The 248,968-nt window shown below is 39.3% G+C and overlaps 16 protein-coding genes, 4 non-coding genes and 3 gene segments (V, D, J or C); 13 read left to right on the plus strand and 10 right to left on the minus strand.

Moving 5' to 3' along the window:
* Positions 1-4,695: 4,695 nt before the first annotated feature.
* On the minus strand, positions 4,696-39,276 carry LOC148060126 (uncharacterized). Of its 3 annotated transcripts, XM_087779445.1 has the most exons (4): positions 39,013-39,276; positions 38,859-38,937; positions 6,836-7,031; positions 4,696-6,017 (listed from the first exon to the last, which is right to left on the minus strand). In XM_087779445.1, the coding sequence occupies exons 3-4, from the start codon at positions 6,996-6,998 to the stop codon at positions 5,065-5,067; spliced, it is 1,116 nt and encodes a 371-aa protein (XP_087635571.1). In that variant the 5' UTR covers positions 6,999-7,031; positions 38,859-38,937; positions 39,013-39,276; the 3' UTR covers positions 4,696-5,064. The 3 variants fall into 3 exon arrangements, with proteins under 3 accessions (XP_087635571.1, XP_087635573.1, XP_087635572.1); XM_087779447.1 differs by lacking the exons at positions 38,859-38,937; positions 39,013-39,276 and adding an exon at positions 19,292-19,338; XM_087779446.1 differs by lacking the exons at positions 38,859-38,937; positions 39,013-39,276 and having other exon boundaries at positions 6,836-7,085.
* Positions 20,821-27,575, plus strand: LOC148060127 (uncharacterized). The gene is made up of 8 exons (XM_087780382.1): positions 20,821-20,885; positions 20,964-21,262; positions 23,020-23,131; positions 23,747-23,863; positions 25,688-26,032; positions 27,192-27,218; positions 27,274-27,380; positions 27,473-27,575. The coding sequence occupies exons 1-8, from the start codon at positions 20,840-20,842 to the stop codon at positions 27,491-27,493; spliced, it is 1,074 nt and encodes a 357-aa protein (XP_087636508.1). The 5' UTR covers positions 20,821-20,839; the 3' UTR covers positions 27,494-27,575.
* Positions 29,915-43,994, plus strand: LOC148060128 (uncharacterized). Its single transcript, XM_087780383.1, has 9 exons — positions 29,915-30,064; positions 31,997-32,104; positions 34,035-34,142; positions 35,955-36,062; positions 37,870-37,973; positions 41,358-41,443; positions 42,855-43,190; positions 43,249-43,272; positions 43,328-43,994. Exons 1-9 carry the CDS (start codon positions 29,915-29,917, stop codon positions 43,471-43,473), a joined length of 1,170 nt encoding a protein of 389 aa, XP_087636509.1. The 3' UTR covers positions 43,474-43,994.
* A 9,404-nt stretch (positions 43,995-53,398) lies between these two features.
* On the minus strand, positions 53,399-56,214 carry LOC148060129 (uncharacterized). Its single transcript, XM_087779448.1, has 2 exons — positions 55,400-56,214; positions 53,399-54,581 (listed from the first exon to the last, which is right to left on the minus strand). Exons 1-2 carry the CDS (start codon positions 55,560-55,562, stop codon positions 53,629-53,631), a joined length of 1,116 nt encoding a protein of 371 aa, XP_087635574.1. The 5' UTR covers positions 55,563-56,214; the 3' UTR covers positions 53,399-53,628.
* Positions 56,215-62,757: 6,543 nt separating this feature from the next.
* On the minus strand, positions 62,758-99,497 carry LOC148060130 (uncharacterized). 7 transcript variants are annotated; one of them, XM_087779439.1, is made up of 5 exons: positions 99,234-99,497; positions 99,080-99,158; positions 79,336-79,485; positions 65,098-65,293; positions 62,758-64,279 (listed from the first exon to the last, which is right to left on the minus strand). In XM_087779439.1, the coding sequence occupies exons 4-5, from the start codon at positions 65,258-65,260 to the stop codon at positions 62,991-62,993; spliced, it is 1,452 nt and encodes a 483-aa protein (XP_087635565.1). In that variant the 5' UTR covers positions 65,261-65,293; positions 79,336-79,485; positions 99,080-99,158; positions 99,234-99,497; the 3' UTR covers positions 62,758-62,990. The 7 variants fall into 7 exon arrangements, with proteins under 7 accessions (XP_087635565.1, XP_087635567.1, XP_087635564.1 ...); XM_087779441.1 differs by lacking the exon at positions 79,336-79,485; XM_087779438.1 differs by lacking the exon at positions 79,336-79,485 and having other exon boundaries at positions 65,098-65,561.
* LOC148060131 (T-cell receptor beta chain V region C5-like) lies at positions 74,249-75,874 on the plus strand. The segment is given in 3 exon segments: positions 74,249-74,300; positions 74,369-74,607; positions 75,635-75,874. Coding segments are annotated over 3 exon segments (285 nt in total).
* Positions 80,770-81,566, plus strand: LOC148060132 (T-cell receptor beta chain V region C5-like). The segment is given in 2 exon segments: positions 80,770-80,834; positions 80,913-81,566. Coding segments are annotated over 2 exon segments (348 nt in total).
* LOC148060133 (T-cell receptor beta chain C region-like) lies at positions 82,866-87,338 on the plus strand. The segment is given in 7 exon segments: positions 82,866-82,871; positions 83,163-83,274; positions 83,866-84,006; positions 85,441-85,785; positions 86,955-86,981; positions 87,037-87,143; positions 87,236-87,338. Coding segments are annotated over 7 exon segments (759 nt in total).
* A 7,603-nt stretch (positions 99,498-107,100) lies between the features above and the next one.
* LOC148060134 (ubiquitin-conjugating enzyme E2 D3-like) lies at positions 107,101-114,413 on the minus strand. 2 transcript variants are annotated; one of them, XM_087779471.1, is made up of 7 exons: positions 114,048-114,413; positions 111,754-111,817; positions 111,643-111,674; positions 111,499-111,576; positions 110,589-110,694; positions 110,435-110,528; positions 107,101-107,710 (listed from the first exon to the last, which is right to left on the minus strand). In XM_087779471.1, exons 1-7 carry the CDS (start codon positions 114,069-114,071, stop codon positions 107,665-107,667), a joined length of 444 nt encoding a protein of 147 aa, XP_087635597.1. In that variant the 5' UTR covers positions 114,072-114,413; the 3' UTR covers positions 107,101-107,664. The 2 variants fall into 2 exon arrangements, with proteins under 2 accessions (XP_087635597.1, XP_087635596.1); XM_087779470.1 differs by lacking the exon at positions 107,101-107,710 and adding an exon at positions 109,772-110,359.
* A 977-nt stretch (positions 114,414-115,390) lies between these two features.
* Positions 115,391-132,256, minus strand: LOC148060135 (RING finger protein 145). 3 transcript variants are annotated; one of them, XM_087780216.1, is made up of 11 exons: positions 132,041-132,256; positions 131,322-131,573; positions 131,145-131,253; positions 130,990-131,081; positions 130,681-130,922; positions 128,106-128,281; positions 127,910-128,050; positions 122,215-122,397; positions 122,012-122,159; positions 120,368-120,724; positions 115,391-116,067 (listed from the first exon to the last, which is right to left on the minus strand). In XM_087780216.1, the coding sequence occupies exons 2-11, from the start codon at positions 131,488-131,490 to the stop codon at positions 115,666-115,668; spliced, it is 2,019 nt and encodes a 672-aa protein (XP_087636342.1). In that variant the 5' UTR covers positions 131,491-131,573; positions 132,041-132,256; the 3' UTR covers positions 115,391-115,665. The 3 variants fall into 3 exon arrangements, with proteins under 3 accessions (XP_087636342.1, XP_087636341.1, XP_087636340.1); XM_087780215.1 differs by having other exon boundaries at positions 131,322-131,583; XM_087780214.1 differs by having other exon boundaries at positions 131,322-131,583; positions 132,037-132,256.
* Positions 132,257-133,007: 751 nt separating this feature from the next.
* dkc1 (dyskeratosis congenita 1, dyskerin) lies at positions 133,008-138,531 on the plus strand. Its single transcript, XM_087780263.1, has 15 exons — positions 133,008-133,037; positions 133,827-133,873; positions 133,946-134,032; positions 134,354-134,445; positions 134,511-134,695; positions 134,777-134,841; positions 134,909-135,035; positions 136,091-136,221; positions 136,415-136,558; positions 137,199-137,319; positions 137,503-137,621; positions 137,680-137,783; positions 137,977-138,016; positions 138,091-138,225; positions 138,292-138,531. The coding sequence occupies exons 1-15, from the start codon at positions 133,022-133,024 to the stop codon at positions 138,355-138,357; spliced, it is 1,479 nt and encodes a 492-aa protein (XP_087636389.1). The 5' UTR covers positions 133,008-133,021; the 3' UTR covers positions 138,358-138,531.
* LOC148060137 (small nucleolar RNA SNORD17) lies at positions 134,075-134,273 on the plus strand. The gene has a single exon (XR_015709334.1). It is a non-coding gene; the product is annotated as a small nucleolar RNA SNORD17 (small nucleolar RNA).
* LOC148060138 (small nucleolar RNA SNORD83) lies at positions 137,358-137,435 on the plus strand. Its single transcript, XR_015709329.1, has one exon. It is a non-coding gene; the product is annotated as a small nucleolar RNA SNORD83 (small nucleolar RNA).
* Positions 138,532-140,697: 2,166 nt separating the features above from the next.
* tatdn3l (TatD DNase domain containing 3, like) lies at positions 140,698-144,050 on the minus strand. 5 transcript variants are annotated; one of them, XM_087780060.1, is made up of 11 exons: positions 144,033-144,050; positions 143,791-143,868; positions 143,682-143,714; positions 143,547-143,620; positions 143,262-143,346; positions 143,130-143,192; positions 142,652-142,761; positions 142,410-142,465; positions 141,879-141,991; positions 141,706-141,786; positions 140,698-141,308 (listed from the first exon to the last, which is right to left on the minus strand). In XM_087780060.1, exons 2-11 carry the CDS (start codon positions 143,842-143,844, stop codon positions 141,168-141,170), a joined length of 810 nt encoding a protein of 269 aa, XP_087636186.1. In that variant the 5' UTR covers positions 143,845-143,868; positions 144,033-144,050; the 3' UTR covers positions 140,698-141,167. The 5 variants fall into 5 exon arrangements, with proteins under 5 accessions (XP_087636186.1, XP_087636187.1, XP_087636189.1 ...); XM_087780061.1 differs by having other exon boundaries at positions 143,962-144,049; XM_087780063.1 differs by lacking the exon at positions 144,033-144,050 and having other exon boundaries at positions 140,699-141,308; positions 141,706-141,780; positions 143,791-144,025.
* fuca2 (alpha-L-fucosidase 2) lies at positions 144,036-149,237 on the plus strand. The gene is made up of 7 exons (XM_087780058.1): positions 144,036-144,299; positions 145,625-145,812; positions 146,280-146,619; positions 147,345-147,555; positions 147,639-147,829; positions 147,910-148,015; positions 148,828-149,237. The coding sequence occupies exons 1-7, from the start codon at positions 144,109-144,111 to the stop codon at positions 148,963-148,965; spliced, it is 1,365 nt and encodes a 454-aa protein (XP_087636184.1). The 5' UTR covers positions 144,036-144,108; the 3' UTR covers positions 148,966-149,237.
* A 481-nt stretch (positions 149,238-149,718) lies between these two features.
* On the plus strand, positions 149,719-170,309 carry hivep2b (HIVEP zinc finger 2b). Of its 2 annotated transcripts, none has more exons than XM_087779302.1 (7): positions 149,719-149,937; positions 160,079-163,900; positions 164,911-165,062; positions 165,126-165,301; positions 167,927-168,025; positions 168,096-168,808; positions 169,476-170,309. In XM_087779302.1, the coding sequence occupies exons 2-7, from the start codon at positions 160,184-160,186 to the stop codon at positions 169,851-169,853; spliced, it is 5,235 nt and encodes a 1,744-aa protein (XP_087635428.1). In that variant the 5' UTR covers positions 149,719-149,937; positions 160,079-160,183; the 3' UTR covers positions 169,854-170,309. The 2 variants fall into 2 exon arrangements, with proteins under 2 accessions (XP_087635428.1, XP_087635427.1); XM_087779301.1 differs by lacking the exon at positions 149,719-149,937 and adding an exon at positions 155,842-156,419.
* Positions 170,310-177,910: 7,601 nt separating this feature from the next.
* Positions 177,911-184,557, plus strand: txlnbb (taxilin beta b). The gene is made up of 10 exons (XM_087779550.1): positions 177,911-177,955; positions 179,445-179,681; positions 179,739-179,830; positions 180,990-181,160; positions 182,107-182,301; positions 183,286-183,405; positions 183,470-183,544; positions 183,620-183,712; positions 183,877-183,972; positions 184,074-184,557. Exons 2-10 carry the CDS (start codon positions 179,459-179,461, stop codon positions 184,512-184,514), a joined length of 1,506 nt encoding a protein of 501 aa, XP_087635676.1. The 5' UTR covers positions 177,911-177,955; positions 179,445-179,458; the 3' UTR covers positions 184,515-184,557.
* Positions 184,558-186,653: 2,096 nt separating this feature from the next.
* Positions 186,654-186,736, minus strand: trnal-cag (transfer RNA leucine (anticodon CAG)). Its single transcript has one exon. It is a non-coding gene; the product is annotated as a tRNA-Leu (tRNA).
* A 2,455-nt stretch (positions 186,737-189,191) lies between these two features.
* Positions 189,192-201,137, plus strand: afdnb (afadin, adherens junction formation factor b). The gene is made up of 25 exons (XM_087780384.1): positions 189,192-189,246; positions 189,938-190,039; positions 190,402-190,526; positions 191,938-192,072; positions 193,058-193,247; positions 193,307-193,413; positions 193,495-193,607; positions 193,984-194,048; positions 194,104-194,145; positions 194,222-194,406; positions 195,162-195,307; positions 195,362-195,456; positions 195,515-195,786; positions 195,891-196,034; positions 197,020-197,218; positions 197,274-197,443; positions 197,506-197,571; positions 197,630-197,703; positions 197,760-197,878; positions 198,510-198,629; positions 198,687-198,766; positions 199,299-199,460; positions 199,550-200,269; positions 200,334-200,388; positions 201,001-201,137. The coding sequence occupies exons 4-25, from the start codon at positions 191,956-191,958 to the stop codon at positions 201,135-201,137; spliced, it is 3,378 nt and encodes a 1,125-aa protein (XP_087636510.1). The 5' UTR covers positions 189,192-189,246; positions 189,938-190,039; positions 190,402-190,526; positions 191,938-191,955.
* dusp23b (dual specificity phosphatase 23b) lies at positions 200,061-202,284 on the minus strand. Of its 3 annotated transcripts, none has more exons than XM_087780192.1 (4): positions 202,006-202,284; positions 201,478-201,744; positions 201,224-201,422; positions 200,061-200,164 (listed from the first exon to the last, which is right to left on the minus strand). In XM_087780192.1, exons 2-3 carry the CDS (start codon positions 201,742-201,744, stop codon positions 201,237-201,239), a joined length of 453 nt encoding a protein of 150 aa, XP_087636318.1. In that variant the 5' UTR covers positions 202,006-202,284; the 3' UTR covers positions 200,061-200,164; positions 201,224-201,236. The 3 variants fall into 3 exon arrangements, with proteins under 3 accessions (XP_087636318.1, XP_087636317.1, XP_087636316.1); XM_087780191.1 differs by lacking the exon at positions 200,061-200,164 and adding an exon at positions 200,757-201,141; XM_087780190.1 differs by lacking the exon at positions 200,061-200,164 and having other exon boundaries at positions 200,757-201,422.
* trnal-cag (transfer RNA leucine (anticodon CAG)) lies at positions 202,207-202,289 on the plus strand. The gene has a single exon. It is a non-coding gene; the product is annotated as a tRNA-Leu (tRNA).
* Positions 202,290-203,013: 724 nt separating this feature from the next.
* On the minus strand, positions 203,014-213,550 carry gng2 (guanine nucleotide binding protein (G protein), gamma 2). 2 transcript variants are annotated; one of them, XM_087779505.1, is made up of 4 exons: positions 213,391-213,550; positions 206,758-206,822; positions 203,648-203,748; positions 203,014-203,598 (listed from the first exon to the last, which is right to left on the minus strand). In XM_087779505.1, the coding sequence occupies exons 3-4, from the start codon at positions 203,732-203,734 to the stop codon at positions 203,470-203,472; spliced, it is 216 nt and encodes a 71-aa protein (XP_087635631.1). In that variant the 5' UTR covers positions 203,735-203,748; positions 206,758-206,822; positions 213,391-213,550; the 3' UTR covers positions 203,014-203,469. The 2 variants fall into 2 exon arrangements, with proteins under 2 accessions (XP_087635631.1, XP_087635630.1); XM_087779504.1 differs by having other exon boundaries at positions 203,648-203,751.
* Positions 213,551-222,371: 8,821 nt separating this feature from the next.
* On the minus strand, positions 222,372-242,697 carry frmd6 (FERM domain containing 6; the record flags this gene model as incomplete). Its single annotated transcript, XM_087779747.1, is given in 13 exon segments — positions 222,372-224,601; positions 224,672-224,763; positions 225,598-225,729; positions 225,795-226,109; positions 226,180-226,354; positions 229,980-230,048; positions 230,114-230,179; positions 230,784-230,939; positions 237,558-237,744; positions 237,803-237,879; positions 239,195-239,274; positions 241,253-241,343; positions 242,456-242,697. Coding segments are annotated over 13 exon segments (1,827 nt in total). The 3' UTR covers positions 222,372-224,313.
* Positions 242,698-248,968: the final 6,271 nt, after the last annotated feature.

Consider the following 248,968-nt stretch of genomic DNA (forward strand, 5'->3'; position numbering starts at 1 on the left):
ACTACTCCTTAATGTTAAATGACTTTGAATGTATTACTTGAGGTCATAACTACTGTAAAACCAACATTGTGAGCTGCTAACAACATGTATGATGTAGTATTTTACAATACAATAAAAATGGCTGCACTCAGCCTTGCATGTGGTACTAAATACATTGTTACACATAAAAATAAGTCAAAACTTACAGCTCAAGACTAATAAGTTGCAACTGAAATAAGTCTGACAAGCAACTTTTCCTGTTGATGCACATGTGTCGTCACTTGTCATCTCAAGCAGAGAAAAAATAAATCAATTGCAGGAAAATCAGATTGTTGAGTATTTATATGTCCCAACAAGAAAGAAAGTCTCACAACCAGTTATTGGTCACGTTTTTAGGTTCCCCAGCTTATATATTGGCTGTCAGTTCTTGTGGATGAGTAGATCCTGAACACACCAAGTGGATCCTCTCCACCATCCATTGGTCATGTTATGAAAATAAGTAAACGTGAAATACTTAGCTCCGTGTTTGGTGTCAAAATGCCGGCGTAGATTGTACTCTTTGACAACCGACACTGCCTCATAACACCAAAGACACACAACCTTTCTCCTTGAAGCACAAACATGTCTTCACACCTTTCTTTAAATATCCTTCCCTCCGCATCAACTCTTCTCTTCTTGGACATTTTGCGAGGATGTATTTGTATTTCTCAAGTCCACCTGTTGGCATTGACTTGGAGACGCTGCAGCCTAGTGATGCGTCAATCGTGGGGAACATAATACGGTAGGCATGCATTGTGGGTAAATGTAGTTTTCTTTACAAGTGTTGTGAATTTTGGAAATCAGGCAGTCGGAGAATTTTAAAAGGTTAAAAACAAAATGCTTTATTTCAAGCGTAAGAGCAGATATATGCCGGCAGTCCAACGTGCACGGACCTAAGCGGAACAACCTCTCAGGTGAGCTGATGTTCCAAAAAGGATACCTAAGCAGAGTGCGCAGACTCGTTTTGTACGAGAATCTTGTGATTTACATTGGTCAAAGTCAAAGATGCAGGCGGGCGTTGTTTAGCGATACGCGGCCTGGTTGGAGCACTTGGATCCTTCCTTCGCCGTTGCTCCCCCTTACGGGTGGGTCCATCGGTGTCTCTCGGTGGCAGGCCCCAAGTCTCCTCCTTACGGGTGGGTCCATCGGTGTCTCTCGGTGTCAAGCCCCAAGTCTAATTATTATGTTCCTGTTCTGACGGTTACCAGGGTGCCGTTATCAACTGACATGCCGATGGTTGTGAAACAGGGAGGTTCCTCTCGTTGACCTCGGATCCTTCGGTGCAGTGTCGGGGCTGAGTCGCAATGTTCGTGTGTTTGTTCACCTCAGTAGATTTACAGAAAACAGAATGTTGCATAGCACTGCAGTTATATAAGCATAGCACGTATAGCACATTTGTATGAATTAATTAAAGAATATCCCCTTTAATGATTAAGACCCGCACATGTATTTTACTCATTACAAGCCAGCAGCCAGCAACTTGTGCGACACTTTTTTCTGCTGAAATCGGTCATGTGAAAGGGAGCGATTGACAGGCCAGGGACACGTGTGTGTGTGTGTGTGTGTGCGTGCGTGCGTGTGTGTGTGTGTGTGCGTGCCGCGATGAGAGCTAATGCTAACACGTAGCGTGGATGACAATCTCGGGTGGGCTGATGTTGTTGATACGAGCAGACAGACAGACAGACAGACAGACAGACAGACAGACAGACAGACAGACAGACAGACAGACAGACAGACAGACAGACTGTATGGCCCATCGCCCCCCGTTTTTTTTTTTTTTGCTCATTGGTCAAGGTAAGGCAGGCGGGCCACATAAAATCACATGGCGGGCCACATTTGGCCCGCGGGCCTTAAGTTTGACACAGATGGTGTAAGAGATGGTCCCTCATCTGATGTCGCTGCTGCGGAGGCTCTTTCAAAGGATTTTTGCTGTTTACGTGTGAGTACACGTGTAGTACATAGCTAGTGTAACAGTGATCAAAATACTTTGTGCTTTGTTATTTTTAATAACTCGCATAAAGAGGTATTAGAGCTCAAAGATGGTAAGTCTGTTAATACCGAGCCAACTTAACTTAAGTCTCCCTGGTGATATTATTATTATGATTGTTGATGAAATGTTAAGTTGGAAGCCACACATCACACATTTAAAAAGTAAGTTTAGAAGCGTCTCCATACTATGGAAGGCCCAGAAAATAGTCGATCAAAAAGCACTCTGCAGTATTTTGTATTGCGCACTAATCTCTCCACACCTTCAATACTGCGCTGAGATCTGGGGTAATACATACAAGTGTTCCACACAACCCTCGCTAATACATCAGAAAAGAGCTCTGAGAATGTAACATTACACCAGCTACAGGGCCCACACAAATCACTTATGAATAAAAACATCAGCTCAAACTTCTACTTGACCAGACTAAGAACAACGAGTAAGGATTTGTATTTGTATTTTATTAATTGGAAAAGGACACAACACAACACAAAAATCATTACAGACGGATACATATTAACAATAATTAAAACTGAATGAAATTGCAGATACACTGTTTCGACACTAGGGGGAGCCAAACCTGTTTTCCAATCACATGCATTGCTGCTTTACATAGTTTGCTTCCTCCCTGCAGGACAGAAGATAGCAGAGCCAAGAGAAGGTTTGATTGTGTAAATGTTACAAGCCTTTTTTATATTTATTTTACTGTATTTCAGATGAGATTTTGTAAGATTAATCAGAATCAGAATCAGAATCAGAAACCTTTATTTGTCCCGCGAGGGGAAATTCTGTTTAACAACAGCAAGAGCAATATACCAAAAAAAAATAAAACACCCAGAAATAAAAAATAAAAATAAAAATAAAATCTAAATAGAATAGAAAATAAATCTGCACTATATTATATACACAATCATATTTACAAAAATAACAAGAAAGGTGCAGTTAAATAATTATCTTGGTGTGTTCTTGTTGTGGAGTCTGATGGCAGCAGGGAGGAAGGACCTGCAGTACCTCTCCCTCACACACCTGGGATGAAGCATCCTATCACTGATGGAGCTCCTCAATGCCCTCAGTGTGTGCTGGAGAGGGTGAGATAAGTTCTTCCTCATGGAGGCCAGCTTGCTCTGTATCCTCCTCCCAGACACTTCCTCCACAGGATCCAGGGGGCGCCCTAGGACGTAACCGGCCCTCTTAATAAGGCTGTCCAGTTTAGCCCTATCCTTTGCTGTCATATAAATAGGTTACGGTAAATTAAATTGGATTACTGATTATCAGGCAGGATTAGGGCAGCTGGAAAACTTATGCTCATGCTTTGATGGACGTCAAGTGTTTACGCAAACTTTACATGGAACCATCTTCCACGAGGAAGTGAAAGTAGAAGGTTCAGTAGATCATCAAAAACAGAGGGAGAGGAAGATCGTTCCAAAGCTTAGGAGTCTGGAAGGATTTCTCTCCTCTGGTCCGGAAGTTCAGGAACCATCAGTAGATTCTGATCCACAGACCTCAGAGCCCGAGCTGGGGTGTAAGTTTGGATCAGATCACTGATGGAAGGTCTGACCATGAAAATAAACAGAATTTTAAAGTTGATCCTGAAAGATACTGACAGCTAGTGAAGAGTTATAAGCATCGGGGAAATGTGAGTTCTTCTACTGGAGCAGGTCAGAATATTGAAGATCTTGGGGTATTAGCAGAGCTCATGGAGAACAGTCTCAATGTGTTTGTTTTGATCAGTCTCCTGTTATATGAAATCTTTTTTTTTTTTTTTACATTTATATCTGGAGCCTGTGTAACGTTACTATCTTACAACCTACACTTCCAGTGATGGAAAATGGATAATACCATACGCATGTTGAGCTGGCATGTTAAAGGCTTAAATCCCCAGGTTAAAAAAGGAAGATATTGTCATATATCAAACAAAAGAAAAGTTCAGTAGTGTTCCTACAAGAGACAGGCAGCACTTGAAATACTTCCAGTTGAAACAGATGATCCAGGTTAATTCAAAAGTCTTTTTTTCTCTCTCTTAATAAATATTCATTGATGCTGGTAGTTATGTTTTGCTGCTGGGATGTCATTTTCTTTTATTATTGTTGTTTTTCAAACTCTGATTTATTTGTTGTCTATACTTTTCTTTCTCCAGCAAAGCTGCATTTACCTGAACATCTGAAATGTTGACTTGTGCAATGTTGCTGTGTATAAATAGTGTCTGAGGACACCAGGGTTTTGTGGGCGTATCCACCCAGGGAAGCTGAGACCACCAGGAGGAGAGGTTAGCAGAAACAAGGTGTGAGAGGGTCTTCTCCAGTTCTTGGTTGGCTCTCTCCGCTTGGCCATTGGTTTGGAAGGATGTAGAAATGGATCAGAAACTTTTATAAATCAAAACCCAACCTCAGTTGTTTCATTAAACTTAAACACACAGAGGTTAACATAAGATTTTGCCAAGACAATAATGTACGTAACTTTCCATTCAATGTCAGGATAAGATATCAAAAATTCTGTTTCAAAATAGGTTGTGTTGTTCGTGCTGATATATAAAATAAAATGCATCATATACTGTATATATTACATTTCAGAGTCTTTTCAGTATATTGGGTCAATGCCTCTTTATTTACTGATCCTCTATAACTTTAAAATGTATTATTCATACAGAACACTTTACAGATCCTTGAATCTTTTAGCCCTTTATAGAAGTTGTTGACACACAGTTGTAGAGATCCAGCCTTTTCTGGCCCAACCTGCGCAGAAGGTTTGATGAGGTTGAGGAAATGAAAGTCAAACCACTTCAAGTTACGTTGATTTATTAACAAAAAAAGATTTGTACATGAACTATTTATTTTTCACTTAACCCCTCGTAACCAAACTTCATTCACAACTCTATCTTCTTCATCTTGACATATATTTTCTATAAAGGCCAGCGCATTTCTCTCTTTTGCATAGTGTAAAGTAAATTAAACTTAACATAGAAAGACGTTTCCAACACAAAAGCAGTGTTCAACTAAATCTGTGACCAAATAGGAACATTTCAAAATCACACACATGAAATAACAATGTTCACTCAATGTTTACTCAGTGTGGACTATCATGTGTCTCTTCAGGCTAGATTTCCGTGTAAAACACTTTCCACTCTGAGAACAGATGAAAGGTTTTTCTCTAGTGTGAATTCTCACGTGGCTCTTCAAGTTAGATATCTGTGTAAAACACTTTCCACACTGAGAACATCTGAAAGGTTTTTCTCCAGTGTGAATTCTCACGTGGATCTTCCAGTGAGATATCTGTGTAAAACACTTTCCACACTGAGAACATCTGAAAGGTTTTTCTCCAGTGTGAATTCTCACGTGGATCTTCCAGTGAGATATCCGTTTAAAACAATTTCCACACTGAGAACAGATGAAAGGTTTTTCTCTAGTGTGAATTCTCATGTGGATCTTGTAGTTAGATTGATGTGTAAAACACTTTCCACACTGAGAACATCTGAAAGGTTTTTCTCCAGTGTGAATTCTCATGTGTCCCTTCAAGGTAGATATCTGTGTAAAACACTTTCCACACTGAGAACATCTGAAAGGTTTTTCTCCAGTGTGAATTCTCATGTGTTTCTTCAAGGTAGATATCTGTGTAAAACCTTTCAAACAAACTGAACAAGTCAAAGCTCCACAGCAGGATTTCATGTGTTGAGTCAGTCCAGACTTTGAAGAACATTTCTTCCCACATCCAGAGCAGGTCAGTGATTTGTTATCATCATGTTTCTTCTCACTGACATGAACTTTTGGATTCTCCACAGAGAGTGAACTTGACCGAGTGTTATTGGTTTCTCTCAAGTCATCGTTATCAGTGTCAGATAAGGAACACAGCGATCTCTGGTGGTCAGAGTGTAGAGGTGCATCCAAGGAGCTGGTTGGTTCTGGATCTCCACAGTTGTCTCCATCAGATTCTGGTTCTTCTTGTGCTTCATATATTTCTTCAGAGCTGCACTCCTGCTTAAAATCATCTTCTTTATTCACCAGCAGCTGCTGAACATCTGTGGAGACACATTCAAGCCACTGAACAATCAAACTATGATGATCTGGTTGACATGGAAAATACTCTCATATTAGGTCTGCACGATTCTTCAATCACAATCTTTTTGCTGAGAATTGAGATCACGATTCTCACGATTTCTTTCCCAATGTAAATATTTATTGAAATTATTTTTTTTTCTTCTCATCTACACAACGTTTGTATGATTTTAACAATAATCCTTTTTGAACAATATTTATGTGTAAAATGTGTAAAGGTAGATGTTTCTCAAAATGTTATCCACAAATGATAACGAAACAGTTCCCATGACAACATGATAGTTGAACATGGCAGAACATTCAGAACCTAGAACATGGATATTTTTCTGCAGCCAGCTTGACGGGTATGGAGATGCACCGTGACGATTATGGGGCGTCTGGCGACCTCGGACAGTCCTGTGTGGCGTCTCCGTATGTGTCGAGCAAGATATTGAGAAATAATGGTGAATATCTAGAATGATCAAGATGTTCGAAAGAAAATACGTTTAAAACATATTCGTCTAGTTAAATGAGTCAATATAGCACTTTTGTCGTAAGTCATTTGTAGACGGTCCCTTATCTGATGTCTTCTGCGGAGGCTTTTTGGCGCTATTTTTGCTTCTTACGTGCGATCAACACATTGTTTCTTCTAAGATGGGGGTGTAGTTCATAGCTAGAGTAACAGTGATCACAATATATCAGGCTTGGTTTCATTTTAACGACTCGTATACAAACGTTTCAGCGCGCAAAGATGGAACGTTAATAGCAAAGCAACTTGACTTGCGTACAAGTCTGTAAGAACCTGGTTTCTTGGTCACCATCTCCAGCAGGGTTCTGTCTCTTTCCAGCTCTCGTTCATAGCAGAGAAGTTTGGAGAGAAAACTTGGCAGCAGATGATCGTCGACTGCAGTTATCAGCCGCTGCTTGAAGGAATCTTTCAAGCTTGAAAGTCTGTCCATGTTCATCCAACGTGTGATCCACGAACAAAGAAACTTCTACTGCTCAGAGAAGAAAGTGGAGAAAAGGGCGGAGTCGTCAAAACAACCCGGATGTGGAAGATAATCGGAACCATAGACATGTTGTGAATTTGGAAATCAGGCAGTCGGAGAATTTTAAAAGGTTAAAAACAAAATGCTTTATTTCAAGCGTAAGAGCAGATATATGCTGGCAGTCCAACGTGCACGGACCTAAGCGGAACAACCTCTCAGGTGAGCTGATGTTCCAAAAAGGATACCTAAGCAGAGTGCGCAGACTCGTTTTGTACGAGAATCTTGTGATTTACATTGGTCAAAGTCAAAGATGCAGGCGGGCGTTGTTTAGCGATACGCGGCCTGGTTGGAGCACTTGGATCCTTCCTTCGCCGTTGCTCCCCCTTACGGGTGGGTCCATTGGTGTCTCTCGGTGGCAGGGCCCAAGTCTAATTGTTATGTTCCTGTTCTGACGGTTACCAGGGTGCCGTTATCAACTGACATGCCGATGGTTGTGAAACAGGGAGGTTCCTCTCGTTGACCTCGGATCCTTCGGTGCAGTGTCGGGGCTGAGTCGCAATGTTCGTGTGTTTGTTCACCTGAGTAGTTTTCCAGAAAACAGAATGTTGCATAGCACTGCAGTTATATAAGCATAGCACGTATAGCACATTTGTATGAATTAATTAAAGAATATCCCCTTTAATGATTAAGACCCGCACATGTATTTTACTCATTAGACATAGATATACAAAGTGTCAGTATGTGCAGAAGAAAACTGAGCTGGAACGAACGGAGAGAGAGAGAGATGGAGGGATAGAGAGGGAGAGAAAGAGAGAGATTGAAGGTAAAATGCTGAGATTAGCAAAGTTGAAAAAAAGAAAAAGAAAATCCGTCATGACGCGTATTTCATCGTCCATTCTTTGGCCAGTCTCTGGTATCTGTGGAGGAGAGAGACGGTCAGACCAGAGCAGTCGAGCCACGACCACACGATGCTGAACCAGGAAGTGAAGTCAAGCTCCGATCATCCAGTTAATGATCACAAGAACCAGGTGAAGCAGGTCAAGCATCTTCTACCAACACTTTAAATATATATATTTAAATATATACACAAGTACATCAGCGGCAGCAGAATATTCAATAGTTGAAGTTAATGTCTCATTGTTCAATGTAGAAATATTATCTAAAAATAATTTAATTTCTACATTGAAAGGTTTGAATTGAAAAATAAAATTCAATCATTTGTCTCATGATCGTCTTAAAGTTGATCCAGTAGCTCGTGCTCTGTTGGTAATGTCTGGTGACACCTTTACAACATTTTTACATTGTATTAAAAAGACTATGAATTAATAAATATGTAATTTTGAAAATAAGTTTATAAATGACTGGTATTATTAAACGTTTTATAATTAAAAATAAATACTGTCAAATAGTTAATGTTAAACTCAATATTCCGACGACACTGATTTACCGACACATGCATGTCATTAGAAACAGGAGGAAATGGATTAATTTATTTTCCAGGAACTAAAGCAAAATAAATAAAAGGAGCGTTTGACTCATTTTACGTCACGTCTTAAACATTTATTTCATAAAATCTTCAACTACAACAAGCACTAAATGTTATATCAGATCATTTACCGTCGTATGGAAGTAAATTTTCAGAATATTTCTTATTTACTTACTTCCCTCAAATGTTTGTTATTTTCAAACATTCCACAATATTTTTTGAATTGAATAATAATTTCTATATTGAAAGCTTGCATTTTTTTAGGTGATGGTTGATGGTTGAACTGATCTTCCAGTGTATTCGACATACGTTCATGAACAGGAGCTAAAGTTTGATTTGAAGAAACCATCATAACAGGAACGAGAAGATGTTTATGTTCGTAAAGTACAATAATGTGCTTCGATTCTGACCTTTACAAACGTCTCATCACACATGTTGTCTCGCCATCATTCAGTCACTCTGTTTTAAATCTGTCGTCCATGACGGAAAAAATGTGTAATACTGTATATAGTTAATATCTACAGCGATACATTAATGGACACTGACCACAAACTGTCTTTCAACTGAGAAACATCTCTAAACTTAGGAAAATGTTGTCACAACATGATCTGGATCTTATGTGTTTGTGTCGTTTAATTATTGTAACAGTTTATTTCATGTCTAAACCAGAAGGATCGTCTCGCCTGCAGTTCATACTAAACTCTGCAGCCAGAATTCTGAGCCGCTCTAGTAGAAGAACTCACATTTCTGCTTCAAACTCTTCACTGGCTTCCAGTTTCTTTCAGGATCAACTTTAAAATTCTGGTTCTTACTTTCAGATCTATTCATGGTCAGACCTTCCATCAGTGATCTGATCCAGACTTACACCCCAGCTCGGGCTCTGAGGTCTGTGGATCAGAATCTACTGATGGTTCCACGCACACGGTTCAGGACCAGAGGAGAGAAATCTTTTCAGGCTGTTGCTCCTAAGCTTTGGAACGATCTTCTCTCTCTTTGTGTTTGATGATCTACTGACTCCTTTAAGAAACATCTGTGTTTGATGATCTACTGACTCCTTCAAGAAACATCTGTGTTTGATGATCTACTGACTCCTTCAAGAAACATCTGTGTTTGATGATCTACTGACTCCTTCAAGAAACATCTGTGTTTGATGATCTACTGACTCCTTCAAGAAACATCTGTGTTTGATGATCTACTGACTCCTTCAAGAAACATCTGTGTTTGATGATCTACTGACTCCTTCAAGAAACATCTGTGTTTGATGATCTACTGACTCCTTTAAGAAACAACTTAAGACGTTTTTACTTGTTCAGGCTTTTCCTTGATTTTCTGGAACTCCTGTTGTGTTATCAGTGTTATCTTGATCTTTAAAATATATACTTTATTGAATATTGTTTTGATTGTTTAAGCGCTTTGTGACCCTGGTCTGGAAAAGTGCTATACAAATAAAAATTACTTACTTACTTACCTTTTGAGGCGTCTTCAATACACATGGAAAACTTGAGGTCGATTTTCAGTTTTCCATGTGTATTGAAGACGCCTCACTCGATTGTGTTTGTGTATAAACAGCAACTATGTAAACTATGTTGTATCTTACAAAATGTTTTTGGGGCATTTTTTCAAATGTCAAGTTGTTAAAGAAATAGAGCCCAGTCGCACAATAGCAACGTTTAAGGACTGTGAAGTCGTTACTGTATTTAAATGTAAATGAAGTATAGAAATAAAATACTTTCAACACTCAGAACATGATATCCTGCCTTGCTTTTGTCGAAATAGATAAACACAATACATTTAATTTCCTGTGGAGAATATTATTTGTGATACCAAATTTAAACGTTCAGTGTAGAGCAATAAAAAAAATGACAATGTTTTTTTTTTTGTTTTTTTATTTAATTCGCTAAAAATGGTAGATCATTGTCTGGTAAAAAAACCCGAATAAACAGCACCATCTATGGGCAGAAATATTAATTACATCTATCGGAAAAACGCGCTCGTTATCAAAGTTGATTTACGGAGCATTTAAAAATATATATTAAACGATGTTTCCTTTTTCCTTTATTTGATTCAATTGTTGTTGTTTGTTTTGAGGGGGTGTTGAAATATATATTTTACTTTCAAATACACACAATTGTGGATTCATGTTCTACACAATCTTGTGTGAATCTTATATTTTGATGTTAATGCGAGTGAAAATTTTAATTTAAATGAAGTGTAAAAACAGATGAGTATATTAGACGTTTTAATATATTATAATAAAGTATTGATATATTATATTGTAAACAATAGACAGAGAACAAAACGCTCTTCAGGGCTATGGTTTAATTCTCTTCAAGGTGCATTACTCTTACAGTGTCAGCAGGGGGAGACTACGTTCAGAAAATCCTCTGTTCCATTTGAAGTACCAGGTCTTTTTAGGCATTATTATAATGACTTTTATTTATAAAAGAAGAGGCAAATACTGCATTTGTTCTTTAGTTTTTTGCAATGGAATATTTTATATTTTATACCAGAATCACAAACTGCTTTCTTGCCTTTAACGCAAGAACAAAATGTATCGTGTTGAAGTGGAAACAATGACAGAATCAGACATTTCTGGAGCTAAATATACTTATATATATATTATGAATAGGATTTACTCCGGGCACTCCGGTTTCCTCCCCGCTGACCCCATAAGGGAATAAGTGGCGGAAAATAAATGAATTCCATATATATTTTAATATATTTTATTTATATATTTCATAGTGAGAAAAAGCAAAACCTAACAAAAGTTAAATATGTTATAATCAAGGTCATGAAAAGGTCATATATATATAAAAATATGGAACAAATGGGATATAATATCATATCAGAGCTGGAGCTTAAGATACATGTTACATATTACATTGAAAAAAGGTGAATTCAAGGTGTTGAACAAATGTGTTGCTAACTTGAAGGTCTTTTGCACAAACTATAGAATCGTCATTTGCACAGAAAAACCCACGAAGAGCAAAAGCAAAGCTTCCTTTCAGAGGAAATCTCACACACACACACACACACACACACACACACACACACACACACACCTGCCGTCAACCACACGAGGAGATGTTATCACGCTCCTGACTTGACCTTGTTTGACACGAGTGTGAACCATCACAGCAGGTGCAGCTCAAACATCTATATATGAAACTGATGTTTTTAAACCATCTATTTTATCAGAACATACACACGGATGATGTTGAAATACCTTTTAGAAGTAAATATAATTATATTGAAATAGTACACGAGGAAATAAATAATGAAATAGTTAAATAAATCAAAATAAATTAAATAAAGCAACCATTTGTGAAATATGCAATTAAATTGGTATTATTTAAGGCTTATATAACAAATGGACGAGTGTGTGAATGGTTGTGTCTCTGTTGTGCCCGTGACACACTGGAGTTCTGTCCAGGGTGTCCCCCGTCTCTTGCCCGAAGAAACTGGGATTCCCCCCGCAACCTTAATAAGGAAATAAGCAAATTAATTCTGGATTTATTCATGTGTTTTTACTCTCTTTTAATCATTTACTGAGTTTTACTTTAATGTTTTTTTAACTGAACAGAATATATAGTGTATATTATCATATTGTTGTATGAAAACACAACATATTAGCAGGTAAAGTGATGAATAAATATGAAAACATACAAGAGTTGATAGTGTTTGGCCGGAGAACACAAAGGTTCTTCTATCTTCCTCCCTCTCGCAAGAACCGGTTCATGGATGACTAAAATATTTAGTGCGAGTGGTTGTCTGCATCCCTGATAGAACAGGTGGGCTGTCCAGGGTGTCCCCGCCCCTCAACACAGGATGCTGGGATGAACTCCAGCAGTAGAAGTTAGTGGTTGAAATTTGAAATCATTCTTGATAACAAATATGATAAAAACACGTTTTGTTACCAATAATTGGTCAACATGAGCAAAAAAACACAAAACCATCAACATTTCCTTCAAGTATTATAGCTCCTCCCCATTTGTTTAGGCCACGCCCACCTCTGAACGATCAGCTGACAAACGCAGCATAGATTGAGACCTGTCACTCACACGTCAACATGATGCGTCTGATGGTCTTCAGTTACTTGACAGGTACCATCAACTATATTTCTATATCCTTGTGTATCCATGAATCTCTCCTCATGTGTCGTCCCTCACAGGTCTGAGTCTGAGTCTTGACGTCCGTCAGTCGCCCACAGAGCTGATCGCAGCGTCTGGTGAAAAGGTTCTGATATCATGTCAACATCAGATCGTGAACTACGACACCATACTGTGGTACCAGCAGTTGTATGGAGAGACAGAGATAAAGCTGATTGGATATTTATACATTAAAGATGCGACAATAGAAGAGAACTTCAAGAACCAGTTCATCATCTCAGGAGACTCCAGTGAAAACACAGTAAAGAAGAGTTCACTACAACTTCAAGTCAAACCAGAACACAAGGCTTTCTACTTGTGTGCAGCCAGCTACACACAGTGTGTTGATTTATTTCACAGCCACACACAAAGTCACTCGTCTGACATCTGTTCATATCACTCCATCATTTAAACCTCCTGCTCACTTCAGGGACTCAGATAATTATGTTGTCATATTTGACTTGAAATGTTTTCGACAGAAGATCAAAGACGTCCGAGTGTGTGTATAAAAATATACATTAAATAACTACAGCTCAGATTTAACAAACCAAGTGTGTCTGAAACTTGATCATTGACCTTCAAGGGTGATAACAGAGCATCACATGTTTTATTTCATCCATAAATGATTAAACTCTGAGCCAATAACACACACAAACACACACACACCTCAAATATTGACTTGACAGGTTGGATGTGGCCCCCAGACCTGGCCTTAAACACACTCAATGCACTAAAGTTTGCACAAGTTCACACTGAAAGTTGATTGACGGACAACAATTTGATTGACAGACAACGATTTGCCTGAACTCATGTATCGTCGACAACATCATCACAACAGTGGTCACATGAATCTTGACGAAGTCGTAACTGCTTTCATTAGTTTTCAAACCAAAATATGTCCAAACATCAGCTTTAAAAGCTGCTGGACTCACTGTATCCTCTCATCCTCAGTCGTAACTGCTTTCATTCATTTTCAAAACAAAATATGTCCAACCATCAGCTTTAAAAGCTTCTGGACTCACTGTATCCTCTCGTCCTCAGTCATCGCCAGGATCTTGTGCGATTTCATTCATCCTTTAGCTGTAGATGACGTGATGAGTGCTGCCATCTAGAGGCCAGACGTTTAATTGAGACACAAGATAAACAAACAGCCTAAATATGTTTGCTTGTTGATTGTAAATTTTAAAAAATCGCACTATTATCTATGACTTTATTGAAAAATAAACAAAAACTATTATTAAAATAAAATGAGATTTGAAAGCCAAAAATGTATATCATAATAATCTTAAATATAGATACACTATCATGAATAAATAACTTACAATGTTTAAGTGACTAATATTTTCTGACACTCAAGTCATGAGGCGTCCTGTGATTATGAATGTATCTTTTTTCCTCTATAGTCTGTCCCATCTAGCAAGGAAAGAAGCTACATTTACTCTCGCCTATGAACCACCAATAAGGAAGTCAACTGAAAAACAATGTTGCATCATGGTCTTGACGCCCATCAAAGCTCCTCCCGTCATCACTTCTAACAAGAGCGAGGGATTGAGACCTGTCACTCACACGTCAACATGATGCGTCTGATGGTCTTCAGTTACTTGACAGGTACCATCAACTATATTTCTATATCCTTGTGTATCCATGAATCTCTCCTCATGTGTCGTCCCTCACAGGTCTGAGTCTGAGTCTTGACGTCCGTCAGTCGCCCACAGAGCTGATCGCAGCGTCTGGTGAAAAGGTTCTGATATCATGTCAACATCAGATCGTGAACTACGACACCATACTGTGGTACCAGCAGTTGTATGGAGAGACAGAGATAAAGCTGATTGGATATTTATACTTTAAAGATGCAACAATAGAAGAGAACTTCAAGAACCAGTTCATCATCTCAGGAGACTCCAGTGGAAACACAGTAAAGAAGAGTTCACTACAACTTCAAGTCAAACCAGAACACAAGGCTTTCTACTTGTGTGCAGCCAGCTACACACAGTGTGTTGATTTATTTCACAGCCACACACAAAGTCACTCGTCTGACATCTGTTCATATCACTCCATCATTTAAACCTCCTGCTCACTTCAGGGACTCTTCAGAATCATACTTTCATATCGACGTCACCTTCACGAGGAAATGAAAAAACTCCACTTGATCACAAACTAACACCCGAGTCTTGCTCAACAGTTCTGAGGCACGGTTCAAACCTGGTTCTTTAGTGTTCAAAACTAGATGTCCAGGTTATAAACGCTCAAGTTACTTCATTTTTGTAAGTGTACTTTCATGTAAAAGTATTTCATTGTACTTAATTCATCTAAATGTATTAATACTTATGCCTCACATTCTCTTCTTCACCGTTTGTACAATATGACAGTAAATGTTCAGTTATTTCTGACAATGAGATCTAACTTTAATATTTTAACGTTAAAACAGATCATTTTGAAAAATAATAGCTCAGAAGAACATACAGAAACAAAGGACTAGTTCGATCTTGGAATCTTTAAATAATTAACTATGAACTGAACTAGCTCATTTGAAAATTGGTGAACTGAACTTTGAACTAGTTCACATAGAACATGAACTTTCCCCAACACTGGCTGTGAAACACTGATCATATTTGAGACGATTCTTAATTCATTATTTCCTTCACTTAAAGAGCTCCACAGACCAAACACAGGCGTCCAATCACAGCAGCCCGTGTTGAAAAGAAAAGTTACTTATTTACGACAGAGAACTTTGACCCAAGAGTTCTGAATCAATGACAAAACTGTTGCTAAAAACTAAAGTGTTTTATCTCAGAAGTTATTAATAAAGTCTACTATGTTCTATAACATCTCAGGTACAAACATTCTTATTCCAAACCAGGGCAGCACGATATTGGAAATGAGTGCGATATTTGTGTCTTGAATTGTGATATCAATATTAATGCAGTATTTGTTTCTTTCAGCTAAAAATGTAGCCGCGCTCACGTGCAGCCGCGAATACTGTTTGAAGTTCACGATCTTCTAAGAAAACAACTGAGACGAGATGAAAAGTTCTTACAATATGTTGCTTTAACAAAGGAGGTTGAAAGAGACGAGTGACTGGATCACTAGTGTTTGACTAGATCAGAAGTTAGTATTACTTCACTGGATCACTAGGGTTTGACTAGATCATAAGTTAGTATTACTTCACTGCATATACTGAGCTAAGTCAGCGCCGGCAAGACGCGTAACCATAGCCGCACAGTTCACAGACGGACGGAGACGTAAACAACAACGAGACATAGAAGTACAAATTGACAACTTTACAGAACGTGACACTGATTGGTCGAAGTGTGTATTTAAGAAATGATTGTTTTATACAATAAATAATTATAAATTATCGCACAGTGCAAATATCACGATATCAATATTTTTTTGATACATCGTGCAGCCCCATGTTTTTCTAGGGATATATGGTCACGCCAGTCACATGAAGTTAACATACCAATACGTGAGATCGAAAATATAGTTTCTGGTCCCCCCTGGTGTTAGCACAGTGCGACTGCAATGATTTTGGCTTCAACGTTGGTCATTTAAACACGATTGTATTCAATGTTCCTGGTGAGGATGTCATCAGTTAGATTCTAACCTCTTGATCAAGATGTTCAAAACATTATGACCAGAAGTTCCGTGTGCGACTAGTAAACATCGTAGGGTTATGCAGACCATCATGCAACTGTTGTGACTTAGGCCCCTCCCCCTTTTTAACAAAGCCCGCCCAACTCTGGACTAACTTCAACTTCATGTCGAGGATCACGTCGTCCTCTCAGCAGGTGTGTGACGAGACCTGTCACTCACACGTCAACATGATGCGTCTGATGGTCTTCAGACTTGACAGGTACCATCAACTATATTTCTACATCCTTGTGTATCCATGAAGCTGCTGGACTCACTGTATCCTCTCGTCCTCAGTCATCGCCGGGATCTTGTGGGATTTCATTCATCCTTTAGATGTTGATGACGTGATGAGTGCTGCCATCTAGAGGCCAGATGTTTGATTGAGATACAAGATAAATAAACAGCATAAATATGTTTGCTTGTTGATTGTAAATTTAAAAAAATCTCACTATTATCTATGACTTTATTGAAAAAAAAAAAAAAACTATCATTAAATTAAAATGAGATTTGAAAGCCAAAAATGTATATCATAATAATCCTAAACATAAATACACTATCATGAATAAATAACTTACAATGTTTAAGTGACTAATATTTTCTGACACTCAAGTCATGAGGCGTCCTGTGATTATGAATGTATCTTTTTTCCTCTAGAGTCTGTCCCATCTAGCAAGGAAAGAAGCTACATTTACTCTCGCCTATGAACCACCAATAAGGAAGTCAACTGAAAAACAATGTTGCATCATGGTCTTGACGCCCATCAAAGCTCCTCCCGTCATCACTTCTAACAAGAGCGACATAGATTGAGACCTGTCACTCACACGTCAACATGATGCGTCTGATGGTCTTCAGTTACTTGACAGGTACCATCAACTATATTTCTATATCCTTGTGTATCCATGAATCTCTCCTCATGTGTCGTCCCTCACAGGTCTGAGTCTGAGTCTTGACGTCCGTCAGTCGCCCACAGAGCTGATCGCAGCGTCTGGTGAAAAGGTTCTGATATCATGTCAACATCAGATCGTGAACTACAACACCATACTGTGGTACCAGCAGTTGTATGGAGAGACAGAGATAAAGCTGATTGGATATTTATACTATAAAGATGCGACAATAGAAGAGAACTTCAAGAACCAGTTCATCATCTCAGGAGACTCCAGTGAAAACACAGTAAAGAAGAGTTCACTACAACTTCAAGTCAAACCAGAACACAAGGCTTTCTACTTGTGTGCAGCCAGCTACGCACAGTGTGTTGATTTATTTCACAGCCACACACAAAGTCACTCGTCTGACATCTGTTCATATCACTCCATCATTTAAACCTCCTGCTCACTTCAGGGTCTCGGCTCTTAACGCTCACATGCTGCTGTTTTAAACCCATTCTTGTCAGCAGCTCAATCACAAGTCACTAGAATCACACGTCATGGTTACAAATGGGTCGAGTCCACTTCAATGGTTGTTATTATGGTCTGTGGTTCTGAAGGTTCAGAGGTTCACGAGTGAAATCGAGGTCACACACATAAGAAACTACAGAGAGAACAATGTTATGCAGTGAAGAAAAAGGCTACACAGGGTCAAGATTGAAAAAATATACCAATTTGAAGTGAATCCAGATGAGAATAAACACTATTACATCAGAAATATAATATCTATTTATTATAGATTCTTCTAGTCGAGTCTCATGAATGTTTAATCATTGAATCATGGCTCGAGACCTTAACCTTTTGACCCCTGCTTGACCCTTTACTTCTCATATTTGATTGTCAAATATGATTCACATCAGTTATTTTTCAGTCAGTTTTCTTTGTTCTATGCAAACAAAATGTGTAGCTTTTGTTTTATTGTAGATTCTTCGTGCACAAATATATATTTTAAGTACCGTATTTTCCGCACTATAATGCGCACTTAAAAGCCTTTAATTTTCTCAAAAAGCAACAGTGCGTCTTATAATCCGGAGCACCTTATATATGAATTACAAGGTAGTTGACCTGTTTACAAACACTTTCATGACCCCGAGCAAGCCGACTCGCCGTGGGCGGGATTCGTCATTGCCTCATCACGGGGTGGGATTTACGACGCAAGTAACATCATGGCGGACGTCTATGGAGTGATATTACCGAAACCGGTTTGAGCGAGTGTGTCTTGGTTGTTGTACACTCAAAATCACTCTGCTGCGCGCTCAACCAGACACACATGTGTGTTCAACATGTCATACATGTGTGTTCAACATGTCATACACGTGCACTCTAGCCGTCATACACGCGCTCAACTTCACTGCTGCTCGCTCAACATTTGTCTGCTCACAACACAGTCTCACGCGCTGCTGCTTGAAGCCTTTTAAACATCATTTGAACATCGTTACCATGGGAGTGAACGGAGTTGTCAGAACGCTTAATAAAGTTTGACTTTATTCGACTGTTTTGTTGACGTTCCCTTTAGCACAGCTTTATCTAGTGGATGCATAACACAACCCCAGTCAAATGTTTGACCGTATGTTTTATTCTATGCGCCTTATAATCTGGTGCAAACTATTTATGAAAACACTTCTAAAATATTCCATTCATTGAAGGTGCGCTTTATAATCCGGTGCGTTTAATAGTGCGGAAAAAAAACGTACATATTCATTCTTCTTACCTCTGAATTATGTTGGACCAAAATGTTTTATCGGTTTGACAGACGGCTAGAATTATTGGTTTTCAAGCAGCATCCAATCAGTGAGCAACAGAGGTCAATATATAGAAGCCCCGCCCACTTCTTTCACATCAACACTTCAGATTCTGCAGACACAGGAAACCCTTGAAATGTTTCTGCTCCTGCTACTGCTCTTCTCTCCACCAGGTAAATGACAAAACTACATGAACATGTCTTCATTAGTTTTCATCCGTTCTTCTCTAGAGATCCGGTCTGAGCCACTTTCCTGCTGACAATTTCCCGCCAACATCATCAGAGGAGCCGGCGAAGACGCTCAAATCGAATGCGAGCATGAACACAACGTTTACCTCCAGATCTATTGGTTCCGCCAGAGGTCGACGAGCCTGGACCTGATCGGGTCCTTGTATTACGCGCAGGCGACGATGGAGCCGAGGTTTGAGGGACGTTTTCAAATATGGGGCCACGCCAAGGTCAAGGTCACGCTCAACATCTCCGACCTGAGAGCAGAAGATTCAGCAGAATATTACTGCGGCGTCAGGCTTCACAGTGCTAAGAACCTGCAGGAGCACCTGTCACAAACCACTCAGAAGACCAGGACCGGGTTCCTGCTACGTTTCTAAGGTTGATTTCATCTCCTTGGCGGAGGTAACAAGGTGATGTCACCTAAATGAGCCACTGACCAAATCCTCTTTCGTCCCTTCACCTGAACACAGACGTTTTATCTGGTCAGATATAGTTGACTTTAATTTTTTTTTATTTCTATAAACGATTATATTAATGTGCACTTAAAGCAGTTTAAAAAATGATGTAAGATCTAATATACCAATTCATAATCATGATCATAATCTCTAAATAAATGTGATCACAATTTTGTCTGTCATTTTATTGCATGACCGACTTTAAAAAACACTTTTTATTGATTGTATAACTGAAATAATAGCAAGGTAGCAGTTATTCAGGTAAATATATGAACATGAAAGTCATCAATAGTTTTTAGAAGATTTTCATACGGAATCTATGGTCTCTAGTCTCTAGTCTCTAGTCGGACTCAATAAACATGAAGAACAATCGTCCACCTCAAGTATTAAAAAGCATTGTTCAAGCCGTTTATTTTTGTTTTATAATATATTTTTAAATAAACATTTGTGATGTAAAAATATCTATTTATAATCTATTTAAAGATAAATTCAAATGAAAATGGATCAACGACCTCAGACACGGATGATGGCGACGATTAAAGATGTAACTAGAAAGAGTACATTTCCAGAAGAAAATGAAGTGTGAATGCTGACCCTGCTGGGCTGTGGAAGTAGTAGTGGAATTAGTAGTTAAAGTAGAAGAGGTGAAATTAATTGTAAAATTAGAAGTAGTAGAAAATTAAAATTAGTAGTAGAATTAGTAGTAAAAGTAGAATTGGTAGTGGAAGTATTAGTGGAATTAGTAGTTAAAGTAGAAGAAGTGGAATTAGTAGCAAAAGTACAAGTAGTAGAAAAATAAAAGTAGAAGTAGAATTAGTAGTAGAATTAGTTAGAAAAATGGAATTAGTAGAAGTATTAGTAGTAGAATTATTAGCAAAAAGTTGAAGATTTTCCACATTGAAATGAATGGGGTAGAAAAAGAGGAATAAAAGAAAGAGTGGAAGAGATAAAAGAAAGCTAGAACATAGCCCCCCTTTCGGAAACGAGCTGAATTGATAAAAGTTTGAACGGTTAAAATCGGATAAAATCTGTGGGACGAGAAGCAGCACAAAGTTTAGGTCAGAAGAAAACAGAATCTCAATTGTCCCAATGCTTACTAGCATTCACACAACACGTGAAACAAGGAAGCCACGCCCCTAAAACATCAACACACAAAGAAGTGATGAAGTTTCAAGTCTTGACAGAAGCGACAAGAGGATGTCGTGGACAGACGTCGTCAGACTGTTCCTCACCTTCCTTCCATGTATTTATTTAGCTACAAACTTGTGTTATTGTGTTATTATTGTGACTATCGAGCATTAATGCAAGTGTTTTTTTCCAGACGCCTGCGAGTGTGTGACCTTCACGACCTCTGGTCCGACCATCGCTGCACTATCTTCCAGGGTTGATCTTAGATGCAGCCACGACGACGAGCGTCAGTACGTCATGCTGTGGTATCGACAGAAAGAAGCCAGGATGGATCTGATCGGACGAAGCTACGTCGGCAACCAGCCCAAGTACGAGTCCCAGTTCAAAGAGCGCTTTGAGATGACGAGACGAGACGTCAAGAACGGAGGCCTCGTCATCGACGGCGCCGAGACTGGAGACTCAGCTGTGTATTTCTGCGCTGCAAGTGCACAGTGATGTGGTTTAATGGCAGCAGCACTAAAAACACTGAGTTTGCTTCGCTCTCATAGATGACATCAGAGTGAAACACAAATGTTTCCTTTTATATGTTCGTGGTTCGTCATCAGACAACAATTGACTTCACTTTAATCACCATTTGGTTACATTATATTAACGTTAAAATACATCGACGGTCTGCGATTCTTACAATAGTACCTCACATATTGCACGGATTATGTTAAAATATACTCTTTAAATGGAGTCTGACGGTTTAAAAACAATATTTTTCAACGTACATTTAAACTAACACAACATTTCATGAGGTGGTTTCATCCTTCTCAATATAAGTGGCCTGAACAACTCTGGTGTTGTGATAGTGTAGTAACAAGTATATATGTGTAGTATTGTCCAGTACTTGACTCTGGTGTTGTGATAGTGTAGTAACAAGTATATATGTGTAGTATTGTCCAGTACTTGACTCTGGTGTTGTGATAGTGTAGTAACAAGTATATATGTGTAGTATTGTCCAGTACTTGACTCTGGTGTTGTGATAGTGTAGTAACAAGTATATATGTGTAGTATTGTCCAGTACTTGACTCTAGTGTTGTGATAGTGTAGTAACAAGTATATATGTGTAGTATTGTCCAGTACTTGACTTTGGTGTTGTGATAGTGTAGTAACAAGTATATATGTGTAGTATTGTCCAGTACTTGACTCTAGTGTTGTGATAGTGTAGTAACAAGTATATATGTGTAGTATTGTCCAGTACTTGACTCTAGTGTTGTGATAGTGTAGTAACAAGTATATATGTGTAGTATTGTCCAGTACTTGACTCTGGTGTTGTGATAGTGTAGTAACAAGTATATATGTGTAGTATTGTCCAGTACTTGACTCTGGTGTTGTAGTATTTACAGACCACACGACTCTTGACGAAGTCGTAACTACTTTCATTCGTTTTCAAACCAAAATATGTCCAAACATCAGCTTTAAAAGCTGCTGGACTCACTGTATCCTCTCGTCCTCAGACTTTGTTTATCTACCAAAATCGTAAAGACTACTGGCCTCTATCGACCACCGGACGGTTTGTTCAAATTCAACATCATTTAACGTTCATGTTGATACGTTGTTCATTAAGATCACAGTGTTTAAGATAAGATAAGGGACAGAGATTATGAATGTTAACAAGTTAAACTGGAATGAGTTGGTGACACAGAGATCATTAGGATAAACTCAGAGAATACAAAGACAATTCTAAACCAGACTCGTTCTTACCTACAGAACAAAATACATTTGGTTTTCGGCCCCAAACTTGGAGTTTGGCCCCTTGTGTGATGGAGTTTGATTTAAACAATCTCACAATTTACCCTACAGACAGAAAATACACTCTAAGAAACACACACAGGCACACATTGTAGACGCACACTATGTAGCACAACTGTCATGAACCTGGGGGGGGGGGGGGGGTTCAGGTCAAGATGGTGGTTCGTCTCTTCAGACAGAAATAGCCTCAGCAGTGGTGATGATGCTGAGGGAGGGGAGCTGACGTCTGATGTTTTTGTGCGAGGCTTTTTCACCGTGGGGACAGGGGGGCACGGTGATACACTCCTATCAGGGCGTCGTACAAAAACCTCCCCCCGTTTACACCCACTGACTCCGTCTTCTACCGGAGCAGAGACTTTATTTCACCCCGACGTGAAGTCGTCGTCACACAAAATGGCTTCTTACTGAACGTATGGTTTTCATCGATCAAAACTTTTTACTGCTGATCAAAGGACTGTCAGGACGTCCGCCTGAAACCCGGAGACGGTTTAGGTCGAGGAGCTTTCGACTGTGACTCTGGACGAGAGGTTTACTTTGGCACAGGAACCAAACTCAGCGTCGCTGGTAAGTCATGGTCATGAAGTCATGTGACGGTTGATTTGAGGAGGAAAAGTGTGGGTTGGATTTAGAACAAAAAGAGAGTTTTTCTAAAGTTTTTTCAGGGAAAACTGACAAGAGTGAGTTTTAGGCGACAAAATACTTTAAAAGTTCAAAGAGCCACTTTCAAAAACGATCAAACTGGTGAACCCTGATGAGTTGAGCTCATGTTATCTCTGCACCATATTTAATCCATCACTCTGACGCTGTGACAACTACGAAGCTTACTTCGGAGCAGGAACAAAACTGACGGTTCTTGGTGAGTAGTACACGAATCAGGCTCAAGTTATACTTCAAGAAAGAAGATTCGGGTGTTTAACATGTAGAAAATAATGTTTTAAAGAAACTGTTTAAGTCGGTAAAGTGCGATAAAAGTTCGTCTTTTCTGAAAAAAATGGGTTGAGTTTTTGCACCGTTAAGATTCTCTGTGTTGGAACTCTGAGGTTTTCTTTGGAGATGGAACCAAACTAACTGTTCTAGGTAAGACTATAAATGGTGAGTGAAAGCAACAGATGTTTTGTTCATTCAAATGTAATAACGAGAGCGTGAGAGCAAACTAAACGTCTAGAGAGTCGAGGTCAGCGTTTATTAAACCAGTCCATCACGTTCACGACGGCGAGGTTTATCTGCAGTCGAGCATCAGTGTGAACAACTACGACGCGGCTTATTTCGGCGCTGGCACCAAACTGACAGTTTTAGGTAAGAGAAGGTATTTTCGTAGACGCGGATCCACGTGTTGAACTTGATCCCATTTGTAAAATAACATGTGAGAAAGTGAAGAAGTCGAAGCCGAGCCTCAGATGCCAGTGACGATCAATAATGTTATCAGAAAATTATGCTAAAGATTCTCGTTTGATCAACGAATAATATTGTGATGAATTAAAATGTGTAGTTTTTGTGCTGCAATTTAGTAATTTACAGAATTTGTTACTTAAATATGCAGCAAACTTAACATTGACGTCAAATACATATTAAGTTTATTGTTGCTGAATAGAATGTGCAGTTATCTTAAAGTATTGATTGATGTTAAAATGATAATATGTTTGCATTTCTTATTGTTGTAGTTTTATTACACTTTCCACTCATTTCAGTGAAAAAAAGATAGAAAAGTAAGCAAAAGACTTCTAAAGCAACTACCAATTGAAAATATTTTCTTAAGTACTAAAGATATATAATAAGACAACAGTCGATATACAAAAACACTTTTTCTTTTCCTTCCCAGAGACACAGTATACAAATAAATACTGTGAAGTCCTCAAGATTTGAAGGATCAACATTTGAATGAAGAATTTGGGGATTTAATAATTATTATGGTTGTTTATTAAGACAGAAATAAAGTCATTAAAAGTCATTAAAGTTCATGCAAGCTTGCAGTTTAATGCAACGTTTGATGATTTATTCAAAATGTAAATTTTTCTGATAACAAAAATGCCCAAAAAAACTATACATAAACGATATACATTTAAAAAATAGTTTCACGATTCGTCCGGTGAAAGACATGTATGTGGACAAACATGTGGAGCCAAGTAGAAGATCTTAAGCTTTTCATAAAGTCCCACAATGTACTGCAACAATCGAAGCTCTAAACACCGAAAATAAAAAAAATAAAGTGATCCAAACATAACTAGAAAAAGTACATTTTCAGAAGAAAATGCAGTGTGAATGCTGACCCTGCTGTGCTGTGGAAGTAGTAGTTGAATTAGTATTAAAAGTATAATAAGTGGAATTAGTAGTTAAAGTAGAATAAGTGGAATTAGTAGTAAATTAAAAGTAGTAGAAAAATAAAAAATAGTAGTAGAATTAGTAGTAAAAGTAGAAGAATTGGAATTAGTAGTTAAAGTAGAATAATTGTAAATAGTAGTAAATTAAAAGTAGTAGAAAAATAAAAAATAGTAGTAGAATTAGTAGTAAAAGTAGAAGAATTGGAATTAGTAGTTAAAGTAGAATAATTGGAAATAGCAGTAAATTAAAAGTAGTAGAAAAGTCAAAATTAGTAGAAGAATTAGTAGTAAAAGTAGAAGAATTGGAATTAGTAGTAAAATAAGTAGTAGTATTAGTAGTAAAAGTAGAATATGTAGTATTAGTAGTAGTTGTAGAAGTAGTAGTGGAAGTAGTAGTAAAAGTCTAAGTAGTAGGTCAAAGTAGAAGGAGTTAAAACATGAGTTGAATATTTTCCCCATTGAAATGAATGGGGTAGAAAAAGCGAAATAAAAGAAAGAGTGGAAGAGATAAAAGAAAGCTAGAACATAGCTAGCATTTTGGAAACAAGCTGAATTGATAAAAGTTTGAACAGTTGAAATCGGATCAAATTTGTGGGAGGAGAAGCGGCACAAAGTTTAGGTCAGAAGAAAACAGGATCTCAATCGTGTGACTGCTTCCCAGCATTCACACAATGACTGCTTCCTAGCATTCACACAATGACTGCTTCCTAGCATTCACACAATGAATGTTCAAATGTGGGGGCTTCAAGTCTTGGTTCTGTCAATGATTAAAATAGGAAAACATTTTTTCTTTTCCAAACAGAACGCCAACCTAAAAAGCCGAGCGTCGAGATCTTGGCTCCGGTGGAGAAAGAGTGTCAAAGCAGCTCTCGGGGCAAAACATGGAAGAAAACGTTGGTGTGCGTGGCCACTGGCTTCTACCCCGACCATGTTGGCGTGACCTGGTCTATCGGCGGGTCAGAGGTCACCAGGAACGTGGCCACAGACGGCGCCGCACGGAAGGACGGAGAGTTTTACAGCATCAGCAGCAGACTGAGGGTGGAGGCCGAGACGTGGCAGAGCAGCGACACACCTGAGTTCACCTGCAGCGTCAGCTTCTTTGACGGAAAAAACACCAGCATCCATCCACGAAGCCTAAAGAATTCCAGTAAGAGACGCAACAGATTGTGTTTTTGAATGTTCACTCTTATGTGTGTGATCCTAGTGTAGCTAGAGCGCTCCCTAGTGGCCCATGACATGAAACGTTCAAAAGATACAATATACATTCATTAGAATAGAATAGAAAATGTTTATTCATCCCCAGAGAGGAAACACACTTTTACAACAGCAGCACAATTGAAAATAAAGTGCAAGGAAAAAAAGAAATAATAAAATAAAACGATCTTAAAAATATACAAATAATTTACAATATCAGAAAATTAACACTATTAACAAAATAAAATAGAATAAAATAAAATAAAATAAAAACAAAAATAAAAACACACGAGAAGAAAAACACACTACGGATATTTAAAGTAGAGAGTTAAATATCCTGACACCATTCATTCATTCATTTTTTACCGCTTAATCCCTTATGGGGGTCGCGGGGAGACTGGAGTTAATCCCAGGTTCATCAGGCGAGAGGCAGGGGACACCCTGGACAGGACGCCATTCTGTCTCAGGACACACAAAGACAGACGACCATTCACACACACACTCATAGCAATTGACAATTCCCCCCAAGTTCTCAATCAACCTCTGTATGTTTTTGGACTGTGGGAGGAAACCGGAGTGCCCAGAGTAAACCCATGTGACACGGGGAGAACATACTAACTCCACACAGAAGCGCTAACCACTGCGCCACCGTGCACCCTACAATATAGATCATGATTTTAATTATACATTTATTATTTAAGTTAAAAGATATTTTTCTGTGAAACCGTTATTTTCATATATGCAATATTTATGTTATTTATTTATTCTGTTTATACTATATTGCACTATTTTTAACTTATTAATATTTATACTTTTTATATACATCTCTCTGCTGTGTTTTTTTAAACGGTTGCCAAGCAACGAAATTTTGTTGCCAGTTTCACTGCTGTGTTTTCTGTGCAATGACAATAAAATAAAGTCTATTTAAAACAGTATAAATATATACTATTGTAAAGACTTAAATGATTTTTAATTCAATAAAAGAACAAATGAATGATTAATGCTTCAAACATTCACCTGCTGATTTTTAACATAATGGTTGTCATGGCGAGCGATTGTTTTGGTTGTATTATAGTCTTGATGTTTATTAACCTCCTCCGTGTCTCCACCAGATGTAGCGACAGTCCAGGAGAAAAAAGGTAAACACGTCCAACATCGACTGTAGTTTCTGCTAAAAGTGTGTTTTTGTTGCAGTGAGATATTTGAGGATCAGTCAAGGAGCCAAACTCTCCTACGTCATGTTGATGGTCAAAAGCAGTGTTTACGCAGCTTTCATCGTGTTGTTGCTGTGGAACATGAAGGTTTGTTGGACATGTTTCATCTGACCTGAAATAAAGTGTTTCCCTCACCGACGGCACATTTCAACTTTTATCCCTGCTTTTTGTTGTTGTAGGGTTCTGGTTCAGCCCACTGAAGGATTCATGAAGGAATACACCAGTGTAACAATACAATGATCAGAGACATTGTGATTCATCCAATAAAGAGCCAGAACTGAATGATCATTTTGTTGCAGTTGTTTTTCTTCAAAGATAAATGTTTTTCAAGGAATGTAGTTACTGTGACTACGAAGGATTTGTAATAAAACAAAAACCAAATAAGGATTCATTTTTTTGCAGAGAATAAGTGTTTTCTTGAATAAGAAAACATTAATCATTTATTTTAAGTGTTTTGAACACAACACAGGAATTCGTTATGGTGGCATTACAGAAAATGAAAGGATAGGAATTAAATAAAAAGAGAATAAAATGAAATTAAAACAGACATTTATGGCATAGAAATAAATAATGAATAATTGATTAAAATCAATAGAAAAATACATGTTATTTCTAATACAGTGATTAGAAAGATTGCATCACAGCAAGAAGGTTGCTGGTTCGCTTCCGGTCTGTGCAGAGTTAGTATGTTCTCCCCGTGTCGCGTGGGTTTACTCCGGACACTCCGGTTTCCTCCCACAGTCCACAAACATACAGAGGGTTAATTGGGAACTTGGGGAAATTGTCCTGCAACCGACTGGCGTCCTGTCCAGGGTGTCCCCTGCCTCTCTCCCGAAGAACAGGGATGGACTCCAAATCACTCCCGCCCCCGTGACAAAAGAGATTTAGTGGTAAAGAAATTGAATGAACATTAGATTTAATTAAACAATAGAAAATATAAAGAAATCTTTGTTTCTCGTCCAAAATGTCGCTTCATTGAAACTCCTTGATCAAATGTCAAGTAAGGGTCCTTCCCATTTATCTTCTCATTCCTCAAGCTCAAAAACCGTGCCTCAAAAGTTGAGGAACGAGTGTGAGCTTCCACACTTTTCTGGACGTGAGGGTATCCCAGAATGCCTTGGGAATCGAGGCTGAAATCAACAGTGGCTTAAACCAGGAAAACACCGAGCTACAAATGTAGGTATTATCTTAGTTAATAGAGATGTAAAAAAGAAAAATCTTGGTGGTGAAGTTGTTTTATTAAGATACAAGTGACATTCACTGACATTTATGTAAAATGTACGAATATTACACAGTAATTTGTAACGTTAATGATATGATGTTTCTCATGTTGACCATCTTAAGGGCCGTGTAATGTGATTTCCACAGAATATGTTCGTAGTGTTTTATATGGTTGAATAACTGCTTATTAACTTCATTAAAAGCTACAGAAAAGAAAGCTGACGGGTTTCCCACACGCAAGCTCAAAGAACTTGTGGCTTGTGAACGGTTCATATTACGAAGATACTGCTGGGTATATAGTGAGAAAGCATTGGTTTTGTTTCTTAAACATTCATCATTTCAAGTCATGCCTGGAAAACTTCAGGTCTCCATTAGCACCTTCTGTATGTTTAACTCACATCTAGAGTAGACGTGATGACACGCACACACATGTCGGTTCAATGATTTAAAAGTTTCACAAACAACATCTTGTCGTTGTCAAGAGAAACTCAAACGTCAGCGTGTCAACCACACAGAAACATTGTTTCCAAGGAGGTGGCGAGACGCTACAGCGCAGAAAGGAAGTGGTAGATGAGCAACTTTCAAATGCACTCAGATTCTGCAACGGCTTTCGCTGCTGCTCTACTTTCCAGATAACATCAGAGAGAATTTCACGCTTGTTTGATTGACAGACATGGCTTCAAGTTAGAGGTGCTGATCCTCATTCCTGACAAAACAAACTGCTGGGAAAAATCCTTAACTTAATATATCAGTCGACGAAGTCATTTAGTGTCGTTAACAGATGTAGTTCTAGTCGTTGACATTTCACTGTATTTGAAACTCAAGAGTTGCTGCATTCTTCAGTTTGACCAGCAGGAGTGAATATTCTTGTTTGTCTCCGGCATTAGAAGATAAACAACAAACATCAGCTGCTTAAAAACCAACACAAACAAACAAGTATTAACCCATTTGTTGTGTAGTTCAGTCAGAATACAAAACATTTCTCAAATAATTCATTTGAAATGTTCAAAGAAATGGCCAAGATGATGCTGTATAGATATTGTAAAACAAACAAATGAAGTGTTGCAGTAGGAAGGATCCAGATGGTGTAATGAAGGTTAACTCCAGCAGGTGGAGTAATTACTCTTTTGCATATACACTCTTAAAGTGTCCTGAATCTGCTTTTACAACAATAATCTGATAAAAAAAAATTGCTCATCTAAATAATTAAAAATATTACTTCCTTGGTAACCGTGGTTAAGAATTAAATCCTCGGTCTGTGGATCTATGAAGCAAAGTGAAAGTGCAAACATCAGCTTCAATCATGTAACTTTGGACAGCGACGCTTCAGAGGCTTCATCATGTGACAGGAAGTGCTCATCAAGATCCTGGATCTGGAGCCAGAGTGATCACAGCTCAACATGTTCTCAGCTCTGGTCCTCACGATGCTCCTGCTTCTCACTGCAGGTTCACCACTTATTCACTTCCACCTTCTCTGTGTGTCTGCTGAGGATCCCAGTGTTCCAGGGAGCAGCGCTGCAGTGCAGCAGCCTGCTGAACTACTGCTGCACGTGGGTCACACTACTGACATACAATGTCAAGCAAGTGGTCTAGGAAGCTTTACGGATATGTTGTGGCATTATCAGTCGACAAGAGAACAACTGACATTAGTGGTTCGGCTACATTTCCTGGAAATCCGATATCTGAATTATCGCCCTGATAAAGTTGAAGCAAAGATGCCATTTTCAGACAGAGGAGTGTTAACAGTGAAGAACCTGCAGCCAAATGATTCTGGAGTTTATTTTTGCTCATTTCTTACCACGGTGACACAAAAGTTTGCCAGGATACACAAAAACAACACACGTGTGCAGCAGACCACAAACACTCTGCAGCATCTGAGCTCACAACCAAGTCAATCACTGATCAGTTTATCAGTCTTTTCACTCTTTAAATCCACAAAATTCTTTCACTCAACTTCACAATATGGTCGACTGACTTCTAAGCTTCCATCACACTTTTCTCTTCATGTTTTTACTTTGTGTGCGTCAGCGTCCACACTTTCTGACCAAGACATGATTCCTCTCTATACATTTAATGATAGATGCTGTCAATCAAACATGAACTATTGTTATTTTCAATTTACAAAAGTGTAGAGAAACGTTTGGTAACTCTACAAAAGCTTGCAGAAGACAATTGCACAGAGGTCAACAAGGACGCTAGTGAAGAGAGTATTTTGTTCCACACATGAGGGGCTGACAAACAATTAGCTTGAGATCAAGAAACCAACAATCATTCGCTTCCATCTAGAATTGGAAACTTTAAAAACGACCACGATAATAGTCAGTTCATTTTTACATAAACTTGTAGCAGCATTTCTCACATTTCTTTTCAGTGCAAACCAGGATAAAGGCCCAATTTTCAACATCATCACAAGTATTTGACAAATACTAGCAGTTGTTTACTCACAAGGCTTTGATATACTTTACTATTATATCACTTTATACAAACAGAGTCAATATTTTTACTCAACATGTGGGTTTAAACAGTTGACTTGCAGGTTAATATCAGTTTGAACAGTGTCAAATAAAACCTAAGCGGGTCAAGTCTGAGGATATATTCAGGACTTGTTTTCGTAAACGAGGAGGAGTTTGTGTTGATCACACTGAAGTGAGACGATCAGAGGGTTACAACATTTACAACCTGGGGTGTAAGTCTGGATCAGATCACTGATGGAAGGTCTGACCATGACTAGATCTGAAAGTAAGAACCAGGATTTTAAAATGGATCCTAAAAGAAATTGGCAGCCAGTGAAGAGTTTTAAGGATCAGAGAAATGTGAGTTCTTCTACTAGAGCGGCTCAGAATTCTGGCTGCAGAGTTTTGTATGAACTGCAGGCGAGACGATCCTTCTTGTTTAGACACAAAATAAACTGTTAAAATAGTTAAACTTGAAGACACAAACGCATGGATTATAAGTTTATAATAGAAAGTAATAAAATATTAATAAAGTCCACCAGACCTCTTGGTGAAAGTGGGGAATGAGGACCAGCTGGTCTGTAACCACCAGAAAGGGGACTAGAGATCAATGCACAAAAATCTCAAGTTTTTAGTTTTAATCAAGTCTAATCTGTTTTCTGAACATCAGAACCAGTGGTTTTTAATCAAAGACACGTGACCCTCGGTTGTATCATCAAATGAACGTCCCTGAAAAGACTAAATAGTTATGAGTATTAAGATATGAAAGTTAAAGTAAAGTTCTGACTTTTGATTCAGACTTTATTGGTAACCGTGGTTAAGAATTAAATCCTCTCGGTCTGTGGATCTATGAAGCAAAGTGAAAGTGCAAACATCAGCTTCAATCATGTAACTTTGGACAGCGACGCTTCAGAGGCTTCATCATGTGACAGGAAGTGCTCATCAAGATCCTGGATCTGGAGCCAGAGTGATCACAGCTCAACATGTTCTCAGCTCTGGTCCTCACGATGCTCCTGCTTCTCACTGCAGGTTCACCACTTCTTCACTTCCACCTTCTCTGTGTGTCTGCTGAGGATCCCAGTGTTCCAGGGAGCAGCGCTGCAGTGCAGCAGCCTGCTGAACTACTGCTGCACGTGGGTCACACTACTGACATACAATGTCAAGCAAGTGGTCAAGGAAGCTTTTACTCAATAGTGTGGCATTATCAGTCGACAAGAGAACAACTGGCATTTATTCTCTGGATGCACAACTGGGGTAGGGGCCCAGTAAATAATCGCCTTGATAAAGTTGAAGGAAAGATGGCATTTTCAGACAGAGGAGTGTTAACAGTGAAGAACCTGCAGCCAAATGATTCTGGAGTTTATTTTTGCTCATTCATTACCACGGTGACACAAAAGTTTGCCAGGATACACAAAAACAACACACGTGTGCAGCAGACCACAAACACTCCGCAGCATCTGAGCTCACAACCAAGTCAATCACTGATCAGTTTATCAGTCTTTTCACTCTTTAAATCCACAAAATTCTTTCACTCAACTTCACAATATGGTCGACTGACTTCTAAGCTTCCATCACACACTTTTCTCTGTATGTTTTTACTTTGTGTGCATCAGCGTCCACACTTTCTGACCAAGACATGATTCCTCTCTATACATTTAATGATAGATGCTGTCAATCAAACATGAACTATTGTTATTTTCATTTTCACAAAAGTGTAGAGAAACGTTTGGTAACTCTACAAAAGCTTGCAGAAGACAATTGCACAGAGGTCAACAAGGACGCTAGTGAAGAGAGTATTTTGTTCCACACATGAGGGGCTGACAAACAATTAGCTTGAGATCAAGAAACCAACAATCATTCGCTTCCATCTAGAATTGGAAACTTTAAAAACAACCACGATAATAGTCAGTTCATTTTTACATAAACTTGTAGCAGCATTTCTCACATTTCTTTTCAGTGCAAAACAGGATAAAGGCCCAATTTTCAACATCATCACAAGTATTTGACAAATACTAGCAGTTGTTTACTCACAAGGCTTTGATATACTTTACTATTATATCACTTTATACAAACAGAGTCAATATTTTTACTCAACATGTGGGTTTAAACAGTTGACTTGCAGGTTAATATCGGTTTGAACAGTGTCAAATAAAACCTAAGCGGGTCAAGTCTGAGGATATATTCAGGACTTGTTTTCGTAAACGAGGAGGAGTTTGTGTTGATCACACTGAAGCGAGACGATCAGAGGGTTACAACGTTTACAGCCTGGGGTGTAAGTCTGGATCAGATCACTGATGGAAGGTCTGACCATGAATAGATCTGAAAGTAAGAACCAGAATTTTAAAATGATCCTGAAAGAAACTGGCAGCCAGTGAAGAGTTTGAAGGATCGGGGAAATGTGAGTTCTTCTACTAGAGCGGCTCAGAATTCTGGCTGCAGAGTTTTGTATAAACTGCAGGCGAGACGATCCTTCTTGTTTAGATACAAAATAAACTGTTACAATAGTTAAACTTGAAGACACAAACGCATGGATTATAAGTTTATAATATAATGTAATGAAATATTAATAAAGTCCACCAGACCTCTTGGTGAAAGTGGGGAATGAGGACCAGCTGGTCTGTAACCACCAGAAAGGGGACTAGAGATCAATGCACACAAATCTCAAGTTTTTAGTTTTAATCAAGTCTAATCTGTTTTCTGAACATCTGAACCAGTGGTTTTTAATCGGAGACACGTGACACTCGGTTGTATCATCAAATGAACGTCCCTGAAAAGACTAAATAATTATGAGTATTAAGATATGAAAGTTAAAGTAAAGTTCTGACTTTTGATTCAGACTTTATTGGTAACTGTGTTAAAGAATTAAATCCTCTCGGTCTGTGGATCTATGAAGCAAAGTGAAAGTGCAAACATCAGCTTCAATCATGTAACTTTGGACAGCGACGCTTCAGAGGCTTCATCATGTGACAGGAAGTGCTCATCAAGATCCTGGATCTGGAGCCAGAGTGATTACAGCTCAACATGTTCTCAGCTCTGGTCCTCACGATGCTCCTGCTTCTCACTGCAGGTTCACCACTTCTTCACTTCCACCTTCTCTGTGTGTCTGCTGAGGATCCCAGTGTTCCAGGGAGCAGCGCTGCAGTGCAGCAGCCTGCTGAACTACTGCTGCACGTGGGTCACACTACTGACATACAATGTCAAGCAAGTGGTCTAGGAAGCTTTTCCTCAATGGTGTGGCATTATCAGATGACAAGAGAACAACTGGCATTAATTCTCTGGGTGAACAACTGGGGTACGGGCCCAGTAAATACTCGCCCTGATAAAGTTGAAGCAAAGATGCCATTTTCAAACACAGGAGTGTTAACAGTGAAGAACCTGCAGCCAAATGATTCTGGAGTTTATTTTTGCTCATTTCTTACCACGGTGACACAAAAGTTTGCCAGGATACACAAAAACAACACACGTGTGCAGCAGACCACAAACACTCCGCAGCATCTGAGCTCACAACCAAGTCAATCACTGATCAGTTTATCAGTCTTTTCACTCTTTAAATCCACAAAATTCTTTCACTCAACTTCACAATATGGTCGACTGACTTCTAAGCTTCCATCACACACTTTTCTCTGTATGTTTTTACTTTGTGTGCGTCAGCGTCCACACTTTCTGACCAAGACATGATTCCTCTCTATACATTTAATGATAGATGCTGTCAATCAAACATGAACTATTATTATTTTGATTTTCACAAAAGTGTAGAGAAACGTTTGGTAACTCTACAAAAGCTTGCAGAAGACAATTGCACAGAGGTCAACAAGGACGCTAGTGAAGAGAGTATTTTGTTCCACACATGAGGGGCTGACAAACAATTAGCTTGAGATCAAGAGACCAAAAATCATTCGCTTCCATCTAGAATCTGAAACTTTAAAAACAACCACGATAATAGTCAGTTCATTTTTACATAAACTTGTAGCAGCATTTCTCACATTTCTTTTCAGTGCAAAACAGGATAAAGGCCCAATTTTCAACATCATCACAAGTATTTGACAAATACTAGCAGTTGTTTACTCACAAGGCTTTGATATACTTTACTATTATATCACTTTATACAAACAGAGTCAATATTTTTACTCAACATGTGTTGATCACACTGAAGCGAGACGATCAGAGGGTTACAACGTTTACAACCTGGGGTGTAAGTCTGGATCAGATCACTGATGGAAGGTCTGACCATGAATAGATCTGAAAGTAAGAACCAGGATTTTAAAATGATCCTGAAAGAAACTGGCAGCCAGTGAAGAGTTTGAAGGATCTGGGAAATGTGAGTTCTTCTACTAGAGCGGCTCAGAATTCTGGCTGCAGAGTTTTGTATGAACTGCAGGCGAGACGATCCTTCTTGTTTAGACACAAAATAAACTGTTACAATAGTTAAACTTGAAGACACAAACGCATGGATTATAAGTTTATAATAGAATGTAATAAAATATTAATAAAGTCCACCAGACCTCTTGGTGAAAGTGGGGAATGAGGACCAGCTGGTCTGTAACCACCAGAAAGGGGACTAGAGATCAATGCACAAAAATCTCAAGTTTTTAGTTTTAATCAAGTCTAATCTGTTTTCTAAACATCAGAACCAGTGGTTTTTAATCAAAGACACGTGACCCTCGGTTGTATCATCAAATGAACGTCCCTGAAAAGACTAAATAGTTATGAGTATTAAGATATGAAAGTTAAAGTAAAGTTCTGACTTTTGATTCAGACTTTATTGGTAACCGTGGTTAAGAATTAAATCCTCTCGGTCTGTGGATCTATGAAGCAAAGTGAAAGTGCAAACATCAGCTTCAATCATGTAACTTTGGACAGCGACGCTTCAGAGGCTTCATCATGTGACAGGAAGTGCTCATCAAGATCCTGGATCTGGAGCCAGAGTGATCACAGCTCAACATGTTCTCAGCTCTGGTCCTCACGATGCTCCTGCTTCTCACTGCAGGTTCACCACTTCTTCACTTCCACCTTCTCTGTGTGTCTGCTGAGGATCCCAGTGTTCCAGGGAGCAGCGCTGCAGTGCAGCAGCCTGCTGAACTACTGCTGCACGTGGGTCACACTACTGACATACAATGTCAAGCAAGTGGTCTAGGAAGCTTTTCCTCAATGGTGTGGTATTATCAGTCGACAAGAGAACAACTGGCATTAATTCTCTGGGTGAACAACTGGGGTACGGGCCCAGTAAATACTCGCCCTGATAAAGTTGAAGCAAAGATGCCATTTTCAAACAGAGGAGTGTTAACAGTGAAGAACCTGCAGCCAAATGATTCTGGAGTTTATTTTTGCTCATTTCTTACCACGGTGACACAAAAGTTTGCCAGGATACACAAAAACAACACACGTGTGCAGCAGACCACAAACACTCCGCAGCATCTGAGCTCACAACCAAGTCAATCACTGATCAGTTTATCAGTCTTTTCACTCTTTAAATCCACAAAATTCTTTCACTCAACTTCACAATAAGGTCGACTGACTTCTAAGCTTCCATCACACACTTTTCTCTGTATGTTTTTACTTTGTGTGCGTCAGCGTCCACACTTTCTGACCAAGACATGATTCCTCTCTATACATTTAATGATAGATGCTGTCAATCAAACATGAACTATTATTATTTTGATTTTCACAAAAGTGTAGAGAAACGTTTGGTAACTCTACAAAAGCTTGCAGAAGACAATTGCACAGAGGTCAACAAGGACGCTAGTGAAGAGAGTATTTTGTTCCACACATGAGGGGCTGACAAACAATTAGCTTGAGATCAAGAAACCAACAATCATTCGCTTCCATCTAGAATCTGAAACTTTAAAAATAACCACGATAATAGTCAGTTCATTTTTACATAAACTTGTAGCAGCATTTCTCACATTTCTTTTCAGTGCAAAACAGGATAAAGGCCCAATTTTCAACATCATCACAAGTATTTGACAAATACTAGCAGTTGTTTACTCACAAGGCTTTGATATACTTTACTATTATATCACTTTATACAAACAGAGTCAATATTTTTACTCAACATGTGTTGATCACACTGAAGCGAGACGATCAGAGGGTTACAACGTTTACAACCTGGGGTGTAAGTCTGGATCAGATCACTGATGGAAGGTCTGACCATGAATAGATCTGAAAGTAAGAACCAGGATTTTAAAATGATCCTGAAAGAAACTGGCAGCCAGTGAAGAGTTTGAAGGAGAAATGTGAGTTCTTCTACTAGAGCGGCTCAGAATTCTGGCTGCAGAGTTTTGTATGAACTGCAGGCGAGACGATCCTTCTTGTTTAGACACAAAATAAACTGTTACAATAGTTAAACTTGAAGACACAAACGCATGGATTATAAGTTTATAATAGAATGTAATGAAATATTAATAAAGTCCACCAGACCTCTTGGTGAAAGTGGGGAATGAGGACCAGCTGGTCTGTAACCACCAGAAAGGGGACTAGAGATCAATGCACAAAAATCTCAAGTTTTTAGTTTTAATCAAATCTAATCTGTTTTCTGAACATCTGAACCAGTGGTTTTTGATCGAAGACACGTGACCCTCGGTTGTATCATCAAATGAACGTCCCTGAAAAGACTAAATAATTATGAGTATTAAGATATGAAAGTTAAAGTAAAGTTCTGACTTTTGATTCAGACTTTATTGGTAACTGTGTTTAAGAATTAAATCCTCTCGGTCTGTGGATCTATGAAGCAAAGTGAAAGTGCAAACATCAGCTTCAATCATGTAACTTTGGACAGCGACGCTTCAGAGGCTTCATCATGTGACAGGAAGTGCTCATCAAGATCCTGGATCTGGAGCCAGAGTGATCACAGCTCAACATGTTCTCAGCTCTGGTCCTCACGATGCTCCTGCTTCTCACTGCAGGTTCACCACTTCTTCACTTCCACCTTCTCTGTGTGTCTGCTGAGGATCCCAGTGTTCCAGGGAGCAGCGCTGCAGTGCAGCAGCCTGCTGAACTACTGCTGCACGTGGGTCACACTACTGACATACAATGTCAAGCAAGTGGTCAAGGAGGCTTTTTCGAAATGTTGTGGTATTATCAGTCGACAAGAGAACAACTGACATTAGTGGTTCGGATACATATCCTGGAAATCGTATATAAGAATACTCGCCGTGGTAAAGTTGAAGCAAAGATGTTATTTTCAAACACAGGAGTGTTAACAGTAAAGAACCTGCAGCCAAATGATTCTGGAGTTTACTTGTGCTCATTTCTTACCACGGTGACACAAAAGTTTGCCAGGATACACAAAAACAACACACGTGTGCAGCAGACCACAAACACTCCGCAGCATCTGAGCTCACAACCAAGTCAATCACTGATCAGTTTATCAGTCTTTTCACTCTTTAAATCCACAAAATTCTTTCACTCAACTTCACAATATGGTCGACTGACTTCTAAGCTTCCATCCATGTGCGTCTTTCTGACCAAGACATGATTTCAACACTTTTTGACGGAGGCTGTCAATCATGAGCCTCATTTTTGTCCAATATACGTCATTGAAAAGACCAAATCATTTTGTAAAACTATGAAAGTTGCAAGAAAAACTATTGAATAGGATTAAATATTATGAATACAAGACAACAACTGTTCACAGTTACCAATATAAAAACAACTCTGCCTTTCAATCCCAAACATGTATGAAAAAGTATTTTTGATTTCAGCAAATATACTTTAGATTTGTATTTATAAATAAACATCATCCAGACCTCAAGAGGATTAATACGTGTCAAACATGAGGGACATTTCAAGAGACGTGTTGAAAAACCAGGTTCGATGTGTAGCGATTTATTATTTTCAATGAGGTAAATACTGCACTTGAACGATGAAACTGATTTAAAAGGATTTGACTCACCTGCTCAACACGACGCTTCACATTGACGTCATACTATGGCGACCCCTGAACCCTTCTACGGCTCGTACAGGCTGACTTCCTATGTGCAGGTCAACAAAACACGCAATGAGTACTTTTTCATAAATGTTTACTAGTTTCCTTGACAAGAACTTACTCGACGATCCGCCTCTTCACTGGACTAGCCTTCACTTGTTAGCCTTCATGCTAGCCTTCATGCTAGCCTTCACTTGTTAGCCTCCATGCTAGCCTCCATGCTAGCCTCCAGGTGACTCTTACTAGCGCTCCTTGAGCTTCACAGTCACCGCATGAATCCTTGTTAAACTCGTTTTTTTCAACCTTAATGTCAAAACACTTTTATGTTTTATATTTTCTCTTCATAGCAGTTGGTAAACAATGTTGTGGCGTTTCCGCGCCACTTCTGTCTGGCCACGCCCTTCAATCAGGCCACCTGAGAGGCTGGAGCCTGATTGGCCATCGAGCTTGATTGACACCGTGAATGAAACGTTCAATTTAAAAAAACAACAACATTAAATCAAATCAACTTCAAAATAACACAAAATAAAATCGCTCAAACAAACGTGTAAATAATAAAATGACGATCTACTATTTTAAAATAAAACGCTTGTTGTTTTATTATAGAAAATATTCTCATATTAATCCCGTTTAAACAGACCGGAAGTCAAATGCATCACTTTTTTTTCTTTTTTTATATCAACTTTATTGTAAACTTCCTGTTAATACAGCGCGATTCAAACCATACGATTATAAAGATGTACAAAATAAAACGTATTTACTAAACTAACACTAGCAGGTGCAGTATACGTTTAAGTAAATATCTTAAGTTAATGCCAGCGTTAATGGTCGTCCATGTCTTTTGTTTGGTCAAAGGTTTTTAAAAGCATTGTTGCTACTCAATAAAAAAAACGGATTTAGAATATTTTTATTTATTATTCAAGTTTGTCGATATGAAATTAGGTTTTATTATTATTACTAGGTTAATAATAAAATATGTAAGAGAAACAAAACGTATTTCAGAGAAAAACGACCGCTGGTAAAGATGACTCACTTCCTGTCACATGACGTTGTGCTCATCGTACTAGTCTCTGGGTCGAAGAGACAGATCTTCTGCATGATGGTTGTTCAGAGCCTGTGTTTGCTGGTTCTGCTCCACTCTGGTGCTGCAGGTCTCAGTGTCAACCTTCTCCAGTCGGAGGATCTACTGAGTCCATCTGGAGACTCGGAGGAGTTGAGGGGTCGCTTGGGTTCAGTCTAGGCTGACGTCTACTCATGTTGAAGCTTCAAACATTTGGAATCTTCTCATCAGTCCAGTGACGGTCGACGACACCTCCAGAAGTCAGTGACTCGACCGGAGCAGCAGGACTGACGAGAAGCACCTTCTGACCTCGACACGTTCCATGAAATTAAAAACATTCTCTGGAGAGGTTTTCAGTTTGTTGATCAACTCTGGATCTGAAGGTCATGGTCTCGTCTGGCGAGAGACTCGGACCCACAGAGCGGGGCCAGGGCCAAGAGATGGTTTGGGATCTTCAGGAAGGTCACGTGACGTCACTCGATAGAAACCGACCCTCGTCTTCTTCACACCTCAACGTTCCTTTTCCTGAAAGTGCCGGGAAGCGTGAGCCGACACTGAAGGTTTGAACCTGAAGCAGAAGTTCTTGAGTGACGAGGGATCACTGTGGGGGGCCCACGGTGGTACGAACGCCTGAGACGCTGAACAAGAACCTCCTCCCGCTGAGAACCAGCAGACGTTTGAAGGTGAGTCTCAACGTTCGGATCTTCTGAACCCACTGGACACCTGCAGCTGCAGAACAACATTCTCCTGAAAAGTTTGGTTTTTGGAGTTTAGAATAATGACGAAGAGAAACGTTTAAGTTGTGTTTGAACGAGTGTTTGTGTTTGAACGTGTGTTTGAACGTGTGCAGACGAGTCAAGTTCTTGTGTTTGAACGTGTGTAGACGAGTCAAGTTCTTGTGTTTGAACGTGTGTAGACGAGTCAAGTTCTTGTGTTTGAACGTGTGCAGACGAGTCAAGTTCTTGTGTTTGAACGTGTGTAGACGAGTCAAGTTCTTGTGTTTGAACGTGTGTAGACGAGTCAAGTTCTTGTGTTTGAACGTGTGTAGACGAGTCAAGTTCTTGTGTTTGAACGTGTGCAGACGAGTCAAGTTCTTGTGTTTGAACGTGTGTTTGAACGTGTGTTTGAATGTGTTTGAACGTGTGCAGACGAGTCAAGTTCTTGTGTTTTAACGTGTGTTTGAACGTGTGCAGACGAGTCAAGTTCTTGTGTTTTAACGTGTGTTTGAACGTGTGCAGACGAGTCAAGTTCTTGTGTTTGAACGTGTGTTTGAACGTGTGCAGACGAGTCAAGTTCTTGTGTTTGAACGTGTGCAGACGAGTCAAGTTCTTGTGTTTGAACGTGTGTTTGAACGTGTGCAGACGAGTCAAGTTCTTGTGTTTGAACGTGTGTTTGAACGTGTGCAGACGAGTCAAGAGTTTCAAGTTTGGCGTCGGACACTGTGACGAGAACAAAGCATACTTCGGAGAAGGAACCAGACTCACAGTTTTAGGTAAATATGTTTTTATTTTCATGTTATTCTTTTGATATTCTTTTGATATTCTTCAGTATTTAGTAGCTCAACATACTTTTGGAAACATTTGAAAAAGAAAATGTAACTTTTGAAAGTTCTTGTTGAAGGTATTTAAAAAAAAGAAAATAAGTTTTGTATAAGTTCAGGTGGATTTTCACGTAATAAACATGTTGAAATTAAAGTTAAGTTACGAACATGTGTTTAAAAATGTACTGAGAATCCTCAGGAGTTTACTGACGGTTCTCATGAAGTTTATTTACGAATATAACTATGTACTAAATTTGCTACTTTTGGTTTAGTTTGAAACACGAAAAAGTTTCGAGACATTTGATGAATATTGATATATTTAAACATTTATATTTTAAAATCTCATTCTTAGATGGATATATTAAAATGTGTTCAAATAAATTATTAGATAAATAATTACTTTGTTCAAATGTGTTAAGTTATAAGTAAATTAAAATAATGAAAACTATTAATTTAAACACTATTTTGTCAAAGGAAAGTAAACAAAAGCTTAAACCAATTATATAAATATTGATATAATTAAAAAGCTTTATATTTTAAAATGAAATTCTTGGCAGAATTTATTTAAATGTATTAAATTAAATACAGTTTTCATTCGATTAAATAATTTATTTTGTTGTGTTGAAGAATTAAAGTTCAGAAATAAAATAAAAAGTTGAAATAATATTTTTCCATCAATTATTGGAACAAAAGTTGTCGGAGAATATATTAAAATGTGTTGAATTTAATACATCATTAGTTTTAATAATAATAATTTTCGGAGCAAAAGTTGACCTAAATAATGGATAAAAACATCATTTTGTTGATGGAAAGTAAACAAAATATTGATAATTAAACAGCTTTAAATTTAAAAAATGTAATTATTGGCAGAATATATATTAAAATGTGTTGAATTTAATAATTTAAATAAAGGTTTCATTCGATTAAATAATTCATTTTTTGTGTTGAAGAATTAAAGTTTTCACAAATTAAAAAAAAATAAAATAATAAAATAAAATAATATTTTTACATCAATTATTTGAACAAAAGTGAGCAGAAAAAGATTAAAAAATTATAATAAATATTAAAAAAGTGACTCAAATAATGAATAAAATACTGTTTTGTCAAAAGAAAGTAAACAAAAGCTTCAACACATTTTCTTAATAAAAGATTGAATTAATCATAACATTTATATTTAAAAATGTAGTTATTTTGGTGAATATATAATAAAATGTGTTGAATTAAATAAAGTTTGTTTTCGATAAATCATGAGTTTGTTCCGTAGGTTTAAGAATTGAATGGATTAAGTCAAATCAAGAATAAATAAGCGTTAAATATAAGAAATAAACGACACAAAGATGAAGAACAAAGATTGTTTCCTCAGAGCCAGGTTTGAACGTCAGCGAACCGTCAGTCAAAGTCCTGTCGCCGTCCTTCAGCCAGTGTCGGCCCGAGCGCCTGACGCTGGCGTGCGTGGCGTCCGGTTTCTACCCCGACCACGTCAGCGTGACCTGGTCCGTGGACGGGCGCGAGGTCACGGACGGCGTCTCCACCGACCCCGAGGCCGTGCGGGCGCCGTCGTCCTACAGCATCAGCAGCAGGCTCAGGGTCGCGCCCGAGGACTTCAGCGAGGGGCGGAGCTTCACCTGCAGGGTCGGCTTCTTCAACGGCGAGACCACCGTCTACGTGGAGGACTCGCTCGCAGGTGTGGAGCGCACAGGTACGTCCGCGGGAGGGAGGCTCACGGGAACGTCGCTCATGTTCTCCCCCCCGCACAGGTCAAAGGTCGAGCATCAGCAGAGGTAACTATGGGAACGTCCTGCGTCTGGTGGCCGAGCTGACCTTTGACCTCCACAGAGGCGTTCTTGAAGGTCACGCAGGCGGGAAAACTGTCCTACGTGGTGTTGATCTGCAAGAGCGTCGTGTACGGACTCTTCGTCGCGCTGCTGCTGTGGAGGGTCAAGGTCAGAGGTCAAGTCCACGCGCTGGTGTCACCAGATTAAAAAACTCTTTCTTCTCCTTCAGCGCCTCGCGTGATCGTCCACGACGGTTTGAAACCCTCTCTTGAGCAAGGCAGCGTCTCACAGGTTTCAACTCAAGCTCCAGAGTTTGTGTTTCACTCGTTTATGACTTTATTTTTGAGTAAAATTGAAACTTATTGACGAGAATCACTAACTAATGTTTCTTCAGAGGAAAATAAACATGAAACACTTTTAAGACGTTAATAATTGATGAAATAAGAACGAAAAATGTTATTTTTCTCGATTAAAACATTACATTTGATCAGAAAAACATGTTTTATTGTTGGTTTGAATGTCATTTTATATGAAACAAGATCTTCTCAGAAACGTTGATTTTTACAAATGTGTTTTGGTGATTAAAACATTTATTCTGGGAGAAAATAAAAAGAAGATAATTACTTCAATTTAACTTTAATATCTGACGTGTTTGTACATTTATTTAACCACATGTTTGTAACCATTTTTCTTCTTCTTTGTCATTAAAAAAACTTGTTTAACTTGTATTTCTGACTCTAATGTGTTTTTTACTCACACATGTGTTTTAAAAGAGATTTAAATGAGGTTAAATACAGAGAAGAATATCTTGAACTAAAGTAATAGTTATTTGTAAAGATGTTTCCAGACCAGGGTCATAAAGAACTTTAACAATCAAAACAATACACAGTTAAAATATATACTTTAAAAGATCAAGACACATAAGACAAACACGAGTCAAATAAAATCTGTGAAAAGCTCAAATAAAATGTCTTCAGATGTTTCTTGAAGGAGTCAGTAGATCATGAATAGATATGAAAGTAAGAACCAGAATTTTAAAATGATCCTGAAAGAAACTGGCAGCCAGTGAAGAGTTTGAAGGAGAAATGTGAGTTCTTCTACTAGAGCAGCCAGTGAAGAGTTTGAAGCAGAAATGTGAGTTCTTCTACTAGAGCGGCTCAGAATTCTGGCTGCAGAGTTTAGTATGAACTGCAGGCGAGACGATCCTTCTGGTTTAGACACAAAATAAACTGTTACGATAGTTAAACGACACAAACACATAAGATCCAGATCATGTTGTGACATCATTTTATAGATTTTCAGTTGAAACAGTTTGTGTCAGTTTTGATCAGTTTTGAACAGTTTTGATCAGTTTTGATCAGTTTTGATCAGTTTTGAACAGTTTTGATCAGTTTGTGTCAGTTTTGATCAGTTTTGATCAGTTTTGATCAGTTTTGATCAGTTTTGAACAACAGACACGTTTGTCAAACACCAGGTTTCTCAGTTCGACTCAAAGACGTTAAAGTGATTCGACAGAAAAGCGTCGTTTGAGGAGGATCAGGTCCAGACACGAGAGAGGATGTGGTCTCGGAGAAGGTCTCGCTCGGAGAAACGACTTCACCACAACCAGAACCTGCACCTGCACCTGGAGGCCCCGAACCAGGTCCTGACGAGAGTCTGTTGATCCAGAAACATGAGAAGGAAACGTTTCTACAGCGACACAAACAACAAGATCTTTTTTTAAACCACCAGATTATAATAAAGGAACTTCTTATCTTTAACATGAGAAACTCTCAGAAACGAAATCTTCAAATTGAATCATGAATATTTATCTTTAGGAAGATTTTTAGAGAATTATCGTCTATAGATGTGATGTTTGAAGATTGTTATCAAACACTATTTTCAGCGCTTTATTAAAACAGGACACCACATGTCCGGCAGGTGGCGCTGTTGAGTTTGAGCTGTAACGAAGTTCTGGAGACAGATTTGAGTTTAAACCTTTAAAAATAAAATAATAAAACGATAAAGAATCATTTTAAATGCTAAAAAAGAAGTGATGGATGGATGGATGAATGGATGGATGGATGGATGGACGGATCAATATCATGACAGGAATAATACACAAAAATGAAATTAGCGTCAAGAAAAACAAGAAAAATATTACTATTATCGACTCAGTGTAACTTTAAACATTATTTTACTGGCAAATGTAACAAAACGAGTTCATTAAATCAACAAAAAGGTCAAAGTAGTTGCGAAGTCCAAACATTTATAAGAAGAAAACAAATCGTTATTTACTTATTAGTTCTTCTAACGAACAAACAGCGCCATCTTGTGACAGAATCTTCAAACATTTAATTTACCTTCGTTATACACTAGTTAAACTTAACTCGGTCTTTATACAAGCACACATCTACAATTGTAATCCATGGCGCTTTTAAACAAACAAGCACAATATCTCATTTCATTCCTGTGGTGTGACGTCACCTCTGCACGATCAGTTTATTAGCGTGTGTGACGTCACCTCTGCAGGATCGCGATTACTGTTGACAAACGTCACGTAGACGCTCATAATCGCAGTTTAATAAAAAGAAAACATATGTCCATAAACGCAATCTCATAGAAAAGCGCACCGGATTATAAAGAGGATCAAACGAAATAGCACAGACTTTATTTTACTCATTCATAAAACAATGTCAACATTATGGAGTTGAAACACCTAAAAATATACAATATAGTCACTTTTACAGGACCTTTTAAGCATGTATTAATCCGCGAGAGCCTCTTGACTTCCGCGATGCGTGAACAATCCAAGCTTCAAAAAATTAAAATTAAGCATTTTTTACCGATTTATATTCACTCTGTACCTCCTTAAAGTGGTTCGAGGTCGTTAAGCACAATCGGGGGTAGAATCGCACTGTTGACATTAAACATTTCAAGTGGGCTTCATAGAATCAGAATCAGAATCAGAAATCCTTTATTTGTCCCGCGAGGGGAAATTCAGTTTAAACAACAGCAAGCGCAATACCTCAAATAAAAAAAAACACCCAGAAATAGAATAATAAAATGAAAAGAAAGATCTAAATAGAATAGAATAAAAATCTGCCCTATATTATATATGCACTATCATATTTACAAAAATAACAAGAAGAAAATAACAAGAAGATAACATAGTTATAGAATTACATAGTTATAGAATTACGGTTGCCAAATGACAACAGCGACACTTCACGTCACGTTACCATGGCAACGAAGAGGTGGGCGACGCGTCAAATGTAACCCGGGTCGTTTGAATCCGACGTCGGGGGGTGCTCTGTATATTACTGGGTGACCGGGGTAGGCAAAAACCGACGTTTTTGTCCCCCCTGTAACGTCACCTTAGTGACGCCACGGGGAAATTGCACGGCGTCGGACGGTATGACGCCTCGGGTGTGAGGACGTGTTGAAAGTGTATGTAAAATATTGCACAAAAATAGTGATTTTGAAAATTTCCAAAATAAATTTGAAAAACTAATGAGTGTAGTAACTTGATATGAAGGTACTTCATAAGTCAGATACGTTTGGTGACCATCAGAGTTGTAATTACAGAGTTATTACAAAGTGTATGTAAAATATAGCACAAAAATAGGGATTTTGAAAATTTCCAAAATAAAATTGAAAATACTAATGAGTGTAGTAACTTGATATGAAGGTACTTCATAAGTCACATACGTTTGGTGACCATCAGAGTTTTAATTACAAAGTTATTACAAAATGTATGTAAAATATTGCACAAAAATAGTGATTTTGAAAATTTCCAAAATAAATTTGAAAAACGAATGAGCGTAGTAACTTGATATGAAGGTACTTCATAAGTGACATACGTTTGGTGACCATCAGAGTTGTAATTACAAAGCTATTACAAAATGTACATGAAATATTGCACAGAATTAGGGATTTTGAAAATTTCCAAAATAAATTTGAAAAACTAATGAGTGTAGTAACTTGATATGAAGGTACTTCATAAGTGATATACGTTTGGTGACCATCGGAGTTGTAATTACAAAGCTATTACAAAATGTACATGAAATATTGCACAGAATTAGGGATTTTGAAAATTTCCAAAATAAATTTGAAAAACTAATGAGTGTAGTAACTTGATATGAAGGTACTTCATAAGTCACATACGTTTGGTGACCATCAGAGTTTTAATTACAAAGTTATTACAAAATGTATGTAAAATATTGCACAAAAATAGTGATTTTGAAAATTTCCAAAATAAATTTGAAAAACTAATGAGTGTAGTAACTTGATATGAAGGTACTACATAAGTGACATACGTTTGGTGACCATCGGAGTTGTAATTACAAAGCTATTATAAAATGTACATGAAATATTGCACAGAATTAGGGATTTTGAAAATTTCCAAAATAAATTTGAAAAACTAATGAGTGTAGTAACTTGATATGAAGGTACTACACAAGTGACATACATTTGGTGACCATCAGAGTTGTAATTACAAAGTTATTACAACATGCATGTGGAAAAACAGCATAAAAATATTGATACAAAACAACTTTGAGGAAAATTTGTAAAACTAATGAGTGTAGTAACTTGATATGAAGGTACTTCATAAGTCACATACGTTTGGTGACCATCAGAGTTGTAATTACAGAGTTATTACAAAGTGTATGTAAAATATTGCACAAAAATAGTGATTTTGAAAATTTCCAAAATAAATTTGAAAAACTAATGAGTGTAGTAACTTCATATGAAGGTACTGCATAAGTGACATACGTTTAGTGACCATCAGAGTTGTAATAACAAAGTTATTACAAAATGTATGTAAAATATTGCACATAATTAGTGATTTTGAAAATTTACAAAATAAATTTGAAAAACTAATGAGTGTAGTAACTTGATATGAAGGTACTTCATAAGTGACATACGTTTGGTGACCATCAGAGTTGTAATTACAAAGTTATTACAACATGCATGTGGAAAAACTGCATAAAAATATTGATACAAAACAATTTTGAGGAACATTTGTAAAACTAATGAGTGTAGTAACTTAATAGGAAGGTACTACATAAGTGACATACGTTTGGTGATCATCAGCGCTTTCAAATACGTTTATATTACAAAATGTTTATGAAAAATTCCATGTAAATGTAGATATGAATAATGAATAGTTAATAGTTCATGTTATAAAAAAATAACTAATAACTAAAACAAAACAGTAAAATGTTTTTAAAAAATAACGATTGGAGTGACAATATATCAAAATTATTTATTTGTGGAAAAAAATACGTTTGAATGAATTTCTGCTGGTTAAAATCAGACAATATTTTTCAATACTACATTTTTGTCAGTGTAAGGCAGGGGTGTCAAACTGTTTTTCACCAGGGGCCACATCATCATTATTACTTATCACCTTATAAATGTAACTAAATGTAAGCTAATGTAAAATAAATGTAACTACTCCTTAATGTTAAATGACTTTGAATGTATTACTTGAGGTCATAACTACTGTAAAACCAACATTGTGAGCTGCTAACAACATGTATGATGTAGTATTTTACAATACAATAAAAATGGCTGCACTCAGCCTTGCATGTGGTACTAAATACATTGTTACACATAAAAATAAGCCAAAACTTACAGCTCAAGACTAATAAGTTGCAACTGAAATAAGTCTGACAAGAAACTTTTCCTGTTGATGCACATGTGTCGTCACTTGTCATCTCAAGCAGAGAAAAAATAAATCAATTGCAGGAAAATAAGATTGGTGAGTCTTTATATGTCCCAACAAGAAAGAAAGTCTCACAACCAGTTATTGGTCACGTTTTTAGGTTCCCCAGCTTATATATTGGCTGTCAGTTCTTGTGGACGAGTAGATCCTGAACACACCAAGTGGATCCTCTCCTCTCTCTGGTCATGTTATGAAAATAAGTAAATGTGACATACTTAGCTCCGTGTTTGGTGTCAAAATGCCGGCGTAGATTGTACTCTTTGACAACCGACACTGCCTCATAACACCAAAGACACACAACCTTTCTCCTTGAAGCACAAACATGTCTTCCCACCTTTCTTTAAATATCCTTCCCTCCGCATCAACTCTTCTCTTCTTGGACATTTTGCGAGGATGTATTTGTATTTCTCAAGTCCACCTGTTGGCATTGACTTGGAGACGCTGCAGCAGTGATGCGTCAATCGTGGGGAACATAATACGGTAGGCATGCATTGTGGGTAAATGTAGTTTTCTTTACAAGCGTTGTGAATTTTGGAAATCAGGCAGTCGGAGAATTTTAAAAGGTTAAAAACAAAATGCTTTATTTCAAGCGTAAGAGCAGATATATGCTGGCAGTCCAACGTGCACGGACCTAAGCGGAACAACCTCTCAGGTGAGCTGATGTTCCAAAAAGGATACCTAAGCAGAGTGCGCAGACTCGTTTTGTACGAGAATCTTGTGATTTACATTGGTCAAAGTCAAAGATGCAGGCGGGCGTTGTTTAGCGATACGCGGCCTGGTTGGAGCACTTGGATCCTTCCTTCGCCGTTGCTCCCCCTTACGGGTGGGTCCATCGGTGTCTCTCGGTGGCAGGCCCCAAGTCTCCTCCTTACGGGTGGGTCCATCGGTGTCTCTCGGTGTCAGGCCCCAAGTCTAATTGTTATGTTCCTGTTCTGACGGTTACCAGGGTGCTGTTATCAACTGACATGCCGATGGTTGTGAAACAGGGAGGTTCCTCTCGTTGACCTCGGATCCTTCGGTGCAGTGTCGGGGCTGAGTCGCAATGTTCGTGTGTTTGTTCACCTCAGTAGATTTACAGAAAACAGAATGTTGCATAGCACTGCAGTTATATAAGCATAGCACGTATAGCACATTTGTATGAATTAATTAAAGAATATCCCCTTTAATGATTAAGACCCGCACATGTATTTTACTCATTACAAGCCAGCAGCCAGCAACTTGTGCGACACTTTTTTCTGCTGAAATCGGTCATGTGACAGGGAGCGATTGACAGGCCAGGGACACGTGTGTGTGTGTGTGTGTGTGCGTGCGTGCGTGTGTGTGTGTGTGTGCGTGCCGCGATGAGAGCTAATGCTAACACGTAGCGTGGATGACAATCTCGGGTGGGCTGATGTTGTTGATACGAGCAGACAGACAGACAGACAGACAGACAGACAGACAGACTGTATGGCCCATCGCCCCCCGTTTTTTTTTTTTTTTTGCTCATTGGTCAAGGTAAGGCAGGCGGGCCACATAAAATCACATGGCGGGCCACATTTGGCCCGCGGGCCTTAAGTTTGACACATATGGTGTAAGAGATGGTCCCTCATCTGATGTCGCTGCTGCGGAGGCTCTTTCAAAGGATTTTTGCTGTTTACGTGTGAGTACACGTGTAGTACATAGCTAGTGTAACAGTGATCAAAATACTTCGTGCTTTGTTATTTTTAATAACTTGTATAAAGAGGTATTAGAGCTCAAAGATGGTAAGTCTGTTAATACCGAGCCAACTTAACTTAAGTCTCCCTGGTGATATTATTATTATGATTGTTGATGAAATGTTAAGTTGGAAGCCACACATCACACATTTAAAAAGAAAGTTTAGAAGCGTCTCCATACTATGGAAGGCCCAGAAAATAGTCGATCAAAAAGCACAGTATTTTGTATTGCGCACTAATCTCTCCACACCTTCAATACTGCGCTGAGATCTGGGGTAATACATACAAGTGTTCCACACAACCCTCGCTAATACATCAGAAAAGAGCTCTGAGAATGTAACATTACACCAGCTACAGGGCTCACACAAATCACTTATGAATAAAAACATCAGCTCAAACTTCTACTTGACCAGACTAAGAACAACGAGTAATGATTTGTATTTGTATTTTATTAATTGGAAAAGGACACAACACAACACAAAAATCATTACAGACGGATACATATTAACAATAATGATAAAAAAAAAAAAAACACCATGAGATAAAAATGTGTTACCTTGTTTAATCAACAAATCCACACGTGGAAGAAGATTCGATGGAATTGCAGATACACTGTTTCGACACTAGGGGGAGCCAAACCTGTTTTCCAATCACATGCATTGCTGCTTTACATAGTTCGCTTCCTCCCTGCAGGACAGAAGATAGGAGAGCCAAGAGAAGGTTTGATTGTGTAAATGTTACAAGCCTTTTTTATATTTATTTTACTGTATTTCAGATGAGATTTTGTAAGATTAATCAGAATCAGAATCAGAATCAGAAACCTTTATTTGTCCCGCGAGGGGAAATTCGGTTTAACAACAGCAAGAGCAATATACCAAAAAAACACCCAGAAATAAAAAAAAAAAAAAAAAAAAAATCTAAATAGAATAGAAAATAAATCTGCACTATATTATATACACAATCATATTTACAAAAATAACAAGAAAGGTGCAGTTAAATAATTATCTTGGTGTGTTCTTGTTGTGGAGTCTGATGGCAGCAGGGAGGAAGGACCTGCAGTACCTCTCCCTCACACACCTGGGATGGAGCATCCTATCACTGATGGAGCTCCTCAATGCCCTCAGTGTGTGCTGGAGAGGGTGAGATAAGTTCTTCCTCGTGGAGGCCAGCTTGCTCTGTATCCTCCTCCCAGACACTTCCTCCACAGGATCCAGGGGGCGCCCTAGGACGTAACCGGCCCTCTTAATAAGGCTGTCCAGTTTAGCCCTATCCTTTGCTGTCATATAAATAGGTTACGGTAAATTAAATTGGATTACTGATTATCAGGCAGGATTAGGGCAGCTGGAAAACTTATGCTCATGCTTCGATGGACGTCAAGTGTTTACGCAAACTTTACATGGAACCATCTTCCACGAGGAAGTGAAAGTAGAAGGTTCAGTAGATCATCAAAAACAGAGGGAGAGGAAGATCGTTCCAAAGCTTAAGAGTCTGGAAGGATTTCTCTCCTCTGGTCCGGAAGTTCAGGAACCATCAGTAGATTCTCATCCACAGACCTCAGAGCCCGAGCTGGGGTGTAAGTCTGGATCAGATCACTGATGGAAGGTCTGACCATGAAAAGAAACAGAATTTTAAAGTTGATCCTGAAAGATACTGACAGCTAGTGAAGAGTTATAAGCATCGGGGAAATGTGAGTTCTTCTACTGGAGCAGGTCAGAATATTGAAGATCTTGGGGTATTAGCAGAGCTCATGTAGAACAGTCTCAATGTGTTTGTTTTGATCAGTCTCCTGTTATATGAAATCTTTTTGTCATATATCAAACAAAAGAAAAGTTCAGTAGTGTTCCTACAAGAGACAGGCAGCACTTGAAATACTTCCAGTTGAAACAGATCATCCAGGTTAATTCAAAAGTCTTTTTTTCTCTCTCTTAATAAATATTCATTGATGCTGGTAGTTATGTTTTGCTGCTGGGATGTCATTTTCTTTTATTATTATTGTTTTTCAAACTCTGATTTATTTGTTGTCTATACTTTTCTTTCTCCAGCAAAGCTGCATTTACCTGAACATCTGAAATGTTGACTTGTGCAATGTTGCTGTGTATAAATAGTGTCTGAGGACGCCAGGGTTTTGTGGGCGTATCCACCCAGGGAAGCTGAGACCACCAGGAGGAGAGGTTAGCAGAAACAAGGTGTGAGAGGGTCTTCTCCAGTTCTTGGTTGGCTCTCTCCGCTTGGCCATTGGTTTGGAAGGATGTAGAAATGGATCAGAAACTTTTATAAATCAAAACCCAACCTCAGTTGTTTCATTAAACTTAAACACACAGAGGTTAACATAAGATTTTGCCAAGACAATAATGTACGTAACTTTTCATTCAATGTCAGATAAGATATCAAAAATTCTGTTTCAAAATAGGTTGTGTTGTTCGTGCTGATATATAAAATAAAATGCATCATATATATATTACATTTCAGAGTCTTTTCAGTATATTGGGTCAATGCCTCTTTATTTACTGATCCTCTATAACTTTAAAATGTATTATTCATACAGAACACTTTACAGATCCTTGAATCTTTTAGCCCTTTATAGAAGTTGTTGACACACAGTTGTAGAGATCCAGCCTTTTCTGGCCCAACCTGCGCAGAAGGTTTGATGAGGTTGAGGAAATGAAAGTCAAACCACTTCAAGTTACGTTGATTTATTAACAAAAAAAGATTTGTACATGAACTATTTATTTTTCACTTAACCCCTCGTAACCAAACTTCATTCACAACTTTATCTTCTTCATCTTGACATATATTTTCTATAAAGGCCAGCGCATTTCTCTCTTTTGCATAGTGTAAAGTAAATTAAACTTAACATAGAAAGACGTTTCCAACACAAAAGCAGTGTTCAACTAAATCTGTGACCAAATAGGAACATTTCAAAATCACACACATGAAATAACAATGTTCACTCAATGTTTACTCAGTGTGGACTATCATGTGTCTCTTCAGGCTAGATTTCCGTGTAAAACACTTTCCACTCTGAGAACAGATGAAAGTTTTTTCTCCAGTGTGAATTCTCACGTGGCTCTTCAAGTTAGATATCTGTGTAAAACACTTTCCACACTGAGAACATCTGAAAGGTTTTTCTCCAGTGTGAATTCTCATGTGTCCCTTCAAGGTAGATATCTGTGTAAAACACTTTCCACACTGAGAACATCTGAAAGGTTTTTCTCCAGTGTGAATTCTCACGTGGCTCTTCCAGTGAGATATCCGTTTAAAACAATTTCCACACTGAGAACAGATGAAAGGTTTTTCTCTAGTGTGAATTCTCATGTGGATCTTGTAGTTAGATTGATGTGTAAAACACTTTCCACACTGAGAACATCTGAAAGGTTTTTCTCCAGTGTGAATTCTCATGTGTCCCTTCAAGGTAGATATCTGTGTAAAACACTTTCCACACTGAGAACATCTGAAAGGTTTTTCTCCAGTGTGAATTCTCATGTGTTTCTTCAAGGTAGATATCTGTGTAAAACCTTTCAAACAAACTGAACAAGTCAAAGCTCCACAGCAGGATTTCATGTGTTGAGTCAGTCCAGACTTTGAAGAACATTTCTTCCCACATCCAGAGCAGGTCAGTGATTTGTTATCATCATGTTTCTTCTCACTGACATGAACTTTTGGATTCTCCACAGAGAGTGAACTTGACCGAGTGTTATTGGTTTCTCTCAAGTCATCGTTATCAGTGTCAGATAAGGAACACAGCGATCTCTGGTGGTCAGAGTGTAGAGGTGCATCCAAGGAGCTGGTTGGTTCTGGATCTCCACAGTTGTCTCCATCAGATTCTGGTTCTTCTTGTGCTTCATATATTTCTTCAGAGCTGCACTCCTGCTTAAAATCATCTTCTTTATTCACCAGCAGCTGCTGAACATCTGTGGAGACACATTCAAGCCACTGAACAATCAAACTATGATGATCTGGTTGACATGGAAAATACTCTCATATTAGGTCTGCACGATTCTTCAATCACAATCTTTTTGCTGAGAATTGAGATCACGATTCTCACGATTTCTTTCCCAATGTAAATATTTATTGAAATTCTTTTTTTTTCTTCTCATCTACACAACGTTTGTATAATTTTAACAATAATCCTTTTTGAACAATATTTATGTGTAAAATGTGTAAAGGTAGATGTTTCTCAAAATGTTATCCACAAATGATAACGAAACAGTTCCCATGACAACATGATAGTTGAACATGGCAGAACATTCAGAACCTAGAACATGGATATTTTTCTGCAGCCAGCTTGACGGGTATGGAGATGCACCGTGACGATTATGGGGCGTCTGGCGACCTCGGACAGTCCTGTGTGGCGTCTCCGTATGCGTCGAGCAAGATATTGAGAAATAATGGTGAATATCTAGAATGATCAAGATGTTCGAAAGAAAATACGTTTTAAACATATTCGTCTAGTTAAATGAGTCAATATAGCACTTTTGTCGTAAGTCATTTGTAGACGGTCCCTTATCTGATGTCTTCTGCGGAGGCTTTTTGACGCTATTTTTGCTTCTTACGTGCGATCAACACATTGTTTCTTCTAAGATGGGGGTGTAGTTCATAGCTAGAGTAACAGTGATCACAATATATCAGGCTTGGTTTCATTTTAACGACTCGTATACAAACGTTTCTGCGCGCAAAGATGGAACGTTAATAGCAAAGCAACTTGACTTGCGTACAAGTCTGTAAGAACCTGGTTTCTTGGTCACCATCTCCAGCAGGGTTCTGTCTCTTTCCAGCTCTCGTTCATAGCAGAGAAGTTTGGAGAGAAAACTTAGCAGCAGATGATCGTTGACTGCAGTTATCAGCCGCTGCTTGAAGGAATCTTTCAAGCTTGAAAGTCTGTCCATGTTCATCCAACGTGTGATCCACGAACAAAGAAACTTCTACTGCTCAGAGAAGAAAGTGGAGAAAAGGGCGGAGTCGTCAAAACAACCCGGATGTGGAAGATAATCGGAACCATAGACATATATATACAAAGTGTCAGTATGTGCAGAAGAAAACTGAGCTGGAACGAACGGAGAGAGAGAGAGATGGAGGGATAGAGAGGGAGAGAAAGAGAGAGATTGAAGGTAAAATGCTGAGATTATAACAAAGTTGAAAAAAAGAAAAAATGACGTATTTCATCGTCCATTCTTTGGCCAGTCTCTGGTATCTGTGGAGGAGAGAGACGGTCAGACCAGAGCAGTCGAGCCACGACCACACGATGCTGAACCAGGAAGTGAAGTCAAGCTCCGATCATCCAGTTAATGATCACAAGAACCAGGTGAAGCAGGTCAAGCATCTTCTACCAACACTTTAAATATATATATTTAAATATATACACAAGTACATCAGCGGCAGCAGAATATTCAATAGTTGAAGTTAACGTCTCATTGTTCAATGTAGAAATATTATCTAAAAATAATTTAATTTCTACATTGAAAGGTTTGAATTGAAAAATAAAATTCAATCATTTGTCTCATGATCGTCTTAAAGTTGATCCAGTAGCTCGTGCTCTGTTGGTAATGTCTGGAGACACATTTAGAACATTTTTATATTGTATTAAAAAGACTACAAATTAATGATTATGTCATTTTGAAAATACGTTTATAAATGACTGGTATTATTAAACGTTTTATAATTAAAAATAAATACTGTCAAATAGTTAATTTTAAACTCAATATTCCGACGACACTGATTTACCGACACATGCATGTCGTTAGAAACAGGAGGAAATGGATTCATTTATTTTCCAGGAACTAAAGCAAAATAAATAAAAGGAGCGTTTGACTCATTTTACGTCACGTCTTAAACATTTACTTCATAAAATCTTCGACTACAACAAGCACTAAATGTTATATCAGATCATTTACCGTCGTATGGAAGTAAATCATTATTTATTTATTTATATTTTTCTTCCCTCAAATGTTTGTTATTTTCAAACATTCCACAATATTTTTTGAATTGAATAATCATTTCTATATTGAAAGCTTGCATTTTTTTAGGTGATGGTTGATGGTTCAACTGATCTTCCAGTGTATTCGACATACGTTCATGAACAGGAGCTAAAGTTTGATTTGAAGAAACCATCATAACAGGAACGAGAAGATGTTTATGTTCGTAAAGTACAATAATGTGCTTCGATTCTGACCTTTACAAACGTCTCATCACACATGTTGTCTCGCCATCATTCAGTCACTCTGTTTTAAATCTGTCGTCCTTGACAGAAAAAATGTCTAATACTGTATATAGTTAATATCTACAGCGATACATTAATGGACACTGACCACAAACTGTTTCCTTCAACTGAGAAACATCTCTAAACTTAGGAAAATGTTGTCACAAGACGATCTGGATCTTATGTGTTTGTGTCGTTTAATTATTGTAACAGTTTATTTTGTGTCTAAACAAGAAGGATCGTCTCGCCTGCAGTTCAGACAAAACTCTGCAGCCAGAATTCTGAGCCGCTCTAGTAGAAGAACTCACATTTCTCCTTCAAACTCTTCACTGGCTGCCAGTTTCTTTCAGGATCATCTTAAAATTCTGGTTCTTACTTTCAGATCTATTCATGGTCAGACCTTCCATCAGTGATCTGATCCAGACTTACACCCCAGCTCGGGCTCTGAGGTCTGTGGATCCGAATCTAATGATGGTTCCTGAACTTCAGGACCAGAGGAAAGAAATCCTTCCAGACTGTTGTTCCTAAGCTTTGGAACCATCTCTGTGTTTGATGATCTACTGACTCCTTCAAGAAACATCTCTGTGTTTGATGATCTACTGACTCCTTCAAGAAACATCTCTGTGTTTGATGATCTACTGACTCCTTCAAGAAACATCTCTGTGTTTGATGATCTACTGACTCCTTCAAGAAACATCTGTGTTTGATGATCTACTGACTCCTTCAAGAAACATCTGTGTTTGATGATCTACTGACTCCTTCAAGAAACAACTGTGTTTGATGATCTACTGACTCCTTCAAGAAACATCTGTGTTTGATGATCTACTGACTCCTTCAAGAAACATCTGTGTTTGATGATCTACTGACTCCTTCAAAAAACATCTGTGTTTGATGATCTACTGACTCCTTCAAGAAACATCTGTGTTTGATGATCTACTGACTCCTTCAAGAAACATCTGTGTTTGATGATCTACTGCAGGGGTGTTTAACTGGTTTTCACCAGGGGCCACATCATCATAATGGTTGTCCTCAAAGGGCCAGATGTAACTTATAAATGTAACTAAATGTAAGCTAATGTAAAATAAATGTAACTACTCCTTAATGTTAAATGACTTTGAATGTATTACTTGAGGTCATAACTACTGTAAAACCAACATTGTGAGCTGCTAACAACATGTGTGATGTAGTATTTTACAATACAATAAAAATGGCTGCACTCAGCCTTGCATGTGGTACTAAATACATTGTTACACATAAAAATAAGTCAAAACTTACAGCTCAAGACTAATAAGTTGCAACTGAAATAAGTCTGACAAGCAACTTTTCCTGTTGATGCACATGTGTCGTCACTTGTCATCTCAAGCAGAGAAAAAATAAATCAATTGCAGGAAAATCAGATTGTTGAGTATTTATATGTCCCAACAAGAAAGAAAGTCTCACAACCAGTTATTGGTCACGTTTTTAGGTTCCCCAGCTTATATATTGGCTGTCAGTTCTTGTGGATGAGTAGATCCTGAACACACCAAGTGGATCCTCTCCACCATCCATTGGTCATGTTATGAAAATAAGTAAACGTGACATACTTAGCTCCGTGTTTGGTGTCAAAATGCCGGCGTAGATTGTACTCTTTGACAACCGACACTGCTTCATAACACCAAAGACACACAACCTTTCTCCTTGAAGCACAAACATGTCTTCACACCTTTCTTGAAATATCCTTCCCTCCGCATCAACTCTTCTCTTCTTGGACATTTTGCGAGGATGTATTTGTATTTCTCAAGTCCACCTGTTGGCATTGACTTGGAGACGCTGCAGCCTAGTGATGCGTCAATCGTGGGGAACATAATACGGTAGGCATGCATTGTGGGTAAATGTAGTTTTCTTTACAAGTGTTGTGAATTTTGGAAATCAGGCAGTCGGAGAATTTTAAAAGGTTAAAAACAAAATGCTTTATTTCAAGCGTAAGAGCAGATATATGCCGGCAGTCCAACGTGCACGGACCTAAGCGGAACAACCTCTCAGGTGAGCTGATGTTCCAAAAAGGATACCTAAGCAGAGTGCGCAGACTCGTTTTGTACGAGAATCTTGTGATTTACATTGGTCAAAGTCAAAGATGCAGGCGGGCGTTGTTTAGCGATACGCGGCCTGGTTGGAGCACTTGGATCCTTCCTTCGCCGTTGCTCCCCCTTACGGGTGGGTCCATCGGTGTCTCTCGGTGTCAGGCCCCAAGTCTAATTGTTATGTTCCTGTTCTGACGGTTACCAGGGTGCCGTTATCAACTGACATGCCGATGGTTGTGAAACAGGGAGGTTCCTCTCGTTGACCTCGGATCCTTCGGTGCAGTGTCGGGGCTGAGTCGCAATGTTCGTGTGTTTGTTCACCTCAGTAGATTTACAGAAAACAGAATGTTGCATAGCACTGCAGTTATATAAGCATAGCACGTATAGCACATTTGTATGAATTAATTAAAGAATATCCCCTTTAATGATTAAGACCCGCACATGTATTTTACTCATTACAAGCCAGCAGCCAGCAACTTATGCAACACTTTTTTCTGCTGAAATCGGTCATGTGACAGGGAGCGATTGACAGGCCAGGGACACGTGTGTGTGTGTGTGTGTGTGCGTGCGTGCGTGCGTGCGTGCGTGTGTGTGTGTGTGTGCGTGCCGCGATGAGAGCTAATGCTAACACGTAGCATGGATGACAATCTCGGGTGGGCTGATGTTGTTGATACGAGCAGACAGACAGACAGACAGACAGACAGACAGACAGACAGACAGACAGACAGACAGACAGACAGACAGACAGACAGACAGACAGACTGTATGGCCCATCGCCCCCCGTTTTTTTTTTTTTTTTGCTCATTGGTCAAGGTAAGGCAGGCGGGCCACATAAAATCCCATGGCGGGCCACATTTGGCCCGCGGGCCTTAAGTTTGACACATATGGTGTAAGAGATGGTCCCTCATCTGATGTCGCTGCTGCGGAGGCTCTTTCAAAGGATTTTTGCTGTTTACGTGTGAGTACACGTGTAGTACATAGCTAGTGTAACAGTGATCAAAATACTTCGTGCTTTGTTATTTTTAATAACTCGTATAAAGAGGTATTAGAGCTCAAAGATGGTAAGTCTTTTAATACCGAGCCAACTTAACTTAAGTCTCCCTGGTTATATTATTATTATGATTGTTGATGAAATGTTAAGTTGGAAGCCACACATCACACATTTAAAAAGTAAGTTTAGAAGCGTCTCCATACTATGGAAGGCCCAGAAAATAGTCGATCAAAAAGCACTCTGCAGTATTTTGTATTGCGCACTAATCTCTCCACACCTTCAATACTGCGCTGAGATCTGGGGTAATACATACAAGTGTTCCACACAACCCTCGCTAATACATCAGAAAAGAGCTCTGAGAATGTAACATTACACCAGCTACAGGGCTCACACAAATCACTTATGAATAAAAACATCAGCTCAAACTTCTACTTGACCAGACTAAGAACAATGAGTAAGGATTTGTATTTGTATTTTATTAATTGGAAAAGGACACAACACGACACAAAAATCATTACAGACGGATACATATTAACAATAATGATAAAAAAAAACTGAATGAAATTGCAGATACACTGTTTCGACACTAGGGGGAGCCAAACCTGTTTTCCAATCACATGCATTGCTGCTTTACATAGTTCGCTTCCTCCCTGCAGGACAGAAGATAGCAGAGCCAAGAGAAGGTTTGATAGTGTAAATGTTACAAGCCTTTTTTATATTTATTTTACTGTATTTCAGATGAGATTTTGTAAGATTAATCAGAATCAGAATCAGAATCAGAAACCTTTATTTGTCCCGCGAGGGGAAATTCGGTTTAACAACAGCAAGAGCAATATACCAAAAAAACACCCAGAAATAAAAAAAAAAAAAAAAAAAAAATCTAAATAGAATAGAAAATAAATCTGCACTATATTATATACACAATCATATTTACAAAAATAACAAGAAAGGTGCAGTTAAATAATTATCTTGGTGTGTTCTTGTTGTGGAGTCTGATGGCAGCAGGGAGGAAGGACCTGCAGTACCTCTCCCTCACACACCTGGGATGGAGCATCCTATCACTGATGGAGCTCCTCAATGCCCTCAGTGTGTGCTGGAGAGGGTGAGATAAGTTCTTCCTCGTGGAGGCCAGCTTGCTCTGTATCCTCCTCCCAGACACTTCCTCCACAGGATCCAGGGGGCGCCCTAGGACGTAACCGGCCCTCTTAATAAGGCTGTCCAGTTTAGCCCTATCCTTTGCTGTCATATAAATAGGTTACGGTAAATTAAATTGGATTACTGATTATCAGGCAGGATTAGGGCAGCTGGAAAACTTATGCTCATGCTTCGATGGACGTCAAGTGTTTACGCAAACTTTACATGGAACCATCTTCCACGAGGAAGTGACAGTAGAAGGTTCAGTAGATCATCAAAAACAGAGGGAGAGGAAGATCGTTCCAAAGCTTAGGAGTCTGGAAGGATTTCTCTCCTCTGGTCCGAAAGTTTAGGAACCATCAGTAGATTCTGATCCACAGACCTCAGAGCCCGAGCTGGGGTGTAAGTCTGGATCAGATCACTGATGGAAGGTCTGACCATGAAAAGAACCAGAATTTTAAAGTTGATCCTGAAAGATACTGACAGCTAGTGAAGAGTTATAAGCATCGGGGAAATGTGAGTTCTTCTACTGGAGCAGGTCAGAATATTGAAGATCTTGGGGTATTAGCAGAGCTCATGGAGAACAGTCTCAATGTGTTTGTTTTGATCAGTCTCCTGTTATATGAAATCTTTTTTTTTTTTTTTACATTTATATCTGGAGCCTGTGTAACGTTACTATCTTACAACCTACACTTCCAGTGATGGAAAATGGATAATACCATACGCATGTTGAGCTGGCATGTTAAAGGCTTAAATCCCCAGGTTAAAAAAGGAAGATATTGTCATATATCAAACAAAAGAAAAGTTCAGTAGTGTTCCTACAAGAGACAGGCAGCACTTGAAATACTTCCAGTTGAAACAGATGATCCAGGTTAATTCAAAAGTCTTTTTTTCTCTCTCTTAATAAATATTCATTGATGCTGGTAGTTATGTTTTGCTGCTGGGATGTCATTTTCTTTTATTATTATTGTTTTTCAAACTCTGATTTATTTCTTGTCTATACTTTTCTTTCTCCAGCAAAGCTGCATTTACCTGAACATCTGAAATGTTGACTTGTGCAATGTTGCTGTGTATAAATAGTGTCTGAGGACGCCAGGGTTTTGTGGGCGTATCCACCCAGGGAAGCTGAGACCACCAGGAGGAGAGGTTAGCAGAAACAAGGTGTGAGAGGGTCTTCTCCAGTTCTTGGTTGGCTCTCTCCGCTTGGCCATTGGTTTGGAAGGATGTAGAAATGGATCAGAAACTTTTATAAATCAAAACCCAACCTCAGTTGTTTCATTAAACTTAAACACACAGAGGTTAACATAAGATTTTGCCAAGACAATAATGTACGTAACTTTCCATTCAATGTCAGGATAAGATATCAAAAATTCTGTTTCAAAATAGGTTGTGTTGTTCGTGCTGATATATAAAATAAAATGCATCATATACTGTATATATTACATTTCAGAGTCTTTTCAGTATATTGGGTCAATGCCTCTTTACTTACTGATCCTCTATAACTTTAAAATGTATTATTCATACAGAACACTTTACAGATCCTTGAATCTTTTAGCCCTTTATAGAAGTTGTTGACACACAGTTGTAGAGATCCAGCCTTTTCTGGCCCAACCTGCGCAGAAGGTTTGATGAGGTTGAGGAAATGAAAGTCAAACCACTTCAAGTTACGTTGATTTATTAACAAAAAAAGATTTGTACATGAACTATTTATTTTTCACTTAACCCCTCGTAACCAAACTTCATTCACAACTCTATCTTCTTCATCTTGACATATATTTTCTATAAAGGCCAGCGCATTTCTCTCTTTTGCATAGTGTAAAGTAAATTAAACTTAACATAGAAAGACGTTTCCAACACAAAAGCAGTGTTCAACTAAATCTGTGACCAAATAGGAACATTTCAAAATCACACACATGAAATAACAATGTTCACTCAATGTTTACTCAGTGTGGACTATCATGTGTCTCTTCAGGCTAGATTTCCGTGTAAAACACTTTCCACTCTGAGAACAGATGAAAGTTTTTTCTCTAGTGTGAATTCTCACGTGGCTCTTCAAGTAAGATATCTGTGTAAAACACTTTCCACACTGAGAACAGATGAAAGGTTTTTCTCCAGTGTGAATTCTAATGTGTCTCTTCAAGGTAGACATCTGTGTAAAACACTTTCCACACTGAGAACATCTGAAAGGTTTTTCTCCAGTGTGAATTCTCATGTGTTTCTTCAAGGTAGATATCTGTGTAAAACACTTTCCACACTGAGAACATCTGAAAGGTTTTTCTCCAGTGTGAATTCTCACGTGGATCTTCCAGTGAGATATCCGTTTAAAACAATTTCCACACTGAGAACAGATGAAAGGTTTTTCTCTAGTGTGAATTCTCATGTGGATCTTGTAGTTAGATTGATGTGTAAAACACTTTCCACACTGAGAACATCTGAAAGGTTTTTCTCCAGTGTGAATTCTCATGTGTCCCTTCAAGGTAGATATCTGTGTAAAACACTTTTCACACTGAGAACATCTGAAAGGTTTTTCTCCAGTGTGAATTCTCATGTGTCCCTTCAAGGTAGATATCTGTGTAAAACACTTTTCACACTGAGAACATCTGAAAGGTTTTTCTCCAGTGTGAATTCTCATGTGTCCCTTCAAGGTAGATATCTGTGTAAAACACTTTCCACACTGAGAACATCTGAAAGGTTTTTCTCCAGTGTGAATTCTCATGTGTTTCTTCAAGGTAGATATATGTGTAAAACACTTTCCACACTGAGAACATCTGAAAGGTTTTTCTCCAGTGTGAATTCTCATGTGTTTCTTCAAGGTAGATATCTGTGTAAAACCTTTCAAACAAACTGAACAAGTCAAAGCTCCACAGCAGGATTTCATGTGTTGAGTCAGTCCAGACTTTGAAGAACATTTCTTCCCACATCCAGAGCAGGTCAGTGATTTGTTATCATCATGTTTCTTCTCACTGACATGAACTTTTGGATTCTCCACAGAGAGTGAACTTGACCGAGTGTTATTGGTTTCTCTAAAGTCATCGTTATCAGTGTCAGATAAGGAACACAGCGATCTCTGGTGGTCAGAGTGTAGAGGTGCATCCAAGGAGCTGGTTGGTTCTGGATCTCCACAGTTGTCTCCATCAGATTCTGGTTCTTCTTGTGCTTCATATATTTCTTCAGAGCTGCACTCCTGCTTAAAATCATCTTCTTTATTCACCAGCAGCTGCTGAACATCTGTGGAGACACATTCAAGCCACTGAACAATCAAACTATGATGATCTGGTTGACATGGAAAATACTCTCATATTAGGTCTGCACGATTCTTCAATCACAATCTTTTTGCTGAGAATTGAGATCACGATTCTCACGATTTCTTTCCCAATGTAAATATTTATTGAAATTCTTTTTTTTTCTTCTCATCTACACAACGTTTGTATAATTTTAACAATAATCCTTTTTGAACAATATTTATGTGTAAAATGTGTAAAGGTAGATGTTTCTCAAAATGTTATCCACAAATGATAACGAAACAGTTCCCATGACAACATGATAGTTGAACATGGCAGAACATTCAGAACCTAGAACATGGATATTTTTCTGCAGCCAGCTTGACGGGTATGGAGATGCACCGTGACGATTATGGGGCGTCTGGCGACCTCGGACAGTCCTGTGTGGCGTCTCCGTATGCGTCGAGCAAGATATTGAGAAATAATGGTGAATATCTAGAATGATCAAGATGTTCGAAAGAAAATACGTTTAAAACATATTCGTCTAGTTAAATGAGTCAATATAGCACTTTTGTCGTAAGTCATTTGTAGACGGTCCCTTATCTGATGTCTTCTGCGGAGGCTTTTTGACGCTATTTTTGCTTCTTACGTGCGATCAACACATTGTTTCTTCTAAGATGGGGGTGTAGTTCATAGCTAGAGTAACAGTGATCACAATATATCAGGCTTGGTTTCATTTTAACGACTCGTATACAAACGTTTCAGCGCGCAAAGATGGAACGTTAATAGCAAAGCAACTTGACTTGCGTACAAGTCTGTAAGAACCTGGTTTCTTGGTCACCATCTCCAGCAGGGTTCTGTCTCTTTCCAGCTCTCGTTCATAGCAGAGAAGTTTGGAGAGAAAACTTGGCAGCAGATGATCGTCGACTGCAGTTATCAGCCGCTGCTTGAAGGAATCTTTCAAGCTTGAAAGTCTGTCCATGTTCATCCAACGTGTGATCCACGAACAAAGAAACTTCTACTGCTCAGAGAAGAAAGTGGAGAAAAGGGCGGAGTCGTCAAAACAACCCGGATGTGGAAGATAATCGGAACCATAGACATATACATACAAAGTTTCAGTATGTGCAGAAGAAAACTGAGCTGGAACGAACGGAGAGAGAGAGAGAGATGGAGGGATAGAGAGGGAGAGAAAGAGAGAGATTGAAGGTAAAATGCTGAGATTATAACAAAGTTGAAAAAAAGAAAAAATGACGTATTTCATCGTCCATTCTTTGGCCAGTCTCTGGTATCTGTGGAGGAGAGAGACGGTCAGACCAGAGCAGTCGAGCCACGACCACACGATGCTGAACCAGGAAGTGAAGTCAAGCTCCGATCATCCAGTTAATGATCACAAGAACCAGGTGAAGCAGGTCAAGCATCTTCTACCAACACTTTAAATATATATATTTAAATATATACACAAGTACATCAGCGGCAGCAGAATATTCAATAGTTGAAGTTAACGTCTCATTGTTCAATGTAGAAATATTATCTAAAAATAATTTAATTTCTACATTGAAAGGTTTGAATTGAAAAATAAAATTCAATCATTTGTCTCATGATCGTCTTAAAGTTGATCCAGTAGCTCGTGCTCTGTTGGTAATGTCTGGTGACACCTTTACAACATTTTTACATTGTATTAAAAAGACTACAAATTAATGATTATGTAAATTTGAAAATACGTTTATAAATGACTGGTATTATTAAACGTTTTATAATTAAAAATAAATACTGTCAAATAGTTAATGTTAAACTCAATATTCCGACGACACTGATTTACCGACACATGCATGTCATTAGAAACAGGAGGAAAAGGATTAATTTATTTTCCAGGAACTAAAGCAAAATAAATAAAAGGAGCGTTTGACTCATTTTACGTCACGTCTTAAACATTTATTTCATAAAATCTTCGACTACAACAAGCACTAAATGTTATATCAGATCATTTACCGTCGTATGGAAGTAAATTTTCAGAATATTTCTTATTTACTTACTTCCCTCAAATGTTTGTTATTTTCAGACATTCCACAATATTTTTTGAATTGAATAATAATTTCTATATTGAAAGCTTGCATTTTTTTAGGTGATGGTTGATGGTTGAACTGATCTTCCAGTGTATTCGACATACGTTCATGAACAGGAGCTAAAGTTTGATTTGAAGAAACCATCATAACAGGAACGAGAAGATGTTTATGTTCGTAAAGTACAATAATGTGCTTCGATTCTGACCTTTACAAACGTCTCATCACACATGTTGTCTCGCCATCATTCAGTCACTCTGTTTTAAATCTGTCGTCCATGACGGAAAAAATGTCTAATACTGTATATAGTTAATATCTACAGCGATACATTAATGGACACTGACCACAAACTGTCTTTCAACTGAGAAACATCTCTAAACTTAGGAAAATGTTGTCACAACATGATCTGGATCTTATGTGTTTGTGTCGTTTAATTATTGTAACAGTTTATTTTGTGTCTAAACAAGAAGGATCGTCTCGCCTGCAGTTCATACAAAACTCTGCAGCCAGAATTCTGAGCCGCTCTAGTAGAAGAACTCACATTTCTGCTTCAAACTCTTCACTGGCTGCCAGTTTCTTTCAGGATCAACTTTAAAATTCTGGTTCTTACTTTCAGATCTATTCATGGTCAGACCTTCCATCAGTGATCTGATCCAGACTTACACCCCAGCTCGGGCTCTGAGGTCTGTGGATCAGAATCTACTGATGGTTCCTCGCACACGGTTCAGGACCAGAGGAGAGAAATCTTTTCAGGCTGTTGCTCCTAAGCTTTGGAACGATCTTCTCTCTCTTTGTGTTTGATGATCTACTGACTCCTTTAAGAAACATCTGTGTTTGATGATCTACTGACTCCTTTAAGAAACATCTGTGTTTGATGATCTACTGACTCCTTCAAGAAACATCTGTGTTTGATGATCTACTGACTCCTTCAAGAAACATCTGTGTTTGATGATCTACTGACTCCTTCAAGAAACATCTGTGTTTGATGATCTACTGACTCCTTTAAGAAACATCTGTGTTTGATGATCTACTGACTCCTTCAAGAAACATCTGTGTTTGATGATCTACTGACTCCTTCAAGAAACATCTGTGTTTGATGATCTACTGACTCCTTTAAGAAACAACTTAAGACGTTTTTACTTGTTCAGGCTTTTCCTTGATTTTCTGGAACTCCTGTTGTGTTCTCAGTATTATCTTGATCTTTAAAATATATACTTTATTGAATATTGTTTTGATTGTTTAAGCGCTTTGTGACCCTGGTCTGGAAAAGCGCTATACAAATAAAAATTACTTACTTACTTACCTTTTGAGGCGTCTTCAATACACATGGAAAACTTGGTCGATTTTCAGTTTTCCATGTGTATTGAAGACGCCTCACTCGATTGTGTTTGTGTATAAACAGCAACTATGTAAACTATGTTGTATCTTACAAAATATTATTTTGGGGCATTTTTTCAAATGTCAAGTTGTTAAAGAAATAGAGCCCAGTCGCACAATAGCAACGTTTAAGGACTGTGAAGTCGTTACTGTATTTAAATGTAAATGAAGTATAGAAATAAAATACTTTCAACACTCAGAACATGATATCCTGCCTTGCTTTTGTCGAAATAGATAAACACAATACATTTAATTTCCTGTGGAGAATATTAATTGTGATACCAAATTTAAACGTTCAGTGTAGAGCAATAAAAAAGATGACAATGTTTTTTTTGTTTTTTTTTATTTAATTCGCTAAAAATGGTGGATCATTGTCTGGAAAAAAAACGAATAAACAGCACCATCTATGGGCAGAAATATGAATTACATCTATCGGAAAAACGCGCTCGTTATCAAAGTTGATTTACGGAGCATTTAAAAATATATATTAAACGATGTTTCCTTTTTCCTTTATTTGATTCAATTGTTGTTGTTTGTTTTGAGGGGGTGTTGAATTATATATTTTACTTTCAAATACACACAATTGTGGATTCATGTTCTACACAATCTTGTGTGAATCTTATATTTTGATGTTAATGCGAGTGAAATTTTTAATTTAAATTAAGTGTAAAAACAGATGAGTATATTAGTCGTTTTAATATATTATAATAAAGTATTGATATATTATATTGTAAACAATAGACAGAGAACAAAACGCTCTTCAGGGCTATGGTTTAATTCTCTTCAAGGTGCATTACTCTTACAGTGTCAGCAGGGGGAGACTACGTTCCGAAAATCTTCTGTTCCATTTGAAGTACCAGGTCTTTTTAGGCATTATTATAATGACTTTTATTTATAAAAGAAGAGGCAAATACTGCATTTGTTCTTTAGTTTTTTGCAATGGAATATTTTATATTTTATACCAGAATCACAAACTGCTTTCTTGCCTTTAACGCAAGAACAAAATGTATCGTGTTGAAGTGGAAACAATGACAGAATCAGACATTTCTGGAGCTAAATATACTGTATATATATATTATGAATAGGATTTACTCCGGGCACTCCGGTTTCCTCCCCGCTGACCCCATAAGGGAATAAGTGGCGGAAAATAAATGAATTCCATATATATTTTAATATATATTATTTAGATATTTCATAGTGAGAAAAAGCAAAACCTAACAAGTGTTAAAGATGTTATAATCAAGGTCATGAAAAGGTCATATATATATAAAAATATGGAACAAATGGGTTATAATTTCATATCAGAGCTGGAGCTTAAGATACATGTTACATATTACATTGAAAAAAGGTGAATTCAAGGTGTTGAACAAATGTGTTGCTAACTTGAAGGTCTTTTGCACAAACTATAGAATCGTCATTTGCACAGAAAAACCCACGAAGAGCAAAAGCGAAGCTTCCTTTCAGAGGAAATCTCACCCACACACACACACACACACACACACACACACACACACACCTGCCGTCAACCACACGAGGAGATGTTATCACGCTCCTGACTTGACCTTGTTTGACACGAGTGTGAACCATCACAGCAGGTGCAGCTCAAAAATCTATATATGAAACTGATGTTTTTAAACCATCTATTTTATCAGAACATACACACGGAATGATGTTGAAATACCTTTTAGAAGTAAATATAATTATATTGAAATAGTACACTAGGAAATAAATAATGAAATAGTTAAATAAATTAAAATAAATTAAATAAAGCAACCATTTGTGAAATATGCAATTAAATTGGTATTATTTAAGGCTTATATAACAAATGGACGAGTGTGTGAATGGTTGTGTCTCTGTTGTGCCCCGTGACACACTGGAGTTCTGTCCAGGGTGTCCCCCGTCTCTTGCCCGAAGATTCTGGGATTCCCCCCGCAACCTTAATTAGGAAATTAGAAAATTCTGGATTTATTCATGTGTTTTTACTCCCTTTTAATAATTTACTGAGTTTTACTTTAATGTTTTTTTAACTGAACAGAATATATAGTGTATATTATCATATTGTTGTATGAAAACACAACATATTAGCAGGTAAAGTGATGAATAAATATGAAAACATACAAGAGTTGATAGTGTTTGGCCGGAGAACACAAAGGTTCTTCAATCTTCCTCGCTCTCGCAAGAACCGGTTCATGGATGACTAAAATATTTAGTGCGAGTGGTTGTCTGCATCCCTGATAGAACAGGTGGGCTGTCCAGGGTGTCCCCGCCCCTCAACACAGGATGCTGGGATGAACTCCAGCAGTAGAAGTTAGTGGTTGAAATTTGAAATCATTCTTGATAACAAATATGATAAAAACACGTTTTGTTACCAATAATTGGTCAACATGAGCAAAAAAACACAAAACCATCAACATTTCCTTCAAGTATTATAGCTCCTCCCCATTTGTTTAGGCCACGCCCACCTCTGCACGATCAGCTGACAAACGCAGCATAGATTGAGACCTGTCACTCACACGTCAACATGATGCGTCTGATGGTCTTCAGTTACTTGACAGGTACCATCAACTATATTTCTATATCCTTGTGTATCCATGAATCTCTCCTCATGTGTCGTCCCTCACAGGTCTGAGTCTGAGTCTTGACGTCCGTCAGTCGCCCACAGAGCTGATCGCAGCGTCTGGTGAAAAGGTTCTGATATCATGTCAACATCAGATCGTGAACTACGACACCATACTGTGGTACCAGCAGTTGTATGGAGAGACAGAGATGAAGCCGATTGGATATTTATACATTAAAGATGCAACAATAGAAGAGAACTTCAAGAACCAGTTCATCATCTCAGGAGACTCCAGTGAAAACACAGTAAAGAAGAGTTCACTACAACTTCAAGTCAAACCAGAACACAAGGCTTTCTACTTGTGTGCAGCCAGCTACACACAGTGTGTTGATTTATTTCACAGCCACACACAAAGTCACTCGTCTGACATCTGTTCATATCACTCCATCATTTAAACCTCCTGCTCACTTCAGGGACTCTTCAGAATCATACTTTCATATCGACGTCACCTTCACGAGGAAATGAAAAAACTCCACTTGATCACAAACTAACACCCGAGTCTTGCTCAACAGTTCTGAGGCACGGTTCAAACCTGGTTCTTTAGTGTTCAAAACTAGATGTCCAGGTTATAAACGCTCGAGTTACTTCATTTTTATAAGTGTACTTTCATGTAAAAGTATTTCATTGTACTTAATTCATCTAAATGTATTAATACTTATCCCTCACATTCTCTTCTTCACCGTTTGTACAATACGACAGTAAATGTTCAGTTATTTCTGACAATGAGATCTAACTTTAATATTTTAACGTTAAAACAGATCATTTTGAAAAATAAGAGCTCAGAAGAACATACAGAAACAAAGGACTAGTTCGATCTTGGAATCTTTAAATAATTAACTATGAACTGAACTAGCTCATTTGAAAATTGGTGAACTGAACTTTGAACTAGTTCACATAGAACATGAACTTTCCCCAACACTGGCTGTGAAACACTGATCATATTTGAGACGATTCTTAATTCATTATTTCCTTCACTTAAAGAGCTCCACAGACCAAACACAGGCGTCCAATCACAGCAGCCCGTGTTGAAAAGAAAAGTTACTTATTTACGACAGAGAACTTTGACCCAAGAGTTCTGAATCAATGACAAAACTGTTGCTAAAAACTAAAGTGTTTTATCTGAGAAGTTATTAATAATGTCTACTATGTTCTATAACATCTCAGGTACAAACATTCTTATTCCAAACCAGGGCAGCACGATATTGGAAATGAGTGCAATATTTGTGTCTTGAATTGTGATATCAATATTAATGCAGTATTTGTTTCTTTCAGCTAAAAATGTAGCCGCGCTCACGTGCAGCCGCGAATACTGTTTGAAGTTCACCATCTTCTAAGAAAACAACTGAGACGAGATGAAAAGTTCCTACAATATGTTGCTTTAACAAAGGAGGTTGAAAGAGACGAGTGACTGGATCACTAGTGTTTGACTAGATCACAAGTTAGTATTACTTCACTGGATCACTAGTGTTTGACTAGATCACAAGTTAGTATTACTTCACTGGATCACTAGTGTTTGACTAGATCATAAGTTAGTATTACTTCACTGGATCACTAGTGTTTGACTAGATCATAAGTTAGTATTACTTCACTGGATCACTAGTGTTTGACTAGATCACAAGTTAGTATTACTTCACTGCATATACTGAGCTAAGTCAGCGCCGGCAAGACGCGTAACCATAGCCGCACAGTTCACAGACGGACGGAGACGTAAACAACAACGAGACATAGAAGTACAAATTGACAACTTTACAGAACGTGACACTGATTGGTCGAAGTGTGTATTTAAGAAAGGATTGTTTTATACAATAAATAATTATAAATTATCAGTGACAATATCAAGATATCGATATTTTTTTGATACATCGTGCAGACCCATGTTTTTATTGGGATATATGGTCACGCCAGTCACATGAAGTTAACATACCAATACATGAGATTGAAAATATAGTTTCTGGTCCCCCCTGGTGTTAGCACAGTGCGACTGCAATGATTTTGGCTTCAACGTTGGTCATTTAAACACGATTGTATTCAATGTTCCTGGTGAGGATGTCATCAGTTAGATTCTAACCTCTTGATCAAGATGTTCAAAACATTATGACCAGAAGTTCCGTGTGCGACTAGTAAACATCGTAGGGTTATGCAGACCATCATGCAACTGTTGTGACTTAGGCCCCTCCCCCTTTTTAACAAGGCCCGCCCAACTCTGGACTAACTTCAACTTCATGTCGAGGATCACGTCGTCCTCTCAGCAGGTGTGTGACGAGACCTGTCACTCACACGTCAACATGATGCGTCTGATGGTCTTCAGTTACTTGACAGGTACCATCAACTATATTTCTATATCCTTGTGTATCCATGAATCTCTCCTCATGTGTCGTCCCTCACAGGTCTGAGTCTGAGTCTTGACGTCCGTCAGTCGCCCACAGAGCTGATCGCAGCGTCTGGTGAAAAGGTTCTGATATCATGTCAACATCAGATCGTGAACTACGACACCATACTGTGGTACCAGCAGTTGTATGGAGAGACAGAGATGAAGCCGATTGGATATTTATACTCTAAAGATGCAACAATAGAAGAGAACTTCAAGAACCAGTTCATCATCTCAGGAGACTCCAGTGGAAACACAGTAAAGAAGAGTTCACTACAACTTCAAGTCAAACCAGAACACAAGGCTTTCTACTTGTGTGCAGCCAGCTACACACAGTGTGTTGATTTATTTCACAGCCACACACAAAGTCACTCGTCTGACATCTGTTCATATCACTCCATCATTTAAACCTCCTGCTCACTTCAGGGACTCAGATAATTATGTTGTCATATTTGACTTGAAATGTTTTCGACAGAAGATCAAAGACGTCCGAGTGTGTGTATAAAAATATACATTAAATAACTACAGCTCAGATTTAACAAACCAAGTGTGTCTGAAACTTAATCATTGATCTTCAAGGGTGATAACAGAGCATCACATGTTTTATTTCATCCATAAATGATTAAACTCTGAGCCAATAACACACACAAACACACACACACCTCAAATAATGACTTGACAGGTTGGATGTGGCCCCCAGACCTGGCCTTAAACACACTCAATGCACTAAAGTTTGCACAAGTTCACACTGAAAGTTGATTGACGGACAACGATTTGATTGACAGACAACGATTTGCCTGAACTCATGTATCGTCGACAACATCATCACAACAGTGGTCACATGAATCTTGACGAAGTCGTAACTGCTTTCATTAGTTTTCAAACCAAAATATGTCCAAACATCAGCCTTAAAAGCTGCTGGACTCACTGTATCCTCTCATCCTCAGTCGTAACTGCTTTCATTCGTTTTCAAAACAAAATATGTCCAACCATCAGCTTTAAAAGCTTCTGCACTCACTGTATCCTCTCGTCCTCAGTCATCGCCGGGATCTTGTGCGATTTCATTCATCCTTTAGATGTTGATGACGTGATGAGTGCTGCCATCTAGAGGCCAGACGTTTAATTGAGACACAAGATAAACAAACGGCGTAAATATGTTTGCTTGTTGATTGTAAATTTAAAAAAATCGCACTATTATCTATGACTTTATTGAAAAATAAACAAAAACTATTATTAAAATAAAATGAGATTTGAAAGCCAAAAATGTATATCATAATAATCTTAAATATAGATACACTATCATGAATAAATAACTTACAATGTTTAAGTGACTAATATTTTCTGACACTCAAGTCATGAGGCGTCCTGTGATTATGAATGTATCTTTTTTCCTCTAGAGTCTGTCCCATCTAGCAAGGAAAGAAGCTACATTTACTCTCGCCTATGAACCACCAATAAGGAAGTCAACTGAAAAACAATGTTGCATCATGGTCTTGACGCCCATCAAAGCTCCTCCCGTCATCACTTCTAACAAGAGCGACATAGATTGAGACCTGTCACTCACACGTCAACATGATGCGTCTGATGGTCTTCAGTTACTTGACAGGTACCATCAACTATATTTCTATATCCTTGTGTATCCATGAATCTCTCCTCATGTGTCGTCCCTCACAGGTCTGAGTCTGAGTCTTGACGTCCGTCAGTCGCCCACAGAGCTGATCGCAGCGTCTGGTGAAAAGGTTCTGATATCATGTCAACATCAGATCGTGAACTACGACACCATACTGTGGTACCAGCAGTTGTATGGAGAGACAGAGATAAAGCTGATTGGATATTTATACTCTAAAGATGCAACAATAGAAGAGAACTTCAAGAACCAGTTCATCATCTCAGGAGACTCCAGTGAAAACACAGTAAAGAAGAGTTCACTACAACTTCAAGTCAAACCAGAACACAAGGCTTTCTACTTGTGTGCAGCCAGCTACACACAGTGTGTTGATTTATTTCACAGCCACACACAAAGTCACTCGTCTGACATCTGTTCATATCACTCCATCATTTAAACCTCCTGCTCACTTCAGTGACTCTTCAGAATCATACTTTCATATCGACGTCGCCTTCACGAGGAAATGAAAAAACTCCACTTGATCACAAACTAACACCCGAGTCTTGCTCAACAGTTCTGAGGCACGGTTCAAACCTGGTTCTTTAGTGTTCAAAACTAGATGTCCAGGTTATAAACGCTTGAGTTACTTCATTTTTATAAGTGTACTTTCATGTAAAAGTATTTCATTGTACTTAATTCATCTAAATGTATTAATACTTATCCCTCACATTCTCTTCTTCACCGTTTGTACAATACGACAGTAAATGTTCAGTTATTTCTGACAATGAGATCTAACTTTAATATTTTAACGTTAAAACAGATCATTTTGAAAAATAAGAGCTCAGAAGAACATACAGAAACAAAGGACTAGTTAGATCTTGGAATGTTTAAATAATTAACTATGAACTGAACTAGCTCATTTGAAAATTGGTGAACTGAACTTTGAACTAGTTCACATAGAACATGAACTTTCCCCAACACTGGCTGTGAAACACTGATCATATTTGAGATGATTCTTAATTCATTATTTCCTTCACTTAAAGAGCTCCACAGACCAAACACAGGCGTCCAATCACAGCAGCCCGTGTTGAAAAAAAAAGTTACTTATTTACGACAGAGAACTTTGACCCAAGAGTTCTGAATCAATGACAAAACTGTTGCTAAAAACAAAAGTGTTTTATCTGAGAAGTTATTAATAATGTCTACTATGTTCTATAACATCTCAGGTACAAACATTCTTATTCCAAACCAGGGCAGCACGATATTGGAAATGAGTGCGATATTTGTGTCTTGAGTTGTGATATCAATATTAATGCAGTATTTGTTTCTTTCAGCTAAAAATGTAGCCGCGCTCACGTGCAGCCGCGAATACTGTTTGAAGTTCACCATCTTCTAAGAAAACAACTGAGACGAGATGAAAAGTTCTTACAATATGTTGCTTTAACAAAGGAGGTTGAAAGAGACGAGTGACTGGATCACTAGTGTTTGACTAGATCATAAGTTAGTATTACTTCACTGGATCACTAGTGTTTGACTAGATCATAAGTTAGTATTACTTCACTGGATCACTAGTGTTTGACTAGATCATAAGTTAGTATTACTTCACTGGATCACTAGTGTTTGACTAGATCACAAGTTAGTATTACTTCACTGGATCACTAGTGTTTGACTAGATCATAAGTTAGTATTACTTCACTGGATCACTAGGGTTTGACTAGATCACAAGTTAGTATTACTTCACTGGATCACTAGTGTTTGACTAGATCACAAGTTAGTATTACTTTACTGCATATACTGAGCTAAGTCAGCGCCGGCAAGACGCGTAACCATAGCCGCACAGTTCACAGACGGACGGAGACGTAAACAACAACGAGACATAGAAGTACAAATTGACAACTTTACAGAACGTGACACTGATTGGTCGAAGTGTGTATTTAAGAAATTATTGTTTTATACAATAAATAATTATAAATTATCAGTGACAATATCAAGATATCGATATTTTTTTGATACATCGTGCAGCCCCATGTTTTTATTGGGATATATGGTCACGCCAGTCACATGAAGTTAACATACCAATACTTAAGATTGAAAATATAGTTTCTGGTCCCCCCTGGTGTTAGCACAGTGCGACTGCAATGATTTTGGCTTCAACGTTGGTCATTTAAACACGATTGTATTCAATTTTCCTGGTGAGGATGTCATCAGTTAGATTCTAACCTCTTGATCAAGATGTTCAAAACATTATGACCAGAAGTTCCGTGTGCGACTAGTAAACATCGTAGGGTTATGCAGACCATCCATGAAGCTGCTGGACTCACTGTATCCTCTCGTCCTCAGTCATCGCCGGGATCTTGTGGGATTTCATTCATCCTTTAGATGTTGATGACGTGATGAGTGCTGCCATCTAGAGGCCAGATGTTTGATTGAGATACAAGATAAATAAACAGCATAAATATGTTTGCTTGTTGATTGTAAATTTAAAAAAATCTCACTATTATCTATGACTTTATTGAAAAAAAAAAAAAAACTATCATTAAATTAAAATGAGATTTGAAAGCCAAAAATGTATATCATAATAATCCTAAACATAAATACACTATCATGAATAAATAACTAACAATGTTTAAGTGACTAATATTTTCTGACACTCAAGTCATGAGGCGTCCTGTGATTATGAATGTATCTTTTTTCCTCTAGAGTCTGTCCCATCTAGCAAGGAAAGAAGCTACATTTACTCTCGCCTATGAACCACCAATAAGGAAGTCAACTGAAAAACAATGTTGCATCATGGTCTTGACGCCCATCAAAGCTCCTCCCGTCATCACTTCTAACAAGAGCGACATAGATTGAGACCTGTCACTCACACGTCAACATGATGCGTCTGATGGTCTTCAGTTACTTGACAGGTACCATCAACTATATTTCTATATCCTTGTGTATCCATGAATCTCTCCTCATGTGTCGTCCCTCACAGGTCTGAGTCTGAGTCTTGACGTCCGTCAGTCGCCCACAGAGCTGATCGCAGCGTCTGGTGAAAAGGTTCTGATATCATGTCAACATGACAGAGTGGACTTCAGGGTGATACTGTGGTACCAGCAGTTGTATGGAGAGACAGAGATGAAGCTGATTGGATATTTATACTTTAAAGATGCGACAATAGAAGAGAACTTCAAGAACCAGTTCATCATCTCAGGAGACTTGTCTGGTGACACAGTAAAGAAGAGTTCACTACAGTTTCAAGTCAAACCAGAACACAAGGCTTTCTACTTGTGTGCAGCCAGCTACGCACAGTGTGTTGATTTATTTCACAGCCACACACAAAGTCACTCGTCTGACATCTGTTCATATCACTCCATCATTTAAACCTCCTGCTCACTTCAGGGACTCGGCTCTTAACGCTCACATGCTGCTGTTTTAAACCCATTCTTGCCAGCAGCTCAATCACAAGTCACTAGAATCACACGTCATGGTTTCAAATGGGTCGAGTCCACTTCAATGGTTGTTATTATGGTCTGTGGTTCTGAAGGTTCAGAGGTTCACGAGTGAAATCGAGGTCACACACATAGAAAATACAAATCAAAGAGAACAATGTTATGCAGTGAAAAAAATGACTACACAGGGTCAAGATTGAAAAAATATACCAATTTGAAGTGAATCCAGATGAGAATAAACACTATTACATCAGAAATATAATATCTATTTATTATAGATTCTTCTAGTCGAGTCTCATGAATGTTTAATCATTGAATCATGGTTCGAGACCTTAACCTTTTGACCCCTGCTTGACCCTTTACTTCTCATATTTGATTGTCAAATATGATTCACATCAGTTATTTTTCAGTCAGTTTTCTTTGTTCTATGCAAACAAAATGTGTAGCTTTTGATTTTATTGTAGATTCTTCGTGCACAAATATATATTTCAAGTACCGTATTTTCCGCACAATAATGCGCACTTAAAAGCCTTTAATTTTCTCAAAAAGCAACAGTGCGTCTTATAATCCGGAGCACCTTATATATGAATTACAAGGTAGTTGACTTGTTTACAAACACTTTCATGACTCGCTGTGGGCGGGATTCGTCATTGCCTCATCACGGGGTGGGATTTACGACGCAAGTAACATCATGGCGGACGTCTATGGAGTGATATTACCGAAACCGGTTTGAGCGAGTGTGTCTTGGTTGTTGTACACTCAAAATCACTCTGCTGCGCGCTCAACCAGACACACATGTGTGTTCAACATGTCATACATGTGTGTTCAACATGTCATACACGTGCACTCTAGCCGTCATACACGCGCTCAACTTCACTGCTGCTCGCTCAACATTTGTCTGCTCACAACACAGTCTCACGCGCTGCTGCTTGAAGCCTTTTAAACATCATTTGAACATCGTTACCATGGGAGTGAACGGAGTTGTCAGAACGCTTAATAAAGTTTGACTTTATTCGACTGTTTTGTTGACGTTCCCTTTAGCACAGCTTTATCTAGTGGATGCATAACACAACCCCAGTCAAATGTTTGACCGTATGTTTTATTCTATGCGCCTTATAATCTGGTGCAAACTATTTATGAAAACACTTCTAAAATATTCCATTCATTGAAGGTGCGCTTTATAATCCGGTGCGTTTAATAGTGCGGAAAAAAAACGTACATATTCATTCTTCTTACCTCTGAATTATGTTGGACCAAAATGTTTTATCGGTTTGACAGACGGCTAGAATTATTGGTTTTCAAGCAGCATCCAATCAGTGAGCAACAGAGGTCAATATATAGAAGCCCCGCCCACTTCTTTCACATCAACACTTCAGATTCTGCAGACACAGGAAACCCTTGAAATGTTTCTGCTCCTGCTACTGCTCTTCTCTCCACCAGGTAAATGACAAAACTACATGAACATGTCTTCATTAGTTTTCATCCGTTCTTCTCTAGAGATCCGGTCTGAGCCACTTTCCTGCCGACAATTTCCCGCCAACATCATCAGAGGAGCCGGCGAAGACGCTCAAATCGAATGCGAGCATGAACACAACGTTTACCTCCAGATCTATTGGTTCCGCCAGAGGTCGACGAGCCTGGACCTGATCGGGTCCTTGTTTTACGCGCAGGCGACGATGGAGCCGAGTTTTGAGGGACGTTTTCAAATATGGGGCCACGCCAAGGTCAAGGTCACGCTCAACATCTCCGACCTGAGAGCAGAAGATTCAGCAGAATATTACTGCGGCGTCAGGCTTCACAGTGCTAAGAACCTGCAGGAGCACCTGTCACAAACCACTCAGAAGACCAGGACCGGGTTCCTGCTACGTTTCTAAGGTTGATTTCATCTCCTTGGCGGAGGTAACAAGGTGATGTCACCTAAATGAGCCACTGACCAAATCCATCTTTCATCCACAAAGACGTTTTATGTGGTCAGATATATAATTAAAAAAAACATTTTATTTCTATATACAGATTATATAAATGTGCACTTAAAGCAGTTTAAAAAATGATGTAAGATCTAATATACTAATTTATAATCGTGATTATTATCTCCAAATAAACGTGATCACTATTTTGTCCGTCCTTTTATTGCAAAACCGACATTAACAAAAAAACGTTTTATTTATTGTATAACTCAAATAAAAGCAAGGTAGCAGTTATTCAGGTAAATATATGAACATAAAAGTCATCAATACTTTGTATGTATATAAATCAATAAACATGAAGAACAATCGCGCACCACAAGTATTAAAAAGCATCTTTTAAGCCATTTACCTTATAATATATTTTTAAATAAACATTTGTGATGTCAAAATACAACTGGAGAAAACTTTAGTAGTTAAATCTATTAAAATATATTTTGAAATGAAAATGGATCAACGACCTCAGACACGGATGATGGCGACGATTAAAGATGTAACTAGAAAGAGTACATTTCCAGAAGAAAATGAAGTGTGAATGCTGACCCTGCTGAGCTGTGGAAGTAGTAGTGGAATTAGTAGTAAAAGTAGAACAAGTGGAATTAGTATTAAAAGTAGAAGAAGTAGAAAAATAAAAGTAGAAGTAGAATTAGTAGTAGTATTAGCAGTAGAAGTAGTAGTGGAAGTATTAGTGGAATTGTTAGTTAAAGTAGAAGTAGTAGAAAAATAAAAGTAGAAGTAAAATTAGAAAAAGTAGTAGTAGTATTAGTAGAAAAAAGTTGAAGATTTTCCCCATTGAAATGAATGGGGTAGAAAAAGAGGAATAAAAGAAAGAGTGGAAGAGATAAAAGAAAGCTAGAACATAGCCCCCATTTCGGAAACGAGCTGAATTGATAAAAGTTTGAACGGTTAAAATCGGATAAAATCTGTGGGACGAGAAGCAGCACAAAGTTTAGGTCAGAAGAAAACAATCTCAATTGTCCCAATGCTTACCAGCATTCACACAACACGTGAAACAAGGAAGCCACGCCCCTAAAACATCAACACACAAAGAAGTGATGAAGTTTCAAGTCTTGACAGAAGCGACAAGAGGATGTCGTGGACAGACGTCGTCAGACTGTTCCTCACCTTCCTTCCATGTATTTATTTAGCTACAAACTTGTGTTATTGTGTTATTATTGTGACTATCGAGCATTAATGCAAGTGTTTTTTTCCAGACGCCTGCGAGTGTGTGACCTTCACGACCTCTGGTCCGACCATCGCTGCACTATCTTCCAGGGTTGATCTTAGATGCAGCCACGACGACGAGCGTCAGTACGTCATGCTGTGGTATCGACAGAAAGAAGCCAGGATGGATCTGATCGGACGAAGCTACGTCGGCAACCAGCCCGAGTACGAGTCCCAGTTCAAAGAGCGCTTTGAGATGACGAGACGAGACGTCAAGAACGGAGGCCTCGTCATCGACGGCGCCGAGACTGGAGACTCAGCTGTGTATTTCTGCGCTGCAAGTGCACAGTGATGTGGTTTAATGGCAGCAGCACTAAAAACACTGAGTTTGCTTCGCTCTCATAGATGACATCAGAGTGAAACACAAATGTTTCCTTTTATATGTTCGTGGTTCGTCATCAGACAACAATTGACTTCACTTTAATCACCATTTGGTTACATTATATTAACGTTAAAATACATCGACGGTCTTTAAACTAACACAACATTTCATGAGGTGGTTTCATCCTTCTCAATATAAGTGGCCTGAACAACTCTGGTGTTGTGATACTGTAGTAACAAGTATATATGTGTAGTATTGTCCAGTACTTGACTCTGGTGTTGTGATACTGTAGTAACAAGTATATATGTGTAGTATTGTCCAGTACTTGACTCTGGTGTTGTGATAGTGTAGTAACAAGTATATATGTGTAGTATTGTCCAGTACTTGACTCTGGTGTTGTGATAGTGTAGTAACAAGTATATATGTGTAGTATTGTCCAGTACTTGACTCTGGTGTTGTGATAGTGTAGTAACAAGTATATATGTGTAGTATTGTCCAGTACTTGACTCTGGTGTTGTGATAGTGTAGTAACAAGTATATATGTGTAGCATTGTCCAGTACTTGACTCTGGTGTTGTGATAGAGTAGTAACAAGTATATATGTGTAGTATTGTCCAGTACTTGACTCTGGTGTTGTGATAGTGTAGTAACACGTATATATGTGTAGTATTGTCCAGTACTTGACTCTGGTGTTGTGATAGTGTAGTAACAAGTATATATGTGTAGTATTGTCCAGTACTTGACTCTGGTGTTGTGATAGTGTAGTAACACGTATATATGTGTAGTATTGTCCAGTACTTGACTCTGGTGTTGTGATAGTGTAGTAACAAGTATATATGTGTAGTATTGTCCAGTACTTGACTCTGGTGTTGTGAAAGTGTAGTAACAAGTATATATGTGTAGTATTGTCCAGTACTTGACTCTGGTGTTGTGATAGTGTAGTAACACGTATATATGTGTAGTATTGTCCAGTACTTGACTCTGGTGTTGTGATAGTGTTGTAACAAGTATATATGTGTAGTATTGTCCAGTACTTGACTCTGGTGTTGTAGTATTTACAGACCACACGACTCTTGACGAAGTCGTAACTACTTTCATTCGTTTTCAAACCAAAAGATGTCCAAACATCAGCTTTAAAAGCTGCTGGACTCACTGTATCCTCTCGTCCTCAGACTTTGTTTATCTACCAAAATCGTAAAGACTACTGGCCTCTATCGACCACCGGACGGTTTGTTCAAATTCAACATCATTTAACGTTCATGTTGATACGTTGTTCATTAAGATCACAGTGTTTAAGATAAGATAAGGGACAGAGATTATGAATGTTAACAAGTTAAACTGGAATGAGTTGGTGACACAGAGATCATTAGGATAAACTCAGAGAATACAAAGACAATTCTAAACCAGACTCGTTCTTACCTACAGAACAAAATACATTTGGTTTTCGGCCCCAAACTTGGAGTTTGGCCCCTTGTGTGATGGAGTTTGATTTAAACAATCTCACAATTGACCCTACAGACAGAAAATACACTCTAAGAAACACACACAGGCACACATTGTAGACGCACACTATGTAGCACAACTGTCATGAACCTGGGGGGGGGGGGGGGGTTCAGGTCAAGATGGTGGTTCGTCTCTTCAGACAGAAATAGCCTCAGCAGTGGTGATGATGCTGAGGGAGGGGAGCTGACGTCTGATGTTTTTGTGCGAGGCTTTTTCACCGTGGGGACAGGGGGGCACGGTGATACACTCCTATCAGGGCGTCGTACAAAAACCTCCCCCCGTTTACACCCACTGACTCCGTCTTCTACCGGAGCAGAGACTTTATTTCACCCCGACGTGAAGTCGTCGTCACACAAAATGGCTTCTTACTGAACGTATGGTTTTCATCGATCAAAACTTTTTACTGCTGATCAAAGGACTGTCAGGACGTCCGCCTGAAACCCGGAGACGGTTTAGGTCGAGGAGCTTTCGACTGTGACTCTGGACGAGAGGTTTACTTTGGCACAGGAACCAAACTCAGCGTCGCTGGTAAGTCATGGTCATGAAGTCATGTGACGGTTGATTTGAGGAGGAAAAGTGTGGGTTGGATTTAGAACAAAAAGAGAGTTTTTCTAAAGTTTTTTCAGGGAAAACTGACAAGAGTGAGTTTTAGGCGACAAAATACTTTAAAAGTTCAAAGAGCCACTTTCAAAAACGATCAAACTGGTGAACCCTGATGAGTTGAGCTCATGTTATCTCTGCACCATATTTAATCCATCACTCTGACGCTGTGACAACTACGAAGCTTACTTCGGACCAGGAACAAAACTGACGGTTCTTGGTGAGTAGTACACGAATCAGGCTCAAGTTATACTTCAAGAAAGAAGATTCGGGTGTTTAACATGTAGAAAATAATGTTTTAAAGAAACTGCTTAAGTCGGTAAAGTGCGATAAAAGTTCGTCTTTTCTGAAAAAAATGGGTCGAGTTTTTTCACCGTTAAGATTCTCTGTGTTGGAACTCTGAGGTTTTCTTTGGAGATGGAACCAAACTAACTGTTCTAGGTAAGACTATAAATGGGGAGTGAAAGCAACAGATGTTTTGTTCATTCAAATGTAATAACGAGAGCGTGAGAGCAAACTAAACGTCTAGAGAGTCGAGGTCAGCGTTTATTAAACCAGTCCATCACGTTCACGACGGCGAGGTTTATCTGCAGTCGAGCATCAGTGTGAACAACTACGACGCGGCTTATTTCGGCGCTGGAACCAAACTGACAGTTTTAGGTAAGAGAAGGTATTTTCGTAGACGCGGATCCACGTGTTGAACTTGATCCCATTTGTAAAATAACATGTGAGAAAGTGAAGAAGTCGAAGCCGAGCCTCAGATGCCAGTGACGATCAATAATGTTATCAGAAAATTATGCTAAAGATTCTCGTTTGATCAACGAATAATATTGTGATGAATTAAAATTTGTAGTTTTTGTGCTGCAATTTAGTAATTTACAGAATTTGTTACTTAAATATGCAGCAAACTTAACACTCGACGTCAAATACATATTAAGTTTATTGTTGCTGAATAGAATGTGCAGTTATCTTAAAGTATTGATTGATGTTAAAATGATAATATGTTTGCATTTCTTATTGTTGTAGTTTTATTACACCTTCCACTCATTTCAGTGAAAAAAAGATAGAAAAGTAAGCAAAAGAGTTCTAAAGCAACTACAAAATGTACCAAATATTCAAAATGTAAATTTTTCTGATAACAAAAATGCCCAAAAACACTATACATAAACTATATACATTTAAAAAATAGTTTCACGATTCGTCCGGTGAAAGACATGTATGTGGACAAACATGTGGAGCCAAGTAGAAGATCTTAAGCTTTTCATAAAGTCCCACAATGTACTGCAACAATCGAAGCTCTAAACACCGAAAAAAAATAAATAAAGTGATCCAAACATAACTAGAAAAAGTACATTTTCAGAAGAAAATGCAGTGTGAATGCTGACCCTGCTGTGCAGTAGAAGTAGTAGTTGAATTAGTATTAAAAGTAGAATAAGTGGAATTAGTAGTTAAAGTAGAATAATTGGAAATAGTAGTAAATTAAAAGTATTAGAAAAGTCAAAATTAGTAGAAGAATTAGTAGTAAAAGTAGAAGAATTGGAATTAGTAGTTAAAGTAGAATAATTGGAAATAGTAGTAAATTAAAAGTAGTAGAAAAGTCAAAATTAGTAGAAGAATTAGTAGTAAAAGTAGAAGAATTGGAATTAGTAGTAAAATAAGTAGTAGTATTAGTAGTAAACGTAGAATATGTAGTAGTAGTAGTAGTTGTAGAAGTAGTAGTGGAAGTAGTAGTAAAAGTCTAAGTAGTAGGTCAAAGTAGAAGGAGTTAAAACATGAGTTGAATATTTTCCCCATTGAAATGAATGGTGTAGAAAAAGCGAAATAAAAGAAAGAGTGGAAGAGATAAAAGAAAGCTAGAACATAGCTAGCATTTTGGAAACAAGCTGAATTGATAAAAGTTTGAAATTTGTGGGAGGAGAAGCGGCACAAAGTTTAGGTCAGAAGAAAACAGGATCTCAATCGTGTGACTGCTTCCCAGCATTCACACAATGACTGCTTCCTAGCATTCACACAATGAATGTTCAAATGTGGGGGCTTCAAGTCTTGGTTCTGTCAATGATTAAAATAGAAAAACGTTTTTTCTTTTCCAAACAGAACGCCAACCCAAAAAGCCGAGCGTCGAGATCTTGGCTCCGGTGGAGAAAGAGTGTCAAAGCAGCTCTCGGGGCAAAACATGGAAGAAAACGTTGGTGTGCGTGGCCACTGGCTTCTACCCCGACCATGTTGGCGTGACCTGGTCTATCGGCGGGTCAGAGGTCACCAGGAACGTGGCCACAGACGGCGCCGCACGGAAGGACGGAGAGTTTTACAGCATCAGCAGCAGACTGAGGGTGGAGGCCGAGACGTGGCAGAGCAGCGACACACCTGAGTTCACCTGCAGCGTCAGCTTCTTTGACGGAAAAAACACCAGCATCCATTCACGAAGCCTAAAGAATTCCAGTAAGAGACGCAACAGATTGTGTTTTTGAATGTTCACTCTTATGTGTGTGATCCTAGTGTAGCTAGAGCGCTCCCTAGTGGCCCATGACATGAAACGTTCAAAAGATACAATATACATTCATTAGAATAGAATAGAAAATGTTTATTCATCCCCAGAGAGGAAACACACTTTTACAACAGCAGCACAATTGAAAATAAAGTGCAAGGAAAAAAGTAAATAATAAAATAAAACGATCTTAAAAATATACAAATAATTTACAATATTAGAAAATTAACACTTTTAACAAAATAAAATAGAATAAAATAAAATAAAATAAAAATAAAATAAAAACAAAAATAAAAACACACGAGAAGAAAAACACACTACGGATATTTAAAGTAGAGAGTTAAATATCCTGACACCATTCATTCATTCATTTTTTACCGCTTAATCCCTTATGGGGGTCGCGGGGAGACTGGAGTTAATCCCAGGTTCATCAGGAGAGAGGCAGGGGACACCCTGGACAGGACGCCAGTCTGTCTCAGGACACACAAAGACAGACGACCATTCACACACACACTCATAGCAATTGACAATTCCCCCCAAGTTCTCAATCAACCTCTGTATGTTTTTGGACTGTGGGAGGAAACCGGAGTGCCCAGAGTAAACCCATGTGACACGGGGAGAACATACTAACTCCACACAGAAGCGCTAACCACTGCGCCACCGTGCACCCTACAATATAGATCATGTTTTTAATTATACATTTATTATTTAAGTTAAAAGATATTTTTCTGTGAAACAGTTATTTTCATATATGCAATATTTATGTTATTTATTTATTCTGTTTATACTATATTGCACTATTTTTAACTTATTAATATTTATACTTTTTATATACATCTCTCTGCTGTGTTTTTTAAACGGTTGCCAAGCAACGAAATTTTGTTGCCAGTTTCACTGCTGTGTTTTCTGTGCAATGACAATAAAATAAAGTCTATTTAAAACAGTATTAATATATATTATTTTAAAGGCTTGAATGATTTTTAATTCAATAAAAGAACAAATGAATGATTAATGCTTCAAACATTCACCTGCTGATTTTTAACATAATGGTTGTCATGGCGAGCGATTGTTTTGGTTGTATTATAGTCTTGATGTTTATTAACCTCCTCCGTGTCTCCACCAGATGTAGCGACAGTCCAGGAGAAAAAAGGTAAACACGTCCAACATCGACTGTAGTTTCTGCTAAAAGTGTGTTTTTGTTGCAGTGAGATATTTGAGGATCAGTCAAGGAGCCAAACTCTCCTACGTCATGTTGATGGTCAAAAGCAGTGTTTACGCAGCTTTCATCGTGTTGTTGCTGTGGAACATGAAGGTTTGTTGGACATGTTTCATCTGACCTGAAATAAAGTGTTTCCCTCACCGACGGCACATTTCAACTTTTATCCCTGCTTTTTGTTGTTGTAGGGTTCTGGTTCAGCCCACTGAAGGATTCATGAAGGAATACACCAGTGTAACAATACAATGATCAGAGACATTGTGATTCATCCAATAAAGAGCCAGAACTGAATGATCATTTTGTTGCAGTTGTTTTTCTTCAAAGATAAATGTTTTTCAAGGAATGTAGTTACTGTGACTACGAAGGATTTGTAATAAAACAAAAACCAAATAAGGATTCATTTTTTTGCAGAGAATAAGTGTTTTCTTGAATAAGAAAACATTTATCATTTATTTTAAGTGTTTTGAACACAACACAGGAATTCGTTATGGTGGCATTACAGAAAATGAAAGGATAGGAATTAAATAAAAAGAGAATAAAATGAAATTAAAACAGACATTTATGGCATAGAAATAAATAATGAATAATTGATTAAAATCAATAGAAAAATACATGTTATTTCTAATACAGTGATTAGAAAGATTGCATCACAGCAAGAAGGTTGCTGGTTCGCTTCCGGTCTGTGCAGAGTTAGTATGTTCTCCCCGTGTCGCGTGGGTTTACTCCGGACACTCCGGTTTCCTCCCACAGTCCACAAACATACAGAGGGTTAATTGGGAACTTGGGGAAATTGTCCTGCAACCGACTGGCGTCCTGTCCAGGGTGTCCCCTGCCTCTCTCCCGAAGAACAGGGATGGACTCCAAATCACTCCCGCCCCGCGACAAAAGAGATTTAGTGGTAAAGAAATTGAATGAACATTAGATTTAATTAAACAATAGAAAATATAAAGAAATCTTTGTTTCTCGTCCAAAATGTCCCTTCATTGAAACTCCTTGATCAAATGTCAAGTAAGGGTCCTTCCCATTTATCTTCTCATTCCTCAAGCTCAAAAACCGTGCCTCAAAAGTTGAGGAACGAGTGTGAGCTTCCACACTTTTCTGGACGTGAGGGTATCCCAGAATGCCTTGGGAATCGAGGCTGAAATCAACAGTGGCTTAAACCAGGAAAACACCGAGCTACAAATGTAGGTATTATCTTAGTTAATAGAGATGTAAAAAAGAAAAATCTTGGTGGTGAAGTTGTTTTATTAAGATACAAGTGACATTCACTGACATTTATGTAAAATGTACGAATATTACACAGTAATTTGTAACGTTAATGATATGATGTTTCTCATGTTGACCATCTTAAGGGCCGTGTAATGTGATTTCCACAGAATATGTTCGTAGTGTTTTATATGGTTGAATAACTGCTTATTAACTTCATTAAAAGCTACAGAAAAGAAAGCTGACGGGTTTCCCACACGCAAGCTCAAAGAACTTGTGGCTTGTGAACGGTTCATATTACGAAGATACTGCTGGGTATATAGTGAGAAAGCATTGGTTTTGTTTCATAAACATTCATCATTTCAAGTCATGCCTGGAAAACTTCAGGTCTCCATTAGCACCTTCTGTATGTTTAACTCACATCTAGAGTAGACGTGATGACACGCACACATATGTCGGTTCAATGATTTAAAAGTTTCACAAACAACATCTTGTCGTTGTCAAGAGAAACTCAAACGTCAGCGTGTCAACCACACAGAAACATTGTTTCCAAGGAGGTGGCGAGACGCTACAGCGCAGAAAGGAAGTGGTAGATGAGCAACTTTCAAATGCACTCAGATTCTGCAACGGCTTTCGCTGCTGCTCTACTTTCCAGATAACATCAGAGAGAATCTCACGCTTGTTTGATTGACAGACATGGCTTCAAGTTAGAGGTGCTGATCCTCATTCCTGACAAAACAAACTGCTGGGAAAAATCCTTAACTTAATATATCAGTCGACGAAGTCATTTAGTGTCGTTAACAGATGTAGTTCTAGTCGTTGACATTTCACTGTATTTGAAACTCAAGAGTTGCTGCATTCTTCAGTTTGACCAGCAGGAGTGAATATTCTTGTTTGTCTCCGGCATTAGAAGATAAACAACAAACATCAGCTGCTTAAAAACCAACACAAACAAACAAGTATTAACCCATTTGTTGTGTAGTTCAGTCAGAATACAAAACATTTCTCAAATAATTCATTTGAAATGTTCAATGAAATGGCCAAGATGATGCTGTATAGATATTGTAAAACAAACAAATGAAGTGTTGCAGTAGGAAGGATCCAGATGGTGTAATGAAGGTTAACTCCAGCAGGTGGAGTAATTACTCTTTTGCATATACACTCTTAAAGTGTCCTGAATCTGCTTTTACAACAATAATCTGATTAAAAAAAATTACTTCCTTGGTAACCGTGGTTAAGAATTAAATCCTCGGTCTGTGGATCTATGAAGCAAAGTGAAAGTGCAAACATCAGCTTCAATCATGTAACTTTGGACAGCGACGCTTCAGAGGCTTCATCATGTGACAGGAAGTGCTCATCAAGATCCTGGATCTGGAGCCAGAGTGATCACAGCTCAACATGTTCTCAGCTCTGGTCCTCACGATGCTCCTGCTTCTCACTGCAGGTTCACCACTTCTTCACTTCCACCTTCTCTGTGTGTCTGCTGAGGATCCCAGTGTTCCAGGGAGCAGCGCTGCAGTGCAGCAGCCTGCTGAACTACTGCTGCACGTGGGTCACACTACTGACATACAATGTCAAGCAAGTGGTCTAGGAAGCTTTACGGATATGTTGTGGCATTATCAGATGACAAGAGGAGAACTGGCATTATTTCTCCGGATGCACAACTGGGGTATGAGACAAGAAAATTTTCGCCTTGATAAAGTTGAAGGAAAGATGCCATTTTCAGACAGAGGAGTGTTAACAGTGAAGAACCTGCAGCCAAATGATTCTGGAGTTTATTTTTGCTCATTTCTTACCACGGTGACACAAAAGTTGGCCAGGATACACAAAAACAACACACGTGTGCAGCAGACCACAAACACTCCGCAGCATCTGAGCTCACAACCAAGTCAATCACTGATCAGTTTATCAGTCTTTTCACTCTTTAAATCCACAAAATTCTTTCACTCAACGTCACAATATGGTCGACTGACTTCTAAGCTTCCATCACACACTTTTCTCTGTATGTTTTTACTTTGTGTGCGTCAGCGTCCACACTTTCTGACCAAGACATGATTCCTCTCTATACATTTAATGATAGATGCTGTCAATCAAACATGAACTATTGTTATTTTCATTTTCACAAAAGTGTAGAGAAACGTTTGGTAACTCTACAAAAGCTTGCAGAAGACAATTGCACAGAGGTCAACAAGGACGCTAGTGAAGAGAGTATTTTGTTCCACACATGAGGGGCTGACAAACAATTAGCTTGAGATCAAGAAACCAACAATCATTCGCTTCCATCTAGAATCTGAAACTTTAAAAACAACCACGATAATAGTCAGTTCATTTTTACATAAACTTGTAGCAGCATTTCTCACATTTCTTTTCAGTGCAAAACAGGATAAAGGCCCAATTTTCACCATCATCACAAGTATTTGACAAATACTAGCAGTTGTTTACTCACAAGGCTTTGATATACTTTACTATTATATCACTTTATACAAACAGAGTCAATATTTTTACTCAACATGTGTTGATCACACTGAAGCGAGACGATCAGAGGGTTACAACGTTTACAACCTGGGGTGTAAGTCTGGATCAGATCACTGATGGAAGGTCTGACCATGAATAGATCTGAAAGTAAGAACCAGGATTTTAAAATGATCCTGAAAGAAACTGGCAGCCAGTGAAGAGTTTTAAGGATCAGAGAAATGCGAGTTCTTCTACTAGAGCGGCTCAGAATTCTGGCTGCAGAGTTTTGTATGAACTGCAGGCGAGACGATCCTTCTTGTTTAGACACAAAATAAACTGTTACAATAGTTAAACTTGAAGACACAAACGCATGGATTATAATTATATAATAGAACGTAATAAAATATTAATAAAGTCCACCAGACCTCTTGGTGAAAGTGGGGAATGAGGACCAGCTGGTCTGTAACCACCAGAAAGGGGACTAGAGATCAATGCACAAAAATCTCAAGTTTTTAGTTTTAATCAAGTCTAATCTGTTTTCTGAACATCAGAACCAGTGGTTTTTGATCGAAGACACGTGACCCTCGGTTGTATCATCAAATGAACGTCCCTGAAAAGACTAAATAATTATGAGTATTAAGATATGAAAGTTAAAGTAAAGTTCTGACTTTTGATTCAGACTTTATTGGTAACTGTGTTTAAGAATTAAATCCTCTCGGTCTGTGGATCTATGAAGCAAAGTGAAAGTGCAAACATCAGCTTCAATCATGTAACTTTGGACAGCGACGCTTCAGAGGCTTCATCATGTGACAGGAAGTGCTCATCAAGATCCTGGATCTGGAGCCAGAGTGATCACAGCTCAACATGTTCTCAGCTCTGGTCCTCACGATGCTCCTGCTTCTCACTGCAGGTTCACCACTTCTTCACTTCCACCTTCTCTGTGTGTCTGCTGAGGATCCCAGTGTTCCAGGGAGCAGCGCTGCAGTGCAGCAGCCTGCTGAACTACTGCTGCACGTGGGTCACACTACTGACATACAATGTCAAGCAAGTGGTCTAGGAAGCTTTTCCTCAATGGTGTGGCATTATCAGTCGACAAGAGAACAACTGGCATTAATTCTCCGGGTGAACAACTGGGGTACGGGCCCAGTAAATAATCGCCTTGATAAAGTTGAAGCAAAGATGCCATTTTCAAACACAGGAGTGTTAACAGTGAAGAACCTGCAGCCAAATGATTCTGGAGTTTATTTTTGCTCATTTCTTACCACGGTGACACAAAAGTTTGCCAGGATACACAAAAACAACACACGTGTGCAGCAGACCACAAACACTCCGCAGCATCTGAGCTCACAACCAAGTCAATCACTGATCAGTTTATCAGTGTTTTCACTCTTTAAATCCACAAAATTCTTTCACTCAACTTCACAATATGGTCGACTGACTTCTAAGCTTCCATCACACACTTTTCTCTGTATGTTTTTACTTTGTGTGCGTCAGCGTCCACACTTTCTGACCAAGACATGATTCCTCTCTATACATATAATGATAGATGCTGTCAATCAAACATGAACTATTATTATTTTCATTTTCACAAAAGTGTAGAGAAACGTTTGGTAACTCTACAAAAGCTTGCAGAAGACAATTGCACAGAGGTCAACAAGGACGCTAGTGAAGAGAGTATTTTGTTCCACACATGAGGGGCTGACAAACAATTAGCTTCATTTTTACATAAACTTGTAGCAGCATTTCTCACATTTCTTTTCAGTGCAAAACAGGATAAAGGCCCAATTTTCAACATCATCACAAGTATTTGACAAATACTAGCAGTTGTTTACTCACAAGGCTTTGATATACTTTACTATTATATCACTTTATACAAACAGAGTCAATATTTTTACTCAACATGTGGGTTTAAAAAGTTGACTTGCAGGTTAATATCAGTTTGAACAGTGTCAAATAAAACCTAAGCGGGTCAAGTCTGAGGATATATTCAGGACTTGTTTTCGTAAACGAGGAGGAGTTTGTGTTGATCACACTGAAGCGAGACGATCAGAGGGTTACAACGTTTACAGCCTGGGGTGTAAGTCTGGATCAGATCACTGATGGAAGGTCTGACCATGAATAGATCTGAAAGTAAGAACCAGAATTTTAAAATGGATCCTAAAAGAAACTGGCAGCCAGTGAAGAGTTTTAAGGATCTGATAAATGTGAGTTCTCCTACTAGAGCGGCTCAGAATTCTGGCTGCAGAGTTTTGTATGAACTGCAGGCGAGACGATCCTTCTTGTTTAGACAACAAAATAAACTGTTATAAAACGATTAAAACTAGTCCGTTTCTGTCGCTCCAACACGACGTCACGTCCGGGTCTTAATACTTTGCTTTATGGAGAGAAAAGGTCAAAATGCAGAGTGTACGGTCGTTTATTCGCCGCTTCAAGTCAAACAAACATACAAACTTTTACGATCGATCGGACTCGCTCTTTGCCGGCAGCTGTACAGGTCGATAGCTCCGGGAAAGACGGTCTTGGGTTATGGGTCGTCTCTACATTTAAGGGAAAGTTTCCTGTCCAGGGGGCGTCTGTTCCGGGGCAGTGGTTCTTTGATGTTAGTTGCGGTTTCGAGTCACCTGGAGAGCAACATCCTTGCTTCCCTGTTGTGTGGGCGGATTCCTTTGTCTTCCAGCCCCCCTCTTTTGGGTGTGTTCCGTGTTGCCCTTTTGTTTCACGTCCACAGGTGTGAACAGAGCAGACAGACAGTCCTTCATTAAATCGCTGAATAATCTCTAGTCTGTTTCAAGCTACCCTTGACACAGTGTATATCAGTATGAAAGTGAAATGTTGGTTGTGAATGTGTATTTAAACGTTTAAGCTCTTAGATGAGGCTAGTATTTTATACTCTATATTTTGATCATCTTTTTAGCATTAATTTAACTTATGGCATATACGTATAGTGTAGAATAATTTCCAATCTAACAGTTACAATAGTTAAACTTGAAGACACAAACGCATGGATTATAAGTTTATAATAGAAAGTAATAAAATATTAATAAAGTCCACCAGACCTCTTGGTGAAAGTGGGGAATGAGGACCAGCTGGTCTGTAACCACCAGAAAGGGGACTAGAGATCAATGCACACAAATCTCAAGTTTTTAGTTTTAATCAAGTCTAATCTGTTTTCTGAACATCAGAACCAGTGGTTTTTAATCGGAGACACGTGACCCTCGGTTGTATCATCAAATGAACGTCCCTGAAAAGACTAAATAATTATGAGTATTAAGATATGAAAGTTAGAGTAAAGTTCTGACTTTTGATTCAGACTTTATTGGTAACTGTGTTTAAGAATTAAATCCTCTCGGTCTGTGGATCTATGAAGCAAAGTGAAAGTGCAAACATCAGCTTCAATCATGTAACTTTGGACAGCGACGCTTCAGAGGCTTCATCATGTGACAGGAAGTGCTCATCAAGATCCTGGATCTGGAGCCAGAGTGATCACAGCTCAACATGTTCTCAGCTCTGGTCCTCACGATGCTCCTGCTTCTCACTGCAGGTTCACCACTTCTTCACTTCCACCTTCTCTGTGTGTCTGCTGAGGATCCCAGTGTTCCAGGGAGCAGCGCTGCAGTGCAGCAGCCTGCTGAACTACTGCTGCACGTGGGTCACACTACTGACATACAATGTCAAGCAAGTGGTCTAGGAAGCTTTACGGATATGTTGTGGCATTATCAGATGACAAGAGGAGAACTGGCATTATTTCTCCGGATGCACAACTGGGGTACGAGACAAGAAAATTATCGCCCTGATAAAGTTGAAGCAAAGATGCCATTTTCAGACAAAGGAGTGTTAACAGTGAAGAACCTGCAGCCAAATGATTCTGGAGTTTATTTTTGCTCATTTCTTACCACGGTGACACAAAAGTTTGCCAGGATACACAAAAACAACACACGTGTGCAGCAGACCACAAACACTCCGCAGCATCTGAGCTCACAACCAAGTCAATCACTGATCAGTTTATCAGTCTTTTCACTCTTTAAATCCACAAAATTCTTTCACTCAACTTCACAATATGGTCGACTGACTTCTAAGCTTCCATCACACACTTTTCTCTGTATGTTTTTACTTTGTGTGCGTCAGCGTCCACACTTTCTGACCAAGACATGATTCCTCTCTATACATTTAATGATAGATGCTGTCAATCAAACATGAACTATTATTATTTTCATTTTCACAAAAGTGTAGAGAAACGTTTGGTAACTCTACAAAAGCTTGCAGAAGACAATTGCACAGAGGTCAACAAGGACGCTAGTGAAGAGAGTATTTTGTTCCACACATGAGGGGCTGACAAACAATTAGCTTGAGATCAAGAGACCAACAATCATTCGCTTCCATCTAGAATTGGAAACTTTAAAAACAACCACGATAATAGTCAGTTCATTTTTACATAAACTTGTAGCAGCATTTCTCACATTTCTTTTCAGTGCAAAACAGGATAAAGTCCCAATTTTCACCATCATCACAAGTATTTGACAAATACTAGCAGTTGTTTACTCACAAGGCTTTGATATACTTTACTATTATATCACTTTATACAAACAGAGTCAATATTTTTACTCAACATGTGTTGATCACACTGAAGCGAGACGATCAGAGGGTTACAACGTTTACAACCTGGGGTGTAAGTCTGGATCAGATCACTGATGGAAGGTCTGACCATGAATAGATCTGAAAGTAAGAACCAGGATTTTAAAATGGATCCTAAAAGAAACTGGCAGCCAGTGAAGAGTTTGAAGGATCTGGGAAATGTGAGTTCTTCTACTAGAGTGGCTCAGAATTCTGGCTGCAGAGTTTTGTATGAACTGCAGGCGAGACGATCCTTCTTGTTTAGACACAAAATAAACAGTTACAATAGTTAAACTTGAAGACACAAACGCATGGATTATAATTATATAATAGAATGTAATAAAATATTAATAAAGTCCACCAGACCTCTTGGTGAAAGTGGGGAATGAGGACCAGCTGGTCTGTAACCACCAGAAAGGGGACTAGAGATCAATGCACAAAAATCTCAAGTCTTTAGTTTTAATCAAGTCTAATCTGTTTTCTGAACGTCAGAACCAGTGGTTTTTAATCAAAGACACGTGACCCTCGGTTGTATCATCAAATGAACGTCCCTGAAAAGACTAAATAGTTATGAGTATTAAGATATGAAAGTTAAAGTAAAGTTCTGACTTTTGATTCAGACTTTATTGGTAACCGTGGTTAAGAATTAAATCCTCTCGGTCTGTGGATCTATGAAGAAAAGTGAAAGTGCAAACATCAGCTTCAATCATGTAACTTTGGACAGCGACGCTTCAGAGGCTTCATCATGTGACAGGAAGTGCTCATCAAGATCCTGGATCTGGAGCCAGAGTGATCACAGCTCAACATGTTCTCAGCTCTGGTCCTCACGATGCTCCTGCTTCTCACTGCAGGTTCACCACTTCTTCACTTCCACCTTCTCTGTGTGTCTGCTGAGGATCCCAGTGTTCCAGGGAGCAGCGCTGCAGTGCAGCAGCCTGCTGAACTACTGCTGCACGTGGGTCACACTACTGACATACAATGTCAAGCAAGTGGTCTAGGAAGCTTTACGGATATGTTGTGGCATTATCAGTCGACAAGAGAACAACTGACATTAGTGGTTCGGCTACATTTCCTGGAAATCCGATATCCGAATTATCGCCCTGATAAAGTTGAAGCAAAGATGCCATTTTCAGACAGAGGAGTGTTAACAGTGAAGAACCTGCAGCCAAATGATTCTGGAGTTTATTTTTGCTCATTTCTTACCACGGTGACACAAAAGTTTGCCAGGATACACAAAAACAACACACGTGTGCAGCAGACCACAAACACTCCACAGCATCTGAGCTCACAACCAAGTCAATCACTGATCAGTTTATCAGTCTTTTCACTCTTTAAATCCACAAAATTCTTTCACTCAACTTCACAATATGGTCGACTGACTTCTAAGCTTCCATCACACACTTTTCTCTGTATGTTTTTACTTTGTGTGCGTCAGCGTCCACACTTTCTGACCAAGACATGATTCCTCTCTATACATTTAATGATAGATGCTGTCAATCAAACATGAACTATTGTTATTTTCATTTTCACAAAAGTGTAGAGAAACGTTTGGTAACTCTACAAAAGCTTGCAGAAGACAATTGCACAGAGGTCAACAAGGACGCTAGTGAAGAGAGTATTTTGTTCCACACATGAGGGGATGACAAACAGTTAGCTTGAGATCAAGAGACCAACAATCATTCGCTTCCATCTAGAATTGGAAACTTTAAAAACAACCACGATAATAGTCAGTTCATTTTTACATAAACTTGTAGCAGCATTTCTCACATTTCTTTTCAGTGCAAAACAGGATAAAGGCCCAATTTTCAACATCATCACAAGTATTTGACAAATACTAGCAGTTGTTTACTCACAAGGCTTTGATATACTTTACTATTATATCACTTTATACAAACAGAGTCAATATTTTTACTCAACATGTGTTGATCACACTGAAGCGAGACGATCAGAGGGTTACAACGTTTACAACCTGGGGTGTAAGTCTGGATCAGATCACTGATGGAAGGTCTGACCATGAATTGATCTGAAAGTAAGAACCAGGATTTTAAAATGATCCTGAAAGAAACTGGCAGCCAGTGAAGAGTTTTAAGGATCGGGGAAATGCGAGTTCTTCTACTAGAGCCGGTCAGAATTCTGGCTGCAGAGTTTTGTATGAACTGCAGGCGAGACGATCCTTCTTGTTTAGACAACAAAATAAACTGTTACAATAGTTAAACTTGAAGACACAAACGCATGGATTATAATTATATAATAGAACGTAATAAAATATTAATAAAGTCCACCAGACCTCTTGGTGAAAGTGGGGAATGAGGACCAGCTGGTCTGTAACCACCAGAAAGGGGACTAGAGATCAATGCACAAAAATCTCAAGTTTTTAGTTTTAATCAAATCTAATCTGTTTTCTGAACATCTGAACCAGTGGTTTTTGATCGAAGACACGTGACCCTCGGTTGTATCATCAAATGAACGTCCCTGAAAAGACTAAATAATTATGAGTATTAAGATATGAAAGTTAAAGTAAAGTTCTGACTTTTGATTCAGACTTTATTGGTAACTGTGTTTAAGAATTAAATCCTCTCGGTCTGTGGATCTATGAAGCAAAGTGAAAGTGCAAACATCAGCTTCAATCATGTAACTTTGGACAGCGACGCTTCAGAGGCTTCATCATGTGACAGGAAGTGCTCATCAAGATCCTGGATCTGGAGCCAGAGTGATCACAGCTCAACATGTTCTCAGCTCTGGTCCTCACGATGCTCCTGCTTCTCACTGCAGGTTCACCACTTCTTCACTTCCACCTTCTCTGTGTGTCTGCTGAGGATCCCAGTGTTCCAGGGAGCAGCGCTGCAGTGCAGCAGCCTGCTGAACTACTGCTGCACGTGGGTCACACTACTGACATACAATGTCAAGCAAGTGGTCAAGGAGGCTTTTTCAAAATGTTGTGGTATTATCAGTCGACAAGAGAACAACTGACATTAGTGGTTCGGATACATATCCTGGATCTCAGATATCCGAATTATCGCCCTGATAAAGTTGAAGCAAAGATGTTATTTTCAGACAGAGGAGTGTTAACAGTGAAGAACCTGCAGCCAAATGATTCTGGAGTTTACTTGTGCTCATTTCTTACCACGGTGACACAAAAGTTTGCCAGGATACACAAAAACAACACACGTGTGCAGCAGACCACAAACACTCCGCAGCATCTGAGCTCACAACCAAGTCAATCACTGATCAGTTTATCAGTCTTTTCACTCTTTAAATCCACAAAATTCTTTCACTCAACTTCACAATATGGTCGACTGACTTCTAAGCTTCCATCCATGTGCGTCTTTCTGACAAAGACATGATTTCAACACTTTTTGACGGAGGCTGTCAATCATGAGTCTCATTTTTGTCCAATATACGTCATTGAAAAGACCAAATCATTTTGTAAAACTATGAAAGTTGCAAGAAAAACTATTGAATAGGATTAAATATTATGAATACAAGACAACAACTGTTCACAGTTACCAATATAAAAACAACTCTGCCTTTCAATCCCAAACATGTATGAAAAAGTATTTTTGATTTCAGCAAATATACTTTAGATTTGTATTTATAAATAAACATCATCCAGACCTCAAGAGGATTAATACGTGTCAAACATGAGGGACATTTCAAGAGACGTGTTGAAAAACCAGGTTCGATGTGTAGCGATTTATTATTTTCAATGAGGTAAATACTGCACTTGAACGACGAAACTGATTTAAAAGGATTTGACTCACCTGCTCAACACGACGCTTCACATTGACGTCATACTATGGCGACCCCTGAACCCTTCTACGGCTCGTACAGGCTGACTTCCTATGTGCAGGTCAACAAAACACGCAATGAGTACTTTTTCATAAATGTTTACTAGTTTCCTTGACAAGAACTTACTCGACGATCCGCCTCTTCACTGGACTAGCCTTCACTTGTTAGCCTTCATGCTAGCCTTCATGCTAGCCTTCACTTGTTAGCCTCCATGCTAGCCTCCATGCTAGCCTCCAGGTGACTCTTACTAGCGCTCCTTGAGCTTCACAGTCACCGCATGAATCCTTGTTAAACTCGTTTTTTTCAACCTTAATGTCAAAACACTTTTATGTTTTATATTTTCTCTTCATAGCAGTTGGTAAACAATGTTGTGGCGTTTCCGCGCCACTTCTGTCTGGCCACGCCCTTCAATCAGGCCACCTGAGAGGCTGGAGCCTGATTGGCCATCGAGCTTGATTGACACCGTGAATGAAACGTTCAATTTAAAAAAACAACAACATTAAATCAAATCAACTTCAAAATAACACAAAATAAAATCGCTCAAACAAACGTGTAAATAATAAAATGACGATCTACTATTTTAAAATAAAACGCTTGTTGTTTTATTATAGAAAATATTCTCATATTAATCCCGTTTAAACAGACCGGAAGTCAAATGCATCACTTTTTTTTCTTTTTTTATATCAACTTTATTGTAAACTTCCTGTTAATACAGCGCGATTCAAACCATACGATTATAAAGATGTACAAAATAAAACGTATTTACTAAACTAACACTAGCAGGTGCAGTATACGTTTAAGTAAATATCTTAAGTTAATGCCAGCGTTAATGGTCGTCCATGTCTTTTGTTTGGTCAAAGGTTTTTAAAAGCATTGTTGCTACTCAATAAAAAAAACGGATTTAGAATATTTTTATTTATTATTCAAGTTTGTCGATATGAAATTAGGTTTTATTATTATTACTAGGTTAATAATAAAATATGTAAGAGAAACAAAACGTATTTCAGAGAAAAACGACCGCTGGTAAAGATGACTCACTTCCTGTCACATGACGTTGTGCTCATCGTACTAGTCTCTGGGTCGAAGAGACAGATCTTCTGCATGATGGTTGTTCAGAGCCTGTGTTTGCTGGTTCTGCTCCACTCTGGTGCTGCAGGTCTCAGTGTCAACCTTCTCCAGTCGGAGGATCTACTGAGTCCATCTGGAGACTCGGAGGAGTTGAGGGGTCGCTTGGGTTCAGTCTAGGCTGACGTCTACTCATGTTGAAGCTTCAAACATTTGGAATCTTCTCATCAGTCCAGTGACGGTCGACGACACCTCCAGAAGTCAGTGACTCGACCGGAGCAGCAGGACTGACGAGAAGCACCTTCTGACCTCGACACGTTCCATGAAATTAAAAACATTCTCTGGAGAGGTTTTCAGTTTGTTGATCAACTCTGGATCTGAAGGTCATGGTCTCGTCTGGCGAGAGACTCGGACCGGACCCCACAGAGCGGGGCCAGGGCCAAGAGATGGTTTGGGATCTTCAGGAAGGTCATGTGACGTCACTCGATAGAAACCGACCCTCGTCTTCTTCACGCCTCAACGTTCCTTTTCCTGAAAGTGCCGGGAAGCGTGAGCCGACACTGAAGGTTTGAACCTGAAGCAGAAGTTCTTGAGTGACGAGGGATCACTGTGGGGGGCCCACGGTGGTACGAACGCCTGAGACGCTGAACAAGAACCTCCTCCCGCTGAGAACCAGCAGACGTTTGAAGGTGAGTCTCAACGTTCGGATCTTCTGAACCCACTGGACACCTGCAGCTGCAGAACAACATTCTCCTGAAAAGTTTGGTTTTTGAGGTTTTGGAGTTTAGAATAATGACGAAGAGAAACGTTTAAGTTTTGTTTGAACGAGTGTTTGTGTTTGAACGTGTGTTTGAACGTGTGCAGACGAGTCAAGTTCTTGTGTTTGAACGTGTGTTTGAACGTGTGCAGACGAGTCAAGTTCTTGTGTTTGAACGTGTGCAGACGAGTCAAGTTCTTGTGTTTGAACGTGTGCAGACGAGTCAAGTTCTTGTGTTTGAACGTGTGCAGACGAGTCAAGTTCTTGTGTTTGAACGTGTGCAGACGAGTCAAGTTCTTGTGTTTGAACGTGTGCAGACGAGTCAAGTTCTTGTGTTTGAACGTGTGCAGACGAGTCAAGTTCTTGTGTTTGAACGTGTGCAGACGAGTCAAGTTCTTGTGTTTGAACGTGTGCAGACGAGTCAAGTTCTTGTGTTTGAACGTGTGCAGACGAGTCAAGTTCTTGTGTTTGAACGTGTGTAGACGAGTCAAGTTCTTGTGTTTGAACGTGTGTTTGAACGTGTGTTTGAACGTGTGTAGACGAGTCAAGTTCTTGTGTTTGAACGTGTGTAGACGAGTCAAGTTCTTGTGTTTGAACGTGTGTAGACGAGTCAAGTTCTTGTGTTTGAACGTGTGTTTGAACGTGTGTTTGAACGTGTGCAGACGAGTCAAGTTCTTGTGTTTGAACGAGTGTTTGAACGAGTGTTTGTGTTTGAACGTGTGCAGACGAGTCAAGTTCTTGTGTTTGAACGTGTGTTTGAACGTGTGTTTGAACGTGTGCAGACGAGTCAAAAGTTTCAAGTTTGGCGTCGGACACTGTGACGAGAACAAAGCATACTTCGGAGAAGGAACCAGACTCACAGTTTTAGGTAAATATGTTTTTATTTCATGTTATTCTTTTGATATTCTTTTGATATTCTTCAGTATTTAGTAGCTCAACATACTTTTGGAAACATTTGAAAAAGAAAATGTAACTTTTGAAAGTTCTTGTTGAAGGTATTTAAAAAAAAGAAAATAAGTTTTGTATAAGTTCAGGTGGATTTTCACGTAATAAACATGTTGAAATTAAAGTTAAGTCACGAACATGTGGTTAAAAATGTACTGAGAATCCTCAGGAGTTTACTGACGGTTCTCATGAAGTTTATTTACGAATATAACTATGTACTAAATTTGCTACTTTTGGTTTAGTTTGAAACACGAAAAAGTTTCGAGACATTTGATGAATATTGATATAATTAAACATTTATATTTTAAAATCTCATTCTTAGATGGATATTTTAAAATGTGTTCAAATAAATGATTAGATAAATAATTACTTTGTTCAAATGTGTTAAGTTATAAGTAAATTAAAATAATGAAAACTATTAATTTAAACACTATTTTGTCAAAGGAAAGTAAACAAAAGCTTAAACCAATTATATAAATATTGATATAATTAAAAAGCTTTATATTTTAAAATGAAATTCTTGGCAGAATTTATTTAAATGTATTAAATTAAATAGTTTTCATTCGATTAAATAATTTATTTTGTTGTGTTGAAGAATTAAAGTTCAGAAATAAAATAAAAAGTTGAAATAATATTTTTCCATCAATTATTGGAACAAAAGTTGTCGGAGAATATATTAAAATGTGTTGAATTTAATACATCATTAGTTTTAATAATAATAATAATAATAATTATTGGAGCAAAAGTTGACCTAAATAATGGATAAAAACATCATTTTGTTGATGGAAAGTAAACAAAATATTGATTATTAAACAGCTTTAAATTTAAAAAATGTAATTATTGGCAGAATATTTATTAAAATGTGTTGAATTTAATAATTTAAATAAAGGTTTCATTCGATTAAATAATTCATTTTTTGTGTTGAAGAATTAAAGTTTTCACAAATTAAAAAAAAAAGGTTGAAAAATAAAAATAATAAAATAATATTTTGACATCAATTATTTGAACAAAAGTGAGCAGAAAAAGATTTAAAAATTATAATAAATATTAAAAAAGTGACTCAAATAATGAATAAAATACTGTTTTGTCAAAAGAAAGTAAACAAAAGCTTCAACACATTTTCTTAATAAAAGATTGAATTAATCATAACATTTATATTTAAAAATGTAGTTATTTTGGTGAATATATAATAAAATGTGTTGAATTAAATAAAGTTTGTATTCGATAAATCATGAGTTTGTTCCGTAGGTTTAAGAATTGAATGGATTAAGTCAAATGAAGAATAAATAAGCGTTAAATATAAGAAATAAAGGACACAAAGATGAAGAACAAAGATTGTTTCCTCAGAGCCAGGTTTGAACGTCAGCGAACCGTCAGTCAAAGTCCTGTCGCCGTCCTTCAGCCAGTGTCGGCCCGAGCGCCTGACGCTGGCGTGCGTGGCGTCCGGTTTCTACCCCGACCACGTCAGCGTGACCTGGTCCGTGGACGGGCGCGAGGTCACGGACGGCGTCTCCACCGACCCCGAGGCCGTGCGGGCGCCGTCGTCCTACAGCATCAGCAGCAGGCTCAGGGTCGCGCCCGAGGACTTCAGCGAGGGGCGGAGCTTCACCTGCAGGGTCGGCTTCTTCAACGGCGAGACCACCGTCTACGTGGAGGACTCGCTCGCAGGTGTGGAGCGCACAGGTACGTCCGCGGGAGGGAGGCTCACGGGAACGTCGCTCATGTTCTCCCCCCCGCACAGGTCAAAGGTCGAGCATCAGCAGAGGTAACTATGGGCACGTCCTGCGTCTGGTGGCCGAGCTGACCTTTGACCTCCACAGAGGCGTTCTTGAAGGTCACGCAGGCGGGAAAACTGTCCTACGTGGTGTTGATCTGCAAGAGCGTCGTGTACGGACTCTTCGTCGCGCTGCTGCTGTGGAGGGTCAAGGTCAGAGGTCAAGTCCACGCGCTGGTGTCACCAGATTAAAAAACTGTTTCTTCTCCTTCAGCGCCTCGCGTGATCGTCCACGACGGTTTGAAACCCTCTCTTGAGCAAGGCAGCGTCTCACAGGTTTCAACTCAAGCTCCAGAGTTTGTGTTTCACTCGTTTATGACTTTATTTTTGAGTAAAATTGAAACTTATTGACGAGAATCACTAACTAATGTTTCTTCAGAGGAAAATAAACATGAAACACCTTTTAAGACGTTAATAATTGATGAAATAAGAACGAAAAATGTTATTTCTCTGGATTAAAACATTACATTTGATCAGAAAAACATGTTTTATTGTTGGTTTGAATGTCATTTTATATGAAACAAGATCTTCTCAGAAACGTTGATTTTTACAAATGTGTTTTGGTGATTAAAACATTTATTCTGGGAGAAAATAAAAAGAAGATAATTACTTCAATTTAACTTTAATATCTGATGTGTTTGTACATTTATTTAACCACATGTTTGTAACCATTTTTCTTCTTCTTCGTCATTAAAAAAACTTGTTTAACTTGTATTTCTGACTCTGTGTTTTTTACTCACAAATGTGTTTTAAAAGAGATTTAAATGAGGTTAAATACAGAGAAGAATATCTTGAACTAAAGTAATAGTTATTTGTAAAGATGTTTCCAGACCAGGGTCATAAAGAACTTTAACAATCAAAACAATACACAGTTAAAATATATACTTTAAAAGATCAAGACACATAAGACAAACACGAGTCAAATAAAATCTGTGAAAAGCTCAAATAAAATGTCTTCAGATGTTTCTTGAAGGAGTCAGTAGATCATGAATAGATCTGAAAGTAAGAACCAGAATTTTAAAATGATCCTGAAAGAAACTGGCAGCCAGTGAAGAGTTTGAAGGAGAAATGTGAGTTCTTCTACTAGAGCAGCCAGTGAAGAGTTTGAAGGAGAAATGTGAGTTCTTCTACTAGAGCAGCTCAGAATTCTGGCTGCAGAGTTTAGTATGAACTGCAGGCGAGACGATCCTTCTGGTTTAGACACAAAATAAACTGTTACAATAATTAAACGACACAAACACATAAGATCCACATCATGTTGTGACAACATTTTATAGATTTTCAGTTGAAACAGTTTGTGTCAGTTTTGATCAGTTTTGATCAGTTTTGAACAACAGACACGTTTGTCAAACACCAGGTTTCTCAGTTCGACTCAAAGACGTTAAAGTGATTCGACAGAAAAGCGTCGTTTGAGGAGGATCAGGTCCAGACACGAGAGAGGATGTGGTCTCGGAGAAGGTCTCGCTCGGAGAAACGACTTCACCACAACCAGAACCTGCACCTGCACCTGGAGGCCCCGAACCAGGTCCTGACGAGAGTCTGTTGATCCAGAAACATGAGAAGGAAACGTTTCTCCAGCGACACAAACAACAAGATCTTTTTTTAAACCACCAGATTATAATAAAGGAACTTCTTATCTTTAACATGAGAAACTCTCAGAAACGAAATCTTCAAATTGAATCATGAATATTTATCTTTAGGAAGATTTTTAGAGAATTATCGTCTATAGATGTGATGTTTGAAGATTGTTATCAAACACTATTTTCAGCGCTTTATTAAAACAGGACACCACATGTCCGGCAGGTGGCGCTGTTGAGTTTGAGCTGTAACGAAGTTCTGGAGACAGATTTGAGTTTAAACCTTTAAAAATAAAATAATAAAACTATAAAGAATCATTTGAAATGCTACAAAAGAAGTGATGGGTGGATGGATGGATGGATGGATGGATGGATGGATGGATGGATGGATGGATGGATGGATGGATGGATGGATCAATATCATGACAGGAATAATACACAAAAATGAAATTAGCGTCAAGAAAAACAAGAAAAGTATTACTATTATCGACTCAGTGTAACTTTAAACATTATTTTACTGGCAAATGTAACAAAACGAGTTCATTAAATCAACAAAAAGGTCAAAGTAGTTGCGAAGTACAAACATGTATAAGAAGAAAACAAAATGTTATTTATTTATTAGTTCTTCTAACGAACAAACAGCGCCATCTTGTGACAGAATCTTCAAACATTTAATTTACCTTCGTTATTAAAAAAGTTTATTTCGGTAAAATCAGAAAATCAAAGGTTTGAATTTCATAGTAAATACTCGTTATTACATGATTATTGAATAAAATACGAATTGTTGACCATTTGTTCATGAAAGCGTGACTTGAGCAGAACTTTAACTAAAATATAGATGTATTTATTTATATAGATAAATAATCCAACGATACTTAAATATAATTTAATGGTATTCAAATATATTTCAAATATATATCAGGTTTAAGTTCAGACCACGACTATACTTTTCTTCAGTATTTTAGCTTTAAAAAAAATTAAAAGTTCTTTGACTTAATGTTAAACGATGAGAACAAATAAAGCTGTTATTTTACAGTGTTTAACATTAAATATTGTTTACCATTTTAACTTAATTTAACTCACATTATATTGCATTTTAACAACAGCTCAAAACAACCGTCATGTCCTTACAGCAAATAAACATGTTGTCATTTAAAAAAAAAGTAGGGATCGTTAATTAGAAATTACATTTTCGGACCAGAGTTGTGTCTCAAATCACATACTTGTACTTAAACTTAGTGTTTTTAGTGCACGAGTGCGTCTCAATTCTTAGTATGTAAATGTAGTGATTCATACACTAACTTGTTAGTAAAACAACAGAACCGAGTATGATCGATGGACACGTTTAACCTGAACGGCTCCATCTTAGTGACGTAAACCGAAGTTACGTCATATATACACACACATATATACATATATATATATATATATATATGTATATATATATGTATATGTGTGTGTGTATATATATATATATATATATATATATATATATATACACACACACACACACACATATATATATATATACATATATACACTCATTTACTTACAGGTGTATTTTCAGCATTAGGATGACACATCTTCAGTGCTGATATTTTCATAGACAATAGTTTCCTAAATTATTAGTTTGATTTGAGACATACTATCTGTGGAGGATTAGTGCACAAGTTAGTACGTACACTAACCTGATGCACACTAACTAGTGCACTAAGAGAGTGTGTGAGACACAGCACTGAGTCCAAGATAACTGGATACACGTCACTCACGTTTCAATCCAAGAAACAACAATAATCCTTGGACGTGAGGATCAGGGGTTCCTGGTTCAGTCCAGACGCTTCCAGAGGAACATCAGAGACGAGCGACAGTCAAACGTATGGTTTCAGTAACTTTATTGACGGGAGAAATGAAAACAAGTCACGCGTCGATCATCGACTTGTGGACCATCATGTCAGGAGGTGTCGGAGGAAACTAACTCTCAAAGAAAAACAAACGTATGAAGCTGTTGTTTTTTTTTTAATTTAGATTTGAATCCAACTCCGTCGGCAGATTAGATAAAATATCCAGAATTTATTAACATGCATAACATACAACATTGAATAGTTTGTTTACAACACGGTTGTGCTTCTCTGTACACGCGAGCCGACGACACGAGGCTCCGATGATTCGACCTCAGACTCGGCTCCTGACAGTGAACTTTGAACCGAGTGCGTGACGTGTGCAGAAGAAAAACTGAGCAGAACGAACGACGAGCTCTGAACGTCGTTCGTTCTCAAACGTGGCGGAGAGAGAGAGAGGGAGGGAGAGAGAGAGAGAGAGAGGGGGATAGAGAGGGAGAGAGAGAGAGATTGAGGGTAAAATGCTGAGATTAACAAAGTTGAAAAAAAGAAAAAAAAATCCCATAAATTTAAACTTGCGACACGTTCACCGAGGAGGACGTCATGACGCGTATTTCATCGTCCATTCTTTGGCCAGTCTCTGGTATCTGTGGAGGAGAGAGACGGTCAGACCAGAGCAGTCGAGCCACGACCACACGATGCTGAACCAGGAAGTGAAGTCAAGCTCCGATCATCCAGTTAATGATCACAAGAACCAGGTGAAGCAGGTCAAGCATCTTCTACCAACACTTTAAATATATATATTTAAATATATACACAAGTACATCAGCGGCAGCAGAATATTCAATAGTTGAAGTTAACGTCTCATTGTTCAATGTAGAAATATTATCTAAAAATAATTTAATTTCTACATTGAAAGGTTTGAATGGAAAAATAAAATTCAATCATTTGTCTCATGATCGTCTTAAAGTTGATCCAGTAGCTCGTGCTCTGTTGGTAATGTCTGGTGACACATTTACAACATTTTTACATTGTATTAAAAAGACTACAAATTAATGATTATGTCATTTTGAAAATACGTTTATAAATGACTGGTATTATTAAACGTTTTATAATTAAAAGTAAATGTCAAATAGAGAAAATTAAAAAAACATTAATACAAATATTAAGTTAATGTTAAACTCAATATTCCGACGTCACTGATTTACCAACACATGCATGTCGTTAGAAACAGGAGGAAATGGATTAATTTATTTTCCAGGAACTAAAGCAAAATAAAGTCTACGACTCGATTCCAACAAGCACTAAATGTTATATCAGATCATTTACCAGCGTATTGAAGTAAATCATTGTCAGAATATTTTATTTGACATCATTTTTTATCCCTCAAATGTATGTTATTTTCAAACATTCCACAATATTTTATGAATAATAATTTATATATTGAAAGCTTGAAGTAATTGTTGATTATTCTTTCACAGAATTTAATATTCAAGTTCTTAGTTACTTTTATTTACATTTTTTTAATTCTTTGATTGGTTGAAAGGACGATCGAGCAGCTCTGTGATCCATTGGTATAGTCTGGAGAAAATATTGTACAATACATGAAATTATTATTCATTTTAAATCAAAGTTTCAACATTTGAAACGTTTAAACATCCTGTTGCCACTGATGCACTTTTAAATCTTCAAACCAAAACCATCACAGAAACTTCAAGTGCAAAACACACATCTTAACAAATGAACACACAACAAACTCTGAGCACAAAAGTTCAAAAACAACCACCATGTAGTCGTTAAATCCTTCAAACTAAACATCAATTCTACTCCAAGTGTCTGGTTCATGAAGGGCTGCACGATATCGGAAATGATATATAACGTGATATTGACACGTGAGATATGCGTAATAAAACATGATCATTCATCATGTTTTATTGTACAAATCAAGCATTTCTTAAATTTGCACTTTGATCAGTGATTCAATTTGTACTTCTATGTCTTGTTGTTGTTTACGTCTCCGTCTGTCTGTGAACTGTGCGGCGCAAGCTCGGTTGCTATGGTGACATGTTTTGACTGTATATACACGGAAGTATTATAACTTATGATCTAGTCAAACACTAGTGATCCAGTCACTCGTCTCTTTCAACCTCCTTTGTTAAAGCAACATATTGTAAGAACTTTTCATCTCGTCTCAGTTGTTTTCTTAGAAGATCGTGAACTTCCAAACAAACCTGTCCGTCTTCACCGTATGCTAACGAGCTAAGTTGTTAGCGTCATTTATAAAGTGTTATGTGTCTGTCTTCACCGTATGCTAACGAGCTAAGTTGTTAGCGTCATTTATAAAGTGTTATGTGTCCGTCTTCATCGTATGCTAACGAGCTAAGTTGTTGGCGTCATTTATAAAGTGTTGTGTCCGTCTTCAACGTATGCTAACGAGCTAAGTTGTTAGCTTCATTTATAAAGTGTTATGTGTCCGTCTTCAATGTATGCTAACGAGCTAAGTTGTTAGTGTCATTTATAAAGTGTTATGTGTCCGTCTTCACCGTATGCTAACGAGCTAAGTTGTTAGCGTCATTTATAAAGTGTTATGTGTCCGTCTTCACCGTATGCTAACGAGCTAAGTTGTTAGCGTCATTTATAAAGTGTTATGTGTGCGTCTTCACCGTATGCTAACGAGCTAAGTTGTTAGCGTCATTTATAAAGTGTTATGTGTGCGTGTACAAGGAGGTGGATTTATTATTGATTTGGTGATATCGCAACGCGCCGGCGGCTCCTCTCTGATGTCGCTCAGTTTGGCGGGAAACCGATGCAAGTCCCGCGAGACTGAGCGTTAGAAGAGATATTTTTCTACGATCGTGTCGACACCGAAGCGAGGAAATAAACGAAAGTGAAATATCATCGTTTTCCTTTAAAGCCCCTCCAATATTGCACTTTTTTCCAATATCGTGCAGCACTAATGACAAGTATCTAGAGCGCCACCTTCTGTCTGAAGACTAATCAGATTCTGCTCTACTCCGTCTCCAGCTCTTTGTATGGAGTCTGGTTCTGCTCAAGGTTTCTGCTGGTTAAATGTTAGACGTTCCTCACGCTTTCATCGCTCTTCTCTCAAGTGGTTTTGTCAAACTTTTAATTCGCGCCGAAGTGATTGACATGTGTCGGATCAGTGTTGACGCCACAGCAGAATCAAGCAGTTGCATGAACATCCAGGTCCGTGTTAGGACACGTGACAAGCTGCGCCCGTCTTACCCTACAGCATGGCATACTTGGCCGTCCACTCCTGAGCTAGTTTATTGTACCTGACGGAACCAAACAAGTTACACGACCGGCGGGTCGAGGGGCGACAAGAGTCCCGTGAAGGTGAAAAGACTCACTTCTGACTATCTGTTTTGTAGATTCGTGCGATCTCTGGCACTAGCGGGTCGTCGGGGTTGGGGTCACATAGGAGTGAGCAGATGGAGAGAAGAACTGGAGGAGAGAAGACACGTCAAGATGCGACCCGACGGGGGGGGCGGTCCGGTTACACACCTTTAGAAATGGTGAGCGCGGGAGACCACTGTGACCGGAGGATGTCCAGGCAGATGCTACCGTTACTGTTTATGTTGGGATGGTAAATTCTGGTTGTAAACGACACCTAAGGAGAGAGAGAGTGAAAACATGAGATACGGTTGATACGAGGCGTTCGAACCTCAGACGAGAGCAAATATGTTCAGGTCGGTGGAACCGGCTCGACCCGTCAGGCACCAACATGTTTGTGATTAGAAAAGCTGCCTCGGAAGAATAAGAAACACTTCTTCACGCCACAGGAAGTGAATGGTTCGTAAAAAGATAAACTAAAAACTTATGTTCGAGACGATAGAAACAAAAACATTTAATAGACTAGAATAGAATAGGGACATCTTAGTTTTTCTCAGTGTTATCTTGATCTTTTCAGTGTGTGTGAGATAGATAGAGAGAGAGAGATAGAGATATATATATATAACTTTTTTTTAAAGCAGAGTTTTACTTCTGTCCATGTCATATTTCTGATACAAGTTAGTAATTTATATAGCGCTTTTCTAGACCAGGGTCACAAAGCGCTTAAACAAGAAAACATTTTTTTCATATATATATATATATATATATATATATATATATATATATATATAGAAAAGCGCTATATAAATATAAATGACTAACTTGTATCAGAAATATGACCTGGATAGAAGTGAAACTCTGCTTTAAAAAAAAGAATAATATTCTATGAACCTCATTCATTTTGTAAAACAAGTGTTTAAACGATGTGGGTCAAAGAAACCGACAGATACTCAAAGAAACAAAAGATACAACTAAGACTCAACAGATACTAAAATCACGTTCAACTCTCGCCCAGAAGAACCATCTGCACCCTTTATTATTTTAACAACCAGCTCGTCGAGAACTTTTCACGCAGCCTTACCTTGGGTGGTTTGAAGGGGTAGTCTGTAGGGAAGTGAATGGACAAGAAGAAAACGCCGCCCTGGTACGGACTGTCGCCCTGAAACCAAGAATCGGGTCATTTCACCAAAACGTCAGGAGAATCAAAGCCTTTATTTTAACTTACAGGTCCCATGATGGTGGCCTGCCATTGGAACACTGAGGGAAGAAGAACATTTGTTAAAGGTGTAGAAAAAACAACACAATAGTCACTGCAGAGGAATAAAATAAAACGTACTGTCGTCGCCAACAGGTCCGGCCGAGCACTGCGCTGGGGGGTCACGAGCCAGATCTGAGAGCTCCTGTCGAGGGAAATCAATTAATCCATGGAGTCGACAACATTCCTCTAGGAAGGTTTGTGGCAGAATCATCAGGTTCTTTCAAACTAAAGTCTGGATTAATAACCGTTTTTAAAGTCAGAGGCTCAGATGTGAATTCATGGCAAAACGACCAGGAATAGCAAAGGTTTATTTAAGGTCAAGTTGTGACTTTGGAAAAGTCCTGAGTCAGTTGAGCAAGACACGCATGATGAAATCGTGTCGACCGTCACTGGATTACACACTTGTGTTAACTTCCAGACGTTCTGGTCGCCCATGTGAACTTCCTGGGCTGAACATGGACACTTCCTGCCGACCCCTCCCCTCGACACGAGGAGACCCCGACCTACGGCCCCGGCTCAGGATTATTTTTAGCTCGGGTGTCATTTAAGAAGCCTCGTCCGACTTTCGTGTCCATTACCTTAAAGCAGCAAAGTCAGAACCTTTCTCGACCACATTATTATTATTATAGAACACAAGCTGAATTAAGACAATTTCACTTTGATTCACAGAGTAAAACAGTAACAGTGGTGGAAACAAGAATCTGTAAAAGTCTACAACAAATAAAACTATTAAAAGGCACTAAACAGCAACAGTCTCGTGTCGAGTTAAGTCAGCAAATAAATGTTTTTTTCCCCACATATGATGAAGAGAAAGTTACTTTGAACTCAACTCAAATATGTAAGATTGTTTTTACGGTTTCTAAAATACTGCACACTTTGTAAAGTTACACTAAAGACTTGTTTTCAAAAGTGAAACACTAGAAATGTGCATCTTGTCGTGTGAGGCACGTTTAACGAGGACGAGGGTCATTAAAAAACAAGCCCGACTTAAAAACCACCTGGAAATGTTTCCCGACTTCTCTGCCATTACTTGCACTTTTGATTTGACGACACACAACATGAACACGCCCTGCGATGAGTTCCGCTCACATACCAGGAGAATGTCTCATGTTCTTTGACGTGGAACATGGTTCTCCGTCACAGTTGAGTCACGACTGTTGTTCAGAGTCTTCGAGTAACATTACTCAACTTTAAATGAGTCATTTCTCTAGAGTGACCACCAGGGGAGTGTGTTGTCAAGAATGGTTGACACAACTATACGGTTATGAAACATCGTGATAGTGTAGTAACAAATATATATGTGTAGTACAGTTGAGTACTTGACTCTGGTGTTGTGATAGTGTAGTAACAAGTATATACTGTATGTGTAGTATTGTCCAGTACTTGACTTTGGTGTTGTGATAGTTTAGTAACAAGTATATATGTGTAGTATTGTCCAGTACTTGACTCTGGTGTTTTGATAGTGTAGTAACAAGTATATATGTGTAGTATTGTCCAGTACCTGACTCTGGTGTTTTGATAGTGTAGTAACAAGTATATATGTGTAGTATTGTCCAGTACTTGACTCTGGTGTTGTGATAGTGTAGTAACAAGTATATATGTGTAGTATTGTTGAGTACTTTACTCTGGTGTTGTAATCGTGTGGTAACAAGTATACATGTGTAGTATTGTCCAGTACTTGACTCTGGTATTGAGATAGTGTAGTAACAAGTATATATGTGTAGTATTGTCCAGTACTTGACTCTGGTGTTGTGATAGTGTAGTAACAATTATATATGTGTAGTATTGTCCAGTACTTGACTCTGGTGTTGTAGAATTTTCAGACCACATGACTCTTGACAAAGTCGTAAATGCTTTCATTTTCAAACCAAAATATGTCCAAATATCAGCGTTAGAAGCCGCTGGACTCACTGTATCCTCTCGTCCTCAGTTATCACAGGATTTTATCTTCATTTAACTGCGCAGGTGGTAACGACTTCTGCCATTTCAACTGTTAATATTCGAATGTTAATTGTAAATCATACGTTTTTAAATATGTCGAATGACCTCATTTCACAGTTTAGTGAAAGATTAACTTGAACCAAAACAATGACTTGTAAACATGAAGATTAATCGTCAGCGATAAACCGGTGTATCGACACTTCACACCCATAACTCGCCTGGAAAGATTCGGGCCTTCGACTGAACTTGAACCCGCTGTTAGCCGCCGCTAGTATAACGTGGTTCCTAACTCGACCCAACCGTCACTAACACGTTTATCTCCAACTAGTTAGTGGTTTAAAAACACCACGTGACCGGCCCGGGTGTATTTTAACCATGAGTTAACACTTTTTTTTTTCAAACATCAGCTCGTAACCGACGGTGTTTCTCACCTTATTGATCCTTTTCAGAGCCATGGTGGTTCCGTCCCTTCAAAACACGATCAGAACGTTCTTCCTCTGGACCGGGACGTCAGAATGTCGGTTCCTCTCGACGTGTGTCGCAGGCCTCAAGCTAGTTAGCTCGATGCTAGTTAGCTCGATGCTAAGCTAAAACTACGTATGCTAGGCGTTGACAGCGCGGCGTCTCTCGACCCAACAACGCGGCTCTCGGGCCCGAACTAGGCTTCGCTGGAAAAGTTCCGAGTCCCGGTCGACGAGCAGGTTCCCGGGTTGTTGTTTTCGTTTCGCGATGTGAACGAGCGCCAAGAGCAGAACCGAGGCCCGCGTCGCTTCTCTCGCCTGATCGAACTACTGACGCCGCCGGTGACGCTTTAAGAGGGCGGGGCGGGGCGAGGCTTGATTGACAGCTGCTGCCGAGACGAGATTACGGTGTTTGTGAAGCTCGAGGGTCAAAGAACACGAAAGATTTTTTAATTGTCGACAAATGTGTCAAAACAATCGTATTTATCTTTTATGTGCGGACAATATTATTTATTAATTGAATACATAAAAAATGTAACTTTAGTTTCTATTTTATTGAAAATGCACGTTGTGACGTGAATCGAAAACGAAATTATATTCTTACGTGTCTAAACTATTTTAATTAAACGAAAAAAAAAACATGTCAACATAGATAAAGATGAACAAAAAAAATTAAATGAGAAACTTTTATTTCCAGGGTTGTAAACAACAAGAGAGGATTATTTTGTGGTGACATTACACGAATAAAAGAATGAAATCATATAAATGAAATAAAAATAAATTAATAATAAATACAATGAATTAAAATACATGAATGTAACATGAAATAAATAAGGATAAATTAATAAAAACATTTCAATTTAGTGTTTATGATCCACACAGCTGATTATGATTTTGTAAAAGTATAAAAAATAACTTAAAATAAAAGAAATAGAGAGGAGACTAAATAGAAACAAAGAAACACTTGCGTGATTCTTTTTTCACCAAGATCTTTGACACACTGGTCACTACAGAGAAGCAGAAGCTCTACTCCACGTCTCAAGAGAATCTAGTCGTTGAACGGTTTAGTGAATCAACAGCGTTAGTTTTTTAGTGAGTAAATGGTTAGTCGTGGTTTTTCACTCTCCAAAGAAGAGATACTAGACGAGCTCCTTCATGGCAACATATCTCTGATCTGAACGTGAAGAAGAATCATGACGTGTAGGATCATCACTCTACTGATGCTCATGGACGTCTGCGTCACACTTAACTTAACTTTATCCACTTGAAATAACTTAGTTAAATTGAGCCTGACCTTGAAAAAGAAACAGATCAAAGATTGAAAAACAAATATTTAATCTCATGTTACTTTGATGTCACATGATTTATGTCCATTTTCATAATTGATGCACAAGTTTGAATTAATCCTTCTTTTTCTTCTTCTTCTTCTTCTTCTTGTTCTTCTTCAGCACATTCTTTATTCCTCGGCTCAAGGAAGGAAAACCTTTTTTTTTTTCAGTCTAAAAGGCACAAATGCAGGAGACGTTCCTTCTCGTGGTTCTGGTTTGATGAGAGCATTAAGAAAACAAGTCTTTGGTTCAACATCTCATCACAGGTCCTGCTGCGCCGTGACCTCGACGGGATCCTGTGTCTGATGGTCCTGGTCTGTCCTGTCGTGGTCACCACAGTGGTTCTCAGAGACGTCTTCAGGCGGACTCACGAACCCTACTAAGTCTCCACTGGAGGTAAATCTCAGGCCCTCGGCGGCTTCGGCCGAAGGTTCTCGATCTTCGTCTCGGGGCCGAGGAGGATCTGGAGCGTGGACCACGTGATCCTCGGCGTGGAGGCGCTCCTGCGGCTCAGGCCTCGGATCCTGGCCGCGACTCGTCGGGGCAGCGGGTCTGACGGTCTGGTGGCACATGGGGCAGGTCTCCTGCACGTACAACCACTTGCGGAGGCAGTTCCCGTGGAAGAAGTGACCGCAGTAGGTGATGACGGAGGAACTCATTTCCTGTCAGGAAACATTTCAAAATAAAATGAATGAAAATGTCAGAACGTTACGTGTGAACAAACAAGTACGTCTCAAATGTCGTGTATTATTTTATTAATACCACAAGTTTTCATCTAATAGTCTTCGTCTTGAAACAAATTATTTTTTCATTTTTCTTCTGAAACACAAATTTTAATAGCATGCTTTCTTTTTTCTATTCAAAGTACAAAACTGTTGAAAAGTAACTTCAGACGAAAATGATCGATTGTGTGCGAATTGAAGTGAACGAAAAAACAACCAAATATTAACATAAATAAACTTAAACATAAATGAATTTTCTTGTTGTGTCTTATCTAAACGTATTAGATGTTTTTGTTTTACCTGCATCAATTAAGATTATTTTTACTTTTGTATTTTCTTTTTGCTATATTCTTCCATCTGTAGCCTGAACATTAAAAGTGATTATGTAACATATTGTGCAGGTTTCAGTCAACAGTGAGAAGCTTTTAAACCAAGAGTGCTAGTGAACAAAATAACTGAGAACATAGTTTCCACGGCAACATTCATATTCATTTGCATAATATAAGCAAATGATTTGGACGCATGTCACATAACGATCTGGATCTTATAATCCATGTGTTTGTGTCGTTTAACTATTGTAACAGTTTATTTTCATGTCTAAACAAGAAGGATCGTCTCGCCTGCAGTTCATACTAAACTCTGCAGCCAGAATTCTGAGCCGCTCTAGTAGAAGAACTCACATTTCTGCTTCAAACTCTTCACTGGCTGCCAGTTTCTTTCAGGATCTTTTTAAAATTCTGGTTCTTACTTTCAGATCTATTCATGGTCAGACCTTCCATCAGTGATCTGATCCAGACTTACACCCCAGCTCGGATTCTGAGGTCTGTGGATCAGAATCTACTGATGGTTCCTGAACTTCAGGACCAGAGGAGAGAAATCCTTCCAGACTGTTGCTCCTAAGCTTTGGAACGATCTCTGTGTTTGATGTTCTACTGACTCCTTCAAGAAACATCTGTGTTTGATGATCTACTGACTCCTTCAAGAAACATCTGTGTTTGATGATCTACTGACTCCTTCAAGAAACATCTGTGTTTGATGATCTACTGACTCCTTCAAGAAACATCTGTGTTTGATGATCTACTGACTCCTTCAAGAAACATCTGTGTTTGATGATCTACTGACTCCTTCAAGAAACATCTGTGTTTGATGATCTACTGACTCCTTCAAGAAACATCTGTGTTTGATGATCTACTGACTCCTTCAAGAAACATCTCTGTGTTTGATGATCTACTGACTCCTTCAAGAAACATCTCTGTGTTTGATGATCTACTGACTCCTTCAAGAAACATGTGTGTTTGATGATCTACTGACTCCTTCAAGAAACATGTGTGTTTGATGATCTACTGACTCCTTCAAGAAACATGTGTGTTTGATGATCTACTGACTCCTTCAAGAAACATGTGTGTTTGATGATCTACTGACTCCTTCAAGAAACATCTGTGTTTGATGATCTACTGACTCCTTCAAGAAACATCTGTGTTTGATGATCTACTGACTCCTTCAAGAAACATCTGTGTTTGATGATCTACTGACTCCTTCAAGAAACATCTGTGTTTGATGATCTACTGACTCCTTCAAGAAACATCTGTGTTTGATGATCTACTGACTCCTTCAAGAAACATCTGTGTTTGATGATCTACTGACTCCTTCAAGAAACATCTGTGTTTGATGATCTACTGACTCCTTCAAGGATCATCTGTGTTTGATGATCTACTGACTCCTTCAAGAAACATCTGTGTTTGATGATCTACTGACTCCTTCAAGAAACATCTGTGTTTGATGATCTACTGACTCCTTCAAGAAACATGTGTGTTTGATGATCTACTGACTCCTTCAAGAAACATCTGTGTTTGATGATCTACTGACTCCTTCAAGAACCATCTGTGTTTGATGATCTACTGACTCCTTCAAGAACCATCTGTGTTTGATGATCTACTGACTCCTTCAAGAAACATCTGTGTTTGATGATCTACTGACTCCTTCAAGAAACATCTGTGTTTGATGATCTACTGACTCCTTCAAGAAACATCTGTGTTTGATGATCTACTGACTCCTTCAAGGATCATCTGTGTTTGATGATCTACTGACTCCTTCAAGAAACATCTGTGTTTGATGATCTACTGACTCCTTCAAGAAACATCTGTGTTTGATGATCTACTGACTCCTTCAAGAAACATCTGTGTTTGATGATCTACTGACTCCTTCAAGAAACATCTGTGTTTGATGATCTACTGACTCCTTCAAGAAACATCTGTGTTTGATGATCTACTGACTCCTTCAAGAAACATCTGTGTTTGATGATCTACTGACTCCTTCAAGAAACATCTGTGTTTGATGATCTACTGACTCCTTCAAGAAACATCTCTGTGTTTGATGATCTACTGACTCCTTCAAGAAACATCTCTGTGTTTGATGATCTACTGACTCCTTCAAGAAACATGTGTGTTTGATGATCTACTGACTCCTTCAAGAAACATGTGTGTTTGATGATCTACTGACTCCTTCAAGAAACATGTGTGTTTGATGATCTACTGACTCCTTCAAGAAACATGTGTGTTTGATGATCTACTGACTCCTTCAAGAAACATCTGTGTTTGATGATCTACTGACTCCTTCAAGAAACATCTGTGTTTGATGATCTACTGACTCCTTCAAGAAACATCTGTGTTTGATGATCTACTGACTCCTTCAAGAAACATCTGTGTTTGATGATCTACTGACTCCTTCAAGAAACATCTGTGTTTGATGATCTACTGACTCCTTCAAGAAACATCTGTGTTTGATGATCTACTGACTCCTTCAAGAAACATCTGTGTTTGATGATCTACTGACTCCTTCAAGGATCATCTGTGTTTGATGATCTACTGACTCCTTCAAGAAACATCTGTGTTTGATGATCTACTGACTCCTTCAAGAAACATCTGTGTTTGATGATCTACTGACTCCTTCAAGAAACATGTGTGTTTGATGATCTACTGACTCCTTCAAGAAACATCTGTGTTTGATGATCTACTGACTCCTTCAAGAACCATCTGTGTTTGATGATCTACTGACTCCTTCAAGAACCATCTGTGTTTGATGATCTACTGACTCCTTCAAGAAACATCTGTGTTTGATGATCTACTGACTCCTTCAAGAAACATCTGTGTTTGATGATCTACTGACTCCTTCAAGAAACATCTGTGTTTGATGATCTACTGACTCCTTCAAGGATCATCTGTGTTTGATGATCTACTGACTCCTTCAAGAAACATCTGTGTTTGATGATCTACTGACTCCTTCAAGAAACATCTGTGTTTGATGATCTACTGACTCCTTTAAGAAACATCTGTGTTTGATGATCTACTGACTCCTTCAAGGATCATCTGTGTTTGATGATCTACTGACTCCTTCAAGAAACATCTGTGTTTGATGATCTACTGACTCCTTCAAGAAACATCTGTGTTTGATGATCTACTGACTCCTTCAAGAAACATCTGTGTTTGATGATCTACTGACTCCTTCAAGGATCATCTGTGTTTGATGATCTACTGACTCCTTCAAGAAACATCTGTGTTTGATGATCTACTGACTCCTTCAAGAAACATCTGTGTTTGATGATCTACTGACTCCTTCAAGAAACATGTGTGTTTGATGATCTACTGACTCCTTCAAGGATCATCTGTGTTTGATGATCTACTGACTCCTTCAAGAAACATCTCAAGACACTTTTATTTGTTCCGGCTTTCCCTTGATTTTCTGAGACTCTTGTGTTTGTCTTATGCGTCTTTTAAATGATATATATTAGCTGTATATTGTATATTGTTTTTGTCTGTTAAAGCGCTTTGTGACCCTGGTCTGGAAAGATCTTTATAAATAACTATTACTTACTTACATGTTATTACAGTTTAAAAGTAATTCATCTTTTTATCAATTTTTCTAATCATTGAGCGAATAATCTGAGGTTCTGGTTAATTTAAACGTGATTGACATATTTAAATGAGGTCGTGGAAAGGGACGAACCTGTCCGCGATGATTCGGACGAACAAAGGAAAAGTGCTTGGATTTGGTGTCAGATTCAAACATCAAGTTAATCCACACACGTCTATGTACATGACGCCCCTTATCTTATCTTAAACACGAATGTTGCTCAGGTGGCGTCCGCCTACGATGAGTTGGCGGCCAAATTCAGCCCCCGAGTTTTAAATAAAAGCGAGATTGACGGGTGTGTCCGTCAGTGACACGGCTGTGGGCGACTGACCTGGAAGCAGATGGAGCAGACGTCGTTGTGTTCGCGCAGCTGCTCGCTCGTGGCTCTGGGGAGAGAGTTGATCTTCTTGGCCGCTTCCTGTCGGAGCAGGAAGCTCCTCCAGCCCGACTGCGCCCTCAGCCACACGTTGAAGTAGGAGTGGATGATGATGACGGAGGCGCCCATCCAGCTCCACTCGCCGAAGAGCGACTCCCAGGTGCCGTAGGCCACCACGCACAGCGCCACCAGGAACTCCAGCACCCTGCTGACGGCGTTGACCCAGTAGATGACCTCGTCCAGGGAGTCCATGGGTTCGCTGCACAGCAGCTCCACCATGAACAGGAAGTAGATGAGCAACGTGCCGGTGATCTGAGCGACGGAGACACCGTTACTTACGGACCAAGAAAACCTTTAGCAACACATCACAGGAGTTTGTTGTGGTCATTAGAGAAAATAGTTAGAAATAATGAGAATAAAAATAGATTCATTCAATACAATAAGAAACATAATTAATCATCAGAATATAATAAGTTTTTTATTGATATGTTCTCATTTTTCAAAGTATATCATCTTTTTTTTTATTTGAATTAAATGTAAGAAAATATTGATACATCCTGATGATTTTATTTCTGATGCTTTCGATATTTACAAATAAATAAATATTATTTTAAACTTTTGAAATGACATTTTAATTTAATTCAAGGTCATTTACAGTATATATTTCAATAGTGTGTGTAAAAGATCAACCTTCAATGTTTTATTTCTCAGTTAAAACTCTAATAGTCACGGCGTTTATTCAATTGTGTGCTGCAATTAAACCTCCGGCCACTAGTCGGCAACATTTGTCATTTCCTCCGTTTCAAAGTAACAAAAATAACGGTGAAATTGCAGCAATGAGTAAAAAAGAAAGGAAACAAAACTTATGTTTGGCAAATACATTTCAGCATTTTAAAAAGGGTGGAGATCTTTAAGTATTGAGTTCTATGAATAAATGGTTGACGATACGTGAAGAATCAGAGAAATACTTTTATGATACGTTATCTGGTATTATTCAAGATTAAATGATATTATATTGTACCATATATCATGGTATGATGATATACTAGAACATGATATCTTCTAAAGTCATAAACTTGTGAACAATCATTAAGAATTAACTTGTGATACGGTTTGTTTCACCACCGCAGTGGACGGTTGTTGTCGAGCATCACGATAAAAGAGTTGCTAAGATTCAAACTCTCCATCCTTGACAGTTCAGGAAGATCTCCGGCTATTTGATGTTAAGTCCGAACATTAAGATCGTTATTATTCCATTTTGCTCTTTTAAAAAATGTTTTTAGTGAATAATTCCGTCCCAAAAAAAGCACTAAATAAATATGATGTTTATTACTATTATTATTATAAATAAAATTGGAATATTTTTCATAAATAAATCTTCTAAATTCAATATTTACATTTTTTTCTCATAACTTTGCGTCATTTCGTAGTCAATATTCAATATATTTGAATAATAGTGACACCAGACATCACCAACAGAGCACCGAGCTGCTCGGGTTTGAGTTCAATGATCAAAAAAACAAGTTATTATTAAATATATATAAGAATAAAAGTGTTCGATTCAAGCATCAATACTAAGAAATACTTGCTCGTCCTCACCTGCAGCGAGGTCAACATGCAGCTGGACACCAGGATCAGGAGCCAGAAGTCCATGTGGAAGAACTGGGAGATCTTGAAGGCCATGAACACGGGGAACACCAGCAGGAGCAGACACATGCTGAGGCCTCGGAAGTGTTTCCAGCAGCTCCTGCGAGCACAGACGTCAAAGCCATGCCTTCCAGAACCCGTGCAGAGACGCCCACCTGTTCCGAGACGCCCCGAGCGCCAGGATGATGGGGTCGGTGATCTCGATCATGGACTGCAGCGTGGACGTCATGACGATGAAGAGGATGATGCTGAGGAGGAAGGTGCGCTGGAGGGCCTGCATGTCCATCAGGCCGGTCTGGAGGGCGAGGAGTAGCAGGGTCACGCCCTCCGTCACGCCCCTGACCACAGGAACCCAAAGATCACATGAGACCGAGGAGACGAAGGATCATCGACAAACATGTCGCTCCTGCAGAAATAATGGTCTGTGGACGGACGTCTCCACAGGACTTCTTACATCTTGTTATTTCTGGACCTCAGACACTCATTTACTTCATCATGATCAGTACGAAGAATTTAAGTTTCATCGGAATATTGGAGCTTGAATTAAACAGTTAAAACTGATTTTTAAGCACTTTTTAATGAGTAAATTAATTAAATAACTTATATAATGGAAGTTAAATATTGTATTAGAAATAAAGTTTTTGTTTTATTTTTACACATACAGTTTGATATTGTAGTTTCAACAATTAAAAAAAATGTACTTTCCAGACTTTTTATCCAATCGTGCGACGCACTGAGGATCATGTGACCACATAAAAGCAGTGAACTCTTTCGGTCTCGTCTGGTTTTTACCAAACTTTTATATTGAATTCAAAGCGTGAGAATTAAAAAAAAAATACATAAAAATATTTGGGAATTATTGGAATTTTAATATAAATCTCTATGTGCAAAAACAACACATTAATTATGAAAAGTTCATAAGTTATTCAAATTATACCTTTTAATAAACACAATATTGATTTTAATTATTCAAATAAACATATATTACCTTTTAATAAACACAATATTGATTTTAATTATTAAAATAAACATATTTTACCTTTTAATAAACACAATATTGATTTTAATTATTAAAATAAACATATTTTAAGGGTAAGGTAAGGTAAAACTTTATTGATCCCTCAGGAGGTCTCCTCTCCAAAATTGTTTAAAATAAACACAATATTGATTTAAATTATTCAAATGAACATATTGTACCTCTTTATAAACACAATATTGATTTTAATTATTAAAATAAACATATTTTACGTTAAAATAAACACAATATTGATTTTAATTATTAAAATAAACATATTGTACCTCTTTATAAACACAATATTGATTTTAATTATTAAAATAAACATATTTTACGTTAAAATAAACACAATATTGATTTTAATTATTCAAATAAACATATTGTACCTCTTTATAAACACAATATTGATTTTAATTATTCAAATAAACATATTGTACCTCTTTATAAACACAATATTGATTTTAATTATTAAAATAAACATATTTTACGTTAAAATAAACACAATATTGATTTTAATTATTCAGATAAACATATTTTACCTTTTATAAACACAATATTGATTTTAATTATTAAAATAAACATATTGTACCTCTTTATAAACACAATATTGATTTTAATTATTAAAATAAACATATTTTACGTTAAAATAAACACAATATTGATTTAAATTATTCAAATGAATATATTTTACGTTAAAATAAACACAATATTGATTTTAATTATTCAGATAAACATATTTTACCTTTTATAAACACAATATTGATTTTAATTATTAAAATAAACATATTGTACCTCTTTATAAACACAATATTGATTTTAATTATTAAAATAAACATATTTTACGTTAAAATAAACACAATATTGATTTAAATTATTCAAATGAATATATTTTACGTTAAAATAAACACAATATTGATTTAAATTATTCAAGTAAACATATTGTACCTTTTATAAACACAATATTGATTTTAATTATTCAGATAAACATATTTTACCTTTTATAAACACAATATTGATTTTAATTATTAAAATAAACATATTGTACCTCTTTATAAACACAATATTGATTTTAATTATTAAAATAAACATATTTTACGTTAAAATAAACACAATATTGATTTAAATTATTCAAATGAATATATTTTACGTTAAAATAAACACAATATTGATTTAAATTATTCAAGTAAACATATTGTACCTTTTATAAACACAATATTGATTTTAATTATTCAAATAAACATATTTTACGTTAAAATAAACACAATATTGATTTTAATTATTCAAATAAACATATTTTACGTTAAAATAAACACAATATTGATTTTAATATTCAAATTAACATATTTTACGTTAAATAAACACAATATTGATTTTAATTATTCAAATTAACATATTTTACGTTAAAATAAACACAATATTGATTTTAATTATTCAAATAAACATATTTTACGTTAAATAAACACAATATTGATTTTAATTATTCAAATTAACATATTTTACGTTAAAATAAACACAATATTGATTTTAATTATTCAAATAAACATATTTTACCTTTTATAAACACAATATTGATTTTAATTATTCAAATAAACATATTTTACCTTTTGTAAACACAATATTGATTTTAATTATTAAAACAAACATATTTTACGTTAAAATAAACAAAATATTGATTTTAATTATTAAAACAAACATATTTTACGTTAAAATAAACACAATATTGATTTTAATTATTCAAATGAACATATTTTACCTTTTAATAAACACAATATTGATTTTAATTATTCAAATAAACATATTTTACCTTTTATAAACACAATATTGATTTTAATTATTAAAACAAACATATTTTACGTTAAAATAAACACAATATTGATTTTAATTATTCAAATAAACATATTTTACCTTTTATAAACACAATATTGATTTTAATTATTCAAATAAACATATTTTACCTTTTATAAACACAATATTGATTTTAATTATTCAAATAAACATATTTTACGTTAAAAGAAACACAATATTGATTTTAATTATTCAAATAAACATATTTTACCTCTTTATAAACACAATATTGATTTTAATTATTCAAATAAACATATTTTACGTTAAAATAAACACAATATTGATTTAAATTATTCAAATAAACATATTTTACCTTTTAATAAACACAATATTGATTTTAATTATTAAAATAAACATATTTTACGTTAAAATAAACACAATATTGATTTAAATTATTCAAATGAACATATTTTACGTTAAAATAAACACAATATTGATTTTAATTATTAAAACAAACATATTTTACGTTAAAATGAACACAATATTGATTTTAATTATTCAAATAAACATATTTTACCTTTTATAAACACAATATTGATTTTAATTATTAAAACAAACATATTTTACGTTAAAATAAACACAATATTGATTTTAATTATTCAAATAAACATATTTTACCTTTTATAAACACAATATTGATTTTAATTATTCAAATAAACATATTTTACCTTTTATAAACACAATATTGATTTTAATTATTCAAATAAACATATTTTACGTTAAAAGAAACACAATATTGATTTTAATTATTCAAATAAACATATTTTACCTCTTTATAAACACAATATTGATTTTAATTATTCAAATAAACATATTTTACGTTAAAATAAACACAATATTGATTTAAATTATTCAAATAAACATATTTTACCTTTTAATAAACACAATATTGATTTTAATTATTAAAATAAACATATTTTACGTTAAAATAAACACAATATTGATTTAAATTATTCAAATGAACATATTTTACGTTAAAATAAACACAATATTGATTTTAATTATTAAAACAAACATATTTTACGTTAAAATGAACACAATATTGATTTCAATTATTCAAATAAACATATTGTACCTCTTTATAAACACAATATTGATTTTAATTATTCAAATAAACATATTGTACCTCTTTATAAACACAATATTGATTTTAATTATTAAAACAAACATATTTTACGTTAAAATAAACACAATATTGATTTTAATTATTCAAATAAACATATTTTACGTTAAATAAACACAATATTGATTTTAATTATTCAAATTAACATATTTTACGTTAAAATAAACACAATATTGATTTTAATTATTCAAATAAACATATTTTACCTTTTATAAACACAATATTGATTTTAATTATTCAAATAAACATATTTTACCTTTTGTAAACACAATATTGATTTTAATTATTAAAACAAACATATTTTACGTTAAAATAAACACAATATTGATTTTAATTATTAAAACAAACATATTTTACGTTAAAATAAACACAATATTGATTTTAATTATTCAAATGAACATATTTTACCTTTTAATAAACACAATATTGATTTTAATTATTCAAATAAACATATTTTACCTTTTATAAACACAATATTGATTTTAATTATTAAAACAAACATATTTTACGTTAAAATAAACACAATATTGATTTTAATTATTCAAATAAACATATTTTACCTTTTATAAACACAATATTGATTTTAATTATTCAAATAAACATATTTTACCTTTTATAAACACAATATTGATTTTAATTATTCAAATAAACATATTTTACGTTAAAAGAAACACAATATTGATTTTAATTATTCAAATAAACATATTTTACCTCTTTATAAACACAATATTGATTTTAATTATTCAAATAAACATATTTTACGTTAAAATAAACACAATATTGATTTTAATTATTCAAATAAACATATTTTACGTTAAAATAAACACAATATTGATTTAAATTATTCAAATAAACATATTTTACCTTTTAATAAACACAATATTGATTTTAATTATTAAAATAAACATATTTTACGTTAAAATAAACACAATATTGATTTAAATTATTCAAATGAACATATTTTACGTTAAAATAAACACAATATTGATTTTAATTATTAAAACAAACATATTTTACGTTAAAATGAACACAATATTGATTTCAATTATTCAAATAAACATATTGTACCTCTTTATAAACACAATATTGATTTTAATTATTCAAATAAACATATTGTACCTCTTTATAAACACAATATTGATTTTAATTATTAAAACAAACATATTTTACGTTAAAATAAACACAATATTGATTTTAATTATTCAAATAAACATATTTTACCTTTTAATAAACACAATATTGATTTTAATTATTCAAATAAACATATTTTACGTTAAAATAAACACAATATTGATTTTAAATATTCAAATAAACATATTTTACGTTAAAATAAACACAATATTGATTTTATTATTCAAATGAACATATTTTACCTTTTATAAACACAATATTGATTTTAATTATTAAAACAAACATATTTAACGTTAAAATAAACACAATATTGATTTTAATTATTCAAATAAACATATTGTACCTCTTTATAAACACAATATTGATTTTAATTATTAAAATAAACATATTTTACGTTAAAATAAACATATTTTACGTTAAAATAAACACAATATTGATTTTAATTATTCAAATAAACATATTTTACGTTAAAATAAACACAATATTGATTTAAATTATTCAAATGAACATATTTTACGTTAAAAGAAACACAATATTGATTTTAATTATTCAAGTAAACATATTTTACGTTAAAAGAAACACAATATTGATTTTAATTATCAAATAAAACTAATGTATTATTTAAAAAAAACGAAAATTCAAAGTGTCACCAGTTGAAATGTTCAATTAAACGGCTCCATATATATATATATATACTTCAATCCTAGAAGGTTGACATGTTTCACCAACATCTCACCGATGCATGACGTTCTCGTTCTGCACGGCGGCGTAGCCTCCCAGGTAGAACTTGCAGAGGTTGAGCAGACCCAGAGCGAGGAAGGAGACCACGAAGGTCAGGCCCAGCAGGGAGTAGGGCGTGGAGCAGCACTCGGACACGCTGCAGCCACACAGGTGATCACTCTCTTCACTCACACCTTCCTGCCGACACTCACCTGGTGAGCAGGAAGAACAGCAGGCCCTGAGGAGCTCTGGACGCGCTGGAGGACGTGAGGTCCGTCGCCACGTGGACGGCGAACAGAACCAACCAGAAGACGCTGAAGAGCAGCGGGACCGCAAACTGGTTCCAGAGAGAGATCCCCACCCCCAGGAGCCGGTACAACTCGATGACCTGAGGGAGGGAAGAAAAGAAAAGAGATTTAAAACGTGTCGTGACAAACAGAGAAGAAGAAAGAAAGAAGAATGAACTTCAAGTTGAACTAAAGTGTGAATCATGTGTCGTTGCCTTTTTATATCGTGACCAGTTTTTCGGTGCTTTAAAATAGTTACTTAGATACATTACTAGATACTTGTTTCAATAGTAACTGAGTTACTTTAAGTTACTTTCAAAGTAACTAGTTACTAGGGGGAGGTGACTTCTTTGTAAGAGAGAGATTTAAAGTGTTGGTGTGATTAGTTGATCAATCGATTCAAGTCAAGAATGATAAATTAAATAAACAAATAAAACAAATATATTAGGAGCACGAGTGACAACAAGAGGCTCAACAAACAAACTTTATTTCCCGCCATGAAGAAACTAAAACGCACAAAAGTGATTTTTTCGTAATTTTCCCATTGATCACACAAACTTACTAAATAAAAACGGTAAAATGTAACAACACATTAACATTTTAGAGGAAATAACAAACAATACAAAAAAGTGTTTAAATAACTAGAGTAAATAAGACAACAGTGAACTAAACAAACTATGTTAACTTCAATAAAATCATCATTTCATTCTTATCGACAGAAAGAAAGTCTGTTTATTCTGCGTGTTAATTTAAATTAAAGTGATACAACCTTCAGTTTTGTGGTAAGTTCTAAAATATCATACGTTCTTGAAGGCACCATGGAAATCCCACTGTCATTGAACGCATCATTGATGTCAAAGACAGTTAACGGACGTGTTTCTTCAGGTCTTCACCTCATTCTTGTTTGATTTAAAAGATTCGTAACACAAACGTGTCGCCATTTAATGATCTTCTCGTCATCGTCGTCAAATCTGACGACACTGTTGCTCTTCCCTGAACTCACTGAACCGAAGGACGTCATGTGACGAGTGACGATGCTGTTGAATCACAGTAACGATTACCGTGTTACTGTTTGTGACAAGTTATGAGTTACAGCACTTGTTAACACTAGTTACTGTAAGTTAGTGATCATGACTGCACTCTTTATGATCATGTAACAACACGTCCACCGGAAAAGTTATTGCTTTTTTAAACATGGTCATAAAGAGACGATTTAAAATGTTCTGTTGTGTTTCAGTACTTTGGGAAACAATTCTGTAAACAGCATTAAATTATTACAAATTTGGGAAATTGCTGATGTTAAAAAAATAAAAATGATTCAATAAGATTTAAGGTGCATTAAATAAGATTTAAGGTGCATTAAATAAGATTTAAGATGCATTAAACAAGATTTAAGATACATTAAATAAGATTTAAGATACATTAAACAAGATTTAAGATACATTAAATAAGATTTAAGATACATTAAATAAGATTTAAAATGGATTAAATAAGATTTAAGATGGATTAAATAAGAGTTAGGATGCATTAAATAAGATTAAAGATGCATTAAACAAGATTTAAGATGCATTAAATAAGATTTAAAATGGATTAAATAAGATTTAAGATGGATTAAATAAGATTTAAAATGGATTAAATAAGATTTAAGATGGATTAAATAAGATTTAAAATGGATTAAATAAGATTTAAGATGCATTAAACAAGATTTAAGATGCATTAAATAAGATTAAAGATGCATTAAACAAGATTTAAGATGCATTAAATAAGACTTAAAATGGAATAAATAAGATTTAAGATGGATTAAATAAGATTTAAAATGGATTAAATAAGATTTAAGATGGATTAAATAAGATTTAAAATGGATTGAATAAGAGTTAAGATGCATTAAATAAGATTTAAGATGCATTAAATAAGATTAAAGATGCATTAAATAAGATTAAAGATGCATTAAATAAGATTAAAGATGCATTAAATAAGATTAAAGATGCATTAAATAAGATTTAAGATGCATTAAATAAGATTTAAGATACGTTAAATAAGATTTAAGATGCATTAAATAAGATTTAAGATGCATTAAATAAGATTTAAGATACATTAAATAAGATTTAAGATGCATTAAATAAGATTTAAGATGCATTAAATACGATTTAAGATACATTAAATAAGATTTAAGATGCATTAAACAAGATTTAAGATGCATTAAACAAGATGTAAGATACATTAAATAAGATTTAAGATGCATTAAATAAGATTTAAGATGGATTAAATACGATTTAAAATGGATTAAATGAGATTTAAGATGCATTAAATACGATTTAAGATGCATTAAATAAGATTTAAGATGCATTAAATAAGATTTAAGATACATTAAATAAGATTTAAGATGCATTAAATAAGATTTAAGATGCATTAAATAAGATTTAAGATACGTTAAATAAGATTTAAGATGCATTAAATAAGATTTAAGATGCATTAAAGTCATCAGAAGAAGAGATTTTACCTCCAGCTGCAGGAACTCCAGGTAAACAGCCTTGACCAGACGGTACGGCACGAAGAGGTTGGACAGCAGGAAGACGAAGACGCCGGCGACGGTCAGACCGACGGAGAACAGATGCACCGTCAGCAGAGTGGAGGGGTGCGAGGAGAAGAGTCGTCCCAGCAGGGGGAGCATGTGAGTGGAGAACAGCCAGACGCTCCTGGTCTTCATGAGGAAGGCGCACAGAGTTCCCAGAATGATCTGACCTGAACACACAGGTTAGAACACCTTCTGTGTCTGACAATTAAAAATATATATATTTGATTGATTCACTTGTGACGGCAGAAACGAATCTGTTGAAGGCCAGCGAGTCCAGATAGACGGGTCCTCCGTAACTTTGCTGCATTTCCTCACGAATATAATCCCTGTTGAGTCGACAAAGAGACTTTAACCGATGAGCAAATTTGGATTCAGATTGAAAGCCTCACTTGGAGATCTGGTGACCCATGTAGAGCAGGAGAGCCGTGAGAACGTGAAGGTAGAGAGTCACGATGTGTCGCAGCGGCAGGATCAGCACCACAGCGTTCACCAGGTGACCTGAAACCAAAGGTCATTTCCACGAGGGTCTTCAAAGAAAACTCGCCACCGATGGATCCCACACACACCGAGGTAGTAGATGTTCCAGATGACATATTTGTACTTGAAGAGCATGTCTTCATTCTTGGCCTTCAGGTGCTCGGTCAGGCCCTCGATGTCGCACTTGTAGAGCAGGTCCAGCAGGAGGATGCTGGGGACCCTCAGAGCGACATTGGCGACCTCCTCCAGTCGAGGCATCTTGGAAGACCGTTGTGCCGAGAAGGACCAGGATCTGAGGTCACATGGTGTTGTGGTCTCCTCCGAGAACTACCTGCTCCTCCCTGTGGACATCTGACCAGAAGGTTTTTACTGAAACGGACTTCTTTAGTATCAGAGAAACTTGTAAACGCTTCATAGAAGATCAAAGTAAATAAATAATAGTAATGAAATAGATGAATTAAAAAATATATATATGCTACAATAAATGATCTTTAACGTATATAAAGTCTTGCAAATGTTCAATTAAATATTTGAACCTGTAATACATTGACATTAAAACACAGCGTGTGTTTAAACAAAGTGGATGAATAACAGAAAATAGCGACAGTAATACAAACAAAATAAAAGTTATTAGTTTATGCATTTGTTGTTTATTTCCATATCGTAACACATGACATGTAGAATGAGGTAAACATGAATGTAGAACATGTGCTGGAACATGTAACCATGACAGGCGAAGCTAAAGAACAGATGTTTTAATGTGATTTAAGGTGTTATTCTGCAGCAGACATGAGATCGACTTACTTACGAGCTTCACTGCCGAGCAGAAGCTAGTTAGCCTCGACACACACATCTGTGTTGTGACTCTTCTGTGCGTCCAAACCACTCGACTTTTAATGCACACATCAGCTGAGATGACACCGAGTCGCGCCACGACCGCGGAATTCAACACAACAAGCGTTTAGTGGAGAAATGTTTGGAGATAAAACAGAAACTACGCTGTGTTGTGATAGCAGCTGCTTGCGTGGCTACTTCCGGTATGACGTCACCATCAGGCGCACCAATTGGAACGCAGCTTCACATATTAAAACTATATATTTATTTGTAAAAGATAAACCAAAATGAGTTCGAACTAATGTTTCAATGATTTTTTTTGTTTAAATGTATTATTTAAACTAAAACATTAAAAACAAGTGGTCTGGTTTTGATAACGTATGTATTCATTAGTTTTTTCACATTTAAACGAACGCGAAAGGAAAACAAACAATTATAAAGTTATTAATTATTGAGAAATATAATGTGTTACAATGCGGAAACTCAATAACTACAATACGGACATAATATAATTTAGAAACCGTCTAGATTTTCCAAATATATATATCATGCAGAAAATTGCAAAGTAAATTAGTTAAAATAGTTAAAATTAGTAATATAATTAAATAAACAGTCGTTAAAAATGTTTACACATTACTCAACTCTGATTCTAAATACAATTAAGACTATAATACAAACTATTATAGTAATAGTAAAATTTAAACTATTTCATTTAATATTAAAATATAAACTACACTTTAATATTTAAAAATGTATAGTGATGGAAAGGGAGATAATCTTATTTTATATTATAATAGTTTTTACTTTACTTTACTTCTAATCGTCAACTACATTCAGCGCGCTCTGGAGTGACGTCATCACAAGGGGCGGTCTCCCCTAATGAAGCCCCGCCCACATCCGCTGCAGCAGCAGTAGAAGAAGAACTCGGAGGAGGAGCCAAGTCTCTGAGAACAAGATGGCGGACATAGAGGGTAAGTAGACTCACGCTCTGCAGCAAATATTCAAACTTTACTTATTAAACACGCACAGATTATCCACTTTAAAGTATCTTGTTTATATAGTTGCACGAGTTGCAAACATTTTCTACCTGCGTCACGAAAAAGTGTTGGAAAATGAGCGTTTTCAGCCCCACATGTGGTTTCCACGTGTTCGCCTCAGTTATTCACTTGGTTCTTATTCTCTTTATCTTTTTAACTGTAACTTATTGTTTTTTGCAGCCATATATATTGTGATGCATACAATCATACATGTTCAGTGTAATATTGACGTTAACGTCTGAAAACATTAATCTATATATATATATTTTTTGCAGAATGAAAATATGTATAAACTTATTAAAAATGTATAATTATGAGCGTGAATACGTGTCAACATTTGTTTTGAATCACGAGTTAGCATCGTGTTGCTAACAACCACGTGTTGAGAGGCACGTGTATGGTCAGGACCTGAACCGGATCCATCTGGATTTCTTACACATTCTTTACGTAAACAATTTGCTTGTTACTAATATTAAACTATTTAACTATTATTATAACTAAATATTAGACTAGTTACTGTATAGTTAATATAGTCCCTATGTTGCCACGATGGAGCTACATTTATCAAATGTTTTTTGGTTTTTCTCTATTCCTTCTATACTACTGGAAAACAGAAATTTCCCTTAGTGTTATCTCAAAGGGATCAATAAAGTGCAGTCTAAGTCTAAACTGATCACATATTTAATTGATAATAAACCTGACCAAGAGTTCTTTATGTTGCAGGATCAGCAAAAAAGAAAAGGAAGTCAAAAGCCGCTGAAGATGTCGGGGTGAGTGTCGCGTCCACACCTGTGACGAGTGAATCTACAGCATCTGTTAAACGACTTTTTATCTCTGAATAGGAAATCCAGCAGGTTGCAAACTTCTTCATCCAGCCAGAGTCCAAGGTCCCGACACTGGACACGTCACAATGGCCGCTCTTACTCAAGGTAAGCGTCGCCGGCCCTGGAGTCTCCTGGAGTCGCTGCAGTGTGACGTGATGATCTAGTTTATCCATTCGCTGAGCTGCGACCGTCGCGAGCGGCCACTGCCTCGGCATCTCGTTCTGGGGTGCAGGGGCCTCTCCCGGGGTGACCGTCTCCTCTGAGCGTTCTGCTCAGAGACAGCGGTGACTTCGTGGAGATGAGGCTCGAGTCGACATCGCCAAGATGATTGACACGTTCTGATCTCACTGCAGAGACGACAAAACATGTTTGAAGTTGTGAGAAAATGTTTAAAAAAAGCTGTAAGTCGCTCCATCTTTTCGACAGAACTTCGACAAACTGAACATCAGGACGGCTCACTACACGCCCCTGCCCTGCGGCAGTAACCCCCTGCAGAGGAACATCCAGGACTACATCAGGTACGTGTGTCTCAGCTGCTGTGATCGCCGGAGATCTTCTCTCTAAAACGATCTCTCTCCACCAGGACGGGGTTCATCAACCTGGACAAACCCGCCAACCCTTCCTCCCACGAGGTGGTGGCGTGGATCAGGAGGATCCTGCGGGTGGAGAAGACGGGTCACAGCGGGACCCTGGACCCCAAAGTCACCGGCTGCTTGATCGTGTGCGTGGACCGGGCCACGCGGCTGGTCAAGTCCCAACAGTGCGCAGGTATGTTCTTGACCCTCTGAGATCCTCGTGGATGTCCAGTAAACCAGCGCCCCCCCCTCACTGCTCTCTGCTGTGTTGCAGGAAAAGAGTATGTGGGGATCGTTCGGCTGCACAATGCTATAGAGAGCGAACATACGTTTGCCAGGGTAAGACTTGCTTGTCTAGAAGGCGACGATCGTTTGTCTTCATGACCCTTCATCTCATCCCTACCAGGCACTGGAGACTCTGACCGGCGCCTTGTTCCAGCGACCGCCGCTGATCGCTGCCGTCAAACGTCAGCTCAGAGTGCGCACGATATACGAGAGCAAAATGATTGAGTACGACGAGGACAATAGGCTCGGTATGAGTTGGTTTCTAACTTGAAAGTTGATGCCCTCTAGGGGTGAAAATGTAAAAAACGGTTGGCTGAGGACGAGAGGATACAGTGAATCCAGCAGCTTCTAAAGCTGATGTTTGGACACATTTGGTTTGAAAATGGACAATACTACACATATATACTTGTTACTACACTATCATAACACCAGAGTCAAGTACTGGACAATACTACACATATATACTTGTTGCTACACTATCACAACACCAGAGTCAAGTACTGGACAATACTACACATATATACTTGTTACTACACTATCACAACACCAGAGTCAAGTACTGGACAATACTACACATATATACTTGTTACTACACTATCACAACACCAGAGTCAAGTACTGGACAATACTACACATATATACTTGTTACTACACTATCACAACACCAGAGTCAAGTACTGGACAATACTACACATATATACTTGTTGCTACACTATCACAACACCAGAGTCAAGTACTGGACAATACTACACATATATACTTGTTACTACACTATCACAACACCAGAGTCAAGTACTGGACAATACTACACATATATACTTGTTACTACACTATCACAACACCAGAGTCAAGTACTGGACAATACTACACATATATACTTGTTACTACACTATCACAACACTAGAGTCAAGTACTGGACAATACTACACATATATACTTGTTACTACACTATCACAACACTAGAGTCAAGTACTGGACAATACTACACATATATACTTGTTACTACACTATCACAACACCAGAGTCAAGTACTGGACAATACTACACATATATACTTGTTACTACACTATCACAACACCAGAGTCAAGTACTGGACAATACTACACATATATACTTGTTACTACACTATCACAACACCAGAGTCAAGTACTGGACAATACTACACATATATACTTGTTACTACACTATCACAACACCAGAGTCAAGTACTGGACAATACTACACATATATACTTATTACTACACTATCACACTATATATCATGTGATCAACGGATTCTTTTAATACTCTAATGATCTCTCCAGGTGTCTTCTGGGTAAGCTGTGAGGCTGGAACCTACATCCGTACCCTCTGTGTGCATATGGGTCTGTTGCTCGGGGTCGGAGGTCAGATGCAGGAGCTGCGGCGGGTTCGCTCCGGAGTGCTCGGAGAAAAGGTGCGAACGACACTTTTCCGCGTCTCTTTCCAAAGTGTTGAGTTCAGACCGGCTGCTCGTGCCCGTCTGTCAATTGATCTTTGGGACAGAAACGGCAGCTGAGACGCTTCGGTCCGTCCAAGACCGAGTCTCGTCGCTGCAGACACTCTTTCTGTCGCCGTGACGACCGTTTAACACGTGTCGTGCTGCGCAGGACAACCTGGTGACGATGCACGACGTGCTGGACGCCCAGTGGCAGTTCGACCACAACAAGGACGAGACGTACCTGAGGAGGGTCATCTACCCTCTGGAGAAGCTGCTGATCTCCTACAAACGTATAGTGATGAAGGACAGCGCTGTGAGTCCTGCCTCCACACACACACTTCCCCGCCACTCTCACACACACACACACACACTTCCCCGCCATTCTCACACACACACACACACTCTTCCCCGCCACTCTCACACACACACACACACACACACACACACACACACACACACACACTCTTCCCCGCCACTCTCACACACACACACACACACACACACACTCTTCCCCGCCACTCTCACACACACACACACACACACACACACTCTTCCCCGCCACTCTCACACACAAACACACACTCTTCCCCGCCACTCTCACACACAAACACACACTCTTCCCCGCCACTCTCACACACACACACACACACACACACACACACTCTTCCCCGCCACTCTCACACACACACACACACACTTCCCCGCCATTCTCACACACACACACACACACTCTTCCCCGCCACTCTCACACACACACACACTCTTCCCCGCCACTCTCACACACACACACACACACACTCTTCCCCGCCACACACACACACACACACTCTTCCCCGCCACACACACACACACACACTCTTCCCCGCCACTCTCACACACACACACACTTCCCCGCCACTCTCACACACACACACACACACTCTTCCCCCGCCACTCACTGAGCGCGTCTGCAGGTGAACGCCATCTGCTACGGAGCGAAGATCATGCTGCCGGGCGTGCTCCGGTACGAGGACGGCATCGAGGTGAACCAGGACATCGTCGTTATCACGACGAAGGGCGAGGCCATCTGCTTAGGTGAGCGGCCGGTCCGGCTCCGACCGGATCTTCTCGAGTCCACATGATGATGTTTGTAGATTCAAGAGCTCTCGGGCTTTGATGACTTGTTTATCTATCACCCTTGTCTGATGGACGCCTCGGACACACACTTCCTGTCCCCCGTCCTCCTCCCCCCCCCAATGACAAGTCCTCTCGTTGCAGCCGTCGCTCTGATGACCACGGCGGTCATCTCCACCTGCGACCACGGCATCGTGGCGAAGATCAAGCGGGTCATCATGGAGAGGGACACGTATCCACGGAAATGGGGTCTCGGACCAAAGGTGAGGTTTTTTAAACTTGTCGTCTTTCAAGTTACTGACTGAAGTGTTTGTTTCTCAGGCGAGTCAGAAGAAGATGATGATCCAGAAAGGTCTCCTGGACAAACACGGGAAGCCGAACCCAAGCACGCCGAGCGCGTGGACGGAGGGTTACGAGGACTACAGGTGCGTGTCTTCACTCGTCCGCTGCAGACTGTTATTCCTCTCCGAGCTGCTCGTGCTCGTCGAGGGAGTCGTTCTGCAAGATGAACTTTCAGGCCTGAGCGTCGCTCGCCAGCTCGTGCTCGGCTGCAGCTCGTCTGAAGACATGCCACGCATCCGAAGAATGTTCCCTCAACGTGATGTTGTGTCTTCACAGTGCGTCCAAGAAGGCGGAGTCGGCTGAGACGCAACTGAAGGTACATTTCTTATTAAAATCTAGTCTGTGTTTAATTTGTTTGGCTCTAATCTCACCGACGTTCCACCCGTGCAGAGGAAGAGGGAGTCCGACGGGGAGCCCGAGGCTCCGGCCACGCCCACCGCAGAGACGCCGAAGGAGAAGAAGAAAAAGAAGAAAGACAAGAAGGTCAAATCGGAGGAAGAAGAGGAAGCTGAGCCGGAGGTCGAGGTCGGTAACAAGTGTTCATCTGAGCCACGTTTGAAACAAAACTCAAACTTTTCCTCGCGTCACCAGGTCAGCGAGAGCGCCAAGAAGAAGAAAAAGAAAAAGAAGAAAGAGGAGGAAGAAACCTCGGATTGATGAAGCTGCTGAGAAAAAAACCATCCGGACCAAGTGTTCTGGGAGAGACTGTAACGATGGACTTCATGAATTCAGACAAAAGGACATTTAGTTTTTATACCTTTTTTTTCCTACTGTAAATATTCAAATATGGGATTTGTTTGTAATTTTGAAGATTAAACCTGGTTTTATGTATTTAATCGTTTTATTGACGCTGGAGTGAGTTTCACAAGTTCCTGAACACATGACGAAAAGTTGGATTTTTATTTTGACTCGTGTCTTGCAAGTTATCAAGTAATCTCCGTGAACCAGTTTAACTTAATGATGCGCACAAAACCAACTTCCCATGATGCATCCCTGCTATAGCGACCGCTGGTCCTTTAACAAATCATTTAAACATTCATGGGCTTGTTTGTTGCTGAAGATCAAATTTAACAAAACAATCTCATGCTGCAACACTGTCTTCATAGGAAACTTGTTAAATCATGTTATGTTGCATTATTTAGTTATACATGAACGTCAGACCTGTAAACTACACTTGGAGCATCAAACGTGACTTCTTTTTTTTTTTGTGTAACGGATCTTATCCCCTTTATAAATGTGTTCTGTTCAGTCCTGTGTGCACCATTGATAAGTTGGGTTGGATAATTAACACCTGATGCCAAGTTGAAATGTTACTATTAAGGTATTCAAGTTAATTGTGACGAAGCACAGCAAGCCTTTGGGGTTCGCCTCCAGCTGGTGGCGGCTCGCCTTGCATTTGCTCATTGGACTTAAAGTCAAAGAATGGAGCTGCTGGAAAATAAGTAATATTTATTTATATAGCGCTTTTCGAGACCAGGGTCACAAAGCGCTTCGACCAGGGGTAGGGAACCTGGTCCAGAAAGAGCCGCAGTGGGTGCAGGTTTTTGTTCCAACCGATCCAAGCATGTACAGTTTAACCAATGAGGTTTCAGCTGAACAAGCAACACCAGACTGACGATCAACTGATTACACTCCTAAGACACCTGATTGGATAAAATGTGTCCTTGAATGGTTGGAACGAAAACCTGCACCCACTGCGGCTCTTTCTGGACCAGGTTCCCTACCCCTGGCTTAGACACACAAAACAATACTCAAAAAAGAAGAGAGGAGTTCGAGAAATTCAAGGAAAAGCCTGAACAAATAGAAACGTCTTAAGATGTTTCTTGAAGGAGTCAGTAGATCATCAAACACAGATGTTTCTTGAAGGAGTCAGTAGATCATCAAACACAGATGTTTCTTGAAGGAGTCAGTAGATCATCAAACACAGATGTTTCTTGAAGGAGTCAGTAGATCATCAAACACACATGTTTCTTGAAGGAGTCAGTAGATCATCAAACACACATGTTTCTTGAAGGAGTCAGTAGATCATCAAACACAGATGTTCCTTGAAGGAGTCAGTAGATCATCAAACACAGATGTTTCTTGAAGGAGTCAGTAGATCATCAAACACAGATGTTTCTTGAAGGAGTCAGTAGATCATCAAACACAGATGTTTCATGAAGGAGTCAGTAGATCATCAAACACAGATGTTTCTTGAAGGAGTCAGTAGATCATCAAACACAGATGTTTCTTGAAGGAGTCAGTAGATCATCAAACACAGATGTTTCTTGAAGGAGTCAGTAGATCATCAAACACAGATGTTTCTTGAAGGAGTCAGTAGATCATCAAACACACATGTTTCTTGAAGGAGTCAGTAGATCATCAAACACAGATGTTTCATGAAGGAGTCAGTAGATCATCAAACACAGATGTTTCTTGAAGGAGTCAGTAGATCATCAAACACAGATGTTTCTTGAAGGAGTCAGTAGATCATCAAACACAGATGTTTCATGAAGGAGTCAGTAGATCATCAAACACAGATGTTTCTTGAAGGAGTCAGTAGATCATCAAACACAGATGTTTCTTGAAGGAGTCAGTAGATCATCAAACACAGATGTTTCTTGAAGGAGTCAGTAGATCATCAAACACAGATGTTTCTTGAAGGAGTCAGTAGATCATCAAACACAAAGAGAGGAAGATCGTTTCAAAGCATGTTCTAGTACTTCTGAGCTGAGAAGGTAAATCATACAGAACATTAATTTTTCATAAATACAATGAGTTCTGCCGAAGTTAGTGAAATGTGAACCAGAAACTTGTCAAACTGAAAACAAATCAGTTTAACGGATTCATAAACTTGAACATGAGTTTCAGGAACTTGAGACTCAGGTTGTGACTCGACATGAAAAACTTCCTTTAAAGAGCAAAGTTGCTACGATCCGTCGGAAGAATCTTAAACTAGATTCAAATAAACACATTTTAAATAATTCTGCTTGTAAGTAAGTCATTTTTATTTGTATAGTGCTTTTCCAGACCAGGGTCACAAACGAAGGTACTTGATTAACTTCACTGTTATTTTCATTAAAATGTTTTTGATTAATAAAAGTAATTGAATGTTTAGTTAATGTCAGGGATTTTCTCCCGGACGATCGGAACGAGAACAGAGTGTTAGACAAAGAGTCAGAATTCAGATTTTACCACCAGCAAGGAGTGGAGGCGCTTCTCGTCCTAAACCACTGATCTTCCTCTCTTCTTGCTGCCTTTTTATTCCAAAGCTCAGAGCATGACAAAGTTCAGACACAAACGAAAACTAACTGGTCACATTCCAGCTCATTGTGATAAGACTATAAAAGCAACTTAAACAGTTTGAACCAACACAATTTGCACGAACTAAACTTCTCCAATATTTTATTCAAAAGAATGTTTATCATGAACCTGACCAAGGTTAAATATTGTTTTTTATAAATTAAGTGATAACGTGCGACTGTAGATTATCTGAGGACCAGTTTCAACTTGGGGAAGAGCCTGAGAGCGTTCTGTGTCGTCACCTCCATCACCTTCTCCAGAGACACGCCCTTGACGCGACTGATGTACTCGGCAGACACCAGGATGTTCCTCGGCTCGTTTCTAACCTGCGACGCAAAGAAAAACATCACCATACGTCCTCCACAGCAAATGACTGAGGACGAGAGGATACGGTGAGTCCAGCAGCTTTTAAAGCTGATGTTTGGACATATTTTGGTTTGAAAACAAATGATGAAGTCGTAACTACTTTCATTTGTTTTCAAACCAAAATATGTCCAAACATCAGCTTTAAAAGCTGCTGGACTCACCGTATCCTCTCGTCCTCAGTCATCATTCTTCCTTTATGTGTATATATTTTAACTGTGTATTGTTTGTGATTGTTAAAGTTCTTTGTGACCCTGGTCTAGAAAGATGTTTTAGAAATAACCATTACTTACTACATTATTTAATCATCACTTTTTAAGTTACACCATTAACTTATTTTAGTAGGAAATCAAAGCTCACCTGCTTCTCTGGTCCAAGAGCAGGCGAGTCAGTTTCCAGACACATGTTCTCCAGAGGAAGTTGCTTCACCAGTTTCTGCTTCTTGGTGGGAAAAATAAAGAAAATCTAGCACGGTTTTATATTTATGTGTAAAAAGAAAAATCATAAAAATCCGATCATGTGATCGACGTTACCTGTTCGCTGCGCACGATGGAAGGAGGGATGGAGAAATAATAACCAGCTCTCACTCCCTCCATCGCAACCGACGGCTTTCCATCGAAAGCATGAAGCAGAACCTTCTCTGCACCTGGAACAGTTTTTGTTGGTTTTTAATTTGTCTTGTTAAACACATGCAGAAGTAACTCAAGTTAGATTGATTTCTGACCATGACCTGTCAATCATCTGACACCTCATACTAATGATGGTTATATTTATATAAGTTAAGGTAAAAAAAAACTTTATTGATCCCTCAGGAGGTCTCCTTCGGGAAATTGTTTTTTACCAATAGCCCGCAATTTTTCATAAACAATAAAAAATAATACATAAAAAATAAAATAAGAAGAGGAACATGAAGAGGAAATATATATATATATATATATGGTGTTTTTGATTAAAAGAGGTTTAATACATTTGATTTCTCATTGAAATAATCCTTAATCTTTTAATTTCTTCACATGGGTCGACTGTTCTAAGTAACCTCTGGTTCTATGAATGATGTCTGGTACCTTGTTCCTTGAGGAGGTTGATGGTCGGTCGTCCTGCCGAGCGTGAATGAACATTTCTGCACATTAAACACACAAACAAGTGGAAAGAATCAGTGACTTTGCATGTTTAAATAATCTTGATATCACCGTTCAAACTAGCATCAGTTCCACTTGTAATACTTTGATATAAGTCGATTATTACAGTCGTACAAACTTGTAAATTCTTAACGATCGACGCACGAAGCGCAGCTTTAAAAACTCACAGAGGAAGATCCAGTTTCTTGGCGACTTCCGTCTGCCGGATGAGGACCTGCCTCTGACTCTCTTTGTCGGAATCATCTTTCACGTATCGTGGCGTGAAGTCCAGGCCGACCTGAGGGCGGAAGGTTGTTCAACATTAACACAAAAAACTAATCAAAAACCTCATTTCACACCATGTATTAACACGGTTAGTTTAATTTTATGCATTTTATTAAATCATTATTTATATGACACTTGTTTCAATTTACTTTATTTTTAATGTATTTATTGGTTTTCATTCATCTTCCATTTCATTTATATTGTTTCATTATTTTATTCTGTAAAAAACACAATCAGTCAAAGTTTCTGAGCAACTTTCTGTTTCGAATCTTTGTAACGTCTCTGCTCACGACATCCGTCATCTTCGTTAATTCCAGAGGGATCAATAAAGTTCTATCCATCCATCTAATCAGAGTATGTTCAGTCAAAAGTCAGGTCAACCTCTCCAACTGCGAGCAGCTGGTCTTTGTACGTCTCAATGATGGGAAGAGCAGCTTCTAGATCCTGACAGTCAAATAAAAACACGTTACATATAGTTTATCTCAAATAGAAGCTTCATTCGGCCTCGTATACCTCGAGAGTGACCCCTCGGGGCTGATCGGGGGGACGTTCTTGAACAGGGTGGACCCCCAGACAAGGGAACACAAACCCTGGGAACCTAAGAGAAGAGAAAACAACGAACATAAACTAATGAAGTATTGAATGTTAATACAAGTTTTCCACACAGATAGACAACATGTGTTCTCTGTCACAGATAAGAGATATGTTAGGTTAGGTAGAACTTTATTGATCGCAGGAAATTGTTTTTTTTTCCAATTAGCCACAGCAATACAGCAATTCTTCATAAAAAATACAAACCTCTGAGACAAAGCCATGATCTTGTCAAACTCTCCAGCATGTTCAGCAACAGCCACTAAAGCCAGCAGTCCTGCCTGAGACACAAACAACTGTCACATGTAGTCTCAGAACAGCCTCTAACCAGGATGTTCTCACCTTTTTGGACTCGGTGATAACTTGGTCTATGTCCTGGCAGTGATGCAGGTACAGGTGAGAGTAGACATCAGGTTATATTAGTGAATAAAAGCAGGAATACTGAGCCTACCTCGTCAAAGTCTCCCGCAGAGATGTGACAGTGACAGTCAATGTAGCCGTTCATGGACGCACCACGTGTTCACAGTTTCTAGAGGTTTATTACAAGTTTAGTTACACGCTTAAGTTGGTGTTGTTGCGAAAAGATGTGTTTCTTAAGTCGAAAAAAAGTCTAATTTAAAACGTGGAAGCGTGGTAGCATGACTTCAACACCGCGCATGCGTGCAAGGTGACATCTGATTGGTCGATCCTCACGGATGTGTTTTGGTCACGTGACTTCCCCAAAGCACTTCCACTTCCAAACCCAGTCCAGAGTCGTGATCGTAAAGAGATGGCGGGCTGGTTCTGGTCGTGTCTGTCGCTGAGCCTGCTGTGGATCCGCTGCTGGTGCCACAGATACGAACCGAACTGGGCCTCGATCGACGCGCGGCCACTTCCGGTCTGGTTCGATCAGGCCAAGTTCGGCATCTTCGTCCACTGGGGCGTGTTTTCTGTGCCCAGCTTCGGCAGCGAGTGGTTCTGGTGAGACTTCTGTGTCCAGTGTGTGTCTGTCAATCACTGTTAGATGCACCTGTCACTCACAACCGTCACGAGACCTGCCATCTGTCACAAGAGTGACCCGGATGTTACACAATGTTACACACACACACGAACACACTGTTTTTTTTTTTTTTAAATCAAATGCATTAAAATGTTTGAACCAAATTTAAAAACTGCGCACTTTTTGTTTGAAGAAATAATATTATGAAAATAATGGTTTCACGTGTGTTCACGTAGTGTTGCTATAGTAACGGATCGTCTCGCGAGAATACCGAGATTTTTGTTGTGCTTCCGCATCCGGTGTGTGTTGTTGTTGTTGTGGTTCTGAAGGTAATAAAGTAAAAATACTCCTTATAAAAAATAGCAACAGCCGATATTACAATATTTTGAGACAAGTAGGGTTATTATAAATAAAAAATAACTCTCTGGAATGTTCTGGGCGGAGAATAAAGCAAAGCACTGATGTAAATTAATTTTAAAAAACGAGATACAAGAAAGAATGATTTATTGTTATAATACTTGATAAAATACTATGATAGTATATTATATATTAGTGTAATATTATTATAGCACTTGATAAAATGTATACAATTATTAATAATATCCACTGGGACTAGTGGTGATAATATTATTTGTACATATATATTATATATACATATTGTATATCTCAATATACAAGTAATAAATAGGAAGTCTGACTTCTACTTACTCCTTTTGGACACTGCTTTGTTTGTATTTTAATGTTTTATTAATGTTCATTCATTCATTCAAATGCGCCAAAGATCAGTGCAGTCAGAAGTTATCACGATACTAAAGTTATCCACTTGATACAGATACTTTACCTTAGATTACCTTACCTTACCTTACCTTACTCAGAAAAATATTCATTACTTGATAAGATTTTTGTAAAACCACAAAAATAAAAATTAGACCCTCGAATTAAAAAATAAATATGTTTTTTAATAAGAAAATGCACAAAAAAAACTTTTGTTATAACACAATTAACAGAACCACACGTTAAATATTTATAGAAACACAAAATTGTACCAAAAAGAAACTGCAACTATGAAAACAAGTCTCAGCTGCTGCAACAATAAATAAACAATAGCAATTACAAAACATTTTGAAGTTTCATGACTAGGAGTTACAGCCATTAAAGAGGATCAATAACTTTAAAAACAAACAGTTTAGTATCGACACTTTTTGGGGTTTTGATATTTTTGACAAACATGGTCAGAATGATAGTAATTTAAAAAGAAAAGTCTGAACTTCTTCTTCCTAAACGGTTTATCTTCTACACGCTGCAGGTGGTACTGGCAGAAGCAGAAACAGAAGCCATATGTCGACTTCATGCAGAAAAACTATCCTCCTGGATTCAAATACCAAGACTTCGCCCCCGAGTTTACGGCCGAGTTCTTCGACGCCAAAGAATGGACGGACATCTTCAGGTCGTCGGGAGCAAAATACATCGTCCTGACAACCAAACATCATGAAGGTCAGATGGACGTGACATGTGTTGGTTAATAATAGCACGAGTGAAGTGGCTTTTTAGAACTAAATTGATCTTATTATCCTTTGAGTTGTTGTTTAACAAAGATACATGTTGATTATAGAATGTTTATTTTATATATATACTCATGAACCAACCAATCAGATAAAAATATTTAAAATAAATCATACAGTTTGTGTTTCACTCATTTTCACTAGATTTTAAGGCTTATGTTTTTGACTTAACTTGACTGACTTTAGTGTCTTAATGTTTTAATGTTAATGTTACTCCAGAGAAAATACATGGTTAAGACGGTAATAATCAATATAAAATAATGTAAATAATTGTATTTTCTTTCCATGTGGCCCAGTAACAAATGCCTCTTTATTGATTATGTGTTTAAGATCGAATGGATTCCAAATGAAAGTCAATTATTGTCAATTTAACGCGACTGTCGTCACTGTATTTGTCAGGGTTCACTCTATGGGGGTCCAAGTACTCTTGGAACTGGAACGCGGTGGACGTGGGTCCGAAGCGAGATCTGGTGGGCGAGATGGCGAGCGCCCTACGGGCCGACAGCGACCTGCGCCTCGGACTCTACCACTCGCTCTTCGAGTGGTTCAACCCGCTGTTCCAGCAGGACGCCGCCAACGTCTTCACCACCAACGTCTTCCCCGTCAGTAAAACTCTGCCCGAGCTCTACGAGCTGGTGCTCAAGTACCGGCCCGAGGTGCTGTGGTCGGACGGGGACGGCGACGCGCCCGACACGTACTGGAACAGCACCGGGTTCCTGGCTTGGCTGTACAACGACAGGTACGCAGAACTTAACGCCGTGAAGTTCAATGTCAAGACCAACTGACCAGAAACTGTTTCCTTCAACTGAGAAAAATCTCTAAACTTAGGAGAATGTTGTCACAACATGATCTGGATCTTATAATCCATGTGTTTGTGTCGTTTAATTATTGTAACAGTTTATTTAGTGTCTAAACCAGAAGGATGTGTCTCGCCTGCAGTTCATACAAAACTCTGCAGCCAGAATTCTGAGCCGCTCTAGTAGAAGAACTCACATTTCTGCTTCAAACTCTTCACTGGCTTCCAGTTTCTTTCAGGATCTTTTTAAAATTCTGGTTCTTACTTTCAGATCTATTCATGGTCAGACCTTCCATCAGTGATCTGATCCAGACTTACACCCCAGCTCGGGCTCTGAGGTCTGTGGATCAGAATCTACTGATGGTTCCTGAACTTCCGGACCAGAGGAGAGAAATCCTTCCAGACTGTTCCTCCTAAGCTGTGGATAGATCTTCGTCTCTCTTTGTTCTTGATGGATCTACTGACTCCTTTAAGAAACATCTTAAGACGTTTTTATTTGTTCAGGCTTTTCCTTGATTTTCTGGAACTCCTGTGTTGTTCTCAGTATTATCTTGATCTTTAAAGTATATATTTTAGTGAATATTGTTTTGATTGTTTAGGCGCTTTGTGACCCTGGTCTAGAAAAGCGCTATATAAATAAATATTACTTACTTACATGTTTTTTTCAGTCCGGTGCGAGACACCGTGGTGACCAACGACCGGTGGGGTCGGGGGTCCATCTGCACCCACGGGGGCTACTACACCTGCTCGGACCGGTACCAGCCGGGTCACCTGCTGAAGCACAAGTGGGAAAACTGCATGACCATCGACACCAAGTCGTGGAGCTACAGGCGTAACGCTCCTCTGAGCGACTACCTGAGCATCGAGCGGCTCGTGGCGGTGAGTGCCGGGGGAGGCGAGGAAGAGAGTGCAGGCGGGGCGGAACGAGCCGCAGAAGAGATCCGACTGATGGAATGTTTCAGACGCTGGTGGAGACGGTGTCCTGCGGCGGGAACCTGCTGATGAACATCGGGCCTCGACGCGACGGACGGATCTCGCCGATCTTCGAGGAGCGTCTGAGGCAGATGGGTCGCTGGCTGGGGGTCAACGGGGTCGCCATCTACAACACCACGGCGTGGCGGGCTCAGAACGACAGCGTCACCCCCGACCTGTGGTACCGTCCCCCCGACTCATTATGACTTCAGGATGTAAAGTGGAGGGGGGTCTTCATCTAACAGCTGGGGTCTCCTGCAGGTACACCTTCGCTCCGAGGCGCGAGGCAGTCTTCGCTATCTTACTCCAGTGGCCCACAGATGGATCAGTGGTTCTCACTGAACCCGTGGTTTCAGAGAAAACTCAGGTAACAACAACAACAACAACAGTTTTGAAGATAAGACGGGATCAAAGGAGCTTTACCTGATCAGGCCACTAGATGGCGTTGATACGTTTCTAATCCATTAATGACGGAATTATTTTTAGTAATAAACTATTTAAGTGTACATTTTATGTTGGATTTTTCCACAAATGCCTGCAAGATTTATATTTAGATACAAAATATATTAAATACAAACTAGTGTTGATAAGATTAGTCAAATATAGAAGAAGAAGTTCAGCTAGTTCAGCGACCCAGTGCAACGACATTATTATTATTATTATTATTATAAATTATTATTATTTAGACAAACAGACATAAAGAATCAGGCACAAGTGCGACAAACCCTTTTACAGATGAGAAATCAAATAATTATAAAAGTTTGGTGATAAAGAAAACAAATACATAAAAATATATATGTAGGAAACGCAACATGTAGGTAGATAATATTTTAGAAAATTGTTATTTAATTAAATGTCTCTGATATCTGATCATGGATCATGGACAACTTGTTTATATATACTGTTCATTTATATATATGTGTATATATATATATATATATATATATATATATATATATGTATATGTATGTATATGTTTGTGTCTGTAGTTTGTTTATTTTTGCATTTGTTTTGCTGTGTAAGCAGAAAAATAATATTAATTTAATTGACAAAAACTACATTGCAGAGTAACAAGTTTACACACAAGTGTACTATATATTCCACAACCATCTATTGCTAAACTAGAGTTTGTCGATCCTTCTCATCGATGTCAACATGAATGCTTTGTTTGTAAACTAGGTGGCGCTGCTGGGTCACGGGACCCTGCAGTGGGAGCCCCTGAAGCCTGCTGGACTGAGGGTCCTGCTGCCCTCACTGTCCTTCAGCCAGATGCCCTGCCAGTGGGCCTGGACCCTCCAGCTGACCGGAGCTGCCTGAAGGAAAAACTCAACCTTTCTGGATGAAGTCCGTCCAATAAAGAGTGCAGTTGTTGTTTGTTTTTTAACTATTTTGAACTTCTGGATCCGTTTTGATCAAGAGTTTTCTCAGGACATGTTTGATTCTGGACTTCTTAACCTTCGCCTCTGCAACCATGACTCCACTTGATGATTGTATTGATCCATATTAACCTTTTTGTACATGTTTCTCTTTTTTTTTTAAGCCTTGATAAAGGAGTGTCTTTTTTAAATAAAATACATGAATAAATAATGCTTTGTTTTGGGCCTAAATATTTCATATTAAAGTGTTTTGGGCACCCAGTAAACAGTGTAACCATCAACCAAATACTAAGACCTTAGAAAACTCAAAGAAGTCTGGGTAGATTTGATTATTTTTCAAGTAGTTCATCCAGTAAAAAAATGTCAGTAATGTAATTACAGGGTAATACGATATGAGGGGAAAAAAGTATTAATTCAACTATATTTATTAATGATGGAAATTTTAAGGTCAATTGTTGGAAAAAGTAAAGTTATTACCATAATTCTAATAATAAAAAATAATTTTGTATTATATATTCTAAGTGTTTATTGAATGTGTGACTTTCCTAACATGGGAAATTATCTGTGACCTTGAATAAATTACGTAAACAATGAAATAAAAACTTTACGTAATTGAAAATACTTTAATTTATAGTTTTTAATGCGCAGAATGACTTTAACATGATCCTGTATTGGATCACATTGAAAAGAAACGCACTGGAAATAAAGTGAATTAATTTATATTTAACAAGAAGTTCTCTGGACTCGGAGGTGCTGCAGCGCCCCCTGCGGTGAGCGGCGGCGCTGCAGCGGGACATGAAGGAACTCGTCTCTCCTCCTCCGCGCGCGCGATCGAACCCGGAACACGAGCGTCGGTCTCGCCTCCTGGACGACCTCGGACTCGGCGATGGTGAGGCTCGTCTGCGCTCGTCTGGTAAGATCGTCTCTCTTCTCTCTCGCGCGTCCTTCTCTCGCCACTTCCGGTCCGGGTCCAGCTCGGGGTCCAGGACCGGGTCCAGGACCGGGTCCAGGACCGGGTCTGGATGGGGTGTCACCTGAGATGGAGCAGGGCAGGTCTCTCTGTTGTGTCTGCGTCTCTGCCGCACGCCTTGAAGGTGGGAGGTTCCTCTCCTGCAAATGTTCCATGACGTGTGTGAGGGGGGGTGCCAGGGGGGTCTCGGGGCTCTGCCGCGGCCCCTCCTGAGCAGGATTTCCCCCGGACCTCCTCTGGATAGTTGATCCCCCCACAAAACAACAACATTCGGCGGGGGGTGTCCGTGAAGGCACCGCACGGTGCTGGACTCGGATCACGTGACGTCATCATGACATCATATTTTTTTAGGAGGGTTTTTCCTCTTCTCTGGGGTCACGTTGTGATGGACGTCCAGTGTCAGGCAGTGGTCAGCACCTGTCGAGCCAGTGTTCCCAGACGGGGTGACTCATGTTTGAACGAGCGAGTAAACAGGTTTCTGGTTGTTGGTGTCGCTGGAGGAACAACATGTTGTCTTAAAGGGATCGTCCCAAACACATTTAAATATGTTTCCACTCAAGGTCATTGTTGTCTGAGTCGAACACATGAGGAGGTATGAGTGAGGAGGGTTTCAAGGGTCTTTCTGGACGGAGACGGACCAGGATGACTCGAGAAAATACTCGATACGAGTCGGCTCGAGTAGAGCGCGGGTGAAGTTTGAACCCATGACCTTTGACCCTTCTTAAATAGAGTGTTTCTTGCGAGGAAGGTTCCTGGTTCTTATCTACTCGGCGACAGGTTCCTGAGTCGATAAGGAGTATAATAGTCGTCTGGACTTTCCCAGAAGCACGAAGAGGGTGTAACTCGCCGATTTTACGACTCCTAGGGTTACTTATTCATGGGGTCGCGGGGGCAGCAGCAGGAGCTGAGAGGTCCAGACTCTGTTGGGAGATACCATTTTATTGTAAAAGGTCAGATTTGATGATCTTAATCAGAACTTCAAAATAAAAGCTCCTCTGGCTTCAACCACGGACAGATGTGAAGCAGGTTTTGAGTATTTAATTGTTAGAAGTTTTCTGGTGTAAAATAAAAGCAGTTTATAAGGTAGAGCGGGGCCACATGGAGTCTCAGGGGCCACTCTGGCTTTATAATCGTCTTCACTGAAACAAGGGTTAAGTCGTCATGACTTCACTGCGCGATGTTGCGAGTTGGGATATAAGAAGATATCAACACACTATCATGTTAATGATATCGATATTCAACTTTATCACCGTATTCATCCAAAATGTATTTTGTAAGCTATATTTATAGTGAATAAAATAAAAAGATAACATATTTTATTCATAATGAATAAAATGTGCAAATATTCACAGCGTTTGTTCATTTTAGTGTTTCAATTACACTTACGGCCTCCAGATGGCAGCAGTCATTACGCCCTCTGCAGCTAAAGGAACAATTAAATCTTGGCGATGACTGAGGACGAGAGGATACAGTGAGTCCAGCAGCTTTTAAAGCTGATGTTTGGATATATTTTGGATATTTTGGTTTGAAAACAAATGAAAGCAGTTACGACTTTGTCAAGAGTCATGTGGTCTGTAAATACTACAACACCAGAGTCAAGTACTGGACCATACTACACATATATACTTGTTACTACAGTATCACAACACCAGAGTCAAGTACTGGACAATACTACACATATATACTTGTTACTACACTATCACAACACCAGAGTCAAGTACTGGACAATACTACACATATATACTTGTTACTACACTATCACAACACCAGAGTCAAGTACTGGACAATACTACACATATATACTTGTTACTACACTATCACAACACTAGAGTCAAGTACTGGACAATACTATACATATATACTTGTTACTACACTATCACAACACTAGAGTCAAGTACTGGACAATACTATACATATATACTTGTTACTACACTATCACAACACCAGAGTCAAGTACTGGACAATACTATACATATATACTTGTTACTACACTATCACAACACCAGAGTCAAGTACTGGACAATACTACACATATATACTTGTTACTACACTATCACAACACTAGAGTCAAGTACTGGACAATACTATACATATATACTTGTTACTACACTATCACAACACTAGAGTCAAGTACTGGACAATACTATACATATATACTTGTTACTACACTATCACAACACCAGAGTCAAGTACTGGACAATACTACACATATATACTTGTTACTACACTATCACAACACTAGAGTCAAGTACTGGACAATACTATACATATATACTTGTTACTACACTATCACAACACCAGAGTCAAGTACTGGACAATACTACACATATATACTTGTTACTACACTATCACAACACTAGAGTCAAGTACTGGACAATACTATACATATATACTTGTTACTACACTATCACAACAACAGAGTCAAGTACTGGACAATACTACACATATATACTTGTTACTACACTATCACAACACCAGAGTCAAGTACTGGACAATACTACACATATATACTTGTTACTACACTATCACAACACCAGAGTCAAGTACTGGACAATACTACACATATATACTTGTTACTAAACTATCACTATTTATCGTATCGTTGACTCTGTATCGTGATACGTATCGTATCATCAGACTCTTGAACACACACTAATTGCAGGAAGTATTCCTGGATGTGTCCAGTAGATCGAAGTACTCTCAAGGAGATGTAGGAGTGAGATGTCGACCTGAGCAAGATAGTCGCTCGACGTATGGATGAATGAACTCAACAGTGAAGTGAATCTAAATAAAAAACACACCTACGGACACTCGTGTGTGGTTTCAAATGTTCTCCTCTGCTGCCAGTAATTATATATGCAGACAGGAAGCTGGCGAGCAACTGTTGCTGGCCCATCGCTATGGAAACACACAATGGAGTGAGATTATTTTCAGGTATTGGCGAAATGTGAAGAAGCAGGAAAAATGTATGAAAGACGTTTTTTTTTTTTTCCCGGATGAAATGTCTGTCTTTCCGTCAGCTGATGGTTTGTTGTTGGTCTCAGTCGCTCGAACCATCAGGAGGAAAACCTCATTCCTTCCATTCATAAACACCCTCCAGCCGACCCCCCTCCTCCCGGCTCTGATATCATCGGCGAGCGTGGCGTTCTATCGCATGCGAAACTGGCGGCGGCGGCGTCGGAGGCCCCGGCCGGCCGGCGGGCGCGAGGACGGTGGAAACACCGAGCGTGGAACATCCGGGGGGGACAGACCCACTATATTTATAGACCGCTGACTTGACCTTCACTGCACATCAGCCATTTTAGTGCCGCTCGTCTGGATCCTGAACGCAGCATAATGGATCTCAGCTGCACTGGGTTCGCTTCCTCAGGTTTATTAATAGAATCCTCTCTGCAATTCCATACTGTCGCCGCGCAATCCTTCGCCTTCGCCTTCGCCGCCCGCTTTTCTGCTGCATGGCAAATAAAAGCCGAGCCCATGAGGCGAAGGATTTTGACCTCTCGGGCTGCGACGGGAAGACGTTGCACAAGTTTGGAAACCTTTGTTCCACTGATTTTATATAAGCGCGAGACTCTCCTGCGCGAGTACAGTAAGCACAGCTGTCGCCGCCGGAAAAAAAAAAAAGAGAAGCCAAGGACTAGCTATTGATAGCGGCGCCCAGTTGTTCTCACCCGGTGGCCCGGAGTGAAACCGAAGGAGGGACGGCCACAGAGGGCCCGGAGTTATTTATAGTTATGTAAATGATCGGGTGTTGAAAATGCCAAGATGAGGAGATCATCAATCACTAGTCAATCAGGTTATTGTGTCCCGGAAGGTGAGGAGCGGCGGCGGCGGCTCGGCTTGTGCTGGACGGCGAGCGCAGGTAGGAACGATCGGAGGTGTTTACATACAAGGAAATCATGGGTTTCTGGCGGTAAATAGAAGGTACTTTCAAGATCTTGATTCTACTTCGTTACTGACTGACACGGACAGAACACTTGTCTAAGAGACGTATGAAGGGATGAAGCTAAACTTGTTGTCGTGGCGTACAAATGGATTTTTTGTTTCTATTGGTTTGTTGTTTTGTACTTTATATTTTGGACGTTTTTTTTTTTTACACATTTGTGATGACTCTTCAATTGTATAAAACAACAACATTCATTTTGAATGTGTCACTAGTGTCCCTTAGAGCTGCGTATCTTAGGTAACTTTGGTTCTTTTGTGGCACAAACCGATATGCTTCGGTCGCAGCAAGTATTGAAACGTGTTTGTCTTTCGGTACCAAGTTTTATTCATGATAAGGTAAGGTAAGGTCAAACTGTATTGATCCCTCAGGAGGTCTCCTTCAAGGCTTGTTTGGATTTTTCTGTAGAGAAACTGACTGACAAAGGTAGTAAACATGAGATCGATGTGTCACTTATAGCAAGAGCAAGTTTGTTTTCATATGTAAACAAGAAGGATCGTCTCGCCTGCAGTTCATACAAAACTCTGCAGCCAGAATTCTGAGCCGCTCTAGTAGAAGAACTCACATTTCTCCTTCAAACTCTTCACTGGCTGCCAGTTTCTTTCAGGATCAACTTTAATGCAGGATTTTCTTAATTCTCTGAGACTCTTGTGTTTGTCTCGGTGTTATTTTGACCTTTTAAATATATATTTTATTAAGTATTGTTTTGATTTTTTAAGCGCTTTGTGACCCTGGTCTAGAAAAGCTCTCTATAAGTATTACTTACTTATTCTTTATTGTTTCTGTCAGAAACTAGCTTGGAGTGGAAATTTATCTCAAAATTAAACTCAAGATTATGTGTAACGTCATTTTCATTTTACTTTAAATTGTTCTCAAAAAACGTATATAGAAAAAAAGTATCATCCAGGAAATTGAGGTATCAGTACCAAACAGTTTTGATCGATTGACAGTCCTAAGTGTCCTAGTGGTTAAGACTGATTTATGATTTAGTTTATAAATAGTTTTGATCCGTCTCAGTGTTTTTCTATTAAAAAATAATAAATTCAGAGTTTTCCTTCAGCTATGACCTAAAAACTTTTTTTTCGACAAAATTGTATGCCGACAATTTAGCCGCACAGGTTAGCCAGTTGAGTTTTGAACATTTATTTAAAATAATATTGTATCAGAATCAGCTTTTTTCGCCAATTAAATCAACAATATATAAAAATAATTTCTTTTAGTATCAATAGAAATAGATATAATATACAAGACTGAAAACAAAGTGATTGATCATTAATAATGTACATTTTCAAAAGCTTAAAAAATACAAAGTAACATCTTAATCTTTATTTTAGGAAGTTTCATTTATAGCTGCGTTATTTAGGCCGAGCTGTCTCGCCTGCAGTTGATACAGAACTCAAGAATTCTGAGCCGCTCCAGTAGAAGAACTCACATTCCTCTGATCCTTAAATCTCTTCACTGGCTGCCAGTTTCGTGTTTGTCTCGGTGTTATCTTGACCTTTTAAGCTGATTATTATTGAGTTTTGATTGTTTAAGCGCTTTGTGACCCTGGTCTGAAAAAGCGCTCTCAAAATATAAATGACTTACTTACTTACTTACTATAGACCCAAGAAGTGATCGTACTGTCATTTCAACAAACTAGGAAGCTGCACAGATCCTGACATAGAATGTCAAAAAGTGAAGCGTGTCAATAATAACTTCCACACGGGCCTCGACGGTGACGATCCGGGGCTGAAGTTGTGCAGCTGCACATCCTCTCCAGTATTGTCCTGCCTCAGTGGCGTTAATGACACCCTCGTCTCCACTCTCTCCATTCACAAAGCCAATCCTGTCGTGACGGAAAGAACTGGCTCTCGCCCGGGGCGTGTGGGTGTCGGAGAGAGAACGCGTCTAATTCGCGCTGCATCCTTCACACGCGCCGCCTTCCCATTGAGCTCCCGTGGATGGAACGCGCCTGGAAAAAAAAAGAGTCGGAAACGTACATTCAGAGCCGCGGCGGCGTGTGATTATCACCCCCTCGAGCGCACGAGTGGATGTATCCGACGCCGCTTCCACAGATGGGCCGACGAGGGCGAGCGTCCGACGAGCGGGTGATCTAATAAGGCGTTGTTTGCGTGCGGATGAATGGAGCGATAGTGGTGGTTGTTTGGCTGTCGCTCGCCCAGGCAGCTGTAACGGAGCGGCAGAGGAAAAGAGCCTCCGCCGTGGGATGTTGTGTAATCCCTCTCAGGGCCCCTTTGCTATTTTTGTGCCTGGGTCCACACGTCACGCTTGGGTATTTTCTCTGGTGACTAGCTCGCATCAATAGATCTTCTAATGTACACCCGGTCGGCCGGCAGCTCCGCCACCGATGGGACTCTACCCTGCTGATTTATCCGCTCGTCGTCGCCCGGACGTGGACAATATGGGGAAACGGAGCTCGCGGGACGAGGAATGTCACACGTGACCGTCGGTATGGAGCAGGGGACTGTTCGAATGTCAGGTTCGTACCAGGATTATATTCGATAATGTCAGCTGTCGAGCCGAGGCTTCTCCGTGTCTACGGTGTTTGCGAGAGGATCGATCCTCCGAGCACCGAAACCCCTTTTACCATCTTTCCACTGACGATAAGAATATTCCTCTTACAGCTCTGTTCCCTTGAATGATGTAACGCTGCTCCCTCCTGCCATACATCTCCATGAAAAGATTTTCTCCTCCATGCGGACATACTGTAACACGGTCTGCCCACGGTTCTCCTGAAACACACCTACTGCCGCCCACCTGCCTCCTGTCGTCGGACGTCATTGCCGCTTGTGTACATTTTTTGGTGGGGGGGGGTCAGCGCTCGTTGCCATGAGTGATGAGGGTTTATAAAAAAAAAAAAAAAGTCCTGAATAACTTGTCGAGCTGCTCCGGCAGCCGGTTCAAGGTAACGGTCGTTTCCGAGGGTCTTATCTCTGCTGTCACTTTGCGCCCCCCTTTCCCCGTCCCCCCGTCCCCCCCCAACCCACCCCGTCTTCCCTCGCTGAGAGGATGGAAACTAAGCAATGAGGTCAGATCGACCTTGAAAGGGAGCTCCCTGCCGGGCCTCTCAATTTTTGTTACCCCCCCCCCAGGCACCCCCACTTAGTTTATGTCTGTAAACCTCCCTGTTGGAACATGGATCGCTCCAATCCGAGGAAGCCCCCCGGAGCTGTCCTTCATTATTCCCCCCGTATCCTGTCAGGGAAGCCGCGCTCACACCGTCTGGATCCTAGAAGGTCCGAGCTGACGAGTGCAGAAGCAGACGTGGTAACACATCTGCTTCTCCAGCATCTTCCTGCATCCCCGAGTCACCTTGGCTTGCTTTTCCTCGCGAGTGTGTTGCTAACAAAGACGGCGAGCGGCGGCGAGAGAGAAGGAGTCGGAAGGTTTGTCCTAATTAAGAGGAACTCGGGAGGGTTTGAACCAGATAATCTTACGTAACCTTGTTAGGGAGGACACGGCGTTTGATAGTGAGAAGATGGAGATGACGTGCCCTCAGAGATCCGTCCCCAAGGCTGGACCGTTGAGTCAGAACCAATTCACTTAGCCCCGGCGCAGTACAGTACGAGGTCCGGCGGCGCCGAGAGGATGACGCTACAAAGATCTGTGAAGGACTGTCCTGGGCGAGGAGGCTCATGAGAAGTTGATGTTTCCTCCGATGACTCTGAAGACACACAAACTCGTGCTAGACTATCTTGTCGTAAAATGACAACAATGACCAAAAATACACACATTTAACCCCCATTTATAAATCGAATCATCAGATTCATAGTCACTCGTTGTGTAACTTCTGGGACTTATTTCACTGAAAATTGCCGGTTAAAAAAAAGTGATAGTTCACCCAGAATTCAAACTAATGTTCTACTCACCCTAGAGAGCGTATACCATGGAGTATATACAGATGTATTGATTTTTTTTATAAACAAATCTTCTGGTCAAGGTGGACGTTACAGACGAGCAGTATGGATGTGTTTGGATGTTTCTAAGTGTCTCTTTGGAGGAACTCCATCCACCGGGCGACAGTCGCTACATTAAAATGAACAAAAACTTTTTGGCTATAACCCTAAAAAGCTACAGTTTACTCTGAAAATAATCGCAACCCTCAGTCGACATGATGAAAAAATGAGTAGAACATGAGTGAAGTTTGAATTTGGGTGAACTATCACTTTAAATTAATTACTTACTTACTTTAATCCCATCGCTAACTTAGCTGAAGTGAGTCATGAAGATACTTCTTATCTCTGGCGTCAAGCTATCATTCGTTACCTCCGTAATGATTGACCCACGGAGAAAAAACAGGGGAAACCCTCTAGTTAACCTGCTTTAAAATGAAGAACAATTCAAGATTCAAGGCTCTTTTTTGTCGTTATACAGCATTCAGAATGCAAGATGCAATCGGTTGAGACTTCCGGCATTTAAACACAGAGGAAAGAGGGAGAGTATAGAGTGACACGCCGAGTATTAAGTGACAGTATTAGTTTGTGGCAGTCAGTCTAGACAAGTCCGTGCACACAGTGGGGAGAGTTTACCGTCAGAAGGGTGTTACCCAGTTATTTTAAAAGACTAATCTCCATTTATTTGTTTTTGTATCTTGCTCTACCTTTGCAATCTAGTCTTAAAAACGGAAAGGGGTGACAGTAATTTACCCAAAAACCTGTGTCATGCTAAGAAACTGCATCCATGATTTCCCGCCATCAGAGCAGCAAACATCAAAGTATTGGAACATTTTTAAAGCACTTTAGGAAGTGAGAGTTATAATGTTTGTTCCACATGAGTGGATGTTCGGTTCATGGGTGGAGGTCACGGACAAGCCCGCGTCTCTACCGTTACGATCCCTCGCCGTGGATGCGAAGGTTGTACGAGGTCCTGGATGACGTGTCGTGAAACTAGATTAGGGTCCGTGACAGGAAGTATGAGTTCAATTATGAAGTTGTCAATCTTGATCCATCTTAATCATCTTTGAGTGTCTTCTCTCGCCACATGTCTTTTCTTTGAGTTTTTCTCTTAAACGAACATGATATAATAATGATATCTCTGTTTAATTGTTACATATCATTTGTGTTTCTTGTTTTTAACTGTGTATTGTTTTGATTGTTTGTGACCCTGGTCTAGAAAGATCTTTACAAATAACTGTTACTTACTTACTTCTGGTAAACACGGACATGTTCCTAGATCACAACATCAACATTAATCTTCTTTGATACGAGCAAACTATCCAGCGAGACATAAAAATATGACTCTCTGCTACGTTTTTCCACGTGTGGTCTCGATGTTTTTACAGATTTATAGACGCAAACTGGGATTCGTGCCAATGGTTTCCTAGCGTACTTAACGATATATACCTGTTGTGGCTTTTTTGGCCTTCAATTAAAAGCAGTAAACTGAACAATCTGGTCGAGCAACAAACACAAAACAGAGCACGACGGCTTCTTGAGTCATTCTGTCGTCACTTTAACAAGAAAAACATTTGTTATTTAATGTCGCCAGGAAATATTGAGAACAGTTTAGTTGTATTAGTGTAAATTACACGACCTAAACCAATAATCATTTTGGGGTTAAGTCACACTCGAAATGAAGTGTATTATTTTGATGCTTCCGATTAAACATGGTTTATTCTAAGTTAATGAAACACTTGAATGAAGCTTCTTCCTACATGTTTTGTATTAATGACTTAATTTTTGTTACGCAATCTGAGGCGTTACCGCGACAGAGATGGTCATAAAGATTAGGAAGTGAACGCAGTGACTCAACGTGCAACAATCTTAATGCTTTTGTCGGGAGATCTTCTTAAGCTCCGGAACCCAAGTTGAACCTCATTTTCTCGCTGGAGCTGCAGGGAAGCGTTTGGACAAATCCTGGTCACACAGAGACTGAAAATAAATGTAAACACATGCCTCCGTGGAACAAATACTACAAGGGAGGCATGCGACCATAAATACCTGCAAACACATATGGACGGCCGCGGGGCTCGTGCAAAATTAGGGCAACGGCTCAGGGTTAGCATCAGGTATATTTGGGTCTTTTAGAGGCTTGTAACATTCCAGCTGTGCTTCAGCTCGGAGCAAGTACCGACTTCCTCCAAGAATTTTCCATTTCTCCAACATCTGATTCTAATTTCTACCTTTTTTCTCCTTCCAGATGATCCTTCTCTGCAATCGGTTCAAACAAGCGTCGATATCGTGACGGACACATAACGGACATTACCCTTGAAAAAGCAGAGCCAAAGAGAGCGATACTGGATTCATGGAGTCACTTGAAACTACTGCAAGAGTGAAAAGTGCTATTGAAGGCCAAAGCAGAAATGTTCACCCCAAGAAATGTGCGTTGGCGGCTTCACAAACCAGAAGGAGTCCCAACGCTGAGACGGAAGGGAAGGGGTGGCAGGAGCAGGAAGGCAGAGGCGAGACTCAGCCAGACTCAGGGACATTAGTTCAATCAGAAGATCCTCAGAGAAAGGCCAGAAGCCATCAAGACGAAGTGTCACTATATTCACAGCAGGCCGTCAAGCAGTTTCCCGTTAGCAGACAAAAAAGTTTAGGTCCCGCGGGTTCTGCGGCTTCCGGGATCTGCGCACCTGCCTTGAACCGGAAGTCGCCCATTCCACCGGAACAACACCTCACCCAATCAGGGATGGATCCGCCGCCAGACATCGCTTGCAAGGTGGAACAGAAGCAACAGAAACCGGGAAAATATGTGTGCGATTACTGCGGGAGGGCGTGCGCCAAACCCAGTGTGCTCAAGAAACACATTCGCTCGCACACAGGAGAACGACCCTATCCGTGCGTGCCCTGTGGGTTCTCCTTCAAAACCAAGAGTAATTTGTACAAACACCGAAAGTCCCACGCTCACTCCGTCAAAGCTGGAACAGTGCCAATCTCAGAACTCGGTTCTTATAGTGCCAATACAGATCAGGGGTCTTTTGAAGGGGAAGGGGAGTTATTTTCCGACGCCGAGCAAAGCACCGACACCGACGAGGACACTGCTAATGACCCGCTGCTGCTGCTGGACTCTCCGCTGGAGGGATCGGATAACACCGCCGTCAAGGTACTGAATCTTATCGCTCAAAAGAAGGGACCTACGTCGATGTCGGCACAGGAGGGTTCATCCCAGCATCCGGAAATCAATGCACCTCCCGCTCATGCCGAGTCCGCGCGAGCAATTCAATCTTGCACTATCAAACAGAGGCTCGCACTCCGGCTGTCGGAGAAAAGAAGCAGCGACTCCGAACACAATCTGTCTCTCCCGAGTCAGTCCAGCAAGGGCAGCACGGACTCCGGGTACTTCTCACGGTCCGAGAGCGCGGAGCACCAAACCAGCCCTCCTAACGCTAATGCAAAATCCTATCAAGAAATAATGTTCGGGAAGTGCTACAGGCCGAGCCCCAAACAGGCTTCCGCGTACATCGGCTTCAGCACGGAGTCCAGCGAGTACTGTGGGAGGCGCTCGCAGAAGGGAGTCTCTCGTGTCTTCACGCAGGAGAAAGACACGGTGGAGTCGATCAAGATCAACACAAAATCCTTCATGAGGGAAGAAGTTAAAGAGCCACAGTTGGAATGCGGCTCCGACATGGGGCCCCTGACAAGGAGCAACTCCATGCCAACGTCGTCGGCGGTCTGTCTGACGATGCCCCCGAACCTCAGAGGCAGCCACTCGTTCGACGAGAGGACAAGCACCGGAGGGATGAGGATACTCAGACGGCAAGGTGCTTTTGAACACTCCCCACATGATATCCATGCTGAAAGTGACAGCCACGGAAGGATGTGCGAGAGCAGCGGTTCACCCTCGGGATTGGAAATGGAAAATTATCCCTCTGCGGCGTCTCATATGAATCACCAGAGACATGCGATGGATCAGGCGACACGGAAACGCCGGAAAGAGAAGAGAGAAGAGGAGGACATGTCGGGTCAATACGAAGTGCATCATGAAGTGTGCGAGGACAAGTTTGATTCGGGTAAAGATTACGATTTGAAAGTCATCAAAGGTGCAGCTGCTTTAATGAAAGGTCACTCTTCCTCGCAGCCCGACAGATGCGAAATGGACGTATCGATGAGCCAGGAAATGTTAAGCCGCAAAACTTTAGGGAACGTGATCTCCGTCATCCAACACACAAACTCGATAAATCGGCCCCATTCTGAACTGCCGTTCCAGCCCATGGAGGAGTCGTACGAAATGGAAAGAAGCGACAGCAGACTACGCCAGTCCTTCCAATTCGGTCCCAAACTTGTGAGGCAGCCCAATATACTGGTCCCCGAAATACGCGTCACCGTTGAACCCGACAGCCCCGAAAAATCCCAAGAGGTGCAGGTCAAGGAGCCAGAGAGGCACGTGGAGGAATTCCAGTGGCCACAGAGGAGTGAAACCTTGGCTCAATTCCCCCCAGAGAAGCTCCCTCCAAAGAAGAAGAGGCTACGTTTAGGTGACATCGAGCACTCCTCTGGTGAATCCAGCTTCGAGTCCGCCTGCACCAGCCTGTCCCGCAGCCCGAGCCAGGACAGCAACTTATCCTACAGCTCCACCTTCTCCTTCGACAGGGAGGAGAAATCCGTGTCCCCCGCGAGGCAGGATGAGTTTGGCAGACCACTCGAGCTTCTAGCAGTGCCAGGAAGTGGCTACGCTCTCTCCGTGGCCGGCCAGCGTCAACAACATGAAATGCGACGCTCCGCCTCGGAGCAGGCGCCGTGTAACTTGCGCAAGGAGTTCCCGGAGGCGCGCAGTGTATCGTTCGACTACGGCAGCCTGTCGCCTACGTCCAAAGTTAGACACGGGGATCTCAGCGCTGGAAAAGAAAGGAGCAGGGACAACCTGGTGCGACAGGAGTCCCTGAATATGGACACGGAGGTGACGCAGGTCTCGTCACAAGTATTTCCCAAGTACCTCAGCGGCACCTTGCCTCCGTTTACAGCGACGGCCGTCCTATCGCAGACTCTGCCAATATTCTCCACCGGGAAGACGTTCTCTCAGATATCACATCCAAGCCTGTTGGTTCCCGTGAGAATCCAGACTCATGTGCCATCCTACGGTAACCTCACGTACACGTCCGTATCACAGATTTTCGACAGTCATTTCGAGGGTCTCGGCAGCATCATGTCCCCCTCTCAGATCTTGCGTTCGACCGGAACTCTAGACCCTCAAAGCAGACCACCTTATACGCAGTCCCTGAAAGTTGAAGCTCTCGATTTGTCCCCCGCAAAGCTCAAGACCGGAATCCCCCTTTCCCTGACCTCCAGAACCATATCGACCACCAACGCGTCCAGCGGCAGCGCTAACAAACGGATGCTGTCTCCTGCCAGCAGCTTGGACCTCTTCATGGAGGTCAAGCAACAAAAGCGTGTGAAGGAGGAAAGAATGTTTGGCCAAATCGTGGAGGAGCTGAGCGCCGTGGAGCTCGGGAAATGTCAACTGAGCGAGGAGAAGCGTAGGAGATCGGAACTGCTGGGTGCACATCAGGAAGACACCATCACGTTCATGACACTTAAAGATTCCAGCGAGCACGGCGTCGACTCCGCGATGGAGAGCAGCTACATAGGAACCGGCTCGCCTCCGTACTCCATGATGTCAGCGGCCGAAGTGAAAGATGTCGTCATGGAGAAACGCATGCAGATGGATTTAGTAGCACAGCTGGTTTCCAGTCAAGACATCCTGATCTCAGACGCCAAGCATCCGGGCCTCTTATCTCAGTTTCCAAGTCTTCGCACGACGACAGGTGTGAGCTGGTGTTATCTCAGCTACACCAAGCCCAACTGCTCCCAAAGCAGTGCTCCTTTTTCCTCGGTCTACGCCACCTGGTGCGTGAGCGCCCACAACCCGAACCCCCTAGAGCTGAGCACCAGCACCGCTCTTGCAATGCTGCAGTCCAAACAGAGGGGGGGCAAAGTCATATACACCATGGCGGCCATGTGTCAGCCGGATAAAGGCAAGCTGGTCTCGTCCCTCGTCATGTGGAGGCAGTCGGTCGAACAGGTAAAAGGAATCTCTCGTTCTTTTTTAACACAGATTAGAAAATGTTTGTCGAAAACAAAGTGTTTTATCTCGTGCGTCGGGGTATGGATGCGCTGGAAGTGCCCCAGGAAGTATTAAATAATTCACTCTTTATCAGCTCGCCGTTTCAACGATAAGGCTTAAGGGAGATCCCTCGAGGGTGCTATTAGAGGTTAAGCTCAGGGGTCAAGGTTAAGTTAGGGTTAACAAATTTCTGTTCATCATGCCAAGCCTGTTTCTGTGTCAAGAAGATGTTCATAAAGTTTGTTTTTTTATTGATTTCAGAAATAGGTTTTTAATAGTAATAAATAATAAGTCAATTGTTGCGTACGTGACATAAATGTTGCATTTTGTGTTTGCCGGCGTCGAAGTCGACAAAACTACGAAACCTTTAAGAGCGTCCTCTGGACATGAATCATGTCGTCAGATTCCATCTCCGTGTTACTGTGACAGGAACAGGCTCGGCTTGATGAACAGACGTGTATTAACCCTTACCTTAACCTTGAACCCTGAGCTTAACCTATAATAGCACCCTTGAGGGAACTCCCTGAAACCACAGCGAGCAAATAAAGAGTGAATTATGTAATACTTCCTGTGGCAGTAAATTAATAGATTCTCATCTTGAAATACATTTGGTAAATATTAAGTCAGAAGGTTGCAACCGCTAAGCTAGCATAGCATTCTATTCATAGTTTCATTTTGAATTTGATTTGAAAATATGAAGGGATTCTGTCCAAGGACCAATAAATATTATCTAATTGCTTGGGACCTCGGCTCCTGCAAGCGTTTGAGTCGCTACAGGACGGTATGAAGCTCATTTTTTTAAAGAAATGATACTTTTTGATAAGTAAATGTCTGAAGGAGTCTGTAAAGAAATGTCACAAATCCGCTCACAATGCGTCGCAAACGACTGACCTGCAGCCGACCGTGTCACCATGATGTCCACCTTCAAGAATGTTGACGGAATATTGACTCGTCTATTTCGGCTGCAGCGGAAACCGGAGCCCAAAGAGGTGGACATCGGCTACGGAAAGAAAGTGAAAGACCCGAGCTTTAGGCTGAAGAGTGCCAAGGAGGAGTGGAAAGAGAAGGAGGCTTCCACCACGCAAGCCCTGCCAACACGCATCAAGATCTTCGAGGGAGGGTCAGTCCAGATATCATGTGTTCACCGAGCTCCAGGGTCACTGACGCGTCTCTCAACCCTCAGCTTCAAGTCCAATGAAGACTACGTGTACGTCCGAGGCCGAGGCCGGGGCAAGTACATCTGCGAGGAGTGCGGCATCCGCTGCAAGAAGCCCAGCATGTTGAAGAAACACATCCGGACGCACACGGATGTGAGGCCGTACGTGTGCAGGGTGTGTAACTTCGCGTTCAAAACTAAAGGTGAGTCTTTCCACATTCTTCAACTACACAAAAGACAATTGAAGGCAATTAAAGTCAACTTATGTCAAACTCTTTTCAACTTATTACTTTATAAATCTGCGCTGAAATCTGGGCGAACGAGAGGTTACGAGAGTCCATTATGACACAATAATGGCTTCACTCCTCCTCCAGCTGTAATCACGCTTTGTTTAAACATCGAGTCCCTTGGAGGTGGAGACTTCTGGGGATTGATGACGCGCGGTGACAAACCTTCATGCTTGACCAATCACAGCAGAGTGGGTGTGGCTATGGTCAACAAGATTTAATCTCCAGAACAACAAAGCGTTTCAGTGGGCGGAGCTTAAGATCATTTTCTAATGTCAATATTTCAATGAAAAGAGAGTTTTGTACAAACACACACTGATGATACAATAGAGTCACACATCACAACAACACACACACACTGATGATAGAATAGAGTCACACGTCACAACAACACACACACACACACACACTGATGATACAATAGAGTCACACATCACAACAACACACACACACTGATGATACAATAGAGTCACACATCACAACAACACACACACTGATGATACAATAGAGTCACACATTACAACAACACACACACACTGATGATACAATAGAGTAACACATCACAACAACACACACACACTGATGATACAATAGAATCACACATCACAACAACACACACACTGATGATACAATAGAGTCACACATCACAACAACACACACACACTGATGATACAATAGAGTCACACATCACAACAACACACACACACTGATGATACAATAGAGTCACACATCACAACAACACACACACTGATGATACAATAGAGTCACACATCACAACAACACACACACTGATGATACAATAGAGTCACACATCACAACAACACACACACTGATGATACAATAGAGTCACACATCACAACAACACACACACACACTGATGATACAATAGAGTCACACATCACAACAACACACACACACTGATGATACAATAGAGTCACACATCACAACAACACACACACACTGATGATACAATAGAGTCACACATCACAACAACACACACACACTGATGATTCAATAGAGTCACACATCACAACAACACACACACTGATGATACAATAGAGTCACACATCACAACAACACACACACACTGATGATACAATATAGTCACACATCACAACAACACACACACACTGATGATACAATAGAATCACACATCACAACAACACACTGAGGATACAATAGAGTAACACATCACAACAACACACACACACACTGATGATACAATAGAGTCACACATCACAACAACACACACTGATGATACAATAGAGTCACACATCACAACAACACACACACTGATGATACAATATAGTCACACATCACAACAACACACACACTTATGATACAATAGAGTCACACATCACAACAACACACACACTTATGATACAATAGAGTCACATATCACAACAACACACACACTTATGATACAATAGAGTCACACATCACAACAACACACACACTGATGATACAATAGAGTCACATATCACAACAACACACACACTTATGATACAATAGAGTCACACATCACAACAACACACACACTGATGATACAATAGAGTCACATATCACAACAACACACACACTTATGATACAATAGAGTCACACATCACAACAACACACACACACTGATGATACAATAGAGTCACACATCACAACAAATAAATAAATAAATACACACATAGGTTGAATTTTAACAATGAATATTCAAATCGACTTCACAGTCTTTAGTGTCCCGAGGTTTCAAATATGTGTCAAAATATAATAAGGATTAAAAATGTAGATTGAAGTATGATGACTTCAATAATACACGTTTTAAATCCATTGTTAATATAAATCTAGACCTTTTAGTCATTTATACTGAGGATATGTTCATTTTCCTTCCATATTATTAAATATGTATATGTATGAATTACATTTTAATGCATGTACTTGACACAATACTATACATTTTTGTCAGGTTTATTTAATAATAAACACTATTTATGCACAGTTTTAAATACCACATGCTTGCATGTTCAGATCCAAGATAATTCCCCATAAAGGATCCATAGAGTTCCATTTATCAGTTACAAAAAACTGTTTATTTAAGTCCAGCACACATAAAACAAATAAACTGGGATTCATGTCTAAGGTAGTTTATCCGGGGTCTTATATAATGTGACTTTCCTTTGAATGAACAAATACATTATTTCCTATTAATATTCTTTATATTAAAATAGCATCTGTGGAACCGTCATGAAACAACAGTACAATAGTGGGGACAGTCAAGCAAAAATATGTTCCGTGAAATTCATGATCCAAAAATATATCCGGCACCAGCAGCAAAAAGCTGATGCTATTTACAGATACTACACTATCGAGCGAGGAGCCGCTCACATGTTTTGTCGCTTCATTTTTCTTCCCCATGTTCTACAAAGTGGAGCATATTTCATGCTAACCCCGCAGTGGTCAGGGGAATACCCGGAGACGGCAGCAGGAGACTTCATCAGCCTCTACCCCCGCTGTGCAAAACGCTGACTCGGTTTTCTTCTTTCTGCCTTAAAGGAAACCTGACTAAGCATATGAAGTCGAAAGCACACATGAAGAAATGCCTGGAACTGGGAGTCTCCGTGACGATGGATGAGGCGGAGATCCAGGAACATGGTGAGACCATGAATCTTCATGTCCGCGGATTGAAAAAAAAAACTAACGTCGTCCTTTGTGCGCCCCTCAGCCGACGACATCCAACACGACTCCAAGACAAGCGTGGTCAGCAAACATCAGTTCTCCGACGCCGAAGACTCGGACGGGATGGACGAAGAGGCGGACGATCTGGACGAAGACGACGAGGACGACGAGGAATACGACGGAGACTCTACCCCGAAGCTTCGTTCGAGGAGTACGAGTCCGCAGCCCGCCGGGGTCACCTCCCTGTCGGTGACGGCCACGGCCGCCATCCACGGCCCGTCCCTGACCTCTCGGACTGACCAGAGGGACAAGTCCGTGGACGACGACTCCCTGCCCATGCTGACCCCGGACCAGGCCAGCTTCCTCTTCGACCCGTACTCCTCGTGTCTTCTCTCTCCCGGCTGGGAGTCGCCCATCAGGGAACCGTCTCCTTCTCGCCTCCGGTACCCGTCGCCCAGGCGAGAGCTGTCGCCGCGAGGTCGTTCCTCGCCCCGGTGGGACAGCTCTCCGCTGAGGCCCGCCTCGCCCGGCTTCACGCCCATCCAGCACCTCTCCCCGGGGTCCATCGAGCGCCCCATGTCTCCGGGACTGGAGCTGTCGGTGAAGCGGGAGTCGGCGGTCCGAGGGCGGCAGAGGGTGGTCCTGAGGGCCGTGTCGCCGCGCCGGGGGTCCCACCAACACAAGGGGTCCGGCGACAAGATCCGGCAGCAGCATAAAATGGACCTGGCTCACCAACAGGGAGCCTTTGAGATGGAACTGGTGAGTCGACATTTTCTTCTCGATGAAAGTGCTTCAGAGGGTGATGGTCCTGCAACCCATTATGGACGATCCGGTCCCTGTGGACTATTATATATATACCAGCATTGGCGTATTCGTTCGGTGAAGAAATAGACGATATATTCAGGGTGCGAGTGAAAGATGGTCGTTATTGGTGGCTGCAGATTTGAAGGGCAAGTGTCTAGTTTGTTTTATTTCCTTGGATCGGTCGTACCTGATGAGAAGACATATGATCCCTCGAGGGCGTGGACAACGTATTTAGACACTTTATAAGCCTAGTTGATGAAAAGTGTGTGGCTATGATCACGACCAGTGGCTTCTTACATGCCAATAAGTCAGGTTTGCTCGGGTGTCCAGAGAAGACTCAAGTGTAGTCCTGGTGCTCAGAGCGTAGCAGGTATTTAGGTAAGAATTGACCCCTGAATATCATCCACTTTAAAGTGAATAAAAGTTAGAGTGGTGGTCTGGACCGGCCGTGAGAAAGTGTCTTATATTTGAGAAGAATCTGATTGAAGATTGTGAGGACATTATCCAAGGTCTGTGGACCACTGGTTTAATCCATAGGTTAACAAAGACTTGAACAGCTCCTAACAGCCAAAGACCTGTTGATTTGTGTCACGATAATTGACTTTTCGCGCTCGTCTTCCAGGATCAACGCAGCTACACGAGCCTCACCGTGGCCTCCCAGCACCAGAACATCCTCAGCCACCTCCCGCTTCACTCCCAGCAGCAGGCCTTCCGGCTGCTCCCGGTGGTCCCCATCGGAGGCCTGGAGATCCTCCACACTCCGCCCTCCTCCGGCGGCGAGGCCTCGGCCTCGTCCGTGTCCAGCCCGCGGAGCGTGGAGAGCCAGCGCTGCAGCAGCAGGGACGGCTCGGTCGCCGACTCCAAGATGGGAGACGAGGACGCCGGGGATCAGTACCGGCCGAGCTCGAGTCCGCTCAGAGACAACGGGCAGGAGGAGAACGTCCAGACGTGCTTGAAAGCCATCGAGTCGCTGAAGATCACGGCGGAGGAGCCTCATTAAGACCACGGGGAACCCCCCTAATCTGGTCCAAGAACACCACCTGCCACCTCGTCGTCCTCTGTCCACGCGGCACATAACCTCATCGTTGTCCCATCGGAGGCAATAACTCTTTGATAATCTCGAGTGGAGCTCAGCGAAGAACCTCTTTTCTCTTCAGAGACTCTGGGAACGGATTAGAGAAGCAACAGGACGTTTTCTTGGAAGGTGGAGAATCATTACTGGGTGCAGGTGCAATATGGAAGGTATTATGCTAATATGCCTTTGTTTTGATTGACATAGTAGTTTGCGTACAATTGCACATAAATATATTTGTGGATCCTGTAAAAAATACTCTTCTTAGATGCATACAAACGTTGTATTTTACTGTATGTGTACTTTGAAAAATAGACTGTTGTTTAACGTAATCATATCGAGGTGTGACGCAGTAGTGCAGTGAATAAAGACATATTTATGATATCGGAGGGCAAAGTATTAACAAGCAGTCTGACCAAATTTTAAGTAGACGCTTCGTGTGCATCGGTGCTTCTGATTCAGCGGCAGAAAGGTCTGTGCCTTTATTTTGGCTTCTCAATCTTTTCGTTATCGGGGAGCTTGCGTCGGGGAAACTGTCGAGGTACTTTCAGGCGCCGCCGCCGGAGCGAGTTTTTTGCTGAAACGAAATCTTTTTTGTCACTTTTTTGCTGACGGATCAATGCAGCTTGATTTATGTGAAACAATCTTAAAAAAAAAGTGTTTCTTATGTTGCGTTTCTTTTTGTTTTCCCCTCTTAATGTTTTTATCTTGGTAAGAAAAAAAAAGAAAAAAGAAAAAAAAGATGCATGGGATTTTGCTATTGCACAAATTATAGGAAGGTATTATGTGATTACAAATATTGTAAGATGTATTTATATATTAGAACGTAAGCACTTATTGATACTGGTAAATATTTGACTACTATTTATATGGTATATCTGTACTTATGCAGCAGTGATGCAGTTATGCAGTGAGCCATGCTGGCATTGCTTTTGATATCACGTCATTGCTTCGATTTAAACGGCTTGTTTCTCTCTCGCTCGTATTTACGACATTTGATGAGTTTTAATAATGCACTTTCATCCTTTCATCGTTGACGCTCGACTAACTCGGTCAGTGCGAATGAGGGAGTAAAACATGTGACATATATCTTGTGGTGTTTTAAACATTCCAAGTTCTTCTTCTTTCTTTTGTTTTTGTCGTTTGTTTTCTATCATGATCTCATTGTACGAGTGGCACACAAACGAGGGGCTAACATGAACACTCTTGCATTACAGTGTAAATCCATGATCACTTACTGTACTCGATGAGACGCGTGAGTTTGGTTGACTATTATAATTATCGTTGTTGTGTTTACGCGCAAACTAGAAGTGACGTGTTCCCTCCGAACGCATCACTTCTGACCTGTATATATATATACATATACATGTGTATTTTTATGATTTGAACTATTTTTGCAGTGTGGAACTAAAAACAAACTTTTTATGTGGATAGTTTATATCTCTCGGAAGAGGTTGGAATTTCCCGTCGGGTCGGCGAGCCGGGTACAACACACGCGTACGAAAGTGCGACGAGAACCCGTGAGGCTCGCTTTGATGATGTCATCGATGTGGTACGACAAACTTTGAGATTGAACTCGTTTCTTTGACATATTGGCAACTTCTCGACAAGAAGACGTCGACACTTGATCACAACAGTTGGTTACCAAGCGTGTCCGTGTACCTGGCAGCCATTTTAATTCATTATTCAACTGAAATCGGATTTTCTTTTTTTTTTTTACTGTAATCAGCCATTTATTTACTTTAGTTATTACTTCAGCCGAAAACCGAAAAAAGGGACTACTTTATTGCTTTTACTTTTGAATGTTGACAAAAGGACTAAAAGGATTACAGCAGCATTTTGATAAAGATTATTATCGACGTATCACCTTCAATAACACTCAATAATTGTTCTTATACGATATCAAAGTCACTACTTAAACGTGGAATATATATAAGAAAAGCACATAAATAGTTTAAAAACATGTATATTTTAAAACAATGTATTATCAGACAGCTAGCAGCGATGCTAACGACGTTAGCTCTCTTAATATTCTGAAGTGAAGGAGCTCATTGACACTAAAAGGTGAATATTTTGTCATTTTAAACCAGATCTATTATTGTTACATGACTAATAAACTGAAACTCTTATTTAAAAATAAGAGACTAAAGGCTTTTTTGCTGTGGTTAGCGACGCTAAGCTACCTATGCTAGCCCATAGCTTTATACTGAGAGTTAGCCATTTGCTCCCGTCAACATTTCTATTTCTGATCCATTAATTCACTTATAAAATATCCAAAAAAATCAAACCGTTCGTCCACTTTGTCGTCGTTTTTTCAAATTTAATTTCTGATTTTAGTTCCGAAGGTCAACTGGTTCGCAGTCGCTGGTAAATAAACGTGATCGGTGTTTGCTTTGACGTTTGAGAGGATTTTTGAAGTATATCTGACATGAAAACTGCACTTTGAGATGACGCGGGGGTTCGAATCTGTGTTGTACCCGCTTTCCCTTCCTCAGGGAACAGGGGTTATGGTCGGTAACCTTCAGGTTCAATAAGTAACAGCACAGTGTTGATCATCAACAGGCGCATTTTATTCACATCCTGGAGTGGATTCAAAAAAAAAAAAAAAATGTTGGCTCATGTTTACATTACTAAACATATTTAAAGGTGCACTGCTTTAATTTGTTACTTTGGGACGGCGTGAGTCGCGGATCTGTCTTTTCTTTGTCCGGGTACGGAAGCAGACGCTGGTTAATGTGAAGGGAAATTGAAGCCTTTTTTTGATTTGCTTTTGCATATGTACTCAGACTGTGTTTGTGTTCTGTTTTTGGAATCTTGTACGCATATTTACAGAACTGCATTGTGCCTCTCATGTCTATGAAATCCCTGTACGACACACAGAGGAAGATTATCGACTCGCAGCTTAGATTTGTCGAGGGGGGCAGAAGAAAAAAAACACCTCAGTAGCCAATTGTTTTCAGCGATTTGTATCCAAACTGACCGGACGGAGAGAGTGCCTCTTTTCTTGCCGTCACCAGGGGGAAAAATTATTGTTTGGTGCTCAACTTTTTCAGATTAAAAAATCTCAAATTGTTTTGAAAAAAAGAATATACATCTAACCCAAGAATGTGTGTCGCAGATTATTTCATATTTTCTTTTTTTTTTTTCCAAAAAGGAGCACATGAGGTGAGAGAAAAGGCTGGAGAGAGACCAGTGACATCCTCTGGCAACAATGCATCACTGCAACAAGAAAATAAATGAATGCTTCCAAAAATAGATTCTGTGGATGATATTCAAGCAGTCGCAGGCAATGCAGCGAACGCTGCGGCGTCTCCTCGGTGTGTTGATGTTTTCAATGTTAACGCTGCATGTCGAGGAAGAAGCGATGAGATCCGGGAGCACATGACAGCTGCTCGCCTCTCCTCTGGGCTTCACAAGGAGGTCTGTTCTAATTCTGGCCAATCAGTGAGACAGTTCTTTTTTCTCCTCGGGCCCATTTGTTAGAATAATTACATGCCTGGAAACAGCATTTCAGCTTAAAATAAAATGAGAGATGGGCAGCAGAAGCCTTCACGCACCTGGGGTGTGAAAATTGAATCTTAACATTATAGATACTTCATTAGATGTATTTGTTTTATCCATTTAATTCGTCTATAGCCTTCCAGAAACACGTTGTAGAGGAACACATTCTACACGTTTATGTTATAAAACACATTGAAACATCTTTACTGAACAAACTAAGATTAGATGTGTGTATTGTCAAGAATCTATTTAAACGATATGTATCACGATACAGGGTGAAGGATACGATATATAGTGATATATAATGATACTATAGTAACAAGTATATGTGTAGTATTGTGGAATACTTGACTCTGGTGTTGTGATAGTGTAGGAACAAGTATATATGTGTAGTATTGTCCAGTACTTGACTCTGGTGTTCTGATAGTGTAGTAACAAGTTTATATGTGTAGTATTGTCCAGTACTTGACTCTGGTGTTCTGATAGTGTAGTAACAAGTATATATGTGTAGTATTGTCCAGTACTTGACTCTGGTGTTCTGATAGTGTAGTAACAAGTTTATATGTGTAGTATTGTCCAGTACTTGACTCTGGTGTTCTGATAGTGTAGTAACAAGTATATATGTGTAGTATTGTCCAGTACTTGACTCTGGTGTTCTGATAGTGTAGTAACAAGTTTATATGTGTAGTATTGTCCAGTACTTGACTCTGGTGTTCAGATAGTGTAGTAACAAGTATATATGTGTAGTATTGTCCAGTACCTGACTCTGGTGTTCTGATAGTGTAGTAACAAGTTTATATGTGTAGTATTGTCCAGTACTTGACTCTGGTGTTGTGATAGTGTAATAACAAGTATATATGTGTAGTATTGTCCAGTACTTGACTCTGGTGTTGTGATAGTGTAGTAACAACTATATATGTGTAGTATTGTCCAGTACTTGACTCTGGTGTTGTGATAGTGTAGTAACAAGTATATATGTGTAGTATTGTCCAGTACTTGACTCTGGTGTTGTGATAGTGTAGTAACAAGTATATATGTGTAGTATTGTCCAGTACTTGACTCTGGTGTTGTGATAGTGTAGTAACAAGTATATATGTGTAGTATTGTCCAGTACTTGACTCTGGTGTTGTGATAGTGTAGTAACAAGTATATATGTGTAGTATTGTCCAGTACTTGACTCTGGTGTTCTGATAGTGTAGTAACAAGTATATATGAGTAGTATTGTCCAGTACTTGACTCTGGTGTTCTGATAGTGTAGTAACAAGTTTATATCTGTAGTATTGTCCAGTACTTGACTCTGGTGTTGTGATAGTGTAATAACAAGTATATATGTGTAGTATTGTCCAGTACTTGACTCTGGTGTTGTGATAGTGTAGTAACAAGTATATATGTGTAGTATTGTCCAGTACTTGACTCTGGTGTTCTGATAGTGTAGTAACAAGTATATATGAGTAGTATTGTCCAGTACTTGACTCTGGTGTTCTGATAGTGTAGTAACAAGTTTATATCTGTAGTATTGTCCAGTACTTGACTCTGGTGTTGTGATAGTGTAATAACAAGTATATATGTGTAGTATTGTCCAGTACTTGACTCTGGTGTTCTGATAGTGTAGTAACAAGTATATATGTGTAGTATTGTCCAGTACTTGACTCTGGTGTTGTGATAGTGTAGTAACAAGTATATATGTGTAGTATTGTCCAGTACTTGACTCTGGTGTTGTGATAGTGTAGTAACAAGTATATATGTGTAGTATTGTCCAGTACTTGACTCTGGTGTTGTGATAGTGTAGTAAAAAGTATATGTGTGTAGTATTGTCCAGTACTTGACTCTGGTGTTGTGATAGTGTAGTAACAAGTATATATGTGTAGTATTGTCCAGTACTTGACTCTGGTGTTGTGATACTGTAGTAACAAGTATATATGAGTAGTATTGTCCAGTACTTGACTCTGGTGTTGTGATACTGTAGTAACAAGTATATATGTGTAGTATTGTCCAGTACTTGACTCTGGTGTTCTGATAGTGTAGTAACAAGTTTATATGTGTAGTATTGTCCAGTACTTGACTCTGGTGTTGTGATAGTGTAATAACAAGTATATATGTGTAGTAATGTCCAGTACTTGACTCTGGTGTTGTGATAGTGTAGTAACAAGTATATATGTGTAGTATTGTCCAGTACTTGACTCTGGTGTTGTGATAGTGTAGTAACAAGTATATATGTGTAGTATTGTCCAGTACTTGACTCTGGTGTTGTAGTATTTACAGACCACATGACTCTTGACAAAGTCGTAACTGCTTTCATTTGTTTTCAAACCAAAATATGTCCAAACAACAGCTTTAAAAGCTGCTGGACTCACTGTATCCTCTCGTCCTCAGTCATCACTGGGATCTCGTAGGATTTCATTGTTACTTTTCCTACGGAGCATTTAAAACTAGCATATGTGAGAGTCTAGACTGACCATACGTCCACGGCATTCCCAGCCTCTTACCCCAAGTAGCTGGGACAGGCACCAGCTCATGGCATTCTTGGAAAACTGGGAATGAGTAGGAACCCCACTTTTCTGAATTAAACATTTCATTTTAACAGTTTGAACGAATGTAATTCTTTTGTGTTTGTCGGATCATCTGGTCGTCGACCAACAGTGTGTTCATCTGTGAATGTTCTCCATGTGTTTTGTTGATCTGCAGTGAGAAAATATGGCCCAATATAAGCTTCATATAAACATTTAGCAGCTCAGCAGAGCAGAGTTTAAGTTTCCACCAATGCTTTCTGCAGATGATGTGGTTTTGTAGCTTTCATTTGTCTGAACGAGCAGACGTGTTGTCGTCTCGTTCCTGAGTTGTGAAGCCAGAGCAGTCACTGTAACTGCAAAGAAAAGACCCCTATTGTGTCGTCTTTGTGAGTCTGTCCTCTGGCTCTTGCCCCAGGTAGCTGGGATAGATTTCAGTCTCTGCAGAGTAATGGGGTTTGTACCATTTTAGTGTCTTTGTTTGTTTGTTTGTCTCAATTTTGTGTAACCCTTGTCTAAAACCAGGGCTGTGTCTCAAATTGTGCACTTCTCTGAGTGCACTTGTTTATAGTACACTTTAAGAAAGTGCACATACTTGACCAGTGCACAGATTTGACAGATAGTATGTCTCAAATCATCATTTGGGACACAGTCCAAAACTGAGTCCGACATTTTGTCTTTAACATCAATCAGCAACATATTATTTGATAGTATTAATATATAGTATCATTGAATAGTATTTTAATTTAGTTTGATGCATTATAGCATTATATTTGATGGACATTGTGGGAAATTGTAATCCTCAAAATGCTTTTATTTTATCTTAAATATGTTTTTTTTTTAACTTTCAATAGAGGGCCAAGTATGAACCAGAGCTGTGTCTCAAATCGTGTACTTAAACTATTTATTTTTAGAGCATAAGTGCCTCTCAATTCTTAGTATGTGAAATGTAGTGCTCCATACACACTTTTATATATATTCATATACTTACAGGTGTATTTTCGGCAGCAGTACGAGGACGACACGTCTTCGCTGCTGATACCAGCGTAAATATTTCGCCAATATTTATCATATTTCTTGATCCAAACCAAACGTGCTGCCAGCAGGTGTCGCTAGTGTTCCTACAGCTGTTTGAAATCATCCTTAAATAGAAGTAGAAGAAGAAGCTGTCGCGTCATTTCCTGTTAGTGTGTAGCAGCAGAGTTTGATTTGAAACAAAACATCTGTGGAGGATTAGTTACTAGTTAGTACGTACACTATCCTGATGATACTAACTTCTAGTATACTAAGAGAAGTATGTTTGAGACATACTATCTGCGGAGGATTAGTTACTAGTTAGTACGTACACTATCCTGATGATACTAACTTCTAGTATACTAAGAGAAGTATGTTTGAGACATACTATCTGTGGAGGATTAGTTACTAGTTAGTACGTACACTATCCTGATGATACTAACTTCTAGTGTACTAAGAGAAGTATGTTTGAGACATACTATCTGTGGAGGATTAGTTACTAGTTAGTACGTAGACTATCCTGATGCATACTAACCAGTGGGTTTTTTTTAACTCAAGAAACAAACTAATATGAACCAAGACATCCAACAGTCGTCTCACTTAGAAGCTCAGGATAAAAGCTCTTGTATCATCAAACCATTAAAACAAAACAACTTGTTCATTGGAAAAAAAACAAGCAATTTAGCAATTAGCATTGACACTTAGCATTACGTTGTGTTCTTGGTGTATAAACGCTTTAGTTTTACCATTTTTTTTAAACGTCTACTGTTGAATAACACCGTTTTTAACGTCTAATGGATTAACATTGAATTGTTCAAGAGACAAAATGAAGACGAAAGAGTGAATGTAAGTTTTGAGCAGTTGTCGTGGAGGCCGGAGCAGTCGTCCTCCTCTCAGTGGTCTGGAGTTTATTTTGAGGAGGTCTTATCACAGCTGTTGTCTCTGTGGTGCAGCCTGTCCGTGGCCCCTCCACACGCTCCCTCGTTCCTCTCCTGGCCCTGGATCCTGGTAAGACCTTCTTCTACCTTTCTACTCTTAACAGTGTGGTTCTGGTTCTACACGCGACTGAAACCAAATCGTTCTTGACAAATCACTCCAGGAATTCTCTCTCTTCTTCCGCTCGTTTCATGTTTTTTTATTTATTTATTATTAGCATGAAGGCGTCACTAAATTAAGATGTGCTACTAACGTGGTTAAAAATGGCTCTTTTGTACCAGCGGCTGACACGGACATCAATGACTTTTTACAATGAGAAATAAATAAATAAACGTCCTGCCCATATTAAGAAGTTCCTAAAATAGCCTTCCGTGTCTCGGGAACAGGTGCCATGAGCTCGGCTTGTGAAATCGCAGGCGGTTTTTTGAAGCTGCACTAATGATATTCAATAAACACAGTCTTTACTTCAGCGTTCAACGTCAGAAATGAAGCTTTTTCACTTTTCATAGAAACCTGAGCACATGTCTGACATTTTCTCTTCCTGCTGCTAAAACCATTTTAGTGTATAATTAAGTATATCATGAAACAACATTCTCACATCAGTTGATTTTATAGTTTAGTGGAAAACAATGTCCAAAAGGTGACATTATATTGCAGTTTTGATGTTAAATACTAAAACAAAAGGTTGAAAGATTAATAGGAAAAAACTATAAAATTGGGGTCAAATATTTACTACAATATTTATCTGTCACTCTATTGTCATTATTTAAGTCATTCTTTTGTGGAAGATTTTTTAAAATGCAATATTTGCAAATATTCTTTAAAAAAAATGATAATAAATATAGAGAAATATACATTCAAATCAATGTATTTAACTTTTTATTTAACTAACACAATTGATGATTTTTTCTTTATTTTATGCATCACAGATGATTGTGAGAAATATCTTATGCATGCTTTTGATTTTATTACATGTGGTTATTATATTCACGTGTTAATATCGTTACGATTTAAATAGTAATGTTTTCTGTCGATACCTCTGGTCCAGGAGCCAAAGGCTTCAATATATCCAGTGTTTATTTGTCATTTTGTAGTTTTGTGGGGTTTTTTTTCCAGTTTTTTTATTTACAGTAGAAACTATTAAAAAAAGTTGTTTTTATTTGTGTTAGGCTGTTTGAAATTTTAATTCAATTGTCATTAAAGTGGAATTTTTCTGCCGCTTCATCACTCACCGGGGTTTCGGGGAGCCTATCCCCATATCATAGGGCCAGAGGCGGGGGACACCCTGGACAGGACACCAGTCTGTCGTAGAGCACACAAAGACAGACAACCGTTCACACACACACTCAGACCTACAGACAATTTCCCAAAGTTCTCAACTAATCAACTTGTGTATGTTTTTTTTTGGACTGTGGGAGGAAACCGGAGTGTCCGGAGTAAACCCACGTGACACGAAGAGAACATATTTGTATAATTCTAGACCAAACTAGTTCAAACCAGAACAAAATAATCTTCCTTACAAATGTTTTGATGACACAGGTGATTTTTAAACTGTTCCCAGAATCCTTTGCAAGCATGGAAACCTGTGAGGAGAGCCCCCCCGCGTCCACCGCGCCGGTCCAAGACCCCGCCATGGATCTGACCGAGGACCTGGCCCAGCAGCTGGAGGACATCATCAGCGCGTACCAGGCCAACGAGGCCCCGGCCGACCCCGAGGACCCGGAGGAGGCCCCGGCCGTCAAGAAGTCGGACTCTCGCCGCGACCAGAAGCTCGAGAAGAAGATGCTGAAGAGTCTAGGTGAGCGAGCGACGCCGGCGACACGTCAAAGTGTTGAAGTTCAACGTCTCTGCTCAGGGAAGGAAGCCATGCTGCTCATGCAGAGTCTCAGCAAGCTGGACACGCCGGAGCAGAAGCTGGAAGCCATCATCAAGAAGCACGCCGAGCTGGTGAGTGGATTACACATGATCATAGAAGAGGAAGAAAAACACATTAATCCCACGCTAATCTCCAGGTCGATGATGGAGAGGGAGCTTAAGGAAGACTCTCTCTCAGAAGAGGTGGAGGACTAGAAGTCAAACAGATTAGGATTTGCAAGAAAATGTAAACTATAGAGAGAAAAAAAAAGTAGACTTTTCAATCCTCGACGGATCGTTTACCTGAGAAATCTCTTGTCGTCACTGAAACTTCTTCTGCACGTAGACCTTCCACTTTTCTTCCAGGAGTCCGGGGGACACCCTGGAAAGGTCTATATATAGAGGGACGCTCAGAGGGACTCACCGATTTACATCCGTTTGTTGGAAGGAAACCCCCAAAACTACCCGAATATATATATTATCCTAAAATGCAAAGCAAAAAATGATAGCAACATGCTAATGCTAACTACAAGTTCTGGTTATTTTGAGTCTGACTTTCAATTTGAGTCACTTGTGTTTTGTAGCTGGAACAGGTTTTGCTGCTTTAAAAAAAACAAACTATTATTCATCTAAATAAGCAAAAACTGTTTTTTCCAGTTCTTACTGTTATTTGTTTAGTCAAAAACGTGGATTTTCATTAAGACGGAACCTTTTGACCTTTGAAAAGTTCATGAAAAATTAGAACTCAAAGTTTAAAAGTTGTATTTATATATATATATATATATAGGTACTAGGGACTGAAAGTAGAGACTTCATACAATTATTTTTTCTTTCTCTTTTCTTAGCTTTCCGAAAATATGAACATATTTCTAATGATAAATCACTATATCATCAGCAAACATCATCATTCTCACGGTCACAATAGAACTTTCTCACTTATAAAAATACAACCATGATGTGTTTCTCTAAGAATTAATGATTTATTTAAGTGTTGTATCTCATTTTTAATGATATGATTTTTTCTAGATTAGAAAATCGCATTTAAAAATAAATGAAATATATTTTGAGTATTTATTTTTATCACGAGATAAAATTGAAAAGGTACCAAAACACAGCTACATATACAGTACATATATGTATACATCTGTTATTGTTGTGTGGGTCTATAGAGAGAAGGAAACCACGATCATCTCAACATCCATCATGAAGTTGTGAGTAGATGTTCCAACATTGTCTCCTCATGTGGTTGCAGCTCGAGGAGCATCGTAACGACCAGAAGCAGCTGAAGCTCCTGCAGAAGAAGCTCCTGCAGGTCATCAAGGAGAAAGACCAGCTCCAGGGCGAACACAGCCGAGCGGTCCTGGCTCGCAGCAAACTGGAGGGACTGTGTCGAGAGCTGCAGAGGCACAACAAGACCCTGAAGGTAGACCACCACACTTTGGAAGTACACGTCGCGTCTGAGGTGTCACCATATGCTGAGCTCAGCAGGACGTGGAGTCGGCTGGCAGCGTTCTGTCAAACAGCGAGTTTGACCTTTTAAACCCACAAACACTCGCCAAGAAACACAGTGGACGCCTGGCAGGACCAGAACGAAAATGACCCAAATATTGTTCTACATGACTCAACACGATCAAATGACACTTTAGGTTCAGAATCGAGAGGATCTTCACCTGAAGATGAGATACATTGGCTTTGATATCATTATTCATCTAATTATTACTGACATTGAAGTTTATTTTATTTAAACCACGTTTGTTTCGCTCTGACATACACAAGTTTTTATTGATCTATTTTTAGATTTAACGTTATTTTTCATTTCTTTAATTGAACTTTTCTTTGTTTATATTTTTTCATCTTTTTTTTGGACCACTCTGCTTTAGTTTATAAAATAATCTTCAGCTTCATATTCATTCAAACAGCTACACTTTTTAATCTGTACGTACTTCATAATATTATGCCTTAAAGTTTGGTTTCGATTTTTTTATAGTCACTTGTTTAAAAATATTTTAGATAAGAAGTAGATGAAGATTTAAAAAGAAAACTTTAACACATTATTTCTTTCTTTATTCATTCATTGTTTGTGTTGAATGATGGTGTTTTTTATGTGCTTGCAGTGAGTGCTCATAGGTCAAAGGTCATAGGAAAATAAGTCAGAATTTGTATCTTCCGCCTCTTAAATGTACCTAAGACTCCTCTGAGTGAAGGGGAGTCAGAAATGAAAGCCGAAAATCTCAGTGTTTACTGAAAAATAATCGCCTCTATGGTCAAAGTCAACAACAATTTGCTGTCTTGAAATTTTCATCCAAATCACAAAAATCAAGAACGCTGATTCAAGAGTCTGTGATCAACTTTTGATGCGTTCGTGGCAGGAGGAGACGCTGCAGAGGTGCAGGGAGGACGACCTGAAGAGGAAAGAAATCACCACCCACTTCCAGGGAACGCTCACGGAGATCCAAGCGCAGATCGAGGAGCACAGCACGAGGAACACGAAGCTGTGTCAGGAGAACAGTTCGCTGGCAGAGAAGCTCAAAGGACTCATCACTCAGTACGACCAACGTGAGGCGGTACTGAAGCTTCTTCAATTCATGCACTTCACAAACACAACCACCACCTGCAGGGCCTTAACTCAAACACAACTTTAAAGCTTCCTAGATGACAATATTTACACAAAAATAAAAGGAAAAAAGGACATTTTCCAAACAAACGATAGGATAGGGATATATCTACCAAAATCAAATGAAAAAAAAGTTACTTTGTATTGTACTTTTATTTCCTTGATTATTTTCAGAAGAATAATCCCCATTATTTTGGACTTAATAACATATTATATCATCACTAAAGTCAAGCAACAACAAATAAATGAAAAACAATAAAACATAAACTTTATATGTTATTGTTTTGTACTTGTAACAATTCATCCAGTTTTTGTGTGTTTAATTACCTTTACTTTGGCGAACAGGTGGTTGTACCGGAAGTGGGACCATCCAGGCGTTTCCTCTTTTTACTGCGTTTATTTTTTTATAGCTCTCTTTACCATCGGTTAGCCTGTAACTAAGACACTTCTCTGTGAATTATTTTAGTTGATAAATATTCGCGTTTTAATCCATAAGGAAAGGAGTCTTCAACACGGACCGAAACTACACGCTGGTGCTGTGTAACTTTGTTTACCTTCCGTTTGAGTCGCGCTTAATGGTTCCGCCACAAAAAGTTTTTATACACGAAACATCATTATCAATTAATCGCAGCGCTTTATATAGTTTTATTAATAAGATCCATATATTATAGAATTGATCGATAACTGAAATATAAATTTAACAGAAGGGTGTCATTTTAAGAAAACAAAAAAGCCATTAAAAAAAGTTATATTGGTTAAAAAATAAAATTGGTATAACTAACGCAAATAATAATTAGTTAATTAAAGTAATTGTTTAAATCAATTACTCAATTCATAATGAGGAAAAGGAAAATAAAAACACACGTGTTTTGTTTATCCGGTCAAATAAAGGAAGCTACTTTGAATGAATCCAAAATAAACATTTCTGTGGCAGAACCTGGAGAAGGTCTTCAAGCACAGGGACCTGAAAGAGAAGCTGTTGGAGACCAAACTGCAACAAGCCAACCTGTTGCTGAAGGAGTGCAACGATAAGCACAAGCTTGAAAAAGAGCTGGTAAGTTTTTTAAGAAATTCATAAATCAGAAGTTAAAATTCTTATTTTGGAACAATGGTTTCAGCTGCTGAAGCAAACGGCCGAAGCCAAAGTGCACATGAAGATGTTGAAGGAGCAGGAGACGGGCATGAGGGCGCAGGTAAACACAAACTAACGGAATATAAAACATGTTGAGAGGGATTTCGCTAATGTTTTGCTCAAAATCTCCTCCCAGCTAGAAATGTACTCCCAGAAGTTCGATGAATTCCAGGGCAGCGTATCAAAGAGTAACAGTGTCTACAGCGGCTTCAAACAGGACATGGACAAAGTAAGAGTCTGGATTGTTCGGCTCCTCAGCAAAGACAATAAAATAAACCCTGTGAGATTTACAATAAAGCCTCGCTGGAGATGAGACGGATAATAATGCAGGCTCTATTTTTAGCATCACCTTTGATTATGAACGGTATAACATGTTTTTCTTGTGTGCCTCAGATGACAAAGAAAATGAAGAAGCTGGAGAAGGAGTGTCAATCCTGGAAGAGTCGCTTTGATGGCTGCAACAAGAACCTCATCGAGATGGTGACAGATGTAAGAGATTTTTATTTCCGTCAGCCGGTTAAGAATACCGGGTGCTTTTTATAGACGTCTGGGAGGTGAAAGGTAAAACATGGTTGTCTCCGCTCTGACAGAGAGCACTGAAGGAAAAGGAGTTTGAGCTTGTCAGCGTCAAGAATCAGAAGCTGGAGAGTCTGTGCCGAGCCCTGCAGGAGGAGAGGAAGAGTCTGCTGGAGAAGAGCGCTCAGGGGGGTCCCAGCGCCGCCGAGCCCACAGACCAGAGCGAGGAGAGGAAGGAAGACCAGACCCCCGCAGAGGAACCCTCACGACAGACCACAGCCCCGGCCCCGGCAGCAGAAACTCCTCGGACCAAGGAACTGGCCAAGCTGAAGGCGGAGCAGGAGCTCCTGAAGGAGATCGCCTCGTCTTTCAAAATCTCTCACGTGCTCCCCACGGAAGAACAATCACAGGGACCCTCGGAGGAACCCGGAGAGAAGCCGGCGGAGCAGAGCAACGCTGGAGACCATGATGGACTCCAGGAGGAGAGAGATTTAGAAATGGAGTCTGTTGATTAGTTGGAGAATTTACTTCAAATAAAAGAGAAACATTCATTTACAATCCTGGTCTGATATGAAAGTTATTTGTGTAACTTTTACAAACAATCATTTATTACAAAAAGACTTAATAGCCCCTTTAAAAACATATTTTTAATTATTAAATAATTTAGAAATATCCATTCATTTAAAATTCTTGTCTGATATGAAAGTTATTTGTGTAACTTTTACAAACAATCATTTATTACAAAAAGGCTTAATAGCCCCTTTAAAAACATATTTTTAATTATTAAATAATTTAGAAATATCCATTCATTTAAAATTCTTGTCTGATATGAAAGTTATTTGTGTAACATTTACAAACAATCATTTATTACAAACAAACTTTAAAAACATATTTTTAAATTAGTAAGTATTTATAAAAAACATTCATTTAGAATTATGGTCTGATATGAAAGTTATTTTTCCAAAACATAACTTTGAAACAAACCCTAATTGAATACAAAAAAAGGCATAAAAGTCATGTTAAATACATAATTTTTAATTATTAAATAATTTAAAAATATCCATTCATTTTAAATTTTTGTCTGATATGAAAGTTATCTGTACTTAATTATTACTTTAAAACAAACAATCCTTTATTACCAAAGAAAAAGCGTTATAGCCATGTTAAATCCATATATTTTGATTATTTAATCATTTAAAAATATCCCTTTAATTTCCAATTATTGTCTGATATTTATTTAAGTTATTTGTCATTTAAACTAAACTAACTATTTAAACTAAAAAAAATTTTTATTTTGAAACAAAAATAAATAACTTGATAACTACTATATATTTTAAAATAATTAAATACTTTATCTAAATCTACAAATGTAAATTACTTACTATATTGGGTTTTTTTGTATTAATAATATAATAAAGAGTCATATATCTGAGTTGCTCAGTTGCTAACAGAGTAGCTAAAAACAGTAGCTAACATTAGCTCACGGAGGCTAACATCCTCAGGAACAAGGTAAGATGGCTGACATGAGTCGATGTGAAAGAGTTAGCTTTCATACAATAATGCTCCTGAGATGATAAAGGAATGTGACATAGAGAAGATATTAAATAGTTATTAAAAATATTAAAAGCATTAACAAGACGACAAAGAAAGTCTGTTTAGCTAAAATAGCTAAGTCATGAGGAGGAGCTAAAGTAGCTAAGGATGCTAACGTGGTCGATAATTGAGGAAACTAATATTAAAGTTAAAGCTATGCTTACAAAAATCATTTTACATTAAGGTAGCAAAACTAGTTAAAAAATAATTAAATCTTTACATTATTTTATCAAGATTAAAGAGCTGAAAAATGCTAAGCTAGCATGATGAAGGTATGTAGAAGCTAAGCTAATGAAAACTATTTTAACACCACGGAGGAAAAACTTTCTAATGTAGCTTAAGGTAGCTTAAAATAAGGTATTTAGAAGCTATAAAGTTAGAAAGAGCAAAATGATAAATATAAAGATGATTAAATTAATTTAAGTAAAAGGCTAAATAAGCGATAAAATATCAAAATGGTTGATTTGTTAAAGCACATAGAGAAGCTAAATTACGAAGGTGTTTGTGATAAATCAGGAGTGAAATGATGTGTGTTTGTGGTTTACTGTCTCTTTAAAGGAAATATTCACAGTGAACATGAGAAGTGGAACTGATAAGCGCTCGCACAGCCAGAGCGAAAATCTGCAAATGGCTGAACCGTCCGCAGCTGCTCGTGTCAAATCTCTCCGAGCTTTCGTAGAAAATGGAAGATGGCGGAGAGACGTGTCGGGGTTTATCTACCTTTACCTTCAGTGACTAAAATAAACATGTCCCATCATTCAGCTGCTCGACAGGACTTCATGAGCAGACAATAGAGTCGCAGCTGGGTCTGATTGAAGCAGCTGCTGATTCATATCATTCAGAAAATCCTCCACATTTACATGATGTTAAAACAGGAATATCACGTGTCACTTCCTGTTTTCATCTTCCATCATAGTCTCTCAGAGGAGAGATCAGCTGAGGAGAAACACGTAGTACATCGTTATTTAATCCAATTATTATTGAGGCTTTTTAATCAGTGTGTCGCAGAGAGGGAGTTCGGGGACACCCTGGAAAGGTTGATCTTTGTAAAAAAGGGTTATTGTCAGAAGTGGGATTCGAACCCACGCCTACAGAGTAGACTGCGACCTGAACGCAGCGCCTTAGACCGCTCGGCCATCCTGACTGGCTGCAGATCTGTATTATATTGTTGTGTCACAAATTTCTTGACAAATTGAATAACCAGGTCATCAAATAACAAAAGTAAAACAATAACAAATAAACAAGAGAACACTTTTTTTCAGATGTGTAAACACAAAATTAACTATGTATCGTAACTAAAATAAATCGCCTGCAGTTCATACAAAACTCTGCAGCCAGAATTCTGAGCTGCTCTAGTAGAAGAACTCACATTTCTGCTTCAAACTCTTCACTGGCTGCCAGTTTCTTTCAGGATCATTTTAAAATTCTGGTTCTTACTTTCAGATCTATTCATGGTCAGACCTTTCATCAGTGATCTGATCCAGACTTACACCCCAGCTCGGGCTCTGAGGTCTGTGGATCAGAATCTACTGATGGTTCCTGAACTTCCGGACCAGAGGAGAGAAATCCTTCCAGACTGTTGCTCCTAAGCTTTGGAACCATCTCTGTGTTTGATGATCTACTGACTCCTTCAAGAAACATCTGTGTTTGATGATCTACTGACTCCTTCAAGAAACATCTGTGTTTGATGATCTACTGACTCCTTCAAGAAACATCTGTGTTTGATGATCTACTGACTCCTTCAAGAAACATCTGTGTTTGATGATCTACTGACTCCTTTAAGAAACATCTGTGTTTGATGATCTACTGACTCCTTCAAGAAACATCTGTGTTTGATGATCTACTGACTCCTTCAAGAAACATCTGTGTTTGATGATCTACTGACTCCTTCAAGAAACATCTGTGTTTGATGATCTACTGACTCCTTCAAGAAACATCTCTGTGTTTGATGATCTACTGACTCCTTCAAGAAACATCTGTGTTTGATGATCTACTGACTCCTTCAAGAAACATCTGTGTTTGATGATCTACTGACTCCTTCAAGAAACATTTGTGTTTGATGATCTACTGACTCCTTCAAGAAACATCTCTGTGTTTGATGATCTACTGACTCCTTCAAGAAACATCTGTGTTTGATGATCTACTGACTCCTTCAAGAAACATGTGTGTTTGATGATCTACTGACTCCTTCAAGAAACATGTGTGTTTGATGATCTACTGACTCCTTCAAGAAACATCTGTGTTTGATGATCTACTGACTCCTTCAAGAAACATCTCTGTGTTTGATGATCTACTGACTCCTTCAAGAAACATCTGTGTTTGATGATCTACTGACTCCTTCAAGAAACATCTGTGTTTGATGATCTACTGACTCCTTCAAGAAACATTTGTGTTTGATGATCTACTGACTCCTTCAAGAAACATCTCTGTGTTTGATGATCTACTGACTCCTTCAAGAAACATCTGTGTTTGATGATCTACTGACTCCTTCAAGAAACATGTGTGTTTGATGATCTACTGACTCCTTCAAGAAACATGTGTGTTTGATGATCTACTGACTCCTTCAAGAAACATCTGTGTTTGATGATCTACTGACTCCTTCAAGAAACATGTGTGTTTGATGATCTACTGACTCCTTCAAGAAACATCTGTGTTTGATGATCTACTGACTCCTTCAAGAAACATCTGTGTTTGATGATCTACTGACTCCTTCAAGAAACATTTGTGTTTGATGATCTACTGACTCCTTCAAGAAACATCTGTGTTTGATGATCTACTGACTCCTTCAAGAAACATGTGTGTTTGATGATCTACTGACTCCTTCAAGAAACATCTGTGTTTGATGATCTACTGACTCCTTCAAGAAACATCTTAAGACAATTTTATTTGTTCAGGCTTTTCCTTGATTCTCTGAGACTCCTGTTGTGTTCTCAGTATCATCTTGACCTTTAAAGTATATACTTTATTGAGTATTGTTTTGATAGTTTGAGCGCTTTGTGACCCTGGTCTGGAAAAGCGCTATACAAATACAAATTACTTACTTACTTAGTACTTAAATTAGATTTAAATGTTTCTATAAATACATTTCTACCTTTCATGTTCTTTTCCATATAAAGTTCATGTGTTTATAGTTGTACTCTTTATTAAAAACTGTCTTGACTGAGTAGGAATAATAAGAATGTGTAATAATCAAGAAGTAAAATACATGAAATGAAGAATACTGTGATTTGAATGGATTTTCTATTCTCTTCTGGCTCTGAAGGCAGTTATGTTCAGCAGCTACTGGTGAGTCATTCGACATGTAAACTAAAATAATTGCTGTTGAATTTTTCCCTCTTGGTTTGAAGGTGCTGATGTAACGCAGCAGCTTCTCTGCAGAGTCTGGACGACGAGCTGCACCTGAGCGCTTCAGTCCAACTGTGATGTTCTCAACCAGAGAGTGAGTCACAGACACTAAAATAGTTGCAGTTCGCTGTGAGAGATGACATTTCTAAGTTGAATATTGTCTCCCGCGTTGACTTCTCGTTCCCCCGATGTGTTTGGCAGAGCAGTGACTCTCTCTGGAATAATCTGAGCAGAGGAAGAAGGATCCTGCTGAGGTTCTTAATCCGACACGTCTCCTGTCTGCATCTGCAGGATTTACTGGAGAACCAGGTGAACAGCAGCTCTTTAAACCTGCGGCGTGTCAGAACAGGAAGCATCACGACTTAAGGCTGTCGTGGATTTTGTCGAGTGAAAATATCTGTTGTTATTATTTATTATTTTACAGTTGCTTCAAACCTTGTTGGTGATTTTGGTTCAGAAGCTTCTTATGGTTCCAGGCATGATAACACATTATTCGAGGTTGAATTGAAATGAATATAATTAATAATATTATTATTTATTATAATTATACTTTTTTTTTCTTCATTTTATCCCTTGTGTTGTCTCTGGGTCAAAAGGTCAACGATCTCCCCAGTTTACGTAAATACATATGCAGAGGTGGAGGTCGTTCACCGTGACCCAGAGACAACACAAGGGATACCACAAACACATTTGTTTTCCGGGCCTTCCGGTCACCTTGACCCGGAGCTAAAACAAGGATGTAAGAATAACTTCTTTCACTTTAGAAAACACAATTGTTTTCAGCAGATAAATTCAACATCCAAAATGTAATCTCAAGGACTATTTTTTTCTTTGGGCCACTTTGAAGCTGCTCAGCCTCACTGGGACCCCGGCCAATATTTAAAGAATGTTCAGGAGCCAGGAGGGGGCGCTACACTGGCTAACCTTTTGAAACTGTGCTGGGGCCGCGAGAGAGAAAGGTCAGAGGTCAGGTGACTAACGGCTTCTCTCTGTGTTGCAGATTGATGCTGTGTTTAATTTGGGGGAGTCTCTGTGGAGACGTGACGCCGAATATCTGGGGAGGAATGTTGACTTCCACAGAAACCTTCAGTCCATGTTTCAGGTGCGTGAAGGTTTCATCTGTTTCTTGTGTTTTTCTCTTGTCCTGGACGACCAGGAACGGTTCTGTTCGCAGCCCACTGGACCGACCCACAGTGGAGGATCTCATCGGCACCAGGATTATGAACAGTAATTAAAAATAACCAGAAACAGCTGACGTGAGATGGAGAAACTTTGAGGATTAGACGGATTAAGAGAATAGATTCATGTGTAAAATCAGCAATTGTGTTGCTCGACATGTGTTTTGTGCGTCGGTGGTTTTGCAAGTTTCCAGTAAACGTGACAGTAAATGTTGTCAGAGAAGCTCCTGGACTTCATGAGTAGCTCAAGTCGGGAACTTAAGGATTTCATTACCGCTTTTTCCAGATGATGTCATCCCTCTTGGCTCCCTTGATCTTCCGCTCTCGCTCCAGAACGCCTCGCAAATGACCGTGGAATCCAACAACACGGATCCCTGCCAGAAACAACCCTCGACCGGAGAGAGAATCGAAGTGAGTCGCCGAGATCTGGCGAGAGAAACATGTGACTCTGCTAATGAAGGGACGTGTAGGAAGTGAAGGATTTCAATAATAGCCTTTTAAAAAACTCCATTATAACCAGTCTTTCTTGTTTTTCTCAAGGTCAAGAGTGACAAACCTTTCAGTTCATTTAGTTTATACGTCTTTTTCCCCAACAAGCCATCAGACCGGCATCCTGTAAGAGTTCAAATCCTTGATGGAATGTAGGCCACGTTTGAGCAAGGCGTGGTATTTAAGGGTTGTAATGAATATGTCGTAGATTTGGAGGTCGACCTCTCTCCCTGACATTAAACCATCAAAACAAAAAAACTAGTTTTAGATCACATGATCTCATCCTGACGTTGAAAACTTCACGTGTTTTTAATCCAAATCTGAAACTGATCAACATAATAAACATCGTCTTTTTCACGTTAGCATAAAAGTTGAATTCACAGATGTATATTTGTTGATTTGACACAAAGGTTTTCTTGTGAAAATATTACATTAAACCACAGTAGTCGCATCATAAAATACCGTGTACATGATACATCGTTTCACCGCAGGAAATGAGCGTTCAATGCTGATAGAACGTATGAAACGATGCCTCGGTGTCGCACGGATGATCGCAGGCAGGTGAAGTTGTGATCCTGGAAGAAGAGGAAGAGGTGTTTGTGGAAGTGTGATGCCAGGAAATGTGTTGAGACTGTGACACCTGTCAAACAGTTTAGGTTCATTAAATCTTAAACCAGCAGAAAGAAAACTACTACACAAGAGGCTTTTCGGCCATAATAAGAAAGAAAAATACATTTATAAAAAAAACTCAAACGATGTGTTAAAATAAAAGGAATATAAATCAGATAAATAACCATGTTCTTAAAGATATCGACTGTTTTCTCACAGTCCAGACAACAATCGCTGTGATTGTCCTTTATTTTCCTCTATATCTAATTAAGGGTTGGTTTTGTTTGAGCTTTTGTCCTATTGTCATGTTTTTTTCACCCAGAATGCAACACAAACAAAAGCTGTCCCACATACATGGCACTGGCTGAATAGCAGGACTTGTATGCATACATTATCTTGAACATTATGGGATGCATAAGCAGCTTCACAGATTATTTATAGTCACTAAGTGTTAAGTGATCAGATGTGATGTATTCCCTGGTTACACACTTGAGCTCCAGACATGGAGAGGATGAGCAGCTTTGATTGTCTGGAGGTGGAAATGACAAATGTATGATTAGAAAACTGTCCACATAACACAGACCCACTGACCTGGTAAATGAGGGGCGAGAGGGGGAGTCGTGAGGGGGTGAAGAGGGAGGAAAGTGGGCGATGATGCTGAGATCTCACATGTTTGTTGACGGACCCACGACCAGGAGCCTCACTTTGGTTCTCTCTTCCCCAGGATTGAGGTGTCGCAGGGATGAAGATCACGGACGAGAGGACGCCCGGAGGAGACGAGAGGGAGACGTTGACCCGAGTGATCCGACAGTGGAACGACAACAGGCTGGACTTGTTCGAGATCAGCTGCCCAGATGAGGTGAGGACCACATCAGAGACGTTCGTGTCCATCACGGGACGAACGGGTCGAAGGTTCCGGACTCGTCGGGTTTGATGGAGAGTTTGTCTAGACACTCTGGTTTCCTCCCACACTCTGGAAACACGTGTGAGTCGGTACATCCTCAGTAGGAGTCATAGTGGATTAGATGTTGTATAGTTTGAGGGACCTGTCCAGGGTGTGACCCGCCTCTCACCCCAGGTAGCTGGGATAGACTACACACCACTTGTGACCCAATTCTGGGCAATAAGTGACAGAAAATGAAGCAAATATTGTTTTCAACCAGATTTCAGTTTGCGGAATCCCAAACAGAGCTAACTCCACAGAAGAACAAGACATTCCCAAGCCAGAGTAGCTGAGCCATGATGATAGGAGGAGTTTTTCCTGTCGACTCAGATTTCATCATCACTTTCAAACCCCATTCAAGGCCAGAGGTATCTGGACACTTAGACACTTGTTGACACTTTGTTGAAGAATGTGTTCGTTGAAGAATTTGGATCAGAGCTCCGGAGCATCTGTGACTACTTTGAAACGTTGGCTCCTCAAAGAACGTGTCTTGTTTGGTTATTGGCCCTTTGACTTTGTTTTGATCCAAAAAAGATCCGATTTGGTTGTGACCCAGTTAAAAAAAAAAAAGGTCGTTCTTGTTTAGCTCTCAAGGTATGTTGCGGTCTCAACCCAACAAATGTCTCTTTCTCGGCTGGAAAAAAAAGGTGGTCTGGACTCGCACAAATATTCCATTCTTCCATTTTCTGACCTTATTCCCAGTGAGCGTTAGAGGAGCCAGACTGAGACTCACCAGTTGGCCTGAGTGTGTTTCTTGACGTCCAGAAAGAACTGCTTGTTTCAAACTGGACCCAAAACAAAGAGTTGTGTTCATGAAACATCATTTAAGACTCTAAGTATTTCATTTAAAAAAAGGATGTTAGCATGCTACTGCTAGCTCAGTTGTTTGTCATCACGACAGCACCTGGTGTTCCACGGCGTGATGCGCTTCTACTTCGAGGACGCCAGAGGAAACGTCGCCACCAAGTGTCTGCGATTCAGCAGCACGTCCTCCACCCGAGACGTGATCCAGACTCTGTCGGAGAAGTTCAGACCGGACATGAAGATGCTGAGCACGTGTTACTCTCTGTTCGAGATCCACCCAAACTCAGGTACAGTTGAAAGTCTCCGTTCAGTGACGCGTCACCGTCAACCTGCTCCCCGTGTTCAGAGCGTAGACTGGACCTGGAGGAGAAGCCTCTGGTGGTCCAGCTCAACTGGAACTCGGACAACAGAGAGGGACGGTTCGTGATCAAGAAAGATCGAGACAACGCGAAGGTGTGTGGCGTCTGTTTCGTATACGTGACTGTAGCTCCGCTCCGAGTGTCTCACGGATGATGATGAAATATCACCTCACAGGTGGAGAACCAGGAGAAGGTCGGCCTGTTGGAGAACTTCAAGAGAACTCTGTCAAAAAAGGAGAAGAAAGACAAAAAGAAAAGTAACGAAAAAGAAAAGAAGAAAGAGAGTTGGTAAATATCTGAATCTGTTTTTGTATATATTTGTCCAAAACCATTTACTATGAAATATTCATACTAATTAAATAAATATTTATTTCTACACATGTTTATTAAAATGACTTATTTCAATTTTTTAATGAATAATCATTTTCTGGACCGAGTTAAAATGAAATCTGTTATCATTAAAACGTGGGTTGATAAATAATCGGAATGACTATGAGTAGAGAGTCTGGACCACTTTGCTGCAGCTGCTGCCCCCGCGATCCTGCTTCAGTTAGGATGGATATTGTGAAATAGGAAATAGGTTTTCAATATCTTTTTAAAAGCAGAATGCGTTAAATACACTTAGTAGAATATTTACAACAACATCTTTTCTGTTATTTTGAAGCTCCTGCAGGTCGAACGAAAGGCTCGAGGACGAGAAGATCCGTGAGTCAAACGAGGCCAGTTCAGGTGAGTCGCTAACATCGAGCAAAGATGAAGCTCACTGACGGATGAATCTCGACAGATCCTCCAGGATTACCGTTTGAGATTGAATTCAGTGAGAACTGTGAGTATTTTTATTTTTAACATCTCATCCCGCTGTGAGCTTCTACCACCATCTGCCGGTCATGTTTATATTGCAGCCGAGGAGGCCTTCCTGTCCGCGGTCATCAACTCCACCAACAGCGCCACTGTCCACTTCAAGCTCGCGCCTGCTTACGTCATGTACGCGGCTGGACGCCTGGCACTGAGAGGAGCCGCTGGTCAGAAGCACAGCGTGACCAGAATGACCGGCAAGATGGCGGCCATGACAGGAAGAGTCATCCAGGCATGTTTAAATCATGTAGTGTAAACAACAACAACATATTTTATATATTGTTTTTGTTTACATTTTTATATGCACACTAGTCACAAGTGTGTTTACAAAACTGGCAATAATCTTATAATCTTGTTCTGATATGAACTGAAATATTTACATTACTGATCTTGTCTATTGACATATTTGTTTCATAATACACATTATTTGTTACTAATTATGTTTAATATAAAGATATATAATTTATATATGAATAACTTGTATAGTTTATAAATAGTGTCAGAAAATATATTTTACTATTGTCTATTGAAATATTTTTCTTAAAATTCAAGTACATTTTCTTTCAAAATACTCATTTTGTTTGTTACTCATAATATTAAGATAAATAAATTAAATACAAATGACTTGTATATTTTATAAATAGTGTCAGAAACTATATTGTACGATTATTTTCTCTAAATATTAAAGTCCAAGTACATTTCGTTTCGAAATACACACATTTTTCCTGTAACTTGTTACTCATTTTATATAATATAAATATACATAATTTTGAATATAAATTACCGTTACATTTTGTAAAAACTATTTAGTTCTATGAGTGTTTTATTAATTTAAATCGTTAAATTCATACATAGAATTATTTTAATGTTCACTTGGTATTTTATTAAGAACAAAATGATAAACAATATGGATTTTTCAATAGTTTTATTTTGATAATTTGAAATAAAAGATTTGTATTTAGCTGCAGTTTTGTTTCTTCCCTGCAGAGGCAGCAGTCGATGGCTGGAGCTCTGGCCTTCTGGTTGGCCAACACGTCCGAGCTGCTGAACTTCTTGAAACACGACAAACACCTGAGCAGGTGGACTCAGCAGTGCCAGCTGGATCTGTCGCGCTCAGTGCACAGAGCCTACAGGTGAGAAGAGGAAGTTCTGAGAGCAGGTCAGACCTTCATGTCGTCTCTCCACAGTTGGCTGATCCAGTGTCTGCAGAACGAGCTGAAGAAACATCTCCCCACTTTTCTACTCGACCCTGAACTTCACGGCGCTCTGCCCGCCGGCATCGGTAACATTGTCACGCGCGTCAACTTTGACCTCGCTCTGTAACCCGGGCTCTCGTGCAGAACTGGTCCTGAACACCCTGATGAACAGCATGTCTCTGCTGCGCCGCTGCCGGGTCAACCCCGCCCTCACCATCCAGCTCTTCTCGCAGCTCTTCCACTTCATCAGCGCCTGGCTCTTCAACCACCTGGTGGGCTCGCAGGTGGAGACCCCGGGCCTGCGCTCGCACTACTGGGGGGCCGCCCTGCGCCAGAGGCTGAGCGCCATCGAGGCCTGGGCCGAGAGGCAGGGTCTGGAGCTGGCGGCGGACTGTCACCTGGGCCTGGTCCTGCAGGTCTGGAGAGACGTGGTCGAGCTCATTCACATTTTAACGCTTCCATTGACAACATCTCCAGTCACACGGTCTGTCGTAACTGTCGGGTATTTGGGTGTTGCCAGGCAACCACGCTGCTGACGATGAACAAGTACTGCATGGAAGATGTGAAGGACGTCCAGAGAAGCTGCTTCAGGCTCAACTCTCTGCAGCTGCAGACCCTCCTGACCGGATACTTGTTCGCCACCAACGAGCCTCACATCCCTCCTGTGAGTCCCTGCAAGAACACCTCAGTCATGACACTTCACCTGCATCGACAGACAGTTATCACACATTATAATCTTTGATGACACCTACGACTACTTTAACTACCTTTTCTGAAAGTACACATGATGACAGCTGACATGCTTGACCTAATAAAAACAACTAAACCTGCTTAGAAACTACTTCTTATGCTACTGGTACACCTACTATCTTGACCTTTAAAGAATATACTTTATTGAATAATGTTTTGATTGTTTAAGCGCTTTGTGACCCTGGTCTGGAAAAGCTCTATATAAATAATAATTACTTAAAGCGCTATACAAATAAAAATTACTTACTTACTTACTACTGTTTATGGCTCCCCTAGTGTTAGAAAAGTGTAATTGCAATGTCGTAAAGACTCCAGCGACGCCTCAGTCCGTTTGTTTACAAGACGATAAAAATGTTCTTGTGCGGCCAGTGAGTGTTTTTATCTTCGGTGCAGGTTCGATCCGCACTTTAACGTCATAGCAATGAGTCTTTATTCTGTTTTGACAGAGTGCCGTAAAGCAGTTTGGTGGCGGTCACGTGGTTAACCCGGCGCACAGCAAAGAATACCGATTAAATAATAATAAAAAAATGATTTTTTTAATTTTCAAAGAACCGAAACAATTCATTAAAAAATAAATGGAAATTATGAAAATAACTAAAGTGTTATGTTGTGCTTCAATAAACTCAATAAACTACTTATATTATGTTATTATTCTAATGTTCGTGTTTTTCCGGAAAACATGGAGAAAAAAAAAATCCTCGAACATTATATATTTGAATATTTGCTATGATTCATAATTGTTATATTACACAACAACATCCGTGTCATCTAAATAACTGGGTGTTACCATGACAACTGTTGCTTTGGCGACTACACTTCTAAGTCGGTCCTCGAGAACACAAACCTCATGTAATGGTCATAATGTTACGGCTGAAAGTCTTTCTACACACCTGCCTCAGGACGTGGTCCGTCTGGTGGTCTCGGCTGCTGAGACTTCTGCTGACCACATGATCCGCGGCGAGGGACGGGACGTCCAGCTGCAGGAGAGTCTGGACCTTCACCTGCCCTTCCTGCTGCCGGAGGGCGGCTACTGCTGCGACACCATCCGAGGGGTCCCGGCCGGACTGAGGGACTTCCTGCTGCCCATGTGTCAGAAAGGTGCCTCCATCCGTGATGGTTCTTCAGAAGTGGAGATAACCTGGTGCTCCTGCAGGTCTGTGCTCCCTGACCTCCCGCGACACCTCCGGAGGAGACTGGACCGTGTTCTTCTCTGGACGCTGCTCTCCTCAGGAGGTGACGCCGGCGAGAGAACCAGATGTTCTGATGGTCCAGCTGAAGAAACCCCTCAACAGCGGCATGGGCGTCAGCATCGTGGCCGCCAAGGTTCCTCCGACACAAACATGTTAAAGTTCAACTCCCGACTGACCTGAGTTCACGACCCACAGGGCGTCGGCCAGGACCAGCTGGGCATCTTCGTCAAATCCGTCGTGAGAGGAGGACCGGCTGAGATGGTGACCCACAGGTGGACTCACCTCTGGTTCTTTTGATTCTAAACCCCCGTCTGTGCAGAACGGAGGGCTGGCGGCCGGAGACCAGCTGCTGAGCGTGGACGGTCAGAGTCTGCTGGACGTCAGCCAGGAGAGGTACTCGCTCGTCCAGGCCTTCAGGCCGGAGATGAAGAGATGTTTGTCTCCATCAGGGCGGCGGCCATCATGACCCAGAGCGGGTCCATCGTGAGTCTCCGAGTCGCCAAGAATGGAGCCGGTTATTATGGTCTGGACGATCTGTTGAGAGAGTCCATCCCAGCCAGAGCTGCAGGTTCTTGTTCTTTGACGTCCTTTCTGTGTTTGGAAGTTTATCTTCAGAATATTTACCTTTTCTAATGTTGAGCTTTTTTATATTGAAATGTTTAAGGATTGAATTATTGGATATTTAAACGTATCAAACTTTGAATTTTATATATAAATTTGTTTTTTAACATTATTTTTTTTTCCTTTTAATGATTTTATTCAATCATTTGTATATTTTAAGGTTAAATCTATATATTTTTAATAATTGAACGAGACAAAAAGCAAACTTGTTCAACATTTTTACACATAATTTAGATATTTTCATTCAAATCATTTAAAAATAAAAGAGTCTAAATTCAATACAATGGTTTTGTGTAGTTAAACCGTTATAGTAACATTTATTCAACTTAAAAGGCAAAACGTTTGGTTATTATAAAATCTGTGTTAAAAATAATTTACATGTAAAGATTTTTAAATGATTAAAAACTCATTTTATCTTTAAAAAAAACTTTAAAAATACAATAATTAATACAATTATTCAATTAAAACAATTTTAATTATAGAAATGATTGAATTAAATTATTAAAAAAAACATTTCAATAAAAAAACATTTGAAATGTTCAATTCAACCAAACATGAACACGTTTCCTCCTCAGCAGCAGGTGAGCTCCAGCCAGGTGAGCTCCAGCCAGGTGAGCTCCACAGGTGCAGGGTGACGGACGGACCCCCTGAGATGATCAGAGGTCGACCCTTCTCTCGCTCGAACCCCAACATTCTCAGTGAGTTCACCTGTGGTCAGTGTTTCTGCTGCAGATCTCACCTCAGGTTTCCTGCAGGTTCTCACCTGGACGACGACTCACCTGCTGACCCTCGACTGACCAGAGCTGCTGCCTCGACCGTCAACCTGTGCACGGATGTGAGCACAAGCTACTGTTGCAGTGCATTATGGGACTTAGAGAATCAAGGGATTTATTTGTTAATGTCTTCATCTGAGGGTTAAAAACTTGAACTTAATTATTCCATAGATATTAAAAACTTTTTTACTTAACTTAAAATAATAGTTTGAAACTTAACTATTCTATTTTATTTACAGTACTTATTTTATATATTTTTTAATATAATCTTTGAATACTTAGGAATTTATTTATTTGTAGTATTAGCAGTAATTTGCTCCTTATTTGTCTTTTCCTCTTTAAAAATATATATACATTTTATTTTTAGACATGATTTATATATATATATATATATATATTATATAAACTTTCTAACTTTTGTCAATTTATATATAAAGTACTGAACTATTCCTGACAAAATAAAAGTTTATTTGCTAAATTAAACTCTTAAATGGATGAAATAACTACAAGTATAATAAAAAACTGAACAATTGTCTCTTAAGGAACTGAATCTTATTATTTTCATTCAACAAAAATCCTCTCGTTTCCTCTCAGACGCTGCAGCGAGAATACCTGACGCTGCCGACCCTGAAGACCCTGAAGACCCTCAAGACCCTCAAGACCCTGGACCCGGAAACACACGACAACAGACTTCGGATGTTTCAAGTGTGTCTGAGACCTTTGGAAGGTTCAGGCAACAACAAGAAGACGTTTATGGTAAATATATTTAAATATATTTCTATAACATTAACTTTTGATCCTTCGTGACCATTTGAAACGTCATTCGGATGTGTGCGCATGCGCAGCGTCAGGCCCTCTCGCAGGAGAACCTGTGCGTGGATGTCGGCCGCCCCCTGCTGGACAGAGAGCAGACTGCGCGTCAGGAGCCCTGCAGACGTCAGAGCACCGGACCTCACTTCCCGATCCGCGCCAGCGTCTCGTCCCAGGACCTGCTGTGCGTCCACACCCGGGCCGGGCTGTGGAAGACCCCCTTCTCCCAGCAGCAGACCCCGACCCCCCGCGTGCAGCCGGTCCGCATCGACATCCCGCCGACCAGAGCCCAGATTCCAGCGCGCGACCCTGAACTCAGCACCTTCAGACCGACCCCCGTGACCCCCCTGACCCTCGTGAAGACCAGCATGAAGGTCAACGACCCCAGGATCCCTCCTCCACACCGAGTCCAGGCCAGACCCCAAGTGAGCATCACGCCCACCAAACACGTGTCCTTCCAGGAGCCGCCGTCGCTCCGGACCGACCCGTGGCGGCGGGAGGCCCGGGAGCAGCTGGAGAAGCGGCAGAGGCAGCAGGCGGTGGAGCTGCTGAGGCAGGAGGAGCAGGAGCTGCAGGACAAGGACAGACGCTCGGACCAGGAGACGGAGAGACTCCGCAGGCTCAGCCTGGAGTGCATGTTCCAGAGGAGACTGGAGGAGGTCCAGCAGAGAGACCAGGACCAGGACCAGGACCAGGACGAAGACGAGGAGGACGAGACGATGATGATGATGATGATGAAGGAGAACCGAGCGACGGTACTAAAGTGTTTTGAGTCACAGACGAATGTTTTCAATAATCATTTTGGTTCTGAACCTTCAGAGGTCAGAGGTCACCGGTGAAGGTCAGAGGGAATATTTTCAGCGAGAGATCGAAGGTAAAACATGAACGAAGGTCATCAGAACATTTTCATTTATTCACAAGTTTTGTTGTTTTTAAACATCAATAGACTGTAAATGAAAACATATTTAATGATTAATAAATTCATTGATTAAATTAATAAAATAAATTAAACACGTTTAAATATATAAATAATTTAACTGAATTATTATTTAAAAAAAAAAAGTTTAAATTGATTTAATTAAATAATTTGTTTATTGTTTTTTTTAATAATTGAATATTTTACTTGTTTAATTGCAATAATTCAAAAATAATAATTTAATAATTTAAAATAACAATTTTCTAAATTACTTTCTTTATTTTAATTCATTATTTTAAATTAAATTATGCATTTTATACCTTTTGTAAAATATTTTTATTGAATTTAAAAGATTTCAAATTAAAATATTTATTTTTTAATTATTGGTATTAAAATATCAAATTTTATTTTGAAAGAAAACTTTATATTTTTGATTTAAATATAAAACAAACTATAAAACCTTCTCATTTAGAAAAAGTTAAATTCAATTTTGCAAAAAGAAAAGTTTCAATCAAACATTGATAAGTTTTAAAATCGTTGATGTTTCAGATCCGACGGCAGACGCGTGAGTTCATCACTCAAGCTTCCCTCGACACCTGTCAATCATTCTCTTGATCTCCAGAGGTCGGCAGGAGGTCGCGAAGGCGCCGGAGAGACTCACGTTCAAGGAGCGCCAGAGACTTTTCTCGTCGCCCGCGAGCGCCTGACGACCTTGAAGACTTTTCTTGAGACTTTTCCTCAAACTTTAACGTAGAAATGTGCGTCGCTAACACGTTAGCTCGTTCACCTTCACCTTTGACCTCCGGCTACTTCGTTCGCTGGTAGAACTGAACGACGGCTTTTTCCTGCTCGCGGGTCTCGATGGATCCGGACCGCAGCCTCCGGATCTCGTTGATGGCGTCGACGCCCGACAACTTCCTGGTCTTCACCAGGTAGCACGCCAGCATGGTGCCGGTGCGCCCGTGGCCGTGCATGCAGTGGACCGCCACGCCCTGCTGGGACGACACCCGTTAGAACCCACCGGTCGCTAGGACACGCGAGCCCGACCTCCATCTTGGCGTTGGCCGCCTCCACGACGGCGAGGAAGCGCTCGATCTGCTCGGGCGACGGCGGCGTGAAGTCCACGATCTTGATGTGGTGCAGCGTCAGCGCGGGACACGCGTCGATGTCGGGCGGCCGCCTCTCGCACAGGCAGACCAGGTGTTGGATCCCCTGGTCCAGCAGGTACTGGTACTCTGACGTCATCCGGGGCAGAGCCAGACCCGCCAGCTTGCCTTCGTCCACCCAGGAGAAGTTGTGAGGAGCCGAGGACATCTGGAGGCAGTAGTACTAACATGAAATACACTGAGTTTTACACAAATAAATACTTGCAAATAACGATTCCTGCTTCAATCACGTGTTATTAACGTCAACATAAACGCACGTCTGCGTAACTTTGACGTTGACAACGAGCTAGCGATGCTAAGCTAACTTCCGCTGACATCGTTAAATCATATTTAACAACTTTTTGGTTTAGTTCAATGAACGGTGACGTCACTATAACATTAACCAAGTAGAATAAAAGTTAATTTTCACCTTCGCTGTCGTTCTCTCGTCGTGCACAGCTGCTGGTTAGCTGTTAGCATTAGCACACGCCCTCAGTGTGTAGGAGGACGTGATGATGAGTCCAGACTAGTGACCCGAGGAGCGACACACCCGGAATAAACTCATTCTATGGATCAACTGTCAGGACGAGCTCCAGGTATTTATATCAACGATGTTTCCTCGTGTCTTCACGTCAGGATGGCCGAGCGGTCTAAGGCGCTGCGTTCAGGTCGCAGTCTACTCTGTAGGCGTGGGTTCGAATCCCACTTCTGACATAACCTTTTACGTTTTAAAACAGTTGAAGGTTTTTTTTTTTATTGATTGTTATATTTTAAAACCTCTGTTTGTGATCAGTTAGTAACACCGACGATATCAAAACATGTTTGGCATTTTTTTAATCGGACACTAGGTGGCGCATATCCTGATAATAGGATTTGATTTTTAAATATTTGTGTGTAAAAGTTGAATGACGTTTTTGTAGTTTAAATACTTAAGCGACAATAATTACAGAATTGTTTTGTTTTAAACACGAAAAGTTGATTCACAATAAATAAATAAAATATACACATACAAGAAAATAAATAAATAAATAAAACGTACTATAAACTTAAAACCCCCTGTTATGTATTATATTTAAAAAAATAGAGAAAGTATATTACTGAATAGAGAAAGTATATTACTTATATTTAATATAAATTAATAAAATGAGAGTAAAGACATGGTTATAAAGTAACTTTGGTCGTAATAAATTATTCTTCAAACATATTTAATACTTTAAATTAGATGAATCAGTAAAAAAGATAAAAAAGAAAAGGAGTACATGGAGTACATGGAGTAAACCAACCCAAACTACAAGTTTTGAAGCTAATATTTGTGTTTGTAATGTTATTTGTATTTAGAAACTCATGTGTGACGTCAGTATTTGTTGTGTGTCGTCATCGTTGGAGTCGCTGTTCCCAGAGCCTCCACCAGGCGGCGCAGCAGGAAGACAGACGCAGGTTGAGGAAGTCACAGAACATTTTTACTCGCTAGTCATTTTTATACAAAGAGTAGAAAGATTTGAATACAGGAGACAAAGAGTTGATAGATGTCGATACACAAGTTTCTCGTCACAGACTCGTCAAAATCCTGCAAATAAACGTCGATCCACTGATAGAAAGTTACCGAGAAGACAGTTTCAACCGAGAAGAACCCAAAGTAAGAACCCGGTCGTCAGGCGGCATCTAGTGGTTCTGCTCGACCCGCTACTGTGACGCCAGCACATCTGGAATCCCAACGAAGAACCACAAAATATTTTTATTCTTGTTTTATCTTGTTTTGTACACGTCGACGCCCCCCCCCCCCCCTCACACGGACCCCCGTTAACTTCCTGTGTGGGTTCATCGACGAGGTCCGGTCCTCGCACCAGGACACGTGGAACGTTCCGTGTTCAAGGTTCCACTGACGCCGCCGCCTCTACAAGATGGCGCAGAAGAACTTCTTCTCCCTGAAGGGGTTCTCCGAGGCCGGCACCGGCGACAGCAGCGGGTCTTCTTTGGCGTGAGCCTCGCAGTACGACATCAGGTCGGCGGTGGCTTTGGACACCTGGACGCACAGGTGTTACAGCGTGTGGTGTCAGGTTCACTTGTCTCACCTTTATCCTGTCGATGTTGGCCTCCATCTTCAGCTGCTCCACCAGCTTCCGGGCCTGAGCGATGCTGGCCGTGTTATTGCTCGCCATGGTGGCAGTGCTCGCTTCTGGGGACACCAGAGTCCATTAATGATAATGCTAGCATGCTAATAAGCTAATCAAGTAGTGGCACACTTGCAATACTGTTGATAAAAACATTTGTAGCGTGTAAGCATGCTAATAAGCTAACTAATTAGCAGAACACCTTCATATCTGTTGATGAAAACATCTGTAGCGAGCTAGCTTGCTAATAAGCTAACTAAGTAGAAGCACACTTTCATAATTGTTAATGAAAACAACTGTAGCATGCTAGCTTGCTAATAAGCTAACTAAGTAGCAGCACACTTGCAATACTGTTGATAAAAACATTTGTAGCATGCTAGCATGCTAATAAGCTAAGTGGCAGCACACTTTCATATCTATTTATGAAAAAAATTGTAGCGTGTTAACATGCTAATAAGCTAACTGATTAGCAGCACACTTGCATATCTGTTGATGAAAGCACCTGTAGTGTGCTAGCTTGCTAATAAGCTAACTAAGTAGCAGAACACTTTCATATCTGTTGATGAAAACATCTGTAGCGTGCTAGCATGCTAATAGGCTAACTAATTAGCAGGACACTTGCATATCTGTTGATGAAAACATCAGTAGCGTGCTAGCATGCTAATAAGCTAACTAAGTAGCAGCACACTTGCATATCTGTTGATGAAATCATCTGTAGCGAGCTAGCTTGCTAATAAGCTAACTAAGTAGCAGAACACTTGCATATCTGTTGATGAAAGCATCTGTAGCGAGCTAGCTTGCTAATAAGCTAACTAAATAGCAGCACACTTTCATATCTGTTGATGAAAACATCTGTAGCGAGCTAGCATGCTAATAAGCTAACTAAGTAGCAGGACACTTGCAATACTGTTGATGAGAACATCTGTAGCATGCTAGCTTGCTAATAAGCTAACTCATTTTTATTTAATTTTAATACTTTTTTGAGTATTGTTTTGATTGTTTAAGCGCTTTGTGACCCTGGTCTGGAAAAGCGCTATATAAATAAATATTACTTACTTACTTACTAATTAGCAGGACCCTTGCAATACTATTAATGAAAACATCTGTAGCGAGCTAACATGCTAATAAGCTAACTAATTAGCAGGACCCTTGCAATACTATTAATGAAAACATCTGTAGCGAGCTAACATGCTAATAAGCTAACTAATTAGCAGGACCCTTGCAATACTATTAATGAAAACATCTGTAGCGAGCTAACATGCTAATAAGCTAACTAAGTAGCAGCACACTTTCATAATTTTAATGAAAACATCTGTAGCTAAAACCACAAACAAGTTCTATTGGGAGATTCTGTTGGTTGACACTTTTTTAAGAGGAGCTAATTCAATTAGCAAGACCTGGGCCTCAACATATTTGTTTACCAATAGTGCACGTGTGTGTGTGTGTGTGTGTGTGTGTGTGTGTGTGTGTGTGTGTGTGTGTATGCTGTGACAGACCAGGTCGACTCCACTGGCTTCAGGAACACGATCTGTGCTCGACTCGTACGCTGCTCGTGTTCTACAGTGTTTTTGAACGAGTGTTTAAACTGGTGAAGATTCACGAGCTGCTCCGTGTAAACATGTCAGGCTGGTCTGGTTCTGGTTCTTCTCAGGAGATGGTGCCTCACCAGTGGTTCAGGAAGTCATGTGACCACGAATCCACTTTACAGTTGCTCAGAGTTTTACTGTGAAGTACTTTTTACTCATAAAACCACAAACGAACTCAACAAGAGTCTCTAGGTTGTTACAATGTAGCAACGGAGGCTTTGTGACGCTGCAGTTACACTGTTAAGACACTGGGTGGAGCCAGAAACATTGATTTCAATCTAACTTATTGATGCTTTAACGTCATAACTTTGTTACGGCTTTTGTCTTGATCTGAACTCAAATATTTATTGTTAATTTATTTGTTAAATAAATACATTTTCTCCCGTCACGATGAAAAATAATATTGATATGATTAAAATTAACTGTACTGATCCAAGTACACGATAAAAGGTTATATCGTAAAGTTCCTGTAATGAACAGTTTTCTTTGTTGAGTTAATGCAGGAAGAGTGTGTCTCTGGTCTGACCCGGGGCTTCCTCCCGAAGATTAGAACACATACTGTTCATGACGACTGTCGTGAAGTTACGATAATGTGCTTCAATAAAGGAAATCCTGTTCAAGACGTTTTATTTTATGAAAACATCTGTAGCGAGCTAGCATGCTAATAAGCTAACTAGGTAGCAGAACACTCTCATATCTGTTGATGAAAACATTGGTAGTGTGCTAGCATGCTAATAAGCTACCTAAGTAGCAGAACACTTTCATATCTGTTGATGAAAACATTGGTAGTGTGCTAGCATGCTAATAAGCTACCTAAGTAGCAGAACACTTTCATATCTGTTGATGGAAACATTTGTAGCGTGCTAGAATGCTAATAAGCTAACAAAGTAGCAGAACACTTTCACAAATGTTGATAAACATCTGTAGCGAGCTAGCTTGCTAATAAGCTACCTAAGTAGCAGAACACTTTCACAAATGTTGATAAACATCTGTAGCGAGCTAGCTTGCTAATAAGCTAACAAAGTAGCAGAACACTTTCACAAATGTTGATAAACATCTGTAGCGAGCTACCTAGCTAATAAGCTACCTAAGTAGCAGAACACTTTCATATCTGTTGACGAAAACATTTGTAGCATTCTAGCTTGCTAATAAGTAAAAAAAAAAAAAGCAGAACACTTTCACAAATGTTGATGAACATCTATAGCAAGCTACCTTGCTAATAAGCTAACTAAGTAGCAGAACACTTTCACAAATGTTGATGAACATCTGTAGTGTGCTAGTTTGCTAGTAAGCTAACTAATTAGCAGAACACTTTCATATCTGTTGATTTGTTATATAAAGATTTGTATTTAAAAACAAAACTAACAGCAAAAGTAGCTTCTCAGTCTGAAAACATCATCAAAACATCGAGAAGATATTGTTGTTTTTAATGAACTTGTGTCGTCATGTTCTTGTGTTTGTGATGAACGTGTGTCGAGGTCTCACCTGCTCGGCTGAGTCCTGGTCCGGCCGGTCCTGGTCCTGGTCAGGGTCTGGAGCTGGAGTTAAATCTGTGGCACAAGAGAAGCAGAAGATCATGAATCGACACAATAGAACTGATGGCGTCTCCGTCAGTTTAAAGGTCGCGATGACGGCGAGTCTTTGTGTGAAATGTTAGCTTCGGCGCCGCACGTCCAGCAGAAGTGACGGCGGTGAATGGACGGATGAATATTTGATGCCGTGGTCTCAGAAACTCTTCTTCCGTCTCATTTTTAATGCATCTGTGACTCAGCAGCACTTTCTCCCGACACTTCTGATAAACGGACCAATTACTGCAAGAGCGGATCCGAGCGGATCCGAGCGGATCCGAGCAGGACGGGGATCCGATCCTGGCGGCGAACATCCGTTACGGACGAGCTTCAGGAACATCCGACCTCGACGTCGTGTTCGTCGTGAAGCGAATGAAGTTATTAAGTTATCAAATGAAGTGTGACGTTCAAATATTGACTGGTGCTGTTGACACTTCAGGTTCTGTGACCCGACTGAAGTCGCTGCTCGAGGGCATCCGGCTCGGAGCTTATTTGAAGGCTTAAGTGACTCAAAGCACGGAGACTTGTCAGAGTTCTGCCTGGATGTTGATGCGCGTCTTGTCAGGTATCGTCAAGAATCTGGAAATACACATCACGATACTGTACGATAAGTACTGCATTAGGTCTTGTATATTGGTCTTTATCATGATACTGTCGGAACAAAGATATATTGAGTTTCTTTTATTTTAATTGTAGTAAAACTGTCTTAGTGTAGTGAACACACAATGTTAGAGCTGCTGGAGTCCAATGTATCCTCTTGTCCTCAGTTATCACAGTCTCACAAGATTTCAAGAGTTCATTTAGCTACTGCCAACTAGTGGCCACAAGTTTAATTGCATGGCATTGACTCTGGTGTTGTGATAGTGTAGTAACAAGTATATTTGTGTAGTATTGTCCAGTACTTGACTCTGGTGTTGTGATAGTGTAGTAACAAGTATATATGTGTAGTATTGTCCAGTACTTGACTCTGGTGTTGTGATAGTGTAGTAACAAGTATATGTGTGTAGTATTGTCCAGTACTTGACTCTGGTGTTGTGATAGTGTAGTAACAAGTATATGTGTGTAGTATTGTCCAGTACTTGACTCTGGTGTTGTGATAGTGTAGTAACAAGTATATTTGTGTAGTATTGTCCAGTACTTGACTCTGGTGTTGTGATAGTGTAGTAACAAGTATATATGTGTAGTATTGTCCAGTACTTGACTCTGGTGTTGTGATAGTGTAGTAACAAGTATATGTGTGTAGTATTGTCCAGTACTTGACTCTGGTGTTGTGATAGTGTAGTAACAAGTATATGTGTGTAGTATTGTCCAGTACTTGACTCTGGTGTTGTGATAGTGTAGTAACAAGTATATATGTGTAGTATTGTCCATTACTTGACTCTGGTGTTGTGATAGTGTAGTAACAAGTATATGTGTGTAGTATTGTCCGGTACTTGACTCTGGTGTTGTGATAGTGTAGTAACAAGTATATGTGTGTAGTATTGTCCAGTACTTGACTCTGGTGTTGTGATAGTGTAGTAACAAGTATATATGTGTAGTATTGTCCATTACTTGACTCTGGTGTTGTGATAGTGTAGTAACAAGTATATATGTGTAGTATTGTCCAGTACTTGACTCTGGTGTTGTGATAGTGTAGTAACAAGTATATGTGTGTAGTATTGTCCAGTACTTGACTCTGGTGTTGTGATAGTGTAGTAACAAGTATATATGTGTAGTATTGTTGAGTACTTGACTCTGGTGTTGTGATAGTGTAGTAACAAGGATATATGTGTAGTATTGTCCAGTACTTGACTCTGGTGTTGTGATAGTGTAGTAACAAGTATATATGTGTAGTATTGTTGAGTACTTGACTCTGGTGTTGTGATAGTATAGTAACAAGTATATATGTGTAGTATTGTCCAGTACTTGACTCTGGTGTTGTAGTATTTACAGACCACATGACTCTTGACAAAGTCGTAACTACTTTCATTTGTTTACAAACCAAAATATGTCCAAACATCAGCTTTAAAAGCTGCTGGACTCACTGTATCCTCTCGTCCTCAGTCACTGCAGGATCTCACGGGATCTGAGTTTTCATGTGGATGCTGTCATCTAAAGGAGCCTCACAACAGTCACACTGAAGGAAGTGACAGTTCAGGACATTTATTATTATTTATTTATTCAACCCATCAGCGTGATGTCATCTTCAGACACCAGGGTCAAAGGTCAGTCAGGTTTGTGTCACATCAGCACTCGTAACCGAAGCCATTTTTTTTTTATAAAACGATTGAACGACTGGTTCAGGTTCTGATCCGTATTTAAAGCATCCTCATGACTCCACAGACGCGACTGGTTTATCCTGACAGGTGTTTCAGTGACGCTCTGACCTCCTGCTGCCGCCGACAGCCTCAAATCAATCAGACCCACCACTGCCATCCTTCCCCTGCCATTCTCAGGCACTCAAGCAACCGTGTCCCAGCTCCCCGGGACACATCCTGCTCACTGGAATATCATCGGTGGCGTGTTGAGTTTGACATAAACCCACACGGCGCATGAAAGCCTCTCCCACACTCGTGACCTCCTGATTATTTCATTATCTCTGTGAAGTGCGACTTCATTACGGCGTCTATTTTTACGCGGCGAAGCAGGAAGTGTCTGCGCGAGACGCCCAGAGAGGGAATCGTGGCGAGGTGATTAAAAAACAGGTCCCTGGTTCAACTCCCCCTGGACCTGTCAATCACAGGAGGGGAGGCGGAGCTACGATGGGAACACTGATGACATCACAGCGGAATCTTAAAGTGTTCAGGGAGACACGTCGAGTCGTTAAAGGTAAACACAACACGATGTTGGCGTAACGCTAATGCAGTTTCCTGATGATGCACTTCAGTTCATCGCAGTCGTGATCCATCCCATAATGATCCATCGAACCCGAGATAAAGTGGAGGGAGTTTTGTTATTAATATCTTTATCTCCTCCGAGCGTCACTGTTTCCAAAACAACTGGAATGTTTTCTTTGGCAGCTGCTGAGACTCAAAAGAAGCATTTTTTTCATAATCTTTTCTAAAGAAAAACAAAAAAAAGCAACTTTGTGGCCAAAGAATTGAACTTTTGATTGAAGCAGATCATCAGAACCAGTGCTGGGTATCGATCCGTCGATACTTATGTCTTCACTTCCCGAACGGTACTTTACTTTAATTAGAAAGAAATAAGAATATAAGAAATCAGAAATAACTAATTAACTCCACTGTTGATCACGAGTTGATACCAGAACCTGGCACTGAAGGAAGAAGCATGTTTGGAGACTCGGTACCAAAGTATTTCGGAAAGTCTTCTCCTTCCAGAAGCACTTTTGAATATTACTACGATCAGTCGTCGACCTCACGTCAACTTCTCTTCCACCGTTCTGGTTCTTCAGGTTCTCTCGCTCTGGAACCACGGAAGAAAAAACTCTTCATGAACAGAGAAGCAGCAAATGTTCTCTCCAGTCTTGAATGGACGACATGAACCCGGACCAGGAAACAGTCGTGACAAAGATCCTATAGAAACCAGCCCTGAATGAGACGTAAATCTTCTTGTCTTGGACGTCATGGTGGTTTTCTAAGAGCTGCTTCACCTCCTGCCACTCACTGCTCCGCCGACCACGACCACGACGACCACGAAGACCACGAAGACCACGACGACCACGAAGGAAGAAGAAGAAGCTTCAGAAGAAGTCGGCGAGGAAGACACGAGTGGCGCAGAAGTAGTATCGCCTTCCAAGGTTGCTTTTATGGCGACCTCAGCAAGGTGAGGTAACAGGAGACTGACCTCCAGAGTTATTAATGAGCACAATCAAGAGGATATTGACTCGTCAATGTAATATATACACAGATCCGCGACCTTCGGTGGAGGACGACGAGGCCTCGGGTACCGTCGGTGGAGGAGGAGAGAAGAAGTGAGAGAACGGGTCGACACGGAGATACCTTAGGAGGTAAAGAAAGGAGACTTTCTTCAATCATAATATAGAAAATAAAATACAAAGGAACATTTTCCTGAGGGTGGATGAACCTCTACTACGACTTCCTGTTGAATATTAAGGAAACAGGTTGATACACAATAGTTCATATAGTGTCTCCTCACGCTTGACTTCTTGTTGAGGTCACAGAGGTCGCGACACAACAATCAAACATAGAAATTCTTCTGGCATTTGCTTTGTGTCGATATTTCTCTTTCCACTCGTCGTTCAATCTTTACCGTGCTAACTTTACGTCGCTCAACTGGACCTTCTCGGACAAAAGTGTCGTAAAGTACAGCAGATGGACCACCACAGTCGTAATGGACTGGACCAAGTTCTCCATTTAGGGGTGAACGACCATGTGTCCAGTTTATAAATATGTTGTTTCCTTTGGCTCTAGTATCAGACGACAGTAAACTTAGTTCCTGCCTCTGGTGAACCTTCACTTTCTCCGCCTGAATCCGCTGACGCTGGCTCTCAGTCGGACCCTCCACCACCCGTTATCATTCGATTAGCCTGGACATCTGCGCCCCCCCAAACCCCCCAGCACGCCCGGCTCCACGGTACAGTGAAGTCTGCATGTGCTCGGGTTAATCTAGGCTCCAGAAGGGGGGGGGGGGGGGTGGAAGGCAGTGGCCCAGGAAATGATGCCTCCCCTGGGGGGCGAGGAGGCAGCGGGAGGAGGTCTATGGCTCCGGGGAGCACAAATGTGCTCGATTATGTTTATTAAATCAAACGACATGTTTCCTCTTGGTTCCGTCGAAGTGTTCGCCTCGACATCTGAAGGTGTTCAGACCTGTGACGTGTGACGGGCGAAGGTCGACGATGAGTGACGGGAAGAAGGATCCGGCGAAGATAGAGTCGAGTGTGTCCACGAGAATATTGTGTCGCAGGTTCGATGTTCTTGAAGATGATTCTTCAAATGAAACTTCTCAGAGAGTCTGTATCGATATCACCTCCTAGAGTTTGTCACTATCACGTGAACACAGAGCTTGATTGTCGGTAGCTATGAGTGTGTCCTTCTGTGCCCTGAGACAGGAGTCCTGTCCAGGGTGTCCCCCGCCTCAACCCCGAGGAAACTGGGATCCGCGACCTCCCTGAGGGACGAGCCGTAAGAAGACGAACGAATGAATCTTCATCCACAGATGAACTGATGAATCGAGGACAACAAAGACGACTTATAGACGAATGGAAGTAGATGTTTATAGAAAATACTACAGAGTTTGTTACGAGTGATTCTCAACAAGTCATCGTTGGATCTTATTTCTTGACCTTCACTCGCGAATAATGTTCGCTCAGAAAAACTGGGAATTCGCTGGTTTGCGGAAGAGCTGGAGTTTTAACATCACTAACTAAACCTGTTATCATTCGTCTACTTGTTTAGTATAATTGGTGTAACTTGGACATGTGTGTATCCGGGCGGACGAGTAAATACATTCTGATGTCGTTTTAATATCTATAATTCAAGATCGATCTAAGTTTAGCTTCGTTGAAATGTATCGATCGATTTATAATGTGGTTTTCTGATCCAACTTTCTCCGTACATTTGTAAACTGGATCAGCTGTTGATTGTTTGGTTCCTGAAGTAAGAAGTAAACAATATGCAGATGAAACTCACGTGTAGGTGAAGATCTAGTGAATCCTGGTGTCGACTCAACTGTGCCGACACTGTTGTATAAAACAAAGTGTTTAAGTAAACACCAGTGAAAACATTTATATGTTTCAAACCTTTATATGTTTCAAACCTCGTTATCAACGACACCAACATCATGTGTTATCGAACTAAAAGTCACGAGATGTTTGACGATACGTTAAAGTTTTATGAAATTAGATGCAAGTCAGAAGTTTTTAATTCTCTTAAAACCTCGGATCATTGACTCAAACACCACGAATAAAACCTGCTCAGATACGGCTCATGAGATCTTCACCAGATCTTCTCCCAGTTACCCATAATCCTCGAGCAACCACGCGCCCGACACGGCAGGTGCGTCGGATTGAAAATATTGAAAACGTATTTTCAACTGTGGCTCGTCTCTAACGTCACAGGAACGATGAGCTCTGGAGGCTCCGCTGGCCTCGCAGCAACAACACGCCTCAGGGTCTGCTGTGGATACGAGGCCTGTGTACACAAACGAAAACCCCACAGTGTTTGGAAAGTAGCATCGCTTGTTTATGATGACACTTGAGTTACTGAAGAGAGGGAGGAAAAAGAACCCCCCCCCCCCTCACCCCACCTTCCCCTCCACCACCTTCTCTTCTTCTACCATCTGCTACACAAAGCTAGTGTGTGGTCGATCTCAGGGAGGAGACGCGTGGATCGGGTGAGGTTTTGGGAATCACTAGAAAATCCCTCGGGAGCAGGATTTGTGTTCCTGTTGTTTTTCTTCCGTGCAGCGGTTTCTTTTGTTTTCAGCACAAACATCTGGATCCTCCATCCAATCGTGAGGCTTGAGATGGATGTTCCTGATACTTCAGCGTCCAGCTCTGACACGCGTGGATACCAGACCCTCCTCCACGTCTGGAATCCCCCCACCAAAAAAAAAACCCTGAAAAGACAGGAGCTGAACGAAGCCCTACCTTCTGCGCTTCAACTTCCTCCCGCGATGACAAACACATCCAGTCCGGTCTGGTCGCTTCCACTCGTCCTCCTCTCGTCCTCACAGCGACACATGCGACTACATCCAGCCTCCCTCCTACTCTGCAGCAGCTGAGATCCTCCCTCCTCGCCGCCGCTCCGAGTCTCCACCCTTCAGAAAAGACCCTCCTCCTCCTCCTCCTGCTGCTCCTCGCTCTCCTTCCCTTCAGAAGATGCAACCCTTCATCTCCCAGAGGAACAACCGTCTCTTTAAAGTCCTACAGTCAACAGAGAGTCGCCGGTCTGGACGAGCAGGATCACCCTCTAGACAAACATTCACTGTTGAGAAGGTGTTTGTTTGAATGAAGGCAGCGACGTCTTCGCTCTTTCGTTTCATCGTCTTCTCAGACGTTCACCTTAGAAATGATGAACGAGAGTTCGGTTCCTCTGTCTTTAAAAACATTTTAAAACTAAAAAATAAACTAAGTGCTAGTCAAAGTGTGGCTGTTGTTGACTAGTAAACATTAAAAATGACAAGTTTATTTTTCCTTTAAACCACATTTTATTTTCGTCGTAGTTATTTTACGATTTATATTTTAATAAAATATTTTTAAACTCAAATATATCTATTTTTTTTCATTTAATTTACAATTAACGTGAAAATATTCATTTTCGTGTTGCAATGAAACATCTGGCCACTGGATGGCATCAGTCATTACATCCTCCACAGCTAAATGAAGCATTAAATCTCTGCTATGACTGAGGACGAGAGGATACAGTGGCTCCAGCAGCTTTTAAAGCTGATGTTTGGACATATTTTGGTTTGAAAACAAATGAAATCAGTTACAACTTCGTCAAGAGTCATGTGGTCTGTAAATACTACAACACCAGAGTCAAGTACTGGACAATACTACACATATATACTTGTTACTACACTATCACAACACCAGAGTCAAGTACTGGACAATACTACACATATATACTTGTTACTACACTATCACAACACCAGAGTCAAGTACTGGACAATACAACACATATATACTTGTTACTTCACTATCACAACACCAGAGTCAAGTACTGGACAATACATATACTTGTTACTACACTATCACAACACCAGAGTCAAGTACTGGACAATACTACACATATATACTTGTTACTACACTATCACAACACCAGAGTCAAGTACTGGACAATACAACACATATATACTTGTTACTTCACTATCACAACACCAGAGTCAAGTACTGGACAATACATATACTTGTTACTACACTATCACAACACCAGAGTCAAGTACTGGACAATACTACACATATATACTTGTTACTACACTATCACAACACCAGAGTCAAGTACTGGACAATACTACACATATATACTTGTTACTACACTATCACAACACCAGAGTCAAGTACTGGACAATACTACACATATATACTTGTTACTACACTATCACAACACCAGAGTCAAGTACTGGACAATACTACACATATATACTTGTTACTACACTATCACAACACCAGAGTCAAGTACTGGACAATACTACACATATATACTTGTTACTACACTATCACAACACCAGAGTCAAGTACTGGACAATACTACACATATATACGTGTTACTACACTATCACAACACCAGAGTCAAGTACTGGACAATACTACACATATATACTTGTTACTACACTATCACAACACCAGAGTCAAGTACTGGACAATACAACACATATATACTTGTTACTTCACTATCACAACACCAGAGTCAAGTACTGGACAATACTACACACATATACTTAGATGTTCACCATAGAAATAATGAACGAGCTCAGTTCAGTTAGAGTTCAGTTCCTCCGTCGTTAAAAATAACAACATTTTAAAACTATAAAATAAACAAAGTGCTAGTAAAAGTGTGGCTGTTGTTGACCAGGAAACATTAATAATTACAAACTAAGTTCATTTATTGATCTAAATAATTCAACCTTTTTTTAGCGTTTGAAATATTGTTGATATTAATGAGCTCAAGCTAACAACAGGTGGCAGCAGATTAATAGACACGCTGTTGTCATTTAAACATAGTACTGATTTGTTTTATGATAGTTTTTTTATCATGTTTTAATTGGTAATTATTGCTATTATTATTTTCACACGTGCACTGTATTTGAATCATTTTCGACTGTGAAAAAAAACATTTTCTCAAGACGAATAAATGAAACATCTTTTTTTTTGGCGAACAAATTAAGATATTTTTACCCTAATTATTTTAAATGATTTTGCAAACTGAAAACTAAGGGAAAGACATACAATCACATCACATTTGAGGAAAGAATAATAAAGAACAGTATTTGATTTTACTATTAATCTGCTCTCTGCCTTAAAACGTTGAATTTACGGCGTTTTATTTAATGTAAGAAATCCAGGAGAGAAATGTTCATCATGACAATAATGAAACTATATCGACTTTATGACTTAACATTATGACAAAAGAGACTTTAATGCCAAAGATGGTCCAGATCCTCGTGCGATTATCCATGGTTGGCCTGAAGGAGACTCCAGTTCCTCATCCTGTGAATCATCTCCTCGTCTTCATTCATGCGGACCATGTTCACCGCGGACGTACAGTTACATCAGGAGACGCCTGTGGAGACTCAGTGACTCATAGTTCCTTCGGCGGAACCTTCCGTCCATCACGGCTCCTCCGGTGGAGTCTGTCATGAGCCGGACCCCCTCATTGAGCCGGACCCCCTCATTGAGCCGGACCCCCTCGGTAACCATTGCTCGTCTTCTATTATGTTACCTTCACTTCCTGTCTAACAACAGTAGTGGACGACAAACACTTATAATATCAGGATTTGTTTTTACACAGAACTGTGTCGATAAATATGTATTTAGATTTAAATTAAGTATAATTCTATTCAATTTATTTACCTTTAAAGCACATTTTATTTTAATCATAGTTATTTTACGATTTATATTTTAATAAAATATGTATAAACTAAAATATATCGATTTTTTTTTCATTTAATTTACAATTAACGTGAAAATACTCATTTTTGTGTTGAAATTAAACATCTGGCCACTAGATTGAATCAGTTATTACGTCCTCCGCAGCTAAAGGAAGCATTAAATCTCTGCTATGACTGAGGACGAGAGGATACAGTGGCTCCAGCAGCTTTTAAAGCTGAGGTTTGGACATTTTTTGGTTTGAAAACAAATGCAAGTAGTTACAACTTTGTCAAGAGTCATGTGGTCTGTAAATACTACAACACCAGAGTCAAGTACTGGACAATACTACACATATATACTTGTTACTATACTATCACAACACCAGAGTCAAGTACTGGACAATACTACACATATATACTTGTTACTACACTATCACAACACCAGAGTCAAGTACTGGACAATACTACACATATATACTTGTTACTACACTATCACAACACCAGAGTCAAGTACTGGACAATACTACACATATATACTTATTACTACACTATCACAACACCAGAGTCAAGTACTGGACAATACTACACATATATACTTGTTACTACACTATCACAACACCAGAGTCAAGTACTGGACAATACTACACATATATACTTGTTACTACACTATCACAACACCAGAGTCAAGTACTGGACAATACTACACATATATACTTGTTACTACACTATCACAACACCAGAGTCAAGTACTGGACAATACTACAAGTACTGGACAATACTACACATATATACTTGTTACTACACTATCACAACACCAGAGTCAAGTACTGGACAATACTACACATATATACTTGTTACTACACTATCACAACACCAGAGTCAAGTACTGGACAATACTACACATATATACTTGTTACTACACTATCACAACACCAGAGTCAAGTACTCAACAACACTACACATATATACTTGTTACTACACTATCACAACACCAGAGTCAAGTACTGGACAATACTACACATATATACTTGTTACTACACTATCACAACACCAGAGTCAAGTACTGGACAATACTACACATATATACTTGTTACTACACTATCACAACACCAGAGTCAAGTACTGGACAATACTACACATATATACTTGTTACTACACTATCACAACACCAGAGTCAAGTACTGGACAATACTACAAGTACTGGACAATACTACACATATATACTTGTTACTACACTATCACAACACCAGAGTCAAGTACTGGACAATACTACACATATATACTTGTTACTACACTATCACAACACCAGAGTCAAGTACTGGACAATACTACACATATATACTTGTTACTACACTATCACAACACCAGAGTCAAGTACTCAACAACACTACACATATATACTTGTTACTACACTATCACAACACCAGAGTCAAGTACTGGACAATACTACACATATATACTTGTTACTACACTATCACAACACCAGAGTCAAGTACTGGACAATACTACACATATATACTTGTTACTACACTATCACAACACCAGAGTCAAGTACTGGACAATACTACACATATATACTTGTTACTACACTATCACAACACCAGAGTCAAGTACTGGACAATACTACACATATATACGTGTTATATGTATATCCTATATTATCACTATATGTTATACATGTATCAAAACATGTGTTTCAAACACACAGCTCTAGTAAAAAGCATAAAGAAGTCCTTCAAGCCTCTGATGTCACTGCTAAGAAAAGGATCATTCTAGAGACTTATGTGTTTAATCTGATTAGTGATTATTATTATTGGCTCCGGGGATGATCTGGAGCCTCCACAGTGAATGCAGCTGTTTTGGTTAATAGGCCGGTTTACTGAGGCTGTTAATCCTTGTCTGGGAGTTAAAATGCTAGTTTCCTGCTTCATCATCTCACGTTTATCTTTATACTTGAATACATATACTGTTGTAGTCTGGAGGTTGATGAGGAAACACTGAGTGTCACTCTGGGTCAAGATGCAATGGTTAGTGTGTGTGTGTGTGTGTGTGTGTGTGTGTGTGTGTGTGTGTGTGTGTGTGTGTGTACATGGGTGGGGTTATCTACCAAGGCTGAGGGGGAAGGGACTAGATTTCATTTCTGATTTGTGACCATCTGGCTCCTCTGGCAGCTGCTGTCCTGCCCCATTGCCTCATGGGATTTATCAAGAGGTCAGCACTGCTGGAGACTCACTGTCACCTAACACTGTGATCAGCTGGAAGGACGACACACACGTGCGCGCGCACACACACACACACACACAGGACCGTGTACAGTACGTGTCGGAGACGACATGGACGCGAGACGAGAACACGCGAGACAAAAGGAAGGCGGCGGCGGCGGAGGAGGGTGACGGAGGAACGGAGAATGGATTTCCCCCTCTGTGTTGCCATGGCAACAGTCGTGGATGGAGAATGACTGATTTCCTGTACAGCTGTGGAGGAGAGAGAGGGCCGAGAGAGGCATGTCGGGGGGGCAGAGAGCGTCTATTTCCCCCTCGCTCTCGACTTCGCCTTCAGAGTTCGACACCGACGGCGACGTGTCGACAACAACGACACAAACCACGGCGTCCGCACGTACACAACCATCCCGTGGATTACTGCGACTATAACATAGTAATAATGTATTCATGTACCACGTGAACCACTTGATGGCGCTACAGAGCTGCTGACGTCACGGTGTGATGCTTCAGCAACAAACAACCATTTAAATAACATAATAACAAAATAACATTTATGTTACAGTTTTCTTACTCACTGTCGGGGTTTTCTGGAGACATTTCTTTGTTGACGTCGACGACAGGAAGTGACTGCAGGTGAACGGACAGAGTTACTAAAGGTCAAGACAGAAATCGTCCTGTTCAAGAGAAGCCAGTCTTGTGCTGTGTCTCAAATCACATACTAGCGTACTAAAAGTTAGTATTTTTAGTGCGTTAGTGCGTCTCAATTCTTAGTACGCCCACAGAACTGAGCATGGTTCGATGGACACTAAACACACTAAACAGCTCCATCTTAGTGACGTTTTAAACAGAAGTTACGTCATATATAAATGCATATATATATATTCATATACTTACAGTTGTATTTTCCGCAGCAGTAGGAGGATAAACACGTCTTCGCTGCTGATACCAGCTTAAATATCTCGCGATTATTTTGATTCTCATATTTTTTCTTTATTTCTTTTTCCAAACTTGCAAAACGTGCTGCCAGCAGGTGGCGATAGCGTTCAAACAGCTGGTTGAAACATCGTTAAATAGTAGTAGAAGAAGAAGCTGTCATGTTATCTCTGGTTAGTGTGTAGCAGCAGAGTTTGATTTGAGACATACTATCTGTGGAGAATTTGCGTACTAGTTAGTAAGTACACTAAACTGATGCATACTAACTTCTAGTATACTAAGAGTAGTATGCGATTTGAGACACAGCACTGGTGTCGCAGGTGTGTTCGCAGGTGTGTTCGCAGGTGTGTTTGCAGGTGTGTTCACAGGTGTGTTCACCTGAGGTATTGAGTCGATGAAAGGAATGTCTACATCTTCAGATTAACCAAGTACACATGCAACAAATCACTTGAAAAAAACTCCCTCACAAAACACGTAAGAGTAAAATGTTAATTGAAATCCATTTAATATTATACATTATACACTTATCTGTGAGTCTGACAAATATATTTTAAACTGATCGACTCGCGCGTCGTTCTAATCGTCAGGATTGCCTGGTCGGGTCCGTCAATAATAAAACATATTTATCATAAGATCAATCTCATTATTGGGTCTTTTTGGACAAATTATCTAATTCATTAGAAAAATAATCCAATTTAAAAATGTTTTTAATTAAATGTAATAATACTGAGACATTAAAAATAACAAAATCTTACTTTTAATGTCAAATAAGGTCTTATTTTAAGATTCACGATGACAATGAATTGACAACACAAGCGAGAATCTGTAAAACGACGTATATTGAGGGCAACAGACTTGATATTAACAAAATGAAGCGAGTAAAATGTTCATAGGAATCCATATATTATACATGATACACTTATCTGTGAGTCTGACAAATATCTTTTAAACTGATCGACTCGCGCGTCGTTCTTTATGGACCTGACGATTGCCTGGTCGGGTCCGTCAATAATAAAACATATTTATCATCAGATCAATCTCAATTATTGGGTCTTTTTGGACAAATTATCTAATTCATTAGAAAAATAATCCAATTTAAAAATGTTTTTAATTAAATGTAATAATACTGAGACATTAAAAATAACAAAATCTTACTTTTAATGTCAAATAAGGTCTTATTTTAAGATTCACGATGACAATCAATTGACAACACAAGCGAGAATCTGTAAAACGACGTATATCGAGGGCAACAGACTTGATATTAACAAAATGAAGCGAGTTAAATGTTCATAGGAATCCATATATTATACATGATACACTTATCTGTGAGTCTGACAAATGTATTTTAAACTGATCGACTCGCACATCGATTTTTGTCGATTTCCTGGTCGAGTCCGACATGTTTCCTGTGTTGCGTCACTTCCAACACTAATGTCATTATTTTAATCTATGAAAAATACACCTTAACTGTGCTTTGTGTTTCCATGACTGTATATTTGTACAACTTAAGGTGTGTTTGTTCAATCTAGGCTGTTCATTTGTTCTTTCTATGCATATTTAGAGAAACATTTAACATTAATTCATTGATTACAAATAATGAACATCATTATTAGACAATGAAACCTCGCTTCTGAATAAAGACTTTTTAAATGTGGTAAATATTAAGCAAAGTATGAGATTTGAAACGATGGATTAAACAAAACGTTTATTTTCGATTTTGACCAGAAATGAGTGCATTTTCAGCAGTTTTAATAATCCATAACTAAATAAACTTTGTATTTATTACAGGAAAATGATACTTAATCAATGGAATAGTCTTTATAAGGCTGGTCTGATAATACACAATAGAAATAAATTAATCTGTAACATTTGACCTCTTTTAATAAACCGATTATAAACAAAGAAATAACCTTAACATTTTAAAAAGTCTAGTTTACTTTGCTTTCAATTGAAGCACAATAATTCTGAACGTTTATATAGAAAACAATTATTTCCATTAAAAACCATAACGTTAGCTTGTAGCGCACTTTAGCTAATTAGCTAAGAGCTAGCATAGCTTGATATGTTGTTTATACACTTTAGTTTATATCACGTTTATATTCCGAGACAAAAGGCTGCTCTTCAAACATGAAGCATGTCTAACTATGATTAAAAAAACAAACTATTTAAAGTTATATAAAGTTAAAAACGTACCTGCAGTAGTTTTGTGTCGCGCTACGAAGTGCAACTTATTGATGACGTCACATTCATGAGCCGCTCAGGTTGCGGATGTTGACAAACAAAATCAAACTTGAATTTAAAATAAAGTAGAAAGTTTAAATTTCCACCAGAGGTCAGTAGAAACTCAATTTTGGAGGCGTCGCTGTTGACAAACTTTTTATTTATATACCAAGACTTATTTATATATTTACCGACATTTTATTTTCCTTTTCCCGTCAATAATAACATATTTATCATCAGATCAATCTGATTTATGGGTGTTTTTGGACAAACTATGTTAGAAAAGTATCTATTAATTGGAAAATAATATAATTAATATTTTAATTGAAGACCAACTCAAGAATCAACCAAAATAAAAATATAAAAACATCTATTACGTGGGTTTTGGGACAATTTTATCCTTTCCTTGTTAATTTTAACATCAAATAAAAAGTTTTCATCAAAAGGAAATACTTTCCTTAAATCCCCCTAAAAAAATACATGGTTTTCAATCAATCAATACCTTCCCATGTCTTTATCTGTCAATTATTTGTTTACATTTAATCAATAAATAATAGAAAAAAACTACTGAGACACGAAACTAACATAAAATCTTACTTTCAATGTCAAATAAGGCCTTATTTTTAGATTCACGATGACAATGAATTGACAACACAAGCAAAAATCTGGCAAAACAACGTACCTTTTTTTTATTGAATATTGAGGGCGACGGTACCATGAAGGCACAGCCAGACTTCATATTAACAAAATCTGTTACTACAGGTGAAAAAACATTAACAAAAAAAAAGGGCGATCCTTTCACAGAAAGGACGATGGACAGACACGAAGGCTGTAAAGTTAAGAAAAGAAACTCATCGATTATTTGTTTTTACGGTTGTATGGCTATGAACCTCAACACGACACACTTCAACAACATTGGAAAACACTATGTCAGCTGAAATACGACGAGATACAAATATTTGTTTGAAAAAACAACTTGTAAGAAAGCGGTTGATCACACGTTAAAAGTTTGTTCGGATGCCTCGGTGCCACGACGATATACAAACGTGTCAAAAGGTCAAAGGTCAAATGAATCAGCAGCTACATCACGACTGGAAGTTTTTTTTTCTCTTTGGCTGCTCGTTCTTTTGGAAGTTTTGACGACGACGTTCGCGTCTTAAAAAAAAAACTGCTCGTATTTCATTACACGGAAGTACGACTTAAAGCTTGGAGAGGCTCGTGGGGCTGAGAGGAAAACGACAGATTCTCAGTGATCCAAAGAAAACACTTGTAATACTGTTGCATATACTGGAATACTGACGCGACCTTGGCTGCGGGAGGAGTAAACGGGTAAACGAGTACAACAAGGCGGACAGAGTATACGCGAAAACGAGAGTAAATAACAGCTGTTTAGAAAAAAAGGTAACATTTTCCAGTTTGTCAGAGAAGAAGGTCATTGAACGCATCACGGAGCTTATCTTGTTTGATTGTCGACGTCAAGACTCCTGCAGAGAGAACCTCGTCTGGTTTGAAAGTGTGTTTTGAATATTTTCGTCTGAGTTTCGATCCAAGAAAAGGTCTGTCTGGCGTCTCGAGTCTCCGAGGAACAAACGACAAGAATCTCGTTCAACTCGTGTCCTTCGCTGATTTATGCTCCTGTTGTTACTGCAGGAGCGTTTTAGTTGTTTTTAAAGTTTCAGTTTGAGAGTTTTTGACTTGTTTATGTCGAGGAAAGATTTATGGTGATCAAAGCTGTCGTTTATTTATTTAAAAGGTTAAAAAAATGAAACGATATGAATAAGAAACCAGTTTATCGTCACACACCTGATATAATAATGTGATTGTGTTTCAACATTTCATCGATGAAATGATATGTTTTGTCAATTTAAGACTTTTATCTTCACATTTTCCTCCGACACACGTTATGTTGTTCCTCACTTTCCTTCAATATTATCATTTGAAACATTTTTCTGTAGGAATCTGGATTTAAAAACCGGTTTCTCTAAATCAATTTCAGGTTTTGTAAAGTTAGATAAAAGTCGAATGGATCGACCCGGACGACGAACAAGAACATTTTAGTTTAGTTTTCTTGGTTGACATGGTTTGTTTTTTTTCATTTTTTTGAAACTCAAATTGTTGTATTTAACTACAACAGCGTGTGTTCTGGATCTGACTCTCAGCTCTTAGAAGTGTGTGTCCAGGCCCTGGAGTGTGTGTCCAGGCTGGAGTGTGTGTCCAGGCTGGAGTGTGTGTCCAGGCCCTGGAGTGTGTGTCCAGGCCCTGGAGTGTGTGTCCAGGCTGGAGTGTGAGTCCAGGCTGGAGTGTGAGTCCAGGCTGGAGTGTGAGTCCAGGCTGGAGTGTGAGTCCAGGCTGGAGTGTGAGTCCAGGCTGGAGTGTGTGTAACTGCATGAAGGCACATGAGAGGTGGCTACGGTGCGCGTCCACCTGAGGTACGACGACAGTCGCGTCGTCCCTGAAGCCGCGACGTCGACTCTTTGGTTTCTCAGCTCCGGACTCTTGTCCTTCGGCGTCACGTTTCAAAACTCGTCCCTTTGCGTTTTTTTTCTTCCTTTCACGGGGTCAAAAGGTCAAGTGTGGGCGCCCCCCCCCCCCCCGAGCCCTCCCGTTCACACCACGAACTCGGGCACCTCGTCGGTGGTCAGGTCCAGGGAGAAATACTTGCTGGTCCTCTTGATGGGGAACTGGTCTCCGGCCCGCATGCCGGCGCACTGCTCGCCCAGACCCTGGTACCCGCAGCCGTCGCTGAGCTCCTGGGCGCAGCCGAAGGTGTAGCTGTGCGCCGTGTCCTGGCAGAGCTCCGCCCACTGCAGGCAGTCCTTCTGGTAGAGGCGCACGTCGTCCAGCGACTGGCTGTGTCGGTCGGTGGACGACGGAGGCTTCCTGCACGCCGACGTCTGTGGACGCAGAGAGAGAGGGTCACCAACAAGACCCCGTGAGTCGGGGGTCGGGGGAGGGAGACCCCACCTGTGGGAGCGACTCGATGCTCTGGCCTCGCATCTTCACCACCGTCTCCGAGGAGCTGGACGTGGACGAGCTGACGTCTCTGACGATCAGACCTGAAGGGAGCAGAAGAAACCTCTTCAGAGCCGCTGAGTGTCATCGTTTCGCCGTCTTTAGTTCATTTGATTTTGCATTGATTTCCACGACACCACGTTTGTTTAAACTGGAAATAAACGTTTAGGATTCTCATTATTACACGATTATTACAAATACAAATGTTCTCTCGTTTATTATGGGCTTATGTCACGACAACATATTACGACTCAACATGTGAGGTACCATCACACACAACTGGCTACCGTGATGCTTTGCCGCCCAGCCAACCAATCGCAGCCGTCAATCACTTTTGACTTAAAAACATAGACGTAGAATTTAAATGAAGTATTGTAGCGACCACTCAGCTGTCACTAAATGGATATTAAGTGACCGTAATAGTGTGTAGAAAGGCATCATGGGAGTTCACCGTTTTGTTGGCGCCATGAGTAAGGTGGGTGTAAGTAATCTGTACGTACCACTAATAACAAATAAATCACATGTTTGTAACAGAGTGAACAAGGACAAGTGACTCTGATGTCATAGATTTAAATATGTAGTACCGTGTACCAATAAAATACACAGCAAGACCACAGTATTATAACTATAACTATCGTGTGTCAAATGGTGATGAAAATATATCTAACATACAAAATTTATCATAAAAATGTAATTTCTGAGTGAAAGTTTCCACTTTTCATTCGTCATGACTGCAAATAGTTGAAAGAATCTCAGTGTGAGAAGAAAAGCTCTAAATGAAAGCGTGAGGAAAAGAAATGAAGCACAAACTTTGAAACAGGGACTGAAACGTTACACAGCAGCGCCCTCTGCAGGCGCACCGCTGCAACTGCGCGTACCAGAGTATCCGATGGCGGGGTCCGGCGACATGGTCAGCATGTCCTCGGTGATGTGGATGCACAGCTCCTGGTCCAGAGCCATCTCGCTCAGCTCCTCGTAGTCCTTGGGGTCGTCCACCAGCATCTCGATCTCTGCGGCGACAGATGACGGTTCAGGCGTCGATCAGAAGAGACGCTCGAGCGGCGCCGAGGCTCACCGTCGTCGTCCAGGATGCGCTCCTTGCCGCCGCCGCCGCTCTCGATGCCCGAGGTGTGCGAGCTGCCGTGGCTGGTGGTGGACGAGCTGCAGGTGCGCAGGGGGCGGTGGGGGGGCGGCCCCGGGGCCCGGAAGCTGTCCGACTCGATGCCGGAGGTGTGCGAGCTGCCGTGGCTGGTGGTGGAGTGACGCGACAGACGCTTGTGCGTCGACGCGCTGCCGGCGCTGCTGCCGCTCGCCCGCGAACGCTTGTCCAGGTGATCCATGTCCAGCTCCAGGGCGTCGCTGATGTACGACTCGCGGTACTGCTTCTTGTCTGGAACACACACACACACACGGGGGGTCGTGAACCTCGGGGGCGCCGGCGCGAGCGCACGGGTCAGTACCTTCGTTCTCCTCCAGGCGGCGCACTTGCTTGAGCACCGGCTGCAGGTTCATGTAGAGGCGGTGGCTGTTGCTCAGCAGCTGCAGCAGGTGGCGAGAACGCACCGGACAGCCCGTGTAGTAGATCAGCTTCCTGGCCGACGGCAGGCCGTCAGGGAGGATCTCGAACTTCTTCCCCTGAGAGAAGAACCAGAACCATCACATGTTTGTTGGATTTTAGTTTTACTATTAGAGGTTTCTTAGTGTTTGTCATTCATGTGTTAAAGTGCTGGTTAGTTCTGTTGCAAATAATACAATTTGAATGCTGTTATATATCTCAACACATAAGTATGTAAGTAAGTAAGTAATATTTATTTATATAACGCTTTTCCAGACCAGGGTCACAAAGCGCTTAAACAATCAAACAATACTCAAAAAAGTATATACAATGTATGTACAAGTATATACATGTCACAGATACTGAGTTAACTCTTCATCAATTACTAATATTATTATTATTATTGACACTGGGAACATTTCTCGTAATAAAGATAAGATAATACATTACAAATCCTACAGTGGTGAAATGTATTGTTAAACAAAAACAAAAACTGATTTAAAAAAAGGAAATTCAATCATTTGAAGGAAAAAAAAGTTTATTGTTAAAAGTGCAGAAGTTTTAGGGTTAATATTGATTTCTGCTGCATTTCAGAAAAAAAAGAGTTTCATTTAAACTATTTAGCTACAAAAAGGTGGAGAACAAATAGTTGTTGTCCTGGTTGACATTTAAGGGTATTTGTATTTGTATTTTTGTTTGCTTTTGTCTTTTTATTTATTGATTATTATTATTATTATTATATTTTTCTGTTGTTTCTGTATTTATTATTATTATTCTATTTCATTTAGTTTTTTGCTGTTGTTATTCTTTCATTTTGTATTGTCTATATTTTATGCATTTGTAGTTTTATTATCTAATATCTCTATTTTATTTTATTTTCTTTTGTATTCATTATTGTCATTTTTATTTCATTTAGTTTTTTGCCTGTTGTCATTTATTATCTTTATTTTAATTATTTTTTGCTTTCGTTGTTTTATTTACAATTATCTTCTTTTGTTTGTTTATTCTATTTTAGGTATTTATTATTATTATCATCTTTATTTATTATGTTTTTTATGTTGTTGCTGTATTTATTATCCTTATTTTATTTGGTTTGTGTTTATTATATATCATCTTATTTAATTTTTTCATTTTGTTGTCGTATTATTTACCATAATATTTATTTCATTATGTTTTTTGTTTTGCTGTTGTATTTATTTGTATTATATTTATTGTATGTTTTGCTGTTGTTGTTATATTATATTATTTTAATTGTTACTTTTATAATAGTGACGTTAAGAATAATCAACAGCCTGCATTAATACTCGTCTGAAACGTATTTTGTCTAAAAGTGAGATTCTTTTAAATGAACACCAAGTGTCCAGATGTTTCCTCCCTTCATGCCAGACACTCGGTCCATCTCCAGTCCGCGGTGGCAGCTGGACAAGTTTCCTGCGAGAGGCCACACATGTGGACCACCTTCGCTGGATCACCAGGGACTTGTTTAGATCCAAAAATCCCTCAGTTTCAAGTGGAGCGACTGGAAAATCTCACGACTCCAGCGAAGACTCCACTTGGATGGAGTCGTCGGCCAAAAAGAAAAACAACACAAAGGAAGAGAGGAGCCTGTGCCGTGACCTTCTCTACTGGAGGGTGTGGTGGAAAGTGAAAAAAGAAAGAAAAAGAAGGGAGGGATGCGTGACTTGACTTTCAAGAATACACTGGAACCACAAGCCTGGTTCACTTTGAGTGACGCTGACGAAGGAGGAAAACAGGAAGTCTAGAGCGTTTAGATCCCAGAGAAAAGAACCACTTTCACACGGATGAAGAAACATCTGGACGGTTGACGTCCTGTTGACTTGAAGAGCAAATGAAAGAAGGTTCAGCCGAGAGTGTGAGCTCGGCTCCTTCAGAAGGTTCGTGGAGTGCTGAGCGCAGCTTCCCGTCACGCTGGGAAGAGATTTAAGGGGATTTTCTTTCGAGGCACCACCGAAAAATAAAGAAGAGATTAAACGGTCAAATTAGGGCAAGTCAACTTCAGCTCTATATAAAGTGTGGACGCACACGAGCCGGCGAAAAAACATGGTTCCAAGAGGGCGGATCAGGGATTTGACTGAGGGAAGGAAAACATTCCTCTGCGAGTGTGCGTTAGTCTCGTGGGTTGTTTACAGAAAATATATTTTTTTAGTCCAAAAAAAGTGTTGTTTTTTTCCAACTATAATTCTTCTTAACTTTGTCTTCCTGTTTACATTCACTTAACGTCTCTTTTATATTGACTTTAAGTTCAGTTCCTACATTTAAGTTTTTGTCTATGATGTTGTGTTATTGTGTCGTTGTTGTGTTTCTGATGCACCTTTTCTGTTCCCGTCTGTTGTCGTTTCATCCGATGCTTTTATCCAAAGAAACTCTTACTGATCTCACTTATGGTTCGCTAACAATCCTTAACATCATTAGGATTTGAACCTATGACCCTCCTCAAGTCATTGGGATTTGAACCAAAGACCCTCCTCGCCTCAAGTCATTGGGATTTTAACCAAAGACCCTCCTCGCCTCAAGTCATTGGGATTTGAACCAAAGACCCTCCTCGCCTCAAGTCATTGGGATTTGAACCAAAGACCCTCCTCGTCTCAAGTCATTGGGATTTGAACCAAAGACCCTCCTCGCCTCAAGTCATTGGGATTTGAACTGATGACCCTCCTCGCCTCAAGTCATTAGGATTTGAACCGATGACCCTCCTCGCCTCAAGTCATTGGGATTTGAACTGATGACCCTCCTCGCCTCAAGTCATTGGGATTTGAACTGATGACCCTCCTCGCCTCAAGTCATTAGGATTTGAACCGATGACCCTCCTCGCCTCAAGTCATTGGGATTTGAACTGATGACCCTCCTCGCCTCAAGTCATTAGGATTTGAACCGATGACCCTCCTCGCCTCAGGTCATTGGGATTTGAACCGATGACCCTCCTCAAGTCATTGGGATTTGAACCGATGACACTCCTCGCCTCAAGTCATTGGGATTTGAACCAATGATCCTCCTCGCCTCAAGTCATTGGGATTTGAACCAATGACCCTCCTCGGCTCAAGTCATTGGGATTTGAACCAATGATCCTCCTCGCCTCAAGTCATTGGGATTTGAACCAATGACCCTCCTCGCCTCAAGTCATTGGGATTTGAACCAAAGACCCTCCTCGCCTCAAGTCATTGGGATTTGAACCAAAGACCCTCCTCGACTCAAGTCATTGAGATTTGAACCGATGACACTCCTCGCCTCAAGTCATTGGGATTTGAACCAATGATCCTCCTCGCCTCAAGTCATTGGGATTTGAACCAATGACCCTCCTCGCCTCAAGTCATTGGGATTTGAACCAAAGACCCTCCTCGCCTCAAGTCATTGGGATTTGAACCAAAGACCCTCCTCGACTCAAGTCATTGGGATTTGAACCAATGACCCTCCTCAAGTCATTGGGATTTTAACCAAAGACCCTCCTCGACTCAAGTCATTGAGATTTGAACCAAAGACCCTCCTCGCTTCGAGTCATTTCTGCATAAATAACCCTTTCTTGTCGTCCTCCTCTATTTTAAATGTGGTGTAATTTGCTGTTTTTGAAAAGTATTTCCCGTCTCCACGGCGACGACTCCTCCCGCGTCTCATGAATCATCAAATCACATCCATGTGTGGGAAGAAGACAGTTTGTCGTGAGACACTGGAGAGACGATCAACACTCACCACGAACACCAGCTTCCCCACGTTGGTCCACGGAAAGTCGTAGAGAAGTTGTCGAACGGACCCGACGTTCTGCACACGACACATGGACACCAGATCAACTTGAGTTCACACCTGAGGAGTTAGGGAGGAAGTACCTGGAATATCTGGATGCCACGCAGAGTCAGACCTAACGTTAGAGACGCTTCCACTTCCTTCTTGTCCTGGAGGGAAAGAAAGTTGACGACACAAAGAAACACAAACTGTATATTAGTTCCGTTTCCAAATCAAAAAGAATGAAAGTGTAATTACTATTATTTCATTTTAATTATTATCTTATTATTTTAACTCTTGCTCTTGTGTGTTTCTATGGAAGGTTATTTTCATTTATATAAACATATAGTTTTGTAACAATCTGCCCGAAAGTCTTTCGAAACCTTAACACACAGACCGTTATTAAAACTCGGCTCAAAACACACATTTTTAAACAAACTTATCCTCCGTAACGCTTGTTTTACAGTTTTCATGTTTTTGTAGTTTCTTTAAAATTAACTTTGAACTTCTCTTGGATTAAAAACAACTGTGAAAAGTGACGTGAGTTTTAATAATGTCCTTGTGTTGAATTATCATCATTATTGTTATTATTTAAATACAAAAAACATGTCAAAACACAAGTTTAATTTTTAATTATATAAATATTATTTGTATAATAATTTAAAACAATCATAGATAAATACTATTGTGCGTTTGTTTGTGTTCTCATCCGGATCATACAAGAATTGACCACAGCGATGTAGGTCACATGACAGTCACATGACCACGTCTCACCTTGTAGAGTCTGTAGTAGTGAACGGTGACATCATCAAGCTGCGCGCACTCTTTGATGTACTTGAGGTGAGCTTCAGACGCCGTCAGAGCGAACTGGTCCTTGTGCATGTTAGGGATGTGACGCAGGATGTAGTCGCGGCCGCGCTTCGTGATGACCTGAGGACCAGAAACCATGAGTTACAACAACACCAGTGACTCAAACAACAACACAACGAGTGACTCAGACAACAACACAACAAGTGACTCAAACAACAACACGACGAGTGACTCAAACAACAACACAACAAGTGACTCAAACAACAACACAACGAGTGACTCAGACAACAACACAACAAGTGACTCAAACAACGAGTTACTCAAACAACAAGTGACTCAAACAACAACACGACGAGTGACTCAAACAATAACACGACGAGTGACTCAAACAAAAACAAACACGACGAGTGACTCAAACAAAAACAAACACGACGAGTGACTCAAACAACAACACGACGAGTGACTCAAACAAAAACAAACACGACGAGTGACTCAAACAATAACACGACGAGTGACTCAAACAACAACACGACGAGTGACTCAAACAACAACACTACGAGTGACTCAAACAACAACACAACGAGTGACTCAAACAACAACACTACGAGTGACTCAAACAACAACACGACGAGTGACTCAAACAACAACACGACGAGTGACTCAAACAACAACACAACGAGTGACTCAAACAACAACACTACGAGTGACTCAAACAACAACACGACGAGTGACTCAAACAACACGACATGTGACTCAAACAACAACACGACGAGTGACTCAAACAACAACACGACGAGTGACTCAAACAACAACACTACGAGTGACTCAAACAACAACACGACGAATGACTCAAACAACAACACGACGAGTGACTCAAACAACAACACGACGAGTGACTCAAACAATAACACGACGAGTGACTCAAACAACAACACGACGAGTGACTCAAACAACAACACGGCGAGTGACTCAAACAACAACACGACTAGTGACTCAAACAACAACACGACTAGTGACTCAAACAACAACACGACGAGTGACTCAAACAACAACACGACGAGTGACTCAAACAACAACACGACGAGTGACTCAAACAACAACACGACGAGTGACTCAAACAACAACACGACGAGTGACTCAAACAACAACACGACATGTGACTCAAACAACAACACGACGAGTGACTCAAACAATAACACAACGAGTGACTCAAACAACAACACGACGAGTGACTCAAACAACAACACGACGAGTGACTCAAACAACAACACGACGAGTGACTCAAACAATAACACGACGAGTGACTCAAACAACAACACGACGAGTGACTCAAACAAAAACAAACACGACGAGTGACTCAAACAACAACACTACGAGTGACTCAAACAACAACACTACGAGTGACTCAAACAACAACACAACGAGTGACTCAAACAACAACACCACGAGTGACTCAAACAACAACACAACGAGTGACTCAAACAACAACACCACAAGTGACTCAAACAACAACACAACGAGTGACTCAAACAACAACACTACGAGTGACTCAAACAACAACACTACGAGTGACTCAAACAACAACACTACGAGTGACTCAAACAACAACACTACGAGTGACTCAAACAACAACACGACGAGTAACTCAAACAACAACACTACGAGTGACTCAAACAACAACACTACGAGTGACTCAAACAACAACACGACGAGTGACTCATACAACAACACTACGAGTGACTCAAACAACAACACTACGAGTGACTCAAACAACAACACGACGAGTGACTCATACAACAACACTAAGAGTGACTCAAACAACAACACGACGAGTGACTCATACAACAACACTAAGAGTGACTCAAACAACAACACGACGAGTGACTCAAACAACAACACTACGAGTGACTCAAACAACAACACAACGAGTGACTCAAACAACAACATGACAAGTAACTCAAACAACAACACGACAAGTAACTCAAACAACAACACGACGAGTGACTCAAACAACAACATGACAAGTAACTCAAACAACAACATGACAAGTAACTCAAACAACAACATGACAAGTAACTCAAACAACAACACTACGAGTGACTCAAACAACAACTCTACGAGTGACTCAAACAACAACACAACGAGTGACTCAAACAACAACATGACAAGTAACTCAAACAACAACACTACGAGTGACTCAAACAACAACACAACGAGTGACTCAAACAACAACACGACGAGTGACTCAAACAACAACATGACAAGTAACTCAAACAACAACACTACGAGTGACTCAAACAACAACACGACGAGTGACTCAAACAACAACACTACGAGTGACTCAAACAACAACACTACGAGTGACTCAAACAACAACACTACGAGTGACTCAAACAACAACACTACGAGTGACTCAAACAACAACACAACGAGTGACTCAAACAACAACACCACGAGTGACTCAAACAACAACACTACGAGTAACTCAAACAACAACACGACGAGTGACTCAAACAACAACACTACGAGTGACTCAAACAACAACACTACGAGTGACTCAAACAACAACACTACGAGTGACTCAAACAACAACACAACGAGTGACTCAAACAACAACACGACGAGTGACTCAAACAACAACATGACAAGTAACTCAAACAACAACACTACGAGTGACTCAAACAACAACACTACGAGTGACTCAAACAACAGCACGACGAGTGACTCAAACAACAACACTACGAGTGACTCAAACAACAACACGACGAGTGACTCAAACAACAACACGACGAGTGACTCAAACAACAACATGACAAGTAACTCAAACAACAACACGACAAGTAACTCAAACAACAACACGACGAGTGACTCAAACAACAACACGACGAGTGACTCAAACAACAACACGACGAGTGACTCAAACAACAACACTACGAGTGACTCAAACAACAACACTACGAGTGACTCAAACAACAACACTACGAGTGACTCAAACAACAACACTAAGAGTGACTCAAACAACAACACGACGAGTGACTCAAACAACAACATGACAAGTAACTCAAACAACAACATGACAAGTAACTCAAACAACAACACTACGAGTGACTCAAACAACAACACAACGAGTGACTCAAACAACAACATGACAAGTAACTCAAACAACAACACTACGAGTGACTCAAACAACAACACGACGAGTGACTCAAACAACAACACTACGAGTGACTCAAACAACAACACGACAAGTGACTCAAACAACAACACAACGAGTGACTCTCAAACAACAACACGACGAGTGACTCTCAAACAACAACACAACGAGTAACTCAAACAACAACACAACGAGTAACTCAAACAACAACACAACGAGTGACTCAAACAACAACACGACTAGTGACTCAAACAACAACACAACGAGTAACTCAAACAACAACACAACGAGTAACTCAAACAACAACACAACGAGTAACTCAAACAACAACACAACGAGTAACTCAAACAACAACACAACAAGTAACTCAAACAACAACACAACGAGTAACTCAAACAACAACACAACGAGTGACTCAAACAACAACACGACTAGTGACTCAAACAACAACACGACGAGTGACTCAAACAACAACACGACGAGTGACTCAAACAACAACACGACTAGTGACTCAAACAACAACACGACGAGTGACTCAAACAACAACACGACTAGTAACTCAAACAACGAGTCACTCAAACAACAACACAAAGTGTGACTCAAACAACACAACAAGGTGATACAAATGTTAACAATCCTTGATGCTTCTTTAGACACTTGTTTAATGAACTTCAACATGTTATCAGGTCTTGAATCAGGCTCCAGTCACTTCCTGTTTAGATCAGTGGACGAGGGTCTTATCACAGGAAGTGAAGGACGATCAGGACGATCAGGGCGTCACTCGTGACCACAGCGAACTAAGCATTCCTGTTAACCACTGATGAACACAAGTGTGTTTCATGTGAGACCAGAATCAAAGTGTTCATCTCAGAAAGAAACACAAGCTGCTCGTCAAACAGTGAAGTTGAACCAGGACGACACAAACAAACACAAACGCTCAGTTACTCTGGTTTTGACTGACATTCATCAGATAAAAATCTCTCAGATGAATCATAATGATATGAATCGACTCTAATAGTGTCACCACAATAATAAATAGATGGATCTAACATTTAAAATGTTGAAATGTTTTATTGAAATGGCTTTTTTCATTTATTTTTTTAATCATTTAATGACATTATTTTACAACATAAATGTTATTTTAAATTAAAAATGTTGTTATAATAGTGACAAAAAAAATATTAAAAGATTTGCACAAACATTTTTTATTGAATTTAAAAAGCTACGAATAGAAAAACAAACAGAATTAGGATATATTTTTTTTATTAATTTATTTATAAAACTTTATGTGCAATTTATTTTACATTTAGAAAAAAATCGACTTTTTAAATGAAATTATTAAAATCAAATAACAAATTCAAGCTCTCAATATCTATTATATATAAAATTATTAAAAAAAAATAATGGTATGTTTAAAAAACAAAGATAACATTTCAATTAAAAAGGTATAGGAAGTACGCTTCAGGTTCAAAGTATTACTATCAAACACTCACCCAGGACGGGAAGTACGCTTCAGGTTCAAAGTATTACTATCAAACACTCACCCAGGACGGGAAGTACGCTTCAGGTTCAAAGTATTACTATCAAACACTCACCCAGGATGGGAAGTACGCTTCAGGTTCAAAGTATTACTATCAAACACTCACCCAGGACGGGAAGTACGCTTCAGGTTCCAAGTATTACTATCAAACACTCACCCAGGACGGGAAGTACGCTTCAGGTTCAAAGTATTACTATCAAACACTCACCCAGGACGGGAAGTACGCTTCAGGTTCAAAGTATTACTATCAAACACTCACCCAGGACGGGAAGTATGCTTCAGGTTCAAAGTATTACTATCAAACACTCACCCAGGATGGGAAGTACGCTTCAGGTTCAAAGTATTACTATCAAACACTCACCCAGGACGGGAAGTACGCTTCAGGTTCCAAGTATTACTATCAAACACTCACCCAGGACGGGAAGTACGCTTCCGGTTCAAAGTATTACTATCAAACACTCACCCAGGACGGGAAGTACGCTTCAGGTTCAAAGTATTACTATCAAACACTCACCCAGGACGGGAAGTACGCTTCAGGTTCAAAGTATTACTATCAAACACTCACCCAGGATGGGAAGTACGCTTCAGGTTCAAAGTATTACTATCAAACACTCACCCAGGACGGGAAGTACGCTTCAGGTTCAAAGTATTACTATCAAACACTCACCCAGGACGGGAAGTACGCTTCAGGTTCAAAGTATTACTATCAAACACTCACCCAGGATGGGAAGTACGCTTCAGGTTCAAAGTATTACTATCAAACACTCACCCAGGACGGGAAGTACGCTTCAGGTTCAAAGTATTACTATCAAACACTCACCCAGGACGGGAAGTACGCTTCAGGTTCAAAGTATTACTATCAAACACTCACCCAGGATGGGAAGTACGCTTCAGGTTCAAAGTATTACTATCAAACACTCACCCAGGACGGGAAGTATGCTTCAGGTTCCAAGTATTACTATCAAACACTCACCCAGGACGGGAAGTACGCTTCAGGTTCAAAGTATTACTATCAAACACTCACCCAGGACGGGAAGTACGCTTCAGGTTCAAAGTATTACTATCAAACACTCACCCAGGATGGAAAGTATGCTTCAGGTTCAAAGTATTACTATCAAACACTCACCCAGGACGGAAAGTACGCTTCAGGTTCAAAGTATTACTATCAAACACTCACCCAGGACGGGAAGTACGCTTCAGGTTCGAAGTATTACTATCAAACACTCACCCAGGACGGGAAGTACACTTCAGGTTCGAAGTATTACTATCAAACACTCACCCAGGACGGGAAGTACGCTTCAGGTTCAAAGTATTACTATCAAACACTCACCCAGGACGGGAAGTACGCTTCAGGTTCAAAGTATTACTATCAAACACTCACCCAGGACGGGAAGTACGCTTCAGGTTCAAAGTATTACTATCAAACACTCACCCAGGATGGGAAGTACGATTCAGGTTCAAAGTATTACTATCAAACACTCACCCAGGACGGGAAGTACGCTTCAGGTTCAAAGTATTACTATCAAACACTCACCCAGGATGGGAAGTACGCTTCAGGTTCAAAGTATTACTATCAAACACTCACCCAGGATGGGAAGTACGCTTCAGGTTCAAAGTATTACTATCAAACACTCACCCAGGACGGGAAGTACGCTTCAGGTTCAAAGTATTACTATCAAACACTCACCCAGGACGGGAAGTACGCTTCAGGTTCAAAGTATTACTATCAAACACTCACCCAGGACGGGAAGTACGCTTCAGGTTCAAAGTATTACTATCAAACACTCACCCAGGACGGGAAGTACGCTTCAGGTTCAAAGTATTACTATCAAACACTCACCCAGGACGGGAAGTACGCTTCAGGTTCAAAGTATTACTATCAAACACTCACCCAGGACAGGAAGTACGCTTCAGGTTCAAAGTATTACTATCAAACACTCACCCAGGACGGGAAGTACGCTTCAGGTTCAAAGTATTACTATCAAACACTCACCCAGGACAGGAAGTACGCTTCAGGTTCAAAGTATTACTATCAAACACTCACCCAGGACGGGAAGTACGCTTCAGGTTCAAAGTATTTCCCGAAGTGCTTGTTCCTCTTGAAGTTGCCGAGGTCGGCCTGCAGGGCGAAGGCGGCCAGCAGGAAGTAGGCCTCCTCCCTCTGGATGCACTGGGACAGCAGCACCTGCTTCCTCAGGTGCCAGTAGTAGTAGTACCTGGCGGTCCGGTCGCTGCACGACACAGGAGTTAGTTCTTCAGGTCCGGTCCAGAGGACGAGGAGCTTCTCACCTGATCAACCTGCCGTTCTCCACGTAGTACTGCGCTCTGAAGTGGATGATCATGGGGGGCCCGAACTGATCGATGCCCTGGAACACATCGAAGTCTCATTCAAAATCATGTTCAGTACACACAGTATAAACACTCTAGTGTGTACTTAGTGTGTTGTGTGGAAGTACATCACACCTTCAGGATACTGATATAACTGAATTATATATTTCTTGAAAATGTCTTGATTGAAATGTGTTTCTCAGGCCTTTGGGTCACTTTGACCCCGAGATAACACAACAGTCAAGCATTGAATTTATTTTCAATAATTTAATTCAATCACTTCTTTATTAAAATTTTGGCAGCCATTTCTAATTGAAATATTATTTTTTAATATTTTGGAAATTAACAACTCTTTTTTTTTTTTTTTACACAGAGTTTAATATTCTAATTCCAGATACTTACAGATTTATTTTCTAAATTCAATATTTTTGAATTCATAGTCTTTTAAATTCAATATATATTATGGTATAAAAGTGTCTCCAGACAAAACCAACAGAGCACCGAGCTACTGGATCGAACATTCAGCCAATCATACGACAGGAATACGATCATGTGTCATCGTAGCAGCACATGATCCAGTCGCTCGGTGCTCTGTTGGTTTTGTCTGGTGACTGTATTATATCAACATTTATGTATTGAATTTAAAAGAATACTAACTAAATAATATTTAATATAGAAAATGTATTTTTTTGAATTATGGCAATTATAAAATAAAACTCTACGTGTAATGAAATTCATTCATTTTGAAGATATTTTATATGTAATAAAATATTATAATAACTAATAATTCAACCTTTCGATATAGAAAATATTGAATTAAGCTATTAAAAACACATTTGAATAAAAAACAAAACAAAGTTTCAACTTTTGAAAATGTAAATTCAATATATATTATGGTATAATAGTGTTTCCAGACAAAACCAACAGAGCACCGAGCTACTGGATCGACCATTCAGCCAATCATACGACAGGAAGACGATCATGTGTCATCGTAGCAGCACATGATCCAGTCGCTCGGTGCTCTGTTGGTTTTGTCTGGTGACTCTATTATACAAACATTTAAATATTGAATTTAAAAGACTACAAACTAAATTATATTGAATTTAGGAAATTTATTTTTAATAATGGCCATTTTTGAAGATATTTTTTTATACGTATTAAAATATTTAAAAACGAATCATTCAACCTTTTGATACAGACAATATTGAACTCAGCAATTAAAAACACATTTGAATAGATATTCAACATTAATGTTCCAATAGCACTGATTCTGATCGGTTGTCATGTCAGTTAATAAAACAATGACGTTCTATTTCTGGACCAGAACAATATCTGAGTCACTTTCGTTCCCACCTTGCTGGCTTCTCTCTTCCATTCTTTGGGGCAGTACTTGGACAGCTTCTGGTCCAGCTCCATGTAGATGTGCTCGTTGTCTGAGGAGAAGCAGAGACCGAGTCTTAGACACTGAACCTCATGTTGCAGACACTCGTCACGAGTCATAAAGAGACGCTTCCACGAGTCGTGGAACTGCTGGTGTTGAGGCATCGAACCCATGAACGTGCGGCAGGAATTTTCTGGTTCTGTATGAAGATGTCATCAACTCTGCAGGTACATTATTGAAGAAGGAGGTCATTTAAGAATCCATCTTGGATCCAAGCAGATCCACAGACTGTGACAGCCTCTCATTTATGAATATTTGTGGAGGGACATGAAAGTGGGTCATGTTTTAAAAGAGACTCCAACATTTATGAGTCAAGATTTTTACTTCAAGACCTGAATTCAACAGCAACTGTCCAACAAAGTTGTATCATCGCTTATACCTCAGCAGGTAAACATGTCATGTGACATCATTTCTCTGAGCAACATAATATATTATCTTTGCATTACCACTGTCAGCCAGCAGGGGCAGAAAACTGTAACACGTTTTAAACGTGATAAAAAGGTTGATTAATTTAGTTGAATAAAAAATACTGCCATTGTCTCACATCGTGTCAGGTTATGTCTTAAACATTTAATTAATTATGTTATTGGAGTGTCGTCAGTTTAGCTAATAATAGTAAATATTTGAAAATACAATCAATATATTTTAAACCCTAAAGATTGAGGCAAAGTCTACAAAAATTATTCTAAATCTATGTTTTTTACCTTTCATTATTTCATGTTAGATGCAGGATTTGGATAGAAAACACTTTCAAACGATACAATGATATATACAGATGTTTAATGATACTGTATCGATACTTGATTTACTTTGTTTTTATTTCAAAACGCATTTTTTTAATATACATTTTAATTTTTGTGGTTTATGTTTCAAGTAAGTTGGTGTAAAATTAAATTAAATTGACTTTTTAATTTGAAATGAACATGCAAATACAGCGTTTACTGTACATAACTTGCATGCCTCTGTGTTCTATCTCTTTGTAACATATTCTGGAGCTGCTGAACCGTGAATTTCTCTAAGGAGATGAATAAAGTATCTTTGTCTTCTATCTTGGTGCTGCAATTAATGCTCTGGCCACCAGGTGCCAGCAGTGTTTAGGACCCACGCAGCTAAAACAACCATGAAATCTCCCTAGACACCAGAGATGACTGAGGACAAGAGGATACAGTTAACTGTTTGGACATATTTTGTCTTTCAGTTCTATTGATTCAACCACCAACAATCACATATTGTCACTATAATTTAGTGACACCTTAATAGTTTATAAAGTTATTATCGAATCATATCGTGAGATTATTTTACAGCCCTTATTTAATCACAGAAAATGATCTTTCTACTTGTATTTTGATGGTTCTATGTCATTGAGAATTATAGGTTCTCATACAAATGTATTGTTTTCAATGTATTAAACCAACACTTTAACATAATAAATGTATATACAAGTTTAAACACTGATTTCTTCCCCTGAATATAAGTATTATAAGTACTTCTAACCAGTCATTCCTCCCAACCCTGTGAATTAATGTGATCTGGAAGCGTGTCCGAGCGCGTCCACACCAGTTAGGGGGACGTGGGGTCACACACCAGGGGTGGGTGGCCTGTGTTTGCCTTGGGGATTTCACGCTGTTCAGACAAGCACTTCAGGAATTTCCCACAATCAGACCCATTGGCTCCGGCTCCGCTGACCCGCCGGGTCGCCATTGGCCCGTGTTCTGCCCAGCTGTCTGCGAAACACAGCGACCCTCCTCCCGCGACTGTTGCCGTCTGACGCGGTGACTCATTCCATACCAGGACCCCCCCACCGGCCCGACACCCTCCAATAAAAACCCTGCACAATAGAGCCAGTCACGGCGCCGGCCCGTCCGTCACCGCGGTGACAGGTAGGTGAGACATGCAACGTGTAGCAGCCATTCCTGGTTCCCAGACTTGGCTTCTCTTTTTGTCAGCACATGTTCGCAAGAAAGTCTTACTCTGGATGACACTGAGTCCAAACAGGTGACAGTCCTTCAGCCTCAGCAGGTCACACACCTGGACCAACAGCTCCTGGCACATGGTCTTCACCTGAGGAACACAGTCGGATCAGTACTCCGGATCAATAATACAAACTGGGGAAAAGAGTTGACGACAATCGCTGTACCGAAGTCAAAAGAAAAACATAATTCATACAATTTTTGTAAATACAATTGACTATACACGTCTTAAAGTTGTTTTATTTTGAAAATAATATCTTATTTTCTCTGAAGAAAATACTCTTGACCCGTCAAGACGCGAGTTTCAGTCAAGTTTACTCAAAAAACAAACATTTTAACTAGTCAAATTTGGGGAAATAAAAACTATCTGTTTTATTTTTACTGTATTTATCTCCCGGTCTGTCAATATAACTCCGACATTAAAGCGATCGAAGGTGCAAAACCAACTACAATCTCTATAAAAGCTTGCAAACGGTAGCTTGAATTTTATTTATATAAATGTTCTATAGAAAAAAAATAATAATTGTAACGACGGTAGCTTAAATGAAAAAAGTAAAAACATGATGAAATAATAATTATAGCAAGCAAAGGTAATATTGCTAAGGTATGCTAGCTGCTAAAAGCAAAAAAATATATATATCACCTAAAATCTATCGACAATGTTTATTATTATTGTTATAAATGTATTATTGTCTAAAATAATTGTTACACCTTTGGTCTTATTTGCTAACCAAAGAGCTAAACAATTCTCCAGACAATTACTGCTGGCAAGGGTAACGTTGATAATGTTTGCTAGCTGCTAAAAGCTAAAAATAGAATAATTTAAAATCTATTGACAATGATCATTATGTTTGTTATTATTGTCAAAATATACAGTATTGTTACACCTTTGGTCTTGTTTGCAAACCAATGAGCTAAATATTTCTCCCCACGATCATAGCTAGCGAAGGAAATGTTGCTAAAGTATGCTAGCTGCTAAAAATCTATTGACAATGTTTATTATTATCGTTATTATCGTCACAAATACATTATGCGTTTTGTCACTTTTGCTAACCAAAGAGCAAAATATTTCTTCCCACGATCATAGCTAGCGAAGGAGACGTTGCTAAAGCATGCTAGCTGCTAAAAGCATACTAGCTGCTAAAAGCTTTTGCAACCATCACTGTTGCACGATGGTTTTTCAAAGTAAAAGCATGGTCTCACATTGACAATGACGTTGAGGGTGTCGTCGTTGGGCAGAAAGACACAGACACAGCGGCGATCCTGCATGGCTCTGTTGTTGTTAAAGTGCAGTTTGTTCATCTTTGAGTGGCGGAAACACTGCTAGCAGGGCTCCGGGGCCCCTCGGGTGGCGGCGGCTACGACGGGCGCTGCAGTTCAACCCGGGCGAGTGACGCCGGCTCCGGTGGGCTCAGACCGACCCGGTGGGAGGAGCATGAGGACCCCTGCGGAGACACACGGACACATGTTTGAAGGAGATCGTCTACGAAGAGACGCACACAAACGCACAAACTCCCTCTCAAAATAAATACACAACGAAGAGAACACGACCGACCAGTTTATGATCCTTGAGTCACTTTAGGTAAAGTTCACGACTGAATTAACGTGTGTTTGACGAGTGACTCAACGACTCGTGACACTTGGTCTTGAACTGATCCACGATGTTTCAGGTCTCTGGTCAGACTTTCTCTGATCTCTGATCTGCCTTTTTTTTCCTGATGTAAAATGTGAAAAGTTGAAAATAAACACATTTAGTCCAGAATATCCCATTCTTTTCTGCTACATATATAAAAGGAATCATTCATTTTCTTCCGCTTTATTCCTTAATGGGGTCACAGGTAGACTGGAGTCTATCCCAGTATCATAGGGCGAGATGCAGGGGACACCCTGGACAGGACGCCAGTCTGTCTCAGGACACACAAAGACAGACAACCATTCAAACACACACTCATACCTACGGACAATTTCTATTAGTTCTCAATCAACCTCTGTATGTTTTTGGACTGTGGGAGGAAACCGGAGTGTCCGGAGTAAACCCATGTGACACAGATAAAAATAATCTTGACAATCAAAATGATTCCTGACGTCAATCGGATTAGAACCGTTCAATAATTTTGAGCGATAAATAAGACAGTATCAGTATCAGCAAGAGGAAAAGTGTGATTTGAATGATAACAAAGCTATTTACTACCATAATGTGACCTAAAGAAACTTGAGATTTGATTTTTCATATCAATTTCTTTCATTCAAAGGATGGCGGACAAGATATAAGTGATTTAAAATGATAGAAACAAGCGTCGTCCTGCCGAGTCACACAAATAAGCAACAACTCCCTTCACAGACGTGTCTTACAAAGTGTGTGTGATCCTGACTGAGTTACCGAGAGGAAACGAAGCCATTATCAGGCTGACAAACATCAGTTCTGTGGACGGAGACTCGGGTGAGAAAAGTCTCGCGGCGAACAAAAGAACCAGAAGCAACAATCGAGCCCAGATCTTCGCTTCTTCCTCTTTAAATGTGGTCGTTGACATCGGATAAGAAAGGTGGGCGAGCTCGCGTTACGGGGCGAAAACAAGGACATTAGCATGAGAATGGAGGGTTTTGTCGAGGAGGGGGTTCAAGTGAGGAGGTCTCCCTCAGGGTCATTAACATCGACGAGTCCAACCAGTTATTGTGGTCTTTATCCGTGGAGAAGAATGTTGTCGATACCATTTCATTACATCACGTACAATTACATTGAACTCTTAGACAGAGTACATCAAGTTATTGGGGGGAAGAAGAGCTAGAAAGTGATTGTATCACAGTATTATGTAGAAGTGTATTGTCAAGAATCTGACTATATGATACGCATCACGATACAAGGATACGATATCTAGTGTAGTAACAAGTATATACGTGTAGTATTGTCCAGTACTTGACTCTGGTGTTGTGATAGTGTAGTAACAAGTATATATGTGTAGTATTGTCCAGTACTTGATTCTGGTGTTGTGATAGTGTAGTAACAAGTATATATGTGTAGTATTGTCCAGTACTTGACTCTGGTGTTGTGATAGTGTAGTAACAAGTATATATGTGTAGTATTGTCCAGTACTTGACTCTGGTGTTGTGATAGTGTAGTAACAAGTATATATGTGTAGTATTGTCCAGTACTTGACTCTGGTGTTGTGATAGTGTAGTAACAAGTATATATGTGTAGTATTGTCCAGTACTTGATTCTGGTGTTGTGATAGTGTAGTAACAAGTATATATGTGTAGTATTGTCCAGTACTTGACTCTGGTGTTGTGATAGTGTAGTAACAAGTATATATGTGTAGTATTGTCCAGTACTTGACTCTGGTGTTGTGATAGTGTAGTAACAAGTATATATGTGTAGTATTGTCCAGTACTTGACTCTGGTGTTGTGATAGTGTAGTAACAAGTATATATGTGTAGTATTGTCCAGTACTTGATTCTGGTGTTGTGATAGTGTAGTAACAAGTACAGTATATATGTGTAGTATTGTCCAGTACTTGATTCTGGTGTTGTGATAGTGTAGTAACAAGTATTTATGTGTAGTATTGTCTAGTACTTCACTCTGATGTTGTGATAGTGTAGTAACAAGTATATATGTGTACTATTGTCCTGTACTTGACTCTGGTGTTGTGATAGTGTAGTAACAAGTATATACGTGTAGTATTGTCCAGTGCTTTACTCTGGTGTTGTGGTAGTGTAGTAACAAGTATATATGTGTAGTATTGTCCAGTACTTGATTCTGGTGTTGTGATAGTGTAGTAACAAGTATATACGTGTAGTATTGTCCAGTACTTTACTCTGGTGTTGTGGTAGTGTAGTAACAAGTATATATGTGTAGTATTGTCCAGTACTTGATTCTGGTGTTGTGATAGTGTAGTAACAAGTATATATGTGTAGTATTGTCCAGTACTTTACTCTGGTGTTGTGGTAGTGTAGTAACAAGTATATATGTGTAGTATTGTCCTGTACTTGATTCTGGTGTTGTGATAGTGTAGTAACAAGTATATATGTGTAGTATTGTCCAGTACTTGATTCTGGTGTTGTGATAGTGTAGTAACAAGTATATATGTATAGTATTGTCCAGTACTTGACTCTGGTGTTGTGATAGTGTAGTAACAAGTATTTATGTGTAGTATTGTCTAGTACTTCACTGTGATGTTGTGATAGTGTAGTAACAAGTATATATGTGTAGTATTGTCCTGTACTTGACTCTGGTGTTGTGATAGTGTAGTAACAAGTATATATGTGTAGTATTGTCCAGTACTTGATTCTGGTGTTGTGATGGTGTAGTAACAAGTATATATGTGTAGTATTGTCCAGTACTTGATTCTGGTGTTGTGATAGTGTAGTAACACGTATATATGTGTAGTATTGTCCAGTACTTGACTCTGGTGTTGTGATAGTGTAGTAACAAGTATTTATGTGTAGTATTGTCTAGTACTTCACTCTGATGTTGTGATAGTGTAGTAACAACAACCTCTTGTCCTCAGTCATCTTTGGGATCTCGCAGGATTTCTTTAGTTGTGGGGGCTGAAATGACTGACGCTGTCTAGGGGCCGGAAGTTTAATTGCAACACAAAAATGAACAAACTCCCTGAATATTGTAATCGTTACAAAAGAAGAACTTTATCTTATACAAACTTAATTGAAACATAAATATGAATAAAATATGATATGATCGATACAGTGGCCATTGAAGATCGATACGGTATTGCCAAAAAATATATTACTATATTTAAGCGTAGAGATATTTTCTTACACCCCTTGTACGCGACAGAAATAATCTCATAATCTCTGTGACTCGGGAACGCTCTCGCGGTGAGAACAGGAAATCCCTCGTGGAACATCACGTCCATCACGTCGACGGCACATTGAAACGCTACTTAATGACTGGAAACGTGGAAAAAAAAGAAACCAGGACAAAGTGGTGAACACTTAGAACTGGACATAAGATTAAAGTAAAGAACATTTCTACGGATAAAGACCATCATGAACTGCGACAGCGAAGGAACCGACACCAGCCCAGGCTGCCGACCCCGACCAGGGATGGGCCCCTGCTCGGACCCCTGCACCGCCGCTGACCTCCAGCGTGGCTTCACTCAATGATACACACAAATCTCACACGTTTGCCTGGACAAAAATAGACACACACACGCGTGTGTGTACATCACATTCCGGCACAACCACAAACCATTTCCACTCACACTGGGACTATTCATGCTGGCTGGTCACGGCCATATGTCAGCGGTCCGGGCGGGGGGGCGCTGGCATTAGAGTTGTTTGGTTCACTGCGTCAGTTCATAACAGTTAGCAACAACAATGCTAATGAAAGCTTTGCAGAAAATATCTTAGTCATAATCTGGCACCAGTGTTACCTTATGGCACTTTTAAACAATGATAATAATTGATTAAACTGTTGACATTTAATCAATCACAAAGGGGATGTTGTGAGCTTGTTATTGTGTATTAAATGTCACAGAGACACTTAACAAAAGTGTATCAACCATCAAGGAGGTAAACATAGTGACTTTTGGCGTCTACATTATCTGAAGGCGTCGCCACAAAACCATGAAGATTATTTATAATTAAAGATGCAAAGATCATGTCATTTAGTTTAAAGTAATTATTGTCCTCTTCTTTAAGTAAGTAAGCAAGTCATTTGTATTTATATAGCGCTTTTCCAGACCAGGGTCACAAAGCATTTAAACAATCAAAACAATACTCACTAAAATATATACTTTAAAGATCAAGATAAAACTGACAACAGGAGTTCCAGAAAATCAAGGAAAAGCCTGAACAAATAAAAATGTTTGAAGATGTTTCTTGAAGGAGTCAGTAGATCATCAAACACAGATGTTTCTTGAAGGAGTCAGTAGATCATCAAACACAGATGTTTCTTGAAGGAGTCAGTAGATCATCAAACACAGATGTTTCTTGAAGGAGTCAGTAGATCATCAAACACAGATGTTTCTTGAAGGAGTCAGTAGATCATCAAACACAGATGTTTCTTGAAGGAGTCAGTAGATCATCAAACACAGATGTTTCTTGAAGGAGTCAGTAGATCATCAAACACAGATGTTTCTTGAAGGAGTCAGTAGATCATCAAACACAGATGTTTCTTGAAGGAGTCAGTAGATCATCAAACACAGATGATTCTTGAAGGAGTCAGTAGATCATCAAACACAGATGTTTCTTGAAGGAGTCAGTAGATCATCAAACACAGATGTTTCTTGAAGGAGTCAGTAGATCATCAAACACAGATGTTTCTTGAAGGAGTCAGTAGATCATCAAACACACATGTTTCTTGAAGGAGTCAGTAGATCATCAAACACAGATGTTTCTTGAAGGAGTCAGTAGATCATCAAACACACAGATGTTTCTTGAAGGAGTCAGTAGATCATCAAACACACAGATGTTTCTTGAAGGAGTCAGTAGATCATCAAACACAGATGTTTCTTGAAGGAGTCAGTAGATCATCAAACACAGATGTTTCTTGAAGGAGTCAGTAGATCATCAAACACAGATGTTTCTTGAAGGAGTCAGTAGATCATCAAACACAGATGTTTCTTGAAGGAGTCAGTAGATCATCAAACACAGATGTTTCTTGAAGGAGTCAGTAGATCATCAAACACAGATGTTTCTTGAAGGAGTCAGTAGATCATCAAACACAGATGTTTCTTGAAGGAGTCATTAGATCATCAAACACAGATGTTTCTTGAAGGAGTCAGTAGATCATCAAACACAGATGATTCTTGAAGGAGTCAGTAGATCATCAAACACAGATGTTTCTTGAAGGAGTCAGTAGATCATCAAACACAGATGATTCTTGAAGGAGTCAGTAGATCATCAAACACAGATGTTTCTTGAAGGAGTCAGTAGATCATCAAACACAGATGTTTCTTGAAGGAGTCAGTAGATCATCAAACACAGATGATTCTTGAAGGAGTCAGTAGATCATCAAACACAGATGTTTCTTGAAGGAGTCAGTAGATCATCAAACACAGATGTTTCTTGAAGGAGTCAGTAGATCATCAAACATAGATGTTTCTTGAAGGAGTCAGTAGATCATCAAACACACATGTTTCTTGAAGGAGTCAATAGATCATCAAACATAGATGTTTCTTGAAGGAGTCAGTAGATCATCAAACACAGATGTTTCTTGAAGGAGTCAGTAGATCATCAAACATAGATGTTTCTTGAAGGAGTCAGTAGATCATCAAACACACATGTTTCTTGAAGGAGTCAGTAGATCATCAAACACAGATGTTTCTTGAAGGAGTCAGTCGATCATCAAACACAGATGTTTCTTGAAGGAGTCAGTAGATCATCAAACACAGAGATGTTTCTTGAAGGAGTCAGTAGATCATCAAACACAGATGTTTCTTGAAGGAGTCAGTAGATCATCAAACACAGATGTTTCTTGAAGGAGTCAGTAGATCATCAAACACAGATGTTTCTTGAAGGAGTCAGTAGATCCATCAAGCGCAAAGAGAGACGAAGATCGATTACATTGACTTAAATGGTTGCTTGCTTTATTTTTCGGCGAATCACGAAAGATAACCAAAAATGACGAAAAGTCGACGAGGGTTAAAAGATCTCTAATGTAGTTTAAACCCTTCGCGAAATGAAACTGAGAAAATGAGCCACTGTTGTAGAACTAATAATAGAGTAGTTAGCGCCTTGGCCTTTTTGGGGCCAAAATTG

This window comes from Callionymus lyra, chromosome 18 (genome assembly GCF_982586985.1).
Source record: "Callionymus lyra chromosome 18, fCalLyr1.hap1.1, whole genome shotgun sequence".
NCBI classification, from domain to species: domain Eukaryota; kingdom Metazoa; phylum Chordata; class Actinopteri; order Syngnathiformes; family Callionymidae; genus Callionymus; species Callionymus lyra.

Coding starts and splice junctions, on each gene's coding strand:
- LOC148060130 (XM_087779441.1), bottom strand. CDS start 65,260: ATGAACATGGACAGACTTTCAAGCTTGAAAGATTCCTTCAAGCAGCGG. Junction 64,280..65,097: donor GATGGTGACCAAGAAACCAG/GTTCTTACAGAC, acceptor GTGTCTCCACAG/ATGTTCAGCAGCTGCTGGTG.
- LOC148060129 (XM_087779448.1), bottom strand. CDS start 55,562: ATGAACATGGACAGACTTTCAAGCTTGAAAGATTCCTTCAAGCAGCGG. Junction 54,582..55,399: donor GATGGTGACCAAGAAACCAG/GTTCTTACAGAC, acceptor GTGTCTCCACAG/ATGTTCAGCAGCTGCTGGTG.
- fuca2 (XM_087780058.1), top strand. CDS start 144,109: ATGGCGGGCTGGTTCTGGTCGTGTCTGTCGCTGAGCCTGCTGTGGATC. Junction 145,813..146,279: donor GACAACCAAACATCATGAAG/GTCAGATGGACG, acceptor TGTATTTGTCAG/GGTTCACTCTATGGGGGTCC. Junction 146,620..147,344: donor GCTTGGCTGTACAACGACAG/GTACGCAGAACT, acceptor TGTTTTTTTCAG/TCCGGTGCGAGACACCGTGG.
- hivep2b (XM_087779302.1), top strand. CDS start 160,184: ATGGAGTCACTTGAAACTACTGCAAGAGTGAAAAGTGCTATTGAAGGC. Junction 165,063..165,125: donor ATCAAGATCTTCGAGGGAGG/GTCAGTCCAGAT, acceptor CTCAACCCTCAG/CTTCAAGTCCAATGAAGACT. Junction 165,302..167,926: donor CTTCGCGTTCAAAACTAAAG/GTGAGTCTTTCC, acceptor TCTGCCTTAAAG/GAAACCTGACTAAGCATATG.
- LOC148060128 (XM_087780383.1), top strand. CDS start 29,915: ATGTTCTCAGCTCTGGTCCTCACGATGCTCCTGCTTCTCACTGCAGGT. Junction 37,974..41,357: donor CTGCTGAACTACTGCTGCAC/GTGGGTCACACT, acceptor GAACGTGTGCAG/ACGAGTCAAGAGTTTCAAGT. Junction 41,444..42,854: donor AACCAGACTCACAGTTTTAG/GTAAATATGTTT, acceptor TTGTTTCCTCAG/AGCCAGGTTTGAACGTCAGC.
- LOC148060135 (XM_087780216.1), bottom strand. CDS start 131,490: ATGCCTCGACTGGAGGAGGTCGCCAATGTCGCTCTGAGGGTCCCCAGC. Junction 131,082..131,144: donor ATGGGTCACCAGATCTCCAA/GTGAGGCTTTCA, acceptor TCGACTCAACAG/GGATTATATTCGTGAGGAAA. Junction 128,051..128,105: donor CTGTTCTTCCTGCTCACCAG/GTGAGTGTCGGC, acceptor GTGTGGCTGCAG/CGTGTCCGAGTGCTGCTCCA.
- afdnb (XM_087780384.1), top strand. CDS start 191,956: ATGAAGATCACGGACGAGAGGACGCCCGGAGGAGACGAGAGGGAGACG. Junction 193,414..193,494: donor AAGATCGAGACAACGCGAAG/GTGTGTGGCGTC, acceptor ATCACCTCACAG/GTGGAGAACCAGGAGAAGGT. Junction 197,572..197,629: donor GAGGAGGACCGGCTGAGATG/GTGACCCACAGG, acceptor CCGTCTGTGCAG/AACGGAGGGCTGGCGGCCGG.
- dkc1 (XM_087780263.1), top strand. Junction 134,842..134,908: donor GCGAACATACGTTTGCCAGG/GTAAGACTTGCT, acceptor CATCCCTACCAG/GCACTGGAGACTCTGACCGG. Junction 137,622..137,679: donor AATGGGGTCTCGGACCAAAG/GTGAGGTTTTTT, acceptor TTTGTTTCTCAG/GCGAGTCAGAAGAAGATGAT.
- LOC148060127 (XM_087780382.1), top strand. CDS start 20,840: ATGTCGTGGACAGACGTCGTCAGACTGTTCCTCACCTTCCTTCCAT. Junction 23,864..25,687: donor CACCAAACTGACAGTTTTAG/GTAAGAGAAGGT, acceptor TTTTCCAAACAG/AACGCCAACCTAAAAAGCCG. Junction 27,381..27,472: donor TGTTGCTGTGGAACATGAAG/GTTTGTTGGACA, acceptor TTGTTGTTGTAG/GGTTCTGGTTCAGCCCACTG.
- LOC148060126 (XM_087779445.1), bottom strand. CDS start 6,998: ATGAACATGGACAGACTTTCAAGCTTGAAAGATTCCTTCAAGCAGCGG. Junction 6,018..6,835: donor GATGGTGACCAAGAAACCAG/GTTCTTACAGAC, acceptor GTGTCTCCACAG/ATGTTCAGCAGCTGCTGGTG.
- dusp23b (XM_087780192.1), bottom strand. CDS start 201,744: ATGTCCTCGGCTCCTCACAACTTCTCCTGGGTGGACGAAGGCAAGCTG. Junction 201,423..201,477: donor CGGCCAACGCCAAGATGGAG/GTCGGGCTCGCG, acceptor TCGTCCCAGCAG/GGCGTGGCGGTCCACTGCAT.
- tatdn3l (XM_087780060.1), bottom strand. CDS start 143,844: ATGAACGGCTACATTGACTGTCACTGTCACATCTCTGCGGGAGACTTT. Junction 143,715..143,790: donor CTGCGGGAGACTTTGACGAG/GTAGGCTCAGTA, acceptor CATCACTGCCAG/GACATAGACCAAGTTATCAC. Junction 142,466..142,651: donor AAGAAACTGGATCTTCCTCT/GTGAGTTTTTAA, acceptor TTTAATGTGCAG/AAATGTTCATTCACGCTCGG.
- LOC148060134 (XM_087779470.1), bottom strand. CDS start 114,071: ATGGCTCTGAAAAGGATCAATAAG. Junction 111,675..111,753: donor CGGACCTGTTGGCGACGACA/GTACGTTTTATT, acceptor TTCTTCCCTCAG/TGTTCCAATGGCAGGCCACC. Junction 111,577..111,642: donor AGGCCACCATCATGGGACCT/GTAAGTTAAAAT, acceptor TCTTGGTTTCAG/GGCGACAGTCCGTACCAGGG.
- txlnbb (XM_087779550.1), top strand. CDS start 179,459: ATGGAAACCTGTGAGGAGAGCCCCCCCGCGTCCACCGCGCCGGTCCAA. Junction 182,302..183,285: donor AGTACGACCAACGTGAGGCG/GTACTGAAGCTT, acceptor TTTCTGTGGCAG/AACCTGGAGAAGGTCTTCAA. Junction 183,545..183,619: donor AGACGGGCATGAGGGCGCAG/GTAAACACAAAC, acceptor ATCTCCTCCCAG/CTAGAAATGTACTCCCAGAA.
- gng2 (XM_087779505.1), bottom strand. CDS start 203,734: ATGGCGAGCAATAACACGGCCAGCATCGCTCAGGCCCGGAAGCTGGTG. Junction 203,599..203,647: donor CCAACATCGACAGGATAAAG/GTGAGACAAGTG, acceptor CTGTGCGTCCAG/GTGTCCAAAGCCACCGCCGA.